Source organism: Cynocephalus volans, chromosome 9 (assembly GCF_027409185.1).
Source record: "Cynocephalus volans isolate mCynVol1 chromosome 9, mCynVol1.pri, whole genome shotgun sequence".
In the NCBI taxonomy this organism is placed as follows: domain Eukaryota; kingdom Metazoa; phylum Chordata; class Mammalia; order Dermoptera; family Cynocephalidae; genus Cynocephalus; species Cynocephalus volans.
Window position 1 is genome coordinate 65,885,849 of NC_084468.1, and position 288,358 is coordinate 66,174,206.

The 288,358-nt window shown below is 40.1% G+C and overlaps 5 protein-coding genes, 2 long non-coding RNA genes and 3 pseudogenes across 13 annotated transcripts; 3 read left to right on the forward strand and 7 right to left on the reverse strand.

Annotated features, from left to right (window-relative positions):
• Window positions 1-207: 207 nt before the first annotated feature.
• Window positions 208-25,617, reverse strand: LOC134386604 (uncharacterized). Its single transcript, XR_010024474.1, has 3 exons — window positions 25,252-25,617; window positions 21,317-21,387; window positions 208-499 (listed from the first exon to the last, which is right to left on the reverse strand). It is a non-coding gene; the product is annotated as an uncharacterized LOC134386604 (long non-coding RNA).
• Window positions 25,618-25,746: 129 nt separating this feature from the next.
• Window positions 25,747-108,872, forward strand: SEPTIN11 (septin 11). 5 transcript variants are annotated; one of them, XM_063108543.1, is made up of 12 exons: window positions 25,747-25,904; window positions 68,207-68,321; window positions 77,291-77,486; window positions 85,026-85,212; window positions 88,040-88,201; window positions 91,362-91,458; window positions 92,885-93,053; window positions 98,092-98,224; window positions 99,751-99,938; window positions 102,579-102,607; window positions 105,805-105,872; window positions 107,778-108,872. In XM_063108543.1, exons 1-11 carry the CDS (start codon window positions 25,878-25,880, stop codon window positions 105,831-105,833), a joined length of 1,332 nt encoding a protein of 443 aa, XP_062964613.1. In that variant the 5' UTR covers window positions 25,747-25,877; the 3' UTR covers window positions 105,834-105,872; window positions 107,778-108,872. The 5 variants fall into 5 exon arrangements, with proteins under 5 accessions (XP_062964613.1, XP_062964614.1, XP_062964615.1 ...); XM_063108544.1 differs by lacking the exon at window positions 102,579-102,607; XM_063108545.1 differs by lacking the exon at window positions 102,579-102,607 and having other exon boundaries at window positions 105,808-105,872.
• On the reverse strand, window positions 29,348-66,283 carry LOC134385555 (uncharacterized). The gene is made up of 3 exons (XR_010024411.1): window positions 66,201-66,283; window positions 39,474-39,579; window positions 29,348-29,736 (listed from the first exon to the last, which is right to left on the reverse strand). It is a non-coding gene; the product is annotated as an uncharacterized LOC134385555 (long non-coding RNA).
• A 5,883-nt stretch (window positions 108,873-114,755) lies between the features above and the next one.
• CCNI (cyclin I) lies at window positions 114,756-144,833 on the reverse strand. 2 transcript variants are annotated; one of them, XM_063108548.1, is made up of 7 exons: window positions 144,295-144,833; window positions 135,939-136,095; window positions 124,781-124,909; window positions 122,162-122,236; window positions 121,880-122,020; window positions 121,390-121,620; window positions 114,756-116,345 (listed from the first exon to the last, which is right to left on the reverse strand). In XM_063108548.1, the coding sequence occupies exons 2-7, from the start codon at window positions 136,050-136,052 to the stop codon at window positions 115,899-115,901; spliced, it is 1,137 nt and encodes a 378-aa protein (XP_062964618.1). In that variant the 5' UTR covers window positions 136,053-136,095; window positions 144,295-144,833; the 3' UTR covers window positions 114,756-115,898. The 2 variants fall into 2 exon arrangements, with proteins under 2 accessions (XP_062964618.1, XP_062964619.1); XM_063108549.1 differs by lacking the exon at window positions 135,939-136,095.
• Window positions 144,834-162,304: 17,471 nt separating this feature from the next.
• LOC134386729 (5S ribosomal RNA) lies at window positions 162,305-162,423 on the forward strand (annotated as a pseudogene).
• Window positions 162,424-202,699: 40,276 nt separating this feature from the next.
• Window positions 202,700-211,539, forward strand: CCNG2 (cyclin G2). 2 transcript variants are annotated; one of them, XM_063108260.1, is made up of 8 exons: window positions 202,700-202,862; window positions 203,858-203,995; window positions 204,794-204,931; window positions 206,009-206,259; window positions 206,449-206,527; window positions 206,613-206,711; window positions 208,873-209,078; window positions 210,148-211,539. In XM_063108260.1, exons 2-8 carry the CDS (start codon window positions 203,858-203,860, stop codon window positions 210,269-210,271), a joined length of 1,035 nt encoding a protein of 344 aa, XP_062964330.1. In that variant the 5' UTR covers window positions 202,700-202,862; the 3' UTR covers window positions 210,272-211,539. The 2 variants fall into 2 exon arrangements, with proteins under 2 accessions (XP_062964330.1, XP_062964329.1); XM_063108259.1 differs by lacking the exon at window positions 202,700-202,862 and adding an exon at window positions 203,670-203,765.
• Window positions 211,540-238,394: 26,855 nt separating this feature from the next.
• Window positions 238,395-240,429, reverse strand: LOC134386572 (U4/U6 small nuclear ribonucleoprotein Prp3-like; annotated as a pseudogene).
• A 17,142-nt stretch (window positions 240,430-257,571) lies between these two features.
• On the reverse strand, window positions 257,572-258,833 carry LOC134385568 (pre-mRNA-splicing factor RBM22-like). Its single transcript, XM_063107247.1, is given in 2 exon segments — window positions 257,572-257,786; window positions 257,789-258,833. Coding segments are annotated over 2 exon segments (1,260 nt in total).
• Window positions 258,834-262,353: 3,520 nt separating this feature from the next.
• On the reverse strand, window positions 262,354-264,476 carry LOC134386532 (17S U2 SnRNP complex component HTATSF1-like; annotated as a pseudogene).
• Window positions 264,477-273,627: 9,151 nt separating this feature from the next.
• Window positions 273,628-275,077, reverse strand: LOC134385610 (G-patch domain and KOW motifs-containing protein-like). Its single transcript, XM_063107331.1, is given in 2 exon segments — window positions 273,628-274,245; window positions 274,247-275,077. Coding segments are annotated over 2 exon segments (1,449 nt in total).
• Between the last annotated feature and the right edge of the window lie 13,281 nt (window positions 275,078-288,358).

The window sequence follows — 288,358 nt, forward strand, 5'->3', positions numbered from 1 at the left end:
TTTGAGAACACTACAGGAAAATACAAAAGCACTAGACGTCTACTTGAATATGGATAAAAGGTAGCAATTGTGCTCTTTGAGGTGCTTCTTAAAGTGAGAGATAAAAATCCTGACATTTTTAGAGTTTAGTTGTACTTGACCATACAAATGTCTACTATGTTTACTATGCATACATTTCAAGATATTTTCTCTTTTTATTAACCTTAACCAAAGCTAATGCAGCTGGTTTACCCAAAATTATTTAGGGGTAGATCTGTCTGAAGGCTTTCTTTTAGCCATATGATTATACATATTTCCATGAGGAGAAAGTCCTCATGGATCTTCAAATAAAACAGCTGCTACTATCCAAATAGGTATGGATGGTGGTATGAATGTAACACACTGTATTTCTTTCAATAGATGATTTGTTACATGGATTCTTTTGGAAGAGCTGATTATTTCCATACTTGCTCTGCATCCCTCTCTCCTCTTTGGCTTCCTCCTTCTTTACCCTACAGCCCTGGGTGGAAAGAAAGATTTTCTTAGAAATTCAAATACACAACAGCAGAAATTCTCAAAACTTTAAAGGGACAAGAAACAGTCCATTAGGAGAAAAATTATATCACTCCAAGAAGATGAAAATAAAGGATATTACTTCCTGATCTTTACAATATTGAGTAGGGAAAAGAAGGTCCATACTTTTACATTTGGACAAGGACAAAACTTCAAAGCAATTAATGTGGCAAAGTATAACCTAAATAGTTCCCAAATGAATACAAATAATGAGTTTATCTGTTTGTATGTTTTGTTTTTTTGTTTTAAGCAGCTACAAAAAACATGAAGAAAAGAGCTAGTCAATGTGTGTGGATATAGGGTCTTCCTTGTGAGGAATAATATCATTACTATATTGTGACTTTAATCTTACTAAATCAGAATCCCCACATATGGCATTAATTTGCAAGTTAAAAATTTAATAAAAGACTTATTTTCCTCCTAGATGCAATCAGTGGTTTTCATTTTATATCAAATGAGAATATTTACTGTACTTCATTGAATTAGTTCATTAAATCATGATAAAAAGAGTATAATGACATTTTTCCTCATTTTAAAAGTTTGCAATTATAGTCTTATGATAGGTCTTTATAGAATGCCTTTTTCGCTAGAGAAAACACCTTATATTAACTTCCTAATATTTTAAAACAACAGGAGTCCCTATTCATAACACCTTCAGTAAACTGTGAATGTGAATAAAATCATGCAGGCCATTTTTAGTTTGCTAATTGAATAACACTTTAGTTTATCCAAAGCGGTTCCTAGAGACTATAGCAACAAGTAGTTCATTTATTTTTAATTGCTGATTTAATTTCAGCTATAACACTCTTATTTAGGAAATGACTTCATAGGAGAAAATATGGGGCAGCAAGAGGAGAAATAATGAAATATGTAATAATCTTTAAGATACCATCAGGCCCAGGGCTTATGACACTATTTAGAAGAAATGAGGCTAGTCTGTAGCTTTAGCTTTCAAATGTAATGTATGTTACATTTGTAATAACAATAAATATGAGGTTACTTCAAAAAGTTCATGGAAAAATAGAATTAAAAGATAATATGGATCTTTCCATGAACATTTTGAAGACCTCTTGTACGTATCTTTTATTTTTCTTAATGGATTAAATGTATTTACATAAAGGGATGTGTATTGGCAAGGAAGGAGCACTGTGTGGAAATCTGGGAGGATGGTTCTATGTCCTGCTTTTTTTTTTTTTTTTAAGAGATGACCGGTAAGGGGATCTTAACCCTTGACTTGGTGTTGTCAGCACCACACTCTCCCAAATGAGCAAACCAGCCATCCCTATATAGGGATCCGAACCCGTGGCCTTGGTGTTTTCAGCACCACACTCTCCCAAGTGTGGCCCCTATGTCCTGCTTTGAAACCATCCAGCTCTGTGATCTCAGACTTACAAGGTTTTTTTATTTAATTCAAAATATTTTAACATTTACTTGTACGTATTTGTGGGGTACAGCATGTTGTTTAAATACATGCACATACTGCACATTGATTCACTTAGGGTAGACAGCATAGTTTTGTACCTGTTAGTCTACCACTTCTCTTCCCCCCACCACCCTAGCTTCTGGTAACCATTATTCTACTCTCTACTTCTCTGAGAAACACTTTTTTTCCCTTTTTTCTTTTTTGAGATATCATCTCACCCCAGTTAGACTGGACATTATTAAAAAGCCCAAGAACAGCAAGTGCTGGGAAGGATGCAGGGAAAGGGGAACTCTTCTACGCTGTTGGTGGGACTGTAAATTAGTGCAGCCACTATGGAAAACAGTATGGAGGTTCCTCAAACAACTACAGATAGAACTGCCACATGATCCAGTAATCTCACTTCTGGGTATATATCCAAAGAAATGGAAATTATCATGTTGAAGGGACGTCTACACTCCCATGTTCATTGCAGCTCTATTTACAGTAGCCAAGATATGGAACCAACCTATGTGTCCATCAATGGACAACTGCATAAGGAAAACGTGGTATATATACACAATGGAATACTACTCAGCCATAAAAAAGAATGAAATTCTGCCATTTGCAGCAATATGGATGAGTATGGAGAAAATTATGTTAAGTGAAATAAGCCAGACAAGGAAAGAGAAATACTGCATGTTCTCATTTATAACTGGGTAGAGGAAGGAAGGAAGGAAGGAAGGAAAGAAAAGAGCAAAACAATATGTTGAACTTTCAGAAGGGGAAAACAAACCTAAGGATACTAGAGATGGGGGAGGAGACAGGAGAGGGATTGGGGAGGGATAGGTTGGGTAAAGGGCATAAAGAAAAAATCATGATTTGTAATAATAATGTGCTTATAATAAATAAAAAAAAAAGATTCCACATATGAGTGATATTGTGCAGTACTTGTCTTTCTGTGCCTGACTTCTTTCACTTAACATGATCGTTTCTAGTTCCATCCATGTTTCTGCAAATGACAGGATATCATTTCTTTTTACAGCTGAGTAATATTCCACTGACTATATGTATACCACAGTTTTTTAATCCATTCATACATTGATGGGCATTTAGGTTGATTCCATCTCTTGGCTACTGCGAATAGCATTGCACTGACCATGGGAGTACAAGTGTATTTTTGATATATTGATTTCATTTCCTTTGGGAATATACCCAGTGGGATAGCTGGGTAAATGTAGATCTATTTTTAGCTCTCTGAGGAACCTTCATACTGTTTTCCACAATGCCTGTGCCAATTTACATTCCCACCAATGATGCAGGAAGGTTCCCTTTTCTCTGCATCCTTGCCAGCATTTGCTGTTTTCTGTGTTGTTTATAATAGCCATTCTAAGTGGCGTGAGATGATATCTCGTTGTGGTTTTAATTTGCATTTCCCTGATGCCTAGTGCTGTTGAGCATTTATTCATGTGCCTTTTGGCCATTTGTATGTCTTCTTTTTGAGAAATATCAGACTTACAATTTAATGTAGCATGCCTAGATTTCAGTTTCCTATACTATGGAATAAACTCAAGAATATCTAATGTACTTCCCAAATTCCAAATTCTGAAATTAATTCCATAATCTTCAGGGTGTGCCTACAACATTAGCATGTTTTAGTAATAGCGATGAGTACGGGATTATAGTCACACATAAAGGATCCCCAGTTCTGCTGCTTACTTCCAATGCAATCTTGGGCAGGTAATCTTTCTGAATTCCAGTTTATTCAACTTTAAAACAGAGTGAATGCTCCAATAGCAGACATTGTTGATGTCCTGCTCCATAACCCCTGGCCCACTGCAGCTGCAGGGGACAGCTCCCATGCCCATCAGCCACCCACCTTTGGGCCTGCCTTGGTCTCCTTTGCTTTCTCTGGGCTTTTTATGGTGCCACAAGAGCTTGTACAGTCCAAAAGTGTCAGGGATTTAATGCCCCCAGGTGAGATCCTCCACTAGTGAGAGACAGAAGTCTTCTCTACCCTTGGTGGGACAATTCAGAGGTAAATTCACACAGTTCCTCAGATGGTCCCCAGCTGGATAGAGCTCCAGTTGCCCACAGTGGTAATCTGCTCATTCACTCACCCTATACTGGTGAATTAATCTCTCATCTCCCCATCTCACTTTTCCTGCTAACTCATTGTGCTTCTTGGGATCACCTCCCAAATAAACTACTTGCACACAATCTCTTGTCTCAGGTTTTGCTTTTGGGAAACCCCATTTCACAATTGCTGTGATGCCTGAGAACAGGTGTATAGAGCACGTACTAGATCCCACAGTAAGACCCCAACAAATAGTAATTATTATTATATCTGACAATTGAAACAGAATTCGTGAATTTAGGCAATGTTTAGATTGTATTTCTATTGTTAAGTGGTGTTTACATCTTGCTAGAGCATATTTACACAATTTTATGAAGTATATCAAATGCAAAGAAAATTTTGTAAGTGGGGAAACTTTAGATATGATTAAAATTTGGGTATAGGAAAATATTTACTAAGGAATTTTTGCTCTTTTTCACTTTCTTGTTTCTCCTTTTCATTGTTTCATATGAAGTCATAAATCTATTTCTGTATGTAATATCATGAATTGAGAACTATTTTCTTGAAGAAATAAGTTGAAGATCATTAATAATATGAAGGAAAATGTGTATAAATATAAATCCTTTTTTTTTTTTTTTTGGCATCTGGCTGGTACAGGGATTGAATCCTGGACCTTGGGGTTGTCAGCACCATGCTCTAACCAACTGAGCTAAACAGCCAGCCTCTGAATTTTGGGGGGCGGGGGTAGGGGAGGTCTGACCAGTAAGGGAATCTGATTTTTTAAAAGACTAATCAATAAATATAAATCTTTTGACTACTCTTCAATGATTGCACAGTTGTTCAATCATCAAGGTCATTTATTCGACTTTATCTAACATGGAAATTTTACAAAAGAATGTTAGATACTTTGTATTTCCTTCACTGCTAGGATTGAATTCCTTTAATCATTTCTTAATGTATACCTTTCCTAAGCAAATGCACTTAAAAAGTATGTTGTTTCTTGGTGTTAATATGTCTCTCTTCAATTTAAAGTGTATTCTCAGCTTGTAAGAAATTCCATGAACAAATACACAACTTATCTGAAAGTTCTTTAAAAAATGATAAAATGGAGAGGAATGAATCTTGTAGCAAGGTAGGTATGTCAATACTATCAATTCTTTTTTTTCCTTTTCCTTTCTTCCCCCCTCGGCATCTGGCTGGTACAGGGATCAAACCCTGGACCTTCGTGTTTTCAGCACCACACTCTAACCAATGAGCTAACTGGTCAGCCCAGAACTATCAATTCTTAATTGCACATGCTAACAGAAAAGACCGCTCTAAGATTTCTGTATTTATGAGCACAGGCTTACCCCGTCTGGGCTTGCTCCAAGACCAGAAAAATATCCCGTGGGCAGTGTCAGGCACATGCAAAGGGAATGGTTTTTCTTGATGAAGGTGTGGCAGCCTCCTGACCCTAGTATATTGGTGGTGGGAATATAAATTGGTTCTTTCTGGAAAATAACTGTCTATCAGGAATATTTAAATATTCATAACTCTTGATCTGGTAATTTCATTTGCAGGAACATTTCTTAAGGAAATAATTAAAAATTTAGACATTTTATATGTGTAAGATGTTTATGGTGTTATTTATAATAGCAGGAGGGAAGAATGAAAGAAAAGGAGGAAAGAAGAAAAAAGAAAGGAAGGGAAATGGGAAGAAGGAAAGAGAGAGAAAAGAGAAAAAGGAAATTGAAATCAAACTAATATTCAGTAACCAGAGAATGATTCAATAAATTTTGATGTGCTCATATGATGGTATTTTGCAGCCATGAAGATAATTTTATTTATCTATAGCAATGTTTTGATATCATTCATGTGTAAAAACTTCTATTGCTCAAGAAAAAAGTTACAATAGGCAAATGATATAAACAGGAAATTTACAAAGTAAGAAAAAAAAGGCCAGTAAATATTTAAAAAATCCAATCAGTAATTGTCGAATAAATTTAAATTACAAAAACTACAAGCTATCATTTTTGACTATGAAAATGGCAAAAATCCTAAAAAAATTATACCCAGTGCTGCCAAGAGGGCTGAAGGCCTTTCTATAAAACAGCAATATGTATCAAAGCTTAAACATATGCATACCTTTCTACCCAGCGTATTGGTTTTGAAAAAAATATTCACAGCCTAATTGAGATTTCTTAAACTTTTCTTTATAGCAACTTGTTTCTACCTCGTTAGTCAGATATTAAAAGGTAAACAGGAAGTGTGATACATATTGTTATGTGAAAGAAGCCAGTCTGAAAGGGTCCATAATAGATGATTCCGTTTCTGTGACATTCTGGAGAAGACAAAGCACAGAATCTGTAAAGAGATCAGTGGTTGCAAGGGCTTTAGGGAGGGCTGAATAGTGACACAGGGAATGTTTTTAGGGTTGTAAAACTGTTCTGTATGATACTGTAATGGATCATGTATATAATGGATACTTGACATAATGCATTTGTCAAATCCCATAGAACTTTACAAAGAGTGAATCTTAATGTATGCAAATTTAAAAAATCTTTCATGAGGTGATCTCAGGATAGAATATAGACGATGACAAAAGAATCTAACTGTGTTACAAATGTGTGAAATCACCTCACCAGAAGGGGAAGGTGGAAAAGTTACTGATCTAAGTCTCTTTGCAAATGAGTGGAGTCTAAGTGATTGAAGGCAAACGAAACTGTACATGATGAAGACCACATAAATGCTGTGCTTTAATTTATAAAGTTGTATCTCATGGGGTATATGTTAACAGTTCTGAAAATACTTGTATTATAACAGTTTCTGTTATAATAGCAAAAGACTTGGAACTGGGTGATTTATAAAGAAAAACAAAATTTATTGTTTACAGTTTCTGAGGCTGAGAAGTCTAAAGTCCAAGGAACACATCTGGTGGTGGCAACAATGACCCAGGGGTCTCACATTGCAAGATGGTGGAAGCAGAGAGACCACGAGAGAGAGGGAGCAAGGGAGAGAGAGGCTCTCATGTTCTCTCCTTTTAAAGCCCTCAGAACCACGCCCCTGACCACCATTTTCATCCGTTCACTACTACACTGGGCCTACAATCTAATCACCTGTTCAAGGCTCCACCTTTCAATTACCATAATAGGATTTCCCACCCTCTTAACAGTCACAGTCGGGGCTAACTTTCTAATACATAAAACTTGGGGACACAATTTAAGCTTCAGGGAATTTAGGGGGGACATAATTCAATCCACTACACTACTCTACATGTGTACTAAAATTGAACAATCAAGGAAATGGATGGCTGATGGTGAGAGCCTAATTTCTCACTATTGGAGTCAGAGGTTACAAACAAGGAAGAAGGCTACAATGATCTATGTGGTAATGGATTTAAGTTGGAGACATCAGAATAAACTCATGTTTATCCTAGTATAGATACAAATATGGCTACATAAAGAACAATTTATAGATATATGCAGATAGACGGGTTAGTTAACACACATATTTCCTTGCTCTGACAGCTGAGAGGGCCTAGAAGCAATCACACCCCAGTAGCAATGAGCACATCTGGTGCCCAGATGCTGGTTTCTAATACCATTCTCCAATAAAAGAAACCAGAGACCCTTAGAGATATGGCAGATTCTAGGACTGAGGCAGAGAATATACAAGATGATACTAGAGCATTTAGTAGTGCTAGAAAATAAGGAAGTGCTCAAGACAAACAAACCCACAGTGATGGGGGTATTTTAGAGGGATGTAAGAGACAACTAAAAGAGCTCCCAGAGGCTGAAGCTGGAAAAATTTCAGCAACAAAATACATAAAGAAGTACTGGATAACAACCCAAAGGATAAAATAAATATTCACTAGTTTGTACCGATTTCAATAAATGGGTGAATAATTAAATAAATGGGAAGAAGGGACAAATCTCCCATGGTGCAGGAGAATACCAAACAATTTCTGTAGGTACTCTACTCTCAAGGAGGTGGAGCATAATTCCCTGCTCATTGAGTCAAGGCTGTTCACAGTGACTTCCTTCCAAGGAGAACAGTATGGAAATGGGGAAACTTTACAGGAGAGAAGCCTGACAGACACTACCTCACAGGTGATTGAGGTCAACACGAACAGTGATGAGTCATGTAGATAGTATGTACTTTAGACATAATGTGATGAAACTAGCACCTGACCTCTGTGATTTTCCTACCACAAATCCATAACCTCAGTCTAATCACGAGGAAAATATCAGACAAATCCAAACTGAGACACATCCTACAAAACATATGACCAGTGTTCCTCAAAACTGTCAGGGTCATCAAAAGCAAGTAAAATCTGAGAAATTGTCACAGCCAAGAGGAGCCTAAGGAGACATGACAACTAAATATTATGAGCTCTCCTGTATAGGATCCTGGAACAGGAAAAGGACATTAGGTTAAAAACCAAAGAAATCTGAATAAAATACGGACTTTAGTTAATAATGCTACATCAGTATTGGTTCATTAATTGTAACAACGGTACCATAGTGATTTAAGACATTAATAATATGGGGAAACTGGGTGTGGCTTATATGGGAACTCTATGTACCATCTTCACAATTTTTCTGTAAATCTAAAACCATTTTTTTTTTTTTCAAAAGATGACCGGTAAGGGGATCTTAACCCTTGGCTTGATATTGTCAGCACCACGTTCTCCCAAGTGAGCGAACCAGCCATCCCTATATGGGATCTGAACCCATGGCCTTGGCCTTAGTGTTATCATCACCACACTCTCCCGAGTGAGCCACGGGTCGGCCCCTTAAAACCATTTTTAAATGAAAAGGTTGTTAACAATGATTTGAAACAGGAAAAATAGAAAAAGGACACATGGCTTGTGGTAAACAGAAATATGCAGCACAAATCTCTTACAAAGAAGGGTTTGCTACCGGCTGCTGGGAGGGCACTTAGCAAGCAGTCTCAGCAAGTCAGCTCTTCCAGAGTCTGCCTCAGCTGTAGAGAGATGCTCTTCATGAAGTCACACCCTTTAGAAGTAGCCCACACCCAGTGACCGAGCGAGATGAGAGTGGCCTGGCCATTTCTGCCTGGAGAGGGACAACTCTGATGGGTAATATTCACTCCAGAGCTCCCCATGGAGTTGGCTCAAGCTTTGTTGGGTCTACATTATGTTTCAAATTCTCCCTCTGCCCAATCCAGCTTCATCCCCTTTCCTTCCACAGGTTTGATGCCTAATAAATAGCTTGTACCCCAAACTCCATTTTTGCATCTGCTCCCAGAGAATGCAACATGGTTTTTTAGGGAACTCTCTCCTGCTATCCCTAAGATCTGGAAACAGAAAAGATGGGGAGAAAAGGAAGAGGAGAATACTGGCCTCTGCATGGTAATGAAAGAAAGAATCCTAAGGGTGGCAGATGGAGGTAGCTGTAGATGAATGGGTGGCAGAGAAACTCTTCATGAAACGCCAAAGGGAGAGTTCCCCAGAGCTACCATCCTGGACTGTCTTGCTCAAAGTTTTGATCCACTTGATTGTGTATAGCCTTAATGTGGAAACTTAGCAGCTGGAAATGCATACCATCTGTTCTAGCTGCTGGCCGACTATGCAGGCCGGGGTCCTGTCCTCCCCATCAGCTCCTTGAAAACGCACCACCTGCTGACTCAGTGCCCCTGATTTAACAGAAGAGTTTTACTTAGTATTAAAGATAATTTTCCTCTGATCCTTACCTGGGCCTCAACTTATACTTAAATATTGAAACATATTTACCTAAATGCCTTCTCTGATATCAATTAGAGAAGTTTATAGACATGAACTTATATCCTTATTTCATACACATATTCTAATACAAATAGCATCCTGGTATAGTACTCACAGTTATTTGTGTCTGATGCAATGGACTGTTGGTGTCCCCCAAACTCTAATTAGACTTGAAACTCTAATCCCCATCTGAGGGTATCTGGAAGTTGGGCCTTTGAAAGGTAATTAGGTCATGAGGGTGGAGCCCTTATAAGAGCCAGAGAACTTGCTAGCCCTCTTTCGGCTAGGTGAGAATAACAATGAGAGGTCAGCAGTCTGCAAACAGGAAGAGGGACCCCGCCAGAACCTGACCACATGACCTTGATCTCAAACTTCCAGTCTCCAGAACTGTGAGAAATAAATTTCTGTTGTTTAAAAGCCCCCCCACTTTATGGTATTTTGTTATAGCAGCCTGAGCTGGGTTGTCCAACAGCTTACTCCTTTTGGGAAATACCTATGTTTGTGCCTTGAGATTTTGTGGGACCAGTCAAGGTGCATATGTGCGTGCTCTCTCTCCACTCTCTCTCTCTTACTGGACAAAGGGCAGGCACACAATCCAAGCCAGGATAACCAGACTTTTGCCCTGGCATTTGAGTTTTGGCCAGAGTGACAGAAAGTTGGAAGATGAAACTGACTCCTATGATTGGTAATGCCTGCAGGGATGGTTTTTCGCCTGTCTGTGGATTGACTATTCAACTCTTCCCGTGTGAGCTACCCGGACCCTTCTATTGAATATCTGTTTCGTGGGCTTAGCCTGTGCCTATCTCTGTTGTTTGACCCCAAAACAAAACAATAACAACAACATCAAAAAGATCCTACTGGATATATTTCTACTTTATATTTTTTACACAGCAATTCATGCAAATAAAAGGTATTTCTACAACACTCCTGAAACATAGAGGAAGTTATTACAAAGTACAGAGGGTAGTTAGAGGGAGGTTGCCAAAGAGTGAGGATTTTTCTCAAATTCCACCAATTCCACTTCCAGGAATTATTTTAAGGAAATAATTAAGCAAGCAGTGGAAGATGTGTGTGGTAGGTCATTGACCACAGTTATTTATAAAAATGAAGTATAGTAATAATCTAGATGTCAATGGGTAGTTGCAGTCATCAAAAATGTAATGAAGGCTTGTATGTGTTAATATGAAAAGATATTCTGATATACTTGTAAGTGAAAATGTGATTTAAGACACAGAACACTTGCTTTTACAAATATGTCTACACATGTAAGTATTTATAGAAAAAAATCTAGATATGAATACACAGAAATATTGTCAGTTGCAATCTGAATGGTGAGATCATGAGTGGTTTTTGTTTTTCTCTTTATATTTTTTCAGAAATGTCCAAATTCGTTCCAAAGAGGTCATAGTACATCTGTAATCAGAAGCAATCAGTGAACTATTAAAAAGTAATGTTCTTGAAGGATCTTCAACAATATAAAAATGTTAAGTAGGGAAAGAGGAGAAAGTGCTATTTTTAGCATCACCTTATTTATATAAAAATATTCAGTGTTTTAGAAGAAAATACACCAGCATATTAACGTGCTTTTCTCTGAGAGGTTAGATTATCAAAGATTCTAAGATTCTTATCAATAAATATATATATATGCAAACATATACATATATACCTAAATAAAAAAACAAATTTAAATATAGATACCAATATAAATCCTGTTACAGCACAGGACAAGAAAAAGAGTTGGTTATACATTTAAATTCAATCTCTTTCTGAAGGAGAGATTTCATCTTATTGGGGAGGATGAGAAGAATTAGAGAGACGGGTGATCAGATCCAGTTGGGGATTAACCCCAAAAACAAATCAGGGGCTTGGCCTCTTTTTTTCTCCCAACTCCCTTTGCTAAGGCCAATTTGATTCATGTCCAATAGTTCTTCCAGCTCCCTTAGTTATTATTATTATTAATACAATTTGTTCCCACTGAAACTGTGATGTCATTGGCCATATACAGTAGCCATGAAAACCTTTGTAAGTGTGTTAACACTTCCACTTTTCTAAGTTGATTTATTGGAAGAGAATAACTATTTACTGAATGTCTACCATATGTACAGCCTTAGAAGAAAAATTAAAAAATTATAAAATATTGTTAGTCCAAAACATTAAACAATAACTTAACAGTGGCATAACAATTCAAAGTCATTCCACGATAGTGTACCACTGCCCCAGAGGCAGGATGACATAGTAGCAGGTGCATGGACTTACGAGGCAGACTGCACTGGCTTCCCTCTATTGCTTTCTTATTCAATGTGTGACTTTGATGTATCTCATAGACCCTGTGAGTATCAGTTTTCTCATCTGTAAATAATATCTCAGCTGAAAATAATAGCTTGGTAGTTAGCCTCCAAGACAGTCTCTAGTGATTTTTCCCTCCTGGTGTTCATAACCCTATATTGTAGTCACTTTCTACACTGAAAAGAGCTAATGTGATAACCAAGAGGATATGGTAGAAATGGTACAGTGTAATTTTCTAAGGCTAGGTCATAAAAGACCTTGTGGCTCCTACCTTGCTTTTTCCTATGTTTTGGATCACTCATTTTGTGAAAATCAGCTGCCATGTCAAAAGGACACTCAACTAACCTATGGTAAAATCTACATGGTGAAGAACCAGGTCTTACCAATAACCAGTGTCAACTTGCCAGGCATGTGAGTGAGCTACATTGGAAGCAGATCTTCAGCCCCTGCCATGGCTTCAAATGACTGCGGCTCCAGCCAGTGCCAAGGCTGCCATATCATAAGAGATCCTGAGCCAGAGCCACCCAGGTAAGCTACTTTTGATTTCCTGACCCACAGAAACTGTGAGATAATCACTGTTTATTGTTTTAAGCCACTACATTTTTGGGTAATTTGTTATGCAGCAATAGCTAACTAATATTTTATATCATGATATAAACTATAAATTAGTGTCTTTTTGTTTGCTTTATCTGCTGCTCTTACCATCAGACAATTGAGAGACAGAGTCCAGGGGCAGCATCTTTGGGAAGGAGCAGGGGTGCTGAGGGCTAATAGACAGAGGCACCAATTTGTACATGAGGGGGCCTAAGGACATTCCTGGTGGGAAGATTTGGTTTCCTCTGTAAGTAGGAAGCATGGAATAGCTGCTAGAGGGAATGACAGGCAATAAAAAAACCAAAACCAAAACAGGGTTAGACAGCGTGAATGTATAATGATCTGAGCTGCAGGAATCTTGTCCTTCTTTATCAATTCTCTGTGATCTCGGAGTAGAAATGATGAAAATAGACAGAAAAAAAATTGGGGAAAGCCCAAGGGAAAAGATCACCAATGGCCAGGATATTCAGGGCATTGGCAGGGAGGACTGATGCTCTTGGTAACAATGTGTATAATTTTTTCTTTGAGAATACTATGATTAGTGATTTATACTATGAATTGCCAATATTGACCATTTTTACCTATAGAAAAGTCAGTTTCACATAGCTCAACTTATATTCACAGCATAAAGGGTAAATCCACATTTTCCCCGTAGAAGAGTTGGGATGGTTGAGATCATTGGTGGGGAAGAAGCAAGTTTCTTAACAAAGCAATCTTCAAAACCCCTTAAGATTAAAGGGGATTTTCTTTGAATAGTCTTTATTTTCCCAGTGCCTGGAAACACAGTAAACTCTTAAAATCTTAAAAAATAAATACACATGCACATGATTTAAAAAGGAAAATACAGAAAGTGTATAAAAGAAGAAAAGTCTCCATCTGCATTAATTGTTTTCAACTGCAAGTAATGGAAATGTGACACCTGACAAAAACTGGCATAAATGATAGAAAAATATATTCATTCATTTATCAGAGATAGAAGATAGGGTTCAGAGTTAGCTGATTTAGCAGCTTCACGGTATCATCAAGGACCCAGATTCTTTGTTTTTCTACTCTGCTCTCTAGTACATGGGCTCAGCCTAAGGCTGATTTCTTTCATAGTTGAAAAATGGAAACAGTTGGGCTTCATGCTTCCTTATATATATCCAACAGGAGAGAGAAAAGCTGACTTCCTGTGAATATCTCCTAAGAGTGAGAAAGCAAATCCTAGATTCCAGTAAACCTTCCTTCTTTCATTTCACTGGACAGAATTGGGTCACAAACCCATTCTTTGGGAACTCACTGTTAAAAGAATGGAATCATACTTAAACCATTCAGAGCCATCCCTGGAGAAAGCCAGTTTTCCAAATGCATTTGGGTAAAATAGATATGGTGCGTCACCCACAGTGTTTATTACCTTGATCCACACCTGCCCCATGTGCCCCTTACAGGGGAAAACACTATCACCAGCTTCCTGTGCATCCTTCTGAAGATATTCTATGCATGTTCCTTTAGATGACATTCTCTCCTCCTTTTACAGAAATGGCAACGTAGTATACACTTTGTCTTACATGTTGTTTTCTGGTAAATGTTTAATTAATAAATGGTAAGATCAGAAACATATTTTGTAAGCCAGATGGCTTTTATACTAATTACACACTTTGCATATTTGCCTTTTGTGCTCCATTAAAGACTTTTTTAAAAAAAGGTTTTAAATGTCAGTTGTGCCAAAGAGGAAATAGGAAGAGGCTTTTGTCTGGGCTGGGGCCAGAGCATTAGAGGGGATTGGCAGACGCTGGGCACCAATATAGTAGTGGCAGCAGGAAGGGACAGAATCCCAAGGGGTAGGTAAAATAATATAAAAAAATACCATGACCACAATAATAGTGAATGTATATTGAGTATCTCCTATGTACCAGCTTGTGCTAAACATATACTCAGAAAGAACCAAGTTAGGTATGCTTGGGCAGCTTTCTCTCCACAACTAAAGATTCTCCTGCAAATGCTAAATCTTATGTTTCTTAGTGTTTAAATAATAGAGACGATGCTTTTAGACTTGGTGAGCGAAACTCCAAAAGCTGTATGAGGAAAGATGTGAGTGCCAAGGCGGTGACATAGCATAATGATGAGGGATGTGGATGATGGAGTCTGACAAACCTGGGCTTGAATCCTGGCTCAGTCACTTATTAGCATCACAACACTAACTGGATATTGGACAATTTTCTTAATGTCCCTGTGTTTCGGTATCCTCATCATAAAATGGGGAGATATCAGAGGATTATTGGGATGATTAAATGAGATATGCATGCAAAATACCTTACATGGTACCTGATACAGAGTGAGCCCTCAACAATCTAAGCAAAAGTTTGATGGTATGTGATGACTTCTAGAGAAAGAGACCTACTCTTACAGCTTTTGATATAACAAAAACGACATTGGTGTGGAAATTTAAAAACAAATTTATTGATGTGTCATTTGTATAATATATACCCATTAGATTAGTTTGTTTTTAGAATTTCATATAAATGGAATCATTTTTGTGTCTGACTTCTTTTACTCGGCGTGTTTTTGAGATTTATCCACATGTTGCATGTATCCACCATTTTTAGTTGCAGAGTAGAGTCGGACTGTACAGGTGTACCACAATCTGTTTATTGATTAACCTGTTGAGGAACTCTTGGGTTGTTTCTATCTTTTGGCTACTATGAATAAAGCTGCTATGAAAATGTTTTTGTAGACATGTTTTTTTGTGGACATATGTTTTTATTTCTCTTGTGTAAATACCTTTGAGTGTAATTGTTAAGTTATATGGTAAATATATGTTTAACGTTGTAAGAGACTGCCAATCTGTTTTCCAAAGTGCTTGTACGTGTTACATTCTCACAAACAATGTATCAGAGTTCCGGTCTTCCACATCCTCTCCAACAACTGAAATTCTCAGTGTTTCTAATTTCCACCATTCTAGTAGGTGGTATATAGTTGTGGTTTAATTTGCTTTTGCCTGAGACTAGGGATGTTGAGTATCGTTTCCTGTGCATTTGGCCAAACATATATCCTTTTATGATGTGTATATTCACATATTTTGCCCATTAAAAAAATTATTTTTGCAAGTAGTGCAAATATTTTTTCCCAATCCGTGACTTGCCTTCTTAGTTTCTTACTGGTGATTTTTGAGGAGCAAAAATTTGGATTTTGGTGATATCCAGTTGATTAGTGCTTTCTGTTTTCCCTCTAAGAAATTGTTGCCTAATCCAAGGTCATGATGATTTTTCCTATGTTTTCTTCTAGAAGTTTTACTGTTTACATTTAGGCTTATGATCCACTTGGATTCAATCTTTATGTACAGGAGAAATAAGAATTGAGGTTCTTTTTTTCTATATAGATATCCAGTAGTTCCAACATGATTTCCTGAAAAGACTATCCTTTTCCATGGAACTATCTTGACACCTTTGTCAAAAATCATTTGACCATACATGTGAATTACATCTAGACTCTTTATACTCTTCCATTGGACTATGTGATTGTACTTTGGCCAATTCCACATCCTGATTATTGTAGGTTTTTAGTAAGTCTTGAAATCAGGCAGTGTAAGTTCTTCAACTTTGTTCTTTTTCAAAATTGTTTTGGCTATTTTAGGTCTTCTGTGTTTTCACATAAACTTTAGAATTATGTTGTCAATTTCTCTTTATCAATGGGAATTTATCAGTAATGTATCCTTACAGACACTAGGCAGCTGTATAAGAGAATGAGGAAAATAACTGTATTACTCCTTTTCTGTTGCTTACTACAAAATACCTGGAACTGGGTACTTTGTAAGAAGATGAAATTTATTGCTTATAGTTTCTGAGGCTGAGAAGTCCAAAGTCCAGGGAACACATCTGGAGAAGGCCTTGGTGGTGGTGACAGTGACAGATAGCTCCTCATGCCTTCTCCTTTTAAAGCCCTCAGAACCACGCCTCTCACCACCATTATTAATCCATTCACTACGGCAGTCTTTACAATCTAATTACCTCTTCAAGGCCCCATCTTTCATCTACATAATTGGATTTCCCACCCTCAACAGTTACAGTGGGGATTAAACTTCAGTGAGTTGGGGGGGGGGGCATCCAATCTACAGCAATGACCGTGCACTGATATAAAGGATATGCAAAATATATTAAGAAAAAAAAGGTACGGAATGACATATATTGTATGTTTTTCTTTTATATAAAACATACGGTAGGAAATAAGAATATATATTTGTATTGGCTTGAAGTTGCTTTAAAAAACTCCAGAAAGATACATAAGACACTAACAAAGTATATACCTCTTGAAGAGAGGGGTGAAGACTGGATACAGGGTGAATAGGGTGTGAGGCTTCATTCTATAGCATTTTATATTATTTTATATTTTCAACCATTAAATATATTACCCCTGAGACTGCTAATATCCCCCCTGTATCCATTTTTCATTTCTTCCTTTTACAAGTAAAACCCTGAGTTTCAGTAGACATCTTGATGCCATATAAGAGATTATATATCTTAGCCTCCCCTGCAGTTAGATAAGTTCATGTGACTGAGTTTTTGTCAATGGAATGTGAGCATGGGTGACGTAGGCTATGCCCATATCACTTTCTTAAAAGGAAATTGCTTTCCTTCTACTTCCTCTTCTTCACCCTTCCTGTGAGCTGGAATATGGATGTGGTGCTGGTGAACCAGCTTTGATCAGAGCAGATGAGGTAACAATCAGAAGTTAATGAAGTTGTCTGGTTAGCTCAGTTGGTTAGAGTGTGGTGTTATAACACCAAGGTCATATTCAGATCCCCATACTGGCCAGCTGCCAAAAAAAAAAAAGTTAATGGAGCAACAAGATAGTGACAAGGAATATGGACTCCTGGCTGGCCTCAAGAAGCACAGCTGCCGGGCCTCCCTGGACTATATCATGAGAGGGAAATAAACATCTGCTTTTTTGAGGACCAATGAGTTTTGGGGTATCTCTGTTATAGCAAGTTAGCTTATACCCAAATACATGAAAAAAAATTTGCATAGCTTATGATGTTTGGCAGTGTAGGAGCATGAACCTAAGCGTCCTGACTCCCAAGCCTGTGTTTCTCACTGCTGATGAGGAAGGAGGTCACTTGCAATGGCTGATTCTATTATCTTCCTAAAGGGCATAATGATGAGGCATGAAGCACCTGCCAAATTCTTCATACCAACCAACCGGTATCCACTTCCACTGATCCAGGTGGGACTAAATGAAACGGACAGAAGAAACTTGAAAAACATTGTTGATGACTTTTGAAATCTTTGGTTGCAAAGGGAGAGTTAGTAGTAAAGCAAACTCAACTTGGAAAAAAATAACAAAATGAACATAATTCAACAGATATTGATACACGAGGTAGCAAGGAGATTATTACTGAAATAAATAAAGGAAGTTTTACTGCAATCAAAAGGAACAAGTCTGCAGTAAGAGAGATGAGGGTGCAGAGTAATCTCAGTATGAAAGTGTTATTCCACTGGCAGAAATTGCTGCCAGCAATAGGAAGTGAATAGGATGAGACAAAAAGGTGAGAAGGCAGAAGTGATAATGCTGTCAGAATATACAGGTGTGTATGATTCTCTTCTAATTTGTTGGCAACATCAAGTATTCAGAAGGAATCCAACTACGTAAATTTCCTAGGCTCATAAAAAGGAGTAATAAGTGGCACCACAATGACTGGCCACAGGGAGAAAGGAATTACTGAGAATGAGTGACAGCAGAGCTAGGGGAACGGACCAGCTCCAGCAGGCCACGCCATCGTCCTCCAGGGAGCCTTCATTTCACAGGAGGAGGCTGCTTACTAAGGTCAGATCTTAAAAGGACATGCATTGAAAAGTAGCACAAACCTACAAAAGTTGAAACTTCCTTGCAGGCTTAGGTAATTTTTGCCTTTAAAAAGAAAACCAAGAAATTTTTAAAATCTGGTTTTTGTTTTTCAAGTAATACTTGCCACAAGAGGGTGAATAAGAAAGGATGAAAGCAACTGCTTTGTGCTGATGACATAATGCTATCAGATGACAAAGAAAAGATAAAACTCCTCAAGTTTTATTTTATTTGTCTCCTCTATCAAAGAGAATAATGTTTTAAGGAAAAAAGGCAGCATAAACACGATTAAAAGGCTACTAAAATCTAGTGTGGTAAACAAGCAACCAATTGTTTTAAATGAGTGAAACTTTCTGGGCCTAAATGAATTATAAATGAAAGACATTGCATAAGTGATTGTAGAATCGATATTAGTCAGTGTTGGGATGCCAGAGAAAAATAAGAAATGCCAAAAGATTGAAGAGGGGCAAATACTGTCCTGACTTGCAAAGAGAATAAAAAGTGTTAGAAGCAGGGAAGAGTCTGAGAACTACAGGTAAATCTAACATTGCCTAGCAAATTTCTAGAATGAATGTTTAAACCATTTTTTTGTTTTAACACAGAGAAAGAGAGGTAAGGACTGGAGTCTATATGAGTTCATAAATGACAATTTCAATTTTTTTTCCATCTATGTCTATCAGACTCTCACTGGAAAAATAAATTTACTGCAGATGTTTTAAATGAAGAAACTTAAAAAAGGGACTATAATACCTACAGAACTGTAAAAGCTTGCTACTCTAGTAGAGTCACCAGAACGATAGTATCAGCAACATATGGGAGCCTGATAAAAATGGAGAATCTCAGTAGGCTCCACCCCAGACCTCCTGAATCAGAATATGCACTTTAACAAAGGTCCCCAAGTGATTCACATGCACTGAAATGTGAGAAGCCCTAGAACAGGCAAAGTTAGAAGAATAAGAAATGGTAAGGCACTCAAAGACTAGTAACATTAAGAAGTCATTACCGGGCTGGCCAGTTAGCTTGGGTGGTTAGAGTGTGGTGTTACTCAGAAAGAGAAATGCTGCGTAAGTGGGAGCTAAAAAAATAAACAAATAAAAAAGAAAGATACAACATTTACAATAATCCATTGAACTTTCAAAAGGAGAGAAGAGGACTGTGGTTACTAGAGGTAGGAAAGAGGGGGGGCAGTTAGTGAGAAACTGGTTAATGGTCACAAAAAATGATTACATTTTGTAATGATGAATATACTAACTATCCTGATTTGAGCATCACGTATTGCACACAGGTGTTGATATTCAACTCTGTACCCCCAAAATATGTATAATCAATTATGTTTTGATAAAATAAACAAATAAAAGTAATATTGCAGGAGAAAAAAACAAGAGTGTGGTGTTATAACACCAGGAACCAGGGTTCGATCCCTGTACTGGACAGCTACCAATAAATAAATAAATAAAACAAAATAAAAAAAGAAGTCATTACCACTCTTAGGGCTTGAAGGAACAGGAGGAAATTGTGAGATGGGAATTGATGAATATACTAAAACCCACAGAACAGTGTACTTTAAATGGATGAACTGTATAGTATGTGAATGGTATCTCAACAAAGCAGTTAAAAAGGAAGAAAAAACAACTAAAAAATACATGCAAAATCTGTATGCGGAAATCTCCAAAATATTGAAGGAAGACAGCAGTGAAAATAAATGGAGGGAACCACTGCACTCATGGAGTAGAAGATTCAATGTTGTTAAGATGTTAATTCTCCCTAGTTCTTCTTTAGATTTAATACAATCTCAATTTAAATCCCAGCATGATTTTTGGGTAGACTTTTACAAGCTTATTATAAAATATACATGAAAAGGCAAAGGAACTAGAATAGCCAAAATCACTTTGAAAGAGAATTTAATTGGGAGAATTCATTTCCCCTCATTTCAAGATTTGTTATAAAGCTAGGGTAATTGACACAGTGTGGTACTGGCAAAAAGATAGGCACACAGACCAATCGAAGAAAATACAGAATTCAGAAACAGACTAGTATGTATATGATCAATTGATTTTTTTCTTTGCCTCTGGCCTGTATGGGGATCTGCATGATCAATTGATTTTTGAGAAAGGTACAGAGGCAATTTAGTGGAGAAAGAATATTTTTTTCTAGATATGATGCTGGAAAAATTGCATATGCCAAAAAATGAACCTCACTCCTTACCTCACACCATATAAAAAAATTAAAAATAGATTGTAGACCTAAATTTTACAACTAAAACTATGAAACTTCTACAAGAAAAGCAATGGCTTGGCATAGATTTCTTAGATATAACACCAAGAACACAATCCATAAGAGAAAAAAAATCAATACATTACACTCCATATATAAATCTCTGCTCTTTTAAAGACTCTATTAGGAAAATAAAATGACAATACTTAGACATAGTTGTTAGAGTATTTGTATCCAGATCTACAAGAATTCTCAAAACTTAGGGCTGGCCAGTTAGCTCAGTTGGTTAGAGTGTGGTGTTGATAACACCAACTGTTTGGATCCCCATACAGGCCAGCTGCTCCCCCCACCACCAAAAAATATCTCAAAATGAAATAATAAAAAAACTCAATTAAAAAACAGGCAAAAGACATGTCCCTGAAGAAGGTGTATGGATGACAAATAATCAAATCAAAAGATGCTGAACACAATTAGTCATTAAAGAAATGCTAATTAAAATTACATTGAGGTGCTACAGCATACCTACTAGAATGACTAAAATTTAAAAAACTGAATATACCTACTGTTGGTGGAGAGTAGAGAACCTGGAACCTCATACATCACAATAAATTTTAGAACATTTTATTACTTCAAAACAAACCCCATGTCTTACCTGTATCTCCTCATTCTCCTCAGTCCTGAGCAACTGCTAATCTACTTTATGTCTCCATGGAGCTGTATATTCTAGACATGTAAGATAAATACAACCATATAATGAGTAGTCTTTTGATACCTTTCTTTTACATAGCCTGTTTAAAAGGTTCATCCATGTTATATGCTGTACCAGTACTTCCTTTTTATGGCCAAATAATACTCCACCGTGTGGATACACCATCTTTTTTTATCTGTTCATCAGCTGATAGACATAGGGGTTGTTTTCACCCTTTGGCTATTGCGAGAGATGCTATGACTATTCCTATACTAGTTTTTGTGTGCATATATGTTTTTATTTCTCTTGCGGATATAAGTAGGAGTGGCATTGCAGGGTCATATGGTAGCTCTATGTTTAACTGTTTGAAGAACTGCCAAACTAAGAGTTTTATAATTTTACCTCTTATATTTTGATTTTTAATCCATTTTGAGTTAATTTTTATATGGTGTAAGGTAAGGGTCTGAATTCTCTTGCATTTGGCTATTCAGTGGTGCCAGCACCATTTGTTGAAAAGATTAGTCTTTCCCCACTGAATGGTCTTGGCACTCTTGTTAAAGATCTGTTGACCACAGACACTTGGGTTTATTTCTGGCCTCTTAATTCTATTCCATTATCTATATGTCTTCCATTATCTATACATCTATCCTTATGCTAGTACCACACTGACTTATAACTGCTTTATCGTAAAATCTGAAATCTGGAAGTGTGAGTCTTCCAAGTTTTGGCTATTCTGGGTCCCTGAATTTCCATATGAAATTTGGAATCAAATTGTCAATTTCCACAAAGAAGGCAGCTGAGATTCTGATAGGATTGTGTTGAATCTGTAGATGTTTGACGAAATTGCCATCTTAACAATATTAAATCTTCCAGCTCATGAACATGTGATGTTTTCCCATTTATTTAGATTTTTAAAAATTTATTTTAGCAATGTTTTTAGAGTATAAGTTTTATACTATTTTTGTAAAATTTATTCCTAAGTATTTTATTCTTTTTCCTGATATTGTAAAATAAATTGTTTCTTTAATTTCATTTTTGGATTATTCATTGCAAGTAGTGTACAGAAATATAATTGATTTTTGTGTATTGATCTTGTGTCCTGTAACCTTGCCGAGCTCATTTATTAGTTCTAATGATTTTTTAGTGGATTCCTTAGGATTTTCTATATATAAGTTCATGTCATATGCAAATAGATAGCTTTACTTTTTCCTTTCCAATTTGGATGTGTTTTAAAATGTTTTATTAAATATTTTACATATTATGTTGCAGGAGGGGTTCAGTATCCAAAATAAAAGTGGCAATAGCTTCTTACTTATTCCTTGTTTCTTATTGTATCCCTTTCTAATTCATCCTATTTATGGTAGTCAGAGTGATCTTGTGCCAGGTGGGATTCTTTGATAGCAAGCCACAGAAAGAAATCCTAGATAACTTAACTCAAAAAATAAAAAAATAAATTATGAATGCATAAACTGTAACAATTTGTACTGTTTTTTTATCACTTGACTCAAGATTCAAATGTAACAGTGTCTGGCCAAGTTTAGATCACATGCTTTCTTAGGTGTACTATGGTGATGAAAGGAAGGTACTTAGGATCCTCTTTTATAAGAGAAATTTACTTTCTACCAAGGTAGAACCTTTACTGGAAAATCTCGCCAAATAAATTGGGGTTCCATCAGTTGCTTAGAGAGTGGTGTTATAACACCAAAGTCAAAGGTTCAGATCCCCAAACTGGTCAGCTGCTAAAAAAACCAAAAACAAACAAAAATTGGGGTTCCATTATTTATTTAGGCGGCTGGCCAGTAAGGGGCTCTGAACCCTTGACCTTGGTGTTATTTACAACACAGCACTCTAACCAATTGAGCTAAATGGCCAGCCCTTGGGGTTCCATTAAAAAGGAAAATAGATCCTGCATTATTAACAATGTCAAATATTCACTACAGCTCTTTTCTAAAATGCAAATTTGATGTCACTTCTGTGCTTAAAGACCTTGGCTCTTCATTGCCTACAGGATCACGTTATAAATCCTCAGCACGGCAATAAAGTTTCTTCATTTCTTAGCCCCTAGCCTCATCTCCATTCCAACGCAACTCGACATTTATGAAATATATTAGAGCAGCTAGAAACTGAAAGACAAATAAGCACTACTGTCTTGAGAATTCATAGTCTAGAGAAAGATATGTGTTAGTATGAACACCTCTCAATTGCATAACAAGTCTAAAGCAAGGTTTGCCTGCAATAATAGCTAGGGCAACCATAAATCCTAATAGGCTTTTAAATAAATCAATCCTTAAACAGGTTTTTGCCTATTGTCTCAGTGGAGTTACTAATAGCACCAATGCCTTTATCAATTTGAAAAGTTTCATATTCTTATAATCTAATCATCTGAGTTTACAACATGAACATTCACCAACAAAATAAATAAATAAAAATAAAATCGATCAACCAAAAAAAAAATTCTGCAGTCTAGTCAATATAACAAAGTGGCGAGGGTCTTTGCAATCGCCCTGACATCCGGTTGGCAGTGTGTAGAGCCCACTTTTTGTATCGCTTACCTGACACCTCTTGTCCATGCCACTGTCTGAACCTCCCCATGAGAGAAAGAAGAAAGTGTCCATATACCAAAGCTGCAGATGAGAATATTTGTCTTCCCCCTCCCTTTGCAAAGCACCTTTCCAGGTGTAATCTTAATTCAACACTTATTGAGCTCCTACTGTATGTTTGGCATAAAGTGGTGGTCCCTATCTTCAAAAGATTTGAAAGTAGGGCACAGAAATTAGTCAAAGTTGAAGTGCTCTGCAAGTCTGGATCCGGTCCAGGTCAGCGGCCCTCTCTATTCGTTCACCTCCATACTTTCTTCCCTGGCTATTCCACCGCTGTCCTGCCAGTTGGATTCATTCTGGGTGGCTTCAAGCCCCTCACCCACCTACCAGAGCAACCCAACATCTGCTCTGCAGCAGCCGGACCCGCCCCCGGAGACTATTCGTCCTTAGTCAAAGTCTGCGAAGCGCGTTTGAATCCTGCTGCCCAGAGGAGGCGGGGACAGCGGGGGCGACAGACTCAAGTTCCCCAGAAATCTGGGTGTTTGAAGTTTCAGGTCAGACTCTGAGGCGCCCCAGTCCAAAGAGGCGATTTGTCTTTTACATAATTCAATAGGCCAGGTTTTCCCTGGGGGCGCAATCCCATGGGCTGATCTCAGCCCTTCACAGCCTCACCACATTTGCCCTGTGCGTCAATCCAACTGGTTCCCCGTCCCCGTCCGGTTGCTATCCTCAATCACCTAGTCGTCGTGGGCCCCCTCCCCGCCCACGAGGGGCTGCGGGAATCTACAGCAAATCTGACACACCTCGCTGCCCAGCGCTGCGCCACCCCGCACACAGCAGGACCTAGCCATTCCGCCAGCCACCCAGACACGCAGTCCCGCCCCAACATCTACTGGAAAAATCCTTCCCCACTGTGGGGTTCCCAGTCCCACGCGCCCGGAGTCTCACCCACTCGGGCCACCCGCCTGGCGCCGTCGCTGCGTCACCCAGTTGCAGCCCCAGCACGCACTCCTCCTGGTCGCCGGCTCTGTTCCCAGAGATAGAATAAGTCGGCTGAGACCCCCCGTGTGACCTCTCCAACTATACCCGGGGGTGGCCTCAGTCCCTACGCTCTAGAGCAGCCAACAGCTGCCTTAATTCTCCAGCGGGGACGTTTTTCCCTAGCGGGCGGTGGTTGCGTCGGCCACAGCAGCAACTATTACAGCCTCTTCCTCTCCAGCGTGGTCCCCTACCCGGCCGCATGCTACAGTGACAGCTTCCAGCTGCCTATGCTGTAGTCCCTCCCTTCTGAAGGGAAGACTTGCGGAGGGGCAACTCTCCCCCCGTGGGGACCCGCCCAGCTCCACCTCGGTCGCCCACCTCTGTCCCCGATGGCCCGCACTCCCTTCCAAGTCGGTTCCTCCGGGCGGGGCGTGCTCGCTCGGGTCTGACTTTCGGCGAGATGCTGTCCCTGCGACCTGTCTTCCTCCAGCCACCCTTCCCCCTCTTCGCAGCTGCTCCAGCTGCCCGCTCCGCAAAGCGCGTGGAGGGCCCCGGGGCTGGGACCTCCGCGCTCAGGCTTTTACTCGGACTCCAGGACGTGGCGGAGCGGGGGATGGCGGCCAGCGCATAGGCTGGGGGTATCTCGCTGGCACCGGAAAGGGTCCCTTGGGGGCCGGCGGATAAATTCAGGGAGGGCGAGCGGGGCGGCTAGGGCCGGCTGACCCGGGCTCGGAGCCCGCCCACCATGCTCCCTCCCACCGCCTAGCCGCACACCCCTTCCTGGGGAAGCAAATGGTCCCTTCCAGGCGGGTGGCCATGTTGCTCTAATAAAGCAGGAGGGGCGGCGGCGTGGGGGGAGCAGATGCGGCCGGCTGCGCGCGGGAGCCGGGCGCGAGCAGAGCGCAGCCGCGAGGGAGGCGCGGGGGAGGCGAGCCGGAGCCAGGGCGCTAGCAGCAGCCGGTGTCGGCGGGGAGCACCCGGGCGCAGCCGGAGCCGCAGCCGCGATGGCCGTGGCCGTGGGGAGACCGTCTGTGAGTGCCGGGCCTCGCCTCCCTCGCGCGCTGCTCCTCGGGCGCGGGTGGGGACCACGGCGGCGCCAGGCAGGGGCTCTGGATCGTGGCGGCGGTGGCTGTGGGTGTGTGCGTGCATTTGGGCGCGCGTCTGGGGCCGAGGGAGGGTGAGGAGCCCAGACACTCAGTTACTACGTGATGCAACGGCGTGTCGCTCGTCGTACCCCTATTCCGGGGATGTGGATGAAAAAGGACCCCTCTCCTGGGTTCCCGTTAAGCGGGTTCCTTTAGCCGCGGCATCTCTCAGCCGCCTCCCTCTCCCCGCGCACACCTTCTCCCTCGTGACAGTGGAGAAGGGCGCCGGGTGCGGGGGTTTCCTGCCGGCTCCCTCGCGCCGAGGGGCGGCCGTGGCGTGGGAATTGTGAGCCGAAGCGCGGTGTCCCACTGCCGTAGAAGCGGTCGAAGGGTGGGATTTCCGTGGTGGCCTCCCCAGTGCATTGTGAGAACCCGGACGCCCTCAGGCATCCACCCGGGCGACCGGGCCCTGCCCAGGATGTGGACAAAGCCCCGGACACACACACACACAAAGTTTTCAAGAGGCCCCTTGTCGGGGCGGGTGGAAGCATTGAAATGCGCTGCGGCCGGAGGGCCGAGGAAGCCGCGCCGCGAGGAAGAGGAAGGAGGGCGGGCGCGTGGAGAACCGGGGGCCCCGCGGCCGGGGCGGAGGGAAGGATGCGCTGCCCGAGTGTGTGGGCCGGGCGGCCGGGCAGGGGCTGCGTCTCTCGGGGTGCAAGACTCCGGCCGCAGCGGAGCGGGAGTTTGAGGGTGCGGTTCGGAGGCTGCCCCGTGTCCCCGGGTGAAAGGCGGAGGCGAGGGGCGGCGGCGGCCTTTGCTTTCTATTGAAAGGAACCGAGCTGGGTGGGAAAGGCGTAATCCTCTTCCTCTTTCCCTTTTTCTTGGTCGATGTTCAAAGTCCATGTTCGCCTCATGGGCTTTGTAGGCGCCTCGGGTGAGGTCCTTCCGCGTCTTCCACCTCTTCTTCCCCTTCCCAGCTGTGCAGCTGCAAGTGGAGGCTTGAGAGATTTTGTAGTTCTAGACAAGTCTTGCGGAGGCACTGGAAGCTCTGAAACCCCAGAAATGCAAGGCTGTGCTCTGACTCCCGGCCCTTTCCCCTCTCCCCTCCTAACTCTTCCCTAGATACCCACGCCTTTTGCACCCCCGCGCCCCCGCCGCCGAAGTTCTCAGGGTCCTTCTGAGTTAGGGAACAGCAGCGGTGTTTTCAAAGACATTTTCCATGGCCAGAAAATGTAGAATATGTGCAGTGGTGATATGAAGTGTAACTGTGGGTCTTTTAGGTCTTTAAAACTCTATTTAATGACATACTCTTAAGAATTCTGGTCTTCTCTTGCACGCAAATTGTGCTCTTGATAATTAGTGGTCATAGATTGTTGTTACCGAAGAAATTTGCATAGTTTCTGGGTTAATCCCTTTATTTTTCTGGTGAGGAAATTGAGGTCCATTGAGGTCAAGTTTATCTGGTTAAATTGCTCCTCCGTCCTCCCCTCCCCCCTCACTTCCAGGGCATAGACTCAGAGAATTAAAACAACAATATCTGCTTTAGATAAATTGGCAAGACAGTCTAGGAATGCAAATATTCTGTGTGGAGAGTGTCTTTTTCAGTAACACCTATTGCTGGCACATTCTCGAAGGGTTGGGGGAGGTGGAAGAAATAATTTGTTGCACATTTTCTATAAATTAGTTAGTTCATATATGTCAGTTAAATAGGAACAGTATGTGTATTTAAGATATAGTTGTGTGGCCATAATCATATCCAACACCAGGTCTGCCACCCATATGTGAGCTTAATCCCACAGAATTCTTGTGTAAGAAGATACACATTAGATACCCATTAGATAATAGAGGAGATTTTTAAAAACTATATGTTTACAGAGGAGGTGACTTCTTTCTGCACATTCTCTGTTGCTGGAAATAAGATTAAATTACAACTTAAAAACAGAATTTTTTTCTGAGTTGTATGGGTGATCAGAAATTGACTACAAAGTTGAAAGTCTTTTAATACACTACAGAAAAACGTGATCACATTAGCAAGGAATTGTTGAACTGTTTCACTTTGTTCATTGGGTTACTGTCTTAATCTTCAAAACAACCCAGTGAGTGCAGAAGATTCTCCGAGTGATCTGCACTGCATCTTTTTTTTTTTTTTTTTTTTTTGTCTTTTTTTGTGACCGGTAATGGAAACATAACCCTTGGCTTGGTGTCGCCCGCACCGCGCTCAGCCAGTGAGCGCACTGGCCATCCCTATATAGGATCGGAACCCGCGCCGCTGCGCTCCCAGTGCCGCACTCTCCCGAGTGAGCCAAGGGGTCGGCCACTGCACTGCATCTTTAACCTTGGTATTCTCTGCCCGGTTAGTCCCCTTATCTATTCTATGATTTGAACAAAAGAAAGGAAGGGTTTGCTGAGGGAAAAGGATCACTCCAAAGCTGATTTATGTATGAATGGAGTTTCCCTCGATACTCCTTTGAAGTAAGATTTTTTTAAAAAGTTGTTTAGGAAAACATGAGCACATCTCCTTTCCCTACAAACTGTCTCTCCCGTCCAGATTAAAGAAAAATTCAATCTAAGTAACTTGTTCACAGTTTTAGAAATTCTTGAATTGGAACATCTTAGTGTCATATCCCGGGTATACGTGACATTTTGATGGGCAAAAATGATTGTATGTCGAATGCTGTGTTTCCTGTCTTATGAAGTGGTTATATTCAGTTACAACCATTTAAGCCTCAAGGCTAACTTCAGATAGGAGGGTACCTTAAAAAAAATTGTGGAAAAATAGAATTGAAAGATAATATGAGTTTAAGTGGCTTTGTTGTTGACTGCAAAACAAAAGCTTCAGTTTAATATGATACTGTTTATTTCCATTTTAATCTCTAGCCCTAGCTTCTCCATTTCTCCACTGATGGTTTTAAGGCTTGGCCCTGAGAAGACCCGGAAGCACAACTGCTGTTTCCAGAGTGTAACTGATGATTAGCAAGAGCATTTCCACATCCTACCCCCTCTGCTGGGATGTGTCTACATTTTGGACGAATTAGTAGTTTTGCATCTAAGTTGTAGGGCAGGTATTATCTTTGTTTTAAAGGGACCATGATAATTTACTCTACCTAAGAATCAGGCTTTATGTAGCTGATCCACTCTCTCTTAAGGTGTGGTGTTCATCAAGATGTGGATTCTAGGAGTTCAAAGCAACGATAGAGGTCATTTGGTTCAGCCTCCTCTTCATTGCAGAAATATTTTTTCCTTTATCTCTAACAAAAGGTATGTGTTTAAACTTTTCCAGTGGTGGAGATTTAGCTATGATATCCTTCAAGAAATGCATTTAATTGTTCTTTCTGTTGAGCCAAAAGAAATGGAAAACCAAGTTCACTATTCACGCACTTAACCCTATTTTTATTGAGTGCCAGGTACTGTTCTAGGTTTCGGGGATACAGCAGTGTACAAGAGAGAAATTTCCTTCCTACCTCAAGCTTTTATTTTCTGAGAGATATAATGTCTGTGTGTATTAAGGTGACAGATTTCAGTGGAGTGTGTAAAACATTTAGGGAGAAGGGGAATTATGTGCTTATTGCCGAGTCAACAATTATGATTCAGATAGAGGATTTCATCTCTCAGGGGATCACTGTAGACAATTATCTAAAGCTTTGTCTATCTTCATCTTTGGGGGTTGGGGTAGGGGGAAGGAGGTACTGACAATGAAATGTTATTTTTCCTTGTTATAAAATTGCCATTTCTGTGTCTTGAGGATGTGGTCCCAGATGGAGAACTCTGGCTGGTGTACCTGGAAAAAGATTAATGGAGCTGAAGAATGTCCAGGGGAGCAGCATCTAAATCATAAAGGGGTTGTGATCTAGGGGGTGGTTTTTAAAAATTAGAACTCTTTAGTCAGTGGTATAAATTACACACATTGAGGCTCTATAAGCAATTACTAAGGAATGTAAGAAGTAATTGAGGTGTAGTAGTTCTGCCTTTTTAAATCTTTTGAAACTGTAGATGAATTTTATCTTCTAAATTATCTTTTTTAAAAATGATATGTCTACACTACAGTGAAAATTAGACTCAAGGAATTGATTCAAAGAACAAAACTACCCATATCCCACCATCTCGATATAATAGCTCTTAGATTGTTTATGTATTTTCATCAACTTTTTGAGGTTTATATCAGCAAACATAACCCATCTTGAATAAACTGCTACTTAAAAACTAAATTGTGTTTTGGATGGGCCTTGTCCGAGCATTTGAACACTTTTATAAGGGAAGAAACAGTACTTCATGTTTGGTAATGGGCCACTCTATGTCTGTGTCTAGACAAAGGAATAAATAGTTGTGGGACTGTGCTATTTGCATGATTTGGATGGCCTACTTTGATTGATTGCCAGAAGACCAAGTGTTTATACTCACTGATGATGCTACACTAATAGTTATTACCGGGTTTATACTCTGGTGCAGGGGTACAGAGTTTTCTGTGCCTGTTTCTCTTTATATACCTCAAACTTGGTTGGGGATCGAGGCTGCTAGTAGTTTATTGTTTTATTGAGATCTGTCTTTAATAGCCTTAGCTAGACTTGTCTAAACTGGGATCATCAAAGCTGAACCATTATTTAAACAAAGACCCAGCAGATCTAAAGCCTTTTTCCCAAGGAGACCTACTTTACAATATAATGGATACCCCCTTTGTTTTGCTTTTTTAAAAATCCAGATTGACAGAAAACTGCTGTCCAACTAAACAATACCCTCCCTGACCCACTCAGGCCCTGCTGGCAGCCCATCAATGCAGCTGCTGTTGAATATAAAAACAATACTTGGGCTAAGGTGATACAGACAGGCTTCTAAAAAGAATTTTTTGAGTGATCTGAAATAAAATTTGTATCATCTCAAACCTGGCCTGAGGAGTCTGTTCCCTGATATGACTAAAGCCATGGCACTAGAGCCACCATTTTTTAGGATTGGTGGCAGTGAGTGTGAGCATGTTGCTCAAGTCAAATGATGCAGGAAGTCCAGTTGTGTGGATATATTCTGTCTACATGCTGGCCTATGACCCTGTGGGATGGAGTGGAATGTGTTTAGAGAGGGGACAGGCTCAGGTAGAGAGTTTGGAAAGACATGCTCTAAAAAGAACCTCTTTGGTACCTAACAAGTGGAAGCTTTGTTCCTGCCTTTTTTTTTTTTTTTCTCATTTATTATGCAAAAAGGAAATTAAAGTATACATAACAGAATTTACCTGCTTGCTTTTGATAGTTAACAGTCCTTTTGGGAAGAATTTATGATTTTCTTGCTTTCTAGTTTATTTCTTTTAGAAGTAGAGTCACAATAAGATAAGATAGCTTATAAATTGAAAAACAAAATCACCCTCAACACCCTAGCACATCAGTAATCCTTCTTGGCTTTCTAATCCATATGTTTTTATCAGACATTTCTATGTGCAGATGCTGAAGTTATGGTGGTGAGTACTTGAGGTGCAGTCCCTGTGGCTCTTAAGAAGTCTCTCTGTAGGATGAGTAAGCAATAGGATTTAGCAAGGAAAGTGAGGCAGGGAGGTGGCTGTGTAAAAGTGTTTCTAGCCAAGAGAGCAGCGAGTGTGAAGCTCTGGAAGAACCTCATAAAGCAATCCAGTGTAGCCAGGATATCAGTATTCAGGTTCAGGCATAGAGACCGGACAGACATGAGTCTGGGGAGGTGGGAAGAGACTAGATCATCCTGTGCATTCTTTATAGACTTGTATTTACTATATAGCTCTTTAAATACTTTATGTCATATCCACCCTTTGCCTTCAACTTAAGATATCCCGGATTTTTGAAACTGGTTGATGGAAGATACTGAAAATCTGCAGAGTACTAATTCTTCAAGATTCGGTAGAGTAGAAGGGAGATGAGAAAGGATCTGGGAATCGATGTCTTTCATGCTTGAATCGAGCCCTTAAAGAATAGAGGAAATGAGGACTGAGGAAGGACATAGAGAAGGAGGAGGGATCTGGTGACAACATACAACAACAACAACAGGTCTTTGTCTAGTCTGACGCATTGAGCCTTTCCTCAAGGTGAAGAACTAGAAATTCCTATTTTTTTTAGACACTGAAGCAACTGAGTCCTGAAGGGTGGGGGTTGGGGGAGGATGGTGGGACTCTTCCCACCTTGGATTTCAAGTGGCAGTCCGTGTTGTTTAAAAAGGAAATTTATAACTCATTGGATCCTGTGAGAATAGGAGAAAATTCTGTTAAAAGCCAGGGTTCCTTTAAGGCTTAATGTCTTTTTCATTCATCTCATCTCTTTGTGTACTATTTTCATACCAGTATAAATTTCGTGAATCTCATTAAGAGTACCCATTAAATTTACTCAGACCTGCTGCTGGGGGGCGGGAAGGCTTGCCCGAGAACCTCTGTGCACAGAAAGCCTGTTCAGCATCTCGATTTTTAAACTTATTCTATTCAGATTATTGTCAAGACAGTTATTATACTTTATCCTCACAAAATACCTAAGAAGTAATGTAGACAAGGAAACTGAGGCATGAAAAATTTGTCACCTAATCTGGTACAGCTAGTTAGTGAATGGGAGAGTTATTAAGCTTTTGAACCAAAGGCTCTTAGACCAACAGGCATATAGACCTACCATCTGTATCAGCTAGTTAAGGCTAAATTATATTGAGGTAACAAATTGACCCCAAGTTTTGGTGGCCTACACAGCAGAAGTTTATTTCTCACCCAGGGTTCTTTCTGTTCCATCCTCTGAGGCCTGCTCCATGCTACACTGACTGCAGGACCAGCCTGAGGGAGCATGGTCTGTCTGAACATTGCCAGCCTGGTGGTAGAGGACAAAGAGACATGCTGAACCTTGAGCTGACTTTTCAAGCTCTTAGGTCACTTCCATATGAATTTCATTGGCCAAAGTATGGTCACTCCTTAATTTAACAGGATGGGGTAGATAATCCTTCTGTAGAGAGTAGCTCTGCGAGTCATTTGTCCAAGCTTGATGGCCATGGGATGGGGAAGCAGATCCTCCTCTAGAGAGAGGCAGTCAAGATTTTGCATAATTGTTGACCACAGTATCCTAGTCGTGGAATTTACTATGAAGGCAAGCGTCTTTATTATCTTTTAAAAATTCTCTCTGTCCGTAATGATTTTTCTCACTCTGTATTTGTCCTATTCTGATTCCAGTTGGACACAGTAGAATGGTGTGTGTGTGTGTGTGTGTGTGTGTGTGTGTGTGTGTGTGTGTGAGAGAGAGAGAGAGAGAGAGAGAGAGCGGGAGAGAGAGAGAGAGAGAGCGGGAGAGAGAGAGAGAGAAGCAGCTGGAATGAGCTGAAGGCAGAGAGTGTGTTCCTCTTCACTCATGACCAGCTTCCAGTGGCGGCATCACCAAGTAAGTAATGGGGGACGACCTTCTGAAAGACCTTCTGTGCTGCTCTCTGGTGGCCCCAGCTGTGGGACTGTTCTCTCTGGGAAATGGTTTGAGGCCATCAGGACTTCCAGCTGCTTGACAGAATTATTTCTCTTGGGGTGCTTCCAAGTCAGACCTTTCCCAGCCTGTCTGTTCCTAAACACGGATGCCTCTGACAGCACCCGTCTTTCCCTTGCTTTGTTTTCTCTCTATGGAGAGGCACTAATGGGTAGCATTTTGCTCAAGAATGTGGACTTCGAAGCCTGGCTGATAAGGTTCTAGGCCATCTGCTCTACCATTTAACTAGCTTTGTGACTTTGGGCAAGTTACTTACCTAATCTGTCAAGTGACAACAGTATCTCCCTCAAAGAGTTACAGATTAAGTGAGTTAATGCACACCAAGTGTGCACACTCATTCCTAGATTATTTGTCCTCAATAAAAGCTAGTTTTCTGGGGGCAGTGAATGCTGAAATAATAACAGCTTTATACTGAAGACTGGGCTCAAACCAGAACTACCACCCTACCTCAACCCACCCTATAAGAATGGAGCATTTTCCCCTTGCACACCTGAAACGTGTAGGCTTCGCATTTTTTAGTCAGAGCATACTTTTGAGGTGCAGATTAAACATGCAATCAGCAAAGCTTCCACTTACCAGTGCAGGTTTTGGTGATTTTTCTTTCTTTGAATTCCTGTAGTGATTGCCTACATTACTTATGTGTCATCCACATATCACTCCACCCCCCTTTTAAGTTAACTTTTAAAAATAAAAATGAATTATCAAATATCGTTTTTTTTTTTTAAAGGGTATTACCATAAGCAATGTATTCTGCTAGACCTTAACCACATTTATGCATTCTTAGTCTATATTGCCAGACTTAAGGAAGGGACTACATGTTGTGCATTCCCCACTAGTAAACATTTGATGGAATGAGTGAAAAGTCATCTTTCGGATCAATTGGCTGACACTTGCATTCGATGAGACTTGTGCCAACCCCACATCCTCTCAGTTCACCTTTTCTTTCCAGCTGCTGCTGTGGGAACCTCAGCTAGGTGTAGACCTCATTTCTCCACTTTCTGTACCAGGCTCCTCTATATAGCCACTTGGGTTCTGCTGAGCACATAGGTTTATTCTGACCCATGTGCATATCTGGATTTCCAAAGGAGTTACCATCCCATAGGGCAGCCCTTGATTGATGGGTCTGGAAGCTGGTGGGTTAATACTTCTCTATTTTGTCACTAAGTTGGACAGTTCTGAGGTATAGTCTACATGCTTTATCAGGGGGTCCTATATGGGTCCCAGCCTCAGCCCACAGAGATGATTAGCTCCATAATCACTTCAGAATGGCTTTCCCTCCTTCCCTGTTTCTGTCTTTCTAGTCTCCTATTCCTGTTCGCCTGGATCACTTCCCCAAATAACTAGATACTTGCATCTAAGCCCTTAAGTCCTTCCATTTTGGAGAAACTGGGGTGAAAGAAAACACCTTGTTTTCTGGTTTGGGGCTCTTCTATTGCTTTATGCAAATAAGGGAGTATGAATGTTACTTTTACAACATGCTAAGCTATTCTTTATGTTGAAAAAAAAAGCTCAAAGCAAACTGAACTTTTACCAGGTTTCACTACTATTTCTTGGAAGGCAGACTTCAAATTTTTGTAAAAACTGGACTCAGAAAAGAAAAAAAATTGAATGTGTCACCTAAACTTTTTCTATAATTTTCATTTCTATTTCTTTGGAGTGGAACTCTCATACTCTGTCAGGCTAGAAGTGCTTGCTTTTGAGTGTGTAGTGTCTACTTTGTTCTATAACTTGTTTAATTTACCTATTTCAACTCAATTACATTTTTTATATTCTAGCACTAGATACAAAGTGAGTGGGAGAAACTGTGGTTTTGGTACATGAGCTGTGAATTTGGGTCAAAGCTTAAAACTTTTGAAAAAATCAGAGAAATTTTTGGGCGTACACTGTGTAGATTAGAAAAATAAGGTAATAACTCTCAAAACAACTTTAATTAGCTAATATTGAGCAATTTAAAGGACCCAGATTAACTTAAGTGTTTGTTAAGAGTTTTTAGGATAATTGTTGAAATGATCACATCACTTTGTTTGAGCCTAGCCCAGAGGCAGTTTGTGAGCATGCAGTAGAAATCCTTGGACTACGTAAACCATGCTGATTCATTCTCAGGTTCTCTCCCGATTTGTTACCTTTGCTCTCATTCTTTGAGGTGTTTGGTTTGACTTCTTATGTGGGTGGACAGTCTAAGACTTGTACCTTGGCCTGATGGAATAATTTGATTGCTTATCTATTACATAACTCTTTTGTTTTCAAAGCCTTTTCCAATCCTTAGTCAACCTCTTAATCGCTTTCCCCTTTAGGGTGTGTTAGATGGTCTGGAGTTGAAGCACAGTTTTATCTCTGAGCCCTGTAAAGAAGACTTTTAGTTTTTGGTGATCAAATTTACCCCATTCAGAAAATACAATTCCAGGGTATTTTATGAATTTAAGGCAGCCATTGAAATTACTAGTTAATTTGCTGCCACTGGCTGTTGCTCCAAAGCTGGCTTTTAAGCTGTGTGGAAGAGGACCTGAGTCTAAATTGAATTTTATTACCCAATCAAAGCAAATGAAGACTCTTATTGACTTTATGTAATGGAGATTTATACAGGTATATTGGGGAGTTGCGGATACTGCTAAATATTGCTAAATCTTCTCTGTCTTGAAGATCTTGTGTTCTTATTCCTCAGTGGCTTTTCCTGTTTTTTGTTCATTAAGTCAACACACACTGAGCCTCAACTAACACTATGTACAAGTGAAGATGTCAGAACTGTCTTCCTTCTCACTCTCCCACCAGACCAAACCAGAACTAGAATCTGTCTTGGACAGATGGATCTCTTGGTCACTAAGGTTCAAAATCTTAGAATAGGCTTGAATTCAGGGGTAAGCTACCAAGTCTTGTTTGTCATTCCTTCCTCATGTCTCAACAACTCATTCATGATCATACATAAGCAACCAAATGGATATTTGAGGACCCTGTATGTTTCTAGCACCATGCTCCATGTTGGAGAGTGAACAATTTAGTTGAGGAGAAAAGATAATGCTCAGGTAATGCTGAACTTCGACAATTCGGAAGGTCTTGTCAGGCTCTTCTCACCATATGCAACTCTCCTCTTTCTCTTAGATAGTAAAAGTTGGGAACTTGGCTTAGCTTTCAGAAAGAGTAGTGCCCATTTTACTTCCCTTTTCTTCCCTCTTTATAATGTAATTTGAAGAGCATTGGAAAGGTAACCTCCAGCCTTCTTTCCTCCCAGGCTACTCTTAGAAAGTTATTCTTTTGGTGTAATGCTGGGATAAAAAGGGCATACCAAAGGGAATTGGAAAATTGTATCAGGATCTGGAAGGACTGTTTTCAAACTCTCTGCCAGATTAATTTGTACTCAAGCCCTTCCCTCTATAAAACATTCTGACTGCCCAGTATGCCAAGTGCTTTTGACTAGTAGAATCTTCTAGGGTACATGTGCATTTCTGTACCTGCCAACAGAGTTGTATGCTTACAGGGTTGTTTGTTTTCAAACCTGGTTTTTGCCAGTTATAGAAATCATTATAATCGCATAATTTAATTTAATGTTCTGTAAATCTCTGAAATATAAGTGCAAAATTCGAGTTGCCTCTAAATTAGATGTTTTGGAAAGATTTTACTAAAGTTGAGAATTTTGCTAAAATAAAACTATTGTGAATTTAATATAGGTAAGATAACTGTAAAAAGTTGGAGAAAAATTGTAAGGAGCTAGAAAGAATCTGCACTCAGATTGCATAGAAAATACTTTTAAATTCTGGCTCCACTTTGAAGAAACAAACTAGAAATTATATATGATGTCTATGGGTTTGTGCTAGAAAGACAGCCTTATTGGAATTCCTCGGACCCATTATGATGCAAAAGCCTGGGCCTTTTGTCACAAAATTGGTGAGTAAATAAATGTGTTTAGATGTTTTAAGGTAAAATCAAATGTATAGGCTATAACTTTAAAATTCTAGTTTTTGAATGCCTTTTATGATAAATTGCCCAACCTCTGCTCCTAATAGCCTCGGATAAAGGGACTTGCACTTAATAAAACAACCATCCCTCCCAGCTTCTGCTCCCCCATTTCCATATTCTAACACATGTGCCCTTTGGTTGAGGATCATTGTGTGTATGGGACTATCCCCACAGAGGAAAATAGGAAAAAAAGGTTGAGAATTACTGTTTTGTACTGGGTTGAGATGCAAATATACAACGCATCATTATTTAACTTTTTTTACACCCTGAAGTAAATGGTTATCAGTTTTGTTGGTTTGTTTTTTTCTGATACCAGATGTTGGGAAAATAGAATAATTATTATTATTATTTTTGTGTGGTTTTGTGACCGGCCGCACCGCGCTCAGCCAGTGAGCGCACCTGGCCGTCCTTATATAGGACCCGAACCCGCGGCAGGAGCGCTGCTGCGCTCCCAGGGCCGCACCCTCCCGAGTGCGCCACAGGGTCGGCCGGAAAATAGAAATAATTTAATCAGGCCCCCTCACCTTAGGTACGTTTGGGGGTCATGCAGTGCTTTCTTTGTAAATAAGTTGTGTGTGGGTGGAGTTAATGCACATGGGTGGTGCCATGGCTTGGCTGGTGTTGACTGCCTGGGGTGGCCAATGTGTGCGCAGCCATGCTTTCCAACCTACGGCTTCCAAGGACCTGTTTGCTGGTTACCTAGCTCATGGGCTTGCATGTGAGGGGTCTGGGGACTCAGCCTGGCGTGTGAAGGGTGTGTGACCCAATTTGGAAGGGGCTTAAGGGGTCTGTGAGCTCCAGACCCAGCCCTAGCTCGACACCAGATTTTGAGATAAAAGGACACTAGAAATATTACCTGTTTAATTAGTTTCTCTTAGGTTAGTCCAAAATAAAGGGAAATATGGTTCTGGAGGCAAAAAAAAAATTACATTTTGGAAAGGCAAGGTTATTTTTGTGATCCTTAAATTCTTTCTTTGAGATACACATTCAGGAACACACACATAAACACACGCATGTATGCACGCACCTGTACACGCACAAAATAATGGATTACTCAAAGATGTACTCAATCTGCCTTAGAGGGAGAAACTATCTCATTATATGTAGATGAAATCTGGGGCCAGTTATAGTCAGTCCTGGGATTTTGCATTCATTCAAATGCCTTGGCTTTTTGGCCCAAATGGTGCATTCCAGCTATCCTTGGCTAATCTTTCATCCACAATTTGATTTCTTTTTTAATCCCAACCACGAAAAAAATTAAGCGTTTTAAAAAAGCATGTAGAAAGTTGTTTTTCTATTCCAAAATGAAGGGAGTAGGAGGAGAAAACTTAAATTGGAAGTTGAAATGTATGATTTCTCCATTTCATAAACTAAAACTGGAGTCATTTTCAGGCTTTTTGTTTTTGTTTTTAAGTATACTTTTCGAATGTTACTGCTAACTTGGACATTGGCTTTGCCACTAAATTCATTGCATACACCATAGTGATTCCCTGATTGAAACTGTGCAATTCCACATATTTTTCTTGTGATAGATTTCAGTAGGTAAAAGTTGATCTTCACAACTTTGTGATGTTGGTTGATTAGATATTATTCTTGACCCAATACCTTCAGCCCCTATCAGAGATGATCTTAAAGCCAAGCCTTCTGACTGTTGGTTATACCCTCGTCATACCTTATAGAGATAGAACACTAGGCTGTATAGAACAGCGCTGTCAGATAGAACTTTGTGTGATGATGGAAAATGTTCTACTGCTGCATTGTCCAATATGGTAGCCACTAGCCATAAATGGCTACTAAACGCTTGAAATGTGGCTGGTATAGCTGTGAAACTGGAATTTTTATTTTGTTGAATTTTAATTAATTTGCATTTAAACAGCCATATATGACTAGTGGCTACCATATTATATTTGTATAGTGCAGCTTTAGGAGTATAGTCTAGAAGTATTTATAGTCTGATCTTTTTCTTTTTCTTTTTTTTTTAAGAAAAACTTTTTTATTAATCAAAATTCCAAACATATTCAAGGTTAGAGAGAATGGTATAAAGAACCTTCTGTCCCACCACCCAGTTATTAATTCATGGGCAATCTTATATCCTCTATTTCCCATTCTCTCTTACCTCCTCCTTACCTTCTCCCGCAAATTATTTTGAAGTAAATCTCAGGCACAGTCTGATCTCATTTTAAAAGCCATGCTGGTCACTTGAGGAAAGGAGAGGAATGAATCTGTGATTAAAACAAACAAACAAAAAAGACAAAATATATGGATGGTAAAAGCTATGGATTTACAAAAATAGGTAATGAGTATATAGATGTGTGATATTCTGTGTGCTTGAACTATTTCATCACCATCATCATAGTAATAAAAAGCCAAGTTTGAAATCAGAAATGGAACAGTTACTGTGCTAGGCCTCTCTTACCTGTGCTTATATTGAACTTTGGGTTTATGCATAATTTAGAACACAAACATTATTCATATGCAATATTTATCATTGAGCTTCATTGAATGCCAGCAGTGCTGTAGAGTTGTGGGACCTTTAAAAGGTGGAAAGAAAGCTGAGGATCATTTTTAGGCCAATCTCCTCAGAAAATTTAGCTCCAGAGAGAATTTCCAACTGAAATAGCTTGATTTGAGCTCACCTCAGTGGTCCAGTGTTTTCTGTATGCCACACTTGCCCCACCAACTAATTCACCGAGTTAAAACTTGCAGTGCTAAGTCACTCTTACTTAGTTTTTTAAAGAGCAGATTGTTATGACCTCTTTGAGAGCAGAGGTGTTATGCTTAAGTCTACTTGCGGTATTGTAGATACTCTTGTTGGAGAGAAGTATTTCTGTCATTAACAGTATAAAAGAGTCATTTATGAAATTTCATCTTTTGGACTGAGAAATTATGCCTATTACTGGTGGAGGTTATTATAGGAGATGCCTGTTTGTTTTCTTTATTCTGTTTATAAAAGGAGCCCTTGTAGCAAGCACATTTTAGTTATGTGGATACATTGAAGGAAATAATGCTTTCATCAATGATATTTAAAAGTGCATTTTCCTCACAACATAAAGCAAGAATTGTTGCTGGGCTTTTGTAGTTGAATTTAGGAACTAATAATGATTTTCTTTCTTATGATAGAGTGCAGAATATGTATATTCTAAATTTGGAACTCTATACTTAGGATCTCAGGATTTAAGGGGAATGAATTTGTTTGGGTCAAAGGATCTTGTATCATCAGAAATGCTCCCATGCCTTGTCTCAGCTGTCCTATTGATGGAAAAAGATAATGCGCTTTAGAAGAAGAGCTATATTGAATTTTCCAGCAACATTCTGAACAACTGCAAGCCTTCAGCTGCAACAGGATGCTTTCTCTCCAGTAGAGTCTGCTCGTTGTGTTCCCTCAGTCTTTTGTTAACCATGTTCCTGGGAGAAAGGGAAGGTCTTTGTCTAATCTCATCTTCTGTGTTGCAGTTTGGTCCCATTTGCTTTATTCTACAGTTAGTAGAGATAGCGAATTGTTGGATAACACCCTATATATTAATTTTATGGCACTGACTAAGATTTATGCCATTTTTGCCAATAATATTCCCATGAAAAGAGCCTTATATCCACTTGACAATAGACATTTGAATCCATGGTAGGCTCTTAAGAAGAAGATTTGGGAAGATGTCAGTCCTATCAGTTGTCCTTTTCATGCAGGGTAGACACAAGAAACTAAGGGTTTCAAAACGACTATGACCTGATTAGGCAAATATAGCAACTATTTTCAGCAGAGAGGGCACAGTTTTAGTGTGAGTAACAGTTTTTCTTAAGTGACTTAAGTTTATAGATTTTGCAATGCTTTTATTATAGACCAAATTTAAATCTAGCATTAACACATCTTGAAAAAGAAAACAAATTTATGTAGTCTAGATCTCAATGCTTGTAATTTATTACAGTTGAAAAATGCTTAATGTGATGTAGCCATGACATTAATGAGAAATAGAAATTTATCTTATGTATTCTCTTTAAAATAGTTAATGATCAATAGTTTATCATGGTTCTGGTAGGCTACAATTGGGTTGTGTATTGAATTATTGTTGGCATGGTAAGATAGTAAGGGAGTCAAATACATAAACCATCTTTGACCAGGGTGAGCTTCATTATTAGCTCATTTATTTGAGGTAGAAAAAGTACCAGAAAAACAGCTCTCAGATTCTTCAGTTAAACTGCTGTAACTGGGCAAGTACATACTGCCTTTTGGCTCTGGCTAGAGACGAGGGCCTACTGGTGCCATAGTCTTCAATATTTCAAGAGAAGATGGACATTTAGAATTTGAGGTGAAATTTCTCCACCTGCAAATGTTGGCAGCATTAAATCAAATATTTAAAAAATACAGTTTGTTGTACCCATAAACACATTTGTGGGTTGTCTCTGCCAATTTGCAAACTGATTTCCATTGGAAATAATTCATTTATTTTTCTTGTATTCGAATAAAGCAACCATTAAAGTTTTGTTTTGTTATTCTTTTTAGAATGCTTTAACATTTGTGGAAATGTGCTTGTTTTTAAAATGGAAGTGAAGCAAGTGCTTGATCTGACATGAAAGTGTGGAAGTAGTTTGAGGGCAGCACCAAAACTTTTAAACTCTTTCCTTAACAGGATCTCTCCATACAGGTTTGGGCCACAGGAGATCAAATTGGGAGAAATAGAAGCAGTTGATGTTGTGTTGTGAGCAGAACCCGCAGCAGAGGGAGTGGTAGCCAAGTCAATGTGCCTCTGCAAAAACATGTGCTATATATAGCGAATGGGGTTGGATTTTTTATTTTTGGCTGAGGTCCAGTGACAGTTAATGGCTGTTCCTATAGGCTGTGAAATTATGAATTTGGTGGTAGGATGGTATAAAATGCAAGTGGATATAGGCAGGATAAGGTCTGTTACCAAATTCTAATATGTTGGTAGTTCAGGAGCCAGGAGAGAATTTAGAGGACACCTAAATCCAGGGCCTTCCTTTAAGATGAGGAAACTGAGGCCTGGGGAGTTAGGTTGAGGCTTAAATTTCTCACTAATCCTTCCCTGCCCAGCAGAAACCCAGAACTTTCCCTTCTTTTTCTCTGTTCTTCTTCCCGCCTATAAAAAAATGTATCTTCTGGGAACTATTAGTGACAATTACAGTCTTAGAAAAACAAAAAAAGGCAAATGGTTAGTAAACAGACTATTTAGAAAACATCTTCCTGGGGAGTTGATTTAGACTGTCTTCCTAATTGTTTGAATATTTTTATGGATAAAATTTCTGTCCTTAACATATGCATTCTGCTTCTGTACAAGTCACTTGCTAAAATAAATGGGGGAATAAACAGAGTAGCATGGCCAACGCCATTTTAGGCGGCTCTGCCATTTTAGCCTGAAAAGTCCCTATGGGGAATCCAGGGTGGGGAGAGGCTACAGGGCTACCCACAAAATTAGCTTATGGATCGCTGGCTTGCTTGCATTGGCTAGATTGTGTCAGGTGCGAAAAATTCCCGCCTACCTAAAAATAAAAGCTGCAAGAGGTTTCAACTCGGGGCTGTGCACTTTGATTGGCCTGCATAGCCCTGGCTGCCAGAAATAAACTCTTTTCCCTTTCCTATCACCCGGTTCTCGTGGGCAAATTTCTTTTACCCGTCGGACGTTGGCCATAACATTGTTTTTGTATGAGTTTTGATCCCTTTCTTTCCAAAATCCTACTCTTTCAAGTTTTTAAGAAGCAAAAAACCAGTTAGATCCTTAACAGTAAAAAAAAAAAAAAGTGTCAAAATTGCTGTTAACTCTGCAGAATTTCCTGGTGGTAGGTTGAATCACATGAAATAGTTGATATTCAGCCATGTCTGAACTACAAAAATGGTGGTTTCGTACGATTCAAGATAGTAGCTTGAGCACAAGGGTAATAAGGAGTCTTGGGGTATCTTCCTATTCTTAAAAACATCCTTAACGTTTTACACGGTCATTGAACATTCAGCCCCTTTCAATTTATCCTGTTCAGACACTTTATGCCAGAGCGTTTTTATTGAGAAATGTGGAATTGAAAGTTAAAGGTTCCATGTGCACACGTGGAACAGTCTTCCTTCCACATGTTATGTTTGGCTGGAAACAGCTCCCTTTCCCTGAAGAAAAGACTTTCCAGCTAAAGTCAGATGCTGGATTTGTTTCTAATTTTTTTGGCCAACAGAAGCAAGTTGGAAATGGAAGTGCTTTTCATGCTCAGTCCTGGTCAAGAGCTCGATAGTTTCATATACAGATGTAATATTACAACTCATATTGAGGATCTATTCTTGAAAACATTGCCTTGTTGTTATATCCTTGTGATTTTGATTTGGGGGAGGGGGTGAATGGACCCACAGGAAGCAATGTCATAAACTTTAGACCTTTTCTTCTGCTAGTTTTCTAAATCGAATCCACTGAATATTCGTTTGGTCAAACTAAATTTTATAAAAGAAGTGGCATTTTAGCATTTTGGAGATTACAAAAATAAGTATAAAATAAGAGACATTTCAGCCTAACTTTGAAAGTTATGGAAAAATTTGAGATGTTATGACCTCTGAATCATATTTCAGGCCCCTAACCAAATAAAATAAATCTTTGACTTTAGGCATCAAGGGAATTAATAAATGTATGCATACTCATTTTTCTTAAGAGATTAGAGAAATCCACCCAAAGTCAATCAATAGGAGTAAGCCAAACTCTACCAACTTCATGGTTCATCTTAAAAGATCAGGGTGTACCATAGCTAAATAAACACGATTAAAGACCCATCACAAACAGCAAGTTGGAAGTGGGATTTTTCTCTACTACTTTAAACCAGAGGGCTAGTTAGAAGTCACTTATGACATTTTCAGGCCCTTTCTGACCATTAGTTAAAAATTCAAATGCTCTATTCCAGTTCTTAAAAAGCATTTCATAGTACTTTTGTACAAACTGTAGAACTGAAGGCCCCTTTTGTTGAGATAAAAGTTTTTCCAAAGAAAAAAAGATATTGAAGAGGCTGAATCTATTTTTCCCCTTTAATTTATTTCTGCAAAAATGCCCTTCCATACTCTGTTCCCTTTAGGGTAAATAAAGGCTTAGCTCCCCAGGATAGCATCCATGCCCTTCCATGACTTGATGCCTTCCTTTCCATAACCCCCATCAGGCTTCTTGCAGGGCGCTGTATGTGTCTCCTTCTCTCATACCTAAATGCCTTTCTCCTGGCCTCTTCTGCTCTCTACACGTACTCATCCTTCAGGACTCTCCAGCCTTCTTAGCTCTCTCCCTTACCCAGGCAGAGTTAGGAGGACATATTTTCTGAATTCCCATTTATTTCAGGCTCCTTGTGACAAGCAGATAAGCTTGTTCTACCATAATAGTTTTCATGCCTTATTCTTGTTTGTATCTTAAGCACAGCATAGAGTAGTGGCTGGCACAAAGGAATTTTTGAATGAATACTTCAAAAGTAACTGTGCAGTTACAGTCTCAGGTCTCTTCCTATGTAGAGGGACTTAATCAGTAAAAATTGTTGTGGGCATAACATACTAGAAGATTACAGAACAAAGAATTTAACCATCTGCTAAATTTTCTCCAGGAATTCTCACAGTTATCAGTATTTAGCATTTGAGCACTGACAGCGGGGGGCTTTGCGGGACTGAGAGTGAACACAAGCAATGTGTTAAAGATTTTAATTTTCACTTAACATATTTCTAGTCTCAGCCCAAATTTTATTAGCCCTGGATTGCTCAGACCATACCAAGTATAATTTAATTCACTCCTATCAGTCAGAAAACATTGCAGGGACCGGATGAGATAGCCTCAGTAAACGGTATAGGTAGTTCTCTTTGATGCTGTATTCAGAGCTTTCCCCTGGGCTTATTTTTCCTAATAATTGAAATTATATGTATAGCAATGATCCCCAAAGCTTTTTTGTATGGAAATTAGTGGACTGCTTTCAATATTTTCATTTTCATCACTTATTACCTTCCAGAGAACTGACAACATGGTTGATGAAAGTTCTAGAAACAGTAATGTGACAGGTGGTTATTCATAGGTTTCTTTGTCCTGTAGAAGTGGGGATACAGAATTCATGGCAAAATAAGTATTTATGTTTGAAAAGTTTATATATGATATCTATATGTATATCTTATATAAACATGCTTAAATGTCTAGCAGAACTGACATTGAATTGTTAGAGAAGTACATCTTAAATATTGTCTATTGTGGAACTGCTTAATGTGGGTAAAGCTGTACTAGGCACTTCATATTATCTCAGTTGAAACTACAACAAACATTTGATATAGACATTATCTGCTTTTTATAATTAAAGAGGCTTAGAAGTAACTTGCCCAAAGTTATTCAGCTGAAAAGTGAAAGAGCTGGAGTTTTTACTTCTGACTAACTCTCAGCCAACGCTTATTACACTATTGCATGCTGCTTTATTTTTTATGTTAATTACAGAGAGATTTTTTTCAAGGTTATCTATCACTTAAGAGATTCAAATACTAAATTTAAAAATAACACATGGACTTCATGGAGACCTGCCTGAAATGTATGTTTGTGAAAGGAAACACTAATTATTTTTAAAGTTTAAATACTTTTATGCATTGTTTTGGAACAGAATACCAAGGTAGTTGTTTTATTATGATCTTTGAATCTTGCTGACTGTATCATAATACTTTTGAATATGCCAAGCCTTTTATGAGCTTCTTAGAAAGGTAGTAGTCACTTAGGAAAGTGGAAAAAAGAAAACCACTTCAAAATGGATATGACTTTGGGGCTATTCAGTAATACCACCATTCATCATGAAAGAAGACCGGATGAGCCAGTGAAGGTCTGGGTATGAAATGCCAGGTGGTTGTCACAGTACTTCTGACCCATCAAGCTCTGCATGGTCCTTTTTTTAAAAAACAGGGCTTTTAAAATATGGGGATGCAGATTACTTTTCTAAAGTAATAGTGAAGTAAAGATGGCTAATGGCTCAAAAGACACCACAAGCTCTACATGGTTATGATCCCCAGCTACCATGATTTCATGAGGTTGGACATCTTTTCTTATGGTTATTGGCCATTTACATTTATTTCTCTGCCAATGATCTGTTCACATCCTTACTTTTTTTTTTTTTTTCTTTCTATAGAACTGTTTTTCTTTATCCTTCATTACATGTGCAAATACCTTCTAGTCAGCCATTTATCTTTACTTTTGTTTTTGGTGTCTTGTTATACAGGAGCTTTAATTGTGCCATCTTTTCTCTTTGGTTTGTACCTCTGGTGTCTTGTCTTAGAAATCTAGTTCACTCTTCACTGAAGTTCATTTAATTGTATTTAACTACTGTTTTGTCTTTTTCAGTGGTTTAGAGGGGACAAGAATGTAGCAGTTCATTCATTCAGTGGGAGATGTCTTGAACTAATAAATTAGAAACAACTCAAACAGGAGATAGAAAGGAAACAGCTTGGAATCCAGGGCATGAAAAGGAAGAGAGCTCAAGAATCCAGCCCTTTTTATAGGGGGCAGGCATAATGCCGTGTGATTCGAAGAAACATTTATGGGACAATGAACACGTAAATTGTAATTAGCAGTTGAGTACAAACTAAGTTTAGGTGGAAGACAAGCCAGGGAGTCCTTTCAGTGATAGGGTCATTAAGATGGTTGAAGTTTGCTGTTTTGGTGAAGAGATCCCATTTAACAGTCCTTTCAGTTGAGTTATTTCCTGGTTTTATAGATCAAGGTAAAGTTCTCTTATAGTTAACAATAATAAGCAATCATATTGAGCACTCTTTCTATGGCAGGCACTTGTCTAACCACTTCATATGCATTATATCTCATTTAGTCAAAGAACAGTCTTGTGAGTAGGTGTCTTTATCATGTCATTCTACAGATGAGAAGACAGGCTCAAGAAGGCTAAATAATTTGTGCAAAGTTCACAGCTCATCAGTAAATGGTGTCACAATTTGAACCAGTTCTTTCTAACCTCAGAACTGCCCACATGTGATCATTATACATTTTTTAAAATAAAAAGTATATATGAAGATACCAAGTGGTTGAAGTCAATGACTGTGTCTGTTCATAAATAAGGCTGTATCAAGTTTCTCCTGGTATGCCATGAGAGTGTTAATTGCTCTTAGTAGAAGTGAGAAGTTTTTGCAGGACTTTACCACTTGAACCCTTTTTAAAAAGTCAAAGCCCCGTCCCTCCTGGGGTCCCTGCTGTCCTACACTGGCTTTGCTACCTCTGGGTTGACCAGTGTTGGTCTCTCATTCTAAGCTCTGGCCTTGCTCCCCAGCAGCCCTTCATTCAGTCAGGTCCTAGGTAAACCTGCCTGTTACTGTGTGGTGTGAGGGAATTGGATATAGCTTCTCAGCGTGTGTGTACATGATACAACACACGTATGTGTGGAGCAGCTGCACAGCATGCAAGAGGGAAGCAGCACAGTTGCTGAGGGTCAGAGGATGGCCATCTCCCCAGAGCCCCTCCACCAGAAGTTCAATCCTCCAAACAACTCAGCATGTATTTCATCAGACCATCCCAAACTTAACCTTCCATTTTGGTGAAAATTTGTCTCCTGGTTTTTGTGTGGCATATATCAAGCAAACAGGACAGAAACTACAATTTGTTTATATGGGAAATTTCTCAAGCTAGTCACTGGTGTAATTTCATAGTGTAAAAGCGGGTTACAATCTAGGCTTTGTTACTTACCTGCTCTGAGACCTTGGGCAAGTTTCTTTGTATCTCTGTGACTTAGTTTCCACATATGTAAAATGAGGGTGATAATATCTATCTTACAGGCTTGTGAGGATGTACTTTAATACATATAATGCACTTAGACCAGTGCCTGGAATGTAAATAGTACCATATGAATATTAGCTAGTTTTATAGATTTAAAGCAATAAGCCACTATTTCCAGAGTAGTGGTCCTTTTCAGTACACTTCACGGACATCTTTATATTCTTAATCTCTGATAGTTTTGGTGAATTGGTATCAGTTTCACCTCCCCCTGTAGATCTAGGCATTTTTGTGGTCTCTAGAGAAGGGTTCGTTTGAGTCCCAGAGTGCTGCTTCTGGCTTTGCGTCTGTCCTTTTTTTTTTTTTTTTTTTAACAATCTTTTGATCATTAGATGTTGTCCTCTCATTTAAGCCTGAAGAATTGGGTTCTCTCCCCTCTGGTACTGGTGGTTTCCAAAAGTTCTACCCCTAGGAGCTGAAATCTGGATTAAAACGTCCTGGATGTCCTGTGTTGACATTCCCTGCATCCTCTTCCTGTTGTCCTCTTCTTAAAATTACCCCTAAGCTGTGGACCTTGTCAACTGCTTGAACGTTGACATTCTGCCAATCTCTGTACTAGATGTTGGGAAGGCAAAGTGAATACCACTTCAGGTTTTTGTTGCTTGGGGTTTCATAGAGTGTCAGAGCGGGAAGGACTTATAAAAAAATAATTTCATGCAGCTCTTTTATTTTACAGAGAAAGAAGCCAAGGCCCAGGAGAGTAAGTGACCTGCTTAAGGCCCACAGACTCAGTGTAAGACTCTGCTTATACTACAAATCCAAGGACAGTAGAACTAAGGTGTTCTAAATAGGTAGTTTGTAGGCAAATTCTTCAGTGGTTTCCCTTTGTGCAGTGGAGAAAACCCAAACTCCCAGTCACTGATCTTGTGTTTAGGACCCTGGTCATTGGTTAATTGTGGTGAAAAGAATTTCACAGTTTTGAGCTGGGCTACAGATGGAATGAATCAAGTTTAACTTAGGTCCTCAGTGCACTTGGATATTTATGGTGAGCTACCCTTTGTAAAAAATGTGAGCCCTGTAGAAGGCTCGTATAACACAGCTCGGGGTACTGTTGGTGCCGCTTGTGCGTGCACTTCCAGCCTGTGGACTGAATAACTAATGCCTTACAGACAATGAAGAACACTGTTTGAAAACTCTACCATCCCAAAGTGTTTACTATGACAGTGTCAGTTTGGGCCATTTTTGGTTAGTGGTATACATTATACCAAAACAAAGTACTTCCTGTAGCCATTTCCATGGGTTTTTGTTGCAACTTCAACCCACTTCTATTATTATTATTATTACTATTACTTTAAGTTTTAAAAATATTTACTTATTAATTCATTTAAAATAATAATAAACTTATTACATAATAACAGAAATAACATTTTATGAAAATTAACATTTTTCATACCAAATGATTAGTGGGATGAGATGCATTTTTTTTTTCATTTATTTTTTTGGTCGTTGGCCAGTATGGGGATCTGAACCCTTGACCTTGGTGGTATAATGTGGTGCTCTAACCATCTGAGCTAACTGGGCAGCCTGAGATACATTGTTTTACATTTTTGTAAATCTCTTTAATGTCTGACTTAACAGTAGACAGTTGGGTCTTCAGATCTGCTTTTCATTCACTCTGATGCAATGTGTTGTTTTGGTTGAAGTACATGCCTCACACAAAGATGTGGTTGGAAAAGGAGGAACTTGTATACCCCTAAAAGGTTCCTGGGGAGGCCCCAAGGATCCCCTGACCACATTTTGAGAATCACTTCTTTAAAGTAGCTCTTCTATCCTCTGTATCCTCATCAATCCCATCCCAGGAGAAGCCCTGAATTTCTTGATAGATGACTTGGAGAAGGAAGCGAGCACTTCTATTATTTTGGAGTTAGGATTTCTAGTGACTGTGTCCTGATAGTGGTGTATAAGGTAACAGTATAAAGAGAAACAAGAAAACGATTTAATGCAAATTCAGAATAGTGTTTACCTCTGGTGGGGGCATGGAGGGTGAGGAATGCCACCACGTAGGGTACTCTGGGGCTTCAGCGCTCTTGGTAATGTTCTGTTTCTTGGGCTGGGTGTTGGGTATGTGGGTGTTCGTTCTATTTTTTTTACATGGTAAGGGTATGTTATAAAAGGTTATAAATATAAGTGTCTACTCATATATTTAAAAAGAGCTCTGGTTTTTAGTGCTTGGGGAAACTAAATATGTTCTTTTCTTTATTCAATCTTTTCTGCTTTTTTGGCTTGAGTCTCTTGAATTTTTCTAGGCCCGATTTAAAAAAAACACTCATTTTGATACATGGGTTACCCATCACAGTTATTTTTCACTTCCTGTACTTGTGTTAGTATAGGTCTGAGGCTTGTGATTCCCTCACTGTTGTATGAATGAACAAAATTGGAGACTCTCAAGCAGAAATATGGGGCTAGAATCATGAGATCTCTTGGTGTGGGAATGTCGGGTAACAATAGCTTCCCACTCTTCTGAGCCTTCTGGACCTTAAGAGCTGGTTGGTTGTTGTGCTTTCTGCTAGAAAATAGGCTGGTTTTGTGGTTTCAAAGCTATACTAAAGTTGTACTTCTTGGAAAGGGTAACCTGCTATTTGACTGTGTTTGGATCCATCCCACTCTCTATCTTACCTTCTCATTTGGCATCAGTATTTTATACTTTAGTTTTGATGACCAAATACTTGTAGTAAGATTTTATTTGAAGCTTAATACCTACCCTAATTTAGGCTCTGGCAATCTTTCATTTCTTACCCCATTGCCAATGATAGAACCCCATAGTTTAAGAACTAGAGACTGCTTTTATGTACCCATCCTTAATGGTCCTTCTGCCCCCATTGGTGTTACAGATGATGAAACTGAAGCCCAAAGAAGTGGTGCTTCATTTCATTTAAGGCAGATCCTAGCTGGAATAGAATTGGAAGCCCTGGAGAATTTTAGCTATGGAATGTAATGGTTAAAGTAGCTTTGTATGTGTGTGCTTATTAGTTTTAAGGGAGGTTGAATCCAGCTACACAATATGATATGTAATGAGGTGGAGCGAGAAGCGTACAGTATTCTAAAGAAAGCATATTTGATGGGAGAGAAATTTAGGCCATAGGAAAAAGGCTCAAGAGGAAGCAAGTACTAATTTTTATTGGAGAGGGAATATAGTATGAAATAATATGTGACTTCAAATTTATTAAAATTTGTTTTTAGAATGCATAGTTAGGGCCGGCCCCGTGGCTCACTCGGGAGAGCGCGGGGCTGGGAGCGCCAAGGCCGCGGGTTCGGATCCTATATAGGGATGGCCAGTGCGCTCACTGGCTGAGCGCGGTGTGGGTGACACCAAGCCAAGGGTTACGATCCCCTTACCGGTCACAAACAAAACAAAAACAAACAAACAAACAAAAAAGAATGCGTAGTTATTTGTTACACTTATAGAAATATTGCCTAAGTAGCTGCCATGTTAATATGGTTTCAAGGACCTGAGTAAACTGTTTGTAATGACCTCATGGATTGTCAGGAAATCAACAGAACAGGTATTTGGTATTGGTGCCATAGTGGCTGGTGGTTTGAACATTTGTTCCAAATTGCAAGCTGCAGAGAAGTGCAAGTAAAGGAATGTGAGTAAGATTAAAATACCTTCAGAAATGTGAGTTTAAGTAAATATTATGTTTATTAAGTGAAACAACATAGGAGAAATGCTAATGCAACAACTAATGCCTAGCTCAGGAGAGGCTTTAGAATCCTGAGTGTTAGTTTCCCTGAGAGTAAAAATATTACTAGTTTTTGAAGGTTCATTTTTTAATATAAGCTCAAAAGAAATAAGTAATGGTGTTCCTTTGGTAAGTCAACAGATATATTTTTTTCTTTAGTCTAATCTTATATCTGGGTAATGAGCTTTTTGGCCATCCCCTCTAGAGACAGGGTGAAGGAGTGAATTCGAAATGTCCTTCATCCCAAAAGCTGTACTTTTTTTTTTTTTAAGGATAATTAAGCTCATAAAATGGCTCACCCATTCCTTGCACATAGTAGGTAGGGGTACAGAAAATATTTCTTCTTCTCTAGCCCTTACTAACAAAGTTTTTTTTTGGCAGTACAACCACATGCATGTTGGTTTGGCCTATAAGAGGCTAAGGAGGAAGCGGTGGGGATTTCTGATGTGTTAGTCATGTGGTTTTAATCAGTCAGGACTGCTCACAGCATCCTGTCTTTCTTCTCTCTCTTTTCTTTGCAACTTCTGTGTAAGCTTTAGCTGATTTTTCTCTGCAACGGGTTCTTGTTGCTTTGCCAGAGAAAAGTAAGAAAGGAAACTTGATCATCTTTGCATTAAGATGAGTAAGAGAAAGAATGATTGCTGTAGGCTGCTTAACCTTAATCTGTAACATTTGGGTTAGACTTGCCCTGCTCCTTTTGTGTGAGAAATACAAGACTGCAATCCAGCAGTTAGTGTTGGAAGTCTCTTCTCGGACTGCCTCCTCTTGCTTCCTGTTCTCACTCCCCTTGGCTTCCACTTAACTTTCCTTACGTGCTCCCACGTGGTGCTACAGGTTCCATGCACCGTGACAGAGCTACTTATACTATTTCTGACTTTCGAAGATGGTGACTTCTGTAGCCTAATGCCCTTGGGTGGGGCTGTGGGGGGCCTGGCCAACACACACACACACACACCACTCTCCAGTTCATAAAAGGTTGACCAGAAAATCTTTTCTGGGTTCCTTGGCCTTGCTAATGTAATGGCAAGAGCCTTGGAGGCAGCCTGCTCGGTTTTGTTTCCTTTTTTTTTTTTTTCTGCTAGCCACTCCAGGGATTGAACCCCGGACCTTGGTTTTATCAGCAGCACACTCTTAACTGAGCTAACTGGCCAGCACCAGCCTGCTTGGCTTTGAATCCTGACCACAAGCAAGCAGCTCAATCTCTGAGCTTCAATGGCCTAGACTGTAAAATGGGAATAATACTGTACATGCCTCAGAGGTGATTGTGAGAAATAAGTGAGGTCCACGTAAAGTACCCAGGATGGTGCCTGGCACATATGTATAAAGTGAGCTTTATAAATGTAAACTTTTACTTTGTCAGGATAATTATTTCAAGAGAGCAAGCACCCTCACAGTGTTTGATCTCTTAGCTACTGTGGCTCCCCCTCCCCTACAGTTGATTGCCACTAAGTGTTGGGAAGGGTCCATACTGAAGTCTATGGCTGGAGCAATGACATCTCCGTTTTCTCCATTTTCCAAACTTCATCTCCTCCATCAAACATACCCTGGGCATTTCAGTCCATAATGAATGCTCTGTCCCATGAATTCTCTGTCACTGCATTGGTACTCACTGGCAATGGTTTTTGGTTGGGGAAGGCAGGTCATAGACTTTGTGAAAATTGAGTCTGCGTTCATTCCTCCTAAACATACAGCACTGCCTACATGTGACATCATGGTAAGTAAAGTTCAAAGTAACATGAGTAAAACAGGGTTTCTGTCCTCAAGAAACTTACATTCTTTGGGAGCCTGACAAGTGGGATACTAAGTGTATTGCTGGATGCAAGATGTGACAAATCATCCAAATACAGTGGACGTTTGTAAAATAGAGAGAAAAGGTGTCTAATTCAAGGAACCAGGGAAGGCTTAAGGGAAGATGGCATTTTGCCTGGAATTTAAAGAATGAGTAGAATCTGGTGGAGTCAAAGGTCAAGGCGTTCTCTGTGCAGAGGTGAGTGTGCTTTGAACGGAGTCAATTGTTCAGTTTAAGGTATGGGTTTGTGGAGGACTTGGAATCTGGCAAAACTGGTTTGAAGGCTGGTTCTGCCACTTAATTGGACTTTGGTTTCCTCATCTGTAAAATGGGGCCAATAAAATCTACTTCACAGGGTTATGAGATTTAAATGGGAAGATTTTTTGAATGGCCAGGTATGGTGCTTGGCAAACAAGCACTCGGTAAGCTGTTATTATTTTCCTGATGGTTGTGGTGGAAGGTGGAACGTGTTGAGAAACTTGGAGGGTAGACAAAGCAGGGTGGCCTTGGAGTATTTTGTTTGTTTTTGCTAAACCATCCTTAGCACTGTGGTCTCTACATAAGTGTTCAATAATTGGTTTTTGGTTGATTGGTCAAGGGAAATGTTAGATCCCCTCTTTTCGGTTCTCTGGCTAAAAAAGTGGTAGAACCCATTCCCTGTTTTTTCTTAGTATTTTAAGCTTTATACAGGTACTCCAGGCAACTTTGAACTGCTACTTTTAAAAGTTGTCATCAATATACTTTTCCATCCTGATCCCAGAATATGAGATGAAATGGGAGGTATATTTATGAGTGCTCCGCTCTCCACGGGGACTGAAGCTTCACTAGTTTCTCTGTCCAGATATTTGTGGTTTTACAGCAATTGTTCCTTAGGTGTTTGTGCATGTGACTTGTGGCTCTCACTCTGTCTTCCGAATTATTAATATCTGGGCTGAAGAGTGGGTAGGAAGTTGGACTGAGAAGCGATCCTGGGGACAGCTCCCAAGCCTTATTTCTTTACATTGGTGGTTGCAGCTGCCACATTGCACTAAACCCACTCCTGGCAATAACTAACTTAAGTGTGTACATTTGGTGCAGTTGTGGCAAAAGGGGTTTAACTCTGTGTAGCCATGATTATAGTAAGATATATGGTCTTCCCTCTGTGTGTGGGAGGGGATTTGAGGCTTGGATTTTTCTTAAATTCAAATGGCCAAAGTAGTTCTTGTTTTTGCCAGTGTAATTATCACATATTTCCCCTTGCCTGCTTTTCATTTTAACCATGTGAATAATAATTATTCTAATGAACCATTAGGCTTTGGAAGAGTTTAATGGCAGCTACTTGGATCAGTGCCTAAGACTTTTGCTAATTCCAGTCTTTCTTTCACCTTGGATCTCGTTTAGCGTTCTCAGTTTCTCCTTCCTACAGAATGTATGAATTACAGCAAGGATCTCTTGCCAAGCTGTAATCTTTCAAGTTTTGGTTTCAGCTTAATGCTTCTCTGTAATCATGCTATCAAAGACTGTCAGAAACATATTCTCATTCACATATCCCATAACTCAATCTATTAATCTAAGAGCATTGAGGTGGAACTGGACCCCATCTCAGTGAGAGGTCTGGGCTGCTGACCCAACCCCCTTTGTGCTTTGTGGTAACAACATGCGTGAAAATATAGCCTCTGATGTTGCACATACTTTATCATCTATTTTTGAGAGCTGATGGGATTTTATAATACATTGTTGTATGCAATAGAGTTTTCCCAGAGTTCTACTTGGGCCCTACTTGATTATTCAGACATATCAACATGATAGTAATAATGAAAATGCCTCTTTAAGAAACATTTTTAGCAGACAATGGAGGGGGTAGAAGGGACTGTGGGAACATTCTTGTGAGTCGACAGCATGTGAAAAGGAGGTTTGTTTTGCATTCGCTGATCAAGACAAGAAAGCCAGCATCTAAAGTCATTCATCAATGGGAAAACTTTGAGAGAAGAGAAAAATTGTAATATAGCTCTAGGGTCGGCTTTCCTTAGTGCACCAATATGTGTTAGAAAACCCCTAAACCAACTTGCTCTTACAGCTAGATGGGTGCTTCCCCAATGTGCAGTTAACCTTTTGTAAGGCAGAAAGTTGTCTCTTCTGCTCAGGGGAGTATTTATTTTTTAGGGGGTAACTAGTCCTATTTTTCAAGAAAGAGAATAGAGTAAGGAAGAAATAAGAAAGCTTTAGCTTGATTAGATTGACAGAAATTGTAGCCATAATTAATTAAGTCAGTTTATTAGGTTCTCTGCAAGGTATGCATTTTTAAAAAATGCCCTGAAGGAAGCTTACCATATGGATGGTTGCCCAGGCTAGTAATCTGTTAAAACCTTGCTGAGAAGGCAATTCTATACCCAAGATCCCTTGGTCTTCTGGTCTGGTGGGAAGATATGTTCATAAGTGCACGGGGTAGAGGGAAACAGAAAACTCTTTCATGATGAGGTTGCTCAGTGATTGTTCCTAGACCTCTCCCCCACTCAACACTTGAATACCAATGACAGATCTTGGGCATGTAAATATGTTTAGTGATGTTTTGCTTGTATGTGTCTTCATAATGTTTCACTTTAAGGAATATTTCCAGTAAACTGAAATGTTAACCAGCTTTGAAGTTTTATATCCTCTACTCTTAATTATTCTTCAGTTTTTCTAGTTCATTGATTTTCATGCCCTTTGGACCTCTTTCTTTTCCTGCTGCCTTCCTTGATAGATTCTACTTTTTTCTCCCCTTCCATCTGCATTCCTTTTCTACAACTGTCTGAATCTTATTTCACCTTCCTATGACCTAAATCAAATCTGACCTCCTTTAAGAAAGCCTTACTCTTGCTCTGGTGCATGTTCATCTTCATTGTCTAACCTCATAGCCTTTGTACTATATTTCATGATGAAACGTCTTCTGCTTTATCTCAATGACTTATCACCCTAATAAGACTTGTTTCTTTTTTTTCTGTTTAAAATTCTTTTTTTTTATTTCTAGAACTTAAGTTTCTTAAAAATCTTTTGCATTTCCTAGAATTCTTGTTACATAGTCAGCAGCACCTAAACATTTGCAAAGTTTGCTTTTGTTATTGGAAGACTTCCTCCAAAGGCAAAGGGTCTCTAGCTAGTCTATGGTTAGCTGCCCTTATCAAATTCAGTGTAAAAGACAGTGGAAATGCCTGGGTAATCTTTTTGTCTTTTTTTCCCCTGGAGACTTAGTTATATTTTATTTTGAGTTGAAGAAATGTTAATATTAATTTTTATATCCTATCCTAAAGTTATACAGGATAAATAGGAATGTTATAATAGTGCATCGAATCCTATGGTGGTAGGCAGAATCCTCAGATGGCCTCAAGGTCCCAGCCTCCTTGTGTACATACTTCATATGACCTCCTGAACTGTGAATATCACTCCCACAAGTGGGTTATGTTATCTCACAGTTGACTTTTCGAAATGGAGATTATCCTGGGTGGACCTGACCTAATCCAGTGGTACCTTAAAAGTGGCTGGACTATCCCTGAAGAAGAAGATATGACATGTGAGAGGGACACAAGAGAGATTTTCCATTGTTGGCTTTGAAGATGGAGGTGGCCACTTGGCTAGGAACTGTTGGCGACCTTTTGGAGCTGAGTGCAATCTCTGAAAACCAGCAAGGAGAGGAGGCCCTCAGTCCTATAGCTGCAAGAAATTGAATCTGCCCACAACCTGAATGAGCTTGGGAGTGGGTTTTCCCTCATGGCCTCTAGATGAGAACTCAGCCTGGCTCACACTTTGATTCTGGCCTTGTGATATCCTGACCAGAGAACCCAGCCATGCCATATCTAGACTTGTGACCTGTGGAACTGACTGCTAATAAATGGGTGTAGTTTCAAGCCACTAGTTAGTGATCATTTGTTACATGGCAATTGGAAACTTATACATGCCCCGAATTTATGTAAACAACCTCCATCCCATCCTGATGGTGTTAATCACATCCAAGGCTGAGATTGATGCAGTGAAACTCTTAGGAAGGCTTGAGTATTTTGGCCATGATTGTTTAGTAATATTTGCAGAGCAAGATCAGATGTTAATTTGTATGTTTATTTCCTAAGAGTGTATTTACCATGGCTGTGTTCATTTTTGGTATAGTATCTCAATTTTTGTGTGCTGCAAATGTATCGCAGCACTCAGAGATGTTCAAGGTCAGCCTGGCTTAGGAACTGAACATGCCTTGGGAGGAGAGAGTGGCCCAGTTGTGACTGAGGTAAACAGCTCTGGTGCTTATGCTTATGATTACCTTACAGCTGCTTTGGATTTTTTCTTTTTCTCTCTTGGAGACTACTGTTACATGGCCAATGCTGTAACTGAAATTCCCCTGCCTTTTCAGAAAGGGACAGAAATAAATGGTAGCTTTTAAAAAGGAAGTGGCTAATTTATGTCCGGTGATAGAAATGGTGGCATGGGGAAGGAAGCGTCCCATTAATATTTCATTATTTGCTGATTAATGCAGTCAGTGAACAGAAGTATATGAACTGAGCCACAGTATTTCTCAAACAGGAAGTGCTGAGGAATGGACGTGTGAATATGAGGCGTGGAACAGTACACAGCAAGTTGAGAAAGGATACTTCCAGCTGATGTGGGCTTCTTAATTCTCTTTGGTCTCCTGTTCAGCACTGTTTTGAAAAAACTTACAGTGAAAGAGGGGCAGAAGGGAACAAAGTGACCCAAATGAACAACTGTGAGACAATGGGGTGGATCTTAAATGCAATTGGGTTATTTGGGGTCCCACTAGAAAGCCTGAGGGTTTTGAAAGAGCGGTGACTGGCTCTGTCCCGTCCCCCATGTTCTGCTCGTTAGCTTTCCTACGGGCTGCCTGCGAAGGGCTTCTGGTCTCTGTGATGGGGGCGCTGCGGGAGAACAGCTGCGCATCTGTTTCTCATAGGGTCGTGCCTTCATAAATAGTTCTTGCCTATTTGTTACATTGCTTCCCGCCCACCCCGACTTCCTCTGAGGACTGCAGGATTTGTAAGCGTCCCTGGAATGCACACGTGGACCTTGTCATTCCTGAACACGAGACTTTCTGCTGGTCAGCATTTTGTAACGTTGGGCTGTTGCAGGCATTAGTCACTCAGACTAACAGAAAGATTGTGGTCTTTGGAAACAAGAAAATGTCTTTTTTTGTTGCTGTTAATTCTTGGCATCCAGTTAGATTTAACCTCTCAAGAGTTTACACAGACTTTTAGAAAAACATTCTGTCTGTAACAAAAAAGTGCTCCCACTTTGTACAATTTTTGGATTGTCACATTGGCGGTTATTTTCTGAAATTCTGTTTTACTAATGACCCGCCTTTCCCACCCCCTATCAGGGTTGTAAGCAGCAGCTGGGGCTCTGTATACTTCAGATACCTGTTTCTGGGGATTGCTTTTCAGCACTCTTTTTCCCAATTGGTATGTGAGAAATCTAATTTCTGATGCAATGAAGGTAAAACTCTAGTCCCTGACAAAACAGTCAGTTCTCAGAGCCCATGTGGGCAGTCATTGTTTTATCTGAAGGTAGGGTGTAGAGAAGACTGAAAGGAGCTGGAGGCACAGGTAAAAGAATGAGAACTAAAGAAGAGTGGTATTTTCAGGCCTTATGTATTAAGCTTCATCGGCAACTAATTTGAGGTCTCACTGCAAACAGGCCCAAGTGTAGTGGAGAGAAGGGTGGACCAGGCATCAGGGCACTGGGTTCTCCAAGGCTCTGTCTCTCTCCACTTGGCCCTATGCACAAGGAAAACCAGACAAGTATCCACTGAACCTGTTCCCTCATCTGAAAATGAGGAGGTTGGAGAGTACGACTTCTGTGAAGCAGTATACTGGATAGATATTTTGAAGTCTAATGGGGGTGGTGTTAGGAATAGAGGAATATCTAAGTCATTGGATTTCAGGGCTTAGAAATAGAAGCCAGCTGGTGGACTAGCTGCAGTTACCACAATTGTGAGGGCAGAGTGGGAAAGGTTTAGCTAAAAAAAGGTGTGGTGGATGGTCAATAAATGTTAGATGTGTTAAATCTGGGCACAACCTGGTACTGATGTCTTCAGGAAGTCTTCACTGTCCAGTTCAGAGGATAGGGGAGGGTTAAAGGTCATTAAACAGTGGACTTTGTTCTCCTTCAGCTGTTGCAGCCTCTTCGAAGAGGGTGGAGACCTATAACTTTGTGCAGATTTTATCAGATGCATGTTAATAGATGTTATTCTAGGGGCTCCTCTGATACTACCTTGAAGTAGGTGTTGTTTCCATTTGACATGAGAAAATGGGTGGAAGGACAGATTTTAATTGAGAAAGGGACACAGAATGAGTTCCACTGAGGAGCTTTGGGCTTAGAGATGCCTAGGCCATGGGTGTGCAAGGGGGGAGTCCAGGAGGGGGTAGTGGGCTCTTGGTCATGACTGGGGAGTTGTTAGCCTATGGTTGGCCACTGAAGTCATGGGCAAGGATGAAATCACCCAAGAAAAGTGTGTAAAATGAGCTGAGGATAGAGAATGATGTTAATTAGTTCTTGGAACAGCCCTGTGAAATAGTTTATTTAAAGTTGTCAAAGCTGGGATTGAGGAGTTAAATGACTTACCCTAGGTCACACAACTAACAAAGCCAGAGGTGCCCTGGTCCTGACTTCATGTGTCAGGCATCTTCCCCTGTACAATTCTACTTTTCTGCTTACTCTCATCACTTTCAATATGATTTGGTTCTCCTGCTAGGAAAATTAAGTACTCCTATTTTATCCTGTCACCTGCTTGTTAGCTGCAATAAAAATTGTGGGCTTACCTCCTTAAAAAAGATTTTTATTATTTATTTATTATTGTTATTAACATTTCCTGATTTAAAAAATCTTTTATTTATTTTCTATTATAAAAGTGCAAGGGTTTTTTTTTTTTGTTTTTTGTTTTTAATTGAAACATAATTGACTGTACATATTTGCAGGGTACAGAGTTGGCTATTGGTATTTGTGTACAGTCATGATGATCAAATCAGGATAATTAGCATATTCATTGTTGCAAAGGGTTTTCTTTTGTAATAATTCAAATGTTATAGAAACATAATTAGGAAGTAAAATTTCCTTATAATCCTATCATCCCCAAAGAAAACCTCTACACTGCATTATTTTTGCAAAGAAATATGGAAAAGCAGAATTTGTTTCTCCGCTGGGAGTCTTTTGGAGAAAGCTACTTAGAGATAGCCCTTGGAATCGGGGCAGTTAGCCAGTATTAATCAAGTACTTTTCTGGTTATTTGGTGGTGGTTTCCAAGGTGGCTACCTAGGTTTGGCATTCGGAGCTGATCTACATGGCTTTGTGACCTGGGGGCTGGCCCCTGGATGTTCCTTCTTTGTCCCAGCTGCCAGCTGGGCTGCACTAAGAAGCTGTTTTTTCCTCATGTTACCATATGGTTTTCTTTCTAACGGCTCCTCTCTTCTCCCTGGCTCTCTCTGTTCTGCTGCTTGTGTGAAGCAATTTCCTTGGGGTTTTTTTTGGCTCCAGCCTTGGGATTTCATGGTATAGATGACAAGCAGGGTAGCAAATGTTGTCCAAATCATCCTTAAAGAATGCGATCCTGATTGGTAACGAAATACTTCAGACATTTTATGTTAGAAAAGTTACCCCAGCGATGCCTAGCCTTGCAAACATGCAGGCTTCATAGTTGTGGTTTGGGTCAGTACTTTGCATTCCAGTGTTTTCCCATTTGTATGAGAACTAAGGGCGTTTCCCATCTTCCCACCAACCCTTTCTTTAAAAGAGAATATGAAACCAATTCAGTACTCTCTAGAATGTAGTCAAATAAGAGTACATATTTACAGATATGATCAATAGGGTACTCAGGTAAACCTTACTTCTTTGACAGTTTATTAGGCCAAAATTTCTCCAAATACTGGGAATGGCTGGTGGTCACTTAAGGCTTTTGTGAGAAACAGTATGTTCTTTTCTTTGCCTCTCCTTGGCTGGGTGGCGTCTGTACTACTGAAACAGGACTTCAGAAAAATACACTATCTAAGATGAAGAAGAGATATGTCCTCTTTTGTTTTCCATTTGGGCATTTTCTTTATGGGGCAGAGACAGACCAATGGGAGTAATGCCATACACTTCCCCTTGTCCTTCTGCTGCCCATGGTTCCATCTTGGCTCCATTTAAAATTGGATATCTGTTCCCTGCAGACTTGACTCTTAATCATTTCTACCTCCTCCCATCAGGCAGTGCTGCTCAGAAAGACACTTCATTTTCATTTGAGTACATAAAACCTGCACGTCCGCTGTTGGTAGGAGCTATCTATTAATATCCAACAATGCTTCAGACTGATACATGTTTTTACATAGTATAGCTGGTGAATTCACTTGAAGGCTGGGGAGTTAATCACATGAGTTGTAAGGTTGCATAGCATGCTGTGCTTTGAATTGCTGTGATTATACATTTGTGACTATTTGGTTAACATCTGTGCGCCTCACTACACGATGTATCCATGAGTTAAGGATGTCTTTTTTCACCATCATATCCTTAGCATTTATCACAGTATCTAGCACACGTTGGTACTTGATAAATATTTGTTGAATGAATGAAAGTGTGAATAAAGATTTACTCTTCTTCTTGAAGACAGATGACTAACTTATACAGAAGAATTATTTCAATTTTGTGGAAGACTGCAGGTATGGCTGAAGGAAAATAAATTGCTTTTAAGTATGGCAGTTGTAAAGTTTTTTTTTTCCTTCTTAACTAATTCATAATTGTTGTTAAGCAGAAATTAAAAGTTCAGGTGAAAAACATATTTGCACACAGCTTTCCATTATGTTTGGGATTTCCCAGGATAACTGATAGAAACTCCCTTTCATGGGTCATTTTAAAATTGAGCTGTCTTGATCTGGCAAGAGAAAATATGCTATAAGGGATTTTTTTGCCCTGTGTTGGCTTTCCAAGCAAAATGACAGATTTAGATTTATGCATCTCTGATTTCCAGACTTAAGAAACCTTAGAATTAGCTTAGAACCAGAGACTTTGCTAAGAGGTCATTTGGCTAAAGTCTTCTCACTTCACAGATGAGAAAACATAAGCCTGGGGATTTAGTTACTTGGATCAATATAATTTATTACCCATAAACTGAGGCTTTGAGAAAAATGTTATCAGACTTGTAAAAACTCTCTAACTTTCTAAGTGAGTACATAAAATAAGTTCTCAAATTTTAAAAATTATTTAAATTTTAAAGGGGGCAATCTTTCTAAAAAACTGTAATATCTGATTTTCAAGGTGAAAATTAAGTCTTTCAGATGGAAACATAATTTTAATTTGTTTGAATTAATTAAAACATCACCTTGGTAACAGGTGTGCTCTCTTGCTTCCGCCTGCTGATAATGATCAGAGACTGTAGGCTACCTAACCACAACTACTGAGGCACTTCAGTTTTAAAAGTAAAGAAAAGGGATATCACTTTGCTTTGAGTTTGGTGAATAGAATCCATCTGGGCTCATTCAGTTTGTTAATTTCAAGAGATTCTGGGCTGGGTTAAAATAGAAGCAAAAAGGAAGATGGGGAATCCAGAATGGTTTCCAGCCATGGAGGATGTTGTTCTATTAACTGCTGATTCTGCAAACAGGAATGTGATTCTGTGGCTTTTCAAAACTCTAGCTTAATAAATGAGTTTCCTATTTAGGTGGATTTTCTTCATGCTAGAATCCTCATTCCCTATTCTACTTTCTTTTTATTCACTCTGTTCTTACCTTTGTGGTTTTACTTTCTTGGTTAGTCTGAGAAATTTGCTGATCAGCAGCTTTTCCTGGAATGCCTAGCAGCAGTAACAGAACTCCTAATTCATTTCAGATTTTAGACATATAGTTGTTTCTTCTTCCCACCTAGTTTAGAGGAAGGAAATCCAAGTTTCCTGAGGACCTATTAAATGCTAGGCACTGGCATCCATACCATTTCTTTGTCTCCTCCCAGCAACCCTGCCAAATGCAGGGATTCAAACTCATGTCTGTCTGACTCCCAGTTTTTTGCTGTCCTGCTCTGATTCAGCTAGATCTGGAATTGTGGAACATATTTTTACAGCAGCACTCAGAATGTGAGCGCTGGCACACATTTTTACATAATTTATTTTATAGTTATCTCAATAATGAAGTCAGCTGGGCATCTTTTGAAAAACTTGGCAATTATAAACTTCAGAGTATACATTCATAGTAAAGTGACCCTTTGGGCGTAGATCACATTTATGTAGAAGGCTTCTGCAAGCCGGGCTTTTGTTTCATTGGTGGATATGGAGAGCTCCAGCCTTCCTAAAAGGTGCTCCCCTAATTTTCCTAGCTAAAAGCCACTTCATCCTTTGTCTTCTCATAGTTAAGGTCATGGTAATTGTCACTTTTGTCCTTAGTAGTACTGTATTACATTTACATATGTCCTATCTCTGCTGCTGCATTGTAAAACCTCTTAAAGTCAGGAACAGTGTTTATCATTGAATAACAAAAAAACGTATTTTAGTTCCCTTAGTGTTTTCATGGGTGAGTATTTTTGAATGAACAAATAAATAATTGTATCCAAGAGGAGATGTTCTAAAAAGAGAAAAAGATGAAATTGTCAAGTGAAAGACTGGCTACTGTTTTTTATGCTGTAGAGTTTCGTGATAACCCACTTCAAGATGGTGTGGGCTACAGAAATCATCTAATTACAAGTCCTCATTAGATAGATTAGCAAGTGGAGGGCCAAATCAATTAAGGTCTGACAGTTACTTACTTAGTGGCTCCAAGTTGGCACTTTCATTTCAAAATGGTTAAAACTAAGCCTTATATTATGGGCTTCATGTGCTATAGCTGCAAAAATCAAAGTCTGGTTTCACCATTGCCAGGACCATTGGAAATATACTTGGAGCTGCTTTGCCAATTCTAATTCTCAATTTCCACCTCTTATGGCTGCCAAAGAATTACAGTTTTAGAGAATATTTTTTTCTTTCTATTTTAACATGCTGGACTTTTGTAGCAACTGAAATCATTGTACTGTCTAGGGCTACCTGGGAACTTCTTAGATCATCATGAGATAGCAGTGACTAAGTTCAGGGGCTTTGGATTCTGGAACCTGACTTTCTGGGTTTAAATTTCAGCTCCTCAACTTTACTAGTTGTGTGACTTTGGGTGAGCTACTAAACTTCTGTGCCTTTGTCTTCTTGCTGTAAGTTGTGGTTGCGTAATAATGGTAACTACCTTATAGAATTGTGAAGAGAAAGAAATTAGTTGATTTATGTTTAGGGCTTTTCTGGAACATTGTAAATGGTCAATAAATGTTAGCTGTATGTTGATCATGGGATACCCAAGTAGCTTGAGACACCTTTATTCAGTCAGTATTTTCCTTTTATTGGGAAGAGGAATGTTTACTGAAATTCTCCCCAAGATTTCATACTAAAGATGATGATGGAGGCAAAATTTAAGTAGGATCTGGAAGGTTTGGACATGTAAGCATTGGACATAAGGCTCTTTCAGATAAATAGGGTGATTAAGCTCTGATGGGGAGAAACCTGGTTTTGTCCCCAGTAACAGTAAGTTATTCAGTTTAACTGCAGTGTAAGGTACTCCCTGGGAAAAAGTGAGAGATTTGGTAGGAAAGCAGATTTGGGGTAGAAAGCAGACCTGTTGAGGCCCTGATATGGCAGGCCAAATAGTTTGGATCGATGGCCTTTGAGTACTGACAACACTTTGACAGCAAGGTAGGTAGAGGAAGGATTAGAGGGAGCTGGGATCAAATCAGGGAGACCAGTTGGGCGGCTATTGAACCAGTAGAAGTAGAGACGAAGAGGACATAGCATTGGTAAGATTTCAGAATTGATGGTGGGAGGGAAGGTGGTCTCAAGGGAGGATACTGGAACCCAAGCAAAGAATTCAGTATCGGCAATAAAATTCAGAGAGTTATTTCCAGATGTGTGGCTGTGTTAATGACATGGGAATATACATAGTTCCCTGAGACTGCCTATGTACTCAAAAGAGACCCCAAATTCCTTGCATAATGACAGCTAAGGCAAGTACATAAAATGCTGGATTGTAGGAATTCAATCCAGCTGCTGTGTGTGAGTCACCAGGTAGATTGCTCAGAGCTGTTCCTTGCATTTCCTCTAGTGCTTTTCAGTTTTTAAGCCTGTTCATGAACCAAAAGAGGCACTTCCTATTTCTCTTTTCCCTATCTCATACTGATGGGCAGTGGCTCTCAGAATTCGTTAAATGCTGGGCAGAGAATTAAGCTCATATTATGAAATTTTGAAACTGCTTTATAAAATCTACATATTTAATATTACAAAGTTAGAAAACAGACTCTAAAGACAACTTTAAATTTCAAAAATGTCAAGACCAAACTGTTTTATAACCCTTCATTTTGTATGTGGTTTTCAATGGGTATAAAAATACTTACTGGGTGTGTGGGTGGTTTCTTACATTTTGGAAATAGTGAGAATATGAGATGCTGAGCTTTGGGTTCTGGGATGAGAGCTATATTACTAACTGATTTTTTCCCAGGATTGGCTCATGGGTGGTTATGCGGTATCTACAAACCTAGCAATCCAGAATCCAGAGCAATAAGCCATTCTCCCTCTCCCACCCCCCTGGAAGTTGGAGGAATTATTGTGGCGAAGAGGAGAGGGAATGTAGGAAGATGGTTTTCCCTACCTTGTCTCCTTTCATGCCTCTCACTGACTGTCGAAGTCAGTGGTGCAACAGAAGCGAAGGCTGGTGCCATGGCTTCTAGCCTGATACACAACAGCCATGCACAGCTGTGATGGAAAGATTTCTAAATATAACCAGACTCATTTCAAATCCTCCTCCCCCAAGTTTTGGCGGATGTGGTAAATACCCTAAAAATACCTGCTATCTGAGCCTTTGAAGTGTCTAAAGAGGAAGGGGCAGGTACTAAAATTGGCGCCAGAAGAAGTACAGTGTGGTTGGGAGGCTTGGCCAGCTACCAGGACTGATGCCTGTGCACCTGCACCTAGAGCTGTTTGGTGAGCTGTGGACCGTGCCATCCTGCTCAAGCATAAGTGCCTACTCTTGAGTCTCATATTCACTGTTGGCAGGTTTCAAGGAAACTATTCATAGACTAGACATCTGTTCTGTGTCCCATTGACCTCAAACCTGCAGCTGCCATCATGGTATTCAGGCAGCATGTTGGTTTTTAGTCTTATTTTACAAAATCAGGATTCAGAACTAGTATGGACTTTAGGCATTGTATTGTTCATAAAACCATTAAAATCCATTAGAATCACTACATTAATGGGGTCACATTTCTGTGCTTATATACTGACCATAGAAATTTGAAAGTGGGTTCTCAGTCCTTGATTATTAAAGGAAATCACTCTCTGATTATATAATGTAAAAATAGGAGGACAATGAAGACCAGTCTTTTGAAAACTTTGGCTAAGTGGTCCTATGCAAAGCTTTTTCTTTTTTATTAAAAAATGAAACTTTGAGACTCATTTTCTCACTCAAACTTCAGAATTTTGAGTATAAAGATCATTGGCAACAAAGCCAGAAAACCAGGAGTGTTGTCTTGAAGGATGAGATTTTTAATATTTATATGTGGGCTGGCTGGTTAGCTCAGTTGGTTAGAACGCAGTGTTATAGCACGCCAGACACACACACACACACACACACACACACACACACACACACACACACACACACACACACACACACACACACACACACACACACACACACACACACACACACGTTGTAATTGAAGGACCATAGCTGCTGGCTGGTTAGCTCAGTTGGTTAGAACGCAGTGTTATAGCACGCCAGACACACACACACACACGCACACGCACACGCACACGCACACGCACGCACACACACACACACACACACACGTTGTAATTGAAGGACCATAGCTGCTGTCTGTTTCCCAAGAAAGGAAGGTTTCCCAGATGGTGTCCAACACCCATAGGATGCATTCGAAGTTGTGGAGGCAGTCAGTACCTTCTTATGTAACAGTATAAATCACCTGACTTTTTAGATATATGATAGTGACCTTACTCCAGTCTCTATCATAAACTCTGAGGAGGTCCAGTGAGTGCAGAGCCTGTGCTAGGAGCTGTGTAAGGGAGAGCAAAGAAGCCTCAAGAAGTCTGCACAGCTAACAGGAGATGGAACCAGTTCAGGTGCTGAGAAGTTTGGAATATGTTGCATTTACGGTGGTTACAGCATTGCCATAATTGTAACAAGTATGTATCCTCCACTGTGAGCTTTTCAAGCTCTTTTATGTATCTGGAAGGGTATTTATCTAAAAACAACAACAACAACAATAACAAAACAAACAAAAGTAAATTGAAAGTTTTTCTTGAGTGATAGAAGCTATGAAAGTGGTTGGAAGTTCCCATGTCACTTACTGCATGTTTGAAATAGCCACCTCTAGAAGCCCAAGTTTCCTTGGGCTGGTACACTTGCAATAAGGAATTAGACACCCTAGGAAATAGTCTGCTTGGGGAGATTTGCTTTGGTAGAAAGAGCATAGCTTTGGAGTTGTTAGTGCCCTCAGTTGTGCAGGAGACAAGGAGAGTTGTGGGTACCTAGGGAATCTCCTTTATCTGTGCATGTCAAGAGAAGAGGAAGGAAGAAGGTAATGTCTGTAATATGTGATTCATGGACTCTGAAACATTTCCCCTGTGAAATTCCAGAATGAAGAGCTTCGAAACTTGTCCCTTTCTGGTCATGTTGGATTTGACAGTCTCCCTGACCAGCTGGTCAACAAGTCTACTTCTCAAGGATTCTGTTTCAACATCCTGTGTGTTGGTAAGTGACTCGTCTTCTCCTGCTGAGCAAGGAGTGTGACCCTTAGACATTGGCAAGTGACTGTCAGAGGGGCATGTTTCAGTGAAATAAGAATGATATTTTTACTCTTTTTTTTTTTTTTAACTCAGTAAAGCAAGGCAATAATACCTGCTTTACATATGTCACACAATTGTAAAGATTGAGAGTTGTACTTGGGTAAACGCTTTGTAAGTCTTGTGGTGTTACTCAAATTATTTTTATTTCTGTCACATAGTCAAGCAACTAGACAGTTTATTATTGTTATTAAAATACTTATTTTAATTTTTGATAGGGAGAAAGACTTAAATCCTAACTAGACTAGGAAGTTGGAAGAAGGAACTGTGATATACGTATTAAGAACATTCAAAAGACTTTTAAGAGTTTGTTTCTAGGCTCTCTGACTGTAGTGCAATAGTATACTCCACTGAAGTCTTTTTAAAGATATGTTACCTCAAGTAAATAAAATCTAAAACTACTCTAACTACTTCAATAAATGTATAACATATAAAACTTTTGCTTTGGGGGCAAAAGATAATTAAAATTCTATTTTATATTTGAAATAAATCTTCTGCCTAACTTTATTGAATTAACCTTCTGTCCTTAAATAGGGATCTAAAATTGGCCGTAGTTTATTCCTGGTAGACAAATGTAAAAGGCCAAAGAGGTTTGACTGACTTGTATCCTCATGTGTTTTATTCATATCTCTTAAATGTTATGTTTTAAACTAGGCCTCTGCCTTGGTATTTTTCTTCTTTCCTCTAACCATATCTTTTTTAAACTAAAAAGAGGGAGATAGAAAATAGGGGGGTAAAGAAGAAAATCAAAACAAATCTCCCATTAGTTTGAAGAAGAAATTTCCCTGGGACAGTTAATGACCGTTCGTTCCTTCACTCTCTCTGTCATGCCTGATAAATGACCAGGTTGGACAGCAGTGAAGTGGTTAGGGCTGTGTTGTTTTGTTGCTGTTGTCCTCTGGACTCATCATTCTGAGACTTCACTTTGAGACAGACCAAAGAAATTCTGTATATAGCCGACTGGACCATACTTCCCCTAAGCTTGACAGAATGTATCAGACTCACTTCTCTTGTTCAAGTAAAATGAAGTGAATTTAGAAAAAGTGTCTGTTCGTTTTGAGAACCACCATTTGCTTATTGTCTAGTTATGGGGAAAGGGAGGGGAGACTGATATTTTCCTTTTTTAAAAACTTCTTGAGGAATATATTGCACTCAGCCTCTGCACTGGGCTTTCATTAGTAGAAAGCCACAGATGGGCACACTAGACCATCTTGCTCCCTGGCATTATGTTTTAAGCACTGGATAAGAGAATGACGAGAGAAAAACATGACCAGAGCAGCCAGCTCTCCTACTTTCCCCTTTCCCCTACATGAAGCCTTTTAAAATTCATCAGGGGATCTCCTGGATGGCAGCTAGTTCTACAGAGTAGCATGAATGGGCTGCCTTTTCTCTTACAGTAAGTGCTCATTGCAGAGCAGGGCAATTCTTCATTAGCATAGCAATTTGTTGGCAATTTGTTGGTTTTCTATTGAAAAGTATGCTAAATTGTAATCCTAGGCCAATTACTGTTCTGGCTTTTCTTCTGTGCCTCCCAGCCCTGTCTCCAAAATCAGCTTCAAGAGTAAATCTGAGAGATAAGTCCTGGCTCCTGCACAGTTGGGGATAGCCCTCCAGTGGACTTCTGCACTTGCTGGAAGGGCCTGGTTTAACTAGGTGTTGTGGTGTGCAGTGGGGTGCATTGGCTCGCTGGCTGACCCCTCATGTTAACACACTCTGATGCTGGCTGGAATCTCTCACAAGCCACATCCATCCTGCCCTGTTAGATTTGTGAAATAGCTTCTCTTCTGGCTCTTCTGGGTAGGTGATAATACCTGCGATTCTTAGACATTTATTCTGGTTCCATTCTTACACATGTTTAAAATTAGTTTTTTCAAACTAATTTAACATAATATATGCTTGTTGTTTAAAACATTAAAAAATCCCCCCATTTTGCCTCCCACCTCCATTTCCCTTCCACAGAGATAACATGGTGGGATCCTTCTAGGAACTTTCTGCATTAGGAAATTATTTTTGGTGGCTTAAAGCACCAAAATATTGTCTTACAGTTCTGTAGGTAGAAGTCCAACGTGAATCCACAGGGCTGCAATCCTTTTAGAAACCTCTAGGGGAGAATGTGTTTTCTTGCCTTTTCTAGCTTCTAGAGGCTGCCTGCATTCCTTGGCTCTTGGATCCTTTCCTCTATTTTCAAAGCCAGCAACATTGGATCTCTCTCTGACTCTTATTGTGTTAGGAAATTTCCTACAGAGAATTGGAAAAAGTTTAAATGCAGTTAAGACTCTTCCTGCATCCCAACACACAGTAAAAAGGTAATATATCAAATCCTGTAATTAAGAATAGCTGGCTCCTGGTGTTCAAAGAGTGCTGTCAGGGCTCTGTCTCTGGTTCTTGACTCTGCTTGCTTCTGCTTTGCTTCACATTTGGGCTTTTTCCTCATGGCTGCAGTCTGGCCTCCAGCAGTGTTGCCAGCTTAGCAACTCCAGGAAGAAAGAACAAGCCATTCCTGACACGTCTCACTGAACAGTCACAGGATTTCTCTGTCTGACCAGGACTCGGTTACATGCCCAGCCTGGGTGGGAAATGGGGTCAGTCCAAAACACAAAAGGTTCCCTGTAGGAAAGAAGACATTATCTGAAGGGAGATGGACATGGGAGAGACAGATAAAAACAGCTCCCTCACAGTTTCATAGGTGTTTTTTGGTTTTTCTTTTACACAAATGAGAGCATGCTCTTCATATTTTTCTGCATTTTCTTTTTTTCACTCCACAATAAGTCCTGGATATCCTTCACTGCCAGTATATCTAACTCTCCAGGTGCTTTTCCATAATCCTTTGGAGCCCTTTTGGTTGAGACATTAGCTCTTTGGGAGATGGGGTGTCAGCATTAAATATTAACTTATCCTCAAAGAGTAGAACACCTCAAATCCCTTTACCACAGATATTTCATAGTGAAATATCTGTATAAGAAAAAACTCCCACTGTCAGTCAGTGTTCTGTCTGTTTTTAAAGTAAGCATCTATAAAAAAAATGTTCTAGCTGATCAAAATATTTGGATAGCCACATAGAGGAGTAGGTGTCATATTTAACTTAAGAGTATCCATGGTAATTTTTCCCTCATCATTCAACTGTCCATTGTATTTTTTTTTAAACAGTAAGCACATGTGTGATATGTGTAGCATTATTTTATTTTCATGTGATAAATATAGAGGGAAATTGAGAATAAAAAAAATTATGATTCCAATAAGGAAACGTTTTATCAAAAATGTCTTAGAATCATAATTTTTTGTGTGTGACAAAAGCCAGTAGGTTGGAAGCAGAAGAAATAAACCAGGGCAGAAACTGATCCCATGGTGAGCTTAGTCTAGTTTCAGAGATACTTAAATAATTGTCTGTTATTAGAACCTATCTCTGTTTGTCCTGGGAGCAAATGTACTAGAGAGATGGAGAGTAGTTTTCACTTAATCGAGAAGAGAATTCTGACGCTATATCAGATAATCAGACGCCCGAAAGTTCATAGTTCCCTTACTCTCCATCTTGCTTACAGCACACTAAATCACTCTTAGAGCTATACTTTAGTTTAAATAAAACCTTTTATGTTTTACCCATGCTGTATTTCTCCAGAGAATCTAAATTAGTTCTAAATTAGTATGCAGCCTTTTTTCACAATTTTAAATTCATATGTCTTTCTTGTTCATTTTTCAAAATAACTCTAACTCCATGAAAAACCTCATCAACATTGATCTAGCTGTGTGTCAGTTCTTTGTGAACGTACACAGACAGATGAGATATGGTAACATCCCTGCTTTTGAAGAGGAACCAGTGTGATAGTAGAGTCAAAGTAAATTAACAATACGTTTTGAAAATAGATTTTTTTTTTTTTTTTAACAATTCAACCTTAATTTTTTGAGGAAATGAGAGAAGAGGAATAGAAAACAGACAAGTTTAAGGTCATTTTAGCCAAGGATAGTGTCAACATAAATTGTGGAATCTTATAATTAAATCTTAAACATTGTTATTCCATCTTGTTTTTCCAGGAAAGGATGTGAAGGGCTTACACGGTAAAATAAATAAGAATATGGAATAGAATAAAGATCATTGACCTCAGAAAATAAGGTGAAGCCAGGGATAGAGTTAGAACTCAAAGCCTGCCATCAGGCTTGCCTATAGAAATTAATTTATGGGGCAATACATTTATCTCTCAGCCTAGTGGTCAGAGCATGGGGAAATTTTGTTGATTCATTCAACAGATATTTATTGAGCATGTATTATGTGCCAAACAAGTGTTAAACGTGTAATATGTACAACAGATTTATAGTATCTATAAAGTAAAAACAAAATAGTTGCTCCAGATGAAACACAGTTTTACCTGGAAAAATTTCGCCCATGGATTTTCAGAAAAGAGATATGGTGGATGCAGTAACCTGGGTTCCTGAGCATCCACTAAATCAGTGCAGGCGACTGAAGCAATACCAAGAGTCATGTGCTTTTCTTTCTTTCTTTTTTTTTTTTTTTTGGAGGCTGGCTGGTATGGGGATCTAAACCCTTAACCTTGGTGTTATTAGCACCCCCCTCTAACCAAGTGAGCCACCTGGCCAGCCCCTGTTCTCTTTTTTTAAGTCCCTCATGCAGGCTGGTGGTATTGCCAAAGCATGTTTCATCAAAAGTGATTCTATGAGGAGTAATAATAACACAGCTTAGGTGTGTAGCTCTCTGATTATCTGACTCTATCCAAGAATAAAATCTAGACTTTTAAGAGGAGGCAAACAGACCCTCGTGCACAATTACTTATCCAAGTAGCCAGTTTTGACAGAGTAAAAGATGCTGAATCACAGATTGACTATTTGATCGATCTACTATTACCTTCTAATTAATAATACAGTCCTTCTGTGTGTGTGTGTGTTTTCTTATGTCCACTTCACTGCTTGTGGATTAAATAAGCCTGAGAATAGAATGGAAGAGGTAGGACTGCTTTCCCCTGTGATGAGGGCATCATGTTCATCAGCACAGGCAGGAGTTTGAAAAACAGAAGCCACCGATAGCACTTCAAGAGTGACTCTCTAATTACTCTGACAGTGGGGTGTTTAGGCAGATGAATTTATAAGAAACTCTGAAAAATCTACCAGAGTGGCAAATCTCAGTATAAATTATCACCATGTTCATTTTTCTTTTCAGTTAACTTTTAATAAATGCCTCCTCTGTGCCAGGTACTCTGCTAGGGAGTTTTGAAATGCCTCAAAGTTAGTGTTAGTCATTGATTTTCTGAAAATATTGTTATGGTGGTTTGGTTCGGATTGGACCCTATGCTGAGTTAGGCTTTCAGTTACTCAGAAAGACCTATTTGTTCTTGTGGGTCCTCAAAAGTATAGACAAGACCCTTCTTTCAAAGGATGAAAAACTCCCCTAGTTCTATAATTCCTTTTATTCCAAAAGCTGTCATTTCTTACTGAAATGCTTTTGGTGAATCACACTGTTGCTAGAGTTGCTGTGTCTAATTACGGCTCTTAAAAGCAGAGCATAGAAATGGAAAGCAAAGCACTCCAAAATTCAGAGGAACAGTGGTTTTTTCAACCCATTAATTAACCCTGTGCTATAAGTAGGGCCTGGAATGCTAATTGTTCATAATTTCCACTTTAATGTAAATGATAATTAAAATCACCATGCCTTAAAAAAAAGAAGTATGGTGTTCCTGATTCACATGTGGTTAAGTAATCTCAGTCTCATAAATTGACATGGTAATTTCGGTCCTGTCCAGGTAACCTAGACTCCTTGCCATGAAAATTGTCTTTATTGCTGTTCTTAGGGAAGGAGATGAAAGTTAAGTGGGCCACTTACTATTGCTAGAACCTTTGACATAATAGGAAGCCTTTTTTATAAGGTAGCTCTCTCTGCTGTCGTTCATTCCTTCGTCTATGTCCTGAAAATAGGTAAATCCTAAAGAAAAGTTGGTTGCACTTGAGAACGTCACACAGTAGCACCTACTCAAAATGACTCAAGTGCCTTCAGTATTGAATTGCCTACCAGATTCTAAGTCACCTGAGTGAGAATGTTTTATTTCTGTCATCATTACATAGTAACTTTGTTTTGCTGAAAGCTCATTTGTTAGGCTGAATCGTGAGTGTGAGCTTATTAAGCTCTATCACGTTCGGGAGAAGAGACTAGTTTATATTACTTTTATTGATGGAACTTTTTGTAAGACTATTCAAGAAGGTAGGGAAGACAGGAAACAGTCTCAACTGCTACACAGCCAGACCTCATAGAGATCTAGAATGACATCCAAGACTTTATAGAAGTGCAAACAGTGTTAGTTGTCTGTTTTACTGACCATTTTAACTCTGCACCTATAGTGTACTGTAAGTACTCAAGTATTAATTTAATGAATTTCTGATACTCCACTGTATCTATCTGCTCTGTTTCTCCTGTATTCCCAGCTAGTGATCTATCTACAACATGGCTTCTGTTTACTTACAGCCTTTGCTGCCTCAGGGCTTCTGCTTATTTACTTCTCTGTGTGTATCTTTTCTTTTTCATGCCATCACATTGTATATAGATTGTATGTCTCTCATTCAAACTCCCAGAGAGAGAAGTTCTGATTAGTTAGACAGGTTACTGTCCAGTATAAAGCACTATTTCACAGTATAATGATCACGCTTCAGCTAGCAAGGTCGCATGGTATAAAGTGTAGTCTTGCTCATAAGAGGAAAGTGGTATGGCAGACACTTAGATTACCTTTGCCATAATAATAAATTAGAGTCTCATTGGTATGCAGTCACATTCTAGACCAGATTCCAAGGCATGGGAGAATACCATAGCAAGTTGGTTCATCATTGTATTTTGAGAACTTGGCAGAGAGCTTGGCACACAGTAGGCAGTGGGAAAATACTGGCTGAATTAAGCTGATAAGAGGAAATCCTACGACATTAGATGTATCACAGACGCAGTGGGTAAGGTTAAAGAGTAAGGCAAATATACTTGAACAACTTTTATCCTGTAAGTGAATCATTGTAGCCATTTGCAAGCCACATAAGGCTTCTAATCTGAGAAAGTTCAAATCTAGAAAGATTGCATCCTACTTCGTTTTTATGTTATGTTGGAAAGCAGTGAATAATACAGAACTTCTAATTAGTAAGTGGATTTTGTTATTACAGTGGGAGAATTGCCCTAAAGATACAAATCCCAGAGCTTTTCTTTTTGCCATGGAACTCACCATCCTAGAAGTTATTATAACAATCCTTTAGAAGAGGGAATGTTCCCAGGAACATCATTGGGATTAGAGTTTGTTGAAAGGGCTGCTAAATATTGGCATATTTAAATTGGTCTGCATCTAGGCAACAAGTCAACAGAGTAACTTACTCTTTCAGAAGGAGAGAAGAAATCTAGGGTTATCAGAGGTGGGAGGGAGGAGGGAGAGGGGGATAGGGAGAGATTGGACAAGGGGCGTAAAGAATAAGTATGATTTGTAATAATATATATGCTAATAATATTGATTTGATCAACATATGTCAAAGTTGAACCCCCCAAATATATATAAATGATTATGATTCTATAGAAAAATAAATCGATATGGAAATATAATTGAGAAATTTTCCAGATTAAAAAAAAAGGCACCCCTAGGGCTAAAGTTTCTTGATTTCCACCCCCCTCTCTCCACCATCGTATACTCATCACCATCACCAACAACAAGGCTGGGTTCTTTCCCATTGCCGACTATCTTTGACTCAACATAAGAATTAGAATTAAGAGAATTTTGCTTGGTCTTATTTTGAAGGTTGTGCTAAAGTTCTTCAGGGCTCCACACTTTGGTCTCACCATATGGTTGGTGTGGTGGTTCTGACTACTGGCCATTCTGCTTTGCATATATGAGGGTCTCAGTTAATAAGGCCATTGTTTCAGGTCGTTTAACATAATTTAGTTTCATTGTCACAGAAATCACCCTGAAACTGGGAAAACTATGTAACAAATGTTTGCCATCTTGACTCTAGCTTAACAGGGAAAGAAAAATAAAGACAGTATGGAAAGATTAACACAGACTCATAAACATAACTGGAAAACATCAGGCAGCCGGTTTTCTCTGTAATAGTAAGTCAGAATGCTGTGCTGGTTGAGTGTAGGCTTTCGAACCATACAAACTTGGTTGAACCCCAGCTCTGCCACTCAGCAACATGAGTGTAGGCAAGTTACTTATAGACCTTATCTAAGCCCTATTGCCTCATCTGTAAAATGGGGGAAACAGCCTCATCTGTAAAATGGGGGAAACGATAGTTTCTGTTTCGTGGGGTATGGTAGTAGGGTTTAAATAAGACAATGTGTTGGAAGCTCTTGCCCTAGGGCCTGATGCAAAGTAAACACTCAGTAACATTAGTAATTATTGCCAAGAATGTTGCTTTGGAAAATGTAATTCTTTTTGACAACATGATATCATGATACGTCAGATAATTAAACATTAATGGAATGAGTCTTTTTTTTTTTTTTTTTTTCAGGTAACAAAAATTCAGCAATATATTCTTTCCTCTTAAGTAATATAGGGGCGGTGTTACACACCAACATTTAGGACAGATATAACTCATGTTCTGGTAATATACAAATTGAGCACAGGCAGACTTATGGGTACTGTTTTTCTATCCATAAGTGAAGAAGAACATCTCGTAAGTTCAAGATCTTTTCTGCTAAATAGTTTCTGAAATTCACTGAGGCATTTCTAGGGAGTATTTGATAGAACAGATAGAAAGAACTGACTGACATATTATTTCTTCACAGGGGGATTTATGGTGACAATGACTTGTTTTTGCCTTTACAAACGTGATTATGAAAAAAATACTGATAAATTGAACTTATGTCTGCAAGACATTAACACATTCCCTCATTTTTCCATTGTGGTTATGTAGGTGAGACAGGCATTGGCAAATCCACATTGATGGATACTTTATTCAACACCAAATTTGAAAGTGACCCAGCTACTCACAATGAACCAGGAGTCCGGTTAAAAGCCAGAAGTTATGAGCTTCAGGAAAGCAATGTACGGCTGAAGTTAACCATCGTTGACACCGTGGGATTTGGAGACCAGATAAATAAAGATGACAGGTACGTCTTGGTATTTTGTGGGATATAAATGGATGACAAGATAGCAGGATCCATCCGGGTAAATTCAAAGGCTAAATGTTTTTGGTGTTCTCTAGTTGTGGGGCTTGGTCCTCTGTTGCCTAAAAGATATGTCATTCTTGTCCTCTGAGAAATTTTCTGGGAATGTTCTTCCTTGAGGTCAGAATCAGACAACACAATTGATTCCAGCTCATATAAACAGAAAAAGGATTTGCTAGAGGAAATAAGTTATCTCATGGCATTTTTCCAGGAAGGTCATAGAACCAGGTTTGGGAACTTTTCTACCAGGAAAAGCAATACCCCACCACTCCTCAGAAGAGTTTTAGCAAAACCCCCTGACATCAACCACCTTAAACTGCTTGGTCCCCATGACACTGAGGGGAGGTCTTTAGAACCTCTGCCAAATCTGTCCCAGCTAACCAAATGCCTTCCCCACTGCTTACAAGAAGAACCCTTTTCCCTTTGCAGCCCCTGCCTGGGTTGCTCATTCCCTGCTTCCAGGTCTTGTATGGCTGCATCTGCTTGGCAGAAATTAAGCCACATCCAGAATAGTAGCTGCAAGAGAGTCTGAGAGATGTGGCTTTTGTTTTTTTTCCAACTCTGCAAAATAAGAAGGCATTAAAATGTAAAAGGAGTTTAGAATGAGCATCTGCCACATTCTGCCTAGTCCCTGAGGCAGATTGGGATATTTAACTTAATACTCTAATTCTTACAAATTTGAATGAAAACTGAGATTTGGTGTGATTTTGCATACAGCCTGGGATTTAGAAGACCAATGTTTGTAGTCTGGCTTCTGCCAGTGAAAAGCCATGTGACTGTGGCCATGAATTTAACTTTAAGGGAATTATACTAGGTATTCTCTCAGGTCTCTTCCATTGTGATACTTCATGCAGTCCGATTCTTATGTGGAGGCCTAAGGAAGCGTATTGCAAAAGGTTAGGCCTGGAAGAGGGATGTGGTAGTAATAAAGAGTTATCTTGTATTTTAACAGTTTTCGGCAAAAGTGATATTAGTTCCTAAAACCCCACAGTGAAGAAAGAAAAGTCCTAGTCAGTTTCCTTTTGCCACAGGATCTTAATATTGATAGTAGTGGTGTGGCGTGAGGCATTTGTGAGTCGTTTTGTGAAGTGTCTGGGTTTTCCTATAGGCCGTTCAAACTTAGGCAGCACTTTGGACGCAGAATCACCAAATCAAGTCTAAGTAATAATGACTGAGGTTTCAGTCAAACCTAATGAGGAATTCAGGTCAATGGATAAAGTTACCCTCTCTAAGCAGAGAGGATTTGTTAACTAATTAGGCAGTACTGTACCTATGACAAAATTCTGTGTACATGTGGAATAAGGACATGTTTAACCTACTTAAGGAGCAACATATTTTTTAAGAATTTTGACAGTAGTTTGTGTATAGATAGAGTCTGCTAGCTACCAGTGAATCTTTGTGTACTCATTTGTTAAAAGTGGTTCACACTAACTTGAAGATATAATTATAAAATAATAGTGAGTTTTTATTTTTGTAAAACACACATACCCCTTTTATAAAGAAAGGTAAGTTTGGGTTTTCACCGTGATTGATGTTTGACCTTATTTGAAGGAAGCTGTTAATTCTTGAAACTTCCTGGCATACAATCCATATGGTAATCGCAGTCCCAAGATTTTGTTCACATTTCTTCTCGAGATTACCCATCCTATTCATCAGTCTTGACTTCAGACTTATGACTATTTTAAATATTACATTTATTCTCAAAAGAAGTTTGAGAAAATTAAAATAGAGCTGTTCCATGCCCCAAAATGATTCTAGAATGGGGCTTTCAGAGGCATTTTTGAGCAGTGACAACATTGTGGGAATAAGTGTCTAGCCCCTTAGAGTGACCAGTAGTTAGAAGTAAGTTATAGTATGTGTGCTTAGGCTCAGAAACTTCATATAGTGCCAGGGTTTTTTGTTTTTTCATTTTCCTCAAAACTGTATGTTACATATATGTGTTTTATAGAGAGGAACTTGAACTATTTTTATCTAGAAATGTCTTTGCCTAGACATGTTTTAGCTATTCCAATATAAATATGAGCACCACAGTAATGACAGAGAAATATTTAATTCATTCTTTAGCTGAGCACCGAAGTCTTTATTTTATCTATAGAGCACTTTAGATGCTCTTCAGTAGACATTGTCCTGTGATAACAAGAATAATTGTTAGATATAGTGAGAGGGATTTTATTTTGCATCTGGTCAAAATGGACTATCTGTATATTGTGTTGGGGTGGGGACAACTAAGCTTTGACCTTGCAGCTGAGCAGTTGCTCTTAGTTTATGACCTCAATGCCGAGGAATGATGGAGAGGTTACTGCCTGAGGGCTGTTAGTAATGCCAAGTGAAATAAATGAAGGAAAAACCCTGGAGACAGAAGAGGGGCACAGGTGCATTGTGGGAGCTGGGGAGAGAGCCAGGGGCTTCTGGTCATTGCACGGTCACTGCATACACTCATACCAAGGCCTTTTCTCCATCTCTCAGATCCATACAGATTTCCCCCTGGTCTAGGGAATGTCTCTGATTGGAAGACAGCAACTGTACGTTTCAGGATCCCTTTCCACAGGAATGAGAACCGCCCTACATCCAGCATCTTGCTGCTAAGATTCCACGTGCTCTTCCAGCTCAGAGTCATTGCCTCAGCACTGCCGCTAACATTTTGCCTCCCCCCTAAACAGGGACTCTCCCTCAGGCTGGTGGGTTTCCACTTGCCGGCATTGAGCAGCAAACAGCTAGGACAATGTGCATCCTCATTTTATAGCTGGAGTCCTCTTTAAGAAATTATCTGACTCATTTGGGTCAAATAATAGTTTCCAAGGAGATTTAGAAGAGAGGAAGTGTGATATTAACCTAACCTAGATACCAAATATTTTTTTCCCTCTAAAATTTCTTGACAGCTGTTGCGTAACTTCTTTAAGTGACATTTAAAACTCTATGTTACCCTGTGCCTCAGAAGGCATTGTTGATGCTGTTGACTGTAAACCCAAATGATTTGTTTAAAAATAGTTATTTGGACTGGCTTTGCTTCCATCAAAGAACTGGAAGTGGGATATGCATTTTTGCATCGGTATGTAACCATATGGGAAGCGATGTGCTGTTTCTCTAAACCCATGGTTATTTTTACCTACTTTGGGGATTAGGCAAGCTTTTCTGCCATAGATGCAAGACTTCAAGAATGTCCCAGTTTGTTTATGTAGGCTTTGGACATGTCAGCATTCCTGCATCATTATCTGCCTGGGCCAGGCTAGCTGAAGGAGACAGGAAGAGAGATCTGGTAAGGATTCCTGTTATGTTAATAGTATGTCTAACTCTTTGTTGTTGAAGGGCTTCCTTGTTTTGGCTGTTTGCACTCTGGTGAAGAGGGAAAGGGGTCTGGAGAAGGGAAACCAAGTTTTTCTGTCCAGCCGGAAATAGAATAATTAGTTTTCCCCACATTTTGGAGGTGGGAGGTGAGCTGTCCCTGGCATATCACTAACTGTAATGATAATCAGCCCTGAAAAGCATGGCTAATAAAAATCCACTGAGAGAGAATCCTCAAACTCACCAAATCTTTATCAGAGCTGTAAAACAGTAGTGAAGTGGACTGTTTGGCTGTTAAATTCTAAACTTTTGTTAAACTTTCTGGCAGAAATAGTCAAGGGATAAGCAAAATTGACTTTGGCTAACAGATAGCAAGATAAGAGAAAAACGTATGTGTTTGGTCATAGGTAAAATGGAGAGTCAGTCCCCGAGTAATGGCACTGGTCATTTTGCAGGAATGATCAGTACATAGGTTGGATGGATAGAACACATTATATACAGTCTTTTTCCAGCAGTTTCCTAAAATGACAGTCAACCTTTGTCAATTTATTGTGAGATATACGACAAAAGTGAATGGTAGGCAACAAGGAATCTCCCATGCCTTGAAAGGAAACATGTGAACATGTAAGGGCGAGATCTGACTTGCCCTCTCCCTTTCCTCCTCTTGATATGGCTGCAGTCCAGAGGAGTTCGAATTGACCAGACAATATAAATGGGTGTCTCTTCCATGGGAATGGAAACTAGCGAAAGACAAAATTGGGATTAAGCTTCCTTATCCTTCTGACTGTGAATGTAGATAAGTGGAAAGGAGTGGCAGGGGCAGAGAGTTTGTTCAAAGGGCAGTGAGGGGAGTACAAATCCACTTGGCTGGCTGTTTCCACCAGCATAATTCAATCTTTGATATAGAGAATAGTGGTTTTGGTAAATAATTCTTTCTTTTATTTGTTCATAGTGGTACAGAAGGTAAAATAGGTGGGGTTTCATGCTTGACTGTGTGAGGGGGTGGGAGAGAAGAAGGTCTCCAGGTTGAATTCCAGATGCCTGACAGTGGTGTGGATGGAGGCACCATCTACCATGCTGAGGAGTACAGGGGAAGTGTGGGTTTGGAGGCAGAATGAAGAGTTCAGTTTTTGATCCATTTAGTTAGAGGAGCAAGTGGAAATATCTGATAAGCAGTTGGGTGAATGGGTCTGAAGCCCACGGGAAAGATTTGGGATGGAAGTAGAGATTTGTGACTTGTCATCGTAGACAGTAAGTGAAAGACAGGAATAAATGTGATTTCCCAGGGAGGCCATAGAGACTGAAAGAAGGGGGACTGAAAGATTATCCAGAACTCCCTAATGGGCAGAAAGGAGGAGGCTTAAGACAAAGAGGAAAACAGAAGATTGCATGAATCCAGCACAAGATGCATTTTTCACTGGAAAAGGAGAAATGTTTTGCCTCCCATAATCGTTGGAGGATCAGAATCAAAACCAGAGACAAGAAGGAAATTAATAGAAAGCAGAAACATACTTGGACTGCTCTTGAGACACTGAGGGCTAAAAACCAGACACGGGGAGGGCAGAAAGGCGCAATTGCTGTGAGCTGCTTTTTCCTCCCCTTGGGGCTAAGAGGATGCCAGTGAAGGACCCTAATCCCCAAACACCTGCCTCGGTGCCAGGAGACTGAAGGATCAGCCCCCAGACTGGAAGGGTATAGGTGGACCTTGTAGGAGTGGCCTGGTCCACTTCCCTACAGGGCATGAGCTCAGTAGAACAGTTACCAGGGAACCGGGTGAGCGAAAAGTTCCTTTTTTTTGTTTGTTTGGTCTTTTTAAAAACTCAGGCTTGCTTTTCTCATTTGCTGTCTATTATATTATTATTATGAAATAGTTATGTCTTACTTTGATGTGCCAGTCCTTTACGTATATTGGTTCATTGGTTCATTTATTTGCCACAGTAGCTCTCTGATAGAAGTACTATTTTTGTCTCTTATTTGCAGATGAGGAAATTGAGACAAAGAGAGGTTTAGTGACTTGCCCAAGGCCATACAGCTAGTGAATTGTGCAGCTGCAGCTAGATTTTGGTCTTAAGCAGTCTGGCTTGAATCCATGTTTCTAACCACCATCTTATAAAAATGATAATAATTATTGTTATGTAATACATGCCTATATTTTAAAATTGGAATATAGAATATCTTCTCACTTGCTCATCCTTTTTATAGGAATTTTGCATGTCGTGATTTGGAACTTTATTATTGCTGAGGCACATTCTACCTTTTTTTTTAAACCTTGAGAGATCTTGTCTGCTCAAATTGAACCAATGGAGTGTGATAAAGTCACCAAAGAAAAATACTGTATCAAAAGCTTTTTTTTTTTATTGAATCATAATTGATTATACATATTTTTGGGATTCATTATTGACGTATGTTGATCAAATCAATATTATTAGTATGTATATTGTTACAAATTGTACTTATTCTTTATGCCCCTTGTCCAATCTCCCCCTAACCCCTCATCAAATGTTTTTAATTGACCGCTTTCATTTTGATCATAAATTTGTTTTTGATGTTGTTTACTTTGGGGCTTTTTGTTTGTCTTTTCTCTTAGGAAGTCTGCTGTCATCATTACTATAAAAGATTTGTAATTCTTTTTTTTTCTTAAAAAAAGGATGACTGGTAAGGGGATCTTAACCCTTGACTTGGTGTTGTCAGCACCACGCTCTCCCAAGTGGGCTAACCAGCCATCCCTATATAGGGATCCGAACTCATGGCCTTGGTGTTATCAGCACCACGCTCTCCCAAGTGAGCCACAGGCCAGCCCTCGTAATTCCCTCTTAAAGATTGAAATTTAATCTATAATTTGTCTGAAATTTGGGTGTTGAAAGGTTTTGGTTTTTTTTTTTTTCCTGGGCAATGGCCATTATGGGGATCTGAACCCTTGACCTTGGTGTTATAACTCTGCGCTCTAACCAACTGAGCTGATCAGCCAGCCCCTTGGGTGTTGAAAGGTTTTTATTTTTCTTAAAACTTAAATCATTCCTCAGAAAGGTAGTAAGTTTTGGGAGAATTAACTCTTTGTATTCCTAATAGACCAGTCTCTTCGCTACTGAAACAAACTTCTCCTGAGTTCCCCTTGGAGACCTGAAAGAGTTAATGGTCTCCCACAGCAACCTAACATAATACTTACTCCCTGGAGAACATGCGGTTTATTGAATATGGTATTCCCAATATGCTATTTGTGATTGTGTTTACGGTCAGTTAATAGAATTAGACATAATTATCCAAAACAGATCCGAATTATGATTTCGTGAGAAGAGAGGTTCACAAAGTTCACCTTTAAGTCATAATTTTTTTTTTTTTCTTAAAGATGACCGGTAAGGAGATCTTAACCCTTGACTTGGTGTTGTCAGCACCACGCTCTCCCAAGTGAGCCAACCAGCCATCCCTATATAGGGATCCGAACCCATGGCCTTGGTGTTATCAGCACCACACTCTCCCAAGTGAGCCACGGGCTGGCCCTATAAAATTTTTGAGTTGGAAGGAATCTTGATGATCCTAATAGTCCAGGCAGCTGAGTTTCTAGATGAAGTTATGGGATGTGCACAGGTATTATGGGAGCTCAGGGAGCCCCTCGTCTCTGGAGGAGTGGCGGCAGGGAGGCGGAGTGTGAGGGCAGCCTGATGCTCATCACAGAGATGCCATATCCTGAAACCACAAACCAGGTTCACTTTATGCACCAACACCAATCTGTTAGTAGAAGCTGGCAAAATCACTTTATTGAGATGGATTTTGAGGCTGTTTTGGCCCAGCAGGAAAGATTGCTACAATCTCTTAGCAGTATCTTCCATGGGCACCCCTGGGGATGTGGCAGCATGTTCCCCATATTTATAATGTCTGTTTTAAAGGATGAATGTTAGCCAGCCGGAGGGGCCAGTGAGAGCAACGGCATAGAGGCCCATATGAGCTTGATGTGTGGGGACCACTGCAAGTGTTTGCGCTGTGGGCACAGAGGGTGAGCTGGGGAGGCGGTGGGATTGATGATTGAGCCTGGGAAGCTGTTCAGGTAGCCGGTGATGCAAGGCCTTGGTTGCCAAGGGCAGGAACTTAGCTTTAGCTCTTAGCGAAAGGGAACCATTGATGACATTTACTGTCTACACTGAATTGCAAAAGAGGTTTGAGACTAGAAACGTGCTGATTTGGAAATGTGCTTTTGTACTGTAGCTATAAGCCGATAGTGGAATATATTGATGCCCAATTTGAGGCCTACCTGCAAGAGGAGTTGAAGATTAAGCGTTCTCTCTTCAACTACCACGACACAAGGATCCATGCCTGCCTCTACTTCATTGCCCCTACTGGACATTCACTGAAGTCCCTGGATCTGGTCACCATGAAAAAGCTGGACAGTAAGGTACTTGCTGCCACTCTGACTGCCATCCACTCTCCTTTTGGATCACCTTTATCCTGTTGTCCCAGTTTATTCTCTGCTGTCAGTATAATTTGTTTTTTCTGGGTTATAGAACCACAGGGTTTGGCAACATGAGAAAAATGCTTCAAAATCTCTCTGGATGTTAGGCAAAAACAAACTAAAACTAACAAGCAAACAAAACCACAAGACTCATTACAAAGTATTTTCAGTTCTTAAATAGAGGATTGAAATATAAATTCAAGGGTTTTTTTTTTTTCTTTAAAAACTTCCTAAATCTCTCTTTAAAAAGTTTTCAAAGGTTTGGCTTTAATTTGAAGTTTAGAATGGAGTAAAAAGTGTTAATTTTTTCTCTATGTGATAAGGATGGACCAGCTTCTTAGATTTTAAAACTGAACTGCACACATGTGATTAAAAGAAGTAAAGTCTTCGTGTCAGTTTGACCCCTGAGCTTGCTACATTTATGAGGGTACTTCAAAAAGTTCGTGGAAAAAATAGAATTAAAAGATAATATGAATCTTTCCATGAACTTTTTGACATACTCTCTTATAGCCTCTTTCGCAACACTTGAAGGAAGAGACTGATAAGTATGATAAAAATGTGATGCCCTACTATATAATTAATTTGATTTTCAATTTGAAATAAATAGAAGGCAGTAATTCTGAAATAAAGATGAAGCAATTGGCAACAAGAACAACCAGGAAGCTAAGCCGTGGTATTTATTTTCCCTTAGGTTCTAAATGCATTTGCATTCAATGAAAAGTCTTATCAGATGATAAAAGCTTTTAGAAGGCTTTAGCGGGTGTTTTTTTTTTTTTTTTTTTTTATCCAAACAACACTGTTTAAAAGACATAGTGAACACTCAGAAGATCAGCCTGTCCCCAAGGCCTCTGCTTGAACCAGCCCACAAAGGGCCAGAGAAGCTGAAGTGGAGCCAGGCTTCTTGGCCTCCAGCATGCAACGACACAGTGGTTTATAGAAAAATACTCTGGCCTGAAAGGACTGTTGAAGCTAGAGTCCTCGTGGGAGAATAAACAGAAACGCTTCTTCATCCTATTTGATTCCGCTGCAGATCAGCCCAGGGAACTATGTCTAGCCGTGATAGTGGAGAGATTGCAGGCTGTGGGGACTGCTCCTTCTGCCGTCATGCCCTTGAGAACAGGGGCAGGTCCCCCTGTTCTTGGGAGTGCAGGAAGTAGAGCGAGGTGGCATCCTAACTGGGAATGTAGAGCAAGCCAGGATAATGTCCAACAATATGATTATGTCTAGTAGAGCTGATTTAAAAAGGAAAAGGGAAAAAGGCAAAGCAAACATAACTAATAAAAACAAGCAACCACAAAGAACTGATATTGTTATAGAGTTGGAGAGCTAGGTAACATCTGAAAATGGTCTTGTCAAAGTTTTATATGTACAAGTAAAGGGAAAAGTTAAATATATGATCATTTCAGAAAAGACTTTCAAACCCCTGCCAATGAAGAAAAAAGAGATTTAAAAACTAAATTGCTTGATTTCTCCATCTACTCTGATCAATTTGGCCAAGAAAATATGAACCTCTGCCATTCTGTCTGTGTTGCTGTTAACTGAATACTAAATGTATACAAAGATGGCCAATAAGAACAACAGAGAAGTATTTGTTCTTCAGGACCTGCTCCAGACATTTTCCCTACCTCCAATGATGTTTTTTCTTAGTCTGCAACTTGTTGGAGAAAGCCCAGGCAGGATGAGATTAGGAATGGGTTGAGGAATTGGTTGAAGTGTAGGTTTTTCTATCAGTGTGTCTTCTTGTTCTGGTTTATCGGGGATTTCTGATTTGGCCGTTGGAATAAAAGGAGAAGCAAAGGAATGCAGACAGTGTGATCTGAAAACTTTCCCTAAGGACTCTCTGTTTTCTGGCTAGGATGGCTTTCTAAGTCTTTTTCACCTGAGTTGGGTGGAGAGCATAGTCCTAGATATCACGTCTGTAGCATCTTACCGAAACCTCTGTTCCTACAAAGAGTGGAAGAAAGTTAATCTTAAAATGTGAATTTTTAAAATGTGTCCTGGGACAGGGCTGGGGCAGGTGGAAAAAGAATGTCCCACCTTAGTATTTGGATCTTGCGCTGTAGGGTATCCTTGGCTCTCTTTCTGGGATTTCTGCCATTAATGTTGAATTCCGAGTTCTCCCCTGTTCTTTGTAACTGATGCTCTGAAAGTGAGCCTTGCCTTTGGCACTGGGACTCATTCTGGCATGAAGAAGTAATTTGATAGAAGCCGATTTTTTAAAAGAATTGGTGTGATTTTGAAAAATTTCTAAGGAGGTGAAACCATTTCTGTTTCCCAGCAATTTTCAAGTCATCAGGAGAAAGAAAGGATGTTTTCCTGTGTAGAGCTGAATATTCCACTGCTCTAACTGACAAAAACTTTCTTACTACACTGTTAGGGCATGCAAAAATCAAGCACCTAAATAGCTGGGAGGGGTCTATAAGGAGCGGTTGGTTATTCAAAGAATAGTCTCCTTTGTTATGGGTATTTGTCATAGAATAACACTTTCTTTTACTCTGTAAAGAAGAATGAGGTAGCCCAGGAGAGGAAATTACACGCTGCTTTCAGTCTATGATAGGAGGAAGTGAGAGTGTTAGGAGATTCAGCTAAAGGATGATCCCATGTCTTCTTAATTTTGCATCCAGGTAGAAAGTCTGATTTTGAATATCATCTCTATTTTTTACAGTGGGTTTTTACATTTTTTATTTATTTGCTAGCTATGTTTTATTCCCTTGTCTAATTATTTTTCTAACGTTGGTATTGTATAAAAATGGACATATTTGTTTTATAGGTGAACATCATTCCAATAATTGCAAAAGCTGACACCATTGCCAAGAATGAATTACACAAATTCAAGAGTAAGATCATGAGTGAACTGGTCAGCAATGGGGTCCAGATATATCAGTTCCCCACAGATGAAGAAACGGTGGCAGAGATTAATGCAACAATGAGTGTAAGTCTTCCAGTAAAATGGGAACAAGTGATTTTCCTGAAAGCTTTTCTTAGCAGCAAGCAGCACTGGAGAGTGGCTATCACATGGGACTGGAAACCTGATGCCTTCAGTTGTAGTCCAGTTTTGCCACTACTTCACAGCATTTAACCAGCCTGCTCCTCAGTTTCCCCATCTGTCAAATGGGAGAATTAGACAAACTGATCTCACGTGTCCTTTCTACTTACCAAGATTTCCACAGAAATCTTAAGGGAAGTAGCTCAAAGGAAATGGATCTCTGCTTGTTTCTGCCAGTGTTGGCAAAAATATGCCTGCCTGCCTCAGTCTTGCTTTGGCGATTGGCTCCTTCCTTTCCCTCCTTTCCATTTTCCTTACCCTTTCCTGAATGACTAGTTAAACTGGCAGTTGAGGGTACAATTTCTACATCACGGAGAGAAACAAATAAAGCGGCAGTGGTTCAGTGAGTGCTGTGATGCCGTTCCTCCTGGTGAGCCTGCGTCCTGCTGGTTTTTATCCACGTCTTTCCTGCTCTCTTTTGTGTCTCACAGCCATGGCCCAGCTGTGCCTCACAATGACCAGCTGTATCTCTTTTTTTAGGGAATGCATAACTTCTGTAAAAGCAGCATTCTTTGCACATAGTAAAGGCCCAATGGTGGTTGTTGGAATTCAGGATAGTAATGGGTCTGGAATCCCTGGATGAAGCTGGAGCACAGATTGTTCCTGGGAAATAGGCATAAGGGGGTGTGAAGGGAAGGTTGCCCTAAGGGAGACTGATTAGATTTATTCAAAAGAACCAGAACCAGTGGGCAAAAGCGCAGTGAAGGGTTTTGACCCAGCGTGAAGTAAATGTTTAACTCTGAAGCCGTCGTGATGTAAGATGCCCCTTACTGAAGTAGTGAGTTCCCGTCACAAGCGGTTGGTGGAGAGCAGCTTCTGTTTTCACTTAGAAGAGAGAGAGACTGTAGAGGGAATTCTTAAAAAGGACTGAACTGAATAATATGTAAGATCTCTTCCACCTCTGAAATCCTCTGGTTATGGGTGTTGAGAGCCTCATAATAATAGTAGTCCCTGACCTGACATTTTTGACATTACGAGCGTTTATACTCGTATGCATCAGGCACTGTTCAAGGCTTTACATTTAATCCTCAGAGCAGTCCCATGGGTAGGTGCTATAGTTAGCCCTGCCTCACATATGAGGAAATGGCAGCATAGTGCCTAAGATGGCACAGCTACCGGTAGAGGAGGTAGGATTTAAACCCAGGTAGTTTGGCTCTGGAGCCAACATGCTCACCGTTTATACTACCTGCCACCCAAGCAGAGCAGTGTTCTTGTGTTATATATAGCATGTCAGAAGCTGAGATGGCACTTGTTTATTCTGCCGTAGAACTGCAGTTTGGGATGTCAGTGTAGAGCTCAGGAAGTAACATGAGTGAAGACCATTTAATTTCTCTTTGTATCCCTCCCCATCCTTTTAAATAATGCTTTGTAACCATGAAACTAAATTTGTGATAAACTCCTTGGAATGAAAATACCCATGAACTTTTGCTCTCTTTCTCTCTTTAATAAGATTAATAGAACCGAAGATCTTTGACGTTCCAAATAAATCCTGTTCTTCATCAAGAAAGCTTCTTTTACATTCTTTATTACAAACAGTTCTTGCTGATGAATCCCATATGATGTGTGGAAATCTGAGGAAACAGATTCCACTGGTGGTTGCTTTTGTTCCATCTGAGTGGAGAAGCAGTCTCCTTGGCCATGACGCCAAAACGTTGACCAGAAAGATCCTGTTGCTCCTCAACTTCAGGGAACACATTTCAGTTTCGTACTTGGAGTCTGAGAAGGAGAATGTGCTTGCTTTCTTTCCTAGAGAAGTGAGATGAACTAGAAAATTTAAATGCTTTGAGCATCAGACAAAATGCCACTTGGGCAACCTGAGTTGAGGTTTATGTCAAGCTCCATGGGAGAGGATTTGGCTTGAAAATATTCCTTTTTTCTCAACTTACCTGTAGTGGAAGAACACTGGATCAAGAAACCCTAAATAATAGCTCTTAGAGCAGCTATTTCAAATCTTCTTATTCTTATACACTAACAGAAAAAAAAAAAAAAATTAGTATTATTTCTCCACCCCATCCCTAGAATGTAGCCGTAACTACCAAATAAATCAACGTGAGTCAGTTGTCTTGGACGCCCTCTGTGCTAGAGGTAAATCTGGGTGCAAAGCTTGAGCCAATAATTTGGGCTAAAGTGTGTTTCTGACCTGAAATTTGTGCAGTGATCAACTGTCTAAAACAGTGCTATTTAACAGAAGGATAATGTGAGCCACACAGGAAATGTAACATTTCCTAGTAGCCATATTTAAAAAGTAAAAAGAAACATGAAATTAACTTTAAGAACTTACTTAACTCAATATATCCAAAATATCATTTCAACATGTAATTAATATAAAAATTGTTAATGAGATATTTTTGTAATGGGTCTTTGAAATCCAGTGTATATTTTATAATGGCAGTACATCTCAATTCGGATTCTAAATTTTCATCAGAAATATTTGATCTATATTTATATAAAATTTATAGTTAAAAAAGTGGATCACATACAGAGGTTATTCCTAACATACTTTCATGTTTTTCAGTATAACATAAATACCAAAAAGATATTTTTCCTTTAATATTTGCATCTTCCTTGACAAAACTGGTCTTCTTAGAAGATTTGAGTTTGGAACAAAGTGAAATGCAGTTCTACCAAAACAATAAAGTTATATTTAATGGGAAAATATTTTACACTGCTTTCATTTTAAATTTCAGTGTAAATTAACTAAAAGTAAATAAAGTTAAAAGTTCAGTTTCTTGGTCTTACAGCCCTATTTCAAGTGCTCATAGCCACATATAGTTAGTGTCTACTGTAATGGATAGCCCACGTCTAAAGCTGACCATATAGTTGCAAAGACTCATGCACTTTCCCCACCATCAGATATTCAGTATTTGGCTGTAGGAGGTGGGATACATGATGCGCACCCACCGAGCTGCAGAGTCTCCCACTGTTCTCCCTCTGCCCGCCTTTTCTCTTGCCTGCCAAAGGAGGGAGTGTGCAGAAGCTGGTGGAGGACCAGTCTTTGTCAGAGCTGTGGAAGATGACTACTTTCTGTCCTTCTGTTGCTTGGCAGGTCCATCTCCCATTTGCAGTGGTTGGCAGCACCGAAGAGGTGAAGATCGGCAACAAGATGGCCAAGGCCAGGCAGTACCCCTGGGGTGTGGTGCAGGGTATGTGCATGTCATGGGAAAGGGACTCTTCATATTTAAACCCCATGGTGAATGGCCATGTTTCTTCCCTCCCTATCTTGTTTAGGGAGGCCCTCAACAGTGGGCGGGGGGAGGGAGAGGTGAGGTGTCGCACCTGGCAGTCTTGGGGGTGAGAAGAAACAATAATCAGGTAGGTAGGCAATGGAGAGAAGTGGCTGCCAAGCCCCATGGCAACGAGGCAGCCCCTCAAGGATGATGGGTTGTGTGGTACATTCAGTATAAATTCCTGACAGAAGACAGTTCTTCCCTAGGAGTTTGAACCAGCATTATCAGCAAAGTATAAGAAAGCTGCAAAACATTTCTTTTCTTTTTTTGGTGGCTGGACAGTATGGGGATCTGAACCTGTGACCTTGGTATTATAATCCTGTGCTCTAACCAACTAAGATACCTGGCCAGCCCTGCACAAAATTTCTTGCAAACAAGTGGATACTTGTTTCTCCATCATTTCTGGAAAAGTTATCTTCTAATTAAATGTTATCTTAGTAAATACCTGAGAATTATGAGACTATCTGACTTCTAATTGGCACTGTGGGACATGACCACAGTCTTTAGCCTGAAGAAGCATTCTGTATGTCACTTTGAAGGGCAGGGACTCTATTATGCCCTTGTGTGTTTTGAAGGAGGACATCTACTGCTGTAGATCAAGTAGGATGGCCACAGGAAGTTCCTTCATTGCTTTCGTATCAGTCTTTCTCTTCTGGTCTAAATAAAGGCAGTAAAACTGTGAGACAAACTGAGAAGAAACAGTACCTTTCAGATCCCTGGAAAATTATATTTTTTCTGAATCTTACCAATTTCTCTACAATAAGAAAACTCTTCTTCACAGTGTTAATAAGATTAAATGAGGTGTTATACAAGAGTACTTCAGAAAGTTCATGGAAAAATAGAGTTAAAAGATAATACAAATCTTTTCATGACCATTGTCAAGACCCCTTGTATAAAAACTGCCCGGTACAGTTCTCGACAGCATGGAGTGGCAGAAATAGGCCTGGCATTGGAGCCATATGTCACAGTGTTTGAATCTAGACTCTGCTACCTCTGTTTGGGAGGTCAGCTTGCTTATCAAAACCAGGCTTCTGCATCCACAAAGCCAGAGTCACAATGGCTGCTTGGCAGAATTATTATGAAGGGTCAGGATGACATTTGTACAGCTCCTCCCCTGCGCTGGGCACTGCGCCGGCATTCGGCAGTCACTGCTGTCGTCCTCAGCACTGTGGTCATTGTTGTCAGAAATCTCGTCTTTATTAGGAATGTAAAAGGAAGCTGGTGAAGGATCTTCTGAAGGCTTTGAGACCTCAGAAATTTCAGGAGTGATGGTGTCACTTCAGATTTTCAGTGACATCATTGATGATAGCCCTCCCCCCCTTTTTTCGGCCATCTCTTGCAGTTGAGAATGAAAACCATTGTGATTTTGTGAAACTTCGGGAGATGCTGATCCGCGTGAACATGGAGGACTTGCGAGAACAGACTCACACCCGCCATTATGAGTTGTATCGGCGCTGTAAGCTCGAGGAGATGGGGTTCAAGGACACTGACCCTGACAGCAAGCCCTTCAGGTATGGGGCACCTGGCAGTCCGTGTCTCCCAGTGGCAAGGCTGGCACATTGGTGCCGCACAGAAAAGCTTGTTGGGCTGACATGCAGTGATGGAGGGGCCTGGTGGGGAAGATGCACAGCACGTATGGTAGGCATGTCAGTAACTGCTTTATTCGCATTATCTCAATTAGCCAAGGTAGGTGAGGTCTGTAATTGTCCACGTTTTACAGATGAGGAAGCCAAGGCTTTGAAAGTGTGAACAACCTACCCAAGGTCCTACAAGTAGCAAGTGACAGGGTGGGTGTCGAGCCCTAGCCGTCTGGCTCCTGAGCCTGATCGAGGCATTTACGGAGGTGTGGCTGCTGGTTAGTGTGCCCTGTTCATTTGTGCCACTCGGGTTTAACTTCCCAAGGCTCTTAACATTTTCAAGTGCTCTTACCAGCTTTCAGTGGTTCAGTACAGTTCTAACAATGGCTCAGCAGGAAAGAGAATAACTTTTAGAAAATGTCTTGTGTGTTTTCCCACATCACTGATGGATGGAAATGTAGAATGTGAAGGAGAGAAATGAATCTAGAGTTAGTACCCTGGGAAAAGCCCGGCCCCTTCAGAGCCCTGCTGTGGGGAAGGGTTGGCAGTATCAGGCAGGGTGCTGTTGCCTGCCGGGCTCTGTGAATGGTAGGACCGCTCTGGGTCCCGTGGGAGGTGAAGCCACCAAGCCAGGCTCGCCACCTTCTGGTACAGGAGAGCATCGCTCATACTGAGCCCCAGCAATTTCTTAATGGCAATTTGAACTGAGGTGGTATGCGGTGTGCCTGGGCTCCATGCCTCTACCTACCGATTGGGAGCCACAGTTCCATGGAAGAAAACTGTTTTCCTCTTCTTTTGTGGCTAGCCCTGTAACTCACACTCTGATGTCTAGAAGCTGGCTGGCCATAGAACTTGAGGCAGTCTGTACACACTGGGTAGATTCTGTTTCCCTGGGTATGAGCTGCTGTTGGAGTGGGAATGGATTTGTTTGCTTGGAATTACTTTAGAGATAGTTTAGTAATGTCTGAGCTAGGAAAAAAAGAAAAAAGAAAAAAAAAATACTGCACCTGAGAAAGCAAGAAGAAGAAAAAAAAGAAAAGAAAAATGAAAAAGTCCTGCAGATGAGAAGCAAGGGAAAAAAAAAAAAGACATAGTTTCTGGGGTGGTCCCCCTGGTACAGTGCTGCTGTGGAGTTCCATGAGCACGTGTGTATTTGCTGAGAACAAATGCAGAACCCAGACAAAGGGCTTCTAACCAAGAAGCTAACTTCTAGCTGAGTTTGCATCATTTAATTCTGCCCCGGGGGCTTATAAAACTGATCATCTTAGACCATATAAAACGTCACTTTCTGAGGCAAGGTATAGGATACCTTTATGTGTACACAGGTTTAGCTAATTGAACCCTGAAATGCATTTACCAGAAAATTGTCCCTACAAAATCGAGCCCACTCTGTGGTTATTAAGCCTGATGAAAATGTTTTTTGTGTGGGATAGGCTGTCTTTAGTATTTCATAGAATATTTGTTTTCGTGTGTAGAGATGGAACAATAGGAACTGCCATAAAATTGAATTTTTTGTCCCCTCTCCTTCATTCAAATCCAGACCCCTGCTGCCCTGCAGCTTTGGAACTCATGCTCCCACCGGACCAGAGTGTCCTGCTTTCCCCAGACCCACATCTCACCTTGCCACAGACCCCAGCCCCTTTGTGGCTGGTATTTTAGGGTAAAAAGAGGAGAGAGTGAGAGGCTATAAGACGTGAGTAGGGACTGGTCATGTGTCTCCCTTGAGCCACTCTCTGCTTCTTTTCTCCTGAGATACCACTGACCTTTTCACAATGGTCCCTGCCCAAACTGCTCCTTGCTCATTTCAAAATACCACCTTCCCTTTGACTCACACCAATTAGCTAATAAAAAGTGCTCAGTTACCTGCATTCTCTCAGAGATTTAAAAAAGTTCTCAGGCCCATGAGATCCATTTGCTTTTAGGAGTGTCTGGGCCTCAGTTCACCAGCTGTGCAGTGCAGGGGTGGAGCTCCTGTCTGAGCAGGGCAGCCTGGGTTCCAGTCTGGGCTCTGTCATGTCTTCATGATGTGCGTGACCTGGACAAATGACTGAACACCTGCATGTCCAAGTGTCTCCCTCTGTAAAATGGGAGGTGATGTTAATGCCTACCTTATTGGGTTGTTGTGAGGATTAAATGGATCCACATGTGTAAGTTACATCATAAATACCTGTGATGATGGTCATACTCTGGCATGCACTCCACGAGATGGTTCCAGGAGATGCGAACAGGAAAGAATTATGCTGTGTGCATTACCTGAACCAAGGATGAGCTGAAGTGTTCATATTCATTCTCCCTTCCCTTGACTTCTACAAGCAAAACTTACCTCTCTCAAAGGCTATTAAGAGAAAATTTGAAGATAAAATCCTGTTTCAAACCAGCCTAAAACCTTGTGAAAGAATTGCAGCTTTCACTCTTAGGAAAGGGTGTTAATAACTGCAATTAAAAATTAAGTTTGAAGAGCTAAAAATTGCAAAGGATATCATCACTTTAGGTATCTGAGAATGGATAATATAGAACCAGTTCCTTCTGAACTGGTGTTCAGTGACGGGAACAGAGGTGCCTAGGGAATATGATTCTGTGGATGCTTTGATTGTTCTAAGTTATTTTTAAGTAACTTACTGTGGGTCAAGTTACTTACTCTTTGGGGTAAGTTTTATGGTTTCTTTCTTATATGTTGCTGATATCATTTTCAGTGTCAGAGTTCAAAAGCTGGTTCACATCCTCGTGTACAATGATGTAAGACGCAGTATTTGTTGAGGCCAATCTTGGTACTGGCAAAATTATTTTTTAGGCTGTCTCTAGGACAAGGGCTTTCCAACTTTGGACAACAGCCTTCAGATAAAAAACATTTTCCATCATGATCTAGTATATACATTTCATGTAAAATACCTACTCATTGTTTGCACTGTATTCTGGTATTTTCTATCCTATTCTCTTAAACTTTTTCTGATTAAGACCCATCATTGGGTTGTGATCCATAGTTTGAAAATATATCTCCAGAAACTGGTGCAGAAGGTAGGTTGTGGTTGGGACTGGATAAGGCAGAGTTGTCTTGATAGTTCTCAGTATTTTGGGTAACATTATCCAAGCACATGTTATCTGTGAGCTACTTAAAAAATTTTCCATGATGAAACAAATTTGGGGGTTTCTAAGTCAATCAAGTTAAACAGGTTCTTTTACTGAGGGTCTTCTCAGAGCATTTAAGACAAGCAGTGGTTAACAAGCTAGTTGGATGTAATCACCCATGGAGCATTTCAAAACAGACTATTTTGCCTTAGCCAGACTTCCTGAATCAGCATCTCCAGGAGTGGGCATAGGAATTTGTATTTAGAAAAGTACAATGAAACATGCCCAGGTGATCTGATGTGCTGCTAGGTCTGGGATCCACTATGCATTGGGAATCCCCTAAAAGGAGAGCATAAGTAGCATTTTCCCTTTTGTCTTCTGATTTTGAAACCCCTGTTTTGGAGATCATCTCTTGAAACTGGAACATGTTTTGGGTAGTGTTTCTATAAAAGGTTTGTTAGAAATTGCTTGTTAGAAAGAAGAGGGAGAAGTATTCATTATCCTAAAATCAACAAAAACTGAGTTTTCTATAAATTTCATAGCAGGGACAAATCATCCTCTACCTTTGGCAATTATGACCCAAATAATGGTGATGAAGAGTTTATTATAAACTAACAAGCAAAATCAAATTCATGAATTATTTTATAGTTCTGTTATCAGTATACTTCTATATATCTGTGGCTTTAGATCTTAAGCTTGAAGTCCAAACATTGCTATTAATATTAGCCAACATTACCATTGGCCAAACTTGTTTTTGTCTCATAAGATAATGTAAAAGCTAAATATACCCCTGGAGACTCAAAACACTTTACTGTTCATAAACAGATAGTGTTGACAGTGTTGAGGGCAAGGGAGTTATTTTTAATTAACTAATGAGTGTTAATTATAGAAGTATAGAATGTTGATTAATACATTTAATACTAAATTGTTTAGTTCATTATAGATGTGTATATCTACATGCAGGTGTGCTCCCACCACCTGATTTTCCTTTTTCTCCTGATAGTTCAGGTGTGAATGCTATGGGGTGGCACTGCATGGTGCCTGGGGTCTTCCGCAGCTGCCATCCAGTTTGTAGTCTGCACTTTGGATGAATTTGTTCCGTGGGTAGAGGTAGATCATACTGCAGACTTGTTCTAGGGAAGCTGCACGAGAGATAGCATAACATAAAGTATCAGCAAATATTTCTCTGTTTGTATGTGTGTGTGGGGTGTGTGTGTGTGTTTTCTTAAGTTGTGTTACTGAAGGTGATTTCTCTGTAAATATATTTGTTACAATACCTTTAGAGATACCATTGTCTCTAGTTTGTTCACTGAGTCTGTTTTCCCAGTTGGAGGCTGGAGGGAGGTAAACGGGGGAGGGTAACACTTATTAAGCACTGACCATATGTCAGATGCTTTATTCACTCTTCCTCCATTCCATTCTCGTAATTATATCCCTAGAAGGTAAGTGTTATTGTATCTGCATCATATACGTTGGAGGCTTAGAGAGACTGTCTTTCCCAAGATCAGTCAGTCAGTTAGTGTGGCCAGAATTCAAACCCAGATCTGTCTGACTCGTGCTGTTTGTTTCTCTCTGTACACCAGGCCACTTCCATCTTCTAAAATTCTAAATCATCTCTTCAGCCCAGGGTTTCCCTTTGTGGATATGTGTAAGAGAAAACTTGGCTAGTCCGACCAGCACATACCTTTAGTGCTGCATTGTGCTTACTCATTTCTGGTTCTTGATGCACTTGTCTCCCCATCCACAGCATAAGTAAAAACAAAACAGTGCCATTTTATTTGTGCTTTAATATGGTAAGCAGCAGCTTTATCTATTTTTTGGAAGCAGATGAGTAGACATTATATGAACTGAAATTTCTTATTATTCAATTTCATGACCCGGTCCTCCGTTTGTGGATTTTGAATAGTCTTCAGGAGACATATGAAGCAAAAAGGAATGAGTTCCTGGGAGAACTGCAGAAGAAAGAGGAAGAAATGAGACAAATGTTCGTTATGAGAGTGAAGGAAAAAGAGGCTGAACTTAAAGAGGCGGAGAAAGAGGTAAGCATCTCTCCTTCCAGGGAAGGAAGCATAGGAGAGGTGCTTTACCGACCTCCCGTTTTATAGGACTTCACGCTGGTCCGGGTACTTTCCACATACATTTTATCATGTAAGCTTTCCTGGCAAGAAATTGGGTTGGATTTTCTTATCCCCATTTTACAGAAGGTAAACTGAGAGTCATAAAGGTTAAATGATTTTTGTAGTCATATACAGTACTTACTTAGTAGCAAAACTGAGACTAAAACTAGGGCTTAAGTCTCCCCAGACTTGGTCACGTGTTCTTTGTAGCTCTGTGTTTATTTATTTGTTTTTTTTTTAAATAGATGACCAGGAAGGGGATCTTAACCCTTGACTTACGGCCATCCCTATATGGGATCCGAACCCACGGCCTTGGTGTTATCAGCACTGCACTTTCCCAAGTGCCCTGTGTTTGTTTAATTCACAAGTCTCAAAACATGAGATTTGGGATCCTGGGACTATTGTTGGTATCTTAGTCTATCAGTCAGCCAATTCAGAGAGCTGAGCAGAGGAGAGTCCCTGTGGCTCTGCCTGGTGGACGACGGTCTGACACAAAACCTCTGCTCAGGTCCTGTCTGTGTCTCTCTCTGCTGGCCATGTGCTTCCTGCTCTAGCATCCCTCTGACCCCACCTCAGTCCCCATTCCCAGGTCAAACTAAGTGCCTCCTACCAGTTTACATGGGTTTCTACTATAACACTCATCTCACTGGATTTGAATATATGTGTGCGTAAAATGCATCTGCTTCTGATGGTAGATCACAAGTATCCCAAGTGTTTGACCTATAGCTCAACACATTTCCAAATGAAAGTATCTAAATGACTTCCTCATTATCTTGTTTTAATTTATCTTTATAAAGACTACTGAAACTTGGAGGTTAAATAGGTGAGCACTCAGGATGGTGCTGCAGAGAATGGAAAGTTGAGCTTTATTTGCTGTTGGCTTTAAGAATCAAGTGGATACTGGGCAAAAACCTAGAATTATCTAGTAAGAGTTCCTACCAGTTTTTATTTTCAATTGTGATTTTTTAAAATTCAATTTGTCAAAGGCCAGAAATTTCTCAACTTATTTAAGTAACATACATATATGTATATGTCTGTGTGTATGTATGTGTAGTCATTGTGTACATTTCTAAGTAAATGTATTTTATACATTTTGAAAAAGGACCAGAAGTAAAGAACCATTTTAATCACTAGGGTGGATTTTTTGTTAGAATCATGGATGATTTTTATCTTCTTTATGCTTTTTAAAATGAATATGTATTTATTACCAGGAAAAGTGTTTAAGGAATTTTTAATCCTGATGCATTCAAGGGTCAAAAGAGACTGGGAGTCTGAGGGATGCTCTTCAGCATCTCAGCCTTGGTCCTCCAATAAGTCATCAAAACATACTTCACTCCTGTAATTAAAGCAACTGCAGCTGCATGGTGTGAATTTTGTTCTGGAACAGATCCTTACATCAGGAAGATGTTCATTCCCTTCACCATGCCTGTTCTCCTCTGTCTCTCCAGCTTCATGAGAAGTTTGACCTCCTAAAGCGGACACACCAAGAGGAGAAGAAGAAAGTGGAAGACAAGAAGAAGGAGCTTGAGGAGGAGGTGAACAACTTCCAGAAGAAGAAAACCGCAGCTCAGTTGCTACAGTCCCAGGCCCAGCAGTCTGGCGCCCAGCAAACCAAGAAAGACAAGGATAAGAAAAAGTAAGCAGGTGTCACCCCCATGTGTATTGGGGACCTCTAACAATTTATTCCTCTTGCATGTCTCTACTTTTCCCATTTACAGACTGGAAACTGGTCTGTTACCAGAAAGATAAAAGCAAGTATTTTCTCTACAGTGCAGGGAAGATGATAAGGTTTTTAAAGTATTTTTAAAGGGTACACAAAGATTGATTTATAAAACTTGACCTTACTGACCAAGCAATCAGGACTGGAAGTAATTTGCCGTCTCCAGTAGCATCTTCTGCACCAGCCCTAGGATTCTTGGAGAAGATGGGTTTATTTCTCTTCAGTACCTCCTGAAGACAATTCTAATGACTCTTTTGATAAAGAGCATCCTAAAATTATGATTGTTGAAATTATTTTCCTAATCTTTGTTGTATAGCCAGTCTTTGAAAGTCTTGTTCCCAAAATGAAATATTTGGAAGAGCTGCTAGTAGCCACTATTTTTCCTCTAAATTCAACAAAATGATGAATTGTTTATTGTGAAATGGGCTCAAAATACCCATGCAGTTAAGACACCCCCACCAAGTCTCAAGCCACACCTATACCCACGCACAAAACATTTTTACATATGGCCTTGATTTAATTTGCCAAAGGGTCAGATTCTGCTCCTGGGTTGGTTACTTCTTGTGATACTTCAATAGCAGCCGCCTGAATCCAGTGGGAGATTTGGGTCTTCCTTGAAATTCTGTGACTTGAAGCTCTCAGTCATATTACCCTAAAGACTAGAGAGTGCAGTTTTATGACAATAGCTGTTGGTTTGACAGTAAGCACAGTGGTCAGTAGGCTACCTTTGAGGAAAACCTCTGTGGTGGCCTAACGGTGAATTTGCAAGTGCCACCCTCCTTTGTAAACTATGTAATGTGCAGTGCTCTTAGGGCAGCTGTGAAGCAACTCAGAACTTGTTTCAGTTCAGGATTCTTGCTCTTCATCCTTAGATGCCAAGGTTCTAGGGAAAATGCTGACAACGAAGAAAACAACAAAAATGCTGGTATTTGAGCAGGCAGAGAATTACATTCTTTAAAAACATAGTACATAGGATCGAGTCTCTGCACAGTAATTGAGGACAGGGCTGTTGTCCACGCAGTCTCGGTTCACATGCCACAGGCTCACCCCTAAGGAATCTCATTATGTCGCCTGTGGTAAAAATCAGAATGCACTGCTACAGTGACATGCTGAGAGAGTTTTAAGTCATGCTTTACACACACTACCTTTCCAAGCTCTGTGACAGCAGAAAGTGTGTCAAGGAAGCCAAGGAGCAGGCAGAGGTCTCAGCAATAATGGGTGTAGTTGGAGATGAGATGTGAGAGACCCAGGCGACCAAAGCAGTCTGAGGCCCCCAAATTTAGTTATACTAGATTAAGTCTGAGAATAAGGACTGCCTAGATTATAATCCAGTTCAAGAAAACCCTTTGTAGCTACACACGTTGGGAGAATGTCTGACACTGATGGTGACGTTCCCCATGCAGATTCAGAGATGACGTAACTCTTCCAGTGAAGACACATAGAAGCCATTTGTCATTGGACCCTTGATCCAGACTAACTCAAGACAGACATAGGGGGTGTGTATGTGTGCACACATCTATAGGCATGAATGAAACAAAAAGCTGCTGAGTCACAGCTTAGGAAACCCAAAGTCCAGTTCTTCTTACCCTGAAGCACTAAAGTACATAAAGGTACAAGTTTTAAAACTAAAAACATTTATCAGAGACCAGCAATGTTAAAAGAATATTTCATGTATAGTGGATGTGCCTTTATTCAGTAAAAATTCCCAGAGCTGATCAGTATAGTGCCACCATTTTTAAAAAAGTCTGTTTAATAACTAGCTTCCCAGTGTAGGGAGGTATTTTCCTTGCCCTGTTGAACATGTTAGGTTATTTTTTTCCTACCCTGGTGCCATACCAATGTATAATGCTTTTAAAGTTTACGAGAAGGTTATGTGAATTCTATTTCAGCCTTATTTATATATTCTCATTTATTATTAATGGCATTAGACTTAACTTGGTTTACAGTAGTCACCAGGTTTGTGCCTAATAATGGCATGTGTTTTATGTGTAACTTCTAGGTTCTTACCCTTTTCCACACTTTCCTATTGTACAGTGAAAGCTACTGCCAGTTGGAGCCCTGGAGTATAAAAGTACAAAAAAAAAAAAAAATTACACCTTTTACTGCTGGTAGCAGTGGAGAGTTTTGGTTAGAGAGGACCACAGAAAGACAGTAACCAGGGTAACCAGAGCAGCACTTTGAAAAGAAATGGAAGAAGACTCCTTCTTCCTAGCGGAGCTGGATGGAGCAGATGCGGAAGTGACCACATATGCCACTTAGGAGCTTGCTTGTTCTAGGTAGAAAATTAAAAAGAGATGCTTACTTATGTACCTTCCGTGGTTCCACTTCAGAGCTTAACTAGTTTTTCTAACAGTGTTAAATTGATTTTTTCTATTCTAATGACACACTCCCTTTTTAATGTAGGTAAGACTTTACACTTCTCTTTGACCTGTAGTGGCATGAGAGTATATAACATTTCATCAGTTTACAGAGAAAGTAGAACTAACCCCAGCACTGACATTAGCTGGACCCCACCTCTGCCATCTGTGGCCACCAAATTCCTTTCCTTGTTTGCAGCTACACCACAAGGGTGGGACTGCCTGTGGGTAAGTTGTTCAGTGGACAGTGCTCATCTTTTCTGAAAATTATTTGCAAAATCGCCAGTGGACATTTGCTGGTTAAGATGCATCTATCCCAAATGAAAGTTCTCAGATTCATCATTTTGAAATTGTACCTGGCATCTAATAACTGCAGTTTACAAAACCATCCACTCATCTTTTTTAAAACCCTATTTTGATTCTTGCTAAGGAATAAAGTTGCACGTTCTGGACTTGCCTAAAATTAGACACCTGGATTTTGGGTTTGGCATTGCTTTGTACATAAAAAAGGGGGAAAGCTCCTGGCATTGCTGTAACCATAGCTATGTAATGATTGTCCTTTTTTTCCCTTCCCAACTAGGTTAATAATAGCATGTTTTCCATCCATTATATTCCATTCCTCAAGCTACTTTACGCCTTTTCTTCAAGGCAGTTGTACAAAGGCATTTACTGTATGTTTATTCTCTGACTCCTTCAGCAGCCCAAAGTAGAAGATGACACTCCTGTTCAGTACTAATGTAATACTCAAACCTAATAGATAATGGTTTTGTGTTATTTGAGAAAACAAAAACCAAACAGTAAATCCTTCCACTAGAACAGCAGTGGTTTCAAGAAGTCATTTGTGAATTCTAAACTACATGAAAATGAAAACTAACTACGTGTTCTTTAATTCAGTATTAAAATTTTGCTTTTGCTTGTCATGTAGAATAGCCTACTCAAATTTTTGGTTTTAATTTCTGTCAATTTCATAATCATTGCATGAGCATTCACCATCACTGAATGCTGGTGCTGGCGCTCCTAATTTTCCTTTCTTTTTTATTTATTATTATTTCTAACTTTTTTGTTTTGTTTTTAACTTGCAGTGCAAGCTTCACATAAAGCCTGGCAAGCCAAGGATGTTCCCGCATTCACCTGCTTTTGCAGTAATATTGTATCTCTGCCATCTGTGTCCTTTTGTTTTTTTTTTTTTTTTTGCTCTTCCCCAAACACCAATAACTATTAACTCATTTTGCCAAATGTTGTTGGGTGGTGGAAAATGATAGAACAAGGGAATGACAGCAGAGCTCTGTGCAGCTGGACTTTGTTTCTGGAAAGTAAATGATTTGCCTTTTATGCCTGTTCAGAATGGCAGCAGGAAGCATGCCTGTTACTTGTATGTCGCTTTGGAATGAGGAAAGTAGGGTAAAATACTGCCTGTACGTCTGACATGAAAACTTCTCACCGCCTCAGCAGCTGAACTAAAAACCTGAATAGCCACGACAACAACTTGCATTTTCTTGATTATTCATCTCCATGATTGCACAATCCCTGAATTCACTGTCTCTTCTCCACACCTGCCCCAAACCAAGGCACACGTGTGTGTAGGCAGGACGGTGAATAAGCATTATGTATGGCTTTTACCCCTGCATACATTTTTCATTTTAATCAATAACATTATTTGGCCTGAGCTTGTGGGTCTGTTCAGATGTCTCCTCTTATGGTTTGAAACTGCATCTGAATGCCTGCCTCTTAAATCCTAGCCAAGTTGGAGTGGACTTGCATAAGGAAACTGATTATGTTCACGTTTATCGTACATCCTGATCTTCGCACAGATGGAGATCTCAAAGGTGGTAGCATACGACATTGCTTAGTGGAATCTTCTACTGAGGATGATGGGCTTTCCATAAGCTACTTACTACTTTCAATAAGGGATCTTTCCTAAACATACCTACTCAGCTCTCAGTGGGCTGAGGGGGAGGACCTAGTAACTCATTTCAGGATATCAGTACTTATAGTAAAATTTTTCAGTAATCATGAGGAGAAAATTTCTACAAATACTTCAGATAGAAAATTTATTATTTTCTATCATCGGCAAAACAAATCTGAAGGGATCGTTTCAGGGTAAGGTAGAAATGGCAAGGGACACAGCACAACCCGTGAGTCAAGACAGTAGAAATTGAACTTCACACTTAGTTTTTTTGCTTAGTCTCCTTTCAATATTTGGCCATAAAGAGAAGAAGAAATAGAACGGCTGCTGCTTCAAGTCCAGTTGTCCTGAGGAATCTTCCTCACCATGACCAGCTCCACCTGCTCTTCATGCCTAAGGCCCATCGTCTCATCAAAGGTTAGGACTAATGCAAGTGCCAGGACATACTCTACATGCCTGATGGGTATGGAAGGGGCCATATTTAATCTCTCTTCGACTATTCCTTTCTGATGCCTGTCCTTTCATCTGCTTGATTTTTTCCCCCCTAACAAGATTCTCCCAGATTTCTGTCTAATTCTGTAGTCTCCTTTTTCTTACTTGAAAGTATAACGTTTCTCATGAACCCAGTACTACACCTCTGCATTTTCCTTTTGGCCTGCACTAGTTACACGTTAAATAAATAGGATCAAATATGCTGCACCTCCCTCCGTACACTCTTTCCCCCTCCTCCCTCCCCTCCCCACCGGCCCTGACTCCTCCTTTTTTAAAAAAAATTAATAAGTCTCTAGTCGATTTCAACAGAGATTTTTTTTCCCCCTTCTCTTCATCGTCAATCATACTTAAGGGAAAGAAGGAATGGTCTTACATGAACTGATTTAGGCTTAATTAGGCAAAGTAAGGAAATCAGTTTCATTGAAGCCCAAACTAAGCTGGGATAGAAACTGCTAGAAGCAGCAGCAGTAGTGGTCTTTACAGGTTTAGTAAGCTACTAGACCAGTGCTTTAGTTTTTGGCTTTTTTTTTTTTTTTTCTTTTTTTTAAGAATTCTAGTCTGAAGCTAGCTGTGGAGCAGCCAAATATTAGATGGCATGCTGATTCTAACTATGGGCTGAATTTGCTCATACGCTGTGCACCAGACAAAAGCTTGAATATTTGTGTTGTATGCTTGTTCCAACCACTGCTTGTGTGAGCATTTTTGTGCTTTGTAACAGAAAATACACTTTAAAATTTTGTATCTTGCTTCACTAAATCCTTTTTAAAAGGAGCCTAGCAACAAAAGGCATCCAGCTGACTTTTTGATTCCAAGATTATTGATTGATTGGGTTGATTTATTTTTGCATTAAATTTTTCACAGCAAAATAAATTATATGGCGAGTCAGGGAATAAAAAAAATCAAGAGACATATAGAAGCTGTTTTTTTTAATGTGTTGCTTCTGAACTTTTTTCTACCACTGCTCCCCAGCCCTGTTTAGTTTGTTCTTGCTGCTCTTTTCTTTCTGTATCTATGCCTTTTTTCACAGTAGTCCTTGGCTCTGCACGGAGTAAATGATACCCTCAAATCTAATTGGATGTGCTTTCGCCTTTGCATGTAAGTATAGTAGTAAGAAATCTTTGAGATCTTTCTGACTTTTTAAAATTAGAGAAAACAAATGGGATGGATGGAATTATTTTTTTCTTCTTTTGGAGGGGGGTAGGGAGGTAATGGTTTAAGTAGCCTTCGTTTACAAAAAAAAAAACCCAAAACTAGATATATTTAAAATGGTCACATTTATATTTTTTTCTCTAGAACCACATAAACTCAACTCCTTAGCCTCTGTGTGGAAGTCAGAAATTATGAATCCCAGCCTGTGTTCTACACAGCATCACGGGATATTACAGAGGGTCCTTGATTCTTGACAATGTCAATAAAGTTAGAATAAGAAACTACCACCTTCCACTGCAGAAAATCAAGAGGAAAAAATTTTTTACATTAGGCTGCTTTTGTGACCACTTAATTTTTTGATCTTTGTTTAATGGTCTCTCCCTAGTGCTAACTCCTGGCAGTGGTCACCTTTTTTTTTTTTTTTTTTTCTTTGCCTGATAGCTGTAACTGACCTCCCTGAACATCTTTTTTTTCAAACATAAGGACAATCTTTTTGCTTCTTCTGGACTGTAGGATGTTATGGAAAAGCATTTATGAGAATTTATTGCCAGTTCAGAGACAATGTTTTCCCAGCTTAAACTCTCTATTAATTGGCCAAGGTTTTGTCCAAAAAAAGGCATCTCAACCAGGGGAATTACTCAATGTAATGCTGGGCACAAGTTATTCATCATCTTCCTTCTCTGTAACTCACCAGCAATAACACCTACTCTGCATATCTCGTGCACCTCAAATGCTTGGTTTCCTCACTTTCTTGACATAATCCGTAAGTGTTTCACATACAAACTGTGGGATCAGATTTTTCAGCTGTTCCCGACCCACGTCATACTGTCTCTGTGTGGTCCTACCAAAACTGTCCATTCAGATCCCTTTGCAAGTCTCTGGAATTGTCAAGTCTCAGCTTTCAAAAGTCCCGGTTCTATTGACAGGACCCATATGTGATGACTTTTTAGTGGGAATTATGACCTACAAAGTCTAGTTTGTACGTAGGTATGAAGAAAATTTTTTAAATAAATTGAAAATTAAGCTGTGAACAGCATTAGAAATTTGTCTATTTCTTAATTTTAAAATATGCTGATATGCCTTAAACTGTAGTTGTAGATCTTTGTCATTTTGCTCTTTGAAAATAACCGATGTGTTTTCCAAAAATGTTGTGTAATCTACTTTCAGTGTTAATGCAGAATTGTCATATATGTAAGCTGCATGTTAGGCACTTGTCTTTTTTTTTAAACTAAAATAATTGTATTGATGTGAAGCATATCATTTTTTTAAGTATAAAAGTAATCACTTAGCAACATGCTTGGTAATTTGGTGTCTGTTAAGGTAGGAGAGTGATGGACAGATAATCTATGCATCTATCACTAGTGCCAAGACATAACGCAGGGGAAAATATATTTTTACCCAAACATTGTTTTGCGTGCCCTTTTGTGAATTCTTTTTAGTCACTGCTTGATATGCATATGTACACGTGCGTATTATATTGGGTAAAAGAAACAGGAATGACAGTCTCATGATTTCTTGCTTTGCGTGGTGGACTTTAAATGCTGCCATCTGGGCAGCACCAACTTCTCCAAGATCCTTGCCGTGTGGTGTCCTGTACTTCATATACCGTCTCCATCCCCATCCCACCATCCTGATCCCTCTCGGCCCATCCGAGGCGCCCTCTTCCTGCCTGGCCTCTGGTGCCAGCACTGCCACCCTCACGCTCCAGCTGAGCTTGGTGAAGTCATCCCTTTAACTGACACCTGCCGTTCTTTCACAGCTTGTTGTAGAGAAGCTCCTTTCTTTTTATTTCTTTTTTAAGCATATAAGAATCCAGTTTGAATCTGAACCTTTCTTTTTTCTCTTCTGTAGCTTCTTCTTTATGTAACCATCCTGTTGACAAGCCCTACTCTCTCCTAATGGACATAGAGCATTAGAAGAGCAGGAGCTGTCTGTTCACACGTGTTGGGGAAGAGTTACCTCATTTCCACCATCGCCTCCTGTTCTTTTAAAGTCTGGGTCAAATATTGCACTGCTGTTTGTATTTGTCAATGTCTGTTTACAAACCACGACCCATAGTGGATACTGAAGTGACTTATCACTACCAAAAATAACAGTACTTAATTAAAAGGGAAAGGAAATTGAGTGAAACAGAGAACTTGGGCCAAGACCTAAGGTCTTGTGTTGGGATCTAATTGCTTAGCTGTCATGTTCTTGAAGCTGCTGATCCAAGAACACGTGGACTGAAGACAGCATGTACCCTAACGTGAGGTGCCACCACCTCTGGGGCCCACAAACTTGATCTCATGGTAACTCCTGACCTCTGTGTCCCATGAGCAACATTCTGAACAGCCCGATCAGGATCCTCGACCATCATCAGGTCATAAGATCTGGGCAACATTTTCCTTCCTTTTGTTAGTTTTGTGGGTTGCTGTGGTGTTTGGGGATTTTTTTTTTTTTTTTTTTTTTAACATTTGCATGAACAGAGATGGCTGCAATTTTTTCATTTGGAGTGTTCTATTGATACAATGTTTTTATTTTTCAGCTGACCATCTGCCTCTTGAGAGAGAGAAGTGGGCATCCTTCCTTTAAATTCAGGAACCATTGTTTTATTTGACGTTTTCTGTTACCTGCATCCCTTATATAAGTTGTTTTGGGTTCGGGATTGTTTTGGGAAAAAAAAAAAAATTCCAGTTAGTCAGTTCTGTTTTTTGTATTGGTTATTCAAACTTACTTTTGGTATCAAAATTGTGACAGTTTTAAGCTCACTTCAAGGGGAAATTTAAGTGCAGTTTAGGTTACAAAATTCTGTTTATATGCTCTCCTTATCTTGGATACGACCCCAAGAAATCCTTTTTTGTTACTGGAGTTTTGACCTACGAGTCTTAATAATGTGCCAGCGTTGGGTAAATGACTTTTCTGCCTCTGGGGCTCAATTTATATTTAAAGATACCTTACAATAACTTACTGGCCTATCCCTGCCTTTTTATTTATTGTGAAGCTCTGTTTTACCTTGTGTCCACAATTTTTTTAACAAGATGCAGGTGTACTGTACCACGGGAAATGAACCCCAAACAAGTACATGTCCCAGATAAAAGCATCATTAACATTGGTTCTGATGCACATTGTCTTCTCAGAGTTAACTGGGTTGCTCTTTCCACAAAATCCGCAAAAAACCTGCTGGGAATCAAAGCATTCAGACTGGATCACTTAACATCCAAATACACACTTCAACCACTTGAGTGAACCTGTGATTTCTAATGCTGACGCATTTGTGGCAAATCAGATTCAGGACTAGATTACTTTATTCGCAGTCACCTCTTAGGGGCAGTTTCCATAGTCATGGGACAATTTTCAAATCTTGTTATCTCTTGTAGAACATGGACATGCATTTTAAGTTACCTTTCAATTTTATTACTTGTCTATAGCTTTGCTTATTTCCATCTTCATTTTTCAGCCCCATAGTAGGTAGCTTATGAAAGTATACTATTGGTGGCATGACTTGGATTGGTCAGGATTCTTAGGAGTGTTCCCTTCTGTATAAGAATGGTAATGTGTACTTCTGTTGGATGGTGAAATGATGAAGCAACAACAGTCCCTGCTTCTTGAATCATTTGTTTTCTTGAAAGAGGTTACTTAGAGCAATTGGATGAGCATGCTGGAATGCTGCTTTCTTTACTTAGAAACTACTATTAAACGTAAGTCAAGTCAGAGTCATCTGAGCCATTAAATGACCAAAACATAAGAGTCAAGAGCCATCTCCTTCATACTACACTGTAATCTGTAAGGGTGGGAATCTGCTAGTGACGTAACGTGGCTGGGGGTGGGGGAAGGGAGTCTTAACTCCTTAACTGATGCCAGAGCATAACATATCAGTTTTGTAAGTTAAACATGTAGATCCCATTGTGTAAAACCACTGTCATCCCTAAGTACAATTATCTTTATTCTTGAACTATTTTTAATATCAACTTTATCCTATTACTCATTTTAAAAACAAATTATGTCAGGCTGTAAAGGTATTTTTTTTTTTAGCAATATTTAAAAATCAAATTTGGCAGTATTTTTTTAGGTAGAGAAATGTATGTATAGTCTGTTGTTACTATTCCTTTTGTTTTGTTTTACTACCCGAATTAGAGAAAGTGTAATAGTAATCATCTTAATTGGAGGGGGTGGGGGAACAGAGGCTATTTTAAGTAGGTTAGCTTCAGTTCAGTTACCTAGGCGAAGCTGGTCACGGACGCTCCTGGCCATGAGCCTTGCCATCTCTCTCTCCTAGGATACACTGCCATTCATCTGGTATTTTACCTCATGTAGGTTCCCTTTATCTAGTGTTGACAAAACTGGTCGGTTATCAAGTTTTCCTGGTAACTAAAAGGAATATGAAACCATCCCAGGAATAATTATCAGCAATAAAAAAAATTATTGGCTTATCTTAAACTAGACTGTGGAAAAGCAAAGGAGAGAGAATTGGACCACCTGAACATACTTCCATTGTTAACAGGCCTTTATTTTTCTCTCAATCTTAAAAATATTGCTTTATGGGACTTTGCCTTCATATACTTGTGTAATCTAGATGGTCTACTTGAGATAGCACAGCACACATAGAGAGATCTGACTTTCTGAATCAGTATGTGCACATAAAAATGGGTAATTATCCCAATATGTTTGACCAACTTTTTTTCCCATTCACGGTACCTGTTAAATGAAACTTCCTTCTCGGTTATTTTTGTTATATTTTTTGTCTACCATTGGCCCACATGATGGGCAAATAGTTCTGGATATCTAAAAAACTGAGTACATAATTTTCAGTGTATTTAGATGAATTTTCTGCCCCAAACCTTTTGCTTCACAGGTGACTTACCATCTTTCCACCCTGGAGACTGACAGTGATGGCAGTGTGGCTCACTTTGAAGATCCTTGTGCTTGAATTCTTAAGACCATGGTATCTAGTCCTTGTGACTGATGCTATCTGGCTTTCAGATCAATCTCTAGCAAACAACTGGCATACCCTGGGCTGGTGAAGGGACTGAGTGTATTAATTTGGGAAGACTTAATTGTGAGCTTAGGCATCCACTCACCTCCCTTTCTGACCATGCTGTTCCTGACTGGTAGTTGTATATAAATGTGATCTTTTGGTTGTCAGTGGAACATCGTGTGAGGTAGAAAAGATTTCACGTCTGCCTCAAATCAGTTATTTGCAGTGTTGTGAGTTGAATGGCCTTCCAGTCCACTGTGGAAACTTTCAAAATTATGGTGCCTAGACCAGGGGAGGCAGGGACAATTATAATGAGGTTGATCCCTGTCCTACAGAAGAACAAATGAATGTGTGTGTGAATGGGGGGGTGGGGAGCAGGATAACATTCCGTAAAGAGCTGGGCTTAATCCGTGCATTATCAGCACAATGCTCTGAAGAGCTCTGAAGAGCAGCAGTTCTAGCTCTCCTTGTTGCCCTCCCCCTTTTTTTTTTACAACCACCTATCACCTCACCCATTCCTCTTTTCCAAATAATTCTATATGCTGCACCAGGCCTATATTAGGTGCTGGGGATGTAACCATGCACAGTGAATTGCACTGTGTACTTGATAATCACAGCAAATTTTTGGAGTAAAGGAAAAGGTAAGCCCTTTCTATGCTAACTCGTCTCCTGAAGCTTGATCATATTCTGAAAAGCAAGAGTCCTACTTCCCACCAATCACTTTTCAGTGGTTGTTTGCCTGAGTTTTCCCTTCATTCTGGAGTATCCTATTGCCTAACAAAATAAGCTGTTTTCAAGAAATGTGAAACCAGTTCACTGGGCTAGGGCTTTTCAAAATCATTTTCTATTGCCTTACTGTTGTGTAACACAATAAGGTCAACAGTTGTGGCATTTGTTCTGCTCTGAAGGTTACAGTTTTGACTCAAGAAAGGGGAGAAGTTCTCATTTCATACTTAACTCATAAGTTCCTGGGAACTAAAAGATTAGTTGTGAGCTCTTCTCAAATTTCTATAACTGATAAGACATTCTTGGTTACCTCCTATTACACCTTTTGAAGTAAAGAGTAATCAAGAAATGGTGCAAGAGGGAGTTATGTTTCTGTCCTACATGAGTCTTACACATTAGTATATCATTAAAACCATTAAACCCATCAATATGGTAAGGGAAAGTTTTCAATTCCTTGATGCAAGCTGTGCTACATAAGTGTGCACTTCATCTTTTTTGTCCTGATGATTGGTTAAATCCAACTCAGACTTAAAGTAGCAAGGGTATTGATACTAAACGTGGTACCCCATAGATGTGTACAATCATTTCAATAAAATAAAAAAGCAGCAAGGTTTTGGGACTTGGCTGTTTTCAAGCCTTCTCAGTTGTATTTCTAGTGTACTTTGCAGGACCACACAACTCACTAGTTATGATTTTTAATTTGTAAAACTGGTTTTTTTTGGCATTTTGGTCTGAGACTTGATATCCAGCCACCACCTGCCCCTTACCATGGCTGATCTTGGTGAAGTTCCCTCAGTCTCACATGCACAGGCCTCCTGTACCTTAAGTGATGTGAGCTTCTAACTGCAAATGATGTTGATATATTGGCTTAGCAGTGAGATGAGTGTTCAACTGCTCATTACCAAACAGCAAGCCCAAACAACTCAATTTCTCCCAGAAATTTAAAAAGATGCTTTATTTTCCTAAAAGCACCATCTAGTGGCCAAAGCTCAAAGCAAAAATAGCAGGAGCAGACATTCTTTCTAAGTAGTTTAAAAGGCTAATTTCTAGAATTTTGAGTTTTAGAAGTAACATTTCCATGTTAGACAAAACTTTATGATGTCGAATATAAAGGGTAAAGGTTTGAGATGAGAGAGAAGTTGAACCCTGTTAAAAATTCTTAGCTATGTGGTATTGAACAATTGAACAGTAACCCTCAATTTGCTAATGTAAACTGGGGATGCTAATCTCCCAGGATGATTGTGAGAACTACCTTAAAGATGAATATATGCTCTCCACCATGCTGGCTGAGCATCAGTAGCTTACCACAGTTTCTTCTCGAGTGAAAGGCCACTGTGCTGCTTTGGCAGGAAAGCTCAAGCACAACTTGCCTTCTTGCTTCAGGAACTCCAGAATTAGGAAATTAGGAAGCTTGAAAATCCAGGTATGTATGTAAAGAGAATACAGAGGACACACAGAAATGGTTGGCTCTAACAACATAAAAGAAAACGTTTCTTGGGGGCACAGACACCAGTGTCTTAATTCCCTCAAGAGTGGGAATGTCGACTCTAACTCTCATCCATGTGGCTGAGTGAAGAGCTACCCTGTAGATTCCTTCAGAGCCAAAGGCAGTGTCAGGTCTGACTAGTCAGTTATATATCTGACCTTTTGCTGACATTTGGGAGCACTCATTCTCAGCTCTCCCTTCTTCCTCTACAGTAATATAAGACATCATCTGTCTGTACAGAAAATATTCAATTCTCAACAGATAATCAACTCCATATCAATCTTGTAGAGAAGGAAGTAAATATTTAGCTTCCTTAGTAAATCTGAGCTTCAAGGGCCAGAGCATGTTTTTTAGCTTTTTCTGTTGGAGGATCAGAGAACTACTGTGCTCAAGTTTATTCCCTTGCCTTTCTGGAGGCTTCATGGAATGATTGATAGGTTTTTTAACCATCAGGAGGAACCAAACACTTAAGAAACATAAAGCTTATTTCCAAATTTTGGAAGAATTTGTATTTTGATGCCAAGATTTAACACAAGTAAACTGGCACAAGCTAAGAACAGTTTCAGGTGAAACAGGAACTAAACAGAAGAAACATTCTTAATGAAAAGTTCCACATATTGTTCAAGAATATTGGGCTATTTGTCTCAATTCATTTCTGTCTCAAGCCAGAGTTCTCCAAGGACCCACAGTAGGTTGTGAGGAAGGGGACTCAGGTCTCTGTAATGATGGCAGGAAGGGTTTAACTGAAAGGGTGCTCAGGATGGCCAGGTCTCCAAAGTACCATCATTGAACCATGGGTTGAATACACTTTGAGGCTTGAGAACTAGCAGCCCAAACATCCCACTTGATTCAGTGTCTCATGAAAACAACGTCACTTCCAAACTGACTGAATGTCAGTGTTTAGTATTAGGAAATCTTAAGCTCAAGCAATGGCTGTTGTCCAACTTTGTAACTACTGGACTACAAATGAAATATTCTGACCTTAGACTCAGTTTTCTCCCTAGCTTTCTACATAACTATGTCCTCACCTATTACAGCGGGGAGGGGGGTGAGCAGAGGATACTATGAACATATATAGTTGTAAAGTTCTTAGAGCTCTCATAATTAAGGAGAACTAAGAAATAGAACCAGATGATTAGGATGAATGATTTTTTGTATCTGTGAAGCCGATCCCTTGCTATTTTCACACAATGCAGTTCCTTCATTCTTTTATCTTCCTTCCCACTCCCTATACTTAACACATGAGTAAATGCTTCCCCTCCAAGTGGCTTGTAAAGTCATAAAATATGTAGTCACCCTGTCACAACAATTTCAAAAAAGTCAGATGTTTACCTGAGAATACTCTTGCTCTGCTAAATTTGAACAATGATTGACTAAAAATGACATGTTATTTAGATATGGGTCTGAGCCTGCCCTCACAAATAGTCCCATTAAGATGAGAATTTCCTGTTCAGAAGATCCACAGTCCACCAGACAGAAAATACTATAAAGGAAAAATTCTTCCTTATGTCTAAAACCCGTATCTGTCAGTCACATTCAAATCTCCTTTTCTGCATGTTTTATTTTCAGTAAGCATGTTTCTATTCTATAGTTTTCCTTAGTTGAAATAAGCAATCATGAACTCGCACCTCTTCAGAAGCAGAAAAAAAGTTAGACACAAAGGTTAAGGACAACTTTTTATTGCTACCAGAGGCTTTTACCATCAGTACATGGTTCTGACTGCAATACCTTCTTCAGACTGCAAAGGGACCGCAGGATCCAGAGTCATTACGAGAAATATAGGTAGACTGGGGAAGCAGGGGGAATAACTTTATCAAAAAAATCCTAATAGCTTAACATAAAACTAGGGTACTAAATTCAGTTGTTATCATGTTACAGACTAAAATCACAGAGCTGCCCAAACATCTAGACAGTCTCTCCTACTGATTATAAATGAGTGAAAACTGATCAGTTATAAAAATCTAATTGTAGTTGTTACATACATGTATCTTTGGTGAGCACCTGGATATATTACCTTTACCACAAATTCTTTTATACAAATGTCAAAAATGCTTTCAACAAATCTAAGACTGTCCTAATTACATGCCACTTTTAAGCTTTCACTTTAAGATAAACAAAAATGAAAACAGTTTTTAAACTCTAGAAACTGAAATGAAACAAAATCAATGTGGTAATGTGATAACTTTTTTTTTTACCACCACCTCTGATTAATATGGGACAATTCCAAAGTACCCTTTTCATACTAATTGGAATTTGAATCATGGATTAAACATGGCTGTCACACTAAAATAATTTGTTCATTAAATTGCTAAAAAACAGTTTTGGGGGTTTCCTATTCGGTAGAAATCAGAGTACAGATCAACATGCATAAAATTCATTATGTATTCAATGGAGAAGCAAGCAAAAGCAACAGGACAATTAAATCAAGATGCTGGAGAAAGGGACTGATAGCTATGAATTTTGGAACTTTTAAAAAAATGTTAAATGTGTAGTTTTGACATGGAGCAAGCTACATTACATTTTAGCAGGAAAAAGTGAAACCGACATACTACAAAGAAATTTTTTACTTTTTAAAAAAATTTGGGGTCTTCTGAACTTTTTATATATGTATTTTTTGGTGTTTAAGTACTTATATAATGTTGAATTATAATTAGCCACACAAGTAACTGAGGGTTTTTTTTTTTCTGGCTCACCTCAAATCAGCCTGATAAGATATATACCTTTCTACAGCCTTTCCTGGTTTTGCATGTTCTCATTCCCAGAATATTCTACCTTAGTTTGCACTTGAAGGTAATACTTGTGGAAACTACATGACAGAAACAGGCTGCAAAGGTGGGCAAGGGGAAGCATGTCCCTCTTGTCTTGACAAATCAGTGCCACACACAGAACCCACATTTTCTGAAGCATTATCTTCATTATAGAGCCGTTTGATTCCATCATAGAAATCATCCACCTCCATTTCCTCTACTTTGCGTTTAGCAGAGGTATGCTTGCACCCACTGACAGCTGGCAGATGATGTTCGTAAAAGGCTGCTGTACCTCTGACTGGCACTTCTGGCTTGCTGTTGTCCTTGGAGAAATCTGGGCCTGGGACAGAGGAGGGATGTAATCTGAACACTCCTTTGTCACGGGTCACCAGGGTGTGCTTGAGGGGATGGTAGACATAAACGGAATTTAGAGGCAAGGAAGACTGCAGAGTAGAAAGGTGATGTGCCACAAGCTCCCGACAGTGGATCAACTGGGAGCTATCCATCTGGGCCAGGAAAAAAAACCCCACAAAATTGATCATTAATTAATGCATGCTGCTCTGTCACCTTTATGGCCCCTTTTCCTTCCTGTGTCTTCTGTCCCCCTCAACCTTTTCTCCCCCACCATCATCTACCTCAAGCTCATCTATTCCTCCAACCTATCCATCATCCTCTTAGAAATTATGTCTAAATCTGGATTTCTCAGGGCCGGCCCGTGGCTCACTTGGGAGAATGTAGTGCTGATAACACCAAGGCCGTGGGTTCGGATCCTATATAGGGATGGCTGGTTGGATCACTGACTGAGCGTGGTGCTGGCAACACCAAGGCAAGGGTTGAAAATCCCCTTCCCGGTCATCTTTTATAGGATTTTTAAAAAATAAAATAAAATAAATAAATAAATAAATAAATCTGGATTTCTAATGTAAATTTCTCTGGAAGTTGAATTCTGTATTTACAATTGTATACTGAACATTTACATGAGAGCAGAAACTATTCTTCATTAAGAATTTAAGAAAGAAGAGGCAAGAAAGAATTTAAATTGAAAACAGAGAAACTTGTCTAAGAATTTAGAACAATTATGTACTTTATTTTTAAAACAGTAAGTGAGAACTTTAGATAAGTTATGTTTTTGTAAAAAAATAGACAATACTAGAAAGAAATGTTCGTGTTTAATGTTTTTGTTTAATTTGGGAGTTTTGCTAATTCCTTCTTATCCTTCAGTACAGTTCAGGTATCAATCTTTTCTGGAGTTACCCTCAACTCCCCCAACTCTCTAAACCCCCCAAATTCCATGGTCATCTGTTTCTACATCAAGCTGTTGTCATACTTACCACATTATATTAGAATAATCTATTTAACCACTTAGCCTTTCCATTATAGACTACAAGATCCCAAAATGTAGGCATTTTTCATCAGTAAGTTTCCAGCACAATGACTGCACATGGAAAGCCTTCGAAATCTTACCTGTAGTAAACAGCCTCTGCCTTACTTTCCCTGTAATTACGGCACTGTTAAAATAATATTCCTGTAGCAACAAATATTTCTCCCCTACTCAGATTTCTTCAGCGGTACCCCAATTCCTGCCAGAAATAAGCTAAATTCCTTAGCTTGGTATTAATAAAGCTCTCCATAATCTTGCTCCAACCTTCTTTTCCAGCCTTATTTTCTAGCATACCCCCAATTTGTGTCCTAAATTCCTGCCAGCCAGGCCTGCTCTCTATTATGCACAAATCTCCCCCTTTCTTGCTTTATCTTTCTCATCCTATTTCTATCTACTGAAATTGCATTACCCATTTCTCCAGGACTGGCTAAATGCCATTACCTCCAGGAAGCCTATCTCAACCATTTAACTATCAAGCATCACTTTTTTCTAGTTTTGTGTATTTTATAGGTATTTTGGACATTTCTTAACCAAGTCGTCTTCATCTATATATAACCTGCAGCCTATAGCATGACTGTTTGCAATATCACAGAGAAAATAAAGGAAAACAATACCACATTCTACAAGAATGCATTTGGTCACAAAATTATTTTTATCTCTAAATATATTCATTATTTGTTGTTCAGGAAAGTGTCAGTGGAAAGAAAGACAAAAGGCTGGTAGCTTGTTATCATACAGTACAAATGTTAAAATACCTGAAATTGTCAGAAATAGTATATGAAAATACCAGATCTTAATATTTGCCACTTTTTCCACTGATTCCCCCCCCTGTTTTAAAGGCACTAGGTAACACACTATGGGTAAGACACTATTAATTACTATTAGAATTTTTTTCCTCCCTTAGAAGAAAAAAATTATATATAACAAGGGTATTTCATTAATGGAAAAATTTGTATTATCTTTCAATTCTATTTTTCCATGATCTTTTTGATGTAACCTTGTACTTAAGATAGTCCCCCAACTATCAAGCTTACTACTGTAGTCTATAGGTCTTATTATATGTCCTGGGGATGCAGAACAAGCTGAACGATGCTAAGAACAGTGGAACAAAGCACAAAAGAAGCGATGGGGTTTCTGCCACTACTTCAAAAGCCTACAAAAGAGAGGTAATAGAAATGAAAGACAGAAATTGGGAAATGAAAAGAAGGCTATAGTATAGAAATTATTTCTAAAAAGTAACTACCTAGTTTAATGAACTGTTCTTCAGCAACTGTATGATTCTTAGTGGCCTAGAAAAGTGAAAGTACCACAAATATTCTAATATCTTATTCATTGAGCATAATAAATACCATGGTAGAATACTAAAAAAAAAAAAAAAAACACATTTAAGTAAAAGGAAGACTACTTGTGTCACCATAATATTTCTATGTGAAAAAAATTAAGTAAATAGGGAGTTATATTTCAGAGGTGAAGACTGGCAGAAAATGATAGACTAGAAAGGACATTAGATTTATATGAACTCCTCTTCCATCCAAGTCCCAAGTAAGTCCTTTGTCCAAATAACACATCAAAATAAATTCCGTTTAATCTAGTACAATCTGAATTTGTTCTAAGAAAATGAAATAATTTGATCCTTGTTGAGATCCAGTGGAAAAAAACAAGCACATACTGGAGTTACCGTATCTCTAGACACCAAACAAATCCTTTAATGGAGCTCTGTTAAAAGGATAAATGAACTCTTAATTATAGGGTGTGTCAAGAGAACATTTATTGTTATTTTTCATGACTATCTCCCCAAATTTAAATATGATGACCATTTCTAAGTATCCCTTGCGACAAAAACAAACAAAATTGTAATTGAGCTCTCCAAGGGGGTGGAGTCAAGTAGCACTGAAATAGACATTCAAGTAGGTTACTGATGAGAAGAGAGAGCACAATAGCATGACCTTAGTGACAGGTCCAGATGGATCCAGGTTTGGTGGGCAACACGAAGCACTGAAAATACATGCTAGAGTAGTCTGACCATAGGCACCTTCAAAAAGAACCAGGAGACCTTGGTGGGCAGGGTCTACTTCGTTAACTGCCTACTCTAGTTTTAATTTAAAACATCTGACTACTGCCCAGCTAGAAACTAGGGAGACCACTACACAATCTAGGCAGAGTTAACACCCTGAGATTATCAGGGTAGGCCACGTCAGTCAGAAAAAGGAGGATGTGAGCACAGCCACACAAGTAGGGCAAGGGTAGAAGGGGTGGGAAGAAAAAGGTTTCGTCATCCCAGAATGGTGACCAACAGGTAGCACAAGAGCTCAAGGAGGTAGGAGGAGTAGGGGAGAGGCTAAGAGAGACAAGAGGAAGCTTACTTTTCAAACCAGGGAACACTCACCACACTTTGTCAAGTCCAGAGGTGGCACAGGCAGTGTTCCTCACAACACAAAATGTCTGCAACAAACCCTCCTCAAACTAAGACACTGGGAATTATGTCAGAAGTAATTCTGGCATGATCTCAACTGATCTGATGCAAGAATTTCCTGTACTGAACCAGAAATCCAGGAGGAGTATCTAATATTAGTATGGCCTTGTCACAGGTCTAATTACAAAGATATTAGAGCTGGTGTTCCTACCTGAACACAGGTGAACTTTGCAAAGACAGAACTGAGTCCTGAAGAACCAGGAGCCATCTATGTTTGAGCCACAAGGATTGGTCATCAGTTCAAGGTTGGTTTAAGAGTAGAAGAACTACTAGACCAAGTCCCAAAGTCTCTACCAAGTGTTGTGATCTTACTTGTTTTTGTTCACTATCTTCCCCTTTGTAACTTGGATACTACATGGGGCAGAGACCTTAAAAAAAAAAAATTAAAAAAAAAATCACTGAATCCCCAGTGTGTAGATCACAGATTTCTCAATAAGTATTTGTAGAATGTAACTATTAATTATGTATATGAGAAAATGAACGGGGGTTTTCAAACTATGTCCAAACAGCTTATGGAAGGGAAAAGGCCATGTTGAGTAGGATGCTGCACCAGGACAGTCTCCACCATAAACACATATTACAAAGTACAGCTCCACTTTTCTACTCTGTGTTTTGGGACTGTATGTGTACAAGATTTTGTTGGAGGAAGGAGGGCAGGGAAAGGGTTACACTTCTAAAAGAAACTAAAAAGCACTGGCCTCGAATCTTTAAGGTTTGTGTAGCATAGAAAAAGCACTAGTTCTTTTAAGTTGTCTTCACGACTAAGTAGTTCTACATGGCTCTGAGAATGCCCCAAGTTCCCTGAACTGGAGCTATAAAATAAAGGAGCTGAATGAAAGGATTTCTATGAAGACTCTGCCAATTCCCAAGTTTACAATATTTCTTCAGTTAGGAGGAAAACAAGTTTCAGTGAACGCTTTTTTCTTCTAGCACCAGAAAACTTATGAAAGAGAATCAGAAGATTCTCTGGTGTTCTTCAGTAGAGAACAAGCTCTCAAAGCTACATAATACACATGCTATTCACACATTATTATTTATGCTTCAAAATCTGACTTTTCTTTGTGACACTAACACTTTATAAAGCAAATTGTCTCTGTACTAACTTGGGAATAGGCACAGAGACCAAGTCACGAGGTATTTAGAGATATGTCTTTTTCCCAATAAAAAAAAATGTAGGAGGTTTTCTATTAATTCCTGTTGTTCCACTTCACAGTCTAATGTGAATATTCAACTTTACTTTCTAATACTCCAGGTAGGCAGAGTAAATTTTCTGTGCCACACTGTTCATTATATGGTGGTTTATGATATTTCTAAAAATTCTCACCACCATAGCAACTACTAGGATTTATTTTCATTACAGCATTTATTTCAATGGAAGGAAACACTTCTCTAAATTATTTTAATCTAAGATAAGTTATTAAAAGAACATATCTCCCTTGTAAAGGAGAAGCAAGCAGCCTGTGTTACACTACATAAGTAGAGCTCAAGCTAACATACTGCTCTGATCATCATCCTTTTTAACAGATAAAAAGAAAAAAAGCCTGTAAATTTAAAGTGTATAATACTTGACTCGTCTACTCTTACGAATGGTTACAATATTAGAAATGTCTCAGTTTTATAACCATCTGGTAACTGTATGTATTCCAGTAAGAGGAAAAACTTAAAATGAACACTATTTAATTAGACTGACACCTACCTGTGCTTTCTGAAGCAGTTCAATTGTAAGAGGAAGCCAGTCAGGAATAAGTTTCTCCATCTCCAGACTAACCATGGCCAGAGCAAGCATGGATCCTTTGAACTGCAGAAGTTGGTTGCATGCCATACAGTGAAGGAGTTGCTTGGTAAGGACTGCCAAATGTTGCGATGGGCTCAGTTTGGGCAAACTGAAAAGTAACTGGGGCCTCGTTGCCACTGCAATGGCATGGAACTGAAAATCACAAGAACATCATTTTAATTTTACTTAAATATCTAAGAAATTTTGTATAAACGTTGACATAACCTACTTAGGGATTACTCAATTTCTAAGTTTGCAATTTTAGCAATTTCTATTTTTTTATTGGCTAACTTCAATATTTTTTCTTTCCTACAAACCAATACAAAATAATTATGTGAGCAGTCTTTTTTCAAGTTACTGAAACAGGACTACATATTCAAATAAGAAACTACAAGATTTCAGGGATATTTACAATGTGAAGAAAATCCAATGGTGTGGCTGTGTGAAGATCCCAATTCAACTTATCCAGAATAATTCTCTCCATTCTCAAAATTTCAGATGAGGAACATCCACAGAAACTGTCTCTTGCCAATACTTTCAGTACTGGAATTCTCTATCCAATGCAAAGAGAGGAGAGGGCAGAAAAAAATTAAAATCATTTTCAACTTTTGTTTTGGCAAACAAAAGGCGAATTTAATAAATGGACAGAAATTTTCAAAAAATAAACATAACTAATCTTAAAAGGATTTATTACCTCATCCTCCTCAACAGTCTTGGCGGCTAAGAAAAAACAGCTGATTGCAATACAACTCAGATATTTTGGGTGGGCCTAAAGTTTTGAAGAGGAAAAAAAGAAAAAGCAACTTTAGTGATTTTTTTCAAAAAGTTTATTAACTTTTTATGAATTTTTAAAAACTAGATATGCAGATAAGTATACATACAATTTCATGGAATTCAGTAAATTTGATTCCCACCCACTGCTTTTTTACATTGGGGTTAACTTTTAACATCACAACCCTAGCCATGTGATACTCTATGGAAATAGGAAGATCATTCCATTGCTTGAAGTTCGACCAAAGCCAGTTGGCCAAAGTTAATTTCTATCAAGCAGAGAAGAGCTTGATTTCAGAAGATAAGTTTTCATTAATAAATAATGTTCCTCAAATTTAAAAACATACTTTTATGTGTGTGTATACATATTTTTTCAGCTAGTTTTAGTCCCTTTATCTGTCTAACAAAATATCAGTAAGATAACATACTAGGTGTTAGGGGAATTAAAGAGAAAGAGAAGAATATAAAAGTAAGACTATTAGTATTCAAATGCTTTAAAAAAGTATAGGAGTATAGGATGCCAGCAGATGAGTAGAAATTTTGTAATTATTAAGTGTCCACACACATCCTCACAAACCTATATTCAAGTTCCATGATAAGAATCAAAAAGTCTTAAATCTATACAAAATTAATTAGTGGAAAAACATTAACTTCTTGGGTTTGACACACATGGGAAGGCTTGAATTTGCCTGTTTTCCCATCTATAATAAAGTAGGCCCACTTTCAGAGTGTTTGCCAATGCAGCACCAGAATCCAGTTTCAACAATTTAGTTCAATTATATTGAATGACACAGAGGGGTATGTCAGGTAACACACACACACACACACACACACACACAAACCTGTTCCAACATTTATCTTATACTTAAATATCACATTCCACACACACACACACACACAAACCTGTTCCAACATTTATCTTATACTTAAATATCACATTCCACACACACACACACACACACACACACACACACACACACACACACACACACACACACACACACACACACCTGTTCCAATTATATTGAATAACACAGAATGACACAGAGGGGTATGTCAGGTAACACACACACACACACACACGCACAAACCTGTTCCAACATTTATCTTATACTTAAATATCACATTCCCATGAAATTGAGGATGCCTTCTAGTGACCAGAATATGGCCTTGATTAATTAGCTTATCATTTATTAAACCTTCATAGTGATTTCTTCTGCACAGCTAGGATTGAAGCTCCATTCATTGTTGTAACCCTTTTATGGTCTGCTTTAAGTGCCTTTATTTAAACTACAAATACATTTTAGATTAATTGTTTCAATAAAGATTAACTATCCCTAAGTTAGGGTATCTGATGTTAGTAAACATGACAGGACCCAATAAATAAGAAATATGAAAAAATGAGATTATATTTGGCAAAATTCTCTAATTCTTCCCAGAAATTTCCCAAATTTGTTAAAAATGTTTAATAAACATGGTAAGAATCTCTTTTTATAAGAGAAGCTACTACAACAAGTACATTAAAAATTTTTGAAGAATATACAACCCAAGGAAGGACAATAAACTTAAACTCATTTTCCTGTGCAATTATCTGTGATAATTATCTGTGATTAGTTGTGGAGGAGGGAGAGGGAGGAAGGCGGGAAACTTGTTGCTGAGATAAAAGTAGGCATTTTAAATTACCATAGTTCAGGGAATAAGCATCATTAAAATTAAGAGTTCTTTAAGCTTCTTAAGAATACAAGTTTGAAACATAAAAAGGTAACTGAGTGGCTATCCAAATTCTTACACTCCATAATTCTTTGTCTTCTATTTTTTATACCTAATAACAAAGCATTTAATTCACAGTTCCCCTGTTTACATATTCACAGGCATACAAATAACTACAGTTGAATTGCTTTTCTACTCTTTCATGCCTTGCCATACAAGTGCTGACTTTTTTGCTTTAAATCTGTTGAGGGCCTACTATGACCAATCTAACATAACCAATGATACATTATACCAATAGGTACAATATAAAACTTATTAATATATTTGTATGCTGCCATTCAACAAAAATATACCAAAGCTGTTTTATGACATCTTGTTATATTCCAAAGTTATGTTCCTAGAAGGTTTTTATTGTTCAGAAAATCACATAGTATGGATACTCAATAAATAAGCAGCAACAGAAAAAAATGTGCTTATACTTTTCTAGTCTGATTCATTGTCCACTTCTATTATACCAATGTTAAAAGATGGCTAAAGATTCTGCCAATGCTATGTGATCCATACTAAGATCAAGAGATAAAAAATTTCATTAAGCTAAGTATAAGTTATGAATACTTATAGCAAAAAGAAAGAAAATCACAGAATACAATTAGAAACACTTCCAAAAATTTAAAACAATAGCAAAAGACACCATGTCTTCTTATGTGTATATACATCATTCTCCAGGAAAGTCCTCCACTTCTTTCCATTTTATAGAATGTTCAGTAATAACCTCTGGTTTAGCATGTAAACCCTTGAGATGTTATGTGCAAATTTATCTTAAAATATTTACCTTTACAGTAGCTAAAAACCTGTCCAAAAGACTACTAGCCAGAGCAAATGTTTCTGGATAAAGGTTGAACTGGTACTTGAGTTTGGCCAGCCACTGAATTACTTCATCTCTCTGGGATGGAGAAACATTCTATAAGAGAACAATTAAAAAATAAATTAAAAGACAAGGCTTCAAGTTATCATCAAGAATATGTTTTAGAATTCTCCCTCATGAAAGGTTAGCAATACTACAAAAAATGTGTTTATATGTTAAAAAATGTTTTTAAGGTTATTCAAAATCTATCAAACTTGTGATAGATGAAGATAAAACTATGTACTGGTTATCGTAATTAATATCAATATCTAATATTCTCTTACTCTTTATTAAAATCTTTACTATATTGTCTCACCAAATATCTACAGTTTAATTAAGTTGAAGTGTTCAGGGAATATAACATTTTAAAGTTTAAGTAACACTATTATGATCTGATAGTAATTTTGGAATTAAGTTTTCCCAATTTTTGAGAATAAGAAAATATAGTGAATTTCTTTCAAAGGCAGCAAATAGCCATTAACTTATCTTAGGAAATATAAACAGACTATGATTACAGAGTAACAGCCCATTTAAAAAAAACTAAACAGTAATAAACGAAAGATACTACGGACAACAGATAAACTACACATTTAAAGATGATGAAAAAATATTGATGGGGAAATAACCCGAACTAAATTACTATTTGAAAAGATTTCCACAAACACAAAACATGAGTGTTGTTTTAATCTTTCCTACATATTTTAAACTGCTGAGTATAGGCTTAATTTTTAGAAGGTACACATTTTAAAACAATAATGACTTAGATACCTTTACTCAAGTTCTGTATTCACTAATAAAACAATGACAACAACTGGTAATAATCTACTAGTGTTAAATAAAACAGATTCTTATGAGCACAGATTGAGCATCCCTAATCCAAAAATCTGAAATCTGAAATGCTCCAAAAATCTGAAACTTTTTGAGGGCCAACATGATGCTCACTGGGGCATTTTGGATTTTCAGATTAGGGATGCTTAAGCAATTAAGTATCTGCAAATAATTCCAAAATCCAAAAAAATCCAAAATCCTTTTGGTCCCAACCTGCCAGGTAAACACAAAGTACAGAGATAACTCTGGTTAGTGGAAAGGGTACTTTCATAAGTGAGGGTTCCAGACAAGTGAAGTTAATCCAAGCATTACAATCTTTATCATAATAATTATTTTTGATGGAAATCTCTTCAAAAATATATTACTTACTTATCTCATTCCTTACAAAGTATAGACCATAGCTGAAACCTTTTTCCTGATTATGAATGATAACTTCATGAAATTAATTCATCATACAGAGATGAATTAAGAGCTATTAAAGCATGAAGGGCTGTATACATTGACAATGTATCTCCTCAAAACAGAAATTTTAATTGGAATTTCTTCTTTCCTGCCTCTTGGCTTACTCTAGTGTTGTGGGGAACACATAACTTCCCTAAAGGTTCCTGAGAACCAAGTGAAGGCAGTCAAAAAACTTCTAGATGGAGAGAATTAACCATTCATGAGAAATTAAATTCCTACTAAGATAAGCTTTTATCTAAAATACCAAAACAAATAGAAAAGTAAAGTTAGGTAACCCAGCCAAATAAATCAACAATGAAGAAATAAATTCACACATGGAGAGGTAGGTGATGGTATGTGATGAAACTGGGGAGGCTTTTAGGGAGATAAAAGGAACAATAATACAGACTAGCAATGAGGAACAAGAAAACCACTAACTCCACCTTTAGGTCAGAGACACAATGGGGGTTATGAGAGAGAAAACAACTTTGAATGACAGATTATATTAAAAAATGTCATTATCTGGTGTTTGACATTAAATAACACAAACATATATAAGAAATATCACAAAACATGATATATAACAGAAAGGAACAGTTATATGGAGATTACCATATCATAGTTTTATGAAAACTAAATGATATAACTTATGTAAAGAACATTACAGAATGCAAAAGGCACTCAAATATGTTTTCTCCTTCTCACCTCTAAACTACCTGATTCTCTAATGATATCAGAAAAAACAAATTTACAAAATGTTATAATATATAAATAATTCTTTTAAACATACAATTTAAGTATTCAATTACATTATACATTTAAACATTATACAATTAGTCATGAAAAACATCATGATGGTATCTTTGAACTTTAATATACCTTATACCAAAATTTAAGAATAGGGCCAAGAAATCCCTATTTGGCCTAGTGTTATCATCATTAGCTAAAACTAGCAGTAACAAAAAAACTCAAAAGATAATAGTTTGAGAAGACTCATTCTTACTAAGTAATACTGATTCTAAGATCACTTTTCCAAATCAATTCAAATGTGTACTAAACAGTAATATTACCAGGATAGCATTTACAAAAAGTAATTTCTGTGCTTAATTTTATTCCCATCTATCCAAAATAAAGAACAAGTAAAATAATGAAAGCCCCAGGTAGTATTTTATATTTAATCAAGGGAACTGTTTTTATGTATATATATTTTTTATATTCCACATACTGCTAGTCTCTTCATTAAATCACAAATCCTCCCCAGCTTTAAACTCTGAAAGGTTCACCATTACCTATGAGTTTAAGTACAATCTCCCAGGCATGGCACACAAATCCCTCTATGACCTACCCCTCCAGCCTCACACACCTTCTATCACTTTCTGCCTTAAACTTCATACTGTAAGAGTAGTACTTCTATTCGTGATTTTTTCCTTGCCCCTGCCATGCTATCTTACATCACTGCTCCTTTGCTCATATCTTACATCACTGCTCCTTTGCTTCCTTCTGGTTGGAACATACTACCTTCTCTATTTCACCTGCCTTATTATATATCCTTCAAGAGCTATTCCAGTGGTCACTCTCCATCAGACACTTTTCCTAACTCAAGTTGGGCCAAGTACTTTCCTGTGCTCCCACAGCATCTAGTCACACCTATTATGTTCAACATTTTCTTAAAATTAAATTTCTGCTTTAGGCTATAATAAAGTAGGTAGCTGCAAATGTACACTCCAGCTGAGAACTAGAAAAGCTGTAACAGCCTATTTTTAAAGGCACCAGAACTGACACTACAACCAGGCCTTGAGAAGCCAAGACTATGGAGAGGAGGTAACAAAAAGAGATGAGACAACATTCTTCAGTAGCTTTTCCTTTGGGGTATTTGTCCATCCTGTGAGTAGGGCAAGACCCTAAGAGTAAACCAATAGAGCTTTTAGGAGTTTTATAGGGCTAGAGACAAAATTTGGAGCCAAAAACCTAGTAGGGAGGGGGAGGGTCAGATATCTGAAAGTGACACTCAGCTGATTTTCCCCTTAAGACATTTTCTGAAAAAAAATTGTAAAGGTGGATAGGACAGGGATCTAAGAAGCTAAGGAGAAAACCTTTGTAAAATCAAGAATGAGTTCAGTGGAGAGTTAGCCCCCTTCAGGAATAAGGGGTACTGGTGAACGCACTTGGGAGAGTGCGGCGCTGGGAGCGCTGTAACGCTCCCACTGCGGGTTCGGATCCTATATGGGAATGGCCGGTGCACTCACTGGCTGAGTGCCGGTCACGAAAAAGACAAAAAAAAAGCCAGAACCTTTGGCTCCATTCTAGGAGTTGGGGCAAACCAGAGGGAGATGAAGCCATACTCAATGCAAGCAGCCTCCAGTCAGCCTAGTCCCTCCTGGGAGTAAAGTGATTAGTATCCCCAACTCAGTCTCCCCACCAGAGGGAAGACTGAACTCTCTGTGTGAGAAGGTATCATCATCTAGTCTCCACAATTTTTCATAATGTTCAGCATCAAATCAAAAATTATCAGGCATAGCAAGAGAAAGAACCAAGTGAACAAAAACCAAGAGGAAAAAAATATAGGCAACAGAAAGATCTACATCTTTATTAGAAAAGAACTTAATACACGAGAAAATAGAGGAAAAGATGAAGAATTTCACTAGAGAAATAAAACCTAAAAAAATCCAAAGGAAATTCTAGAACTAAAAAATATAACTGAAATTAAGAACGTAATGTGTAGATCTAACAACAGATTAGACATTATTGGTTGGTCAGCTGTGCTCTGAAGAAAATTTATTGGTCTAAATGCATTATATTTTAAAAAAAGGAAAAGCTAGAAAATCATTTTGATTTAAGCATCTATCACAAGAAAGAAAAGTACACAAAGCAGAAAGAAGCAAATAATTAAAATAACAGCAAACGTTTTGAAAAGAAAACAAATGTACAATAGGGAAAATCAACAGAACTAAAATATAGACCTTTATTTAGAGCAAGACTGATCAAGAAAGAAAAAGCACAAATCACCAACTCAGAAATGCAAAAGGGAGCATCACAATGAACTATTTAGACGTTAAAAAGGTTAAGAGAATATTATGAACGATTTTACACAAATAATTTGACAATTCAGATGAAATAAATATATTCCTTGAAAAACATAATTTACCAGAACTGAAATAAGAATTAAGTGAAGACTTGATTTGTCTCATATTTATGAAAGAAATTGGATCAATTATTAAATATCTTCCCACAAATAAGTCTCTAGGCTTCAGTGGCTTCCCCAACGAATTCCTCTGAACATTCAAGAAAGAAATAACATCTATCTAAATAAACTAAAAGCATTAAAGAAAAGGAGGAACACTTCCCAAGTCATTTTACAAAGCCAGCATAACTTTATCGCGAAAACCCGACAAAGACATTACAGCCCAATCTCACCCCATTAGAGATGCAAAAGCCCTAAACAAAATACTGGCAAATGGAATCCAATGATGTATAAAAAGTCAATACCTACTTATGAAAATTCTCTTAGCAAACTAAGGCAGATAAAGGAATTTCTCAACCTGTTAAAGACGGTCTTAAGAAATATATAGCAAATATCATACTTAATGGTAAAATATTGAAAACTTTCCCCTCAAATTGAGACTGAGACAAGGATGCCTGCTATCACCATTTTTATTCAACATTTTTCTGGAGGCTCCTGCTAATTCTAAAACAAGAAAAGTCAGAAGCTGTAAGAACTGGAAAGAAAGAAAACCATGATTATTCACAGTTGACAAGATTACATACTATATACAGAAAATCCAAAAGATTTCGCATATTATTAGTAAGTTAATTCAGCATGATCAGTATATAAAAATCAATTTTATTTCTATATACCAGCACCACAGAAACAAGCATATAAAATAAAAGTTTTTAAATGATGTCAAGCATAAACAAGAATCAAATACCCAATGTGGTACCCCAAAGATATGTACAATCAATTATGTTTCAATTAAAGAAAAAAAAAAAAAAATCAAATACCCAGGAATAAACCTAAACTACCAAACATTATTAAAAGAAACTGAACAAAGTTACAGGGTGGATGAGAAGAATAAGTTCTGGGCTTATAGCTATAAGGACTATGGTTAATAAATATTATATTGTACATTTCTAAATACCTAGAAAAGAGGATCTTGAACATAATCACCACAAAGAAAAGATAAATGTTTAGGTGACAGACATCCTATCTACCCTAAGTGAATCACTGTACAATAAATGCTTGTATTGAAACACGCGGTACCCCACAAATATGTACAATTAAAAATACAGGGCCAGTTAGCTCAGTTGGTTAGGGTGTGGTGTTGTAACACCAATGTCAAAGGTTTGGATCCCCATACCATCAGCAGCCAAAAACAAAAAAACAAAAAAAAATTAGATAAATTTAACTGGATCTCCATGATCTTTCTGAAGTACCCTCAGGTGTTCACGGACTGGAAGACTCATATTGTAAAAATGTCAATTCTCCTCAAATCGATCTGTAGATTCTGTAAAATCTACAAACCCCATAATTTCTTCTGATTTGTTTTTAAATTGACAAGTATATTTTAAAACATATACAGAGGAGCAAAGGGCTAAGAATAGCCAAGACAATCTTGATAAAAAGAACAAACTTTATGCCACCAAACAAAGACTAATATTATAATAAGGCATTGTGGCATTAACTCAGGCAAACAGACCAATGATGAGAAAAGAGGTAAGAAAAAGACCCACATATATATCTAAACATATATGGTGGTCACTTGATTTATGAAAAGTACACTGCAGGGCAGTGGAGAAAACTGTCTTTTTAATAAATGATGCTAGTTATCTATATGGAGAAAAATGATTCTTGACTCCTACTTTATCATCCCCCCCAAAAAAAATCCCAAATGTAGACCTCGATGTGAAAGATAAAACAAAGCTTCAAAAAGAAAACACAGAAGACTATCTTTATTACCTTAGATTAGGCAAACATTTCTTTAAAAGGACTAAGCAAAAAGGAAAAAAACCAAACAAACAGATAATTTGGCCATTAAAATTAAGAAATTCTATTCCTCAATGGTCAACCCAGAGTTAAAAGGCAAGTCACAGACCAGGTGAAGTATCTACAATACATATAGTCCACAAAAGAAAGAACTAAAAAACAGTAACAAAAAGACAACTCAGTAGAAATCCAGGTAAAGGATCTGAACAGACACTTCACCAAAAAATGAATACCGAAGGGCCAATAAGCATATGTAAAGCCACTCAACTTTATTGGTTACCAAGGAAATGCAAACTAAAACCCAATATGATACTATTAACACACCCACCAGGATAACCCAAATGAAAAAGACACAATACTAAGGCAAGGATGTAGAGTACCTGGGACTTTCCTACACTGCTGGAGGGGATAAAATTGTGTAAATCAAAAGCACTTTAGCAAACAGTGGTATAACAAGTTTGGAAAAATATTTGGTGGTACCTACTAAAACTGAATATATATTCCTAATGTATTTCCTAGCATTCCACTCCTTGGAATAGCAACAGAAATGTACACATATATTCACAGAGACATTCACAAAAAAACAATTCTAACGTCCGTCAACGGTAGAACAGATAAATAAATTCATATAATGGAATAATACAAAGCAATGAGAATAAATAATTATGGCTACATGCACTAACATGGATGAATCTCAAAAAAATAAAAGCTGAGCAAAAGAGGACAGTACATACCCTATGATTCCACATATACCGTATATGAAATTCAAAACCAGGAAAAAATAATTTGTGGTATTAGGATAGTGGTTTCTTGGTGAAAAAGGGATAGTCGTAAATACAATGGGACACAAGTGGGGATTCTGAGGTGCTGGTAATGCAGTGGTTAAACAAATGTTACTTTGTGAAAATTATTATAGAATTGTATACTTTTCTGTACATTATACTCCAAGAAACTGTTTAAGGAAAAGAAAAAAAACCCACCAAACTGAGAGGAAACAGATTTATTAATTTACCAAATACACAAATGGTACAAAAATGATACAAAGCAAATATTTTAGATAACAATCATAATTTTAAAGCTAGTGAAATAGGCCAGAAGTACAATTTTAAATTTAATAATAAATATGACACACTGTACCTAAGTTAAAAACAAAAAAAGTCCATCTACTATAAGGGAAACTGTTTAAAAGTAGAGTCAAAAACAAGAAGATTAAACACAACTAAAGAAAAAAAAAAGATTAAAGCACAAGTTCAATATTACCCAACATGTTGCTGCCAAAACAAAAACAGTTTAGGGCTAGATTAATGAAATTATTGAGCCAAAATAAAGTGAGGTAATAGTCTTACCTTATTGCTCATTAATAATGACATCTGAAATATCACAATTTAAGAAGCATACTAAAAAAGTATATCTAGAAGAAAGAAAAACTTGATGGGAAAAGGTAAATCTTGTCAAATGAAATGTGGTTTGAAAAACAAGGGATGTTCAGTCAGGAAAAGAGATGATTCTGTGGGCATAACACCTGTCCAAGTATCTGAATGGCTATCATTTAAAATAAAAAACCAGATTTATTCTGCATTGCTCCTGTGGACAGAATCAGAAACAGTAAGTGGTTATTGGAAAGCAGTTTTGAGGTACAATCTAGGAAAAACTTTCCAATAATTACAGAGCTTTTCCACAATAGAATGGATGAAAGTATCCAAAGGAGAGGCTCACTAACCACTTATCAGAGATGTTAGAGGAAGAACTTTTATTTTACTGTGCAGTTAGACAAGATCTGTCGTTCACAAACCTGACACATATCAATAAAGTATGAAGCTTTTTTAAAGTACAAATTTCCTAGCTGCCATCACAAGCCCAATAGGTCTGGGTGTGGGGCTGGAATCTCTATTTTTAAGAAGCCTCCTGGGTGATTGTGATACACCTAGCCCAGTGGTTCAAGAAACCACATAATTAGGGGCCGGCCCGTGGCTAACTCAGGAGAGTGTGGTGCTGATAACACTAAGGCCATAGGTTCGGATCCCATATAGGGATGGCTGGTTAGCTCACTGGGTGAGCATGGTGCTGACAACACCAAGTCAAGGGTTAAGATCCCCTTACCGGTCATCTTTAAAAAAAAAAAGAAACCACATAATTAGATGGCTTTTAAGATTCCTTAGAGTTCCAAAATTCTAATGAAAATCATCTTTATATAAACAGTTGGTGACAGTGATCTTTGTAAATCAAAAGCACTTTAATAAAATAAATTGAGAATACCTGAATATGTATGTCATTTTGACCAGCTTTCACTTTTTCCCCCAAATTCGTTTAAAACAATTATCATGACTTTTTTTTTTTTTTTTTTTTTTTTTTTCAATTATCATGACTTCTAAAGTACTATTACATAAAAGAACTTCTCTACATTCCAAGTGCTAGGAACAGAGCAGGATACCTGGATGAATTATAAAGAAATGATAATCACCATTCATTTAACAAATGTTTACTGTGAGTCTATCATATTTCAATAAACCAAAATAACACAACCCTACCCTAAAGAAATTCACAGTCAAATCGCCAGGAAATTATAATAATGTGTGCCATCATAAGAAAAGTATGGAGTGCTGTGGGAGCACATAGAAGGGGAGTGAAAGGTATATAATATTCTTGCTTGAGCACACTGTCCTAAATTGGTGGACAGGGGATACAAATTAAAAGAGAATTGTGAGAGAAAGACCTCAGAGTAGAGTTTAAGTGGGGAAGTGGAAAGGAGAAGTAGGAAAGAGAAAGTAGAGGAAAAAGCACAAAAGGAAGCTTAAAAATATTGTAATTTTCCATTTTTACCAGCACCTCAAAAAAAAAAAAATTACTATGCATCTTTTGGGGTCCAGGGTATATATCTTTGTGCCTTCCTCTGAATTTTGCTGTGAACCTGAAACTACTCTTAAAAAAATAAAGTCTTAAAAAAAAAATTAGAAAAGGAAGTAGAAAAGCCAGTCTCTGAGAGTAGAAGAAAATAAAGGAATTAGAACTAGAATAGAGAAGTGTCCCTGGTGGTTACTCTGGCAAGTGGTACAAGCCCCTATTACTATTTACACCTACCCCCACCAAACCAAGCCCACCCAAATTTTACAAGTATTAAGTATAGCTTCTACTTGGCATTACTAAAGACAAATCCTTAGGAAGGGGGGTCCTTCTTAAAAGTTCTCACACAGTTCTGTTCTCTGGTATTACCTCACCAATATTAAATCACCTATAGAAATAGACCTGATTTAAGTGGTAATATAGCAATCTACTGCAATCTTGGTAGAATATCACCTTCAAAGACCATATTGTAAATGTATATCATTATTGTTTACATGCTGACTCAAAGAGATAGCAGAAAGAAGAAAGGAATGGTTCTAAAGCAGCTGTAAAAAAGCTTTGAGGAGCACTAGAATGTCACAACATAAAGGAAGGAATTTTCTTTTTTTCCCCACTCTTGTATCCCCAATGCCTAGAATAGTGCCTGGAATATAGGAGATACTCAATAATCACTTGCTGAATGATTGAATCCTCAAGTAATCTAAAAAATCACACGTGCACACAAAAATAAAAAACTAAAAACAAAGAATGGGAAGGTTAAATTATAACTCAATTACTCATAAGCTAAAGTCTTAAGCAAATTGGGACTACTGCCTATTTTGAAGGATTAAATGAGATATTAAATAAGATAGCACACATAAATGCTCCTAGCACAGAAGGTACTCATTCAGGTTAACTAATCTTCAATTTGCAAAATGACAAATAAGTAACAGTAAATGCAGAACATATTTTATCAGCTTGTGGGAAAGAATGATAAGAAGTAGGGTGGAATTAGAAAAAGCATACAGATTTCAACAGCCTATGAGCACAAAATAACATTCATTCACCCACGCATATAAAAAATTTCTTGGCCACTATTCTATACATCATGCACCATGTTAGGTACTAGGGATAAAAAGATACATAAGACATCTTACATAGTAAACTTTTGGTGCGGATAAACTTCATAGTTATCTGTTAAAAACAACGATATAATGATATGACAGAAGTATAAAAATTTCTAAAAGAAAAGGCATACCCAGGCACAGAAATACCACATGTTCTCACTCACATGTGGGAGCTAAAAAATAAAATAATAATTTGAACTTTTGGAAGTACAGAGTAGAGCTGTGGTTACTAGAGATGGAAAAGGAGTGCGAGGATATGAAGAGGTTGGTTAATGGGCACAAAATTACAGCTAGATAGGAAAAATAAGTCCTACTAGTGTACACTAGTGATGCATTTGCTAATTACACTGATTGATCACTATACATTGTACACATGCACTGAAATATAATTCTGTACCCCATAAATACGTACAATCAATACCTATCAAATAAAAATTTTTAATAAATAAATAAAAGGCATTAGCCAATAGTAATTGATGGGTCAGCGGGCTATCTCCCAAGAAGTTTCCAACATTGGCATTATTTCAGTAGTTCAGCTTGAACTCCTTATAATTATTGACAAAAGAAAGAATGATTTTTTTGTTCACTAAAGAGAATGGTATGAAGATGTTCAGCCTCTATGACTAACTATAAATCTAAAAATAAAGGCTTACTACTGTTAGTATTAGACTATGAGGAAAGAGAACAGACAAAACTATCTCCCTAAAGCTGTAACTCAGATAACAAAAAAACAAACAAAAAAACCAAGAGGTTTCTCAAATAAAGAATAGAGCATATCCTTTAATGTGCACACTCCTCCAATGCACTGTCAAGATACTATTATGTATGGTAGTGGTAGACTTATTTCTAAAAAAACTCATCTATCTGGAGTAAAGAGGGAAATCATTACCCGATTTGTAGGCATTTTCGGCACATTCACCTTCCACATCTGGGCTTCCCTAGAGATTGCCTTTTCCAACAGGAAAGACAATCTCTGGTTTTCCAAAGGTCCTGGAAACTTCATGATATCCTTTGGATCTGCCTGCTACCCAGTTTGACGTAGCTACCTATAAAATAAAATATAAATAATGTTCTTTATTTAATTATAGAATAAGTGTAGCATTATATATATATATAAAATATGTTGGTACTTATTAACCAATTCATAAAACAAAATAATTATGTTATAAGGCCATATAGAATTTTATAGCTCTTTAAAACATCATAGATTAAAATGGTACAATAATAATCAGTTATCTAAAACATTCTCACTTTAAATCTGAAATTCAGGTATAAAGAACAAAAACAAAACCATATAATTAATAGAATCTTTTGGACTCTGATCAAAATATGTTATAACTGTGTCAAACTGTTAAAAATTTTTAAGTCACTGGCTTTTTTATACTAGGAATTCTTAGAAGCAGTTGTCCCCCCCAAAAACTAATCAATCACAGGCTGGCCTATTAGCTCAGTTGCTTAGAGTGCAGCCTTATAACACCAAGGTAACAGGTTCAGGTCCCCGTACCGGCCAGCTGCCAAAACAACAAAACTACTCAATCAAATAAGGGCCACTAACTTTTTTCCTTCGTTAAAAAAGTTACATCAATCACATTAAATCCTACCCATTCCCACTTTTTCAGTATGAAACCATCCCCTTAAGTATGAAACCATCTTAAATTGTGTTGCCAGTTCACTGTCTACTAGCTACACATGTGGCTATTTAAATCTGTACTGAATAAAGTTAAAAATTCAATTCCTCAGTTACACTAGCCCCACTTTAATAGCTACATGTGGCTAGTGGATACTGATTGGACAGTATAGAAAAGGAACATTTCTATCAGTGCAGAAAGTTCTATTGGACAGTACAGATCTAGAAAGTTAAAGGGTACAGTGAACTAGCGCTCTAAAATGAGCAACAAGGGCAACTGAGAGTTCAAGAGAGATTGAGATAGGTTTTTAAAAAAGAAAACTACAGATTTGAGAGGTTTGACTATGGAGAGAAAATTGGACTGAAAACTACTAAAGAATGTGAAAAGACAGATTTGTTGAAAACTAAGCAACTAAAAAGGTAATTAACCTCAGAAAATAGGTTACCCAAGAAAATAAATATAATAATTAATATTCCACAATACTGACATAGCAATAATAAAAAAAATACTGAACAGATTTCAACAAACACTGTAGTAAAACTACGTTGGAAGGATGAGGGGACATAAGTATGGGTGTTGGGAGAGGGTAGAATGAGAGCCACATCTTTACATTTCATAGTAGAAAATCAATAAATATCTAAAACAAATATCAGAAAAAGCAGTAGGGTAAGTTATTTGAAAATGTGATCTCAAATAACAGGAGAGACAGATAAGTGTTGAGAGCAGTTAGTCTCTGGGGAGAAAAGAGTGAGAAGGGACTGCAGCAGGAGAATGCTGTCATTATAAACCTCATATAACTATTTGACTTTTTCTTTTTTTAAATTTTTACTGAATCATGATTATACATATTTGGGGGGTTGAATGTTGACATGTTGATCAAATCAATATTACTAGTATTTATATTGTTACAAATTGTACTTATTCTTTATGCTCCTTGTCCAATCTCTCCCCCGCCCCCGCCTCTAAATACCCTAGATTTCTTCTCTCCTTCTGAAAGAGTAATGGTTACTCTGTTGATTTGTTGCCTAGATGATCTGTCTAATGCTGAGAGGTATGATCAGGTCCCCCAATATTATCATAGAACAGATGCTTCTTCTGTCACTCTGAAATTGGCTTTGTGGAGAGAAACATCCTCTTCTTTTCTTTGGTCTCTGCTGTTGACTCTCCTTGTGTCAATGCACTCCAGTGGCTGGCAGACCATCAGCGTGGTGGTTGTGGCATCTAGCTGCTTTCACGGCAGCCAAGGTTACTGTGGTGGCTGTGGTGGGCCACCCACACGAAGGTGATGTTTTTGGCATATTCCTTGGTGCTGGTTGTGTGCCTGGTGTCGGTGGGGGAGTCCAGTCCCCGGCTCCATACCTCAGGTCCCCGGGCAGGCCTTGAAGTGCTGGCAGTGTGCCTGGGCCAGAACTAACTTTTTGTCCTTTGCTTACTTCTAAAATGGGGAAGCTTCCTGTGAGGACCAGTACCTGAGCTGTGTGGTTTAGCTAAATTGCTGCTTTGCTGCTGATTCCCTAGGGAAGGCTTTTTGTGCAGCTCAGGTTTTAATGGTTGACTTTACAGGTATCTGGTGCACCTGGGTTGTGTAGAAACTCTGATCTGGGTCTGAGTCTTTTCATCAAACTGCACCCCATGCAATTCTATATTCCTGACCAGTCACCTCTGGGTGGTCCTTCACGGATTGGAGTACCAGTCAGCTGTCCTTGCTGTGCCCCAGTGTTCCCCCAGTGGGCCCATCTCTCCCACCACACATGCTGCAAACACTTCCCATGGGATGGGCTGTGCACCAGTCCCTTACGATGAGTCACCGGCCTTTGAGTGGCTCCCTTTTTTCAGTTGTGGCTCCTCGCTCCTACTATGTGGGTCCATGGGAACGCTATTAGTGGTCTTGCTGGCCTGAAGGCCTCCAAGGACCTCTTTTCCCCTGCCGCCTCCAAGCAACTTCATCCAAAGGGCACAGCTGCCACTTTTGCCGGCTCCTGCTCCATGCACTTAGCAGCTAGAGACTTAAAGCAGCCACGGTACGAAATGGTCGGAGAGGTTTTTTCTTTCTCTCATCATGGCTTCTCCTGTCTTCATGCACTCTGTAGGTCTCTCTTCCTCTTCCCCTGAGCTCTAGCGGCCCCAGCTTGGCTGTTGTTGGTTTTTTACAGTTGTAAATTGGTTGATTTGTGGTAGAGGGTGACGCTGGGGGCTGTCTGTTCTGCCATCTTGACTGGAAGCCAATATTTGACTTTTTCAATTATGTACCTGTATTATGTGCTTCAGACTCATGGGACTTAAGAATGTTTTTAAATGTCTAGAATTAACATGTAAAAAGTTCCAAATTTTTGATAAAAATTTGAAAATTAAAAACAAAAAATAACAAACCTTTAATTTTCACATTCTACCTCAACTCGTTACTATCCTTCTTTCCTATTAATCACTTCACATACTCTACCTACTTTCTACTCAACTTAATACAGACTACCTACCGTTAACTGGATAATTTTTTTCTTTTTGCTTCTTTAAACTCTTGAGTTCTTGTAAATTTTCTATAACATGAAGTATTTTCATACTAAGAGGAAAAACAGTAAATAACTTACGGAAAAGAAATAATACCTATCCTAAAATGCCCATTTCAGAGGTAATTTCTTCCATGAACTCTTGATTCTCTAATCAGACACAATTTCTTTCTTCTGAAAGTGGCTTTCCACTATCTCTCCAACTAAATTATAAATTCCTTTGAGGTCACATCTACCAATATCATGTTTTTATCACTCACTGTGCCCACAGCAAAGAACTCTGATGAAAGAGAGACTAACCAGTGGTTCCAGTTTCAACCACTGGGGCCAAATTAGAAAACATATAGCCCAAAACAAAACAAACAAACCCAAGACTAATCTCTCTTGAAAGAGCCAATCCTTCAAATGTTTGAAGTCTGCTATCATGCTCGCTGATCTTTTTCACAGCTGAAAAACTGTTCAATGTTTCCTCACATGACATTTTGGTTCTTCTAAATCAGAATGAGTTTTGCTATAAATTCAGTCTAAAATCATCAGCCATTTTTTTGAAGGTCACACCACGTTATCAATTCAGATAAAATTTTTACAGTCAACTAAAACTCTTAAGACTTTCTCAGGTACATTGTTAGGCCAACTCCACTTCCACTTGCCACACCCATTGTGTGTGGGGTTTTGGTGCTTTGGGGTTGAGAGAACCTTAAATGTATTCTTCCTTTAAAAAAAAAAAAAAAAGTCATCTTGTTAGATTCCATCCACTGCTGTATTCTGCTGAGATGTTCTCAGATTCCAATTCTGTTGCCTTAGTACTTTTCTCAGGTTTTGCCACAATTTGATGAGCAGGCTAACTATAATTTCATCTAAAGCAAACATAAATATTAACCTTAGAAATCAAGTATAAGTTAGATGACCATCTGTCAAAAGATATTTAGAAGAAATACCTATATTGGATAAACATTAGAGTTCATAAGTTCTAAGGTTTTTTCCAAATCTAATTTTAGTCTGTAATTAATGAACTCTTGCCAAAAGCCTCAAACTTAAATAATTCTTTCATGCCATTAGCTACATTCAACAGAGTGGCTAACCAGGATCCACTAGCCTTCTCAACAACCCCAATGACTAGCTGCCACTTGTGATGACTTTTCCCTTACAAGGCTTCCTTTGAAGATTATTTTTAGAAGGTACAAATAGGTACAGAGAAGGACACACAAGATAGAATCATGTAAATTGGAATAAGATAGGGTTCAAGGGATTCTTGTTCTGCAATCTCCTACAATTATGGCCCTTAGTAAGACTTTCAAATATTTAGATGGTATAACAACTTAAAACAAACAAACAAACAAACAAAAACCCCAAAGAAATCTGCTCAAAGAAGAAATCACAAGGGAAATTAGAAAATACTTTGAGGTGAGTAAAAATGAAGACATACCAAAACTTACAGAATGCAACTAAAGCAGTGCTTAGAGATAAATTAATACCTAAAAACGCCTATATTAGAAAAGATCTCAAATCAATAGCCTAGTCTTCCACTTCAAAACAATGGAAAAAGAGCAAACTATACCTAAAGCAAGCCAGAAGCAAAAAAGTAATATATATTAGAGTGGTAATTAATGAAGTAGAGAACACAAAAATAGAGAAAAGTTAATGAAACCAAAAGAGGTTCTTTAAAAAGATCAAAATGACAAACCGTCAGCTAGGCTAACCAAAAAAAAAAACATAGAGAAGATAAATTACCAAAATCAGGAATAAAAAGGGGACATTACTACCTACCACACAGAAATAAAAAGAACCGTAATGGAATTTTATGAACAACTGTATGCAAATTGGACAATTTAGGTGAAATGGACAAATTCCTAGAAACACAAACTACCAAAACTTACTTAAGAAATAGAAAAGCTGAATACACATATAAAAAGTAGAGAGTTAGTTAGTATTAAGAAAAATCCATGGTACACGGCTCCACTGGTTAGTTCTACTAAACATTTACAGAAAAATACCAATTCTTCATGAACTCTTCCAAGACAAAACCTTCCCAACTCATTCTATGATGCCAGTTATTACCCTGCTACCAAAACCAGACAGATATCACTAGAAAACTAGACTAGTATCTCTTCTGAATATAGATGCAAAATACCTCAACACAATACTAGCAAACTAAATCCAGCAAAATTTTTAAAAAAAGGATTATTCACCATAACCAAGTGGGATTTGTCCCCGGAATGCAAGGTTGGTTTAACATTCCGGAATCAATTAATGTAACGTACCACATCAACAGAAAAAAACACAGGAATCAATGTCTGCTCATACTATGGAAATGTAACAGGCTTTATTTTTAAATAATTTCAAATTTCAATCCTTCACCCAGGTTCACCTATGTTAACATTTTACCCATTTGTTTTAATCTTTTGTTCTCTACGTGTAAGTTGCATATATTATGATCCTTTACTCTTAAATTTTTTCAATGTATATTTCCTAATAGGGATATTCTCTTACAGAATCACAATAAAGTTCTCAATTTTGGTAAATTTTGCATTGATACATTTTTGTGTAATCTACTGTCCATATTCCAATTATGTCATCTGACCCAATAATGACCTTTACAGGATCCAAAAGAGGTTTAGGTATTGCACTTTCATTTTTCTGTAGCCTCATTTAATCTGGAACACCCAGGTACCCTCCATCCTGTTTGCCTTTTACTTGCATTATTTACGTCCAATTTTTTAAAGTTTAAGTAAATTTGAAATCATTTTATTTTCCTTCATTACATACAAACTTAAAATACAATTTTACTATTTTAAATAACAGAACCTAACAGTTATATCTTGTTATTGTATGCCTGTTGTTGGTCACATCCAGAGTTCTGAATGCTTTTTAAAAGTGTATCTAGGAAATAAAAAACAAAAAGACTGTATTTTGATTGGCATATTCCACACACATTTAACCTTATGATAGTTTCCCATTTCTCTACCCATTCTCTCAATTGCTTATTCTACTCCTTTTTTCATGCTTATCAAATAGCTTAATGCCAATAGTTTGTGAAATGCTTATTGTACAGCATATATTACAAATACATACAGGGCCTCCTACTCTTCCGAGGAAAAGTGCTGCTGCTGGGTATACAATATAAACAACTTCATTAATATATAATTATTGCATTTATTACCAACATAATGCCAACTCTATTAATAATTCCTGTACTGGTGCTGACTTCTGGATCTTAGTTCTTCTGAAAGGAGAAATTTATTAATGTGATCATACTAGAACCTCATCTACTGTTCTCTCCTTGACTTTATGCGCAAGCAGTAACAAACTACAGGTACTTATAATTTCAGAACAGTTTGCTCTTTCACACTCTTCTTTCAACTTGAAATGTGCTTCTCTAGTTCACACTCTTTCCTAATGTTGCCATCAGTCTGTGACTAGTACTCTCTGGAATTGTGTAGTTGTGCTCTAACTTCCTACATCAGTACTTGAACATAATTCTACTTTTGCACTTAATTCCTCCATTATGATTATTTGTAGACCTGCCTCTCCTATTAGTCAGGGTTCCCTGATGGCAAACAATCTCCAGAATTTAGCATTATGCCTAATAAATAACGAAAACTTACACTCGGTAAGTGCTTAACAAGTAAAAGCATTGACAGCTTACTACTGACTAGCTAATATTCAAAGTGCTATGCCACATTACCTCATGTAATCCTCACACCTTATGAATGTGGTATTAAGCCCATTTTAAACATGAAACATGCACAGAAAAGTGAATACTCTTCATTTGTAAAGTATTACACAATGAGAATAAAACATGAATGTGTCAGCTTCCAATCTTGACACATTCTAGAATTCCACTCTAATCTACTAGGATGTCACACTACCACAGAAACTCGTTATCTTTAACTGAAGATCATCCTTACTGTACCTTCCCAACACATGCTGATTGTCTCTATTAGCCTGCCCTTTATCAGTATTAAGAAACTTCTAGTCTAGGAGCTCAGAATGTCTCATTCCTCTGGTCCCAGATCAACCAATCTAAATCCTGTCCATTCTTTATCTATTTGCCCATTCCTTTCTACTTCTTTTGCCATAAATGACCTGGGACAGCTAGAAACAGATAACACTACTGTTAATTTTTTAAATAAATTCATTTTCAGGACAGAGATCATATAGCATAGAAGAGTAAGACTGGAATTCTGGCCACGGGTTCTAGCTGTGTTATCGAATGGGAAAGCTAATCTTGTGGCGTCTGTTTTCCTCATCTGTAAAATGAGGCTCCTGCTACCTGCCTCAACCAGTCCTTGTGAGGACTGAATGAGTTGCAAACCATTTAGAACAGTGCCTGGCAGGTAATAAGCCTCATCGAGTGTTGTTGTTCTTGTTAATATCACTAAAGTCATATTCTGGCTGTTCAAACGTTGAGTGGCTTTCGTCCGACAGAATAAAATCTAAATACTTTAGCTTGACATTCAAAGACTTTCAGCCTAAATCCATCCTACCTCCTTGGAGATACCTTCTACTATGTGCTACCCGATTCTCAACTGCCAAAATGATCTGCAACGGAACCCCTAGCTCCTCCTTTCAAACTCCTGGTATCTTTATCTGCCTTTCAGGGTGCAACTCAAATCTCACCTCCTCTACTTTCCTCCACCCACCACGACTGGGTAACGTTCCCCTCCTGCGAATTTCCGCCGCACAGGCGGTTCACCCCAATCGTTTGACATTCACTCTCCTTTACAATGTAAATTATCTTCCCGTAGTCACTGTAGGATCTTTCGAGCTTGAGGGTGGGGGTGTGTCCCCTTCTTTGGTGTATTAACACGAGCTCACTGAGCCTAGAACACGCACTACAGAGAAGTTAATTTGCTGTTGCTACAAAAAAGTTACTGGCTGACACAAAAATTGGCCTGAAATGGAAACAACAGAGCCAGTTTTCAAACTGGACAGGTACCAGGGTTGTTTCTGGCGGAGAGGGCGAGGGGGGCGTCCCATAGGTTTCCTCGGGAGGGGGACGCCAGGGGGCGGTTCTCTGGGGAAGAGCCCGCGACACGGGCGCTTCCATTTGGGCGGCGCGCGCGGGCGCTGGTCTCGGAGACGCGTCGAGCCCCCCGCCCCCGCCCCTCACCTTCTCCTCCTCTTCCTCCTCCTCCTCCTCCCCGGCAGAGCTGTAGGCCTCACAGTGGTGGCGCGGGGTCATCCGGAGGCCCGTTACCACCTCATTTTCCTCAGCGCGCAGCGGCGGGGCGCGCGGGACGAGGACGGGGCCGACAGAGGAAGGCGAAGAGGTGGAACAGGGCCGGGGAGGTGCGCGGGCGCTCGAGCGGGACGCACGGCCGCGGCCAAGGCGTCGATCAACGAATTAGTTTCATGATGACCCCGGACCTGAAGCCGCCGCCGCCACCGCCGGTCCCGCTCCTCCAACCGCTGCCGTTTGTGCCCGGGTGGGGAGGGGGCTCCCTCTCGCCATAGGGTGGCGGGGGCCGGGGAGAGGCGGGGGGTGAGACCGGCTCTGCCCCTGCCCGGGGGAAGCGCCTCCGAGGGGAAATGGTGAAAGGGGGGGAAGGGGGAAAAAAAGAAAAAGAAAAAAAAAAAAAAGGAAGGGGGAAAGGGGGAAAATAAGAAAAAGCGAGACAGAGGCGCTGCCGCGTCCGCTCGCGGGGAAAGCGGGGGAGGGAGGGAAAGAAAGGAAGAAGTGCCGGCTTTCTCGGCTCCGCCCTCGCGGATCGATCCTGGGCTCGCGCACTCCTTGTAAACAACCCCGAACTGGTCTAGCACTCACTCTTTTTCCTCTTTGCTGTCTTTCCCCGTCCAACAAACATACAAAGAAGTACGCCAAAAGGTGGGATGTTGGAAGAAGGGCTGGGAAAGTCGTTGGTAATGGGGTAGAAGGAGGAAGGACATTTTCTGTGGGCTAAGAAAACTTAAAGGTGTGCGCACTCGCTTGCCTTGGGACAGCGGAAGTGTTTCTCAGCCCGGGAACGGTGACGTAAGACCCTCCTGGGCTGGCTGGAACGGGCGTGTGGTGGCCGGAGAGTGCGCTGCGCATGCGCCCCTGGGAAGAAAGCGGCTGAGCGCTGCGCTTGGGGGTAGGGTTTTGTCGGTCTGATGTTCTGACCCTACCTAGAGCAGTCTGGTGGTTTTTTTTGTTTTTGTTTTTTGGGGGTTTTTTGGTGGCTGCAAGGAGAGCTACCAGGTTTTATCCTACCTTACTAGTCTCTAGGGCTTGTGGAAGGATTTGTTGGGGAGGGCCTGGTGATCTGTTCTGCGAAGATCTTGCATTTTTTGTTAACCTTGCAAAAAAAATTGTTTTCTCATTACCATTGAAGTGTAAATAAAATTGCCGTTTTTCGCTGCCGCATCGTGTGGGTGGATGGAGAATCTAAAGCGCTTTAGAAATCGTAAAATTGAAGGGATCATATCTTGGGTGCTTAAGGCCTCGTTTTAAACGGTAAATTATACTGCTGAAGGCTGGGAGCCTATTTGGTAATGCGTCAAGGGAGTTTTATCCTCTTAACCAACCCATCTGAGTATTTCAGGGAACGTTTTATTACCAGGTCCTTAACGAGTGTTGGTGACATAAATGTTTCTTTGGGGTTCTTTTACTCCAACTGGTAATTTTTTGCTTACATTTTAATTGTCTTAATTATAAAAAAAAATGTAGTATTACAGAAAATCAGACATTTATGGAAGTAGTCTCATTAGTTTTTTTTTTTTTTTCCATTTCTGTCTTTTATATGTCTATTTTAACAGTGAAAAAATATTGTATTGAACTTATTCAGCTGCCAGACTAGCAAACTGGAACTAACGAAGACAGTATACAGTCCAAACACAGAGGGTAGCTATTGAGTTAATTATCACTGTCTAAAATTGCCTGATACAATGATTTGTTTACTTGTACATGTATCCCCTCCCTAGAATATAAGGTCACAGATAGAAAATATCTTGCAAGTTTTGTTTCATCCTGTGTCCCTGCACGTAAAAGGCTGTCAATATTTGATTACTTGCTGAATAAACAACCACTATCAAAAGTATTAAGATGGAAAGTTGGTGGTTGCTATGGAAGTACTTGCCCCTATCCTAATTTGGGATATCAGAAGTGGTTTTTGAAGAAATGATATTTAAGATGAGACTTGAAACTGCTGGGCGAAGAAGTGGGCAAAGAGTGATACAGGCAGAGGAAACAACACATTAGGCTCTGAACCTGAGACATTTTAATAGTCTGTGAAAGCTGTTGTGGCTGGCCCTCAGAGAATTAAGGGAAAGAGCTGATTCCATAGGACAGAGAAGGGAATAGGGAGACCCATGGGAAACCGCAAAAGGATTTTAGTTGGGTTGTAGCCTGCTTTTTTCACTTCATGCAGCCTTCTTCTGTGTTACTATGTGGTCCTTATTTTACACAGCCAACATTTTTCTGCATAATATTGTTGAGAGTGTAGCATAATTCCATTGTTGGACCATGAAATTGCTTCTGATTTTCATTCCTATAAAAATAATACAAATCCCACTCCTAGGTATATACTCGTACCCAAGAGAAATGAAAATATGTCCATGCAAAAACTTGTACATGAATGTTCAAAGCAGCATTATTTATAATAGCCAAAAGATGAAACAACCTACATGTCCATCAACTTATGAATATATAAATATGGTTTATCATCCCAGTGGATATTATTTGGCCATAAAAAGGAAGTATTGATAATATGCTATATATAACATGAATGACCTTTGAAAACAAAGTGAAAGAAGCCGGTCACAAGAGGTCACATATTATGATTCTATTTATATGAATGTCCAGAAAAGGCAAATCTATAGAGATGGAAAGTAGATTAGTGGTTGCTTAGGGCTGGGGGCAGCATGGGATTGGGAGATGATTGTTAGCTAGAGTGTTGGGTTTTTTGTTTTTTTGTTTTTTGGCTGTTGGCTTGTATTGACCATAGTGTTATAAGGGTGCACTCTAATCAACTGAGCTAACCAGCCAGCTTTAGGTTTCTTCTGACGGGATGAAAATGTTCTAAAATTGTGGTGATGGTTGCACAGCTCTGAATGTACTAAAAACTATTGAATTGTAGACTTCAAGTGGATTGAATTTTATAGTATGTGAATTATATATCAATAAAGTTGTTACCCAAAAAAATTTTTTAAAAAAGAATTAAATTAACATCTTCATGCATAACCTCTTCTGGGTTATTCCTGGGTCCAACCGTATTTACATTTTTATGGCTTTTGATGGATACTGATTTGCCAAGTGGCTTGGCAGAGAGGTTGAGCAAATTAAAATGTAACCAGGAGTATTTAAGGGCTCCCACATAATTATATACTTATCCTTTTTGAAGTTTAAGTTTATTAAAACTTTCTTAACTGTCTTTTAGATTGTTAGTGACACTTTTATCTACAATACTGTAAATATAATTAGAAGTAATTAATAGGTGGGTAAGAAACTAGTTGCAGTTGTCCAAACCAAAAATATGGACATACTCTTTCTTCACTATTCATTTATAAGACCTTACTTCAATTTAACATTTTTTTCTTTAATAACTGTAATATTGTTTTGCAATGAATTGTAGTTGTACTTTCAACCACTACTCTTTACTGCTTCGCTGTGTAGATATTTCTGGCTTGCATTAAATTTTAGAACAAAAATACCCTGTAGTTATTTTTGGCTTGCCTTTAATCTTGGAACAAATGTTTTAAAAAAGTTTTAGTGTGCAGTTGTTATTTGTGTGTCTAAAAAGTTGAGTTTTGTTGCAAAAGGGTTATTATAATTTTGTTAGACTTGTTTATTTCATGACGGGAATACTGAATCTTGAAATAAAAACATATACTTTGTTTCAAATGCAGAGTGGTAGAGTACCTGACAAACTGTGCTATTCTAATAAAGGCTCTGAGTTGAAATGCAAAGTAGTGTAAAATGAGACCCCTTCAGAAGTCTAGGACAACTGAATGGAATCCAATTGATGAACACAAAGTGGTTTGCTATCTTTTAATCTTTCAAGAAAGGCAATTAGAAATGCATTGCATACATTTTTATGAGTAAAGACGATGAGGCTATTTAATCTTTAATGAAGAAATTTCTAGTCTCATTTGTCCGTAATGAAATTTTAGGTAATGTTCCCAGCAAACAATTTATGAAGGTACTACCTTGTAGGAGAAATATTAAAGCCTACAGGAACAAAGGAAATGGTTTACTGTATTATAGTCACTTATCTTTAGCATCTACCTACACTTAAGGATTCTGTTAACAGCTTCCAAAATATTTGTTTTCATTAATCTGTACAGAGACAGAATGTAAGAGGAGTAAACCTCCCAAATCAACCATCAAGACATCAAGAGAAAAGGAGTCCCCATTCACCAAATAATATAAAGATCTCCTACTTAGCAGTAAGTGGGGAGAAGGTACTCAGAGAGAACAAGTCAACAATTCTAAAATAGGAAGCCTCAAGTTGCTTTCTGGACCTTGACCAATTCTAAATGTAAACGGCTTTAGGTTTGTGGTATTTAAGTACTTATTTAGAAAGATCTCACCAGGAGGGATCATTGGTCTCATGCTTTAAGAGGAGCCACAGAAATCAAATAGCAATCATCTATTTGAAATTTGTATCATAAAGGCTTCAGTAGAAACATTTTATTTTTGGTTGTGAGAAACAAATACAGCTTTTAAAAAACATATTTTACTCTTTCAAGAACTATTTTGAGTCCTGAACCACCAAATGTAGTAAATTTAGTAAAAATCTTTTTTTAATATATCTTATGTAATCAAACTAACATTATAGTTTATTTCTTATCAAGCGTTTATGGGGGTGATGTATAGAGAAAGATAAAAATCTTACAAAGTTTATTTTTAGTTTCATCACAACATATGTTTACTGTAACCCTTATTGCTTCCCAGTAAAGGAAAAGAACTGTGTTTTGGGAATCAATCTAAAATATCCAGTTAGGATTTTCAAGACTTCATTCTTGAAAAACTAAGCTGCTTTTATTACGACACACACAACACAGTAATGTAGCAAGTATTTGAGTCCCAATTGCATACTGGACGAGGTACTATAAGAGATCCTAAGGTGAATGAAATATGTTCTGCTTGTAAGAAACTTATTAATTCAGCATCATTTACTAGTTGTATGACCTTGGGCAAATTGCTCAGCTTCTTTATAACTTGATTTCAGTTTCCTCATTTGTAAGATGGGGTAATAATTATTATATCTCCTAGAGTTTTTATGAGGATTAAATGTGATAATATTTGCAAAAGGTTTATAACAATGTATGACACATAGGAAACACTAATTGTTATCTATTGTAAGAGTCCTTTATGTGCCAAGGTTGAGTTTGATTTTTAAATCAATTTTTTAGAATTGCCCATCCTCAAGCACCTCACAGCCTTGCAAGGGAGACAAATGCATGAACATTGTTATTATAACATAAGTTTTGGCTTAGTTATATGCAAAATGCTATGGAGAAACAGGAAGGAAGGAGAAATTATGTGTGTTGTTCAGCGAAGGCTTTTATAGATTTGAGTTGAGTGTGGTATTAGTTATTTGCTGTGTGACACTAACGTAGCTGCTTAAAACAAATATTAATTATCTTACACAGTTTCTGAAGCTCAAGAACACGTGAATACTTTAGCCTCGAGGTTCCAGCTTAGTATCTTTCATGAGATTACAATGAGATTGTTGGCTGCATCTGAAGTCATGAAGGGGATGGAGAATTTACATTCATGTTCAGCGTCTGTTGGCAGGTGGCTTCAGTTCCTTGTCACTGGGCCTCTCCATAGGGCTGCCCAAGACCAGGCAGCTGGTTCCCCCATAATAAGTGATGAGGGGGCAGAGGGAGAGACCAAGACCAAGATGGAAGCTGCAGTTGTTTTATAACCTAATCTGAGAAATGGTGTACTCTTTCTTCTGCTGTATTCTATTCATTAGAAGCAACACACTAAGTCCAGCCAATACTGAAGAGGGAGAGAATTAAACTTGAAGGGAGGAGTATCAGTGAATTTGTGGACATAGTTTTTAAACCACCGTAGGTATGGAAGGAAAAGTAAGATTTATCTAACTAGACAGTAATAAATTTGTTTCACGCAAAAGGAGTAGAAAAACAAAGGAATAGAGATATGAGGTTACATGGCATGTAATCTAGCATGCCTAGGGAATTGAGGGGATTACTGTTATTTCCATTTTGAAGATGAGGGAACTGAGACTTAGGTAAAGTAATTTTCCCAGCACATACACTTAGTAAATGTCAGGTCCAGGCCCTGAACCTGTATTCCTGATTACAGAATGCGTGATTTTATACTACCTGTATTAGGGTTTTCCAGAGAAACAGAATCAACAGAGTGTGGGGGTAGGAGGTGGAATTTATTTTAAGGAATTGGCTCACATTACTGTGGAGGCTTGGTAAGTCCAAGACCCTTAGGGTAAACTGGCAGGCTGGAGACCCAGGAAAGAGTTGCATGCAGTTCAAGTTCACAGGCATTCTGCTGGCAGAACTTCTTCTTGCTCAGGAGTCATCAGTCTTTGTTCCATTAAAGTCTTCTACTGATTAGGTGAGGCCTACCCACATGGAAGGTAATCTGCTTTACACAAAGTACACTGATTTAAATGTTAATCTCAGCCAAAGGAAAAAAAACCACCACAGAAACATCCAGAATAATGTTTGACCAACTATCTGGGCACTATGGCCCAGCCAGGTTGACACATTAAATTAACTATCACACTACCCTATATAGTAGTGATAATTTGGAGTTCAGATGGCAAAGGGCCTTGAATGCCATACTAACCCGTTTGTTGGACTTATTGTTACTGGTCCCAAGTCCAGCTGCCTGCCCCATAGAAAAATAAACAACTCAAAAGTCAAATGTTGGTGGAAATGGAAGTCAGCTTTTATTCAGGAATACTGGTGACCTGAGGAGAGATGTTAGACAGACACTTATCTCTGGTAGACTTAAAGGAGAATGGTCAGGCTAAAGCCATCTCCAAGACTCAGATCTCCTGAGGGGGTTTAAAAGAGTGGGTAGAGGGTATGGAGTGTGGGAAATGAAAAGCAGAAGGGAGGGAGACATGAGCCATGGAGGCTTTGTGCAAAGAGCCAGGTGCAAGGTTCACCAATGCTCCGTCTGGTTTCTGCTCCTGTCCTTGCTGTTATCTCAGGGTCCTGCTGGAAGGGTGGAATCAACATAGCTTTACTGATGTCTTCCTTGGTTTCTCAGGGTCTGGATAGTTCATGTCTTGTAGCAAGTCTGCAGCTCTAGGCTGACTGGAAAACAACTTTACATTTATATAAATAATCTTACCCCTTAACCAAGGTTCAAAATATCAAATAACCATGACAAAAGAGGGAAGTCAGAGAAATGCATACTAAGAAAAAAAAAATTGTCTGTTGTGCTTGATCTTTAATCCTGTTTTGACAGATGACAACACTGGTTTTTATTAACTTTTTTTTTTATTACTATTCCTTCCCAGTCCACATATTTTTAGTAATTAGCTTTTCTCATACAATTCATGTATTTCAAAATGATGACTTTCATTTCAAGAATATTTTTCTCTATTATTTACTCTCTTCTATTTGGACCTTTTTCTCTTAACTTTTTCTTTCTCTGTGATGATTTATTTCAAGGCTTCGTTTAAGCCATGCTTCCTACTAGAGTAAAATGTGAAATTAGGAAGGAAGACAGAAATGTAGGTGGAAAATAAAGAACCCAGTCTGTATATCAGCTGGACTAGGTAATTCCAAAGGTATAAATATTGTTCTAGCTTCATTTCTTTGCAGAGGATGCTTAGAAGAAAAGCTATTTCAACCTTGCTGCTGGAAATACTTCTCTTTATAGCTAATATAGAGCAGGAAACCTTAACATTTTTCTTGGAGCCTCAGAATTTTTTTTTTTTTTTTTTAAGGATAGATTCTTGCCAAAAAGTCAAACCAAATAAACAAAGGAAGAACACAACAACAAAATCCCATCCTCATTCTGATCAAGCCTCTAGATCCAATGATGAGTTTATACAAAATACAAGGGACAGAGAAACAAGTTAAATAACAGTGTGAGGAAGTAACCAACCAAATTCCGAACCTGGCACATTCTCAGTGCAAATGACCTGGTCCAACAAATAAATGGTATTAAAAAAGTGGCCAAAACCAGATGGGGTTGAAGCTGGGTGATAGGTATGTGGAGATTCATTATACTATTCACTCTCCTTCTGAGAAAGTTTGTAAAATTTCAAAAGCAAAAAGAAAAGTGAGACAATATCATGCCTATTGAAGAGAGAAAAGGAATCACACAGGGGCTGCCAGTTAAAACAAAGATTCCTGGGTCCCACCCTAGACATGTGATGTGACTCGCTTGGGGGGCTGGCCTGACCCATCTGCATTTTCAAACGTGACTGTTAGGTTCTCTCTCTGTAATGGCATGAACTGGTGACTGCCTCAGTGCCCTCAAATAGTGGCTGGTTTGGGGAGCCATGGACAGCCAGACAATGGAATACTCGGGGATGTTAAAAACAAGGAGAGGTCTGTGTGTGCCATATGGAGAGAAGGTGGCCCCTGGTGGGGCAGGGCAGAGCAGAGTGGGCTGTTCAGGTGCCCTCCAGGGTGAGGCCCAGGCCAAGCAATCTCCCCAAATTCAACTTCTTCCATTTCTGTGCTTCAAGAAGAGTGCAGTAAAAACCCAAATACCTTCCCTTAGAGCCACCCATTGTTAACATTTTGCCACACTTTCTTGGAGGTTCAGAATTTAAAGTCACAGTGGTCCCAGCCTACTGTTTTGGACCAGTCCTGTTGGGGTCTCTATTGAGAAGACACAGGTAATCGGGTTAGGCTGGGGAGTGTTATGAGGCCTCCCAAAAGTGATCTGGATTATAAGTCTATGGATACATCCTACTATCGGAGAATAGAAAGCAAAATCTAGAGCAAAAGTTATAACAAGCTAGAAAGGAAAGCAGAACTGAACTTGCAAAAGAAATGAACTGAAGATCTCATGGTAAAGCATAAAACAAGGTAAGAGGGTTTGGAAGCTTGTTCTATGGACATAATAGCTCATCTTCGACTCACTTATTTGTGAGTTTCAAAACCACTAGATGCTTTGGTGAGTTCTATTAGATGAGCAGATTTTGCGGGTGAGTGAAGAAGACATCAAAACCATCCAAGGGAGATGCTAGTTTCCTAAAGAAAAGGAAAATTTAATTCATCACTGCTGTTCTGTGCACCCCCTGCCCCATGGCCTATTACTGATAAGTCTACAAGCTCGATCGAGTATGATTTCCATCTTTATTGCAGCTGGGAAAGGGCTTCATCAGTAGCACAGAGGGACAAATAAAAGTTTTACCAAAACCAGTTTCTTTTATTTTCTAACATATCAACACAAATATTATGTCATTGATGTAGAAGAGATTTTGACAGTTTATTTATCTTTCTGTCTTTAATAAAATTAATCTTAAATCATCTTGGAAAAATAGGTTATTTTACCTTGTAAGATTGCCAGGGGAGGTATCCTATAAATTCTGTAAGTAATTCATTCCAAAGGAAATTCTCCTACCCAAAGGAAATGAAATCATTCCATCATGTTCATTGCAACACTATTCACAATAGCCAAGAGATGGAATCAACCTAAATGCCCATCAACAGATGAATGGATTTAAAAAATGTAGTATATATACAGAATGCAATACTATTCAGCTATAAAAAAGAATGAAATTCTGTCATTTTCAGCAACAGGGATGGAACTGGAGGACATAATGTTAAGTGAAGTAAGCCAGGCACAGAAAGACAAATACCACATGATCTCACTCGTGCAATCTAAAAAAATAGTTGATATTATAGAGGCAGAAAGTAGAACAGTGGTTACCAGAGACTGGGGCATGGAGGGGGAGTGGGAAAACGGAGAGAGGTTGGCCAATGGGTACGAAATTACAATTAGACAGGAAGAATAAGTTCTGTTGTTCAGTTGCACAGTAGGATGACTATGGTTAACAGTTAAGTTTTGTATATTACATAATAGCTAGAGGAAAGGCTTTGGAATGTTCTTGCCACAAAGAAATGATAATGCATGAGGTGACTGATACATGAACTATCTTAACCCACTTTATACAACATATATGTATCAAAATATCAGATTGTACCCCATAAATATGTACAATGTGTCAAAACAGATTTTAAAAGAAAATGATCAGCTAATTTTGACTTAATTCTTATTTATACTAATAACTACTTGCATTTTGAAGAAAAAAATTATACATATTCCAAAATCCACTAAAGTATGAGGTAATTTCCATTCCAGAATCTGAAATGTCTTCTGAACACTTGAAGGTAAGGTTGGGTAAGGAAGAAAAAATAATGCTGAAGAAGTATGGTGAGAGGAATCCATCTTTATGGGGCAGAAACTGCAATAATCAATGGGATCTTCCCCTCATCCCCAAATATCAGATATTCTCCATCATGGCCACTGATCAATTTTTAAGGTCTGTTAAAACTTGGCCTTCTGACGTCTATCGGGAGTGTGCTATATATTAAAAGATTGATTTCAAAGCCGTCTGTTTTTTTTCCACTCAGAATTGTGGAATAGAACTTGAAACAGACTTTCTTTGACAGCTACTCTGACATACATTATAATATATGCACCATATTCCTTACTGTAGAAAGTTAAAGTTAAGGTCATAGATACTGGATCTTGTCCATATAAAAAAAACAAGGCTATGTTTGTATCGCTTTCATATTTATGTATAGTATAGTGCTATTTGCCTTTGCCTTTAAAATATATTACTGCTGTGGTTCCTAAAACTGTTCAGAAGCCTGGTAGTTATTCAGTAAGTACTCATTAGCCATTGAATTAAAACTGAATTTTTTTTTTTTTTTTTTTTTTTTGTCTTTTTCACGACCGGCACTCAGCCAGTGAGTGCACCAGCCATTCCTATATAGGATCCGAACCCGTGGCGGGAGCGTCGCTGCGCTCCCAGCGCCGCACTCTCCCGAGTGCGCCACGGGCTCAGCCCAAAACTGAATTTTTAAAAATGATGTCACCCCATACTGGCCAGCCACCAAAAAAAAAAAAAGAAAAAGAAAATGTCAAATAGTACACGTTGACTTTTCTGTTTGATGTACATTAAACAAAGGAATGAAGATAAAATATAATTTCCCAAGCCAACAAAGCCAGGATCCTTTATCAAAATATTAAAATTATCTCTAATGTTAGGAGTTAAATTAGCTTAAAGGCCACTATTAGGAAAGATTTCCAAATGCAGAGGGCCTTTTTTGTATTATGTCAACCAATCTACATTAAAAAATTCAGTAAAGTTTGCTGCAATCAGCATATATCCTCTACTTCCACAGCAACTTGAGGAGTAGAGCTCAGGGGTAAGTGTTACAACATCAGGCATTTCTGGCTCTGAGCCCCCACCTGTGTAAGTGCTGCCACCCCAATCCTCCAATCCTCCCAGCACTCGAAGTTCCTCCTTTCCTTGGAAGGTCCTAGAAGAGTTAACTTGATCCTTTTGACAGCCATTTAAAGAATCCCATCTATTTGCTCTGTGCCTGGTTGCTTTGGCACAACTGCCCTGCTGGCACTCTTCAGATGTATACCAACCTTGGCATGACAATTGGAGGTCACTACCTCATAGTTTGTACTTAACAATCATCACAGTTCCTTGTTTCTGATGCTAGATTAGGTTCCTTGAGATCAATGTCTGTGTTGTTCTAGGTCAAGGGGGAGGGGAGTGAAGTGGGACCCTTTCTCTGCCGATGTTACAGTCCTTTCAATGAATTTCTAAACAGGGGCACCTTGCTTTCTATTTTTATAGAGCTGACAGTGTTAAGTTTTATGTTGACACATTTCTTCATGGTTCTTAGTTCTTGTGCGCTTGTCAACTTCCATGGTACTGGGTCAGGTAACATTTAATGTGACACTGCCTTAATCAACCCCGTAAGTGCCTGGACACTTTTACTTGAAACTATTTAGAGTGAGTTCCCTGCCCACTCAGGTTACCCCAAAGAAATTAGGGGTCAGCCTTGTCTCTCTCTCTCTTTCCTGTCTCTCTCAAGGCCCATTAGAGCCTCTGCTGGCCTGCTTCAAATTTCCTCTACTTTCTAGAGTGCATAAGTAAACAAAGCCACCACGTTAAATGTAACTTTTACTCTTTTAAGAGAGAAATTCGCTTTCTGTCAACAAAGTAGATATATAAAATTCTATCTGATAAATAATAAAAAGATTCTTCATTTAATAAGGTTAGTTAAGAAAGAGGTAAGAAAAAGCTTTGTACGTGAAGATTATATTTGAAAGCAGTCTTTATTGTTCAGATTTCTAAGTTTCATTTTTCTTATCAGAAATATTTTTTGTTTAGTTAGATCCACCAATTGTTTTCTTCAGAGTTAACTGGGTTTTTATGACATGCTATTCACAAACATTCAGCTGCTTTTTTCTCAAGCTTCTTTTCTAAGTAGGACCTACAGAGAGGCAGCAGAGAGGAATTATTTTCTCGGATGAAATATCCTGGCCAGAGCAACATCATTCCATGTTATATTTGCCAATAAATTGATGAAATTATACATGTTCAGTAATTATACATGTCTTTTTCTTCCAAGGTTAGGCTTTTGTTTGTTTGGCAGCTGGCCAGTATAGGGATCAAACCCTGGACTTTGGTGCTAGCACCACACTCTAACCAACTGAGCTAACCGGCCAGCCTAGATTAGGCATTTTTAAAAGTGAAATTTAAATACCTTTCAATTTCTTTAATACCTGGAATTCAATAAAGTCATCTCCAAGGCATTTTTTCATTTAAACACAACATGGTACAGTGTGTGTTTCAGACTGATGCTAATATCAGTTGATTTTGCAAGCCATATTGAGTTGTGTGACCTTACCTGATTCAGTAAACAAATATTCACATATTGAGCATCAACTGTGTATAAGACCTTGGGCTGAATTAAAACATCAAGCTGACCATGCAACCAGGAGATAATGTTACAAACACAACCATGCCTACTGGAAAATATGCAGTGATCATAATTTTAAGGGTAGACTGGGAACAACTACGAAAATGTTTTGTGTAACATTGTAGAAATTTCTGTATACATCTGGAATGAAGTCATAGAGCGCTTAATTCAGAGGACATTTTTGATCTATTCCAATGTTGAATTTGGCTTGTGCTTAATGTTTTCAGGGTTTAACTAGACCAAATGGAAAGGACACAAATGCTCCAGAACTCATAGGCTGGTGTACCATTATCCAGTGGTCTGGGGTGAAATTTTTCTGACATAAGTAGAATCAAATGCTTCCTACTGCTTTTCTAGTAGCTATGCCATGGCCTGAATGTTTATGTCTTCCTAAAATTCATATATTGAAGCCTAATCCCCAATGAGACGGTATTTGGAGGTCGGACCTTTGGGAGGTAATAAGGCCAAGAGGGTGGAACCCGCGTGCATGGGATCAATGCCTTTATAAGAAGAGTTATGAGAGTGATGATCTCTCTCTCAGTTACTTGAGGATATAGGAAGAAGGCAGCTGTCTACAAGCCAGGAAGAGACCCTTACCAGACATCAGATCTGCTCATGCCTTGATCTTCTACTTCCCAGTCTCCAAAACCGTGAGAAATAAATATTTATTGTTTAAGCTACCCACTCTATGGTAATTTTGTTACAGCTGCCCAAATTAAAACCAACTAGGATCTTAGCCTTTAGGTTTTACTAAGTTTTACATTTTTTGAGACCCCCAAATTATTTCTTCCCCAAGGGAAAAAATCAAAATGCCATCATCGCCAGGAAACTCTGTCTCCTGTCAATTATTTTGTGCATTTATCCTCCTTATTTCCCCTTTCATTGAACCTACTTACAATTGTACAATTTGCTTTTGTACTTTCCTAAGTATTAAGTACTCTCTCCTCTATTCTATGATCCTATTAAGATCTAGTGGATCTATCTGACCTCCCAGGACTCTGTTTATTGCTCCTGATCAATGGGTGACTACCTGAAATTAGATTTTAGGTATATCACTATGCGGTGCTATACCAATCATCTCTCTAAACATATTCTGTGCTCTTCTCTTATAGTTAGGTCAGGCTCCAATTTATGTGGAGAGAATGATCTGAAAGTTCTGCATTCTGCCGGCCTGGGGGCCTGAGGGATTAATTAGGATACTGGCTAGGTTGTTAAAACAAGAAACTTAAAATACAAAGATCTCCAGATGATGGCTCTGTAATATAGAGAATCCAGCTCCTTCCATCTTATTTTTTTCCCATCCTTAGGGAGTTGGCTGTATTTTTGTGTCTGAAAATGGCTCAACCATCACATCCTCATTTCAGCCCATTTTAAAACAGTAAATGAAACACCTGATCCAGAGGGCGCATACATCACTTCTCCTTACATTCCATTTACTATGCAGTCTTGAGCTGTGTTTGGATCCAGCTTTATTAATAGTATAGAAAGAGGTAAAGGATATTGAGAGGACAATTAGCAAACTCTACCACATAATAATATTACCCAGATCTCTTAAAAATAATTTTTTAAAACGTGGTAACTAGCAGTTGGCGCTTTGGCTGGTGTAGTACTTCCTTCCATCCTAGTTCCCTTGAAATTTCTATTACTATTCAGAGCAGGGGAATGGAGGTAGTAAGAAAAAAAGGACTTTTTGATCTGATCTCAGTCCACCATGCAGTGTTATGCTGACTGTCATTGCAAAAAGTATAACTTCCGCACTGACTGTCACAAGCAGCCAGGTTTTGACATTTTGATCACCATATCTTGAATGTACATTAACACCATAACATATTAAAGATATAACTAATACTAGTAAGACTAGAAAACTGAATGTATCCCTTTCCTGCTTAGCTAAAATCTCAATACTTTTGAATGCCCTTCACTTTACTCCTGGTAAATAGGGGTCTCCTCTTTGGGGGCCTCATCACCCTAGCTGCATGCCTTGTTGACCCTCAACCTCCTGTTCCATTGATGCTCCAGTTTGAGCTTCAGCATGCTACTTGCATTCCACAGGAAGTCCTGCAGTCCTGAGCACATTCCACAGGATGTGTGCCTCCTTCCTTAACTAAAGCCTGTGGCTGATAAGTATGCCATTGTCTTCATTAGGGATCGCTGCTGATGGGAACCAGCACTTCCTCAGCTCGGCTCTGTGGGTGTAGACAGGATGGATGTTTATTGAAGGGATTCAGAGGCATGTCAGGGAATCTAATTTCAGGTAGTCATCCAACAGCTCCCCTTTCTGGGATCAGATGATCTCTCATCTCTGCTTTTCTTGGTATGTCCATTTGTTCTGTTTCCTCTATTTCATCCTTTCTGATATGTCCAAGACTTTTGAGGTTTGTTTCCCCATAATTCTCACTTACCTGAGGCTTTGGTTTGCCATGGCATTATGTTTGTCCCAATGCACTCACACCTCAGAAATATGCAATAGGAACAGCCTTGTTCTCTGTATATTGGTTCAGATTCTTGAAAGACAATATCTAATTGGCTCATCCTGAGTTAGTTGTCTACCCCTGGTTCAATCAGTTGTGGCCTGATGGTAGGGTTACCTGAGACAAACATACCACTGGGGCTGTGGGTAGAGGGCAGAGTCTCTTAGCATGGGATGTAAGTAGAAAGAAGATGTTTGATGTATCTAGTACAGACATAATCTTTTTCATATTTTAACCCTAGTGCAAATTTGGGATGAGCAGGGTCAGTCCTGGAATAACATGGGAATTAAAGATCTCATCAGTTACAAAATACCATCTGACCAAATGCCTTAATTGGTAGCAGGGATGATCCTTCAAAAGGCACTATAGATCAGCTGCTCCCATGACCAGGTAACTTGCCACCTCCTACCTTCATCCACTCATACTAGAGAATTGGCTGCTGCAGACTTTTTTTGCACTAGTATCAGTTTCTGGAAATGTGGTGCCTCTGGAAATCTAGACCTCCGGATTTCTCGTTTTGGACATAGTTTCTTCAAATCTCCTTTTAAAATCTTTCATGTTTTCCATCATGTTTCTTTGAATTGCATGATCTGTGGGTATCATTTAGAAATATGAAAATATAGATTGCAAATTCACCTACAGCAAGAATAGATTGAGGTTTTTGTGGGGCTTGAAGCTAAAAGTCTCCAGTTTGGGAGACTTTTTAAAGAAAAAAGAATATAAAATTATCATGACAGAATTAGGATGAAATTGATTCATGAGAAAAGCAGCACAACAGGTATCTTATTATTATTATTTATTAATATTATTATTTGGTGGAATATGAAGTCAGCTTTTAATCAGGAATACCAGTGACCTGAGGAGAGATGTTAGGCTAGCCCATCTTTCCAGTAAACCTGAAGGAGAATGGCCAGATTAAAACCATCTCAAAGACTCAGATTTACTGAGGGGTTTTTAAAGACAGGGGTTGAGAGAATGGAATGTGGGGAGTGAAAAGCAGCAGGGAGGGGGATGTGAGCTGTGGGGTCTCCGTGCAAAGAGCCAGCTGCAAGATCTTATCTGGTTTTTGTTCCCATCTTTGATGTTATCTTAGGGTCTGCTGCATTTTGATGTGCTTTGGGGCGGAATCAGCCTAGCTTTATTGATGTCTTCTTTGATTTCTCAGGGTCTTGACAGCATGTGTCTCATGGCAAGTTTACAACTCCAGGCTGACTGAAAAACATTAATTCTTTCAGACAATTGCCTCCCTGCTCTTGAGTTACTTTAGTTCATGTTCTCTGTTTGTTGCATTAAATCATTCAGCAAATTTTTCAGGGAAGGTTCTTGGTTGACATACTTTCTTAACCCCTGCATATTTGAGAATGTTTTCCAGTTGCCTTTGTACAGAAATGATAACTTGGCAGGGAATATAATTCTTGATTCAAAACTTTTTTCCCTTAAAACTCTGTAGATATTGTTCCATTGTCTTCTGGTATTTAGAGTTGCAAGAGAAAAATCTGAGATCATCCTGACTTTTGCCCATTTATAGGTAATTTGCTTTCTCTATCTGGGTACTTGTGGAATTTTTTCTTTATCCTTAAAATTTAAAAACATCACCGGGATATGTCTAGGTGTTGCTTTCTTTCTGTCAAATTTTAAAGATACGCTGTGCACTTTTTCCATTTGTAGACCTAGTTTGCTCTTCAACTCTGGAAAATTATTTTCTTCACTTAGTTCCTTAATTACTATGTCAGCTCCATTTGCTTTGTCCTCTGTTTCAGGTATTCCTATTATGCATAGATTCTATCTCCTGGACTGACCCTCTAGGTCTCTCTTTTTTTCCTCTTTCCTTATCTTGATTTCTTTTCCCCTTTTCTGCACGTTCTATAAGATATTCTCTTGTTTTGCCTTTACTTCAGTAATTCAGTTTTCAGGACAATCTGGCTTGTACCTTCTTTCTATTAACTCTTTCAACCCCCTGATACTTTTTAAGCTCTCTACCCGTCCCTTGTCTATTATTGTGGATAGGTTGTTAAACCCCTGTATTAAATGATTCTTAAACCTTTCTATAGCTTCCATAGCTCTATTTCCAGTGCTATAACCATTTTAAGAGGAGGCCTTTTCTTGATTGCTTAGCTCTGTTCCTTTCTTCTGAACTGCAGTATTACAACCTTTTCAATAGCTCTTCTTAGCAATAAGGACCAAATACAAAGATTATGGGAGGTCTTCTGTAGCACAGAAAACATAGATAATCACTTATCTTTCAAATAAGTGATTCTTAAATTTCTCTGGGCATAAAAATAACATGACAGTGTGACTAAAATACAGATCCCTAGGTCCAACTCAGACCTACTGAAGCAGAATTAATAAGGTGAAGTCCTTGAATCTGCATTTTAGCATACAATACCAGGAAGTCTGAATACCACATTCTGAGATAAACTAAGTGATCATTGTTGTGAATTAATAAGATTTTTATGATATATTTTCTCTCTTTTTTTTAGTACATTTACTAAGAATTTCAGTTATCACTTTATGAAAGAAGGAATACAAATTGTGTAAACAAAGTTTAAGTGAATTTGTCATAAAGTTATATTTTTATTTAGCTGTTTTATAACCAGAAAGAATAAGCCAATAAAGAGAAGGAAAATCAGAAACCTCAAGATATAGTAATAAATATATACTATTTCACAGAATATTTTCATTATTTAGGGGGAAAATGCCCCATGATGTCATTTTTCCATATCATGAAATAAGAAATAAAACACATGAATCCACAGCACCTGGGTCCATACCTCCCTGAATACACCTGATCTTGTCTGATCTTGGAAGCTAAGCAGGGTCAGGCCTGGTTAATACTTGGATGGGAGATTTCCTTGGAATACCAGGTGCTGTAGGCTTTAGAAAAAAGAAAGAAAGAAACACAGGAATGCTAATTGCAACTTTAAAAAAAAGGTGACAAGATTAATTTTTTTAAATTACTCCACATAATGCTGATAGCATTAAGGTCCAGGGTTCAATTCCTATACCAGGCATCTGCCAAAAAAATAAAATAAAAATTAGTCCAAATACTACAATTATTATATTTTATAACATGTTCTACATCTGCTTCATAATACACTTATGATACTTTGTATGATGCATATACTGTATATGTCAAAAAATAAAATTATGATAAATTCATTTTAAGGCTCCAGATGTGTTTTTTTTTGTTGTTGTTGTTGTTTGTTTGTTTGGGTGGCTGGCTAGTACAGGAATCCAAACCCTTGACCTTGGTGTTATCAGCACCGTGCTCTAACCAAGTGAGCCACCTAGCCAGCCCTCCAGTGGGCTTTTGTCAGTGATTCATGAATGGGGCAGCATCTCATCTAAAATTAGAAAGGTGATCTGATGAGCTGAGCAGGGGAGGTGGGCTTCATGGGTAGGAAAAGCCTGAAGAAATCAGAATATTTTGTTACAAAGTTATTTTCCTTACAGGGTTTAAACAGAGGGGACTTCCTTATCATCCTGGCTCAGGTAAACTGGGCTCCTCCTGATTGGTTGCTGTGAATGTCCTGTTTTTTTGAAATCTGGTCTGTTTTAAAGTTCAGTTTGAATACATGGCACCTAGCGGGAGTAACTTCATTCTGGTTTGGTCTGGTCTGTTGGAGCCTAGTGCAGGAGCTCAGTCAAAACAATGTCCCCCCATAAATTTTATTTAACAATACACACACACACACACACACACACACACACACACATAATCTAACAATAGTGTAAATAAACCTTGGTTAATACTAAGAGTTAAGAATGCTTCTCCATACTGGCCAGCCGCAAAAAAAAAAAAAAAAAAAAAAAAAGATAGGGCTAGCCAGTTAGCTCACTTGGTTAGAGCTTGGTGCTGCATGCTACAGGTCACTGTTTGTATCCCCATATGGGCCAGCTACCTCCCCCCCACCAAAGAATGCTTTATTGAGTGAATTAATGGTCTTATCACATTAACTGATTGCTAATATGCATAAAGTTTAAAATATACATATCTGAAGAGATAACCTACATATTAATTTGCAATAGAAAAATATCAGTTAATGGAATTTACTAAATTAAATTACTGAACTAATTTGACAGCCTAAACTATAGTACCTAAGCAATACTAAAACATTCCTGAGCTAAGGGGAAAAAAAAATCGACTGATCTATAGCTTCAGGGAAATACTGTTAAGTAAATTTAGGGACTTCCAGAGGTATCAAAATGAGGTGGGGAAAACCATGGAATTATCACACTTTTCTGATAATTGGAGCTCAAACAAACTTTTGCAACATAAGCTGCATACGTTCTACTCCAAAGACTGGTTCCTCCTGAGTGAACCCCTCAGGACACAGGTCTTCCTGGACCTTGAAGATAAAGGGTTATGAATCAGAAATCAGATTATAAGAGGTGGGGAAGGTATAAGTCAGCCAAGAATAGAGTTCTCTAGAACACAGCTTTCTTGAGACATGAATCTTGTTTATTTTAGACACAAAACTACTTTCTAGCTCCAAAAGGGGGGAAAAAATTCTTACTTTATAAAGAATGTCACTCTGTGCCAGAATGTTAGGAAACAACTTAGTTGTCTAAGCTCTGAAGTTCTGAGGCTCTGTGGCTCATTTACAAAGTTCCCCTTCTTCAACTGCTATTATTGTCTGCCTGGTCCTGTGCCAAGCCAAGGTTCTTACTTCTGCCTTTGTGCTTAAGGATAAAAGCACTTCTGGAGTGTAGGACACATTCTCCAGAGAGTTTGTCTACCTGCTCCGGGTAAGTCAGTATGTCCCAAAAGAATTCTTGAGACACAGAAAGTATATTGTGGCCAATGAATGCAGCCCTGTTTGTAGGCCTGCTTCAAAACCTGCCATTAGACAATACCATAGCCTTCTGCTTCCTGGAAAGGTTCCTGCATGGGTTTTTACACTGTAACATGATTTACAACCTTATTGATTTTAGTTGCAAACTTAAGCACATACAGATGGTCTATTTAAACTACAAGAAACTTATGCTACACTGAGTGGGGTCGTGTTTATTTGTGCAGTTGTGTTTTACCACAGTGTTGTAAAGTTAAATTCTAGGCTCTCAAACAAAAATTGCCAAATGTGGTGACAATTCCTGCAGAGCCTCTTTTGGACAGAACGCATATATTTGCTACTATAACTTTTAAATTTGGTTTCCAATAGAGTTTGAGGTCCTGGATCTAGAATAATCTGATTTGTCTCTGAGATACAGAAACTGAAGCATGTGGTAGCCTTCATATAGAGTGGGATTTCTCAGCCTCAGCAATATTTATGTTTTGGGCTTAATAATTCTTTGTTGAAAGGGTTGTCTTATGCATTGAAGGATGATTAGCAGCATCTCTGCTTTCCTTTAGGTCCAAAGCCTGCTAAATGCTGTATGTTGTCCAGGCAGCAGCCAGCAACAGATTTGTTTAGTTTTGTTTTGTTTCTACCATCAAGCAGGGAGTTGATCTCTGGCTCCATCCTTTGAGTGGAATGCTTTGAGCCCATTTTCTCTTTAGGAACGCTACTCATCATTTCTAACTTCTGAACCTGGAGCTCTCAGCAGGCGGGAGCCCCTTACTTCTTAACATTTCTGCTTTTCGTTCTTTTCTATGAGTTTCCCTATATCCTTCTAATGAATTCATTTTGCACTACATATTTATTTTCTCCCCTTTGGTTGCTCAAATCAGAAATCTTGGAGTCATCTTTGACAGCTCTTTTTTCTCACATTCATGCCACTCAAGGTCCTGGCAGGATGCAGAGAACACACTAAAAGGGTATCAGGAAAATCCAATGGATTAGGGTATGGTCAGGTCCCAGGGAAAGCCGTTACTACTCCTAGGCCAGGAGGAGTGAGGAGTGTGGAGGTTTGACTAGACCAGCAAGAGCTATAGCTAAGGTAGATGGGAGCTTCAGCCTTCCGTGGAGAAGGGCAGCCCCTGACAAACCATGAGTATATCCTGGCGGGAAGGAGCCAGGAGAACAAATAATCTGTTCTTGTTCTCCTGCCCTCCCATCTCCTTCTAGTTAATTTCATTGTCTGAACCTAACCAAAGGAAAACAGGAGAGTCCAGGTATTGTGGTCTCTGAAGGTCAGACTTCCAGGCCACTTGTTTTCAGGAAAAGAGTGGAGAGTAGATCCTAAGAGAGCAATCAGAGAATACCCCATGCACCTTCATCAGCAAATCTGTTGGTTTTACCTTGAAATACACCCAGAATTCAACCATCACTCACTACCTCCCTCATTACCTGCCTACTTCAAGCCACTATTTTTCACTTGGATGAATGTATTCTCTTCCCACCTCTATCCCTTTACCCAGCTTTACTTTTTATAGCACTATGACCCCCTAAAATATTATATATTATTTGTTTATTTGCTATCTCTCTCTAAGTTTTTTTCTTTTTTCTTTTTTTCTTCTTTTTTTTTTTTGGTGTCTGGGCAGTATAGGGGTTGAACCCCAGACCTTAGTGTCATCAGCACCACACTCTAACCAACAGAGCTAACCAGCCAGCTCCATTCTTACTGTTCTAACTAATGTCGTTTTTACTTTAGGCCAAAATTATTTCGACAATCACTTACTTGTCTTCAAATTCCAGGCTCTTCCAGTCTCTTCCAAATTCCAGGCTCTTCCAATACAAGGATTAATTTTTCTGGAATATTGCTAATATCATGTAGTTTTAGAATGTGGCTCCAGTTAACAATACTTACAATATCAACAATGAACCTTCGTTGAGTTCTTGCTATGTGCTGGCTGCTATACAAAGTTCTTTTCACACGGATTAATTGTTTTAATCAGAAGAATTTTATAAATATACAATTCAATAGTTGGATGTATTTTAGAATATTTATGAAACTCCCAGAATCACCCAGCTATTAGTGGTGCTGGGATGCAAGCTTTGCTTGCAACCAGAAACTATGCTCCTAATCTTTTTTCTGTGCTATCCAGACCCCTCAACATGACTTCCATAACACTCCACAAACTGCTCCCACCCTTCTGATTCAATCTCAGCTTTCATGTCTTTCTACATTATACTAAGGGTGAGTTCCCTAATGCACCATAAATACAAGTTCATTACAATGTTTTGCCTTTATTTTTACACTTATAACTTTTTTCTTCCCGTCATCAGATCAAATTCTCTTCTTGATTTAGGGTCTGGCTCCAGACTATAATAAAGCCTCCACAGAATGCTAGATTATGCATGGATCTTGTTTTTCTCATAGCCTGTAAGACCACTTACTGTCTGTACCATTCACCTTCACATTCAATCATGAAGTACTATGAATTTATATTTAATGGTATATATATATATATATATATATATATATATATATATATATATATATATATATATATATATATATATATATATATATATATACACAATTGCCATGTGTTCATCCCAGAAGAAAATACCGAACACTCTTTGTCAGGCACTGTGTAAATGCTGAGAATACAAAGATGGGTAAGATTAAGTCTCTGAACTTAGAGAGTTTAATTCAAAGGGGAAACAGATGTATAAACTAAAATAGTACTATATACTGTGATAAGTGGTAATATTGTAAGGTTTTATTGCTCTGTACATTTTCTAGCTCTGTTCCTCAATACCTGAGTAAGAACTACATAGCCTCTCTAAGTCCCCGTTTCCTCATTTGTAGAGTGGAGATAATAATAGTGCTTACTTATTAAGGTTCTTAACAGAATTAGATGAGTATAAAGTAGTTAGAACAGTGCCTGGCATTCCATAAATATGTATCTCTCCCCCCATAGAAAAAGGACTATGCCTGTATTCTATAAATATTCTTCAGTGGGAGTATAGAAGATAGAATGAATAACTGTGCCTGGTGTTCAGGAAAAGCTGAGGAGCATTTGAATTTGAATTCTTAGGAGAAGGTTGTATTTGAATAGTCTTAAAGGATGAAAAGGAATTTGCCAGGTTGTTTTGATTCGGTTAGAATATAGGAAGAACATAAACAAATTCTAGTAAAATGAGTCTGGAAAGTTAACACAGGCAAATTTTAAAGGGCATTGTGTCTGTGCAAAGGTATTCATAATTCCCAAAAGGCTTTGTTATTATGCCACAGATTTCCAAAGCCACAGGCCCATCAAACAGTATCGGTAGGCCTGGCCAGTCAGTTCAGTTGGTTAGAATGTGGTGCTGATAACACCAAGGTCCAAGGTTCCATCCCTGTACAGGCCAGCTGCCAAAATAAAAAAAGCACAAAAACCCAAAACCACCAAAAAACAATAATTGTATATTAAAACAGTATATTGACTTCTCAGACACATGTCATATGTTATGATTCTTGTAAATTCTTCTCTAATTAATACAATAGCAATTTATTTTAAGGTATTTCTGAAGTTATCTTGACTTTTTGGCACTTTATGTTCTATCGATTAATGAATCTTAAAAGAATTACTATAATTCCTATCTATGCCAGATATCAATTTATTGTCTCTCAGCTCCAAATTCACCCTTCATAGATTGTTCTATGAAAATGGATCTGAGTCTTTTGAATATTTTCCCTTTGTGGCTAGTACAATGTTAAGCTTTATAGAGGGCCCTAGAGAGATTTCAGGAAAGAGGCCTGAGTCACTCTGGCTATTCCATTGATAATGGATGGAGGGGAGGGTTAGTACTGAATTTTCAGGAAGACCAGTTCATTTGTTCATTTACCCTTTAATCTAGTAAGGATTTATGAGAACATATCTGTGCCAGGTAGTGAGGATTGTCAAATAAAGAAGACACAGTTTTTTCCTCAAGAAGCTTAGTGGGGAAGAGAGTTGAGTACATTAATGATGGTAATGTTCTCTAGACTGATCAAGAGAAGCCTGGGACGCTGTGAGAGTTGGAGGGGCACTATTTTTTGAGTTGAATCTGGAAGGATAAATAAAAGCTATTCAGGTGAATAAAAGGGTGAAGTATGATTCAGGTAAAGTGACCCACATGTGTAATGTATGAGAATACTAAAGGAAGAGTTCAGTGTTGGGATGGGCAGGTAGTGGGAGCTGGTGACAGACGAAGTTAGAGAAATTTGAACCAGATTTTAGAAGGCCTTCCAGGTTATTTGATATCTAGATTGTTTCTATTTTTTAAAACTTTTTATTTGGAAACACTCTCGAATTTATAGAAAAGTAAAAAGAACAGAACAGAGAACTTCCCCCACCCCCAAATCATTTGAGAATAAGTTTCCAGCATGATGATTAATCATCCCATCTCCCCAAATACTTTAGTGTATATTACCCACAAACAAGGACATTTTCTTACGTAACCATAACACAACCACCAAAGTTATGAAAGTAATGTTGATCCATTACTACCATCTAATCCTCAGACCTTATTCAAGTTTCACTAGTTGTTCCAATAATATTTTTTAGTTGTAAATGGATCTAGTCCAGAATAATATATTGTGCTTAGTTGCGATGTCTCTTTACTCTCTTTCAATCTGGAATAGTTCCTTACCCTTCCCTTGACTTTCATTTCCTTGATCCTTTTGAAAATTACTAGTCAGTTATTTTGTAAAATGCCCCTCTGGTTGGGTTGGTCTGGTGTTTCCTCGTAATTAGATTCAAGTCATGCTTCTGGAATATTCCAGAAGTGATGCTGTTTCTTCTCACTGTATTCTGTCGAGGCGATACATGATTTCAATTTGTCCCACCACTGGTGATGTTAATTTTGATCACTTTAGTAAGGTGGTGTCTGCCAGGCTTCTCCCTGTGCAGTAATTATTTTTTCTTCTTACAGTTAATAAGTATTTTGTGGGGAGAAACTTGGAGACTATGTAAATAGCCATTCCTTTTCAAGTTGTCAATTAACCCATTTATTTATATTATATGTATGAGTATGGACTCATGTTATTCTATTTTAGTCAATGACTTATATGTCCTTTTGAGATGTCCCTGTTATTCTCTGAGACTGTCCTTACTTTCTGGTGCAAGATTCCAGCTTCCAACCACTGACTCATAACCTAGTCTTCCATTCTTCTCAGATGGGCACCAGACACCACGGAGAAGTTGTCTCTATACTACTCTTCCCAAATTCTTAACCTACAGGATCCATGAGTATAACAACATGGCTATTATTTTGTGATTCTGAGTTTGGGGGAGCAGGGGATGTTAATGAGCAATCAATGATTGGAACACTTCTGTTGGTTACCTGAGGGCAAGACCAACCTGAGAATACTACAGTTTAAGGTTTGAGGTTCCACATATAAATATCATACAGTATTTGTCTTTTTGAGACTGGCTTATTTCACTTAGCATAATGTCCTCCCAGTTCATCCATTTTGTTGCAAATGGTAGGATTTCCTTCTTTTGTAGAGCCGATTAATAGTCGTGTGTGTGCGTGTGTGTGTGTGTATACACATATATATCACTTTTTCTTTACCCATTCATTTGTCAATGGACACTTAGGTTAATTCCATATCCTGGCTATTGTGAATAATACTTCAAATAACATGGAAATGCAGATATCTCTTTGAGACACTGATTTCATTTTCTTTGGATATATACCCAGAAGTGGGATTGCTCAGTCATATGGTAGTTCTATTTTCTATTTTGAGGAACCTCTAAAAACTGTTTTCCATAATGGTTGTGCTAATTTACATTCCCACTAACAGTGTACAAGGATTCTCTTTTCTCCACATCCTTGCCAATACATGTTATCTTTTGAGCCTCAGTTTCTAAAGAGGGGAATCTGATTTCAATGTAGTCCCTGAGAGGAGAATAGACAACAGTCTAGGAAATTTTTTGAAATACATATGATTTATCCTTAGAGGTCTATGAACTTTCTATTTACTTGTTTCCAAAATATCTTATACCTCTTTATCCCTGCCTTCCCCAGCTCAACCTTCCCTCCCACATCACATTTGTAGTTATTTACACTCACAGTGCAAACACACACAGACATGCAGAATTAACTTCAGAAATTCTCTCTCCATATCAGTTTACACAGCTTCTCCTCTTTTTTTTTTTTTCCAAGCCCAACCTTCCTCAGCTCTGGTGGAGCCAAATAATTATGCACAAGGTAAATAATTGGCATAATTTGTGGTTATAAAAGCATTTATTAATTCATATTTTAACCTAGATGTAATTTATGAGCAAATGTTTTAATTAGGTTATTAATTCCATTAGAGTGTTGGATTTTATATATCCTATGCAAAAACATCTTTGTACTTTCTTCATTGGTCCCTATTCCCCAGTTTTCTGTGATTTAATGCCTTCAGTTACATAGCTTCAATACCATGATATTTTGGGCAACCTATCTCCACCCCTCCAAAAAATAGGGCTTCTTAGACATAACCCAGCCTGCCACTCTGTGGACATGCATGATTTGATTTTTGTAGACAGGGATAAATTGGTCCCCAGGCAGTTTCTGTAGGTCTAGGAGAAGGTTTGATGAAACCCAGAAGACTGTTAAAGAGGCATTTGGAGGGGCTCAGTGACCTTCCACTGAATGAGTAATGTCCCTCAGATCCCTTCTGCCTATTCTGTATGTAACCACACAGAATGAGTCCATTTTGTCCATGTGCATTAAGGTGGAAAACGAAAAATGAGCTCATCCTGGCTCCTCTTCTCTATCCACGGCAGAGTGTGCCAAGCCCAGCAATCAGGTTTCTAAGATTCCAGAAACATGTTCTGTAAACATCAGAACTTCCAGACTCCTATCTCCATCAAGAAGGTGTTTTAATTTTCCTATACAACGTTTGATATAAAAAGGTTTAACATAAAAAGTATGAAAGTTGTAGTTAATCTGAAGTAAAACAGACCATTTAAGGATTTATTATTATTCTTTCCCAACACTGCAGGCTTTGAGACGTCCAGTGACTTTACTTGGGAACCCAATAAGATAGTGGTAAGGCTAGGATCTCTGAGCTCTCAAGCTACTCTTCCGACTGCAGAACCACATTTCCTCCCTCTCTTATCATAGACATGCAGAGAAGAATGTAAAATGTAAGCAGGTGGGATGGTGACATAGGGTATGAAGGAAAACACAACAATGTTACTTAGCAAGAGTACAAAATAAAATCTGAATTTAGATGGCTCTTTCAAGAAGTTGCTTTGTCAATCTGATAGTCAGCTCTCAATATGTAATTTAAATAAATAAAACAATGTATTAAAAACCTTCCATATACTAGGCACTGTGATAAGTACCAGGGATACAAAGAATGCACAAAACAAATTTCCCACTATCATGTGTTAAAAGCCATCGCTGAAGAACAATGAAGAGCAGGGTGGTAGGTGGTGGTGTTGCCCAGCCCAGATGCCTTTTATAGGCTGGGGCAGCTATCCTTCAGCTGCTCAAGTGCCTTGGCCAACAGCTTATAGCCATGACTTTCCCCAGAGACTTGACCTTGGCAAAGTGGAACCACCTCACTGGAGACTCCTGAGATGTTATACCCTTGTCCTCTCCAAGGGTGACCATGGACTGATTCACCTCCACTCTCCCACTCCAGACTTTACCTGGGACCATATCTTTGCTCAGCTCTTTCCTATCCTGCTCCTCCCCTTCCTTACAGAGTTTTCCTAAAGAGCATTTACTCAAAGTATGCACACTAGAACTCCTTCCTCAGGCTCAGCTTCTACCAAACCCAGCCAAGATAAGTGTTGGTGACAGAGCAGTCTCCTAGGTGCATTGTCTAGGGAGGGATTTGTAACATTATACAGGTCTATAGAGGTTGTAATAGACCCTGACTTTCCTACTATCCATTGGATGTTTAACATGATTGAGCTATGATGCCCTCTCTATTTTTCTTCTAAAGACTGAGCAATCTAGTTTTTCAATGTGACCTTTTAGTTAATATTTTTTTGGCACTTAAGAGATATTCTTTGGAGAATGGGCTAACAGAATGGTAAAGATGTATGTATCTACGTGAGTGATATGTATTATAGCACTTTCCTACAATCGTGTGGTATTTGAAAGCCATTTCAGTCAAAAAATGTCTCCCTATGCTCCTTACAGAATTATAGAACAAAAACTTTAGGAGGAAACTGGTAGCCTTACTGTAGAGCCAATTATACTTAGTAAAGCTCTAACAAGCTGTTGGAAGATTCAGTTATTGTGCCTTATTCATGCATCTCAAAATGAATTTGTGACTGCATGATAAAGAACAGTATCAATTGCCAATTTTCTTACTGGTGGAGGTAACTCATGCTGTTCATTCTCCTTAGTTTCACAACTGTTCCCTCTCTAAGCAATCATATTCTCCCCTTTGACTCTCCACTACCATCTTATATTAACATATTAGATTAAATTACTAGAAACAAGATTAAAATATTAGAACCATCTCCTAAATATGCCTCTCTTCCCAACATACAAGAGAGATGACTATTATTTAAAGACAAAGACATAGCAGTAACCATCAATGGAGTTTCCAAAGTTAGCACAACAGTAACCAACCCTTAGCTGCTGTTCTAAGAGCTTTGCAATATTTTTTAATGTTCACAATAACCACACAGTTAGATTTTACAGATAATGAAACTGAGGCACGGAGAGCTTAAGCAACTTTCCCAAAGTCTCCCAATTATTGACTGAAGGATTGAAACCTAGGAGGTTTGGTTATGGAGTCCATAGTCTAACCACTAAGACCTACTGCCTTTTTGTGTGAGAAATAAGGAGAATCAAAGCTTAAGATCTTCTGGGTATAGATTTTACAGCTGACAGAGTGAGCTAGAGGGTCTGACAGAATAATATATAATCTCATCTTGGTTACTGTACCATAGGTACAGACAGAATTTTACATTAAGTAGGTCAGTTTCTAAGATGATTTGCAGCCCCTTAAATGAAAAGGGAGTTGAAAGTATGGGTAATAACTTATTAAAATGCATATAAAAACCAATGTTTTCTTTTTTAAAAAATTGGATGTTTGTATATTTGCATTTTAAGAGGATAGAAACTGCAAATTTTAGAAAATTTTCATCCTTGAAAATTCCCTTAGAGCTCATTAAAAATTGAATTTGCTCATTCTTTAGTGTTAGAAGATTTGCACAAATGCACACTTCTTAGGATTTTGCATATCTTGCCAGTAGTTTATTATGTTATTTATTATGCGAAGAACACTATATGATGGCTATGATGTGAAAACACATAGATGGCAGTTACAAAGTAGGTCTAGAAAACATAAGATTACCAGTTTGGAATGGAAATGGAAGGAAAGGCCAAGAGCCACCAGTACATTTTAGGAGAAATGATTTGCATTTTCAGTAGTATAGTGACACACAACCTGATTTAATGTATCTTTTCTTTTTAGATGGCTCAAGGTTGCTGCTACCATCAATCAGAACCACTCCACCAAAATAAGAAGTTATATCTAGTAAACATTTATCTTATTTAGAATGGTCAACAGGTTGCTTGCACTTGTGGCCTCTGTATGAATTATAGAACATAAAAATCGTTTCAACTTTGTTATCTCCCATCACACCTGATGTTTGGAAGCATTATTGATATATAAGCCTAAATTGAGAAATAACAGTTTAAAATTGAGATGATGTGAAAGCACATAGCAGGATGCTTTCCCTAGTACATATGAGTTAACTAGCCTCCATTGGATACAAGGAATGGAGGCTCACAAGCTATTTTTTTTTAAGTGGGTTTTTGGAGGGATATATATAGACAAAAGGAATCTTAGCTACGACTCCAGCTAAGGCATGGCAACTCTAAGACCTGGATTTTCTAGTTAGCCATTTGATAGCAGAAGTTTGTTGACCCTTCACCATTTTGGTGCCTTGGTTCCTCTCTGTCTCTGCTTTTATTGCTTCTGTCTCTACTGCTCACTCTCTCCAGTCTCTTTTCTCTTCCTCATTGTTTTTCCTTACTCATTGTGTCTCCTTTCTCATAGCTTCAGCTTATTATAACTTTTGTATGTTCATGACCCGTTGTAGCCCTAACTACCCTATTTCCTTTGTGGTTGTTTTTTCCCCTCTCAGCTTTTATGCCACCTACACCTGGCTAATTCTTTTTTGTATTTCCCCTTCTAAGTTTGGAGAGAAGGATCCTGACTTTGCTAGTTAATATCTGTTTTGGAAGAGCTCTTGCGTTATCACCCTCACAATATCCTGGTTTCTATGAGCCTATATGTTGGATGTCCTCAGTCCAGAGTCATAGCTGGCTGATGATGGGGATGGTGGGTGTTATGAAGGATCCCTATGGTCTTATGGTGGATCTTGGCAGCCTGGAGCTGCTGCCTCAGGAGGGACTGTGGACATGATTGACTTATTTAATATAGCTCTCAATACATCTTCCTTCCTTCATTATTTTCCTTTTTTTGTATCCAGCATAGTGACCTTGGAAAACTTCTTTCTAGAGGAGGGAAGAAATCTTTCACATTTAAGTGGTCCTAATATACATGCAAACTTCCAAGAAGACCACTTGTGGTTAGATATTTTTCAGTTGTCTTGTGTAGCAATTCTTAAAGTGTGGTCTATGAGAGTCTGGGGAGATCCTTTCTGGAGTCCATGAGGTCAAAATTATTTTTACTATAATACTAAGATAGTACAATCTTATAATACTGTTTAACTGTGTTGACATTTGCACTAATGGTGTAAAAAAATGGTTAAAATTGCTGGTATCTCAGTATAACTCAAGGCAGTGGCACCAAACTATACCAGGAGTCGTATTTCCTCACTAGTGCACTCAGAGTGAAAACCAAACCAGAAAGAAAGAAAAAGAGAGAGAGAGAGAAAGGGACAGAAAGAGAGTGAGCCAGTTTCCCTTAAGAATGTCCTTGATGGGGCATTAAATTATTGATTTTATTAAATCTCAACCTTGGTTACACATTTTAAAATATTCTATGTAAAAATGGAAAATATACATAAAGTACTTCTGCTGTATACAGAAGTACAATAGTTGTCTTGAGGAAAAGCACTTGTATGATTGTTTGAGATATAAGCTGAATTAGTGTTTTTTTCTTTTTTCGTAATGTTTTAATTTTTTTAATTCAAATTTATTTTTTCTTAATTGACACATGATAATTGTGTATGTTTATGGAGTACAATGTGATATTTGGGTACATGTATACTGTGTGCAGTGATCATGTCAAGGTAATTAACATATCCACCACCTCAGACAGTTGTCATTTCTTTGTGTTTAGAACATTAAAAACCCTGTCTACTAGCTATTTGAAATGATACAATCAATTATTAACTGTAGTCTCCCTACAGTGCTACAGAAGACTAGAACTTATTCTTCCTATCTACTAGCTGCTTTTTTTTAATGGAATACCATTTTTACTTGAGAGAATGGCTGACAAAACAAACTATGGCTATTCAGACTTGAGTATTTGGCAGACATTGTTTGAAAAATGCATGAAGTGAACTTGTCACTTCAAGGAAAACAACTGATAGTATTCAATGCCAATGATAAAATTTGACTAAAAATTAGAATTTTGGAAAATTTGTATCCACCACTGTGGGCTTGATAATTTCCCAATACTTTAAGACTTTAAGATGAGATTGGTGGTGATATTAGTGAGCATAATTTTTGACATTATATAATGAAATATGTCAACATTTGAAAGATCTGCATAACTCAGTGAACCAATATTTTCTGAGTGACTGCTTCATGTTACAAAATCATACATGGGTAAAAGAGACACTCAAAATGCAAGATAGACTTGCATTTTGTAGATCTTATTGTAACAGGATTCTAAAAGTTCATTATATGGTTTTAGATTCTACAAAATGAAGGTGGTTCTGCAATTATAACTAACCTTTAAGAAATTCCCACTTTTTGAATTTTAGCATAGTGTCAAAGAAAAATATCCACAATTATCTGAGAAGGCTAATAAAAATGCACACTCCTACCTTTTCTAATAATATATCTGTGGGGCTAGATTTTCTTCATATATTTAAATCAAAACAATGTATTACAACAGAATGAATGCAAAAGTAGATAGGAGAATCCGATTGTCTTTTATTAATTCAGACCTTAAGAGATTTGCCAAAATGTAAAACAATGCTTCTCTTTCTGCTAATTGTTTTTGGAAAATGCAGTTATGTTTTTAAAAAAATATGTTATTTATGTTAACAAGTATTGAGATTAGTATTGTTATTTTGATAGAATTAATAACTAAAAGTTATAAGAATTTCTCAGCTCTAATTTTGAAAGCTGTAAATATTTATAGATACAGTCCACATAAACTAAAGGTCTTTGAGGTGTTTCATAATATTAAGAAAGTAAGGCAATGATGGGGTGCTGGCTAGCCCTTGCTCATGGGAGTCAGTTGTGCACATCTCTTTCCAGCTCTGTTCATGACATCATGTTGGTGGCTTAAAACTGGCTGGCCAGTAAGCTCAGTTAGAGTGTGGTGCTAATAACACCAGGCTCCAGGGTTTGATCCCTGTACCAGCCAGCTGCCAAACAAAACAAACAAACACAGGAAAAAATATTGTCATAAAGGAATTATTACAAAGCAGAAATCAGCAAATGCTATAGTCTGAGCTTTTAAAAAAATATCCCTTTACAGAGTGTTATGCCAGTATGTCACTCTTTAAAGAAATTCTGAGATAATGTTGATGAAACACTGGTCTAGTGGCTACCTCTCTCTCTCTCCTCTGTCCCCTCCCCACAGAGAACCTTCCTGACTCATTCCTCTATTCATTCAATAAATATTCATTGAATGTCTTTATTTTCTAGGCATTATGCTGGGAAATGGAGATAACGAGATGAATAATTTAGAAATATATTTGTCACTAGAGAGTTCTTCAATTAGCAGAACTAATTGAAGTGAACTAATTGTGATACGTAATTGCTGTGCTATTGTTAATGGTAGTACAATGGGAGAGAAATTTCCAACTTAGAATGGGGCAGGGGGACAGCTGAAGGAATCCTAGGAAGGTATCTGTATCAGTCAGCATCCAATCGGGAGACAGACACCACACCAAGAGAATTTAACACAATGAATTGTTAACGAGGTACAAAGTTGTTAACTAGGTAACCAAAAAGGCAAAAGGAAAACACTAAGGTATTATGGAAGTAGCAATTGCAGGAAGCAGCTACCCCTCTGAGGATGGTGGATTAAAGTTGGAATTAGGAAAATTTAGAAGCTTGGGTGGGGTCCTGTGGAGCTAAACTTCAGATATCAGAGGATGAGGCATTTCTCAGCTAGTGGTATTATCTCTGAGGTGGGGCAAAACAAGGGTGATTCTGCAAGCATAAGAAAAACTGCAAACCGAGTTAAACTGCTTCTACAGGAGAAAAAAGTGGTGTTGCTAGTGTGAAGAAATGATGCTCGGTAATGCTCACTAGCACAGAAGCAAGCAGAAAGCAAGCATGTAGCAAGTCTCCTCCCCACCTGCAGTATTCTTCTAGAAAACTCTATCAGCAGTGCCTATCAGGAAGCCAGCTGGCAAAGCAGAAATGCGGTTTGGAGAGTTCCTGAGCCAGTGTCATTAAGCAGAGTATTGAAGGGTCCCTTTGCAGCTGAGAGATAATAGCTTAGTAACCAACACAGTCTACCTCTTGGCTACTGTGCATCCATACTTACCCTTCTACACTTACTCAATCTTCTAACCACCACGAAAAAGAACTCTGTATTTCCACCCAATGAGATTCAACTATCCTTTGCATGAATGAAGACATTTTTAGCTTTTCCCAAAATGAGGAGACACAAAATGCTAATAATCATTGAATCAGTTTTTAGGAGACAGTCATACCACTTGTCAAGCTCTTTAACCTGCCCATAATCCTGCCAATTGGGCCAATTGTCGAGCACGGGCTGGGTCTGGAGCTCACAGATCCCTCAAGCCTGTTGTCCAGATTGGGTCACAGACCCTTCACACACCAGGCTGGGTCCTCAGACCCCTCACATGCCAAGCTGGGTCACCAGACCCCTCACACACAGGTCTATGAGCTAGGTAACCGGCCAGAAGGTCCTTGGAGCCATAGGTTCAAGAGCTTGGCCACATGTGTGGTGGGCGCCTGAGGCAGATGCCAGCCAAGTCACAGCGCCATGCATGCACACTAACTCCACCCCACCCCCCAATTTGCTTACAAAGAATGCACGGCACCACCCCCAACTGGGCCGGCGAGCGGGCCTGATTAAATTATTCTATTTTCCCAACAATCCACCCTTTCAGGGTCCCTCACCGTACAATCTATGCATTCAGAATCTTCTGCGATATTCCCCTAGTGAGGATAAATGACCCTTACATTTACATAACCTATGTATGTCCATTCAATATACCTTAAGGCATATAGTTCTGTCCTTTTAACTATTAGCCGCATATGTCTGGTTAGTAGTTACCATTGGTGTGATCCTCCATGTGAATCACAGTCATATTGATGGGCAGTTCAATGCATATTCAGCAAATGATCACACAACTCCGGTGCAGCACACAGAACACTTAGCCAAAGCATTGGCTTCATCATTTCCTGGACTGGCTAAGGGGAAGTGTCTTGTGACATGGAAAAGAGTTACTTCTTTCTCATGCCCAATTCCCATAACTCTTGCCACATGGCTTGTCCCCACAGGGGTTGCTGGCCTACCATCCACCATTGATACTTCCAAGTAGAGATCCAAAGGGTTAAACCTTTGTACACAGCCCAGCTATCAGTACAGATGGTTAATGGCCCAGGCTCATTTTTTATCACCATCCACACTGCTCTCAATTCAGCCCACTGACTGCTTTGCCCTGTACCATTTTCATACCTCATGGTATCTGTTAATGGCTGGACAGCAACAGCTGTCCATGATGCTGAAGTTCCCATGCTAGAGCCATCTGTATACCAAGCTTGCTCTGTGATAGGTCCCTGTCCCTCAGGGAAAAGTGTAGCCTCCACCTCCATGAGTAATGGTTGTGTCAAAGTTTCCTCCACAACCTCTACTGGGCCTAGCACAGTTTGCAACTCTTTGGACAGAGGACTCATTGACACAGTGCTCCTCTGTTCTATATATGCTCCCCATTTGGACAAAGTGGGAGTCTGAGCTACACCCATTTTAGGGCTGATTGCCCACGTGTGCAGCCAACCTGTTATGGGGTATGTTGTCCTTATTAGGACTTTGGCAGTTCCTGTGATAGCTTCAGTGGCTACCAAGGCTGAATACAGCTGCTAACTGTTTTTCTATTATAGTGTAGCACACTTCAGCGCCCTTCCAGAGCTGAGACCAGAATCCTACAGGTGTTCAGAATTGATCTTGTCTCTGCCACAAACCCCATCCTAACCCCTCCTGGGTAATACGTATGTCTAACTCAAAAGGCTTAGTGGGATCTGCTATTTGTAAAGCTTGTACTTGCTGGATTGCCCTTTTTGTAGCCTAGTAAGCCTGTTCTATTTCCTCAGTCCAATCCCAGAGGGCTCCTTTCTTTGTCAATGCATATACTGGGTGTTCCATTTGGGACATATGGCATACAAAAGCTCTCCAATACCCCAAAAGTCCCAAATATGTCCATAGCAGAGCTACTGTTGTGGGTCAAGGGTATGCCTGTATCTTATCTGTAATAGCTTCTGGGATGACTCTTGTCTTACCCAACCAGACCATTCCCAGGAATTTGACTGACAGCCCAGGTCCTTGCACTTTGGCTGTGTTCACAGCCCACCCACATTGTTCCAAATGACTTAACAGCATTGGAGCTGCCTGGATTAAATCTGCAAGAGAATTGGAGGTTAGTAGCACATCATCAATGTAGTGAAACATTGTAACCATGCTGGGCCCAGTCCACTTGGCTAGGTCCCCAGCCACCAAACCATGACAGATGGTTGGGCTATGCAGATAACCTTGGGGCAATACTTGAAAGGTCCACTGTCTTCCTTCCCATGTGAAGGCAAACTGATCTTGGCTAACAGCCAAGATTGGAAGAGAGAAAAAATCATTTTCAAGGTCCAATACATAATGATAAGTCTCTAGCTGAGTCATCAGTTGATCCATCAAATCGTGAACTGAAGGCACAGCTGCATTCAAAGGAGGCATTACTTTGTTCAGTTCTTGATAATCTACAGTCATTCTCCAGGTACCATCAGGCTTTTTCACTGGCCATACCGGAGCATTAAATGGGCTATGAGCCAGACAAATAATGCCAGATTTCTGTAATTCCAATATAGTGGCACTCATCTCTGCATGTCTTCCCAGTAGGCGATACTGCTTTACATTAACTACACGTCATGGCTTGGGTAACAGCTGTGTGTCATGTTTAGCATTTCCTCATAACACAGGCTTTACTGTCTGTATTTGCAGCCAAAACTCTCCAACTGTTGTCTGCAGGTGCAAACCATAAAGTACATCCACACCCAAGATGTATTCAGCTACAGGGGATACACACACACACACACACACACACACACACACACACACACACACACACACACACACACACACACACACACAGTATGTATATGAGGAGGTAAGCTTCCTGTGCCCAATGGCAATGACACAGCTTTTTGGCCTCAGTAGTATGTCCTCCACAGCCATCTATATGAACTGTGGTCCCTGGAAACTTATCTGGATTTCCATATATCAGGCTACATTCTGCACCTGTATCCACCAATGCCAAAACACTCTGCACATTTGTCCTTGACCAATATATTTCCAATTCAACATGAGACTTCTGGTCCTCACCTGCCCCCAAAAGACGAGTACCTTAGCCTGCTCCCTAGTCAAAATGGAACATTTCATCCACCTCTTTGGGAGCAACAAAAAGTCTTTTAAATCCACTGAGTGTACCTTGCTACCTGTTTCTGGGTGTTTGGTGAAATGCTGTTCAGGGCGCAATTGCTGCCACAAGGCAAACAGAACTGCATTTGACTGCCAGTCAATTTTCTTTTTATCAACCCCTGCTGCAAGCAAGTCAATCCACATCTGCTTACAGCTAGTCTTGCTTGGTCCCTTTGGGATAAAATCTCAAGCTTTTCTTGGGGGTTGGGTCTTAGCAACCTTCCAGACCTCTTTTGCTTGTCTTTTCTCCTCTACTTACCCAGGCTGGCTATCATGGTCATTACTTCATGAATAGGACGACCAATGTATGGGGCCAGTATGGCCATCGGTGACCCAAAGGATGTTGACAGGACATTTTACAGCACTATGTCTCTCATGCTACCTGTAAAATTTTTATCATCCGGACCATGAGTATCCATATTAAACATGGACTGCCACATCCCAGCTCTCAAATGATTTGGACCAGCTCAGCATATGTTTGCCATTTACTAACAATCCTGGGCAGTTCTCCAGCATTTGCCCACATGGTTCGGGCAGCTGCATTAACTTAGTCCATCAAGGAGTGATTACCTGGCCCTTATACATATCTGTGGCTATTCTGTAGCCACTGCCTCAGGGACAGGTGTATGATAATGGAGGCCAACTTCTCCATCTCCTCACTGGAGCACACTACAGTATCCTCCCCTTGGTCCCATAACCACAACAGCCAAGCAGCCAGTGTCTCCCCAAGTTTCTGCCTCAACTGTCTTCCCAAGTCAACCAGTTCAACCTGGGTATACGGGACATAGGTGGCGAACTGGGTCACCTGTGTATCGCCCACGAGTTGTCCATCTGGTTCCAAAGGCTGCTCGTGTTTCAATTTCTCATGCACAATGGGTCGTGCCTGGAGATGCATTGTTTCCCCCAACTCACCACTGGGTTGGTCGTCTTCCCTGGTGTGAGAAGCAGCAGTGGCCAGTCACTGCACGTCATCCTCTGGGACATTTATCTGTACTTTCAACAACTCTGCTTTCTGCCGCAAATCTCAATCAGTTTGCAGCATAGTGATCAGCAACCAGTCAGCAGAAAAGTGGCCACTGGGCACCACATGCTCAAGGATAGCCATATTTCCTCCCCCTCCCAATGGGTTTTCTGTTGTAGTGCCTGGTCTATGCTGCCTTGCAATATAGTGAGCAGCAACCAGACCAGATCCTGGTCAACAGGAAGGTGGCCATAGGGCAGAGCATATTCACAAGTAGCCACATTTCCTCCTTCTTCCAAGGGCTTTCGGCTTCTGTACCTGCTCAGAATCCTGTTGCAGACTACACCAATTGTCAGGCTCTTTTACCTTCCTGTAATCCTGCACTGACTGGGCCAATTGTCAAGCTCAGGCTGGGTCTGGAGCTCACAGACCCCTCAAGCCTATTGTCCAGATTGGATCACAAACCCTTCACACACCAGGCTAGGTCCCCAGACCCCTCACATGCCAGGCTGGGTCACCAGACTCCTCACACGCAGGTCTATGAGCTAGGTAACCAGCCTAAAGGTCCTTGGAGCCATAGGTTTGAGAGCATGGCTGCACATGGACACCTGAGACAGATGCCAGCCAAGTTGTGGTGCTGTGCATATGCACTAACTCCACCCCCCCATTTGCTTACAAAGAATGCGCTGCACCACCCCCAACCAGGCAGGCGAGGGGGCCTGATTAAATTATTCTATTTTCCCAACACCACTCATCTCTGGACCATATCAATCACCCCTCAAGTTCAGTCATAGCCTCACCTGAATATTCTTCTATGAAAGACTAAATTATAAAGTTAACCTCCAGCAAAATGTGTGTAAAATAATAAGGGGAAGAAGGAGAGAGAAGAAAATAGTTTATCTATCTGTCTTTCTCTATATACACAAATACATATGTAGTAAGTTAGGAAGAGAATATATGAGGGGTCTTCAAAAAGTTCATGGAAAGATTTGTATTATCTTTTAATTCCATTTTTCCATGAACTTTCTGAAGTGTCCTCATTCAAAGCTGCTACAGTCTCAATTTTTATAATTGGTCAGAAGACCATAGTTGATATTTATAACTTCTCTCTTCCCTTCTGTGATTCATTTGTCCTCAGGTAGGACCTCAGCTGATTGAGGTTCTTTGCCTGCTAGTGTTATCCAAACTTTCAATACTAGAGCATCTGAATGTTCAGATGTCCTGACTTTTTTTTTCATTGCTGCAGTTTTCCAGTAAATTTTATTATTGTACATGGAAGTACTGAGAGGCTCCTCAGGTTCCAGACATAGTCCTCCCTGCCCCCCCCCCCCATTGTATAGCAGTAACTCAATTTTTCCTCAGTAATTTCGAGCAATCATCCCAGCCAGTAGTATAAAGAGCTCCAGATCACCAGTTTTCAGTCTCAGCTTCAATTTGATGGAATCACTGTTGAGACTCCAGCAAAAATATTCTGCCCTTGGGAACCAAGGCCTCCAAATCAACTGAACCAAAAATTGCAAGTATGGGAGGCAAAGTTCTGTGAGTGGTCTTTAGGTGTAACATTGAGGGGATCCATTTTCACTTCCCCCTTGATTCCTGGACCCATGTATTTTAGTTATAGGAGAGAAAGCACCATTCAAATAGTATTTCATTTTGTATGATAGAAACCCATCCCTCACCTGGCATTCAAAGTGAGTTCAGGAGTGGTTATTCCACCATTCTATTAGGCCAACTCCTTCTGGGTGATGGGGTATGTGGCAGGACCAGTGAATCCCATAGAAATGAGCCCATGACACACTTCTTTGTCTGTGAAATGAGTTCTTTGATCAGGAGCAATGTTGTGTGGAATGTCATGATGGTGAATAAAGCATTCTCAAAGTCCACAAATGGTGATACTTGCAAAAGCATCACAAACAGGGAAATCAAATCCATATCCAAATACATGTCTATTTCAGTCAGGACAAATCTCGGCTTCCTCCATAATGTAAAGATCCACTATAATCAGTCTGCACCTGGTAGCTGGCTGATATCCTGGGGAGGTGCTATAGTGAGTGCTCAGTGTTAGTGTCTGTGGCTGGCCCATTAGGTACTCATCAGTAACAGTAGTTATGTCAGTCCATGTTGTTAAGCCCATAAATAACCTCCATTCTTGCCACTGTGACCACTTTATACATAGGCCCATAAGAAAGCCCTGTGGTGGTTGGTGAAAGAAGCTGACTGACACATACAGAATATGTCACTTTTTCTTCTTGATTATTGAGAGTCTCCTCTGCAGTGGATGCTCTTTGGAGGAAATTCAGATAAAATACAAATGTCTTCACACTCTTTGCCCATTATGAAAGATCCATTCACATCTCTTTCCCACACCTCTTCTTACCAATATCCTAATCCTATTCTTACCAAGTCCCTTGACATCCAGCTAGACTGTTAGCAATTGCCCATGAATCAGGGTAAGTCCATAATTATGGCCATCTCCCAGATCAGACAAAGTGGACAACAAAATGTATTACTTGAAGTTCTTCTGTTGGGGTGTACATTCCTTTACCACTGTGCAGAGACACTTGTGAGTGGAACTGTGATACTACAACTGTCCACTCCAGTTTGCTCCGGCTTATTATTTTGCCATCTGTAAATCAGCCCCGAGTTTCTTCTTCCTCATTCAACCGGTAATAAGAAACTCTCCTATGGGGCCATAAGTATGGATTGAAAAAGAAGAGCCAGAGTTGATGTGAAAGCTACCTCCTTAAGTAACTTAGTTGTGCCTTCTGAAGCTGCTTGAGCACAATCTTTCATATACTATTTTCATGTGATGACAGATAGCTTCTGTGCACACCCCACCTTATGGCTAGAAAGGTCACCCAGTTCATAATGGGAAACTCAGATTACATGTAGGGCATTAAGTACCAGAATCAAGCCAGAGCTATTTCTGAAAAGGAAAATGGTTAACTGCAGGAGAAGCATAGATTTGCTTCAAAATCCTGGGTTCTACACTGGTGATTCTCCAATTGTTGCTTGTTAGAGACTTCATGCAGAATCTTATTTGCCAAGTGTCATTGGGTCTGCTAGGGCTACAAAGAAGATTGGCTTGCTCTTCAGTCTTCCACTTGCTCTGGTGCCCTCAGAACTGGTAGCTTTACAGATTACTTGTAAGTAGAATCTAGAGGCACACTCAAATGTAGTATATGTTACCTCTAAAACCCAAAAAGACTCCCCTAGTGCCTTTTCTTTAATGATAGACTGTGCAACATGCAGCAACTTACCTTTCACTTTGGAGGAGATATCTTGAGATATCTCCATACCATGTGACTCCCGGGAGCTTTACCTAGGTAATGGGCCCCTGAATTTTTGTGAGGTTTATCTCCTATTCACTGGTTTACATATATCTTACTAAGTCATCTAAAATACTTGCTACTTCCTGTTCATGTTCTGATTAGGTCCAAACAATATAATGTCATCAATGCAGTGGACTAGTGTGATTTTTGTTACGGCAGAAAGCAGGAGAGTTGACATAGCCCTGAGGCTACATCAGGCAAAAGCAAACCATTTTTGGTGGTCCTCACCAATTGGTATGGAAAAAGAAGAATTTGAAGATCAATAGCTGCATGCTTGGTGCAAGGTACTCTTGATTTGTTCTAGAAATGAGTCTACATCTAAACAGCAGCTACAATTGAAGTCACCTAATTAAGTTTACAATAATAGTTATTTTCAAAGATCCATCCATCTTCTATATTGACCAAAGAGGCAAATTGAATGAGGATATGATAGGTATCACTACCCCCGATTTTTGTCAAATCTTTGATGGTAGAGCTAATCTTTGAAGTTCCATCAGGGATAAGGTATTACTTTTGGTTTACAATCCTGGTAAGGACAGAAATTTCCAAGGGCTTCCACTTGACCCATTTTTACCATAATGGTCCTCAATGGGCAGAGATTCAATGGGACCACTGTAGAACATATAACAGAATTATCCTACCTCTGAGTTATCCTACCTGAGTGAGGAGAGAGCTAGGTTATGTAAAACCTGGTTAATTATTGGTTGAGGACTGTTCTCACATAGAGTCAGAACAGACTCTGGAGACCAGAGAAAATGAACAGGGCACCTAAAGAATCTGCTACAGTTATTTGGATGGAACAGTTTCTAAGTTTGTCTGTAACATGTTGAGAAGTTAATGATATCCAGTAGGCTGTTGGATCAATGAGTCTGAAATTCTGGAAAGAAGGTTCTAAGCTCCTCCTTTATACCTCCATGGCCCTGTGTATAGCACTATCATAGCATTTACTATGTTTTATTTGAATGATCTATTTATGTGCTTGCCTTTTGACCAGACTATATAAAGGGTTGTGTCTTTTTTTCTTCCCAGCGCCCATTATGGTACCTGGCACGCAGTGGTTGGTCATTTAGTGTTCATTGACCTAAAGTGAATGTATTTCTCTTCACCAATGTTCTTGTACAGTTTAAGAAAACTCTTCTAGAAATGGAACAGTGACAGATGATATATAACCAACAGAGTATCAACTGCATTTTGAGCACTGGCCCCATGCCTAGTAAATCCCAATCAAGCTACCTTTGGGCGGTGCGAAAACACTCTCCCGAGGGAAAATTGGAGTGGTTAGAGTCTATAATTAATTTATAGTGTGTATGCTAACACAGTCATGCATCACTTAACGACAGGGATATGTTCTGACAAATGCATCATCAGGAGATTTTGTTGCTGCGTGAACACCATAAAGAGTACTTACACAAACCTACATGGTATAACCTACTACAAATCTAGGCTATATGTTCTAACCACTATCATATATGTGGTCTGTCATTGACTAAAACGTTGTTATATGGAGCACGATTGTATTATAATTCCTGTATTAGAATACGATGTAATGTAAATGCATTTAATTGATTGTCTTGCACCCCAGAGGGATGCTAAGTCATTTACTGACACCATATACAGTTCCTAAAACTTAAAAATTAATTGGTAATATTCATACAGAGTTTACATTGTTTCCTGAGACCAAAAACAATGAATTATCAAGTGAGGTAAAGTATATGAATCACACTGGTGTTTTCAAATAGGAAATCAATTATCACAACAAACCGATATATGAAAGGAAATACATTGTTTGGCCTGAAACAGAATATGTGTGTATATTTTAGAGCCATTGAAACCCAATGATCCAGTTCCCTCAGTTGGATTAACAAATAAACAGGTGTTTGATTTCCAGTTCTTGTGCAACTGGTTGGGATAAGATCAGAAGTTACCATAATTCAGTGGCTTCTGAGAACACACAGTGCTATATACTTATGGGGAAATAAAACAATAACTATTCGGTTTTACATTACTATTGTTCTATATGCCACACCCTACATTACACTAAAAATTTTATACTTTCCAATTGAGTGTCACCTTAGTTTTTTTGTTTTGCTTTTTAAATGGAATCACATAAAGGGTTAGCATCATTTGGAGCCAGAACTGTCCTATACAGCTGTCTGGCTTCACTGGCTCATTGCAGATATGAATTTGGGTCATGAACAGCTTGGATATGTCTGACCTGGAGGCCTGTAGGGGAAAGAGAATTAAGCCTGTGAGAGGTAGCACGTGTTTTTTCTCCATGGTGGCCTACTTTATCCACCTCTCAGAAAAACACAGAAAAAAGACAGCTGGGTGGTGACAGCCAAAGCCATTTGGTTGTAGAAATGGGTGATAAAGAAGTATAGAGTACAGATTTACAAGGACAGGGTGATATCAAAACAAAAACAAAGAGAAAAATATAGGTCATTACCAAACTGTCCTTTAAGAAATAAACAGGCAATATTAATTCTTACCCCAATATTTTATGAGTTTATTATTCATCAAATTATGCTGATGCTGATCCTTGGCTCTGCAACAATATTCGTGGCATGTGAAATTTTTTCATATAGTTTGTGTCTGGGTTGGTTCACCCAGTTACTAATAAGGACCAGGTTCAGTTTTCATATTGGCCAGTTAGCTTTACACAGAGAAAAGATCCATTCCTTTCCTGTAGCTTGTATGCTGTCCAATTTGGGTGTCTCCCAAGCACAGGTCATGGATCATGTGGACGGTCTGGTATAATCAATTATAACTGTTGGAGGAACAACTCAAAGCAATTTTTCTCTTCACATATGTAAATAAGTGACAATAAGAAATGCTAGTTACTCTTACCAAGCCCTTATTACCACCTACACCATGCTGAAGCTCTCTATATCTATTGTCTCATTTAATCCTCAAAAGACTGCCATTTTCAGGTAAGGAGAAAAGGTTTAAAAAGTTAGCTTGACGTGTAAGTCTTGCAGATATTAAACAATAAAGCCAAAATTTGAACCCAAGAAAGTAGTTTATATCTGTTTAGCATTATATGGTTTACTAATTGCATTTACATGTATTCTTTCACTTAATCTTTCCAGTCTTCTAAAATTTTCAGGAAAATTTTTTTTTTTTTGTCGTTTTTTCGTGACCGGCACTCAGCCAGTGAGTGCACTGGTCATCCTTATATAGGATCCGAACCCGCAGCGGGAGCATCGCCGCGCTCCCAGCGCAGCACTCTACCGAGCGCGCCACGGGCTCGGCCCAGGAAAAAATTTTTACAAATGTAGAAATGGAAGCTTTGAGAGATCGCTCACCTAGCAGGTGCCAGGGCCAGTACTGAAGCCAAGTATGTTGATTCCAAGGATCTTTCAATTATAAGACAGCTGAAGTCAAGCATATGTGTATATATTTTGAAGTTAAAGTCTGTATAGTACAGCATAAAATATAGATTTTATAATTATCCACATCATTCAGGCCCTACAGGGCCAAGCCACTTCATTTTTGCTTAATGAAATTAAGAACATGGTTGAAATGCTATCATTGAAGCATATATAATATTTTAAATATTAGATTCATATACAATATCTCATGGGTGATACTAGAAAGCTTATATTCTCTACTATTCCATTATATTTTCTAACTGGTGGAACAAACTTCTTTGCAATTGAAGTATCTGAAAAGCATTGTTTTTCTCCCTCAAAATTATTACATAACAAATGCATTTGTCATATTCTTTTTATTATTGTTTAGCAATCATTTTAATTTTAGATAAAAATTATGTGTTTGACTAGTAAGAAATGACTTACTTTTTTTAGAACAATAATTTACATTTTTACTTTTTGGTGGTTGTTCAAATTGAACAAATACTCTATTTTTTAGCTTGTAAAGTCTCAAGGTTTGTCTTGAAATTGCCTTGATAGATGAATAAAAGTTTTATATTTTAAAACAAAGTGGTTTTAAATTGGTAAGGATGGTAGGAGGACAACAGTCTGTTACAGATAGGGAAAAGATAAATTTAGACTTTCAAGTAATTCACTGAAGCCCTCTTTCTCCTTGGATAGGTGCATATTTAAGCTCAGTTTAAAGCATGTATTTTAAATTTGATTTCTACACAAATCAATAATTCAGAACCTCTAATCAGTGGTTCCAAATGATGAACTACTACTATGTTCAAATGACAGTATTTTAAAACTCATTTTATTCACAGATGCAAATATCTAAGGAGGTACACATGCCCATTCATACATGCACATGCACACACACACAATGCACATACACTTTGTGTGTGTGTGTGTGTGTGTGTGTGTGTGTGTGTGTAAGGTAGAAAAATTTCAGAATCTCTTTTTTTGTAGAATATCTCTTTTTAACTAAAGAATTACTATTTCCTTACTCCCACTGTGATGGTTAATTCTAGGTGTCAACTCGCTTAGATGAATGAATGCTGAGAAACCTGGTAAAGCAATCTTTTCAGGTGTGTCCATGAGGGTGTTTCCAGCAGAAATTAGTATGAGAGTCTGAGTGGCCTGGGTGGGAATCATCCAATCCGCTGGGGGTCTGGAGAGAACAAAAGACAGAGGAAAGAGGTGAAGCTCTCTCTCGATCCGCTGGAGCTGGGATACGCTCTTCTCTCCTGTCTGTGGACATCAGAGCTCGAGACTCTTCAGCTTTTGGGTTCCAAAAATTACACCAAAGAAACCATCAGCTTCCCTGATTCTGAGGCCTTTGGACTTGGACTGAGCCATGCTACCAGCATCCAGTTTATAGACGGCCTATCATGGGACTTTTCGTCATAGCCATATGAGCTAATTCCCCTAATAAATCCCTATCATATAATTATAACATATCCTATTGATTCTGTCTCTCTGGAGAACGCTGACTAATTGTTGGGAAAATAGGATAGTTTGGTCAGGGCCCTCGCTTTGGGTCCAGTTGGGTGTGGTTTTAGCTTCTTTTGTAAGCAAATTGTGTGTGTGTGGTTAGTGCACATGCGCACCAATGTATCTTTTTAGTTCTGTTGCTGTTCTTGTGTTCTTCGGAGAGAGAAAGAGAAGACAGAGAGAGAGAGAGGGAGGGAGGGAGTGAGAGAGAAAGAGTAGAGAGGAGTTTTAGTGAAGCAGGCAGGCGGGTGTTGGCCTCGGGCATCCACCTGGTGCAGCCATGCTTTCCAACCTATGGCTCCAAGGACCTTTTGGCCAGTTACCTAGCTCATGGACCTGCGTGTAAGGGGTCTGGTGACCCAGCCTGGTGTATGAGGGGTTTGTGACGCAGTCTGTGAATGGGCTTGAGGGGTCTGGGTGCTCCAGACCCAGCCCTAGTGCAACAATCAGCCCAGTTGGTGCAGGATTACCAGCAGGTAAAAGAGCCCAACAACTGGCTTGGTCGCCTAGCTTTACAATTGGCGTCATGAACAGGATTAAGAGCTAGACAACTGGCACTGTGAGGATTCCGCCACACTAACACACCCACTTTTTGCATTAATAAATATTACATATTCATGTGTCTGGGACTGTGAGCCTAACTGACTCCATCTGAGGCCCTTTTCATAAAGTTATACAATAACTTTAGGAGAAAGATAGTTAAAACAGCAGATAAGAACAACCTGCTGCCTGCGAAGAAGGAAAGATTAAGTACCAGTGTGATGATAAGCAGGCCTGGCCACCTGCATCAACATTTGGAACTAGTTACGTTAAGCTTGTTTATGAACTACCTATGTAAACCTAAGCTCAGCCTTGAGCTAATGTGGAGAGAAGCTTGGCGTCATGCCTTTGGGTTGCCATATGCCCAACCTATTACTCTGTGTAAGTTACCCTGTAATAAAGTTCTTCGCTTTATCGCATGGAATGGGTTGTTTTGTTGTTCGGCCTCAAGGTACCTTTCCAGTGAACTGGACAATCTGCTCTTGGTCCACCTTCATACAATGTGTTTCTATGTATGTGTCTGGAAGTGTTTATACATGTATATATTTATTAATTTAAAATAAAAGCAAAGCTTTCTGCTATATATGTAAATAGTTGTATGTTTAAGTGCAGTTGTCTTTGACCTTATAGAATACATTAACCCAAATCAAGCAACCAGAACATTTTTATTGAGCATCTACTCTGTGTTTAGCTTCATATAAAGAGGAGAATACAGAAGTATGAGCCATTCTGGCACTCGGTTTTAAGTATTATGAAAATAGGTGATGTGTTGGTAAGAATGAGGTACAGCAGGAACTCTCACCAGAGATTCCCAAAGCCCATCCATAGTAGAATGGATAGAGTGTAGTATTTTTATGCAATGGAATTATAAGGCAATAAAAATTGTTATGGGTATAAGTAAACATGAATGAAGCTCAAAAACAATGTTGAAAGTCACAGGAAAACATATTTAGCGTGATCCACTTATATAAAGTTCAAAAACTAAAATATTATTTAGGTATACATATAAAATAATCTATTTTAAAAAGGAAGGGAATGATTGACAATATTTGGCACTAGGGCTACTTTTAAGGAGAGAGAGTGGGGGATGTGATCCATTTAGAGGTTTCAGATTCTATTTATTACCTTGAGTGGTGGATATAAAATTACTTGTTTTTTCAATAGTCTTTAAATTGTACATATTATACTTGTATATGCAGAAGGTTGCTGACTTAGGATGTTTCGACATACGATGGGTTTGAGACATAACCCTATCATAAGTTGAGGAGCATCTGTACTCCCTTGTGTGTATTTCACAATACAATTTACAAAAAAATCAGAAAATAGACCAGAAGAATTTACTTTACCACTGTAACAATTAGTTGTGTTAGATTGTTTAGTTACCGGTGACATTTCCCCCCCACATTTGCTGTAATGGGCTTTTTTTTTTCATAATTAAAATGATAAATAACCCACCTCTTGGGAAATGGCAATATTCTGACTTAGTCAAAATAAATCACAAAATAAAACCTGTAGTAGATTTAGTTAGGGTTGCGAATTTCACAAATATCTGGGAAGCACCAGTGTTAAAAGAACATCCTAAAGATGGAAGTTCTACCAACATGTATTCTAGAGTAGTTCAGGTGCTGTTAATCTGTTCGTGGGGTGGAAGCTGCTCACTCTTAGAAATTAATATAACATTCTGAATTGAAGGGAGAAGACAGTCACATAGAAGTAATTTTTTAGAAGCAGCCAACAATCTCCTTTCTAAAGACTTAAGTAATCTTTCTCCCCTCCTGAGATAGTTATTATCTCCCTATTTTGCTGCTATACTTTGTGAACACTGCTACATAGAAGTAATTTTTTAGAAGCAGCCAACAATCTCCTTTCTAAAGACTTAAGTAATCTTTCTCCCCTCCTGAGATAGTTATTATCTCCCTATTTTGCTGCTATACTTTGTAGACACTGCTATCTTTGCACAAATGGCTTAGCACTACTGTTACTTGTGGATGTGGGTTCTCCCCCACTAGGCTCTGAGCTCTCTCAGGGCAGGGTTTGAAACATAGTCACTTTGTATCTCCTGTTTTCACCACTGTGTCTTCAATAGAGTAGCTGTGCAGTTAAGGTTTATTAAACCAAACAAAAGAAGCAACATAGATTTTAAAAGGCAGTGGGGGCTGCAATTATAAGACACATGGCTATGGAATACTACTGAATATTCTAGGAAGCTAATTCTCACGCTGAATGAGTCAATAAGTTTCTATCATATTTAAATATAAGACCTTGAAACAGTGTGTCCATCATAATTTACAAAAATTGTGGAACGCAATAAACATAATAAATTGGTAATTTCTGGCATATTACAACCGCTCACCAGCTCTACCCTCTTGCTGCACAGCACAGGCTATAAATCTCAAACTTGCTATTCCTAGTTATCAGAGGGCCTTGACTTCCACTTAGAATGATGGAATGCAGGAAATGAGAATATAATAGCAGAACTAGCCATGGTAGTGCAATCAGAGTATTTGCTAGTTACAATCTTCTGTTATAAACCTTAGAAAATGCTTCCTTGTCATAAGATGGAACACAGCCCAAATGTATGCAAAATAGTCTTCACCAGAACCAGTAGAAACACAGTAGCAATTTCCCTCTGGCATCTAAACATTTGCAAACTATGGTAAGATACACTCACATGATATCTCAAGTCTTTAGACCTCTCCCCCAGGCAGAAAACAAAAAGCCTCTTTTTTCTTCCCCTACTGGCATTCCTGGTTTGAGTGGTGAGACTGTGTTGAAGCAACTGTTAGAAACACGTTAATCCAAAACTCTAGGGCAAGGGCAGTTGATCCTGGTAGGCCTGGTCTTTCTGGACAGTTTCTTTCTAGATTAGTTTGGTAGAGATAAATCTAAGATTTCTTAAAAGTATATTTATTTTCTATTGGGAAACACACACACACAAAGAAAAGACACTAAAGTGTGCAGGTGGATAGTTTGTTAATTAAATTCCCTAATAAAACATCCAATCCAAATTACCTTGGCTTATGCTAACCTAAAATACTAATGCAACCATTTTGAGTGAACTTAATTCATAATATAGCCAAACGGATCAAACTATGTCCAAATCAGAGTTTTATTTCTCTTTGTCCTGAATACCAGAATCACTGTTAAATAGTGGTTCAGAGTGTGAGTGCTAGAGTCAGATTATCTAGGTTTGAATACTGATTACATCGCTATCTAGCTCTAGGGTCAAGTTAGTTAAGCTATCTGGGCCCCTATTTCTGCATCTGCCTGATAGTACTTATCACTTGTGGTATTATGGGCATTAAAATTATGTCAATACATATAAATCACTTAGTACAAAGCTTGACAATTATTGATTACTGCATATGGATTTATTGTGAAGCCAATGAAATTTAGCTTCAGGGGCTCTGACTTACATAGGCTCCCTCCTAGTTCTCAGGAGGTGGTATAGCAGAATGTTTATGTGATGGTAAATTTTATGTAACTTGATTGGGCCAAGGGATGCCCGGATAGCTGGCAAATAGTTATTTCTGGGTATGTCTAAGGATGTCTTCAGAAGAGATTAGCATTTGAATCAGTAGACTGAAGATCTACCTTCACCAATGTGGACAGGCGTCATCCAATCCACTGAGGGCCTGAATAGAACAAAATGGCAGAGGAAGGGATAATTCCCTCTCTCTGCTTGTACTGGGACATCCATCTTCTCCTGCCTTGGACATCAGTGCTTCCAGTTCCCACCCAGGCCTTTGGACTTGGACTGGAAATATACCACTGGCTTTCCTGGGTCTCCGGCCTGGATACAGCAGATTGTGGGACTTCTTAGCTCCATAACTGCATGAGCAAATTCCTTATAATAAATTTCCTTCTATATACCTATATATATATTCTATTGGTTCTATTTCTCTGGAGAAACCTGACTAATATAGTTCACATATAAGTATTTTTCAGTTTTGAGAAGGTGAGAGGTTTTGATTGCAATCAGTTAAGGCAGCTGTCACTCTGCTATATCATGTTCCCTTGTGTTTTGAAGTACTTGAGTGTCCACTGGCATTTTTAGTATTTGGATAAGGAGGAGTTGAGTTGAAGACATACCATTTTAACAAAAATTTGGAAACACATTTTAGGATGTTTCAATAAAACAATTGAGAAATTACAGACTCCTAATTTGGATATAAAAGAAAGGTGCCCCCTTTTGTCATTTAAGAACTAAGAGGAAATTCAGATAAGAAATTAATGGGATATGAAATAAAAGTGGTAAAAATGCATGATGCTATCAATAAAATGTGTTCAGAAATCAAGAAGCAAACTATAACAAGAAAATTTTTTTCAGATCATTCCAAAAGGATTTCTTCCTTAAAAGGAAAAGAGAAATTTTTAGTAGAAGTAATGGATAAGCTCTCGGACTATTTGATACTCTAATTAATGAAGAGAAAGGAATCATAAGATCATATTGGAAAAAACAGAAATTTCTTGTTCATTTGATACAAAATACTGACATTGAAAAAGATAACATAAAACTCGAAATATGCTTCTGCCATAGGGAATAGATGACAAGCTGAATAATAAGTGTGGCCAATTTTCACTGATGCCCTGAATTTTATAGTTCACACACAAAAAAGTGATAAAGGTTTTCCGAGATCAGACATAAATCCTAAAATATGATATTAATAATGAATTATAAAACTAAAGGAAACATTTTTAAATATCAACAATATTTTTAAAACAAAATTTGACCAGACATGTTAGAGGAAAGACTAAATTTTAAAAAATGTTTTCTATAGAAAACTGTATCACAATGTTGTTATCATATGAAGATGTGATCAGAGAGTATGTAACCAAAAATATTGCCAAAAAGTTTTATAGCCATGTGTCTGACAATTTATTAATAAAAAAATCATGGTATTTCCCATATTTTTCATTTTTGTGAGTGTGAAAGATTTTATTTTCTAGAAATGGTCACCACATATCTCCCAACCCATATACCTGTTATAAGGTGATTGACACACTTTCTCATTGAGAGGTAGAGACTATATTTGAGGCCTCCCTTTGAATGTGAGCAGTCTTGTGACTGTGACTGAAGGGATGCTGTAGGAGGCAGAATAAAGGCCCCTCAAAAATGTTCATACCCTAATCTCCACACCTGTGAATATGTGACATTACGTGGCAACAGGGAATTAAGGTTGCTAATCGGCTGACCTTGAGATGGAAAGAATATCCTGGATTATCCAGGTGGACCCAATATAATCACAAAGATCCTAATAAGTCAAAGAGGGGGACAGGAGAGTCAGAGTCAAAAGAGATTTGAAGGGGCTTTGATGCTGGCTTCAAAGAAGAAGGAAGGGGCCACAAACCAAGGCATGCAGGTGGCCTCTAGATCCTGGAAAAGGTAAGGAAATGTATTCTCCCCAGAGCATTCAGAAGGAAAGTAGCCCTGTTGCCACCTTGATTTTACCCTATTGAAACCCATTTGAACTTCTGACCTCCAGAACTATACGATAGTAATGTGCATTGTTTTCAGCAGCTAAGTTTGTGGTCATTTGTTAAAACAGCAATGTGAAACTAGTACAGAAGATATGTGACTGCTGATGACAGGAGATACAGCATTCTCACGATTTTCCTCAGGCCCCGTCACCAGGCCATGAGGAAGTGGAAAGATCACAGAGATGCCCCATATGTAAGTGTTCTGGCCACCAACCTCAGGTGAGGTCCTAGCCCACAGTCAGGATTGCACCAGACATGTAGTGAGTGGGCCACAGGATGACTGCAGCCCTGGTCACCATGACTGCAACTTCATAAGAAACCCTGAGCAAGGACAGCCTAGCTGGGCTCAGTCAACCTGCAGAACTGTGGGTGATCATAATAAAATTGTTGTTCTAAGCCATTACATTTTGGGGTGATTCACTGCACAGCAATAGACAGCTGGATCAGTGTGAATATACGCCAACTTGTAAAATCTATAATCTGTTTTGATTTGCCTCATTTAATATAAGTATTCACTTTGATATCTAATTTTGTATTTGCAAATTTTATTTTTTTCTAGAGAGCCATTCTAAATTGTAAAATTTCAACTCTCCCGACCTGCCCCACCTGCCCCACCCTACCTGCCCCAAATATAGTTCTGCTCTTGCATGTAGCCACAATTTCTTGTTCAGAGTATATCTGAAAACATAATATATGTAACTAAACAGACCTGAGGATTTTTGATATAAAGCAATCTTTCTTTTTAGAAATTAAAAAAAAAAAAAACACTTCATTTTGAAAACACTTTAAAATGTTAACAGAAGCAAATTTTAAGCTTATACTACTTATTTATATCATTTTAAATGTCAACTGACTTTTCATTTGATATAAAAATAGTAGATCCTTACTTTCACAGCAGTAAACTTCTTTTGGGAATAAGATGACTCCTATGTGACTCTGCTGATAGTATCAATTTCACATAGCACTGTGATGTTAAGAAAAGACAGGAAATAACTGGATCAGGTTTTGGTTCTTGGAACAAATCATAAAAGAAGAATGTGTTGGGTAAATAATAATATACAATGTCCCAGAATGTAGCCTGGCCACTTAAAATGTATTTACTTTGGGATAGGCCCACCATTTTGAGAGAGTCGTTTCTGACTTCAGGAATTACCATTTAATCAGTTGCATTCTCCTTTGCCAGCCTTTCCATATCACATCAAAGCTACCTCATTTATTTCAGTTGACTTTTAGCACAAGAGAGAGAGCTCTGGATAATAAAGTAATGAGTTGGGCCACAGAGTCAAATGAACATTGAGTTCTCAGGTTTCAGAGATAGTTTGCACAAGGCTAACTCACTTGCAGGCTGATAGAAGTGGGAGGAGCTATACTGCTAGGCTGGAAAAACTGGTCCTCTTGCTGTAGTCATTCAGATGGTCTGTACAGTGTGAATATTTCTCACATTTCCAGCGCTGGGCACGTCAATATCTGGGAATTGAATGTGTTGTGAATATCACCAACCCTTGCATAGGTAAAGAAACACTCCCCAAGAAAGATAAGACATGCTTCTGGCGTTAACAACCACGGCAACAAAATATCTATATGGTAAATAGATTGTAAACTGTTGGGCTTGCTGATTGCAGATTTGAGAAGATCTCGCTCATAATGTCAGAAAGGAGAATATATGAGATGCCTCTCTGATTTATTCCGCTGATTTCTTGAGGAAAGGGATTAATCATCTGCTATATAAATTGCCTCATTTTTCAGGTTCAGAATAAAAAATGAGCTCCTGGTTGAAAAATCTGAATCACTTCAAGATGGCACCCTGGGTTAGGTTATATTTTCCTTGTTTCTCTCCCTTGGACAGGCATTCCTGTCTCCTCTGCAGCTTCTGCTAGCAAGGTTAATCTAAGCAGCAAGTTTGGGGCTGCAAACTACCTTTAGTAACAGAAAAGAGCCAGGCAGAAGGCCAGAAATAGTAGAGGGGGGAGATGGAGTGTGGCTCATGCCAGCTTTACAAATCCTCATTCTGAGGTTCTTTCCTTTCAAGGCTGCATTTCACCAGATTTATTTGATGAGGTTAGGTATGATCCTTTCTTTTCCCTTCATGAAGTCACACCATTATAAAAAATCCTAATAGCCTAGATGTACGAGGGGCTTCAAAATGTTCATGGAAAGATTTACATTTTCTTTTAATTTGATTTTTCCTCAAACTTTTTGAAGTATCCTTGTATATAGCAAATTGCTTTCACAAACAATTGTATTTAATTGTTACATATGAAATAAACACAACTACCCCTGGGCTTTGGGGGGGGGGTTGTTTGTTTCAGGTAAGAAAGTTGAGTCTCAGAACAATGTGAATTATTCAAAGTATTCATGGTACTATCTAGTAAGTAGGAAAGCTGGGACTCAAAGCTGGACTCAAAGCCATGGCTTCTGCCTGACACCTCACATATACCAGGGTGTATTCTGGGATCTTGTTTTATTTAGTCTATTTTTGTATCCCTGAGGCCCTAGTACCATGCCTGGCAATTAGTGTGTATTCTAAATATCTGTTGAATAAAAAGCTAGGATTTATTGTCAAAAACCATCATCTCTGAGGAAAAATTGTCTGAAAACTGTGGGAATTTTGGTGCCTAACAAAGTTCAGGGAAGTCTGAGTATAAGTCATTTGGGGAAGCCCTGCAGTAGCCCCTTAAGAATGACCTATTTTCCTTTCAAAGTAGAAGCTTAAGTGTGAGCAGGTTTGAAGGACACCTTCATGAGTCAAGGATTCACTGAATGCAGGCATTGTTGCTGTGTGGGCACTCTGCTGCTTACTACCCCTCCGTGCCCACCTTCTAGTTTCAGTCTCTTGTGTCACGGAGGACAACAGGCTCTGTGTCAGGCTTTCATGGGGTTATTGGGTCAGAGTATCATCCAACCCCACTGCACCACTGTGCTGTAGAAGACCAAATATCATACAATAAAATAAATTCCCTCAAAGTCCTTCTTGGGGGCTGCCAGATTTCTGATTTCCTTATTTTGCATGAGTACATGTGGCAGGAAAGTTGCCCTCAAGAAAACTCAGGAAAGTCTAAAAGGTAACTAATGGGTAAAGCCTGATTAGCTCAGGGGAAATGTCTTTTTAATAAATAACATCTACAGCTCTAGCAAAGTAAACCAAAGTGATAATCTGGAGAGAGGTTGTTATTATTTTTTGAAGATATATTAACAATAAAAAAATCAGAATAAACAGAAAAGACCTGCATAATTCTACCCCCACCCCTCCAGCATCACTGTTAAAAGGAGGTGTTTTGAAAAGAAAAGGTGATGTAACTACTGGGCCAATAGTTTTAATTGTTGTTTTCCTTTAATCTTAAAGAGATAAGTAGGCTAAAGTGGCTAAAGGACTCTATATTGGACAACTTGATCAGTTGTTTCTGCTGTGCTGAGAAGGGCCTGCAAAGAGCAGAAAATTCAACAGCATTTACAAAGCTTTCTTGTCTTATTGTTAAAGAACGGTTCACGTCATTCAAGGGGCTGCTGGTAAAAAGACATAAAATACCTGTTACAAAATATCATAAGGTATATATATTTTGTATAACTTTATAACATTGAGTGATCTAAGCAAAAGATAATTTCCAGTTCTCTTCTCTTCTCGTCATCATATATTATTTTTAAAATCTTCCACCACATTATTTTACATTTCCTCTTTTACATCACTTTCATATCTTATGTTCCTTTTCTACCTTTGCCCTCTTACTTTAAAAAAAAAAAGTCCCCAGTGTCCTTAATGTTTTGGTCACAAACTCTCCTCTCCCTCACGGTGCATGTTTCTGTCCAGCTGCTTTCTGTCTCTCTATGGACCCTATCCACTGAGCCTCTTTATTTTATTTATTTATTTATTTTATTTTATTTTTATTGAATCATAATTGATTATACATATTTTTTGGGTTCGATGTTGACATGTCAATCAAATCAATATTACTAGTATGTATATTGTTATAAATTGTACTTATTCTTTATGCCCCTTGTCCAATCTCTCCCTAGCCCCCTCTCCCTCCCCACTCCCACCACTGATAACCCTAGATTTCTTCTCTCCCTCTGAAGGAGTAATGGTTATTCTGTTGATGTGTTGTGGATGACCTGTCCAGTGCTGAGAGGTGTGATCAGGTCCCCCAATATTATTATAGAGCAGCTGCTTCTTCTGTCACTCTGGAATGGGCTTTGTGGAGAGAGACATCCTCTTCTTTTCTTTGGTCTCTGCTGGTGACTCTCCTTGTGTCAATGCACTCCAGTGGCTGGTGGACCATCTGTGTGGTGGTTGTGACATCTAGCCACTTTTGCAGCAGTCATGGTTACTGTGGTGGGCCACCCACATGAGGAGATGTTTTTGGCATGCTCCTTGGTGCTGCTGGTGTGCCTGGCTGTGGGCAGGGGCACTGAGCCTCTTTATACTTTGAACAGTGAGCTGTCATCTATGTAACTCTAATCTTTGCTCTATTCTCCAGGTCTGTTGCATTCCCCCTTTTATGTTTATTAGCATAGATTTCCAGTAAGATGAGTATGTCAAATAAAAGTAATAGCTTAAATAATGTTTAAAAGTAACCTTTAAATCATTTAAAAGTAGTGTACTAATTTATTTTATTTTCCAAAACTCTCAACAAGGCCACACCTGTCTGAAATAAGAGTAGCAGCTCTTTGGGCTCCCTTCCCCCAGTTGCTGTGTGATCCACAGGTGCCTGTGGCTAGTCCCAACTAATATGCAGGGGGACCTGATTTTAAAATTCCTTAGTTGCTCTGGAAAGGAAAGAGAGCTACTGCTAAAGCTATGTTACGTACCTTCCCATATTTCACAAGAAACAAAACAATTCACAGAAAACACACGAAGAGTAGGAAAAAATCTGTTCTTGTGAGCTATCTGATTATTTGGATTAGAACTCACGAACGTGCTATTTTCTGTGTTTTGCGTAGACAGCAGGGACTTGAGGAGGGAGATAGTAAACAAACTGTAAATGTTTCAGGACAGTCTCCCACACCCCCCAAAGATATTCCGTGTGAAAGTTTCTCCCGCCTAAGGCACCTGGTTGGTTTGCTTTTTGCCCCGCCTCGGGAGAGGTGTCGCTTTTAACAACAACGCTAATTATCATGGACAATAAATGATAATTTGTGGGTGACCAAAAACCAAGAAGCTCTCTGGGAGTCTTCATTAAATCAACAGCACCACTATAACCTCTAGAGGTACGCTATTATAATTATTAGATGTTTATGTGCCGTTGTCAACGTGCAAAGTTATTAAATTTTTTATTATGGAAAAATTTCAAGGAACACAAAGATAGGAAGAACAGTACAACGAAACCTCGTGTACCCATCGCCCAGCTTCAACAATTGTCAACTTTTTGCCCATCTTGTGTCATCTGTCTCCTCCATTTTTTTCTCTTGGGTCAGAAAAATTTTAAACAAATACGAAGACATGCTATTTTACTCGTGAGCATTTCAATAAACATCCGAAAATGTTGTAACAACTTGGTAAGTTATCGCAAAATGGACCCGCAGAACAAAATAGGGAACGCAGAAATCTTTACCGTGGTGGAATGGGTTATCACTAAGATTCTCTAGCTGTTCTAGCTCTTTGGATGTTGGACTTGAGCGTGGCGTTCCCCCGGGACATGCAGAGGCTGACGGGAGGTAAGGGTAGACTCGGAATACCTTCCAAACTGCCCACCCAGACATGCGCAATCCAGACCCTAGAGTTGCTAAGGCCCGGAGGAAGAAGATCAGGCTACGGCGAAAGCCAATCAGAGGGCTCAAAGACTAATCAGTTAGCCAATCCGGATTCGAGAGTGAATCAGGTCTTCAGTATTCTGCTCGCCCCACCCCTATCCAATCAGAGGACCAGCTACTTTGGGCGGACTTTTCGAAACATCGAAAACGAAATAAATCGGGGACCTTTAAAAGGGGAAATGAGACCAGAGACGATCGCCTTTCGTCCCTCAACACTCACTCCTCTCCCCTTCCCTTCTGGATCAATCTCGGAACAAGCCCAAGGCTCAGATTCCACCCACCGAAACTGGGAGGGAGGACTGGCTCGGTAAAGCCAAGGATTGCTGGGGAGGCCATACGAAGAGGCTGGAGACCATGGCTAAGGATGGGACTCTTTTTCAGAGCTGTAGCGGAAGTGCAGGATCCCTCCGCGGGGAGTCACGTGCCCCGCCCCCTTGGGGGCGTCGAAAACTCAAAACAAAAACAAGGGGTGTGCTGGGGCCCCCGCTGGGGCGGCGGCGGAGATACCGGTGGTGGGGCTGGCGAGACGGGCTGGCGCTGCACCCCAGCGGAGGGTGGGCGCGGGGCGAGCGGCATGAAGCCGGGGCTCTAAGGCCGAGGCGGCTGTGCTTGGGGGGGGGGAGGGAAGGGTCTGATGTCGGTCCGGGGGCACCGCTGAGGCGGCGGGTCCCCGACCTCGGAGACAGCCCCGGCCGTCCCCGCCAAGCCCAGTCCCCTCCAGACTGCGACGCCGCGGTCGGTGGGGGCGCGTCTCCGGCACGGTGAGTGGGCCTACCGGGATCGCTCTGAGTTTCTTTGTTCGTGGTCTGGACTACGGGAGGAGGGCGGTCAGAGTGCCCGGGTGCTGGTCACCCCTTACCCCGGGAGCTACTCCCGTCCTGCCTTCAGCCCCAGCCCTGCGGGAGTTGGACCCGGCGACGGAGAGATGCTGGTGGGGTGGATGGAGGGGGCGACGAAGCTAAAGGCAATTCTCCGCTTCGGCGGCCCCCTCTCATTTTGTCATGGGGGCTTGTTAGGGTGGCTGCTTCTTGGATTGACAGCCCAGGGCTCCGCACAGTTGCGAAACCGGGCATTAGTGGATTTCGTCCGGGAGCTGGGCGGGCTGGACCTCTGCCCCCGGACCCCTGCCGGGTGGGCCGCGCTATGCCTCCATTCTCTTGGATACGGGTGTCTGCCACTCGGGTATGTCCGGAGTAGGCGCTGCCGAAGTGGGTGGGGAAAGCCTGGGGGTTGGACTCTAGCGAGAGGGGGGTTTCTGGAACTGGGCTCCCCGGGCGGGGCGGGGCTCGGGAGTCTCCTCCTTCCGGCTCTTTGTTCAGTCGCGAGACTTTCCCTCCCCTCCCCCCTATTGTGCAACGCCCCACCCCCAGATCCCGCTGCAGTCGCTGCCCCCGGTGCAGTTCCCTGGTAGGAGGCGCTCCCCGTGCGGCTTCAGGTGGGCGGACTGTGGGGACACCGCCGCCAGCGGACAGTTTCCTGTTTGTGAAACGCCGAGAGGCCGGGGCTGGCCGATCTGACCCAGAGCTGGCCGGCGGACGTGATCACGACCGCTCCCCCTGCCACACCTCCTTGCCGTGGGGAGGATTGCCCTAGGGTTCTGGCGGACGTGAATGATCCCCTCACCCGCCCCTCGCCAACGTGTGTCGGGGCGCCCCTCGCTGGAGGTATGGGCACCGGGTCTTTTCTGCCCCACTCCCCAACCTCCATCACCACCAGCTTACGTTCTAACTGTTCCTATTTTCTGTCTTTGCTGCAGATGAAGGATTTGGGTGCAGAGTACCTGGCAGGTCGTGAAGGAGTCCATCTCCTCGGATTGTTGAACTTCTACCTGGAGCAAGAACAGAGATTCCAACCTCGAGAAAAAGGGCTGAGCTTGATCGAGGCTACCCCGGAGGTAAGTTCTCAGAAAAGATAACTTGCTGAAACATCTGATAGGGTTTGGAGGAGTTCACTTATTTTTTCCCACTTGAATTAAAATTAAAGATTGCAGAGTTTATCAAGACCAAAACTGGTCTTCCTGGAGTGCAAAGATAAACCTTAATACAGGGTCATGCTTTTGTTTCTTTGCAAAAATGAGCGATACTAACTATAGAGAAGTGGTTCTTCAAATGTGGGTCCCCAGCCTGCAGCTTCTGGGTGGGAGACTCTTAGGGAATTGAGCAGTTCATCTGTGGAAATAACCCTCTGTCTGTGAAATACTTATGGTTTTAGAAGAACAAAAACAAGGAAACACTATCTCCATTCCAAGGGAATTGCATTATGTTTGCTGTAATCCTCTGGGATGTGGCAGCAGTTCACCTTTATATTGAATTGATAAAGCGCTTTTATGGTGTGTGTTTTAAAAAAGCAGTGGTTTACATCTTATATCTGACAAAGTGTATAGCTTTAATTAAGTAATAACACTCTTTCCACCCCATATTCATGGAGATTAAGGGGAAAAAGTTACCTTATTATTTCTGGGGCTGGCAGTTAGCTCAGTTGGTTAGAGTGAAGCCTTACAACCCCAAGGTCACGGGTGCAGTTCCCCATACTGGCAGCCACCAAAAAAATTAAGTAATTAATTACAAAAAAGGTATGGACTCTAGAGCCAAACCCTGTCAGAATTCAAAACTTACCTTATTATTTGAATCTGTGTGTATTATCCAACTTGTTCTAAGAAAATCATAAATTTTGGCTCTTGTTTTTATTGCAGAATGATAACACTTTGTGTCCAAGGTTGAGGAATGCCAAAGTAGAAGATTTAAGGAGTTTAACTAACTTTTTTGGATCTTGCACTGAAACTTTTGTCCTGGCTGTCAATATTTTGGACAGATTTTTGGCTCTCATGAAGGTATTTAATATTTTTATAAATATATCTCATTTTTCTATGCCCAGTGCCTAGCACACAAGGGTTCAATAAATATTTATTAAATGAATGTAGTAATGCTTGCTTTACATAAACATTTATAATAATTAGAATTGTGATTGTTAGTGCCAAACTAAGACTACAAAGTTAACTGTATTGTATCTTAAGTTAGGTTTTGCTTACCTTTTGAGTACTTTTTCTTTGAAGATGTGACAAAAGGAAGACTACTATTTTTTAGTTATTCGCTGTACATGCATACAGTTCTTAAAATAAAGTTTTCATATTTTCATCTCCCATCATGTTTCTGTTGGAGCCTAGATGTTTTTAATACTGAAAATGACAAATGAAGTATAACATTTTATTAAAGGGTACCCACTGCCTTCTCTACAAGTCTTTTTAAAGCAGGGAGCTACAGTCTTAATGAAGAGTCACCGGCAACTGTTAGAAAAATGTGGTGATTCTGCTGCCAATAGGATAGCTGTCAGCTGCTGGGTCATTTTTCAGGGCACTGAAAAGAAAAGGGCAGCCATCTGTCCATAGCAGCTTTTACATATGTCCCACACTGCACAACCAGTGTCATATTTCTCTTGGGCAAAATTACATTGACATGTGGAATGATCCTTAAAGATTTTTGCATGAAAAAATAAGAAGTAGAAAGTATTATTTTTGTATCCAGAGAAGTAGTAGTATATTTTTGGTGTTGAAAGGATTAATTTACTTTGAGAGAGATTGTACTATTATGAATCTCTTAAGTCTGAAATATACAGTGCAACTCAATGCTAGATATCTAGCTTTTGAACCTACATTGAAATTATTTTTATCTGCATTTAAATTTAAGTTAAATAACTTAAATGTTCAAAAAGCACTTTTTTGAAAAAGGAGGTTAAGAAGGTCTAAAATGTAAAACAGTATATTGTGGGAAAGGGCAATACCTATAGGGAAGCAGCTTGATTGTTTTCTGTCTTAAGAGTAGGGACATCATTACAATATTTTTTAAAGTATCTGTCTTGCTAAATCAAAGTGATGATTGTTAAAAGAAGACTTTTTTTCTTTGTTTTTCAGGTGAAACCTAAACATTTGTCTTGCATTGGAGTCTGTTGTTTTTTGCTGGCTGCTAGGATAGTTGAAGAAGAATGCAATATTCCATCCACTCATGATGTAATACGGATTAGTCAATGTAAATGTACTGCTTCTGACATAAAACGGATGGAAAAAATAATTTCGGAAAAATTGCACTATGAATTGGAAGCTACTACTGCCTTAAACTTTTTGCACTTATACCATGCTATTGTACTTTGTCATACTTCAGAAAGGTCAGTGGGATTAAATATAAAAGTTTTGTACTTTGAGCACTGCTATAGTTAACAGTAAAAGAATTAGTATGCCAATGAAATTTATATTTTTATCCCCTCCAAACTTTCAACTTGGACTTTTAATGGCAAGTCCTTAAAGTCATTTAAATCTTTGGGAGTTTAGTAAATCTTTGTCTTTGCATTGTATAGGAAAGAACTGCTTAGCCTTGATAAACTAGAAGCTCAGCTAAAAGCTTGCAACTGCCGACTTGTCTTTTCAAAAGCAAAAGTAAGTCTATTTCTTGCTTAAATATGTCTCACAGTTTCTATTTTGAATTTTTAAAAAACATTTATTTTTATTTATTTTCTTGTAGCCATCTATATTAGCCTTGTGCCTTCTCAATTTGGAAGTAGAAACTTTGAAATCTGTCGAATTACTGGAAATTCTCCTGCTTGTTAAAAAACAATCCAAGGTAAATATCTTCAGTCCTTATTCTTTAGAAGTAATTTCTTTCCTAATGTTTCATTTTTTTTCTGTGATGATTTAAACATTAATATTTTATGGGGCTCCTAACTTTCACACTCATTTTTTCTTGTATCCCAAGTGTTCGGGTTCTCAAAATGCAGCTTTGATCCAGACAGTATTAAGCTGGAAGGATTTCACTTCACCCAGCTTCTTTGGGCCTGCAGGTGTCCCTTCTATAGTATTCATGCCATATGGTGATACAGCTGTATACATTGCCACATGTTCATTGTTCTAAAATGCATACTAGGAAGTAGACTTAGTACATACACTGATGGGATAGGATGGCATCCTATCAAATCTATAGGGCTGAATCATTATCCCATTAGTAGCATTACCAAAATAACATCAGCAGTGTTCTCTTTTTAAACCCCTTAGGCTAGCCCAGTAAGTTTTTACAGTCAGAAAGAGGTATAAAACAAACAAAAACACGATGCTTTTTCTTTAACTAATAGTCTAGTTAGGGAACTATATAACTTAATATGAGGTGGTGTGTTTATTATTGTATCTCAGTGCTAGATAATATGATGAATATAGGGAGTACTTTGGAGTTGTGTGAGCAAAGAAGTAGGGCATACCAGGAGAGGCACTGTGACTGGGAGCCTGGTTGGAGCAAAAGAATCTTTGATAGTGAAGGTTTCGATAGCAAAGGCTATGGCCAAGAAAATTTGTGGACTCGAAGGGTTTGGGAAGTCATTTTAGAGCAGGCCTGTAGATACAATACCTGGGTGATAGTCACAAGCAGGAGTAAGGATATCCAACTCAAACAGTGGTTTTAGAAGCCAAGTATGCAAATGAGGCAAGTAGTCATGAATGACCAAGATTTGGACCTAATGGTAGAGAGTATCAGCAGGAAATTTAAAAGAAGTTAATTTGAAATGAAGTATGATTTTAGATGCTTGTATACCCAGCTAGGTAAGGTAAGTGTCTAGCAGGCATTTGGCAGTCTAAAACAAAGACTCGGAAGATAAACTATAGTTGGAGATTGAGATTTGGGATTTCTAATGAAGAAGTAATAGTTGAAACCATAAGAAACTTGTGGAGTCCTTTGCATAGGGGATAATTGTAGCTCTGGGGTTTTCAATATTGGCCTTTCCACTGTAAGGAGCCAACTAAAGAAAGGTACATTCAGACAAGACCACTATGAGGTTGAAAAGAGGTATTTAAGAAGAAGATGGTCAAGAGTATTGAATTTTGATGAGAGGTCCAGCATAATGAAAATTGAAGGTCATGGATACCTCAGAGGTGATGTCAGTAGAGCAGTGAGAAAAGGAGAAACCAGGTTACAAAGGGGTTAAGATGTAGCTGGATGAGGTGGAAATGGAGGCCAAGATGATATAAAAACCTGTTTGTGGTGAAAATATATGCAATGTGAAGCACTTTGTTTCTAACATAACTTCTAGGTCTTGCTTTAATCATGATTTTCTTAGTTTTCATCTGAACTTTTTATTGATAGTGGTATCTGGAAACCTCTTTAGTGGAGATTAATTCCTTGATATAAACTGGGACATTCTCCAGGTGTGGAGGAACTATATCCTTTTTGGGAAATACTCTTTTCTCATATTGCTAACTTCTTTAGTAACAGAAGGAATGTAAAATTATTTTGTGTCATGTAAAATTCCTTTGGGTCAAGGCTACTAAAGAATATCCTTGATAGTTGATTTATTAATAGACCTAGAATGTTTTTATTCAGTGTGTTTTCACTTTGTATGAATCCTAGGTAAGTTATACTTAATGGTGCTCTTCTCTAAACCAGTGGTTCCCAAATTTTGGCTGCAATCACTTAGGGAACTTTAAAAAAAATCTTGATGTCAAAAAAAAAAAAAAAAAAAAAAGGGCTGGCTAGTTAGTTCAGTTGGTTAGAACATGGTACTGATAACATTGAGGTCCAGAGTTCTGTCCTTGTACTCATCAGCCGCAAAAACAAAACAAAACAAAAAACCCAAAACCACAATAACCCAAAAAATCTTGATGTCCCACTCTTTATCAGTTAAATCAGAATATCTGGAGGTGGGAGCCAGACATTTGTACTTTTTACAGCTGGTGATTCCAAGGTATAGCAAGGTTTGGGAAATAATGCTATAAAATCTTCATTTAATTATCTATTTCAGATTAATGATGCTGACTTCTTTTACTGGAGGGAATTAGTTTCTGAATGCCTAGCAGAATATTCTTCTCCTGAATGTTGCAAACCAGATCTTAAGAAGTTGGTTTGGATTGTTTCAAGGCGCACAGCCCAGAATCTCCACAACAGCTATTACAGTGTTCCTGAGCTGCCAACAATACCAGAAGGGGGTTGTTTTGATGAAAGTGAAAGGTAAGCAATTTCCTTGACTAATTAGACTTCCCCAGACTAAATATTACTGAATTTATACTCAAAACTGAACTATGGAATATTTTAAAATAAGTCATCAGAGAAAGCCCCTACTCAATAAGCATCATTTCTTCCGGTGAGAAAATTAACCAGAAGTAGTTTTATTAAAATAGGTAATAAGGACTACCTAGCTCTGCTTTTTTCAAAAAACTGGTTGTTTTCTATCTTCCTCCTCATCTCCCTTGCTGTTTTAAATACAGCTTAGTTAAAAACAAAAAACAAAAAACCCCCCCACAAAAAACCTGAAGTGGCGTTCTGGTCTTTTTAATGTTGCTGTGAATTCCAAATATGGTGCTATGGGGAAAGTCTGAGGGGTAGGTGATTAGAAAATAAGGGCAACCACCACCACTAATGGGGCAGACTTCTATAGATGTTCTTACAGTTTTGTCAAATGTTGTCTTATTCAGAATTTACTTATTTTTGTTTGTAAACTGAATTATATAAATTTTCGAAATTTAATTGTTTTATGCTATAAAGGACCAGAAGCTCCATTTTCATAGCTTGTTAGTTTCTTGCTTTGATATTTGAGAGTACCTAAAGAAAGACATCTAAATAGACCATGTAAAAGGAGATATGTTATCTTTAGTCTGCATTTATTGGATTTAAAATGCTTAGAATTTACAGTTAGTTGCTGGTAGGGTTTTTTTTTTTTTTTTTTTTCTGGCAGCTGGCCGGTACAAGGAACTGAACCCTTGAACTTCATATTGTAAGGCCATGCTCTAACCAACTGTGCTAACCGGCCAGCCCTGATACAGTTATTAATTGATACAAGAACAATAGTTTGGCAAACAGTAATTTGTTTAAAGCTTTTAAGAAAATCTATCTTTTCTAATGTGATTACAATAGACTTCACTTTAGGAAGTTAAGTTTTGTCTCTGTAAAGCTTAAATTTTGAATATAAAAATCCTAAAATCATAGATATTTCTATAGCAGTTTTATTTTGCATGTAAAACATTTAAGTGTATTTTAAATAATGATATCCTCTTTTTTGCCTCTCTTTTTCCCTTATTAGTGAGGACTCTTGTGAAGATATGAGTTGTGGAGAAGAGAGTCTCAGCAGCTCTCCTCCCAGTGATCAAGAGTGCACTTTCTTTTTCAACTTTAAAGTGGCACAGACACTGTGCTTTCCATCTTAGAAATCTAATTGTTCTGTGTCAGAATTTAAAATATGTGTACAGGTTTCAAAGCAATAAATGGTGGTGTAGGTAGTTTTCTGGTCCAGCCTCCATCTAGGCAGGAATTGCATGGACTGGAATACCTACCTTCTATTTATTATTCAGATCAGATCTGGCCTATTTTCATATTTAATCCTAAGCCATCAAATGGGTTAGTGCCTCTTAAACAATTAACAATACTTTAGACATTGGCACTTTATTTTTCTCATTGATCTTTAGCTACTTGGGGGAGGAGGGAAGGTGCTGATACCTTCAATTTGTTACTTTTCAAGAAGATTTTTAAAGGTGAATAGTGTAGCTTAAACTTCTTACAAAACTTTCAGGTGTCTTTATTTAAACAGATTGGGAGTGTGCAAGTGCTTCCTTAGCAGGGACTATGGATAATACCTTAATGGTTTATCTTAGATTTCCCCCTCCCTCATTCTCAGAACAAAGAATATATTCTTAAATGTCAAACACCTTTTTGTTCTGTTTTTTAAATCTTAAGTGTACTATCTGATGTAGCTCCAGTAAACTTAGGAATTATAATATTGACATTTCTGTGAATATTAGTGTGTAATGTCTTAACTGAAGTTTCTGCTAAAGCAGAAATAATTGGCAGGCAAGGGCTGTTAGATAGTTACATTCCTAATGCTTAAGTATTATCAGACTGTAGTATTATTTTAATGTTATTAAAAAAAATTGATAATGTGCTAGTTTTGCATGCACCCGTATGAAGGCAGTGCAGGAAGTTGAACAGAACTAGGTAACCATGGATTTGATAAATGTTGATCTAGTAGGACATTTTCTTATTTTCTTCTATTAAAAAATGTCTGCATGATTATGTTTTATTTCTTTTGTAATTCACATTTCAAAAGTAATGTATTGTATGAATGCCAAGATTGGATATGAAGTACAAAGAACCCATGTGTTTGTAGTGTTATAGTTTTAAGCAAATCTGTATGGTGATACAGCTGTAAGAATGAGGGTATATAAACTCTGTACACATAAGATTTTGTACAGAGAATTTTTAACTTTATAAGCTGTATATTAAAATGTAAATCTTAAAAAATGTACATAAAAATACTGTATTTTTTTTACCTTGTGTGTGTGATAGTCTAGTCATTGCATGTAAATATAATTTATTGTGTATTCTGTACTATAAGTCATACATTGATGACTTTTTATTGGTAAGTCACCATCCATTGGATGTTTTCTGAAGTGGATCTTTTTGAAGCGATAATAGATTACAGTCAAAATAAAAATATTAATGAATTCTCCTTGTTTACAATTACATCTTAATTTTCAATCTTTTGATAAAAGTGCTTGCTGTATTTCAATGAGAAGTCTAAATGTGAGGCTGGAGTGCCTTCAGGGTAAGCCTTCTAACTGGCTACCAGGAGTCCTCTAGGTGATAGTTCCTCACCACAGTTTGGCCTTTAGCCTTGCAGATACCGAAAATGAATCTGTCACTTGAGAATTGACCTCTCTCTGGGGTGGACTCATACTCAACAAACTCTCAAAGACAGTGGTATTAACCTGAATGTCTGTTAATTTACATTGAAAGGTGACAGGTACCAAGTACAGCAGAATGCTCAGGTTGGCAGATGAGCACAATCTCTTTCTGGAGATAAACCAAATTCTAATCCGAAAGTTGCTTGGTAAATAAGCATGGGGTGTTAGCTGGGATGGGCCCTGCCAGCCTCTGGTTCTTTGGACCTCCTTTTTCTATGTCTTGGGTGATCTTGAAAGTTTTTTGCATAGGTTTCCCATCTAGTTTAGTTCTGTAGACTTTGTTTTCTCTAGTTAGAAAATCAGGTATACTGAATATGGTTTTTGTGTTAATACTTCTCCCCTGGAGATAGGGGCATGTTTTCCTGCCCTCCTAGTGGAGAGTCTCTGCTTGAGAATGACCCTCTCTTGCTACCTAATTTGGTAACTAGTAGACAATATATTCTGTTTTCAGATTTTGATTTGGAATGTAAAAGTTGCTTGTGGCTTTCCAAATCTTGAGACCCTCTTCAGTTCCCCTAGGATTGTAATGCATTTCTTACTAGATGCTCTTTCTGGGTAAATCTGGCCATGGCTTCATCTTTTCCCCCTTCTGGTTTTCAGTATATTTGGTCTAGGTCACTTTACGGAGCTCCCAACCTATTTATTCACAACTGGCCATCCCACTTGGAAGTTTCCGATTACTCTCAAACCTGCTCTTCCTGTATGTCTGTCTCAGTAAATAAGAATTCTGTCTACTCAAGTCAGAAACTTAGCTGGTAGCCTCATCTCCTTCCGCTTGTTTACTGTAGGTCACCAGCCTCCATCACTTACATGATTTCATTGATACTGTTTATATCTCTGTATTCTGTTACCTCTTTTTCTGCCATTGGCTTGGTTCAGACCTATACTTTTTATCAGCAGGATTATTGTAATATCCTAGTGATCTTTCAGCCTCTAGGCCTACTCTGATCTCTACCTTGATGCCTGCATATCCTTCTTAAATATGCAAATTTGACTGTCTATCCTGTAAATTTGTTTAAAAGGTCCCTCTCAATCAGGAAAAAACCTATATCATGACATACAAATCTCTTCCTAATCTGAACACTGCACCTGTCTCTGGCCTTTTTTTTTCTTGCCATTTTCTATAGCTAAAAAAATATGTGTGTTAAGAAAGATAACTGGCAGCTATATGGAAAGTGGACTGGAACAGGTGGAGATGAGTAGCATGGAGACCAGTCAATGGAAGACAACTGAAGCAATGGCAGTGGGGTTGAAGGAGAGAGGTAGAAATTGGAAGGCACTCTGCTTCCTCTTTAGGCATTATCAGGAGGCTCACAGACACACCTAGGAGTCTAATTATGCCCTCCTTGTGCCATTCAACGAGGTGGCTTTCTCATGACTGGCAAATAAAATTGAGATTCAAGCCTCCGCCCCATTCAGAGGAGAGGGTGAGGAGAAGGCTACATTTTGGCCTCATGTTTGACCCCCCTTGACTTGGCAACAGATTTGGCTTTTCAAATTTTGACTCATTTCCTGGGATGTGGTGTGTGCACTTTGCTTCTTCAGCTGTTGTGCATGCTGAAGTATTATGCCTGGGCCCTGGGTATCCATCCACTCCACCCTGCCTCTACTTCCTCCCTCTAGGAAGGGAGATTGGACAACTAACATGTTTTAATTACTTGTCACACTCAATTAATATTCAGGTTAACTACAGAGGTGTTGGTCGCAGAACACTCTCATGACAATTTTAACCATTTTCTTTGTCTGGGATCTGCCCTTTTCCTTAGATTCCTTTCATTTCAACTCTAGATCACAATATGATCCCCCATACCTTCCACCTCCCCCACCACACATGCAAATTGTCAGCTTATTAAGTCAACCCACTTAGATTCTTACATGGACAAAAACAATGTATTTTGCAATTGTCACTTTTGAACTCAGTTTTTCTTAATTGTTTTTAACAGAAATGGTCAGCAACTTACTGTCTTTGTGTTTAGCAAATCAGATGGTGTGGTAGTTTCTCAGTGAGGCAGTCAATAAGTCTTCCCATCTCTGTGCATACATGCTGTATACATCAACAAGTCGTGTCTATTTCCCCTGTATTTTGGCTGGCCTTGTGACTTGCTTTGCCTACTAAAGTGCAGTGAAAGAAACTCAGTGTATCTTGAAGCTAGGCTTTAAGAGGACAAGCAGCTTCCCTTTTATCCCCCTGGGAAGCCAGGCACCATGCAGCAAAGAAGCTCGGGCTGGATTACTGAAAGTCATCCTCAGCTACACCACAGAGAGCAGAGGAACCACCCAGCTAATCTCAATCAATGCACAGACCCATGAGAAATAATAATCGTTTTAAGCTGCTAGGTTTTGGGTGGTTTGTTACATAGCAATAGATAACAGAGAGATTGCTTGTTATTTATGGTCCAATGGTGGTTATCTCTGAGTGGTGAGATTATAGGTGATTTTTTAAAAAATTATATTTATCTATAGTTTCCATTTTTTTTCCTAAAGTGGATTTGAATTGTTAGTATATAAACAGAACAAAGAATGAACTTTTAAAAACACACACTGATTTATATCCTTTCTTTGGATTAAAATTCTTAATGGCTTTTAACTGCTCCTCAACATCAATTTCAAACTCCTTACCATGGCCTACAAGATCCTGCTTGCTTTGGTCCCTGCTCCTTCTCAGCCTGTTTCATGGCAATCACATCCACACTTGCACCCACTGCAGTGACTTCACAGTTTCCTCTGGCTGGAACACCCTGTCATCTTCATCTGGCAAACTCCTCCTTAATCACATCTGGAGTTCCCTTCATTCACTCGCTCATTCACCCACCAGATATTTGAATGCCTCGTATGTGCCAGGCACCACACTAAGTGCTTGCGATGTAACACCAAACACAACACAATATACCTGCTTTCAAGGAACTTACAGTCATGTGATGGAACCCAGCAATTCACAGCAAATAATATAATTTTTAAGGGTCGTAATGATCTTTTCTTCTAAGGAGTCTTTCTGGAATTCCTTGACTTTCCTCTCCTTGTCAGTGCTACATGTTTCCATAAAACCCTATATTTTTTCTTAATCTAGCAATTAACACCCTGCTTGTCTGTCCCCCCGCACCTCCACCCCTGTCTGCTTACTTCACCTGTCTGCTCTGTGAAGGCAGGGGCAGTTTGTCTCTATTCTTTGTTGAATACCCAGCACCTAGTATGGTATCTGGCCCATACTCCTCCTGCTGCTGTTATTACAGATAACTTTACTGACCTCTCTATATGTCCCAGGTACCTTGCATGAATTATTTAATCCTCACCACAATGCTGTTAGACAGGTACTGCTATTAGTCCCATTTTGTATATGAAGAAGCTAGGGATTAGAGAAGTTAAGTACCTTGACACAGATCCAGTAAGTGGCAGGACTGTAATTCAAACCAAGTCTGTCTGCCAAACGCTATGCTCTTAACCACAGTGCTATACTGCTTCCCAAAAGTTGATGGTACTGAAACAGTTGTTGAATGAATGAAACAATAAAAGTTCTTATAAAGAAAATTCTACTCATAATACCAGTAAAATAAATCACAGTATTCTGTTCAATTTTTAAGTGTTCTCACCCACATAAAATAAAAGTGGCAATGATTTAGAGTTAAAATATCTTCATTCAGGATCTAGATTAGAAAAGTAATGTAAAAATCCAAGGCAGTATAGTGGCAGTTAAGGACTCATCAAAAGCTGGGGATTTTAATTTGTCCTGGAAACCTCTTTGTACTCAGACCAGTGGACTTTCACCACCCTTCGTATGTCTAGATCGTTTTACATTTAGGTTATATGTTTGTACTTGATCATTATTCTGAGTTCCAAGACCCACAGTCATTGAGCGTTAATGGGGGTGGAAGTTTGTAACAACAGAGGACTGTTTTGTAAAAGGCTTGCTTGCCCTTTGCCTGTTTTACTGTTATCCAACATAGCAATCATCTCACAATTACTCATTTACTGCCCTGCAATTTTTCTAAAAATTATTTCACGTGTCTGGTTTATCCCCTTGCCTAAACTCTAAGCTTCTCATGAGAAGAAACTGTGTATTCTGTTTCATTTATATCCTTCCAGGTGCCTAGCAAAATGCTGGGTAAAAACGTGTCAAAATTTTTCTGTGTGTATCACACTTGACGATGCCTCTTCCATTCTTGGTTGCAACAGTTCATAGTCCATAAAGGTGAACTTCCATGAATGCAAGGACAAATTCACCCTCTCTGAAGTTAGGATTTCAAATCATGAATAGTGTGTGTAGGAGTCCACAGCTCACTGCTACAATCACACGCACCTTATTCAAGATCAGATGTAGTGAGGAAGAACACAGGCTCTGCACCAGACTGTCAGTGTGTCTGTCAGTCCTGGTTTGGCCACTCACTATCTGACTTGGCAGAGTGTTAACTAAAGTGTTTGTGCCTCAGTTTCTTCATCTGTACTAAAGGGCTACTAACAGTGGCTACCTTCGAGGGACATAGACGTGTGCTGCCTAGACACCCCAGCTGCTGGGAGTGCTTTTGGCAAGCAGCCTTCCATTGACAGCCCCTCTGGAGATGCCTCAGCTGCAGACAGCAGCCTCACCCAAGGTTACACTCTGCCCAGGAGAGCCCACATCTAATGAATGACTGAAGTGGGAGGAGGTATAAAGGCCTGGTCACTTTGGTCCAACGCAGGACGACCCAGATGGATCATCAGGCCCTAGAGCTTCCCATGGCTGGGGCTATTGTTGGTCTACATCCGCAGCTCAGTTCCCTCTGTCCAACTTTGGTTCCCTCTTCTTCCTTCCAACAGTGTTGATCTCAAGGGCACTCCCTAGTAAGTGCACCCTAAACTTTGTCTCAGAGTCTGCTTTCTGGATAACACCACCTGCAGTACTGCCTTGCAGGGTTACTACGTGTATCAAGTAAGGTGATATATGATAAACAATTGGAACAGTGCCTGATAGGCATTCAGTAAATATTTGTTATAATTACTACCCCACTTTTTTCCCTACCTTCTTACCTTCCTGCTAAGATAAGACTCAATTATTCATTCAACTATTATGAGCTACTATGATGTACAGTCTTATCCTTGGCACTGAGAATGCAAAAAGGAATTAAAGCACAGTTCTTACCTTTGAGAAGCTCACAATCTAATAGGAGAGGCAGACATATCAATTACCATGCAACGTAAGAAACACAATAACAGAAATACGTGCAAGGCACTGTGACCTGGCCTTGCCTCTGCACGTCTTTCTAATCTTCTGCATGAAACTGAAAGGCCCTGTGGTATGACTTCAGTCACTCAAGGGAGGTCCTGATGGCCTGTCCTCTCCAGGTGCCCATCACATCTTTGTTTCCCTTCAGCTTATTCTGTCATTTCCACTTTCAGAATGTCTTTCCTTTAGCTGAACACTTTGAGTCTGGTTAAAATGCAAATATCGCCAACAGGGTTTACACCTTAATGGGATTCAGAAGCTATGGTTTGAGGCAGGATTTGCTCACCCATTAGCTGTGAAATAGTTTTGTTGGGGGTGATGCTTGTGGAAGAGAAGTGGGGAGGCGGGGGGGGGGGTGGGCAGGGAGAGCCTGGGACTATGATGCAGCTCTGACAAAGATTCAGCTAAGCTGGGATTTTGGAGCAGAAGTTGCCCATTAGTACCCAGAAGAGCATGGCATGGGCTCAAGTGCTGAGGTGGATTCCGACGGTGCTATGGCTGGAGGCTGTCAGCCACTGCCCTCCTTGCAGTGGAATGGCAAATTCTTTCCGGAACAGAGATCTGTGTGGCACACCTCCAAGGTGCCATACCATCTCATTTCTCTGAGAACTAGTTTTTTAATCTGAAAAGGGGAGACTTGAGAACGGCAAAACTCTTGGCACAGACACTCCATTCAAACCTCTACACTAAGAGGCTTGACTGAACTTTAACACAGCTTCTAGCAGCCTAAGGTTGTATCCCTGGGTCAACCCAGCCCCCTTTTGAGTTCCTGCCTGGAAAGCTGGACTGTGAAAAGAATTTACTGTTTGTTCTAGCCAACACCTGATGATAGGCCTCCCCCCACCTCACTTTCCTAGAGCATTTACTAAAAAGGGCTTACAATTGTGAATTCTTTCTTTGTCCCTTTGAGATGTATATGTATTTCCTACAACTCAGGACTGTCTTTCTCAAGGACCTGAAAGCCATTCCTTTGAAATGTAATCATCATGAAGGACAGGGCTCTGTCTCCTAACTTCTGGTAATTGCCAGCTAGTGGACACAGCTGGATGTTACACTGACCAATCCTTTGTAATTTTTTCACTTGGGTCCCTGCTCACTTCACCTTCCTATTCCCTCATCTTTCCCTTTAAAATGCCCGATCACCTCCGCACAAATCCGAAGAGAGCTCATCTCTTGCTCCTACCATCAGCAGCTTCTGAATAAGATCCGTTTTCACAGATGTCAGGCTTTGTTTATCTTTGACAATACTAACATCTACCTTTCCTACCTCACAGGGCTGTGAAGACTGGACAAGCTGATGGAGAAAATAAAACAGTGAAGTGCTTTACAAACAAAAGTTGTCAGTGTGAAGGCATTGCATATATTTTCCTGAGAAAGGGCCTTAAAAATACATCAAAATATTTTTTCTGTTAATATATCTCCTTTAAAAATGTAAACATTATAAAGTGGATAATGCCTATAATGCTACTCCTCAGACACTTCTGTCAACAATGTGACATTTATCATTTCATTCTTTTAATGCAAGTATAAATTAAAACTTTTTCTTTTTTTTTTAACATATGTGGAAATCCTACTCTATATTTTCTTCTATAACCTACTTTCCTCATTTAACAATATATCAGGGGTATTAGGTCGTATGAGAACCTTTTCGGCCGCGCCCCATCATGGCGCTGGCTACCCTTCTCTTCCGCCTTCTCCTTCCTGCCGGTGCCACAATACCTTCCACCGGTGCCAATCGCAGCCAGTCAGCACAAGCTCCCTGCTCCTGGCCCCTTAGCAACGCAATCCATCCAATCCCCAAACACCCCGTGTCCTCAGCAAACCTATCAGCTCTCTTCTAACACTATAAAAGCGGATGTGCCGCTGAATAAAAAAACCTTCTCTGGGGAGCTGCCTTGTGTTTGTGTCTCATCCTTTAACTGGTGCTGAATTTTATTCCTTTCAAGGGGCATATGTCAGTGTCAATAGATATGGATCTATTTCCTTATTTTTAATGGCCACAGAGTGTATGCTTATGTGATAATTTATTTAACCAGTTTTCTGATGGATACTGTCACACTCTTTTACCTGCCCGTAATCCTGCCGACTGGGCCAATTGTTGAGCTAGGGCTGGGTCTGGTGCTCACAGAGCCCTCAAGCCCATTGTCCAGACTGGGTCACAAACCCTTCACACGCCAGGCTGGGTCACCAGCCCCTCACATGCAGGCCTATGAGCTAGGTAACTGGCAAACAGGTCCTTGGAAGCCATAGGTTGGAGAACATGGCCGCCCAGGGCGGACGCCGGAGGCACTAAATGCCAGCCAAGGTGGTAGCCCTGCGCATGCACACTAACTCCATTCACACACAATTTGCTTACTAAGAATGCAGTGCACCACCCCCAATCATCCCTAAAGTGAGGGGACCTGATTATTCTATTTTCCCAACAGATGCCTGCATTATTTCCAATTGTTCAGTATTTTTAACTGTTTCTCAAGAGGAAGTGATGTTCAGGATTTTTATTTAAAGCAACAGCAAACATTCTTGCACATACATTTCTGCTTACCTGTGTAATCATTTCTCTAGGATACATTTCTAGAAGTGAAATTCTTGGGTCCAAGAGAATACATATCTAAAATTTATGTAATGTTGACCTGCTCTCCTGAAAGGGGGAGTGGATTTATACTCCCATCATTAATGCATGTCAGTGACAGTTTCCTTGCTTCCATGCCAGAGAATTTTGATGGAGATGTGGGAGGAGGGCTCAGAAAAGCAAATAGGGCATTAGATTCCTAAAGGGCTCAGAGGAAGGTGTCACTAAAAGGGATGGGAAGAAAAAGCATAGACACCAAAAGCTGGACTCAGAAAGTAGCCTTCGTCTGCCTTGCCTTTGGTTCCAGGTTCCAGCTCACCCACCACTGGGCAAAACACATGCTAAGCCACCAGGACACTGGGATTCTTTTCCATAGGATGGGGCAGGAAAGCAACTGCAGCGGCTTCCCTCAGGCCAGGGCAGGCAAAAGCCTTTCTATGCAGAGTCAGAGAAAGCCCTGCCTGCAGCTATACCTGCCTGGCCTTAGCTCTTGTCCCGTCTTGCACATTAAAGAGAAGTAAGGCTCACATGTCCCACAAAGGAAAGGAGATCAAAGGCTAGTCAAGCTGCCAACTCTAAGAAGTGGTGCTCTGCCTGAACTTGGGGCCTGGCTCCAGCAGCACGCATTCATCTTGGTTGCTCCAAGGAATCATTTCATGCCATTTTCAGGTGGGGCATCAGGGCCGGGAAAGGAGGTTATGACGGAGTCACATTTTACCTGCCTCCATGCCTTTGTAGTACCAGCTTCCATAATTCTTCCTTTCCCCCTTTTTTTTTATTATTAATTTTTCTTAAATTGAAAAAATCCGAGTTCATAACATGTATGGGGGGAAAAAACCTCTAAAATACTGTTCTAAATTTCATCCATTATGTATCCATCCTAATGCCACAAATGTCTTCATGATATACGTTACCTGACAGCTGTTGTCACATAGCTTTAGAGGGCTAGTCCCTTTCCCTTTGCATCTTACCCTAAGCAACTTTAGAGCACAGTGGTGCAGCTGCTGAACAGCTGTTGCCTGAACTTGGGGCAAGAGCCTTGTGTGGGATTCAATGACACAGCTCCTTTATGCAGTTTCCACAACTCTGAGTTTTAGGAACTGTATTCATCCATTTTCTGTTGCTTATAACAGAATACCTGAAACTGGGTAATGTGTAAAAAAAAAGAAATTTATCTCTTACAGTTTTGGAGGCTAGGAAGTCCACAGTACAAGGGGCACATCTGGTGAGGACCTTCTTCTGGGCGGGAATTCTCTACAGGGTTCTGTGGCAATGCAGAGTATCACATGGTAAAAATGGCATAATCAAAAGAGGTAACCTCCTCACACGCTCTCCTTATAAAGCCATCAGAACCACACCCATTACTCCATGATTGGATCAATCCCTTCAGGAGGGCATAGTCCTCACGATCCAGTCACCTCTTAAAGGCCTCACCTTCCACCACCATATTGGGGGTTAAGTTCCAACATGAGCTTGGGGGGACATTCCAGTCACAGCAGGAACAGACAGGGCTGCTCAAGCAAGGAGTGAATGGCCTACAAGAGGCACTTCTCCCTTGTCTGAGGATTGAACTGTGTGTGCTTACCCAAGGCTAGCCCCAGCAGGCTCTCCAGACTGCTTTTTTCCCCCTTTCTTGATGCTGTTAGAAAAACATGAAAAAAGATGGCACAGAAGGAAACAAATTTATCTATTTCCTCAAATTACTGATACCCACTGCTTCTGGTTTGTTGAAGCCAATGAGATTGTCTGCTCTCAGAGGGCAAATAACCTACCATATTCAAGGCCCTGCAATTATGCTTAATATATGTTTGTTATTTTATTAACTTGCAGAAACTAGAGAGGGCCCTGAAATGCTAAAGAGGGAGGCTGGCAGGATATGAGGGCAGAGCTCACAGTGACAGCACCTTCACTGGGTCGTCAGAGTTCAAGGTCAGAATCTCAGCTTCGCCAGCCCAGAGCTAGAGTCTATCACATGGAGTGGAACAGCATGTTAGTGAAAGGAAATGGGGAGCCCAACTAACTAATTTATATTGAGAATTTCCTTTCCTTGGTCTAGAATGTTAAATGCCTGGCATCAAAAATGTGCCCTTCCTGTTAACAAAATACTAAGGCTCAGAAACTGAGCAGTAGTCAGAAAGCCCATGCTTAGAGAGCATGGCCACAGCACAGACTGAATTTGGTTCTGAGCATCATCCCATTCAGACCTGAAGAGATTCGGCGCATCAGCTTCTCCCCAGACAGCTTTCTCAGTCAACAGGATGGGACTTAGTTGCTTTTGTTTTTCACCCTCCTTATTTATTCATTTCATTGCTACAGCAGAGAGTTAATATCATGCATTACAGTTTGGTATGATTATTAAACATAAGACTATAATCCCCTATAGGAACTTTATATCTCCTATTGAAGAACTCAGGGCCCCTGTGCAATCATTTCCAAACCTACTCTGCCATCCCATAAGTGCTTTAGTATTAAGTATTTAGTATTGGGAATTTGGTAGTATGATTTTTCCAGTAGACTTAATGACAGCTCAGAATTTCCATGTCCAAGTTTTTTTTTTTTTTTTTTGAATACTGAATGTAGAAGATACAAGATAGACACGTATACTAGCTCTCTTCTTTTGCTAATAGCAAAGACAGAGAAAACAAAGGGTCCATGAAGGGGGAACACAGACTAACAGGAATGTAAAAAATTCGGTGGAGGGAGAAACAAAAGAGAAGGAAAGGAAGCTATGGGTGACAGAAGATGAAAGAAAGAGGACACGGGGATTAAAATTTCGAAGAAGAATTAGTGGAGGGAGCAGTGAGACCAGGCAAATACAGTGTGAGGCAGCTGTTGGAAAGAGCTGGGAGGAGGAATCTTGGTATTTAGTCCTGGATCTGTCAAAGCCATCTGATGCAGGCAAGTTACTTTACTGCTGTGGAGCAAACTTTCCTCTTTGTAAAATGAGGGGCGTCAGCTAGGTGACTTTTGGAGGCCATTGTAGCTTTGACATTCTCATTCCAAAACTTAGAAAAAAAGAAATTCCAAAGCACTCAAGACTCTTGTCTTCTGGGATAAGGTTTCTTAAATCCTAGACCAGAAGACTGTCATTATTTTTTAGTTATAATCTTTTTAAAGATTATATCCAGTCTGCGATCCAGTCAAGTGTGTACTGGGCTTTAATTTTTACTTTAGAAAGAGAGAACTGATAAATGATTGTATAAATAATTATGGTGGGAAAATGAAATGATAGGCATTAATAAATGGCAATGAGCATATTCAGCACAAATACATTCTGAAACTGAGACAAGGATGAAGACCTTAACGCAGATGTACTTGGGAATGTGCTGAAAGTGTACCTAGTGCAGAAATAATCACCATTTGGGCAGCTCCATTATTTTCCAAGCTCTGGTGAGAGAGAAGCCATCTTGGGCAGACAGCTATCAGCAGAGGGGATCTAGGGTGGCACCAAACAGTGACAAGCAGCACAGATGGGCAGACAATAGGCACATCCATAATTAGTATCTAGTTCAGGCAGAGAGGCTATGCTGGTCTAAAAATCTCTGAAGTTGTGTCTCATGGAGGATGGAAAGCTTGAAATCTTTGGGTTACAGAAGGGGTCTGATGAGTGACACCCTCTTCTCTTGGCTTAAATCTCATCTCTTCTATTTTTTTTTTTTTTTTAGTTTTGTTTAACTTAAAAACAGATTCCATGAGCTTCTTGGGAGAGTGCTTGCATCTTGTTCATTGTTGTATGACCAGCTCCTACTAGAGAGACTGTTGCAGACTAGATGTCTAATAAATGAAGATTGAATGAACAAATACACAAATGAAGCTACTCACAGTTTCCTCAGGAGAAATCATGCTCTAGAATGCATGTTATTTTAAAGGTCTACAACAGGACAGTATGGAGGTACATGGGGGTAGCTGTGATATTTCTTAAGAACTCTGAACATTGAAATTGTGAAGTCAACATATAACGGAATAGAGCAGATACTTGAAGAATTCTCCTTAGGGTGAAACAAAACAAGGAAATAACTGAATAAAAAAGAAAATGGAATGTCTTCTGGGCTCCAACATGGGAAAAACAGGGCTTGGCTCTGGAATCCATATGGCTGAGAAAGCACAGGCCAACAGAGCAGGGATGATTTGAATCAAAGCATGAAAAGAAGAGTCAGAGAATCTGACAGTGACTTTGCCAGTGTTCATCAGTGGAGGCCAGGGGCCTGGATGTCCTTTCTGAAATAAGAGAGAAGAGCATCCAGATTAGAAACACCCTCACAGTGAAAATGGATTAGTCAGAGTAGCCTGGCTTCTTCTAATTCTATATTGCCTTAGCACAAGAATTATTTAATTTCCATGGAGTTTTCCTTATAGGGAACAGATATGTTGACATTGCCCTTTGCTGACAGTTCAGCTCCTCTGAGCGGCAGATGCTGAGATGGAGTTAACAGCACAAGGGGTTTACTGGGGGGTAATGGCCATAAAGGGGGAGGGAACAGGACTGGGCAGGGAAAGTCTTCACATCACAATGCTGATCAGACACCTGTGAAAGGAAAATAGGAAGGAAGTGGAATTGAACAGGAGGAGCTTCACACCATGATATGGATCTGCACAAATCTCTGTTAACACATTGGGGAAATCTGCAGTGAAGATTGCCTATTGGAAGAATCCCACATTGAGCAGACATGGCCAGACCCTAGCACCCCCAGCTTGTACAGTATTGGCTGGGGCTATCCAGGAAGAGCCTGGCCTCAGCTCAAACTCATGGTAGTCAGCCAACTGTGCTTCTTGCAACTCAACACTAAGTTCTTTCTTGAAGGGAGATCTGTGCAGCACACCTCCCCAGCTGCCACACTATCCAAAGCCATTTCCAAGTCTCTTATTCCATGCTGACTCTCACCATAGAATAGTGACTGGAGAGTTAGATACTTGCTTTCTCAGCCTCCGTTACAATTGGAATGACCATGTGACCCAGCTTTGGCCAGTAGGGCTTCTGAGAAGCTACCTGGATAAAAAGACTTTGAAAAGCCTTATGAAAAGAAAGCATGTGAGCACACACACATGTGCACACACACACACACACACACCCTCTATCTGTCTTCTGTCTTGATATCTGGAGTGGCAGCTACACTGCAGCCACAAAATCTTAAAAAAAACATCCTAGAGGATATAGTTCCTTGGTGACATTGAAGAGACTGTTCTCTCTTGTTAAATAAATAATAAATAATGTTCTTATAGTTTAATCCATTGTTGTGGTTTTTCTGTTACTTGCAGCTAATGGTTATATTCATTGCCTGGTTCCCATAACATATATGTAAAATAAGTTATGGGAACAGAGAAGAGCAGAGCGTGTATCTGAAGGACAAAGGGAAGACACCTTGTCCTTTCCTTTATCTTCTTTTAGAGAGAGAGGAACATCTCTAGGACCAAGGTAAGGAAGGTAGAGATAAGGAACAGGGTCTGGTTTACCTGCCAATGGTGTAACTTGTTCCTAAAAAATTGAGGGATTCTGAAAACATAAATAAATTACAACTTCAGGCTTTCAGGCAAGACTCGGATACGGCAGGCTCTCTAGGGAGGTACTGAGTAGGCTGTTTGGAAATGCACCTTAGGCTGGTATCGAATGAAAATGAATTCTCATTTCAACTAATTAACTAGTTATTTCATCCAAGAAATAATGTAATGGAAATAAGTAGGGAAATGAGTATTTGAATGTTAGAAAAAAAAGTAAAGTGGGACTGAGCAGGAAGAAAAAGAGGAGGTGGGGTGGGCGCTTATTGAGAGAAGCAAAACTCTCCAGAAAGCCTCAGCTTATGACTCACTGCCCAGAGCTTCATCACATGGGAGATGGGCACCCCTAGCTCAGAGAGAGTCTGGAGAAGCAGGCATTTCTACCTGGGCACACTGATGCTCTGAACCAAGTCAGGTTTCTGGTGGAAGACAGAAAGGGAAGCAGAAACTAGGCAAGCAACTAGCAGTGTCTACTACTTATAGACAACTAAAACTCAGAGATGTGAAGGAATTTTCCCAAGAATTTACAGCTAGCAAGTGATGAAGCTAGGATTCAAACTTGGCTCTTTTTGACTCCAAAGCAAATGTAATTTCCCACTATATTACACAGTTGTAACAGAAGGTTGGTGCTGGGGTCTTGCCTTAACATACAGCATTAAAATACTGGTACTTTATCTTTTAGGTGAGTGTGGCCTTGGACATACGGAGAAGGACAAGCAGGATTATTTTGAGGAGATGAATTAATTTCACTTGGAGTCAGGAATGCTGGCTATTTGTCCCAGTTTTGCCACTGACTTATGGCTTAGGGGAGTAACCATTCTGTGTGACATTTTGTAACTGTCTATAAAATGGAATAATAGTACCTTCTCAAAACTCAAATGACATGAAATGTAATAACAATGTTAACAAATGCTTTGATATCCATGGATAAAGTGTCTGAAGAGAACATCTAAGATGTCAAACCAGCATTTTAGACCACAGTGCTCATCAAGAGCATTGTAGATAAAGGCAGAACACCACTGCTATTGGATGAAGTGGCAGTGGGATTAAATACTACCAAAATCTAAGTGCCTGGAGAAATTACTGTAAGGAATATGAACCACAAAGAATAACAGCGCTTCCTCCTCCCTTTCCTTATTAGAACTTTTCCTCCTTTTCTGAGCTCCTGAATTTGCAGCAGGCCTGCCGAGGGGATCAAGTACAAGATGAGCTGCTGCTGAGATCATTGCAGGGGACATATGGGGTTCTGAGGAAGCACTGTGGGATTCCAAAGCTGCCACTAGCAGTCTCATTTCAGAGAAACTGTGAAAAATATAACTGCAGCTGCTATTGTGCTATCCAAGACAGCAGGAATTGGGTCTGGAAATCAAGGGAGACTCAGGAAAACAGATCCATTGTATTTTGGAGCTGGAAGAAATTCAGCTTCAAAGAACACCTTGTTTTGTAGTCTTCATTTAAAAAGGTATAAATCTCCTCTTTTTAAATGCTTAAAATGAATAAATGTATTTAGGATAGCTGTTGAGATGATCTATAAACACAGATTGCCTGAGTTTGAATTCAAATTCACTAACTATGTAACTTTGGGAAAATTGCTTCATCTTTCTAATCTATTTCCTCATCTGTAAAATGGGGTAGTAATAGAAGATTTCTTGGGTTTTTTTGATGTAAAGCCCTTGGCAAATAGTATGTACTCCATAAATTCTAGCTTTTATATTAGAATGTATCTATAAACTGTGAGAATTACAGAGCTATAGTTTCTATGTTAAGGGAGGCATAAGTCCTTGCACATGTCCCCCTCTCTGCTTCTGTGTTAGAGATATAATGGAAGGAGGCAGCTTGACAGATGAAAATGCCCTAAAGTTGGAGTCAGGCAGACCAGATTTTGAGTGCTACTCTTTTTCTTGTAGAATTGTGTCCCTTAGCCAGTCACTTTACCACTCTGAACCCATTTCCTCTCTGTTTAACTAAGAAATATGTCTTTCTTCTTGAGCCCTTGCCTTTGGCAGCCCTGTACCAATCTTGATATAAACTCTATCCTTTCATTAGCTTCTGTAAGAAATCCGTTTGCACTGAGCATATCATGATTGTTTTTTCATTCTTACTGTAGGTTCATATGATCATAGGGAGATATGTCATACAGAATGCCTAGAATTTCACTTGAAAAAATCCCCATTAGATTTATCTCTTCTCCCAAGTCTTTCTTCTTGGTCCTCAGCCATTGTCTTCTTCCTCCTCTTAAAAACCGACCTCAAGGATGCATTCAATCCCATTCTCCTTCCGTATTCCTCCTTTATTATCCTGAGAAATACACTTCTGCAAGAAACAGGGGTGTCAGCCTATTGCTCTTTTCTTTACCACAACTGGCTGATCAAAGTATTTCTTCCTAGAACTAAATCTCTTACTAGCTGCTAAGAAGATTTTTTTTTTTTTTTTTTGTGACTGGTAAGGAGATCGTAACCCTTGGCTTGGTGTCATCTGCACCACGCTCAACCAGTAATCGCACCAGCCATCCCTATATAGGATCCGAACCAGCAGCCTCAGCGCTAACAGCACCTCACACTCTCGAGTGAGCCACGGGGCCGGCCCAAGATTTTTTTTTTCCCTCTGATCATATTCTTGAATTTCTTAACCTTTAGAATGCAGTCATTGATTCTTTTCTTGGAAAGAAACTGTGTTGGATATTTTCTGTTTGCTCTTCCAGATCTCCTTCCCCCACTCATATGCACCCTGCTCTGTGTCCAGGGAGGTTGACCCATACTGATTGCATCATTGACTCCCTTGTCCACTGGCCTCTGGTTGGTTTGGCAAGCGAGTGGCAGTAGCAGGAGATTGGAGAATGTGAGGAGATTGAGTTCAGGGTATTTATTCCCTCAGCTCGCATCTTGCCAGGTCACTGCAGGTTGAATACATCCTCTACTGAAGATCACACCTCCTGTCCATTTGTCCTTTCTCTGGGTTCTTACACCTTCAGGCCTAGGGCGTATTTATAGGTCCTGTGGTAGCTTACCCCAGGGATGTTTCATTATTTCTTACGGGTTTCACTTAACTGTGTAAACTTTTAAAAATAGTCCCTTTATTAAACTCTCAACTATACCATTTGAGTGTACCATCTTTTTCTAGACACAGCAACATAGCCATTTATTCATCCTTTCATTCCGTCATTCCTTCAAATACCATGTTTGAGTAAACACTTACGACCAGGAACTATTATAGGGACCAGGGATACAAAAGTGAGCAAGACATTCTATTTTGCATGAGCTCAGTGTGGTGAAGGACACAGACAAGTGAACAGATACTGACAGCAGAGTTGTGATAAGAGCTGTTAGCATTTTTGCTCTGCAAGAACATGAGGGAGGTTCTTAATTCTCTTTGGAGGCTAACTATGGTCTGTGTGATTGTGTCTGCCCGTTCCCCCCAATTCATATGCTGAAATCCTCCCCCCAAGGTGATGGTAGTAGGAGGTGGGACCTGCAGGAGGTGATTTGGTCATGAGGGCAGAGTTCACATGAATGGGATTAGTGGTCTTGAAAAAGAGACCTCAGAGACCTCCCTTGCCCCTTTCACCATGTGAGGACACAGCAAGAAGGTGCCATTTATGAATCGGAAGGTGGGCCCTCACCAGACACTGAATCTGTTAACACTTTTAGACTTCCCAGCCTCCAGATCTGTGGGAAATAAATTTATGTTGTTCATAAACCACCACATTCATGATATTTTGTTATAGCAGCCTGAATGGACTAAGACAGGGAAATGCTTTCTGAAGAAGACAAAGCTTGCTTTGACCCTTGAAGGATGAGTGGAAATTAGCCAAATGAATGGGAAGGGTGAAAAAGAGAGGAGATGTACTAGAAAAGGAAATAGCATTGGAAAATGCTAGAAGGAGGACAGAGGCGGACCAGAGCATAGACAGCATTTGGATGACTGGTAGAAGACTGGGTCAGGCAGCAAATGGCCTTTTTCTCTATTATTTTTTGCCATGGCAAGAATTTTGTCTCTATCCTGAACCTGATGGGGAGCCAGGGAAGGGTTTTGTATTTTAGAAAGATCTCTCTGCATACAGTGTGGAGAATGGTCTAGAGAGGAGGCCCTGAAGTGAGAACAGTTTGGGAGGGTAGAGCAGAGGGACAGGTGAGAAATAAGGGCTTAATCTAGAGTAGTAGCAGTGTGGATGCTGAGGCGAGAGGACTGAGAGAGTCTCCTTTGGCAGCCTTTTTACTCCAGTACTTGCAGCTGCTTTCTCATTTTAAAGAGGGGCTACAGAAATATGGCCATGGTAGGCAATCGAAAAGTTCTAGCTCTGTATATCAAACTAGGCTTGTACATTCAGGAGTTCACCTTCATATTAATGTTGTAAAAGAGCAAATAAATGTTATTATACATCTGCATATGTAGTATCACCAGCCTCATCCAAATAATGAGTTAGACAGTAACAAATCCAAGTTTCCAAAGGGCAGACCACTGATACAGAGTTCTTCCTGCTGTGCCGGTGTGGACAGTGGCTACCTTCATCACCTGTTCCCTGGCTGACTTTGCTCTTCTACACTGGCAAGCCCAGGAGCCAGGCAGTCATCAGAAGGTGGCAAGAGTGGCAGTTAGTCCCTGGGGAATAACCTACTGGAATTAGTTCAGCTTAGAACATAAGTTAAGGGGCCGACCCCGTGGCGCACTCAGGAGAGTGTGGCGCTGGGAGCGCAGTAGTGCTTCTGCCGCAGGTTCGGATCCTATATAGGGATGGCCGGTGCACTCACTGGCTGAGCGTGTTGCAGCCAGTCACAAAAAAGACCAAAAAAAAAAAAAAAAAAAAAAGAATATAAGTTAAGAACACTGGAACTAGAACTAGTCTTTGCACAAACCCTATTTCCCCTTCCTGTTTCCACCTCTGCTGACTCAGGTTTTGTTAGGGGAGAAATGAGAGGCAGAAAAGAAAAAAGATAGGTGGATTAGGATTCTGAAGCAGCTTGCCTTGGCTCAAAAACAATAGAGTTGAAATAAAGCTGCTGAAATGGAAGTTAGAATGCTTTACCCATACCACTTTGTGCCTCCATCCCCAGAACAGCTGCTGTGGCCACAAGAGCATTTGTCTCTCCTCATTTCTGGGTTTCAGGGCTCTGTCATTGGAAAAGAGGATAATAGGGCCATGACAAGATGTCAGTGCATCCCTCTAAACTCACTTCTCGACAAATCCAACTGTAGCACTTAGTGCTTAAGAGAAGGGCCTTGGAATTCAAACAAACTGGAATTAAATCCTAACTCTGCCTCTTGCCAGCTATCACTTGGGGAAGGTTGCTTTATCCTTCTGAACCCGAGTTTTCTCATTCATAATATGAGAATATCAGTATCTATCTCATAGAGGTGAGGATGGCATTAAGTGAGCCAAAGTATAGAGAGTACCTGGCTCAGAGTAGGCACTCAAAGATGGTAACTTTTAACCTTTGGGCAGTAAATTAGAGATGGGGTGGCCAAATTAGGAGCCAAAGCCAGGCCTCCACTTTTGTGGTTGCCATCTACTTAGGCTAGGGAGCACTGGGAGCCTCCAAGAACATAGCTTGGGGCTTGGTCCAGGGCCTTACAGAATGTGACTAAGTGTGGAATGTTGGCTGGCTACTCTACAATGAACATTGTCATATATCTAGTTTTGACCTGGACTATCTGGTATTTGAGCTTTCTGTTCAGGGAATCAACTGAGAGAATACTGGGATAAACATGTGGGAAGGGGGCTTCTCTTATTTAGTCAACTTTATTTTCACAATGTTATATGAGTTTCAGTTGAAAATTCTCACTGACTTTGGGGCCTGCAGAAGCAAGTGCTACCATTATTGGCTCTTGGATATGAATTTGGTATTGTTCCAAATTCATTTCTGGATTATGTATACATTTGCAACTTCACAGTAGGGCTGACTTTTTCCCTTTCATATATGTACCTCTTTTCTTGGACTTTCCAGTAGGCCACATACCCTATATTCTTCCTTTCTTTCTGACAGTAGAAGAGGCAATGCTGTGCAGTGTGTTGGCTAAAGGCAAGGATTATATATATAGCTGGACTGCTTGTGTTTTTTTTTTTTTTTTAAAGATGACCGGTAAGGGGATCTTAACCCTTGACTTGGTGTTGTCAGCACCACACTCACCTGGTGAGCAAACCGGCCATCCCTATATAGGATCCGAACCCGTGGCCTTGGTGTTATCAGCACCACACTCTCCCGAGTGAGCCAAAGGCTGGCCCCTTGGACTGCTTGTGTTTGAATCCAGCTCCAACCACTTAGGCTGTGTTACCTTAGGCCAATTATTCATCCTCCTGTGACTCATATTCCTCACGTGGAACATGAAGACCAATAATAGGATTGTTGTGAAGATTAAATGAGTCAGTATGTATTGCACTAGAACAGATCTGGGTAATAGTGTTATATGTATTTGTGCCAAAAACTGCCTTAGAAGCTTTTCAAGCATAATATCAACTGCCACAACAATCTTATGAGTAAGCACTATTTTTATCCTCATTTCACAGGGGAGGAAATTGAAGCTTAGGTTTAACTAGTGAGAGGTCACATTGCTGGTAGGTAGTAGAGTTACGAGTTAAACTGAGACTTGTCTGTCTACCTCTAAAGCCCATGTTCTTTTATTTTTTGGCAGCTGGCTGGTATGGGATCGTGAACATGTGACTTTAGTGTTATAAGGCTGTGCTCTAACCAGCTGAGCTAACAAGCCAGGCTAAAGTCTGTGTTCTTAACTACTACTTATCCTGTATCCCATAGTAGGTGCTTTTTTATTTTTAAGTCTTTTTTTTTTTTTTAAACACATTCTTCTCAAGCGTGTTTGGCAATTTTGTTGATGCCACCTGGCTATCCTAAAAGAGCATCTCCTTTCTTCTGAGTACAGATATGTGAAAACTTAAGATGAAAGAGGGTGGCTGGAATCAGTATACTCCCAGGAAGCACTGGTTGCAGTCACAGGAATAAACTAGGTCAATTTGTAGTTAATTGTCTATTGACCTATTACCTTTGGTCACATCCCAGCTCGACTCCAGCTGGCCTCTCATCCTCTGGCTTTTACCCCTCTCATCTGTCCTCCAAGCAACTATGGGATTCATCTATCTAAACTTGCAGCTTTTCAAATTTTTCTTCTAAATTACCCTCAATAATGGAAAAGTCCCTCCAGGAAATCTGAGGGAGGCAGAGTTTAATGCAGTCTGCTATAGGCATAAGATTTCCTTGAATGCTCATGTTTTATCCAAAAATTTCATGTAAATTTTACACTGTATTTCCTTTTCTTATTGTTATTTTTCCTCTAAGTAAATGTTTTATCTAGAAATGATTTTAGATTTACAGAGAAGTTGCAGGGATAGTAAAGAGAATTCCATATTCCCCTCATTCAGTTTCCACTAATATTTACATTTTACATAACCATGGTACATTTGTCAAAACAAAGAGATGAACATTCGTGTATTACTAAGAACTAAACTTCAAACTTTATTTGGATTTCACCAGTTTTCCCACTAATATATTTTTCTGTTCCAGGATCCTGTATTCTGTAGAGTGTCCCTCAATTTGGTTTTGTCTGATGTTTTCCTCGTGATTAGATGGGGTTATGGGTTTTGAGGAAGCATACCATCGAGTGGAGGGCTCCTCTCGTCACATCATATCACGGGGTACATAATGGCAACGTGACTTACCACTGGTGATGTTAATCTGTATCACTTGGTTAAGATGGTGTCTGCCAGCTTTCTTCCATAAAGTTATTATCTTTCCCTTTCTCTACTCTGTTCTTCAGAAGTGAGTCACTAAGTCCTGATCACACTCAAGGGGAGGGGAATTAAACTCCACCTCCGGAAGTGGGGAGGATGTACATATTACTTGAAATTCTTCTGTAAGGAAGATTTGTCTCTTCTCCCTATTTAATTGATCATTTATTTTATTGGTTTGGATTACTGGTTTTGGATTATTGGTCTTAATATAAAACAACGCTTTTACCCCCAAATGGACAAGTGGAATTGACTTTTCAGAAACGTGTGCCTTGAGGATTCTCATACTTCCTAGCATGCAGTTTGAGAAGCACAGACAAAACCCAAAGCTTCACTAGATTACTTCCTTGCTTCCATTGAATAAGCCTCAGTACTGCTTGTGAATGAAGGAAAAATGAACACCACACAGGTGAGAGATGACGATCACCAGCGCTGTCTGACGGGAAGGATGTTTGACGTTAACACCAGGCTTTGACCAAACAGCTACTCATCTCTCTCCTGAAGTTCCTCAGGGCACACTAAACACCTTCCACCTTAAGATTAAATGCGAGAGGGGAAGTTGATTCAGCTACTTTTTGAGGTTGACTCTAAACTATTCCCTCAGAACACGTCCTTAACAGCTCAGTCGCCTCTACCTCGTAGTAAAAAAGCGAGAAGGGAGAGCAAGGCGCCTTTAAACGAGGGAGGCTGACGGGACAGCGCCAGGCACCCACCTGGAGGCTTGGTTTCACCGACCCGGAGGCAGGGACCAATTGTAGAGCTGAAGGAGCGGCTTAGCGTTCTCATTGGTCCGCACACAAGAGGAAGGCGGGGCTTTGAGTATTAAAAATAGAGGGAGGCTGAGGGCCATCGGCTGCTCTGCTGGCCGGGGGTCAGGGGCTGTTCGGGCCAGTGTAGTACGAAGCTTTACAGGCACGCTACGTACTAAGAGGTTCTTAGATGGCTAGGAGGGATGGGTGGAAACACCCAAACGCTTGGTAGATCTGAAGGGAAGTTTCGATTAGCTTACTTTAGAAGTGAAAGACGAAAAAGAAAAAGGCCAGGGAACCTTAGCAAACAGATTGAGGAACTGGAAAGAAGAGGAACCAGTCGTTGTGTGTAGACAGAAAATACCGCTTAGGAGGTCACGGCGACTCCCTGAAGTCACTTCGTCAGGCATGTCTTCTCTTCCCCAATACAACTAGGAGAGACTTCTGGGGCTGCTACCGGAGCTTCTTGTAGAAGCTCAAGAGATCGAGTTTTGAGGCTTCTCTCATGCTCAAGTCTTGCTTGAGAGTTGCCTGTTGACTTGTTTAACTTCCAACATAAAATATACTCTAGCACAACTACCCTTCCAGCTATCTTACTGATGTTGTATAAACCCCCTTCAAAAAAGAAATATATATATATATAGGATCAGAGGTTCTGTGTTCAAAGCAAGCTCAGCAATCTTATCGACCCTCAGTAACACTTTCTAAGTGACTTTTTCTAGCTTTGGAATCCTAGAATCTCCGTTAAAAAACACCTGCCTAGGATAATGGAAGGAAGTGACTAAAAGCTAACTGCTCTTGTCTCCTTCAGAGACTAAAGATTGGAGGAACTCCGTGGGAGGAAAATAGATTATTTTTGAATTAGACTTCTTAAAGGGAGAGAAACATTTGTGATGTTAGTGAACGGAACTAAAGTGAACTTCAAGCATTGTGTGGTGTTTAAGCCCCTTACTAGGGAGTTAAGGTCTCAAGTTGCTTAGAAAGCAGCTGTCTATGACGACACTATAAAACCTGTGGTCTGACGCTCACCTTCCACCTGCATGTGGAGGTGGGGGAGATGTATTACCTCATCTCCGGCTCTTCAGAGACAGACTCGCTCACCTGGAAGCACTTCTCTGACAGGTGAAGCTTTTGTGACTGGGATAGTGAGGAAACTACCTGATTAAGTAGACGTGGTTACTTGCAGAACTGAGAATTGTAAGGCTTCCTTGGACTTACCAGGAAAGATGAAAACCACAGCTTTCATGGGAAAGGGAATGAGGTAGCATCTTACTGACAGACTCATAAAAAGCATGCTACATAATATGTTCACTATCCCCAGGATAGTAAGTCAGTAAGATGAGTCTGTCAGTAAGATGCCACCTTATCCCCTTTCCCATGTAAGCAAAGTTGTCCCCTTTATGTAGATAATCTGCTCAAGAGATGTGTAGTTTCAGGTTGGAATCCACTTAACATAGAATCACTTGACAGGTGATATGGAAGCATGAGGCCCCAGCCTCTCAAAGCAACACTGTTGGGTAATAACTAGAACTGGGGGTTGGGGCAGGGGAGGCTCCTGCAGAATAAAGCTCAGGGCCAGCCATGGGTAGACTTGCTGCGTCATAATTAACGCTGAGCCAGTTCTAATTAGTAATCCTGAAGAGTTCTCACCTGTACTCGTATCCCTTTACTGACTGCAAAATTTCTCTAAGAATTCCAGAAGCTGATGTACTAGTGACTTCATTCTGCTAAAGAATTTGGTCAAACTTAAGTGTGTATTCTAAGGTATTAAGTACATGGTATGGATGCTTAATCTCACTAGCCCCTCCCCTACTTCTGTAAGTTTTACCAGCTAGTATAAAAAGTCAAGGGAAACAAAAGCAAACCTACATACATAACCACTTCAAATCTACGAATACTCCAATAGATTACTGGACAAAGAAAACCGACCTCTCAAACAGCAGAGATGCTGAAAACAATTCCTTTCCCATCTAAAGCAGGGCAAAATAATTGCTATCTACTGTTCCAGTTAATCAAGTATGGGATCAACTGCAGGTGAATCCTATGAAACTGGTGTATATTTGTATTTGGTGTTGCTTGTAGGCTCCTGGAGAGCCACATGGCTCTAGGCAAACTGATGGCTTAGGAGACAAGTTTAAAGTTAAAACCATAATAGGAGTGGGGAGAAGTAGCTGAAAAACATCAACCTTCTCAAACAGCAACTTTCTTATAACGAGACATGGAATAGCGCATGATTTCCTCTGTCAGTGGAAATCTGGCCATGCCTGAGGCCGCTTCATCTGTGCAGATACCTTTGAGCTCTTGCCTGGTGTGCATTCTGCCGGCTTTTTGGCCACTGAGCTCAGTCCAGTCTGAACCTTTGCCATATCTTAAAGCTTGTAAGACCCAGCTCTTAGTAGCTCAAACCCTGCCTAGCTCTTAAGGTGACCTTAATTGGAATTCCTCAGTTGTGCCAAGATAACTTTGGGTTCAACTTCTCTGGGTTTCTGCTCAGTGTCTGGTGTCTACCTAGAGCTACTCAAAGCCAGAGGCCAGTGGCTACTTTGCCAGAACTGGTTGTAGCCATGTATCACTTGGGTACCAAATCTATCCAAAACTGTCCTTAGTTAAGACAACTGTCTTCATCCTCATAAGCCACATAGACAAGCACTAAGCAATAGAAGGTGGGGGGTGTTAAACGGTCAAATGAGAATTAAGTGATAGAAATTGGAAACGGATGAGCTAACTTTTGCCTCTTGTAGAGGGTGTTACTAGCTTCTTTGGAGGGACTTGTTGAAAGTTACTTGATTTATCAAACCCCGCTCTCCCATTAATCAAAACACAGGGAGCCAGTATTACATGTTTAATTCAAGCCAGTGGCATTTGAACCTCTTCATGGAATCTTGATAATTAGCTGTCAGGCTAGGGCTCACAGACCCTTCAAACCCATTGTACAAACTGGGACACAAATCCCTCATTTGTAGGTCACAAGCTAGGTGATAGTAAAAAGATCCTGGGTGCCATGGGTAAAAATTAATAGGCTCTATTCATATGCAAGCTCAGGTAGCTAGCAGCAGCCACCCTAGTGGCCTCCCAGGGCATCCCGAGGGCACTGTGAAGCAGAGCCGTGTGTCCTTTATACTTTGCAAGTCAGATAACCAAGGAACACCTGAGCGCACATGTACAATTACATCAAACACTAACCAAGGGACACCTGGGCACATGTGTGCACATTTAATTAAACAGATCATGCTCGGCAAGACTCCGAACATCTGAGGGATCCTGACCACTTATATTTCAATCTTCCTTAAAATAGCAAAGTAAGAAAGACGGTAAAGCTGAAAGCCTGCTCTAGGTGTAGCACGGGTTACTTATGCAGAACGTTTCACTAGCTTAGTGCCTCAAGGGGCCTAGGGAATACCTAAGGAATTCAGTCGAGGAATGCAGTCGAAGTGTCTAAACTGATGATACTTCTGCTTATTGAAAGGCACTTACCCATTAGAGTTCTTAGAATTGGTCCCTAACAAGGGAGACACACCTTAAGCTTGCAGCTGTGGTCACAGCACTAACTTCTCAGAATTCTCAGGCTGCCCATGGGGAAATGCCGTATCTACGCCTGACCTTGTTTCTTGTGCGAATTGAAGCTTAATTAAGCAGGATTGATCACACTTGGTCTTATGACTTCTAGGACGTCTGTCTCAAATATCTGAGTCTTGAATGGGATGGGGGTAGAGTTGGACTCACTAGGGAGGTTGGCTTCACTGTTTCTGAATCCTGATCCCTAAAGCAATTGCAACTTGCTTACAAACAGCTCTCTGGCTTCTGGTTTCTGTTGAACTCAAATGGTTGGCATTTTTTTCCTCCAGGGAATCCTTTAAAAGCCTGTGAGTGAGAGCTGTGGTAGGCAGATGTCATCTAGGCTAAGCAGTTTTTCTCCACCTCCCAAATTAGAGGACATGTACTTTATCTAGCCATGGTCATGAGGCAAGTGACTGGCTGGTAGCAAACAACGCTCCTGAAGCTTGGGTTTTTGGTTTTTTTTGAGACAGGTCTGACAGATCTGGAGACAACTATGTAGTTAACACCCTTGTGCTGAGCACACTCTGGGAGTCCTTGCCCTCTACAGGCTTAAATGTAGTTTGAAGGAACACAGACCTAGCTGTTGCTCAAGGTACTTAATAAATGGCAATGGAAGAGGGTTAGGGATGCTGGCTGGGAATTAGAACTGACATTCAAGTCTGGCTTTCTCTCTGAAATAATTCTCAATGTTGGAGTAGACTTCAGTTTTGGCCTAAACTCTTCATTACTGTGCCAGCGTGAGTCCAAATTTTTGGTGTCTAATCGGGCTACAATCTTATCCAACAAGTTTTGAAAGGCTTGAACACTCTAGAAAGTATGGAGTGAATGAAATGAAGCTTTTCAGTAGAAGGAAAGCCCTGGATGACAAAATGGTCTCTGCTTCCCTATTGTGGTGGGAGCAAGGCCAGGTTGAGATGAGGAAGAGGAAGCCTGAAAAAGCCCAGGATGACTCTTGGTCTGTGCTGCTACTGGTGAGGGTTGGAAGCATCTTGGAGAGTTTCTAGAGGTTGTCTGAATTAGGCATGATAAACTAAAGGACAAGTAAAAACTAAAGGGATTGAATGTACCATTTTAAAAAAAAAACTCTTTAATCAATATGCACATAAGGAGAATAAAGGGCAGCACCAGGCTGACTGGGAAAGGGAGCAAGGTTTTCTCCCTTTGTACCAATGTCTGCTTGGCACAGTTCTGAGATCACACACACAAGAGGGGGTGAGTTGGGAAGGAGAATAAGGGAGATGACTGAAAAGACAAAGGGAAATGGGGAGAGAAAAGGGCTTGCAATAGTCTCAGTCAGTGGATTCCAGCACAGATTCACCCAATGCGAGGTCCTGGTAGTGTTCAGCCCCATGCTCTTTGAAATGCTCATGAGCCATGTTCTCTGTAGGGCACTGTTTGAACTTCATCTCCCAAAAGCTCCGGTCTTTGGCTGTACCCTCCCAGACTAGTACATATTTGTTGGTTTTCTCCACAGCTTCCTCATCAGATTCCTCCTCATTATCTCCCTTCATATTAGATGTTTGTTTATCCCACTTTATCCAATGCAGCATAAGATGCTTACACTTCTTCTCAGCCTTGGGGCCCCCTTCCACTACTACCACTTTGACATCGTTGTGCAATATCACCACCCCTGTCAGGTACAGTTGCCCAGCATTGGCCTCAATCTTGAACTTCTTGGCTGGGTTTCTCAATTTTGAACTCTATATACAGATATGTGTACCCCCTCTGAAATCTCTTCTTTAAGCTTTTTAATTTTCTTGACTTTTCTCTGTTCTGCTGTAAGTTTTTGGGCAGTGTTGGCCTCTTCATGTGCTTTCTGTCTTTTTCCCATCTGAGCTCTGACATGGGCTTCTACCTTTGTGGCGTCTTGAACAGCTTCTGTTCCTAATACTCACATCAAATTAGAAATTCTCACTTTGGGTTCTGGAGGAGGCATCAGGCTCAGCCCGACTTTCTCTTGTAGTTCCTTCTGTGCTTCCCTCCTTGTTTGCCTCCAAAGTTTCCTTGTTCCTTCTTGGTAATATATACCCCCAGAGTAACTGGTGTGTCATTGTCGACTGGAGGATTCAGCTGGGCTGGATGTTCAACAAGATTTGTCATTTCAAAATAATCTGTCTTGGGATTTTGCTCTGTAAGGTCAAAGCCATTGGGGATGATGTAAGAGTCCCACCACTCAATTTCAGGGATATCTCCTTCCTTCCTTTAACTCCTTCTTAGGAGCAATGAGGGCAAGCCTAATTGAAGTATAGATGCCTGTTTTTTGAGCTGCCTGTGCAGCTTCTCTAGTTGTGCCTTTCTCCATAATCGTTGAGCAATCTTCTCAAATTTGCCCTTGTCATGGAATTTTAAAGTATGTCTCTGGTGCTGGGAAGGGGCAATTGAGACTCAGGGGTCAAAAAAGGTATTGGATTCCATGTCTTCTGATAGCTTTTCTTTTAGTTGTTGCTTGAACTGTTCCCTCTTCTCAGCACGAATATTGGCCTTTAGAGTAGGCATGCAGTGTGTCAGCTCAGTCTCCTTGCCTGTTGCATCTACAGTGTGACCTTGCTCATCTAGGATCAGTGGTTTAGGTTTAGTTTGATCTTTTAATTCCACCTTCAGGAGAGCAATGCCCATGGCATGGAGATTAGCCAGGCCCACCATATTGGCATTGCCAATGAGCCCTGGCTTCAGTGCCAGCTGGGCTTGGATTTGGGTTTGTAGTTCAGCTGCTTTCCTTGCTTTTTCAATGGCGTCATTCATGAAAGTGGTGGACTGGGAGGGCTGAGTAGTATTGCCAATTGGAAGGTGCTCTGGTTATAAGGGAGAAGGAGTCTTTGGCTGAGGCATAGGGGGCTGATGAAGCTCAGCTGTTTTTTCCTCTCCTCAATTTGTTGCGTTGCTGCCTCTGTCATCTGTTTAATCTGGAGCTTAGTCAGCATGCCGGGCTCTCTGATGGAGGCCCAGGGATCACCTCTGGCTCTTCTTCCATCTCCTGAAAACGGGGTATTCATCACTTCTTTACTCCTGATGATTCCTTGGAGATCTCAGAGTCATCAACAAACACCTTCTTTAGCTCTCATTTTCTGCTCCTGTCACTGCTAGACTTGGAATGCCTAGAGCTTTGGCCTTCCTCCACAGCCTCAAACAGTTTGTCCATAAATTGGAGAGTAGAACATCAAGAAAAGATTTCAGATGGTCAGCTGCCTTCTTCTTGTCCATGCCCTTCCCCACATAGTTCAATGCTGCTGTGACCACTGTGGGTTCTGAGAAACCCAGGACCCTCTTTACTGTCTTTTCTATCTGGGGTTTCAGCTCATCAAGCTCCCTCTTAGACAATGCCATTTTTCTGGAAAAGAAGAATGATAGCTCAAGTGGCACTCAATACACTTCAGCTCCTGAGACCTGAATGTACCATTTTTGTCTTCAGGTTTGGGGTTTAGGAAATCCCAAGTAGGATATGGGATGTAGTATAAACTGAAGTCTTCTGATCTTGTCTGGTTCTCTGATATCAAGCTTTCTCATCCCAAACAGCCCTCAACATCTACCTAAAGTAAAGTTCTTGGAGAACTTCCAAATCAAAGTTCTCTATGTATATTCTTCATAGGGAATTTATAGGAGCATCTAGAATGGTGCTATTTAAGAGACATGTGTAGTTGCAAGTACAAACCACATATGTAACTTTAAATGACCTTGTAGCCCCATTTTAAAAGACAAATGAAATTTCATCTTTAGCCCAATAGATTAAATACACTTGTCTCAACATATGATAGAGAAACTAATGAGCTTAGCTTTGGTATTGAGTCTTATGCATTTTAAACTTATAGCACATCTCAGTTCAGAGTAGCGCCATCTGAAGTGATCAATGGCTAGTGGTTATCATACTGGATAACACAGCTCTAGATAGACAGTAGGCCCCAAAATTCACTTGCCAACTGCTTTAAAGATACACTGGTTTAAAATGACTGTAGAATGTATCATCATCATTACATCAGTTGAGTGCAAATCTTTGAAGAAAATTCCCAGGAACTAGAATATTGGAACCATTTATACTACTTACTTGGACATGATCAGAATGACTGCCTTTGTGTTTAACATCATTCTACATCAGCAATATGACCATCTTCCACACCCCTAGAAATCACTGTTTGATTATTGCTGTCAATCTTTCTTTAGAATTTTCTATGCCATCTGTTCCCAAAGCACACAAAACTTTCTGTACTGAAATCCAAACCTAATTTTAGTAACTCTTGGCTGTCCTGAGTATAGGAAACTGAAAAAATTCAAGTAGCTTTCATCTTTGAGTGTTTTCCAACTTGGGTTAGTGGTATTTTACAAATATCAAGTACTTAATCATTTAATATCTCTCTTGCTGGGGCCTCATCCCCTATCCCTAACTCCTGAAACACCTATCAGTCCCCTTGTGTGGGGAACCATGTCTTACTGTTAAGTTGCTCTTAAATTAGGTGGAAATGTGCTTTTCAGTCATGTGTTATGTTAGCCTTTTAAGCCAGTAGGAATACAAACCTTCTTAGGTGACTTATTAGGAATTGATGCATATATAGAAACCAAGGTAAATGGATACCAAGGTTAATTAAATTCCATTTGGAGAGTAGGGGAAATCCTTCTCTGCCACAAGGGCTTATTCAACACTTGTCTCTAGATAAAATGATTCCTTCTGGATTGGAGATTAGAACAGCTGGGCTGGTTTCCCAGTGGAGGCATCTAATTTTGCCAAGAGGAAGCTTTGGCCTTGGGAGCCAGTGCAGGAATGGGAAGAGAGAAGGGTGTCTGTTTCTCTGACCTTTGTCAGAGCTGTGGTGAGGCTGAAAAGTGTGAGACCAAGCCCCAGGCTCAAGCTGGGCTGCTGCAGGGCCAAAACATGTGCAGTAGGCAAGAAAGGTAGTCACCCTTTTTGTTCAAGAACCGTAATTTGGTTCTTAGAATGGGGAGAATGCAGATCACCTTTGGCACATCTAGAAGATAGAAAGTTGTTAAACCAGTAGCATTGGCTCAGATATTTCCCTCAGGGACTCCTGGGTAGTTGACGTAAATAAGACCAGATCAGAATCTGAACCAATCTGTTCATGAACCCACCTGAAGCCCAGAATTAACTGGGGGTACTCTAAATAGGAGGTCTTGCTATTGTGGTTGGTGGTAGACATGAGCCAATGACATGAATGTTGACTCTCTTATAATCTCACTTATAGTCATAGGGGCCTGCAAATTGAACTAACTAGGGCTTCTGTTTATCATAGAGGCATACATCCCAACTAACACAATGCAAAGCTTTTTGTGTGGGGAGATGCTTGAGCAGCTATTCAGTAGCAGAGTCAGTGTGTGTTCCACTATGTCTGTTAACTAAAATACGAGAATACTTTCACCATTGCTGAGAGCTATCTGTTTGCTAAAATTGCAAGTCCTTTAATGATTCTGGCTAGCAGCAGCCCCAAAGCTAGGTAGTGGGAGCCCAGGAGCTGTCAGTACATATGTTGATGGTCTAGGTGGCCACCAGGGAGAAATGTGCTTGTATGGAAATGTGCAGTATCAGTCTGATTTTTCAGGATCTTATCAGTATTGGTGGGAGTATCCTGGTGGCACTTTCAGGTGGTGTTGAGGTACAGCCTTTGAATCTTGATCATACAAGGAATATACTTTGTCACATCTTGTGTGCTGTACACCCAGCCACCCTCCAGCTGCAACAAAACTTCAGAGGTCCAATCATCACTAGGAAGTCAGGAAGTCGTCAGGAATCAATAGTTTATTAGTCCATTTTGTGTTGCTATCATACCTTAGACTGGGTGATTGGTAAAGAAAATTACATACAATTTCTGAGGCTGGGAAGTCCAAAGTCCATCTGGTGGTGGTGACAGTGATTCAGCGGTGTCACACTGGAAGAAGATGATGGAAGCACGGAGGAAGAGGGAGGGTGGGAAAGGGAGACGAAGGTTGGGGGCAGGGGGAGGGCAGGGGAGTGGGAAGGGAGGAGGAGGGAGAGGAAGTGGGAGAGGGAGAAACAGATATGGATGCTCATTTTTAAAGCCATGAGAGCCACACTCCTAACCACCATTTTTAATCCATTCACTGCCACAGGGTCCTACAATCCAATCACCTCTTCAAGGCTCCACCTTTCAACTAGGATGATAGGATTTCCCACCCTCATAACAGTCACAGTGGCGGCTAAGTTTCTAATACGTGAAACTTGGGAGACAATTCAAGCCTCAGTGAGTTTTAGGGGGACATAATTCAATCCACTGCATTCCACCCCTGACCACCCAAAACTCACGTCCTTTTCACACACAAATACATTTATTCCACCCCCAGGGTCTCAACTCGTTTCAACTCAAAAGTCCAAAGTTCAAAGTCCCATCTGTGAAATTCAAAACAAGTTATCTACTTCCAAGATACAATGGTGGGGCAAACATAGGGTACCTATTCCCATTCCAAAAGGTAGAAATAGGCCAAAAGAAAGGGGTAACAGGTCCCAAGCAAGTCCAAAACCCAGCAGGGCAGGCATTAAATCTCAAAGCTGGTTAATTTTGTAACTTGATTCCATGTTCAACATTCTCTGCATGCTGGTGTGGGGGTTGGGTCCATAAGTCCTCTGGCAGCTCCGCTCCTATGGCTTTCCTGGTCTCAGGTGATGCTTCAGATTTCACAGGCTGGCGTTGCACACTGGTAGCTCCACAGGTCTGAGTCTCCATTGCGGTCCTGCTCTCACAGCTCCACTAGGCATGGTGCTGATGGGGTCTCTCTGCAGCAACTCTGACCCCACATTTCCACTTTGCATTGCTCTAGCGAAGGCTGTCTGCAGTGACTCTGCCCCTGTGACAGATCTCTTCATGGGCCCCCAGACTTTCCCATACATCCTCTGAAATCTGGGTGGAGGTTCCCAAGCCTCCACAACTCTGGCATTCTGCGAGCCTGAAGACCTATCACCACGTGGATGCCACCAAGACTTCTGGCTTGTGTTTTCCAAAGCTGCATGTCCAGCCACACCTGGGGCCAACTTAGCCACAGCTGGAGTCGCCAAAGCAGCTGGGGTGCTGGTGCTAGAAGCAGCTTCCCGAGGTGGTCCTGGGCAGTGAGCCTGTGGAGGGCTCCTTAATCCTGTTCCCCAAGACCATTCTGTCACCCTAGTCTTTGGGCCTGAAAGGGAAAGGTTGGCCCCAGAGGCTTCTGCAATGCCTTCAGTGCCTTTTTCCTTCTTCTCTTGATAATCCCTTCTTTGTACTGATCTTCTTAACTAATGGTCACTGGGTTGCACCATTGCATGCTCTCTGCTTCTCTACCACATGGACAGGCTGCAAATTTTTCAAATCTTTATGTTCTGCTTCCCTTTTAAATTCTGGCTTTACATTGTGCCTTTGCTGCCATAACTCAGAGGAAGCTGCTGCAAGTAGCCGTGAGGTTTCCTTAATGCTTTGATGCTTAGAAATTTCTTCCATCAGATACTCTGGTTCATGACTCCTAAGTTCCAACTTCTTCAAAGTCCAAGGGCATGGGCAGAATGCCGCCAAGTTCCTTGCCAGTTCACAGCAAGGGTGACCTTTGCCCCAGTTTCCAATAAACTCCTTATTTCTATCTGAGACCTCCTTAGAATGGTCTGGATGGTCCATGTTTCTATCAGTGTTCTGCTCACCACCTTGTAACCAGTCTCTAAGACATTCTGAACTTTCCCTCTTCTTTTTGTCTTCTCCTGAGCCCTCCAAACTCCTCCAACCTCTCCTCAACACCCAGTTCAAAAACTGTTTCCACATTTTCAAGTATCTGTTAGAAGCAACACCTGACTTCTCTGGTACCAATTTGCTGTATTAGCCCATTTTTGTTACTTATAACAAAATGCATGGAACTGGGAATCTTATAAAGAAAATGAAATTTATCGCTTACAGTTTCTGAGGCTGGGAAGTCCAAAGTCCATCTGCTGGTGGCAACAGTGACTCAGAGGTCTCACATTGCAAGACAGTGGAAGCGGAGAGAGCAGAGAGAGAGAAAGGCAGCTCTCCTCTTCTCCTTTTTATTTTTTTTTTTATGGAAAATTGACCCTTTTTAATTATTTGAAAACAAAAAACACAACACAACTGTCATAGAGGACCCTGAGCATCACCAACACCATCTTAGGTAGGCCCTCCATTTTAATTGTCAGATCAGCCCTGCCACTGTGTGTGTAACCGAGTGACCTAGCTTGCTCGATTGCCTTAACTGCTCATTTTGGCTTCTGTAACATAGTGACCTAGCTTGCTTTCTACACCTGCACAAACCCATGTGCCAACGGGATGTGGTTTTTGCCTTTATAAACCCCACAAGACCAAGGCTTGGGGCTGCTCTCTGAGCAGAGCACCTGGGGAGGCAGTTGCTGGCTGGCTAATAAAAACTTTGATTTAAAACTTAACCTTTCAGAGTTTCAAGATGGCGGTGGCTGCGGCTGTTGGCGCGGAGTAGCTGAGGTGGAAAAGGTGGCCACTGGGCCTCAGGCAGCCGGGAAACTTGTGGACCTTCCTCTTGCCATCTCTTAAGGGAGGACTGCAGCTGCTGGCTGGTCGTGGGGGCTGAACGCCACTTTGCCCCCAGCAGGAGAGGCTGCCTCATTTAGAGGCAACAGCTTTGAAGTCTGGAGCAGGAAAAGAACTGTTTCTTAGCTGCAAAAGTGAGTCTCGAAACAGGGAACATGGCGCCAGGGCTGCTGTGGATGCAGACAGGATCCTGGAGGCCGGGGCCATGCTGAAGGTGGCCAGCTGCCCTATTCAGGATTCGAGGTTTCAGGCCAGCATTAAAGAAGATTCCTGGGAGCGCCCGAGCCGCACCGCAACTGAACAGCCCGAGGCAGCAGCGGCCGAGAACAGGGAAGGCGACAAACCAGAGACAGAGAGTGAGCACCCGACCTGGCACAACCCGGTGAGTGACCCCTGGCCCAGCTCTGTTCAGGGGGCTTACGCCCACTGGGCTCCCGTCTGCATCACCAGGCCACTCACCGCCCCAGGGCTGCCTCCATTTTCCCAGGTGCGGGCAGCTCTGCCTGGCTCAGCCGTCACTGAGCCTTCCCACTTGCTTGGCCGGGCACGGGGCTTTATGGAGCCTGCGGGCCTGCCACCCCTCCCACTCCCTCCGCGGTTCTCTGGCGGGGCTGGTGGCGGGGGGCATCCCCGGCCAATGTTGGGAGGGCAAGGAAGTACGGGCGGACTGACTGTCACTCCCCCACACCCTGGACTCTGGCCCCCAGTAAACTTCCTGTTACTGGGAGGCAGATACCATCTCTGCAGCCACCAGTTCGGAAAAAAAGCCTAACCAATTTCTGGTTGGGAATAGTGTGGTAAGAGAGTTCCCAGGTCCACTTGAACCTGCCGGAGAGCAGGCTGCAGATGGGTGCTAGATTCGGTCTGTGCCGGGGGGATACAAAGGTGAACAAGACCCAAGAAAGATTTACACAGTGCTACAAAGGCACCCAGAGAGACCGGTCGTCTGTGCCTAGCAGAAACCTGGTAGACTTCCTGGGCGAGGCGGTGCTGAGCAGGGTCTTGAAGGCCCAGCTGATAGACGAGGGGTGCAGAAGACACGCCCCAGCCCAGCACAGTGTGCACAGAGTGGGGAGACGTGCGACCTGGGAGGCGGAGACTCGACAGAAACTACACACCCAGTGGGGTCGCCACTGCACGATCCAACAGCCTGGGCCAGTGCACACGGAACAGGGAGAAGTCCTGCACAGGAAGTGAAAGCTCAACAGAGATCACACATCCTGTGGTACATGATCCACCAGCCCAGCAGAGTCCAAGCTGACCAGAAAGGTGGCTCCCCGGAGAAGCCCAAGACCCGAGGCAACCACACACACAAGGCACTAGAGGCCAACTGAGCAGTCACGGAGGGAGCCATATGAAATTGGCAACCACAGCAACATCCTAGTTAGTCATTAGTCTCAAACCGGTGGTCTGTGAAACCCCCTGCCACAATGAATAAACACCAAAAAAAAGATACCAGAAACACAAAAAATCAAGAAAGTACACCACCAAAAGTTAATAAATTTCAAACTCTAGATCCTATAGAACAAGAAGCCACTGAAATAACTGACAAGGAATTTCGAGTGATAATTCTAAGGAAACTAAATGAGATACAAGAAAACTCAGCTAGACATCATGATGAAACGAGGAAAAGTATACAGGATCTGAAAGAGGAAATGTACAAGGAAATCAATGTCCTGAAAAATAATGTAGCAGAACTTGCTGAACTGAAGAAGTTATTCAACGAAATAAAAAACACAACGGAGAGTTTAACCAGCAGGCTTGTCGAAGTTGAAGAGAGAACCTCTGAACTTGAAGATGGGCTGTTTGAAATAACACAAGCAGACAAAAAGAAAGAAAAAAGAATCAAGGACATTGAAGAAAACCTGAGAGAGATATCAGACAACCTCAAGAGCTCAAATATCCGAGTCATGGGTATTCCAGAAGGGGAGGAAAATGGAGATTCCATTGAAAACATATTCAACAAAATAGTGGCAGAAAACTTCCCAGGTATAGGAAAAATCACAGATCTTCAGATCCAGGAAGCTCAACGATCTCCAAACGTATTCAACCCAAAAAGGCCTTCTCCAAGACATGTCATAGTCAAATTGGCAAAACTCAGAGACAAAGAGAGAATCTTAAAAGCTGCAAGACAGAAGCGTTAAATCACCTATAAGGGAGCCCCAATCAGGTTAACATCAGACTTTTCATCACAAACCCTAAAAGCTAGAAAGGAATGGGATGATATTTTCAAAATACTAAAAGACAAAGATTGCCAGCCAAGAATACTCTACCCTGAAAGGCTATCCTTCCGAAAGGAAGGGCAAATAGTATATTTCTCAGAAAAACAAAAACTGTGGGAGTTCACTACCACAAGACCACCCTTACAAGAAATCCTCAAGGGAGTACTGGATTTGGTTCCTGAAAAATAACTACCACTGCCATAAAAACCCAAGAAAAATCAATACACACTAGTATAATAAAAATGGCATCCATGAAGAGAAAGCAAGCAAACAAAAATGCTATCTACAACCTAAGGAACCAACAAACACAGAAACCAAACAGTAAATCAGAAAGCAAGGAACAAAAGACACCTAAGACAACCAAACAACCAATAAAATGCTAGGAAGAAATGAACACCTTTCAATAACAACTGTTAATGTAAAAGGCTTAAATTCCCCAATCAAAAGACACAGACTGGCTGACTGGATCAAAAAGGAGGACCCAACTATATGCTGCCTACCAGAGACCCATCTCACCTATAAAGATTCACACAGACTAAGAGCGAAAGGATGGAAAAAGATTTACCATGCAAACAGAAAAGAAAAATGAGCTGGAGTAGCTATTCTTATATCTGACAAAATAGACTTTAAACTAAAAACCATAAAAAGAGACAATCAGGGACACTACTTAATGATAAAAGGACTGATCCATCAAGAAGACATAACAATCATAAATATGTACGCACCCAATGTTGGAGCAGCCAGATTTATAAAACAAATGCTATTAGATCTAAAGAAGGAAATAGACACTAATACCATAATAGCAGGGGACCTGAACACCCCACTGTCAATATTAGACAGATCATCTAGGCAAAGAATCAGTAGAGAAACACAAGATCTAAACAAGACTCTAGACCAATTGGAATTGGCAGATATCTACAGAACATTCCACCCAACAACCTCAGAATACTCATTCTTCTCAGCAGCACATGGATCATTCTCCAGGATAGATCACATATTAGGTCACAAATCAAGTCTCAATAAATTCAAAAAAATTGGAATTATCCCATGTATCTTCTCAGACCACAATGGATTAAAACTAGAAATTAATAACAAACGAAACTCTGGAAACTATACAAACACATGGAAATTAAACAGCATTCTACTTAATGACATATGGGTCCAAGAAGAAATCAAGCAGGAAATCAAAAAAATTATTGAAACTAATGAAAATAATGATACATCATACCAAAACCTGTGGGATACTGCAAAAGCAGTATTGAGGGGAAAATTTATTGCATTAAACGCTCACTTCAGAAGAATGGAAAGATGGCAAGTGAGCAACCTAACACTTCACCTTAAAGAACTAGAAAAACAAGAATAATCCAAACCTAAAATTAGCAGACAGAAAGAAACCATTAAGATCAGAGCAGAACTAAATGAAATTGAAAACCAAAAAACAATTCAAAAGATCAACGAATCAAAAAGTTGGTTTTTTGAAAAGATAAATAAAATTGACAAACCATTAGCATGGCTAACAAAAAAAGAAGAGAGAAGACTCAAATAACAAAAATTAGAAATGAAAAAGGCGATATTACAACTGATTCATCTGAAATACAAGGCATCATTCGAGACTACTATAAACAACTATACGCCAACAAATTCGAAAATCTGGAGGAAATGGATAAATTTCTGGACACACACAAGCTCCCAAAACTGAACCATGAAGACGTAGAAAATTTAACAGACCAATAACAATAAGGGAGATTGAAGCTGTTATCAGAAGGCTCCCAACAAAGAAAAGCCCAGGACCAGATGGATTCACAGCAGAATTTTACCAAACATTCAAAGAGGAATTGACACCGATTCTTTACAAACTATTCCAAAAGATTGAAATGGACGCAAATCTCCCAAACTCATTCTATGAAGCAAACATCATCCTGATACCAAAACCAGGTAAAGACATAACCAAAAAAGAAAACTACAGGCCGATATCCTTGATGAATATAGATGCAAAAATCCTCACTAAAATACTAGCAAACAGAATACAGCAACACATACGTAAAATTATTCATCACGACCAAGTGGGATTCATCCCAGGGATGCAAGGTTGGTTCAACATACGCAAATCAATAAATGTGATACACCATATTAATAAACTCAAACACAAGGACCATATGATCATCTCTATAGATGCTGAAAAAGCATTTGATAAAGTTCAGCACTCATTCATGACAAAGACCCTCTATAAGTTAGGTATAGAGGGAAAGTATCTCAACATAATTAAAGCCATATATGCCAAACCCACTGCCAATATCATCCTGAATGGGGAAAAGCTGAAAGCTTTTCCTTTAAGAACAGGCACTAGACAAGGATGCCCACTCTCACCACTCCTATTCAACATAGTGTTGGAAGTACTAGCCAGAGCAATCAGAGAAGAGAAGGAAATAAAGGGCATCCAGATTGGAAAAGATGAAGTCAAACTGTCCCTGTTTGCAGATGACATGATCCTATATATCGAACAGCCTAAAACCTCTACAAAAAAACTGTTGGAATTGATAAATGATTTCAGCACAGTAGCAGGATACAAAATCAACACACAAAAATCAGTAGCATTTATTTTCTCCAATAGTGAACATGCAGAAGGAGAAATCAAGAAAGCCTGCCCATTTACAATAGCCACCAAAAAAATAAAATACTTAGGAATTGAGTTAACCAAGGAGGTGAAAAATCTCTATAATGAGAACTACAAACCACTGCTGAGAGAAATTAGAGAGGATACAAGAAGATGGAAAGATATTCCATGCTCTTGGATTGGAAGAATCAACATAGTGAAAATGTCCATACTACCCAAAGTGATATACAAATTCAATGCAATCCCCATCAAAATTCCAAAGACATTTTTCTCAGAAATGGAAAAAACTATTCAGACATTTATATGGAACAATAAAAGACCACGAATAGCCAAAGCAATGCTCAGCAAAAAAAATAAAGCTGGAGGCATAACACTACCTGACTTTAAGCTATACTACAAAGCTATAATAACCAAAACAGTATGGTACTGGCATAAAAACAGACACACTGACCAATGGAATAGAATAGAGAATCCAGAAATCAACCCACACACTTACTGCCATCTGATCTTTGACAAAGGCACCAAGCCTATTCACTGGGGAAGGGACTGCCTCTTCAGCAAGTGGTGCTGGGAAAACTGGATATCGATATGCAGGAGAATGAAACTAGATCCATACCTCTCACCGTATACTAAAATCAACTCAAAATGGATTAAGGATTTAAATATACACCCTGAGACAATAAAACTTCTTAAAGAAAACATAGGGGAAACACTTCAGGAAATAGGACTGGGCACAGACTTCATGAATACGACCCCAAAAGCACGGGCAACCAAAGGAAAAATAAACAAATGGGATTATATCAAACTAAAAAGCTTCTGCACAGCAAAAGAAACAATTAAAAGAGTTAAAAGACAACCAACAGAGTGGGAGAAAATATTTGCAAAATATACATCTGACAAAGGATTAATATCCAGAATATATAAGGAACTCAAACAACTTTACAAGAAGAAAACAAGCAACCCAATTAAAAAATGGGCAAAAGAGCTAAGTAGGCATTTCTCTAAGGAAGATATCCAAATGGCCAACAGACATATGAAAAGATGCTCAACATCACTCAGCATCCGGGAAATGCAAATAAAAACCACATTGAGATACCATCTAACCCCAGTTAGGATGGCTAAAATCCAAAAGACTATGAACGATAAATGCTGGCGAGGCTGCGGAGAAAAAGGAACTCTCATACATTGTTGGTGGGACTGCAAAATGGTGCAGCCTCTATGGAAAATGGTATGGAGGTTCCTTAAACAATTGCAAATAGATCTACCATACGACCCAGCCATCCCACTGCTGGGAATATACCCAGAGGAATGGAAATCATCAAGTCGAAGGTATACCTGTTCCCCAATGTTCATCGCAGCACTCTTTACAATAGCCAAGAGTTGGAACCAGCCCAAATGCCCATCATCAGATGAGTGGATACGGAAAATGTGGTACATCTACACAATGGAATACTACTCAGCTATAAAAACGAATGAAATACTGCCATTTGCAACAACATGGATGGACCTTGAGAGAATTATATTAAGTGAAACAAGTCAGGCACAGAAAGAGAAATACCACATGTTCTCACTTATTGGAGGGAGCTAAAAATTAATATATAAATTCACACACACACACACACACAAACCGGGGGGGGGGGGAAGAAGATATAACAACAACAATTATTTGAAGTTGATACAACAAGCAAACAGAAAGGACATTGTTGGGGGGGAGGGGGAGGGAGAAGGGAGGGAGGTTTTGGTGATGGGGAGCATTAATCAGCTACAATGTATATCGACAAAATAAAATTTAAAAAAAAAAAAAAAAAAAAAAAAAAAAAAAAAAGAATAAAAAAAAAAAAAAAAAAAAAAAAAAAAAAAAAAAAAAAAAAAAAACAAAAATGCTATCTACAACCTAAGGAACCAACAAACACAGAAACCAAACAGTAAATCAGAAAGCAAGGAACAAAAGACACCTAAGACAACCAAACAACCAATAAAATGCTAGGAAGAAATGAACACCTTTCAATAACAACTGTTAATGTAAAAGGCTTAAATTCCCCAATCAAAAGACACAGACTGGCTGACTGGATCAAAAAGGAGGACCCAACTATATGCTGCCTACCAGAGACCCATCTCACCTATAAAGATTCACACAGACTAAGAGCGAAAGGATGGAAAAAGATTTACCATGCAAACAGAAAAGAAAAATGAGCTGGAGTAGCTATTCTTATATCTGACAAAATAGACTTTAAACTAAAAACCATAAAAAGAGACAATCAGGGACACTACTTAATGATAAAAGGACTGATCCATCAAGAAGACATAACAATCATAAATATGTACGCACCCAATGTTGGAGCAGCCAGATTTATAAAACAAATGCTATTAGATCTAAAGAAGGAAATAGACACTAATACCATAATAGCAGGGGACCTGAACACCCCACTGTCAATATTAGACAGATCATCTAGGCAAAGAATCAGTAGAGAAACACAAGATCTAAACAAGACTCTAGACCAATTGGAATTGGCAGATATCTACAGAACATTCCACCCAACAACCTCAGAATACTCATTCTTCTCAGCAGCACATGGATCATTCTCCAGGATAGATCACATATTAGGTCACAAATCAAGTCTCAATAAATTCAAAAAAATTGGAATTATCCCATGTATCTTCTCAGACCACAATGGATTAAAACTAGAAATTAATAACAAACGAAACTCTGGAAACTATACAAACACATGGAAATTAAACAGCATTCTACTTAATGACATATGGGTCCAAGAAGAAATCAAGCAGGAAATCAAAAAAATTATTGAAACTAATGAAAATAATGATACATCATACCAAAACCTGTGGGATACTGCAAAAGCAGTATTGAGGGGAAAATTTATTGCATTAAACGCTCACTTCAGAAGAATGGAAAGATGGCAAGTGAGCAACCTAACACTTCACCTTAAAGAACTAGAAAAACAAGAATAATCCAAACCTAAAATTAGCAGACAGAAAGAAACCATTAAGATCAGAGCAGAACTAAATGAAATTGAAAACCAAAAAACAATTCAAAAGATCAACGAATCAAAAAGTTGGTTTTTTGAAAAGATAAATAAAATTGACAAACCATTAGCATGGCTAACAAAAAAAGAAGAGAGAAGACTCAAATAACAAAAATTAGAAATGAAAAAGGCGATATTACAACTGATTCATCTGAAATACAAGGCATCATTCGAGACTACTATAAACAACTATACGCCAACAAATTCGAAAATCTGGAGGAAATGGATAAATTTCTGGACACACACAAGCTCCCAAAACTGAACCATGAAGACGTAGAAAATTTAACAGACCAATAACAATAAGGGAGATTGAAGCTGTTATCAGAAGGCTCCCAACAAAGAAAAGCCCAGGACCAGATGGATTCACAGCAGAATTTTACCAAACATTCAAAGAGGAATTGACACCGATTCTTTACAAACTATTCCAAAAGATTGAAATGGACGCAAATCTCCCAAACTCATTCTATGAAGCAAACATCATCCTGATACCAAAACCAGGTAAAGACATAACCAAAAAAGAAAACTACAGGCCGATATCCTTGATGAATATAGATGCAAAAATCCTCACTAAAATACTAGCAAACAGAATACAGCAACACATACGTAAAATTATTCATCACGACCAAGTGGGATTCATCCCAGGGATGCAAGGTTGGTTCAACATACGCAAATCAATAAATGTGATACACCATATTAATAAACTCAAACACAAGGACCATATGATCATCTCTATAGATGCTGAAAAAGCATTTGATAAAGTTCAGCACTCATTCATGACAAAGACCCTCTATAAGTTAGGTATAGAGGGAAAGTATCTCAACATAATTAAAGCCATATATACCAAACCCACTGCCAATATCATCCTGAATGGGGAAAAGCTGAAAGCTTTTCCTTTAAGAACAGGAACTAGACAAGGATGCCCACTCTCACCACTCCTATTCAACATAGTGTTAGAAGTACTAGCCAGAGCAATCAGAGAAGAGAAGGAAATAAAGGGCATCCAGATTGGAAAAGATGAAGTCAAACTGTCCCTGTTTGCAGATGACATGATCCTATATATCGAACAGCCTAAAACCTCTACAAAAAAACTGTTGGAATTGATAAATGATTTCAGCACAGTAGCAGGATACAAAATCAACACACAAAAATCAGTAGCATTTCTTTTCTACAATAGTGAACATGCAGAACGAGAAATCAAGAAAGCCTGCCCATTTACAATAGCCACCAAAAAAATAAAATACTTAGGAATTGAGTTAACCAAGGATGTGAAAAATCTCTTTAATGAGAACTACAAACCACTGCTGAGAGAAATTAGAGAGGATACAAGAAGATGGAAAGATATCCCATGCTCTTGGATTGGAAGAATCAACATAGTGAAAATGTCCATACTACCCAAAGTGATATACAAATTCAATGCAATCCCCATCAAAATTCCAAAGACGTTTTTCTCAGAAATGGAAAAAACTATCCAGACATTTATATGGAACAATAAAAGACCACGCATAGCCAAAGCAATGCTGAGCAAAAAAAATAAAGCTGGCGGCATAACACTACCTGACTTTAAGCTATACTACAAAGCTATAATAACCAAAACAGTATGGTACTGGCATAAAAACAGACACACCGACCAATGGAATAGAATAGAGAATCCAGAACTCAACCCACACACTTACTGCCATCTGATCTTTGACAAAGGCACCAAGCCTATTCACTGGGGAAGGGACTGCCTCTTCAGCAAATGGTGCTGGGATAACTGGATATCGATATGCAGGAGAATGAAACTAGATCCATACCTCTCACCGTATACTAAAATCAACTCAAAATGGATTAAGCATTTAAATATACACCCCGAGACAATAAAACTTCTTAAAGAAAACATAGGAGAAACACTTCAGGAAATAGGACTGGACACAGACTTCATGAATACGACCCCAAAAGCACGGGCAACCAAAGGAAAAATAAACAAATGGGATTATATCAAACTAAAAAGCTTCTGCACAGCAAAAGAAACAATTAACAGAGTTAAAAGACAACCAACAGAGTGGGAGAAAATATTTGCAAAATATACATCTGACAAAGGATTAATATCCAGAATATATAAGGAACTCAAACAACTTTACAAGAAGAAAACAAGCAACCCAATTAAAAAATGGGCAAAAGAACTAAGTAGGCATTTCTCTAAGGAAGATATCCAAATGGCCAACAGACATATGAAAAAATGCTCAACATCACTCAGCATCCGGGAAATGCAAATCAAAACCACACTGAGATACCATCTAACCCCAGTTAGGATGGCTAAAATCCAAAAGACTCTGAACAATAAATGCTGGCGAGGTTGCGGAGAAAAAGGAACTCTCATACATTGTTGGTGGGACTGCAAAATGGTGCAGCCTCTATGGAAAATGGTATGGAGGTTCCTCAAACAATTGCAGATAGATCTACCATACGACCCAGCTATCCCACTGTTGGGAATATACCCAGAGAAATGGAAATCATCAAGTCGAAGGTATACCTGTTCCCCAATGTTCATCACAGCACTCTTTACAATAGCCAGAGTTGGAACCAGCCCAAATGTCCATCATCAGATGAGTGGATACAGAAAATGTGGTACATCTACACAGTGGAATACTACTCAGCTATAAAAACGAATGAAATACTGCCATTTGCAACAACATGGATGGACCTTGAGAGAATTATATTAAGTGAAACAAGTCGGGCACAGAAAGAGAAATACCACATGTTCTCACTTATTGGTGGGAGCTAAAAATTAATATATAAATTCACACACACACACACACACCCACACACACACACCCACACACACACACCCACACACACCCACACACACACACACACACACACACACAAACCGGGGGGGGGGGAAGAATATATAACAACCACAACTACTTGAAGTTGATATGACAAGCAAACAGAAAGGACATTGTTGGGGTGGAGGGGGGGAGGGAGAAGGGAGGGAGGTTTTGGTGATGGGGAGCAATAATCAGCCACAATGTATATCGACAAAATAAAACTTAAAATAAATAAATAAATAAATAAATAAAAATAAATAAAACTTAACCTTTCTTGGTTCCTTTTTGAGCAAGCACCTCACAACAACAGCATCAAATTTCCTTTACCATCTACAACTCAGTTATATCCAAACATTCTAAGACCAAATTGTTCCCTGCCCAGAAGCAGGAAATTGTGATGAGACGCTGTAGACACACGAAGGTGAATGCTGAAGATCAGAGTTCCAGCTGTAGGTCAGAGTCTTCCATTCAAATACATTCCAATGTTTTTCACTTCAGTTTGTTAAAGAAAGTGTTTTACAGGAAGTTCTTTATAATGATTTCATCCCAGACGCCAGGTTTCTTCAATGGCACACAGCTACACATAATTTGTGTTTTGTGATATTTCATGATAAATATAGACAATATTCTGTATCTTATTCCTATAGGAGTAAAAAGTAATTCTCTCTCTCTCTCTTTTTTCCTTCGGTGATATAGAAAAGTAAAACCAAAAGTAGTCAGATTCCTTTAGTAATAAATGAGGAAAAGTAAAGGTCTGAGCTGCGTTAGGTGCTGGTCTTTACCTGTCTTTCTGAAGGTGACACTTCAAGAGAGTTAAACCACACTTATGCCACTACAATGATTAGTACTGGTAATTTCTTTTTTATATGATAAAAAGGAAAATACCCAATGGACATAAAATGGCCAAAAGTATTTTTACCGCAGGTCAATTCTACTCCCCCGCCCCAAAGATACAAAATGAACATATAAGTGGGATGGTAACTCCATTGGACATTCCAGTTCACCGATCTGCTTGTCCCCTACACAGGTAAGGGGAAGAGGCACTAGGTTTTATTAAGCGTGTTGTAGTAGTAAGCAGATGTGTTCATGGCAGCTTATTTGAGGTCCACTGATCCTCTGAACATGTGTAGGAAAGCCTGGCTGTTGTTCTCCGACTGCCCACATCTGAACACATTCAGCTACCACAGAAACTACAAAGGAAGGAAAAAATATATTTATAACAAGTTTCATTTACTGGGATTTTTATGCGCCCTTTCTTCCATAGAGCCCCAGAGTGGTGGTAATGTGCTAGGGGCTGCCGTGTTTTCCAGCATGAGCTCCCATCCTCTGAGGGTCCTGAGAAGGATAGTGGATTGGCCCTGGAGCCCTCATGAAAGGAGGGGGTGGTCCCATTGGATGGAACATGTGTGGGCCAAAACCTGGGGGTGGCGGTGGGACACTACCAGGGGATGGTGGTAGGGCAATGTTCACCGCAGCTGGGGGACCAGTCGGGGGTAGGTTAAGTAGTTGGCAGAAGCTTCTTCTGCTGCTGCTGGAGGAGGAGGGAGAGCTCTTGGCAGTCCTGGAACAGGCTGTAGCTTGATGGCAGAGTCTGTGTTTCCGTCCTTGCTTTTTCCCTTTCCTCTGGCTGCTTGGGATCTTCCCCATGTCACGTTGAGTCTGTGGCCATTGACAATCAACTTATTAAAGGACTTCTCAGCAGCCACTTCTGCAGCCTGCCTTGTGGCAAACTGGATGAAAGCACACTGCTGTCTCTGCACAGCAGTGATCGTCCAGATCTCCCCGAACTGGTAGAAATGATTTCTTAGATCTGTCTCAGTAATGGTGTCACCCAGACCACCAGCATGTAGTGTGGTGATAGTCTGATCCTCTGGTTGATCCAGACGGGGCATTGTGGAGGCCCATTTTAGAAGCTTAGCTGCTACAGGGTCATTGATTCCATAATGTCGGTCTTTAATATTCTGATCAGCAAGGGAGTCATCAGGATCTGTAGGCTTCTCATGTCTGTATGGACACTCCTCTCCTCTCTTACACTCTCCTTTCACCCAGAAGGAGCAAATGCAGGGCTGATTCCTTTTGTAGTAGGGTCTGGTCGGAGCGAGTTTGAGTAACACGTCACTGGTGGATGTGGCTTTCCCCAGCATGTCGACTGGCCGCGTTCCATCAGGGTTCGAAATCTCTCTTTCCGTACTCTGTGTGTGGTACTCTCTGCTGACATCTGACTTTGGCATGTTATCTTTAAAAGATAATCCTGCATCACGGACTTGGATGGACAGTCCGTACTCTAGCTCTAAGAGGCAGGTTTGACACACGTTCTTCAGTTTACTGCAGGATTGGCACACTTCAGTCTTCTTGAAACTCATGCGGCCCCCAGGGCACCAGCGAAACACTGTGAGTGGCCTGGCACAGATTTTGCCTTCCTTCCCATACTTTTCTTTGGTCATTAGGATGTATGGGTGTTCTCCAAGACATGTCTGGCACAGAATGGGGAAGTTCACATCCTCCCAGTTCTGCCTGTCGTAGGTGTTGGAACCCAGAGAGGTTGCCATTGTGAGAGCTTCTAGAGGCAACTCCCTCCTTTCCAAGCCATGACAGCCACACCCCTGACCACCATTTTTAATCCATTCACTGCTGCAGGGTCCTACAATCCAATCACCTCTTCAAGACTCCACCTTCCAATTAGCATGATAGGATCTCCCACCCTCGTAACAGTCACAGTGGGGGCTAAGTTTCTAATACATGAAACTTGGGATACAATTCAAGCCTCAGTGAGTTTTGTGGGGACATAATTCAATACATGACAGTACTCTTCATAGAGAATTTATAGCAGCATCAAGAATGGTGATATGTAAGAGATGTGTGAGCTGCAAGTACAAACCACATATGTAAATTTAAATGACCTGATCGCCCCATTTTAAAAGACAAATATAATTTCATCTTTAACCCAATATATCAAGCACACCTGTCTCAATATGTGATAGAGAAACTTATGAGGTTAGTTTTGGTATTAAGTCTTATGCATTTTAAACTTATAGCACGTTTCAGTTCAAAGTAGCACAATGTGAAGTGATCAATGGCTAGTGGTTATCATACTAGATAACACAGCTCTAGATAGACAGTAGGCCCCAAAATTCACTTGCCAACTGCTTTAGAGATATGTTGGTCTAAGATGACTGTAGAATGTATTGTCATCATTACATCAGTTGAGTGCATATCTTTGAAGAAAATTCCCAGGAACTAGAATATTGGAACCGTTTATACTATTTACTTGGACATGATCAGAATGACTGCCTTTGTGTTTAACACCATTCTACATCAGCAATATGACCATCTTCCACACCCCCAGAAATCACTATTTGATTATTGTTGTCAATCTTTGTTCTAGAATCTTCTATGCCATCTGTTCCCAAAGCACACAAAACTTTCTGTACTGAAATCCAAACCTAATTTTAGTAACTCTTGGCTGTCCTGAGTATAGGAAACAGAAAAAATTCAAGTAGCTCTCATCTTTGAGTATTTTCCAACTGGGGTTAGTGGTATTTTACAAATATCAAGTACTTAATCATTTAATATCTCTCTTGCTGGGGCCTCATCCCCTATCCCTAACTCCCGAAACACCTATCAGTCCCCTTGTGTGGGGAACCATGTCTTACTGTTGAGTTGCTCTTAAATTAGGTGGAAATGTGCTTTTCAGCCATGTGCTATGTTAGCCTTTTAAGCCAGTAGGAATATAAACCTTCTTAGGTGACTTATTAGGAATTGATGCATATATAGAAAACAAGGTAAATGGATACCAAGGTTAATTAAATTCCATTTGGAGAGTAGGGGAAATGCTCTGCCACAAGTGCTTACTCAACACTTGTCTCTAGATAAACTGATTCCTTCTGGATTGGTGATTAAAGAGCTGGGCTGGTTTCCCAATGGAGGCATCAGTTTTCCCAGGAGGAAGCTTTTGGCCTTGGGAGCCAGTGCGGGAATGTGAAGAGAGAAGGGTGTCTGTTTCTCTGACCTTTGTCAGAACTGTGGTGAGGCTGAAGGGCATGAGATCGGCCCCAGGCTCAAGCTGGGCTGCTGCAGGGCCAAAACATGTGCAGTAGGCAAGAAAGGTAGTCACCCTTTTTGTTCAAGAACCACATAATTTGGTTCTTAGAATGGGGAGAATGCAGATCACCTTTGGCACAGCTAGAAAAAAAAGTTGTTAAACCAGTAGCATTGGCTCAGATATTTCCCTCAGGGACTCCTGGGTAGTTGACGTAAATAAGACCAGATCAGAATCTGAACCAATCTGTTCATGAACCCACTTGAAGCCCAGAATTAACTGGGGGTACTCTAAATAGGAGGTCTTGCTATTGTGGTTGGTGGTAGACATGAGCCAATGACATGAATGTTGACTCTCTTATAATCTCACTTATAGTCATAGGGGCCTGCAAATTGAACTAACTAGGGCTTCTGTTTATCATAGAGGTATACATCCCAACTAACACAATGCAAAGCTTTTTGTGTGGGGAGATGCTTGAGCAGTTATTCAGTAGTAGAGTCAGTATGTGCTCCACTATGTCTGTTAACTAAAATACGAGAATACTTTCACCATTGCTGAGAGCTATCTGTTTGCTAAGATTGCAAGTCCTTTAATGATGCTGGCCAGCAGCAGCCCCAAAGCTAGGTAGTGGGAGCCCAGGAGCTGTCAGCACATATGTTGATGGTTTAGGTGGCCATCAGGGAGAAATGTGCAGTATCAGTCTGATTTTTCAGGATCTTATTAGTATTGGTGGGGGTATCCTGGTGGCACTTTCAGGTGGCGTTGAGGTACAGCCTTTGAATCTTGATCATACAAGGAATATACTTTGTCACATCTTGTGTCCTGGACACCCAGCCACCCTCTAGCTGCAAGAAATCTACAGAGGTCCAATCATCACTAGGAAATGGGGAAGTCATCAGGAATCAATACCTTTTTTTAAGCCATGGCTTAGGCAGATGCATCACATAGCTAGTAGTAACTATACTGTAAGACTCAATGAATAATCTGGAGTTATTAAAATGGTTTTTTTTTCTTTGAAAGAGAACCAGTGCAGTTTATTTTATTGCTTCTAATTCATGAGAATAACTTCTTAATGCTCCCTCAGAAGTAAATTCATCAATATTGAATTCGGAAAGCACAATAAGAAAGACCCACACTTTTATTGGGAGTGTACAACTTTGCACAGAACTAGGCACCATGATTCTGAAACAAAGGAACTGAAGTATGCACCACAAAAGTTCTGAAACTTCAAGGGATCCATGAACCTGTCCAAACTGTACACAAGAAGCTGTGTAGTGTGTGAATGTACATTTTTCTGCAGAGGGGTGCCATAACTTTAATCAACTTCTAAAGAGGCCCAAAGAGGCTAAGAGACAGTACACGGTAGAATTCTAATCTCTTCTATGTTTTCAATAATAATGAAAGCTGTGAACCACGGAAGTTCACTTTTGCACAACTAAAAGCAAATTTTAATGGAAAGAGGGTAGAAAACAAAAGTTAACTTGCAAGGACTGGGCAAGGAAAACCTCCAAAGTGTTATTTCCTTTATAAGTTTAGGAACAAGTTCTGGTTTAGAGAGGTGAAATGGGGACATACATGGTAACACAAGCTGGAAGCAAGGAGACTCCTAAGGGATTGTTTAAGTCCCTAGAAAAACCAACCTTTAGTATGAATGAAGTAACAGTGTGAATTTAAAGTGCAATTTAACTCAAGTCCATTTTCCAGTTTCTGCATATTATCAACTTGTTTTTATTTTTGAATATCACAAACTTCAATCAGAATACTTTAAAAAATATTATTCTGCATGCGTTTAACAAATCTGACAATAGGACAAGTATCCAGTTTACTTGTGTGTAACTATGAAGTTTTAACTGAACAGGCAATGAACATATATTTAAAACCAATAGGTACAGTTAACAATGAAAACACTGCAATGAGTTAATCTGTTGGCATCCTACCACTATGCACATGTCCATGTAACACTACCAGAAATTACCCTGAAGCATAGGCAAGTATAGATGTAGGACTCCCTAAAAAGTGAGTTGAAGGGATTAAATATCATCTTCATCATCACTACTGAGGACAAAACTGCTGCCTATGGATAGGGGCCCCTCTTCCTTAGCATTCCCCCAACCATCCAAAGTCCCCCTCTCATCAGAATCATCAAACACATTCTCATTGGAACCCTCCTCCTCCTCAAACCACTTCTTGTTGGAATCATCATCTTCAAACAGCTTTTTATCTACATCTTCATCTCCCTTTCCATTTACATCATCTTCCTCCTTCTTGTCAGCTTCTTCAAGTCCTTTCTTGTCTGCATCTTCATCCTCTTTCTCATTGGACTCATCATCAAACACTTCCTCATACGTTATCTCCTCTTCTTCCTTCTCTTCAGAATCTTTGCCAAATTCTCTCTCCGAGCCTTCCTCATCTAACACTCTCTCAGAGCCATCATCTTCAAATTCTGTTTTCAGTCATTTTCTTCAAACTCTTTGTCACGAAAGTTTCTGTGATACTCCTTTTCAGAGCCATCCTCGTCACAATCTTTTTCAAGACCATTCTCTTCTAATTCTTTTTTGGAGGCTTCTTCTGACTGTTTTTCAGAGCAGTCTTCATCAGATTCCCTCTCTGAGTCATCCTCCTCAGACTTTTTGGGGGCCATCCTCCTCTTCAGACTTTTTGGCAAGGCCACTCTCTTCATAATCGTTTTTGAGTCTTTTTGGATTCTCTTTCGGAGCCATTCTCTTTCAACTCCTTTTTATGACTGCTCTCTTCAGACTCTTTTTTTGGGGCAGCCTTCGTTGGCCTCTTTTTGGGGACCACCTTCTTTGGCATTTTCTTCAGAAGCATCTTCTTCAAATTTTCCCCCATCTTCTGTCTTTTCAAACTTCTTCTCATCTATACGTTCTTCAAATGCCATTCCAATTGCAGCTTCTTGAGAACTCATTTTAGATGTGCTAGGGTGCTCTGAAAAATGACTTATTCTAGAAGGCCCTGCCCTTTCTGAAGCACAGATGGAACTGAAACGCTGAAGGCCTCTATTGGCCTCAGGAGCATTGAGGAAAGCCTCCCATCCTCTCAGCCTTTTCTCCCTTTCTCTTGAGGTCTCTTCCACCTGATAATCTGTAGTCCCATCCCATGCTTGGGCAGTGATCTGACGGCCACCAAACCACCTTCCATCAAGAGTTTGAATACAATAATTAGCTTCCTCTGGATCCCCAAAGGACACAGAGGCCACACCATCTGGGTGCCTATCAAAGAGAAGGAGCTTCTTAATTTTTCCAAACTTTGAACACTCTACTTGAAGGTCTTCTCTGATCTCATTCAGTACCAATGGATCATCCTCAAAATCCACAGGATGAAACATATTTTTGATGATGACAACTCGCTCATGGCGCATCCGAGACGGCCCTGCTCTCCTTTCAGGTCTCCAATCCAACTGCTTTTGTTGCAGAGACAGCTTCTTTTTATAGTCTTTGCACTTCTTCTTCTTCTTCGAGGCATCATATTCCCCCTTCAGTTGAAACTTTGCCACCTCGACATGTAATTTGTAGCCTCTAATTTCATCTTCATCCAAAAGTTTTAACGCAAGGTCCACAGATTCTCTCTTCAAATAACAGCAAAGCCCATCTCCTTTAAGATTTCCTTGATTATCTTTGTAAAGTTTGACCTTAAATTCTTCTGTCTGAGGATCTCTCATGATAATGCCAAACTTGGACATAAGTTGTATAAATTCGTCCACTGTAATGTCTGGAGGCAAACCAGACACATATACATTTGTATTTCTATCTTCTTCCACATGAAACCAACCTGACTCAGCCTTTCTTTTTTCTCCCCTCTTTCTAGGATCAGAGGGTTCAAGGGTTTTTCTTTGTGGAGGTTCCTCTGTAGTCTTAGTATTGCTGTCTTTTACATTTGCAGTAGAACTAGATGCGTCATCATTAGAGAAGCCATAATTGGCCTGGTACGTAGCAATAAAATCTTCAGTGATCTTGGGGAACCAAGCCTTCTTGTCCAGGTCCCACTCATAGGGGGTGTCAGTCGGCTGCTGACCGAAAGAATCGGTTTGTCCACTGGGATCGTTCTGGGTGTCACCGCCCTTGGTGTCTCTGTACAATTCTTGCATTCGCAACTGCTCATCAAACTCGTCCCCATCCCAGTGGTTGGCGTTCATGTTTGTAACCTACGCCAGGGGCACGCTTCAGGAGCAAAGAGGCCGAAGTGACGCTGGCTCGCTCCGCCAGGCCTTGGCGGCACCGCTCGGTCCCGGGCGCGGCGGGAGAGTGCACGCGTGCCGCCACCACCGCCAACCGGGTCTGGGACGACGGCCGCTGCCGCGACAACGTCAAGAAATTACTCGTCAACGAAGCCCCGCCCAGGCGGACGCAGTCGCCATTATGGGCGCGCCACGATGTCGCGAGTCGCGCGACACGCCAACAATGACGTCAGAAGGCGCCCATGCGGGCATGCGGCGCATCGAGGCCCCCGGGCGCATATCGGGACGGGGTGAGGGCCGCGGGGTGCCGCAGCATCTCAGGGACCTTGGGCTCCACGGGGCGCCGCGTGTCGGGCCGGCCCGGCCCAGGCGGCAGCCCGAAGACAGGGGTGGGAACATTCTCTCGCGGCAGGCGCCATCTTGGGTCCAAAAATGTTCAAATAGCTTATGTTACTCGGCAGTACTAATACTACTACCACTACTATTACCACTATGTCGTTATGATCTGGTTGCTAAATATCTTGAATATCATTCCTAGTAGGGAATCATGTATCCGAAGCCTGTAAGAAGTGTTATCCCAGCTTCACCCGCTAGATGATGGGATTTCATTTACCTTGCCACACGGACAACTCCATTTGACCTGGAAGCTGAAGTGCTTCCCCTTCATTGCGCTACCTCTACGTAATGCTGGGTCATTGTTTGTGATAGGAAGACTGAGGAAGAGTCAAGTACCGCCTGTGGCTTTGTCTAGCTCTCTTAGTTTTTAAATAAGTTATACACAATACTTAAAGCCCTTTCCAAACAACCTTTTAACCAGTTAGCTTATATAATGGACCGGACCATCTCATGACTAGGAGTTAAGTGTGATGCAAGAGCTATATCCTTCACTTTGGGGGCCACCACCAGCAGTTAGGCTCTTAAAGGCAACTAACCCTTCCTGGTAACTGGAAAGGTTTCTACAGCCCAGTGTCCTGGTGGTTACCTTAATCTCCTTGGGCAGTTACTGTTCTTATAGGCTGAATTTGCTGTTTCATTTATCAAGGATTACTTGGAAAAGTTCAAATCTTAAAAACCAATGGTCCTTTCAACCCAGTCTTAAGACAGGCTTTCAATGTTTAACCCAAACTAAGCTTTGGCCACTACTCCAGCAATTAACAGCACCTAAGATGAGTCTGTAAATGCCAATTATGGTCTTGAGCTAATGTAACATGATTCTTTCAGTGAAAGACCAGAACCAAGAGACTGGTCAGACGTGTGACCTAATGAAGACAATTCTTATGTATGTACTCTTGTATAATTGTTCCTGCCTATTGAAACAGAACCAGTCTTGATGCCTAAAGCTAACAATAGACAAAGGACCACTGTATGGAGAAACTCACTGGTGTCTATTTGACTCAACACTTGGGCTGAAAGAAACCTAACTTGCTGTACTCCCAGCTGTCAACCAGTTTGTTACCTCAGTCGTGTAATAAAGTCCAGTCAAATTTGTCCAAGAATCTGGGTAAATGGGTAATGACCCTGTCTGGTAGAAGTTACCTCTGATGGGTATTCAAATAGGTATTTAAAATTACAACTTATTCACAGGACTCTTCCTTGACATTTACAAACCTGAATACATGGACTTGTTTGTCAGGGTTTGTTTTAGCTCATGACCAGGTATTAAATGGATTGCCTGCGTTTTTCCAACTTGGTTGGTAGTGGCAAGTCCTTGTGGTTCTATGGAGATACAACTTGAATAAACAGATCTATTAGTGTGCTCACAAGAGGCACTCAGAAGTTTTAGTGGCAGTTGCTTGCTATCCTGTTCTCCACCTACCCCCACCATTTTAGGAATTGGGTGTTTTAGGATGTATACCTTTCAAGGCTTCCTATACCTCTCACGGAGGGAGGAAGATGTATAAGATCAATAGATGACGAGTTTCCAGATAAACTTGGAAGTGGGACTACTGTAACAATGCCATGGGTACCCCAAACAATATGCAATGTTAACATTTGAAAAATGAGCCTCTTGAGGGTTGAAGGAGCCAGATTTATTTGTTATGCAATGTACTTCATGGTGAATTCCCACTGCATTCAGCTTCTGTTAACTTTTTTGTACTAGGTCTCACATCACTTCCAGCTATCCTGCTTTTGTGGTCAATTCAAAGCAATCTTTTTTAGCCTTGGCTCCATTGTATAGAGCTCCTTCTGAGTTCTCTCTAGAATTCTCCTGGTTCCATTCTGATGTTTATACTAGTTGCTCTTGCCTAATTTTATACCACTTTACCCCTACATCTCGTATGTTAGGGTTCTGTTCCATACCTTTAATTCCTTTCTACCACTTTGCTTTAAACTCATGTACAGTAATGGTTCTCTTTATTTCTGTATTAGCCATGCAACAGTGATTGTGCTGATTCCCCCTTATATCATGGGTATTTTTAGGCTATACACATACTCGTTGCTCAAATATGTATGATGCTTATGAAAAGTAGATCAGGGTCATGACTAGCCCTGTTAACACGTGACTGTGGACAAGAAACAATGTGCCACAGTTGCTGGGTCTTTACTTCATGCCATTGTTCTGAGCGCTTTCACATGCTGGTGCATCCATTCCTTAGTAGGAACTACCTTACGGTTTTTAAAAATCATTTTTACAGAAGAGAAAATCTGAGGCCCAGAGGTTGTCATTTTCCCAGTCTCTCAACCTAGGAAATTGTTCACTTTAATTTTTTGACATGTCTGTATGTGACTAAACTGCCCTTAATGATTTGCCTTTAGAACAAACGTTTCACCTAATGCTTCATATTGTAGTTAAGCGTTAGGTATCATTTAGATATTAAGAAGCTGAACCTCTAAAATAGAAATGGCATCCACCTGACTGTAATTTTACCTTGCTCAGCAGGAAGCTAGATGTCTTAGGGGTACAATCACTTCCTGTAGCACAAAGTCCTATCTGCTTACCTGGCTCTTGTGTGCACGGACTTGAATGTCAACTTTGGTTAACATGGGGCCTCTATTATATGAATGGAAACTTTTGGTGTGGCAAGATGATGGGTTAAACGTCATGAGCTTAGTCATGTACATGTTTGTATCAGATAAATGGCCAAATAAAGACATGAGGGTGGAGTAAATGTCACAACTTGGAGGATATTTTTCTGTATTTTCCCTCTAGCTTTTGGCCTGTGGCTTAATTCCACCTAATTTCTCTGGTCTGTTTAAATAAAAACCAGTTAAGGGTCACTGCTTTTCATACAGGATTAATGTACACATGTACTTTCCCCTGCTTAATAATAAAATCCAATGCCCCAATCCCCAGCCTCACTGTCAGTTGCTTCTATTCTTCTTCCTCATGGCTAGGTGGTTAATACCTTGCACTTTGTCCTCCCAAATAACTAACCCAGTTGACTCACTGACTCTGTCCTCTCCAGCTTGCTTATTCAACTCTTCCCATTTCAGTCCTATTAATACCGTTCTTTGTCTTCATATAGACTTCCAATCTGCCTGCTTTATCTCAAATACCAGCTGTTTCCTTTATTTCCTTGTTAGCTTGTCTCTTTGTCCAAGTAACAATCTTGTAGCTCTATTCATTCACTTCTGGTAAATCCCAACCCTGAATGAATCAAAGTGTCCACTTTGTTCTGTATGGGAAAGATGGAGCTTGGCTGAATTAAAAACCATGGTAGATTCATGCCTCTAAACTCATCACTGATTTCCTATATATTCTCCTAACTGCCAAATATTGCAGAAGGGAGGAGGGAAAGAAGCCAGAAAAATAGGGTTATTGGACAATCTTAAGTCTAGACTTTACTAAACAGGTAACCTTTGTTTCATTCTCCTAATAAAAGTTTCCCCTTGCTTTCAGAGATTATAGACTAGTCAGTACAACATGCATTAGTGACGACAACTTCATATAGTAGGAGAGGTGAGATTTGTCTTGGTCTTGTACATATGCTCACCAATTCTCCATGTTAAATTCACCAACGAGTAGCTGCCATATTCTAAGGGCTCTACCTACTGACTCCCTCCTTTTCCTTTCTGAATCAGTCCTTCCGCCTCTCATTGCTAGAGGCTAAGTCCTGTGACTCTGTCTGCAGCAGCAGGAACTCTGGCAGCAAGTCCTTGGGGCAATGAGACTCACAATGTAGGACTCTCCAAACTGTTTTGAGACACCAGGCCTCTGAATGTGACAAAGTTCCACAACTATGGAACATCTTGTCGGAAGGAGGGTGACTGTTTCTAACCAGCTTAGCCATGGCTCACTTGTGCTCTTAGACCATAAGAAATTGAGAATAAGTGTCTTATTCTACTTGACTTTGACTAGAAATGCTTTCCCTATATCTGTATCATTGTGGTAAAAGCATTCACTATTCAAAGTGGGAGCATTCACACTTTCAGCTCGGGCGAGTTAGCAAAGTCATGGTATATCACCACTTAGACGAGCTCTCATTTTCTGTAGTTACTAAGTGCCCCCTGTTGGTAGATGTGTTTAAAGCTCTAACTAGTGGTTGTGCCCTATGTTTTTAGAACCTCAAGATCCTGTGTATTTAATACCTAAACAAAGGCCAAGTCTTCACAAACATGAGGCTGAGGTTAGACTGCATTAGGTCATTTCCCCATGGCCTTGGCTTTGGCCTTTGCCTCATTGTTTGGGGCTTTTCTAAGTATCCTCCTAGGGCAGTGTTTTCAGGGTTGACATTGATACTTGTAAACACAATCCCTCTATCCCTCCCACGCAAGGCTAACAGCTTTCATCGTTTGCTTAAGATACTTGAGAAGTGGCAGAGCTGGAAACTTTGGGCTGATTGGTCTTGAGGAAAAACCTTTTCCCCCTCCCCCCATAATACCTCCCTGTTGGATGGAAGGTTTAGGATATACCTAATGTACCAGGAATGGCAGCTGTTCTTGAAACACACCTTCCCTGTGTAATGGCCATGTCTTGACCAACCCTGGATCAGCTTATTCTATTGCTGAACTCTACATGAATCAGTTCTGACCTGGGTAGATTGCCTTTTCTGAGGTTCACCTTGATCATCTATAAAATAAGGAGAGATGGGAGTGGGATTAGATCAAAGTTATCTAGTGCTCAAAATTGGACTAATCTTGGTTTCTTTCGGTGGGATTGAAGGTCAAGGAAAGAAGGTAAATAGAAAGATGATACCAGATGAGAACTGTCTTGACCTGACAATGTACCATCTTGGTATAATGAGGAGCCATGTCTTAGTAATTCTACCTTGCTCAAAGGCCTTTGATCAAACAGTGAGTATGAATTGTAACTGACAGCTTGTTTCTGCAGCATGATGTTGGGGCCTTCTCCATGCCTGCCTCAACAAGAACAGCTATGACCAGATCTTTTCCTTATTGGGATTTCTCTAAATAGTCAAATGAGCCAAGGTTTTTGTTCTGAAGTTTGGAAACCCCTGCACAATTATAATCAAGATCAGAATCGATGTTAGACTAAGCTGGCCAAAATTCCCTAGGTCCTCCTTGTATTCAAGACTGGGGTTAGACAAGGGGCCAGGAATTCCAGGTGTCCTCAAGGGGTCTGTCCCACTCTAACTGGTGCTCCAGCTGGCTTTCTGAAAGGCAAGAAGCTGAGGGCTGCCTGGATAAGTTCTTGTCTCTTTGCTCCTATGGGGGAAAAAAGAATGGGGCCCCTAGACTAACTGGAAAGGGAAATGGTGAGACATGGGATACCTGGGGACTGGGCAAGATGGAGACAAAGACCACTGGTTTTAATGGTGTCAGAAGACCATCTAGAAGAGAGTAGTTAGGCAGTGGATAGAAGGGAGAAGCACACTTTGTACCTACTTAGCCATGTATTGCTTGCAGCGCTGACTGACTAATCTTGTCACATCTCTAGATGCAATGGGCTGGCCTAGCTGTACTACATGTATAAACTCCCAGTTTTGTCTGTCTACCAGGTTCCTATTAAGGGAAAGGATCTAGAATGGGGTATATAGAGTGACTGGTAGGGTTTCTAGCATCGGAGCCCCCTAGCGGTGATTGAGTGAAATGTAATTTTTTCTTGGCAATGTTTTGCAGGAATCAACCATTGGTTTCTTGCATAAAAGACAACATTCAAGGAAATAAACCAGCAAGATTACCAAGTTTACAATAAGCCTATTCAAAATAGAAAGACTGTGGTCTTACTACATGTATCATATCTGCAGGGTTATCTCATCTGTAGCTAATATTTTTAAAGTGTGTGGTAAAACTTGTTATGGAGTTGAAATTATGGAAGACTCAGGGTTGGTTCTTCAGAGATCAGGTGTTGGACTAGGGCTCAGACCCTTCAAAACTGTTGTACAGGCCGGGTTACAGGCCCCTCACATGCAGGTCATGAGCCAGGTAATTGGAAAAGATCCCAGGAGCCATTGATAGAGTTGACATCCTTCATTCCAATGAGAGCTCAGTCCCCAACTTCCTCAGTAGCAGTAGCAGTGGCTTCCGCCAGCCTTCAGCAGATCCAGCAGCAGCAGTGGTGGCCTCCTGGGTCATGCCAGGGGCCCTGGCAGCAGCAGCTTGTAGCAACAGCTTCCAGCAGCAGTAGTGGGCCCACCCTCCAGGGCATTCTGGGGACAGGGGGCCCTGTGGATCACAGATGCTTGTCCTTTATACTTAAGTCCAATAGCCCAGGAACACCTGGGTGCCCACATGCATCCACAAACAATAGCCAAGGAATACCTGGGCACACGTGCAGTTATTTACATCAAATGCTCAGCAAGATTCCGAACCCCCCCAGGGGAAGCCTGACCATTTACTTTCACTTTCCTTAAATCAGGGCTAGTTAAGGCTGGCTGCTTTGTTTTTCTACATCTTTGATGGTGGGTAATGTCAATCTCTTTCCCAGTATCCATTGGAATATGTACCTCAAGTACCTTAAAGAGATCCCTGGGAATAAGTACAGTTGGGCAAGTGAAGTTGGAAATGGTGTCAACCCCCCAGAAAAAACCGGGTCACAAGGTGGTCTTGTTGTCCCTGTGAAGTAGAACTCCCTCTTCTTGAAATACTAGGAAGTCCTAATCTAATTTCTGCTTTCCTCCCTAGCCTCTCACTTAGTCTTATCCAGGGGAAGAGCAGGACCCGGGTGAATGAGACAGGGAACAGTTCATAGGGTATACACAGCTGACCCACTTTCAGAGTGGTTGGCTCTTATGAGCTCATATGAAGGAGTCCCTCACCACGTAGGGCTTCTCCACCTCATGGTGGAAGGTTCACTCAGCCTGGTTCAAGGGAGACTGTTTTGTCCAAGCTTGATTCTGATTCAGTGTAATCAAAGCTAGTGTGATCCTGATTTCAGGTCTAGTTGTTAATCGGTTCAGAACACATGGGGAAAGTGAGATCAATGGTACCGCAAACACCAGTCTGGGCTCTGACTTGCTATGGTGCCTCTCCACAAGCTCTTGCCACAGTACACCAGCTATATACTGCTGCTGGCCCCATGTTCAGTGCTCCACACTAGTGTGCAGAAGAGCTGAGGCCAAGCTGAGGATTTCCAAGACTTCCAGGTGCCCCCTGACAGTGTGTGGTATTACTGGCAATAGGATCAGGCTGTCTTCCACGAAGGGAGATACCACTGTTCCTGGCAGCTACCATATAGTGGGGTAGCTCTCAGCTGACACTGTGGAAATGTGCCATAGAGTGGAAGCATCTCAGTGGAGCTCCTGGGAAAGACCACTCCTAAAGAGGAAAGGCTGCTTTCATAATGTGGGGAAACCTCTTCCAAGCTGCTGTCCCAAGGCAATGTTGGGCTGCTCCAGAGCCCAAACAGGCATTGCCAATGTTAAAATAGTCTCTTGCTAACTGGGGTCTGTCATGATTGCCTAAACTCTATCCTGTCTGTGCTCATGGACAGAGTATCTCAGGTTACATGGGGCACCTGATGTGCTGGCTTTCGAACCATGGACCTGTCTCCCTGTGTAGGTGGATTCTGAACTCTAACTTCTAGGGAACAGGGCCATCAATGCCTACTGTGAACTCACTCAGCTTATTAAAGCTCTTGTATGCTAGTGAGATAGTCCTGGAGACAGGCCTAGCTCAGGATGAAGACATGCATTACTATTAGCTCTTTCTACCATGTTGAGTAGTTGGGTTCTACTAATTTCACCTGGCAGAAGTGCAGCAGGGCCTACTTCAACAAGCTTCTAAAGGAATGGCCACTTCCATGACTTTGGCAGCATCTAGTGGTCCCATGGAGGGAAATGGCAGTCTGGAGTGGATAAAGATGAGAATAAGAGTGATGGGATTTCCATCTTCTAAATGGCTTTTTAAAAAGTATTTGAAGTGGCTCCTTCTCTTCCAGTCCCAGGCACTTTGGTAGCTGAGTGTTACTATACAGACATGGCCAAGTCCGAGAACCACACCACATACAACCAATCCTGGAAATGGCACAGAAATGGCATTAAGAAACCTTGATCACAAAGATAGGAATCTCCTAAGGGAGTAGACCCCAAGTTCCTGAGGAACATGAACTTTTGCCAAGAAGCACAAGAAGGGCCTGAAAAAAACGCAGGCCAACAATGCCAAGGCCATGAGTGCATGTGCTGAGGCTATCTTGTAAAGCCCAAGGAGGTCAAGCCCAAGATCACAAAGGGCACCAACCAAAAGCTTGATTGACCCACACCAAGCTCGGAAAGCGTGCCAGTGCTTGCATTGCCAAGGGTCTTGGGTTCTGCCAGCCAAGGCTCAAACCAAGGCCCAGGACGTGGCTTCAACTGCAGCTCTGGCTCAAGCTACAGTTGCAACTCCCGCTCAGGCCCCCAAAGGTGCCCAGGCCCCACAAAGGCTCTGGAGTAGAGGCCTCTGTCTGCCAGTGTGAGGACAGAAGGACTGGTGTGACACCTGGGCTGTTGTCTGCATGAGGCTGGTGTCCTGTGTTTGTATGAATAAACCTGAGGCAGGAAAAGCAAAAGTATTTGAAGTGGTTTTTATTATACACTAAATTCTGGTAAATATTGGGTCTGTTCTTAGCCTCCCTTCTGGTCCAACCGTCCATGTCCCTGTTCCTGTCCCAGTCCCAGGACTGTGCTGTAAGTGGAGGATGGAGCAGTTATCTTGCCTTTGAGAAATGGGAACTTTCTCATACAGCATAGAACTGGTAACAGCCTGGAGGTGGGAGTGGTCCCATGGGTCAGTCTTCCTCTGTGTCACTGGGGCCCATGTACTGGCACACAGCATCACAGTGAAGCTCCACCAGCTGGTTCTCCTTCTGTAGCTGCACCAAAGCCCGGCTCCGTGCCCTGTCCCAGCCCAGCAGGTGTCCCACCCTTCCAGCCTGTGGCCCCAGCACCACCATCACTCAGCTGCCCTCCGTCTTGGGAACCAGGGTCTCCCGCATGCGTTCTCTCAGGTCTTCCAGGACTTGGCCTTCATCTGTCCAACACACACATGTATCTGGGCTCAGGACATCTTCAATCATCATCTTGGTGTTGTAATACTGGCTGCCTTTGTACAGCTTGTCCACAAACCACACATGCAGATCCCTGTGCAACCAGTGTTGACTCCTGGGGGCTGCTTTCCCTTTCTTGGCTGGAGGCCCATCCTGTCTGTCTGGAAGGTGTTTCCACTTTCTCTCTGAGTCTTCCCACTGGACATGGAGGTCCTGATTCTGTAGGGACTTCCAAGATGAGTCTGTTCCATGCTGTTGCCCTGGGGAACTTTTGCTCACCTGGCTGAGATCTAGAGACTTATCAAACTCATCCTGAGTGACAGGCTGCAGGCAATACTCACTAACAGTCACCATATGGCCCACCCACTGCCAGATGAACCATAGCCCAAACGTTGTCAGGATCCAGGCCTTCCATCTTCCCATAGAGGCCTCGATGAGGGCCAGAAAGCACCATGACAGCTTGTCCAGGCACCAGCCCTTGAGGCTGGTCTTCCTCTTCCTTCTCTTGCTCTTCATCTGGCCTTGGCAGGTGGTAGGGGATGGTAGGGACCAAATTCTGGGTCTTTGTCAGGCAGGTGCCCAGCCCTAACCCCTTGGGCCTCAGTGAATTGATGTGGGGCTTCACTACTTGACCGAAGGTGTGGCCGATGCCCTCACCAGGTTTCCAGCCCATGTCCTGCAGCATGGCCAGACCGTAGGCCTCCACAAGGACTGCCTCATAATCGACCTCCTCTGGCACCATCTCAGCCTGGGGTTTGCTGTCTGCCCCTTCCCCACTGGGGGTGCATCCTTTCTGGATCATGGGGATAGCGAGGGTGTGGTTGACACCTATGTTTTCTCTCTCCTCCAGAGACTTCTTAGATTCCTCAAAGAGCTCCTTCATGGCCTGGGACAGCGCCCCACCCACCAAGGCATCAATATCCACGGATGGCCCAGGGAGCTGGGCCTGGGGCTGCCTGTGATGACCATTCTTGATCAAAGGGATGGTGAGTTCCGTGGGGCATTTTGAGGTCTTCACACTCTGCAGCTCCCTCCCTTCCACAGTCTTTAAGAAATCCTTCTCTGAGGCCAGCCCCATGCTCTCTCCCAGGTTCAACAGCCACCTCTGGGCAGAGGTACGAGTGAAGTCGAATGAAACTAGGACAGTGGAAGCTTCTGCTACCTGCAAAACACCGTCTTTGACTTCCACCATCTTGCACCTCTTCCCAGCTTGCTGGGAAGTTTTGTTTCCCGAGTGCCTTTTCAGTGGTCAGAGTCAAGGAGGGAGAGCCCTTAAATCTTTCATGTGGAAGTGGCAAGCTTCCTGCACCTTCAGAGTGGATGTTCTTCACCAGCATTGTGGGCTGTGGTGCTCCCTGACAGTGGGTTTCACGACTGCATGTCAGGTAGGATCCAGTGAGAAAGGGAATCTGCTCCAGGTAGTTAATAGAGGGAACTATTTATCAATCATTTTCAATATCAAAGATGTCAAAAGCTGAAAGAACAAAGGGGTCAATAAGGTCACCTAGAAGTATTTTGCAGACACTATGGGAGAGTTGAGTCGTCTTTCCCAGCACCTCAAATGCCACATTATTGGTGTGAAACTAAATGGCCTTGACATCTTTAAATGGACGGAGCACCCAAAGAACAATGAAAATTAAGGTGAAGAATTCTACATCCAGTGCTCCTGTGATTGGGCTATAGATGTGATTGACACTCATTTCTTGCTTGTATCACTCAGATTTCCCTTATCCTTGGCTAGCATGTCTGCTGGTCTAGATTTCTTGCCCAGTGGAATAATTCACACCGTCATCCCTGTGAAGTCTGAGCCAGTGGTTACCTTGCCTTTGTCAGGCATGTTTGCTGCAATTTGTCCACTTACACTGAGCACCAAGACAGTCCTGTGAATCCCATGAGTCCCAGACACTCATCCCTGCCACCATTTAGTAGTAGCGACCTGAACTCATGATGATGGGGCTTAGTACCCTACCCTGTCAGTAAAGCAGACCCATACCTTCCCTGCTGGACTGCTGGCTTGAGTCCAAAATGGTCAAAAAGTAGCTTAACTCTAAGTTTACTTGGAACCCTGACTATCTTCTGGAAGCTCTCTAAAATATCTCAAAGACAGCTAATCACTCAGTTTCAAACACACTTCCCTCAAGTGGGCCATTGGGAATAGTATAAGAGGCATTAAAGTGACCTGTACCACTTTGTCATCAATACACAGAACACATGGATCTGGGAACAATACATAATACAGCCATTAGCTCAACTTGTAGATGGCATTCTGGAGTACAGTGCTATAGATCCATAGGCTTCTATCACTAAGCTGGCATATTAGGCTACAGGAATGCCTGTCTTAAAGACATGTAATACCAGCAGCTTCTGGTTGATGTGGTATATGCTATCTAGTAGGAACAGTGGATACTATAGTCATAGGTCCATTCCTTCACCTCCTAGCTGTAAAATGAGTGCCTTGATTCAAGATGGTGTTATTCAGGACTTGATCAGTACTGTTTCTGTAGTACATACTCCCATTGAGATGCACGTTCAGATTTTGTGCCTAATACCTTGATAGATCCACATGACTCTTCCTGGGCTTCCTTTTTTCTGATCTTTAAATCCTGTTTCTTCAGGCCCCTGACCAGCTCTTTTAGTCAAGAGAGACAGGGTGTCTAGGCTGTCTGTGTAGCTATAGTCTCCAGACCTGCTTGAGTCCAACCACACATGTGCCACTTACCTCTTCTACCTCTGTTTCTTATGAGATCATATGACCTGAGGTCAGGATGGAATCCCACAACCTGAACTTACTGCAGACCCCTCTTATTCAGGGCGCCGCTCAAGATTGGGAGATTTCCAAGTCAGCTTTCTACCACAGAAGCAGAACAAATAGATGTGTATATGGACATACTGTACACACACGTGTGTATGTTGTGTGTTTTATAAATCTCTCTGTAGATAAGAGCAGGCTCATGTGACCTTGGGGCTGGCAAGCAAGCCTGAAACTAGTAGAGCAGGTAATTGAGATAGGGAGATGTTGAGCAGTCTGGACCTAATGGGCTCAGGCTAAAGCTACTGTCGTAAGCAGTCAGAAAGGAAGAGCATGAGCAGGATGGAATCCATGTGTGCAGGGGAAGCTGCTGTCCAAGGGTGGAATTTCTTCTTTCAGGAAAGCCACAGCCCCGATTAAAACGATTCAGCTGATCACATCAGGCTCATCAGATTGTCCAGGATAGGTTTCTTACTTAAAGCTAATTGGTTAGGGGCTTTAAGTAAAGCTTAAAGTTTTACTTCATCTGCAAAATACCTTCATAGCAACACCTGAGTTAGTGTTTGAATAACTGGAGACTGTAGCCTACCCGAGTCAATGCATCAAAAAAGCCATCATACCCGATAAATGGGTTGGTGTAGTACTTTTAAAGAACTATCACCTAAAATGTGTTCAGTGGATTTGCAAAGGAAACCACTTTGAGTTCGAGGGGATTTTGTGAAAGTCATTAAACATTGAAGAGGTCTAGCTGTCCAATATCTGGAAACAGCCCTAGCAGGCTGTTCATTGATCTTAAAATGTACTGTTTGCAAGCCTAATAAGTATTGTAAAAATAAACAATACTCTTGTACAATTTAAAGCTTTTATAATACTTCCTTACATACACTAACCACTGATAAATGTGGACATAACTTCTGATATGAAACTTGATGGATGTTGAATTGGTGTTTCAGTTGTCAAATTGGTGTGCGCTATCTGTACTGATCAAAACTAGTTATATATGGGACTCTTAGGAGACTTCTTCAGGGTAATGTGGGCTGGGGGAAACATTCTGCTCATTAAATGGCTTTCTTGCTTGTGAATTAGCTGAGGCTTTACGAGTACAAGATGGTTATGATGGGGATGATGATTATAATCATGAAGTTTCCTGTTCCTGAATGAGCCCTAAGCTTAATATTGCCAGGAAGTGGAGAGGCAGTGGCTAGTCACTTTTCAGAAGATTCTAACCCACCAGGCCTCTCCCTTTATGTTAGGTTCTTGGTAGAGGTCATGAAGCCCTAATAGAAAAGAATTTTGAGTTTCCTACTGCTGCCTTAACAAATTACCATGAAGTAGCTTAACTTATTTGGCAGTACAAATTTGTGTTTTTGGTAGAGAGTATTTTCCAATTGCAGTTGAACAATAGGTAAACACAGACTTATGTTACAAATCTGGAAGTCAGATCTGAAATGAGGCTTATTGGGCTAAAGTGGAGATATTGGCAGGTCTGCATTCTTTTCTGAAGGTTCTAGGAGATTCAACCCATCTTCTTGACTTCTCCTTCTACTATAGGCTGTGTGAATTCCTTGGCTCATGGCCCCCTTCCATCTTCATAGTGAAGCACAGTTGAGTCTTAATAGCACATCACTCTGCCACTGACATTTCTATCTCCCTCTTCCATGTTCAAAGAGCCTTATATTTGTGCTGGTCCCACTGGGGTAATTCTGGATAATTTCCCTATCTAGAGGTCAACTGATTAGCAACTTTAATTCCATCTACAATCTTAATTCTCCCATGCCATCTAACCTGATAAATTCACAGGTTCTGGGAGTTGGGCTCCTGAAGACATTTACATTCTATCTGCCTACCACCCAATCTTTACCTGTAAAGGGGCAGGTGCCCACAAGATTCATTGAGTGCAGTCCACGATGCTGATGGTGCTCATGGGATAGATCATAGGTATGGACTCCAGAGGAACTGGGTGCTAATGGGATATGGAGACCAAGGCATGCATGTCTGAGAACCAGTGGGTCTGGGATGCTTTTTGGAAAGAGGTCATGGTGCTCCTTCTGGCTCTCCTTCATTTTGACCTGTGAGCTCTTTTGGGGTGTGCATAAGCTGGCTAGCTTCTATGGGTTGTCTGTACCTCTTGAGTACTGTTTTACTTGGTACTTCCTAGCACTTGTGATCAGATATAAAACAATAGGACTTGAGTATTGGTGGTTAAATTCCTCCCCTAAGGGCTGACCATTGTCTCCTTAGCTTTGTGGTGTTCAGCCTTCTTGTCCTTGTGGATTCTGAGTGGTTTATTTTTTTTCAGATTTGTCTTCTCATGGAGTCTGGTGTTTAAACAGCCCTTCCTCACCTTAGTGGAGCTGCAATGGTATCCCTGAGAATATAGCTTGGTCAGCAATGGCTAGGAATATCTTTTCTCAGTCTTCCCTGTTCTTATCTTTAGTAACATGGTGGGAGACAGGGGAGGCCAAACTGCCTGTGATCTGCACAGCTCCCAGAACTCACATTACCAATACCTGACAAACAATTGGCAGGACGAGCTATGCTTGGTTTTGGGCCAGAATGTGCACATGATTTCTCTTCATTTCATGCCCAGGGTTTAGTCATGTGGTCACAACTATCTAAGGCAAAGTCTAATCATGTGGTCTTAGACAGCAGGAGAGTGGGGTGGTGGTGTGTGCCTCCCAAACTTGGAGTATGTTACCAAAAGGAAGAAAGAATTATTGGATATCCAATGGTCTGTTGTACCACCTAGTATTGAAAGGGAACCTTTCAGATTTTAGTAACAAATTCAATGACAATTTGTAACGTGAGGGTTTACCTGCTCATATCTCCTCTGCCTCATCCACAGTGGGCATAAGTAATTTATTGGGTAGGTGATTCCAGGAGGCACAGTAAGGGAATTGGAGAAATGACACAGGAAGGCAGGTAAAGCAAGAAAGTGTTAGTAGGTGAGCCCCATGGCAACTGGGGCCAATTCTAACGACCTCCAGAACAATTCTGAGGACTGGTCTATGTGGACTGCCAAAGGAAGGCTGCCCACTCCTGCCCCTCACTGCTGAGGATCTTCCTGGGGACCAACTCCCAGCACACTTGGCCTGCCTTGCACACCAGCAAGCATGGTCCTGTGGGAAGACGCATGCAGAGAGACAGGAAGCCACTGGCATGTGGAAGTGTCTGTAGGTGACCTCTGGGCGGGCTGAGCAAACACAGGAGAGGAGCTTAGTGTACTCAGTCTACTTCTTGCACATGCAGATCCACTTATGCCCCATATTGAATTCACTTTGTCTTGTCACCATGTTGAAGAACCAGCCTTTACAAAGAAACTGAGGTATGATTAATTGACAAGTTATTGTCCCACAGCTGCCACTAGTCTTGAGATGGTAATGGATATTCCTTATCTCCCTCTTCTAAATACATTCTAGATTTTTCAACCTCTGCCAGTACCTCTGCTGATCTAGATTGCCTTCCCTGTAGTATTATCCATGAGGAGTCTGAACACCTGGTTATCTTGCCCTTGTCAGGCCTTAGTTGCAGCAGTAACTGTACTTCTGTCACAACCCATGCTGGCACTGAGAGGCTTCCAGTAAACCCCACAAGTCCATAAATATCCCCCCACTTTGCTGCAGAAACCTATTACTTCATGGTTAACAGGGTCAGTTATCCTCACCAGCAGAGCAACTCTTCTCTTTGTCTGCTGGTTTACTGGTATAAAATACCTCAGTGATCCATTGTAGCTCTAGGTTCCATGGAACTCATTCTGTATTCTCAGGGTGATGTATTTCTCTCTGGGGGATCTGAAGATCTAATCACCAGGGGCTGAAGTTGTAAGGCAGGAAGCATTCCATCTCCTGGTGGGTCATGGTGTATAATGGTGACCAGAGTCATGGCATCTATTCTTTGGCTGCTGGATACTGTGTACTAGCTTTTGGGGACAATACAGGCTGAGCATCCCTAATCCGAAAACCCAAAACCCAAAAACTGAGCACCAACATGACTCTCAAAGGAAATGCTTGCTGGAGCACTCTGGATTTCAGATTCTTGAATTAGGAATGCTCAACTGTTAAGTATCTGCAAATATTGAAAAATCCAAAAACTGAAATTCGAAACACTTCTGGTCCCAAGCATTTTGAATAATAAATACTCAACCTGTATGTGGCAGTTTCTTCAACTTAGAGTATAACTTAATGGGGATGATACTGGAATTATTTAACCTGAAAGCACCTGAAACATATCCCTAATTGGTTTGAGACACAAAACACTAGGTTTCTGAATAAGTCAGCCCAAGCTGGTGTTGAAGGCTGCAAAGTCAAATGTCACTATTTGTGCTTGAGGTTGAGATTTTTGGAAAGATGCCTCCCAGCTAGTCCTGCACCATCTGTTGGGTGGTCACCCACTTTCTTGAGGCCTTTCACCTCCTTCAGGAAGTGGTTCTTTAGGAAAACACAGGGATGGGTACTTGTTCAGTTTGCTGAGAGCAGGTCATGTGGGTCTAGAAGTATCTGATTCAGGAGTTTGTTCATGGCATGCAGGGTGTAACCCCCATTTCTTCTGGGAAGAGTGCAGCTGATGGACTGAGTAATTTCAGAATGCCTGTGTCTTCACGACTTTCTTCTGCCAGATCTGTGTCTTATGTCATATAGGGCACATACTTGTGGCAGGTGCTAGGATAGGGGTGTTCAGATGTAAGTGGACCAGGTAGTTGACAGCATCCTTTGCCTGGATAAATCATCCTGGTGCACATGGAAGCTTGTTGACAGAGGCAGGGTGCTATCCATAAAAGACTTAACTGAGTCAGGGGCTGAAACTGGAGTAGGTCTTTATGTAGAAGTAGACCTTAAATGAGAATTTATCAGGACACATATCCATGTAAAACTCCATGGAATAGTAGAGAGGTAGGGTGGACAATAGGTGGTAAATCAAGGGTGTGATATTAAGCAGAGTCCTAAGGATAGTGAAGAAATCAATATGGCACAGGACCTCTGGAGACAGTATAGGGTCATCCTTGAGTTGTTTCAATCAGGAGCTGTGGAGCAGAAGTATTTGTACTTTTTCACCCCATAAGGCATTGGCTAAAGCCAGCTACTGTGGGGATATATTTTCATGCCCTTTGAGCTCTTTGGGTATCCCCAAAGACACAGGTATTTGCTGTTGACAGTCATATCATGAACTAGAAAGCCTGACTATGGGAGAAGGGCCTAAGGAGATGTTGGTAGAGCACTGACAGCCTCTGAGGTTCCTAGAAGCCTGGAGCTAGAAGGGACAAACCTTCAGTCTGTTCCTTTCAAACAGTGTTAAATCAAGCATATCCTCAACTGGAAATGTCATGAGTTGTCATAAATTGAGACCAAGTAAATGTGGCAGTTTTAGTTTGGGCTCCCTGGAAATGGACCATGAGAGATCCATGTGGAAGTCATCGAGGAAACACTTGCAGGAGAAACCACCGAGGAAGTGAGGAGGCAGGCTGGGGGTTGCTAAGAAGCCAGGCAAGGTTGTGATCTTGGGCAGGACGCTGTGCTCTGTAGGTGTCTCCAGATCTCACACACAGCAATAGAATGAGTTACACTTCAGCCGCGAGCCAGGCTTTCATACTCATATATCTGACAGTCATTTGTTAATGGAGGCCGTGGTTTGGTGGAGGGGCGTGTGTAAACTCTCGAGCACTCCTGGCTCCTGGACTGCAGGCAAAACAGGTTCAGCAATTCCAGAGCAGTCCTCCAAAAATAGAGTTGAAAGTGCTGGCCCTCGTAGACACAGGGAGGCCAGGAGTGAGGGTATACAGAGTGGTAAAAGGAATTTGAGAGGATATGGGTGCGCCCACCACATGGTTTAGCAATGACTTCTATGGCTAGAGGAAGAAGAGCAAAGAACAGGTGGCCCATGGGGCTCTCCTTTCCTCTACTCCTTCAAGTAATACCTTTGCTACACACCTGTCTTCTGAATGTGACCCCTAGCTTGTAGGCTCACCTTCAGGCTTTATACCAACAACAAAAACTTTCAAGATAGCCTTGTGTCACTTGTGTCCGAGACCTAGTTGACAACATCCTAGTTGACAGCATCAGTATCTTCTGGAAGATGCTCAAGTTTTGTTCAGATAGCAGGTTGACTACTTCGCAGAAAGCCCCATGGCTGGATCAGCTACTTACTGTCAGAGGGAAGCAGCCTGGAGGCTCGGAAGCATCATGGGGCAAGGTAGACACAGATTGTTGTAGAAACGCTTCTTTCCTGTGTTTGTTGCTATATGCTGTACATTCCTAGTACTGCCACCTGACAAGGATGCTAATCTTAGTCTCACCTGCCATTTTGGTTGATATGAAACTTGTTCTTTTGGAATCAACTACAGGGCTCTTTGAAGCAATATACTGTCTTCCATGTAAACAGCTTGTGGTCTTATTCTTGAAGGACAGTTTGGATGAAAATTCTCTGGGTCATTTTCTTTCCTTGGCAATGTTTAATGTTTCGTCATTGCCCTCTGCCTTAGTGTTGCTGTTGAAGTTGGTTATAAGTGATTTAGTTTTCTCACTTAGACACCCAGCGGATTTTGTTCTGCTTTGAAGTTCAGCATATCCATGTGCTAGGCGTTATGAGTAGCTTTTCCCAGGTATATGGTAATCCTGGTGCTGATTGAGGAATCACTGCCATCTTGATTCTTCCCAGGTGGTAGAATCCACAGAAGATAGGTGAGAATAATGGAAATCAAACTGTTCCACTTTGGAATACTACTTGTTTACCCTCTCCAACCACATCAGTTCCAGATCAGGTGCCTCAGAGGAAATTAAACCTTGTTAACAAAGGAATGTGAAATTAGGGAGGCAAGAGTTACATCCACTAGAAAACTTATTTGACATGTCAGAAGCTAAATGGATCTGGGCATAGAATTGTCCATGACATGACAGGACTAAATGTTCTCTCTGGGTGGGTGGGGAGCAGGTGCACCTGAGAGGAGGACCAGCTTCTGTGGAAAAAGTCAAGGGCTCTGTTTTGAAGGCACATTCCCATGTGTGTAAAGTCTGTGACAGTGTCGCAAGAGAAGAGGCAGCTGTCTTTGAAGCAGGTTAGAGAATCTCAGTCATCATCAACATGATGCATGGGGTGGGACATGACTGTGCTTGGTGGTCAGGGAGAAGTTTTCCTTCCCTGTTCCAGGCAGACAACAGGGTCTGACGACTTGGTGCAACTCAACCCTCTGCCCACAGATATTATAGGAGATCTTCCTCAGTGCCAGTGAATGGATAGAAGAAAGGAAGAGTCCTTGACTATGAGCTTCTCTTGTTTTGTAGCTCCCTTTACTTATGCCTGAGCTTCTCCTGTCACAAAGCCTTATACTGAGTCCTGTCCCGTATTTTTACTACCAGGGAAGTGCAATTGTTAATGTCTTCATTGCTCGAATATGTCTGAACTCTATCTAGCCTCTCATAATCTGGATGCTTCTTTTGCACCAAAGTGTAGGTGCCTGGACTAGGTTTGCTTGCACTGTATTTGGAAGGCAGAGCTTTGAAATTTGAGAACATCATGAAGCTCTATCAGAGGCAGGTACCTAAACATGGAGTTTAGGGGAAGCATAAGAGCCTTACTGGGCTCTAGGGCTTTGAGCCAGGATTTGGGGAAAACTAGTGAGTTCTTAGGTTGTGCTGGGTCCAGTGAGAAGAAAATGCCAAGACAGGATTGAACATGTAGGAGTAGATATCCATGGGAAAAGATAAGGAGCCACAATAGAGCCTTCCTCCCACAAAGCAGGGGAGGGAGAAGAGCAAATGTAAAGCCTCAGGTTACAGTGAAGCTATAGAGGTGTATGGGTAGGCCTGCAGTGAGGCTCTGACTCCACGTTGCTCAAGAGAGTGGTCCCGTGTCCTGCAGAAATGGGCTTGCATTAGGCCCAGCTGATATGCTACGGCAGGGTACGGTTAGTCAATTATACTCCTCACTGTAGGATGAGTGGAGTTTTCTCTGTTGTTAGCAGAGCTCTACCTGAGAGACCTAGAATTTGGTTGTAGATCTCACAGTCTCCAAGAGAGGGTTTAAAATAGCCTATGTCCGAGACAGGTTATGGATCTTCATATTGCCAGTCTAGATCCCATAGGACGAAGGGAATCTGCTTCTTAAATGGCTTTTGATCCCAGCAGCACTGAGCATGGTGAAACCTTATTAACTATTACATGCTGAGTTCCATATTTCACGTCATCAAGTCTTTTATAAAACTGGTCAGGAGACTGTCTATTTAGGAAACTTAGTGGAAATGCAATTACTATTTTTCCCTGGATGTATTGCAGAATCTGTTAATAGGGGTAGCTTCTGTGGGAGGGACAGTGAGAAGGTAGAAAGTAACCTCAGGTACTTCTGGAGAGTATACCCACAATTTTCTCAGCTTCTAGTGAAGCTTTTAAGTGTGATCACCACCAGTGATCTCAGAAATGGATCAGAGGGATGAACTTCATATTTGAGTAAGTTGACTAACAATTGCTAAGTACAACTTTGCAGTCACCTTGATGTTAGGTAGGCCAAAGGACAGGTCTCAAGGGGTAATAATGCAAGTCAAAGCTAGAACTGGGATTTTTTTAAGTGGGAACTCCTCTGGAGACAGGTTGGTCTAAACTCACAATCCTACTCTGGGCTTGAGTCTGTGGAAGATATTTGTAGATGTTTCAACACTTATTCCCACATGTTCAGCCAAATGTACTGCTAATTCTCTTGGAGACTATCTCAGAGTCTGCCTCTATCCTGGGTCATGCTAAACCATAATCTGGCTGAATCTGTACCTTATTAGGGTACCCCATTTTCCCACCCACATCCCCATAGCTACAGTGACTAGTTCAGGGATGGGTATTCTATCTAAGTGGTCATGCCACTAAAACCAAGGGAGATATTGTTGGAAGTAGTTAAATTTGTTTCCAGAAGAGCCTTTGGAAGAATAACACTGGAAAGATGAGGTTGAGAGCATTTACCATCATGAAGGGAGAGCCTGGAACTTACCAGCCAGTGGGTGGTAGTGAAGCCCTGTGTAGACCCTGACAATGAATCAGCTACCATGGAGAGTAGTGAAGAGACAAGGAAAGAAATCAGGTTTCTTGGTGAAACAACCTCCGAGCCATCCTCACATGGAGCTAACACTGCATTTAGACAGTCAGGTTGTGAGCCCATTAATTCCCTTTGTACTTAAGCCAATGCAATTGGTGTCTGCCACTTGCAACCCAAAGAATCCTAAGTTACAGCCCAATGGAACATCACTGAGGTGTGTATTAGAACAAACTGGCTTCCTCTATTTGCAAAGTTAAAACCAACTCGCTAGTCAAAATTGGGTAGGTAGGAGAGATAAATAACATTAAGGTCTCTCAGAGTAAATATTTCAAAACGCAGGGGGAGGTAGAGACATCTAAAGGCAGCTGGAAAGACTATGCCTAGGCCAATTTGACATTGACATTATGCCATATCCATGTGGCTGTCCTGCTTATAACTAAGTTTACCAGCATATGTGCCATCTTTATGAAGAAAAGTTGTTGATCATTAAATGCCATAAATAGAAGTTAAGAAAAGTTAGGTAGCCAGCACTTGTGGAAGTTCTGTCAAGAATTGACTAAAGTTAAGTGAAGCTTCTTTAAAACGAGAAACAGAAGGTTTTAAACATGTATATTTCCTATATACTTGGGAGATACCTACGAAATGAGTAATTCTGAAAGAGGTGGCTTAGAACTCCAGCTCACATGTAGCATCTCAAACAAAGAACAATACAAGTTAAGAGAAGTAACAAGACAAAGGAAAAAGACCTTGAATCTCTAAGGGTGGCAAATAGTGGGAAGGCAAATAAATGGTAGATATAGGCCACTTTGTCATATGCCTTGCTTTGTCTCCAGGATAAGGGTTTAAAGTTGTTCAGCTTTTGCTTTTCCTGGTAGAGGGGAGGAGGGACACCTTTGCCAAACATGGGACATAAATTTAGAAATAGGAAACAGAGAGCTTCTCTTGTATCTACTTCTTAATTGCCTTCAGCTCAATACTTATGCGAAAATGGCATACTTGGGTTTGTGTGTTCAAACCAGGTTGCTTCTCCCTCCCCATTGGAATCTTTGAGCACGTTTAGGGAATTACCTATTATCTTCCGGGCCTGGGGAGAGGAACATGCAGGCTGGTAGCAGGAAGGGAAACCCTCCTCCTGGGAATGTCAGGCCTGACCTGCATGGAACAGCAGGTGAACTCACCCCTTGGTGTCTGCAGGGAGGGAGAAGTCTGCCGTGGATGGCACAACACCTGACTGAGGCTTGCTGCTAAAAGGCTGACAGAAGCAGGAATGGAAAGTGAATTCACAGCCTTGGGCTGAACAGCTCTTGCAGCAATTCTTGCCCATGGTGCTAATGTGCCCTCCTGAGCTGAAGTGGCCACTTCAACTGTATTAGTTCCTTCCTCTCTCATCTTGTAACTTTTCTGAAGCTTTGCTCTCTTGGTCACCACCAATCCAACATGCCTGCAATCTGGCCTCCTGTGGTATTTGAGGAATATCCTTCACACCATCACCACACTCTCCAATCATGTGTTCTTGTTCAGAGTAAGCATGTTTCTGGAATCTTAAGAGATGCAACTTCGTGGTTGTTGGTAGTCAAATTAAATTGTTGACCCAGTTCTGCAAAGTGCCATAATGCACTGTTTAATTGGAGGTAAAACGATCAATAAGGGAAGGAAAGGTATTTTGTTTGCAGCTAGGTTTTGGGCAAATTTTGAATTGTTCATTCTTTTGAAAAACAGTTCTGTTTTTCTTAGGCTTCTTTCATTTGCATTTGAAGAAACACTTAGTTCCATTCCATCTTTTTAGATTCCTCTCTAATTGGGACCAATGTGAAAGCCACATCTTTCTCATCTAATTCTTCCCCAAAGAAATTCTTCAGGTCATCATCATGAGTCTGACATTTCCAGGAACACACACGGTAAGGCAAAGCCAACAATCTTTGGAAGAAGCTTGATGTGAAATGGAAATAGCATGCAAAATGAAGGGGTAGCGAAGGTGTATCATGGTAAATAACTCCAATGAGGCTCCAATCAAATGTGAATTCCAGTCTTGCTGGTTCCGTCTGGGTTCCTGTAGTCACTTATATTTTGGATGCCTGGTGATAAGCCTCTTGAGGCATCGGTGGGGGCCGTGAGTGGATGGTTATGCCAAGGAAAGTCATGAGTTCACGTGTCAAAAGCAGAAAGAAATGGAATACAGTGGAATGTGAGAAGACCAGACAGGAATCTAAAATAACTGGCCCTGAACTATTGAGGTTGTTTGGCAAGTCTCAACATATTAAGACTAGGTAGGGGTGGAGCTAACTTTTGGAAAGGAATATTCATATACCTCAGATAGCACATCAACAAGGAATAAAATTGATATACAGTGTTAAGGTAATGCAGGCATATTCGTAGTCAACTCCTCTGACCTATATGGATGATTATCTTCTCTCTGAATGGAGTAGTCTTGGCAGTGTCTATAGGGATATACAAGCTAACTTTCACATCTGAATTTACTCTAGAGCTGTAGTCTTTAGTTTGGAACTAAAACTTCAATGCTGTTGGCTTGTATCATCTGAGATGCAGATGCTAAGATGGGATTAGACTCTTAAGAATTTTTGGGGTTGGGAGAAAGCCCCTTTGAGGAGAATTGAGGAGGGAGCTGGGAGAGTCTGGGAGAGGATCTGACCATAATGCAGGTCTGACCCTGTGAAGGAGAGAGAAGGAAGAAATGTTGGGTAGGAAGGGGCTCAG

Excerpts from the sequence above, each read along its gene's own strand:
- SEPTIN11 (XM_063108543.1), top strand. The coding sequence starts at position 25,878 with ATGGCCGTGGCCGTGGGGAGACCGTCT. Across the intron at positions 85,213-88,039 it reads TGAAAAAGCTGGACAGTAAG|GTGAACATCATTCCAATAAT; the intron begins GTACTTGCTGCC and ends TTTGTTTTATAG. Across the intron at positions 93,054-98,091 it reads CCTGACAGCAAGCCCTTCAG|TCTTCAGGAGACATATGAAG; the intron begins GTATGGGGCACC and ends GATTTTGAATAG.
- CCNI (XM_063108548.1), bottom strand. The coding sequence starts at position 136,052 with ATGAAGTTTCCAGGACCTTTGGAAAACCAGAGATTGTCTTTCCTGTTG. Across the intron at positions 124,910-135,938 it reads CGAAAATGCCTACAAATCGG|AATGTTTCTCCATCCCAGAG; the intron begins GTAATGATTTCC and ends GTTCTCTTATAG. Across the intron at positions 122,237-124,780 it reads GGTTTTTAGCTACTGTAAAG|GCCCACCCAAAATATCTGAG; the intron begins GTAAATATTTTA and ends TCAAAACTTTAG.
- CCNG2 (XM_063108259.1), top strand. The coding sequence starts at position 203,712 with ATGATCCCCTCACCCGCCCCTCGCCAACGTGTGTCGGGGCGCCCCTCG. Across the intron at positions 203,766-203,857 it reads CGGGGCGCCCCTCGCTGGAG|ATGAAGGATTTGGGTGCAGA; the intron begins GTATGGGCACCG and ends TCTTTGCTGCAG. Across the intron at positions 206,712-208,872 it reads TTGTTAAAAAACAATCCAAG|ATTAATGATGCTGACTTCTT; the intron begins GTAAATATCTTC and ends TATCTATTTCAG.